This window comes from Carcharodon carcharias, chromosome 13 (genome assembly GCF_017639515.1).
Source record: "Carcharodon carcharias isolate sCarCar2 chromosome 13, sCarCar2.pri, whole genome shotgun sequence".
NCBI lineage: Eukaryota > Metazoa > Chordata > Chondrichthyes > Lamniformes > Lamnidae > Carcharodon > Carcharodon carcharias.
This window is the reverse complement of record NC_054479.1, coordinates 74,569,288-74,857,645: the sequence shown is the minus strand read 5'-3', so window position 1 is coordinate 74,857,645 and position 288,358 is coordinate 74,569,288. Positions and strand designations below refer to the sequence as shown.

General features: G+C 50.2%; 2 protein-coding genes across 5 annotated transcripts; one reads left to right on the top strand and one right to left on the bottom strand.

Annotated features, from left to right (window-relative positions):
* Positions 1-23,335: 23,335 nt before the first annotated feature.
* On the bottom strand, positions 23,336-105,779 carry chchd10 (coiled-coil-helix-coiled-coil-helix domain containing 10). The gene is made up of 4 exons (XM_041202032.1): positions 105,631-105,779; positions 104,757-104,982; positions 96,008-96,167; positions 23,336-23,501 (listed from the first exon to the last, which is right to left on the bottom strand). The coding sequence occupies exons 1-4, from the start codon at positions 105,657-105,659 to the stop codon at positions 23,491-23,493; spliced, it is 426 nt and encodes a 141-aa protein (XP_041057966.1). The 5' UTR covers positions 105,660-105,779; the 3' UTR covers positions 23,336-23,490.
* A 42,341-nt stretch (positions 105,780-148,120) lies between these two features.
* Positions 148,121-260,960, top strand: LOC121285458 (stromelysin-3-like). Of its 4 annotated transcripts, none has more exons than XM_041201897.1 (8): positions 148,121-148,216; positions 200,365-200,627; positions 218,081-218,224; positions 223,139-223,272; positions 224,826-225,067; positions 232,257-232,461; positions 252,636-252,899; positions 258,538-260,960. In XM_041201897.1, the coding sequence occupies exons 1-8, from the start codon at positions 148,202-148,204 to the stop codon at positions 258,669-258,671; spliced, it is 1,401 nt and encodes a 466-aa protein (XP_041057831.1). In that variant the 5' UTR covers positions 148,121-148,201; the 3' UTR covers positions 258,672-260,960. The 4 variants fall into 4 exon arrangements, with proteins under 4 accessions (XP_041057831.1, XP_041057830.1, XP_041057833.1 ...); XM_041201896.1 differs by having other exon boundaries at positions 148,164-148,288; XM_041201899.1 differs by lacking the exon at positions 148,121-148,216 and adding an exon at positions 149,636-149,724.
* The last annotated feature ends 27,398 nt before the right edge of the window (positions 260,961-288,358 follow it).

The window sequence follows — 288,358 nt, the reverse complement described above, 5'->3', positions numbered from 1 at the left end:
GAACTGCGGATGCTGGAAATCCAAAACAAAAACAGAAACAGAAATACCTGGAAAAACTTAGCAGTTCTGGCAGCATCAGCGGAGAAGAGCACAGTTGACGTTTCGAGTCCTCATGACCCTTCAACAGAACTAAGTAATAATAGGAAAGGGGTGAAATATAAGCTGGTTTAAGAGCGGAGGGGGTGGGGGTGGGGGGGGGGGGGTTGGGGGGGTGTTGTTGGGACAAGAAGCCAGTAATAGGTGGAGATAACTAAGAGATGTCACAGACAATAGGACAAAGAAGTGTTGAAGGTGGTGATGTTATCTACAGGAATGTGCTAAATAAGGGTACAAAGCAGGACAAACAAGGTACAGATAGCTCTAGTGGGGGTGGGGTGGGGTGAAGGAATACTAAAAAGGCTAAAAGGTAGAGATAAAACAATGGATGGAAATATATATAAACATAATGGAAATAGGTGGGAAAAGAAAAATCTATATAAATTATTGGAAAAAATAAAATAAAGTGGGGAAAGAAATGGAAAGGAGGTGGGGATGGAGGAGAGAGTTCATGACCTAAAATTGTTGAACTCAATATTCAGTCCGGAAGGCTGTAAAGTGCTGACTAGCAAAAACCAGACCAGCAAAAAGCAATGGTTTAAAGGATAAAACTCTCATTAATATTGGCAGAAATGGAACCAGACAGCCTGCAAATGAACGACAATTGCAAAGAACCGAGTGTTTCTACTGCCATCACAATTGGCACATCGTGCAGTATTGCAAAGACAGATTGAGACAAAATTTCAAACAAAAAGGCAGAAATTGTGAAATTCATATAATGAGGAACCAGAAGAAACAGAGTCAGATATTTACTAGGAAGTGTTCTGCTGAAGGGTCATGAGGACTCGAAATGTCAACTCTTTTCTTCTCCGCCGATGCTGCCAGACCTGCTGAGTTTTTCCAGGTAATTCTGTTTTTGTCTGCGGAGAGGAACACAGTTAACGTTTCGAGTCCGTATGACTCTTCCACAGAAAAGTCGAATGACTTTCTCTGCTGTAACTATTTTACAAAGCTACACAGCCAATGAATTCCTTTCGGAAAACTGTGACTTTTCATACAGGCAAACCTGCAACCAATTTTCACAGTAAGATCTCACAAGTACAATGAACAAGGATCTGGTTTTGGTGGTATTGCTATAACAGTCATGTCAATTTCTATCACCATTTTCTGTCACGTGGGAACTTTCCAAGTTATTTTGCTTATCTTTGCCTGTGACCTCAAACTTATATCTCCAAGTTAAGGGATGCCATATGTAAGTCTGAAAGTGTCTTCAGGGTAAAGATTTAGGGGGAAAAGATTAAAGATTTAGGGGTACAGATATATGGATCCACATTGAAACAAATGCGTTGTTATGTTCAGATGTGCTGTGAACTGTTCAATAATTCCTTCAACATTGTTTGAATTATTCATTCAATTTATTTCTCCCTTCTGCACTCCATTCATTGCTACTTTTGTTCCTCATTCATCCTTTCAATCATTTCCCTCTTTCCTTCATTCATTCCCTCCCTTCATCCACACTCTTTCATGTATTTATTTCTTCCCTCTTGCTGCCACTACCCACGTAGATTATATTTTCTTACATTACATGGGTGGCTACATTTCAAAAGTACCCCATTAGCTGTAAACCACTTTGAGCACTGTGAAAAGCGCTATATAAAGAAAGAATGTGCAAGATTACAGGGGTAAGTCAGGGGAGTGGGACCAAGTAGAATACTCTTTCAGAGAGCCAGTGCAGATTTGATGGGCCAAATGGCCTCCCTCTGCACTGTAAAGATTCTGTGATTCTGTAAATTATTTTTGCACCCGTATTTGAGGCTCATATTTTGAAACTCTGAAATATTGGATGTTTTGACAGTTTGAAGTCATTCAAGTAACACTCAATCCTTATTGAAAGAAGACACACTAGCTCTGACATTTTGCTCCAACAACAGGGGTGACCTTATTTGGTGCTTTTTTAAGATCACAGTGTTGTGCAGTATCACACACTGATGCATCAACAAACAAGCATTGCCCACTGATCTTGGGGAATATTGCTAGATTAGCCGACTGAGTTCTTTATGTTGGATTTCTGGCCTATTTAAGCCAAGTAAGAAACCTTCTTTCCCAGGAAGTGAGTGTTCATTCTACATGTGGAAGTCTGAGTGTAAATGGCCAATGCCTAAAGATGACAAAACTCTGCCAGAAAATATATCACTGATCAGCCTCTAACTCTTCAATGAATAAGCCCATTGTAAATAACCCTGCTCATGATAGACTCAATCCATTCAAACCTGCAAACTTAGACATTTTGAGCTGTCTTTGAGAAGCCGGGACTGTCTGTTCTTGATTGTTTGACTATATGGAGTTCTTTGCTGCATCTTAATCTCCATCTGTTGTTGGGAGGTGTTTGAAGGAGACGTACATCTGAGCAGTCACTGAAGAAGCAAACCACCAGTTGGGATTTCAGGGTTGAAATCAATGAGATGGACTTCAGAACCTTCTGAATGGTACTTTCAACACCAAGCAAATTGAGGCCATAAATAATCAAAGAATTGGACAGCACAGAAGCAGGCCACTTGGCCCATCATGCCTCTGCCAGCTCTTTGTTTCCAATTATTCCAATTATGTTTCCAACTCCCCTGCCAATGGAAACAGATTCTATTTATTCTTTCAAAACACCTCATCATTTTAAACACTTCTAATAAATCCCACTTAACAATCCCAGCTTCTCCAGTCTCTCCACATTCCTGATACCATTCTGCTGAATCTCCTCTGCACCCTCCCTAGGGCCTTGGCATCCTTTCTAAAGTGTGGTATCCACAACTGAGAGCAATACTCCAGTTGAGACCTAACTCACATTACGTTCGGTAAACATTCAGCATGACTTCCTTGCTATTGTACTCTACTCTCTATTAATAACGTCAAGAGAAATTCTCTAGGGTTGAGGTTCAAATCCCATCATGGCAGCTGGGGGATTTTCATTCAATTAATTCAAATAAATCTGGAATAAAATGTTAGTCTCATTTTAATAATAATCACAAAACTACCTGATTGTCATACAAACCCATCTGGTTCACTAATGTCCTTTAGGGAAGGAAATCTGCCATCCTTACCTTGTCTGGCCTACATGTGACTCAAGACCCACAGCAATGTGATTGACTCTTAACTGTTCTCTGAAATGGCTAATCAAGTCAGTCAGTTGTATCAAACCTCTGCAGGATAAAAAAGCACAGTGGGTGTACCTACAGCACGTGAATTGCAGCGGTTGAAGAAGGCGAATCGCCACAACCTTCTCAAAGGTAATTAGGGATGGGCAATAAATGCTGGCCTAGCCAGTGACACCCACATCCCGTGAACGACTAAAAAAAAGCTTGTGCAATTTTTTTTTGTGTGCGCACCTTACCGCCAACTTCACACATATCCCATTATATTCTGAAATGTACTCCTTTAGTATTCACCGGCACACTGCAGTATATTGTGAGAGAGACAAAAAGAAGAAAAAAATGGGAACTCTACTTAGCTTCTTGGAAAGCATGAATTATACATGATGAAGACAACAACTCCTGACCTCAGCACAAAACAGCTCTGGTGGACAGGGAGCTATAACAGAACAGTATTGACATTGCTGTTTTAAGCAAAACCCACTTCGCTATTAAGCATGACATCGATGAATGTTTGGAAGCTCTCCCTAGGGCATAAACAATTACCTCATGTTTCTACATCTACCTACTGAGAACAAGTATGCAACAATCAGCAGTGCATTCACTCCAACAATGACTAATCCTGAGGATATCAAAGACATCCTTGCTGTAAGATTGTACTTTGTCCCATGAGGATGTCGAGAGGCTTGTATGGTTGAATAATAACTGCTTATTAATAACAATAACAATGTAAATATGTACTAGATACACTCCTGACTAGGTGCTATCTTCATTCCAACTTCTACCAGACTCACCACTACACTCTATTACTCCCATTTGACAATGTACATCATAATGGGGGTATTACTGTTTCCTCAGTCCCATATTAACCTTTATAGTTCTGAACACCTATCCCCAAGTCTTTACCCAAATATGGCATGAAAGTATAATAATTTTCATATTTTTCTGGTTAATTGTGAAGTCAGTTTTTGAGGAGATGACCAGGTGTGTAGATGAGGGTAGTGCAGTTGATGTAGTTTATATGTATTTCAGCAAAGCCTTTGACAAGGTCCCACATGGGAGACTTAGAAAGAAGGCAAATGCAAATGGGATACAGGGTAATTTGATAAGGTAAATTCAAAATTGGCTTAGCTGTAGGAGGCAGAGGATGATGACTGAAGGATGCTTTAGTGACTGGAAGCCAGTGTCCAGTGGCGTACTACAGGGATTGTGCTGGGTCCCCTATTATTCGTCATTTATATAAATGACATAGATGACTATGTGGGGGGTAGGATTAGTAAGTTTACAGATGACACAAAGATTGGCTGGGTGGTTAACAGTGAGGTTGAGTGTCTTGGGCTACAGGAAGATATAGACGGGATGGTCAAATGGGCAGCTAAGTGGCAGATGGAATTTAACCCTGAAAAGTTGAGGTGATACAGTTTGGAAGGAGTCATTTGACAAGGAAGTATCCAATGAATGGCATGACACTAGGAAGTTCTGAGGAACAAAGAGACCTTGGCATGTGTGTCCATAGATCTCGGAAGACAGAGGGGCACGTTAGTGGGGTGGTGAAAAAAGCATATGGGACACTTGCCTTTATCAATCGAGGCATAGATTACAAAAGTAGGGAGGTCATGTTAGAGTTGTATAGAACCTTGGTGAGGCCACAGCTGGAGTACTGTGCACAGTTCTGGTCGCCACATTATAGGAAGGATGTGATTGCACTGAAGGGGTTGCAAAGGAGATTCACCAGGATGTTGCCTGGAATGAAACATTTAAGTTATGAAGAGAGGTTGGATAGACTTGGGTTGTTTTTGTTGGAGCAGAGAAGACTGAGTGGTGAGTTGATCGAGGTGTTCAAGATTATGAGGGGCATGGACGGGGTGGATAGGGAACAGCTGTTCCCTTATTTGAAGGATTAGTCACAAGGGGACATAAGTTCGAGGTGCGGGGAAGGAGTTTTAGGGGGGATGTGGGGAAAAACCTTTTTACCCAGAGGGTGGTGACGGTTTGGAATGCACTGCCTGGGAGGATGATGGAGGCAGGTTGCCTCACATCCTTTAAAAAGTACCTGGATGAGCACTTGGCATGTCATGACTATGGGCCAAGTGCTGGTAAATGGAAGTATGTGGGTAGGTCAGGTGTAACATATCAGAAATATTGGGGAACACAGTGTTTAGTTAGAGGGAGGAACTGAAAGAAATCAGTATAAGTAGGGAAATGGTGTTGGGGAAATTGATGGGTTTGAAGGCCGATAAATCCCTGGGGCCTGATCATCAACATCCCAGAGTACTTAAGGAAGTGGCTCTAGAAATAGTGGATACATTGGTAGTCATCTTTTGAGATTCTATAGACTCTAGAACAGTTCCTACAGATTGGAGGGTAGCTAATGTAATCCCACGATTTAAAAAGGGAGGCAGAGAGAAAACAGGGAATTATAGACCAGTCAGCCTGACGTCAGTAGTGGGGAAAATTCCAGAGTCCATTGTAAAAGATTTAATAACTGAGCATGTGGAAAACAGTGGCAAAATTGGACAGAGTCAGCATGGATTTATGAAAGGGAAATCATGCTTGACAAATCTACTGGAATTTTTCGAGGATGTAACTAGTAGAGTTGATGAGGGGGAGCCAGTGGATGTGGTTTATTTGGACTTTAAAGTGCATGTGATTGGGGGTTGTGTATTGAGATGGATAGAAAACTGGTTGGCAGACAGGAAACAAAGAGTAGGAATAAATAAGTCTTTTTCCGAATGGCAGGCAGTGACTAGTGGGGTACCACAGGGGTCGCTGCTGGGACCCCAGTTATTCACAATACATATTAATGATTTAGATGAGTGAATTAAACGTAATATCTCCAAATTTGCAGATGACACAAAGCTGGGTGGGTGGGTGAGCTGTGAGGAGGATGCAGAGATGCTTTAATGTGATTTGGACAAGCTGAGTGAGTGGGCAAATGCATGGCAGATGTAGTATAATGTGGATAAATGTGAGGTTATCCATTTTGGTAGCAAAAACAGGAAGGCAGATTATTATCTGGAAGGCTATAAATTGAGAGAGGGGAATGTGCAACGAGACCTGGGTGTCCTTGTACATCAGTCGCTGAAGGTAAGCATGCAGGTGCAGCAGACGGTAAAGAGGGGAAATGGTATATTTGCCTTCACAGCCAGAGGATTCAAGTACAGGAACAGGGATGTCTTGCTGCAATTGTGCAGGGCCTTGGTGAGACCACACCTGGAATATTGCGTGCAGTTTTGGTCTCCTTATCTGAGGAAGGATGTACTTGCTATAGGGGGAGTGCAGCGAAGGTTTACCCGACTGATTCCTGGGATGGCGGGACTGACATATGAGGAGAGATTATATTCACTGGAGTTCAGAAGAATGAGTTGGTGGGGGGGTGGGGATCTCATAGAAAACTATAAAATTCTAACAGGACTAGACAGGGTAGATGCAGGAAGGATGTTCCTGATGGTGAGGGAGTCCAGAACCAGGGGTTAGAGTCTGAGGATGCGGGGTAGAACATTTAGGACTGAGATGAGGAGAAATTTCTTCACCCAGAGTGGTGAGCCTGTGGAATTCGTTACCACAAAAAATAGTTGAGACCAAAACATTGTATGTTTTCAAGAATGTGCTAGATATCGCTCTTGGGGCAAAAGGGATCAAAGGGTATGGGGAGAAAGCGGGAGCAGGCTATTGAGTCGGATGATCAGCCTTGATCATAATGAATGTCGGAGCAGGCTCGAAGGGCCAAATGGCCTACTGCTGCTCTCAGTGTCTATGTTTCTCAAATGTCGGTGCAGACTTGATGGGCTGAAGGGCCTCTTCTGCACTTTGTGATTCTGTGATTCTGGTTTGTCTGTGGGATTTATTACATTTGGAGTGCGTGCTTGAAATCATCAAAAGAAGCTAGGTGCTTGACATGCTAATGAGTAAACATGGATGCTGCCTTAGAATATAAGGTGTGAAGGGAATTTGCATTGTTAAATAGTGAAGGGATTGTTGGATTTCAAAGGGATCTTAGTCTGTTTACAACTAGCCATATAAGCAAGGCTAAGGGGTGTGTTTATATTTTCCAAAGGTTACTGACAATATTGGCAACATGAAAGTTTTTACATTATGAGGAATATACAGTTTCAAAGACATATGGAGCAATAGAATATATATTTTAAAAAGAGAGAAACATATATGAAGAAGGTGTAGAGGAGATTTACCAGGATGCTGCCTGGTCTGGAGGTTATTAGCTATGAGGAGGAGTTGGAGAAACTCAGATTTTCTCACTAGAGTGATGGAGATTGAGAGACGACTTGACAGAAGTTTGCAAAATTATGAGTGGCATGGACAGAGTAGACAGTCAGAAGTTTTTTCCCAGGGTGGAAAAGTCAATTACTAGGCTACATAGATTTAAGGTGAGAGGAGAAAACTTTAGAGGAGATGTGCAGGGCAAGTTTTTTACGCAGAGACCAGTGAGTGTCTGGAATTCGCTGCCAGAGGAGGTGATGGAAGCAGGTACGATAGTGGTGTTTAAGAGGCAGCTTGACAAATACATGAATAGGATGGGATTAGAGGGATGTGGACCCTGGAAGTGCAAAATGTTTTAGTTTGACAGGCAATATGATCGGCACAGGATGGAGGGCTGAAGGGCTGTTCCTGTGCTGTACTTTTCTTTGTTCTTTTGTTCTTTGAGAATAAAAGGATGCGTGGAGAGGAGACAATGTAACATCTAACAGGAGTGTATGAAATAGCTTTAATGAAACCTCTAGCCAGTTGTGCACAAGTCTGCTATATAATGAAACTGAAGTTGGGGAAAAGCTATTTGGAATTACACTGTCAAGCCGGTATTGTGTTAACTTGCTGGTTCAGCTTTGAATCTAAAATCTATTTTTGACCATTGCCTTAAAAGAGGTATGTAACTGGGAGTCAGGTTATTAAGGAATTTTAGAGGCAGAAATTTGCAATGAGCGGGTATGCGCGTGCCTGACCTGCACAAGTGTAAAATGACACGTGATGACGTCGGGCGAGTGTCCTGATGTCATTGCAGATTCACATGATATTTCACTCGGTTAGTGTGTGCGGGAGTCGGCAGCGTGCCCGCCGACAATTAAAAGGCTTATTAAGGCCATTAAAGTTCTAATTGAATGAAATTTTTTGCTGCCCATCTGCTTATGGTTGTCGGGCAGGCAAAAAGGCCAAGTAGCCTTTGGATTTTTTAGGAAACCTCATCCACGGGTGGGATGAGGTTTCTAACAGCAAATAAAAATGAAATAAATATTTTTAAAATTCATTCATAACATGTCCCTGTTCATGTGACCGAGCCACATGAGGGGATATCTTTTTAACATTGCTAACTTTTTTATTTTTAATGTTATGGCCAACTTCCACACTCGCCCTCCTCCCGCTCCAACCCTGGCAGCGCTGCAGTGCATGTTTCACGCTAGCTGACCGTTTATTGGCCAGCCAGCGTGAAATCGATGTCGGGGCCCGATCATGGGCAGTGGTCAACTTCGTGACCGCTCCTGGGACCGCCATCCCAACAAGGTAAAAATCCTGGCCTAGGTGTTATTATAGTAGTAAGTAATTGTGGTCTTACATATATGCTTGAAATCTTTTATTTTGTTAATAAATATTTTAATATTATTTTTAAAATCTCTAAAAGTCTTGGTGGACTTATTGCTTCTGAATTCAGTGCACACACCTCGTAATAAATACAAATGGCAAAACCACTGTGATAGCGCTTTCCCTTGTGGATTTGGTCCACCTGACACACATCATCTGCCACATCATAACATTAAAATAATATTTACATGCTATCCCTTCTCCCCCCAAGTTTCTGACTTTAGAGAATCAGACAGTCTGGAGGCTTCACGGCTCTTCCAGATCTCGTCTCATTCTTTTCAAGTTTGGAGGAGCTGTCGTCTCAACTGCTTTGGGCTGACTTTGTTAGCCTGGAGTTGAAGTTGTAATACTTAATATTTCAAATACTTGGGTTCACTTCTTGCGCTCCTTAGGATTGCATTTTCTTTGTCGACAATCTGTCTACAGTGGTTGGACACTATGGGCTTATTCCTCTCCTTCCGGGAGGAATGTTTGCTCCGTTCATTCATAGAGTGGATTCAGGTTTTCTTTTTCAGTGGGATCTGTCATGTTTTTCCTGGAAATTGAGGGTTTACCTCCCTTGTGTTTGTGTGTCCCTCATTCTTGAGCTCAACCTGTAATTTTGATTCTAATGCTGTCCTCTGTTTCTTCATCTGCACTCGTGCCGCCCTGAGTTTTGTCTTGGTGAGTTGGTGGTCACTTCTCTCCTGCTCCAGGGTCAACTTCATGTTGTGCATGTGAGTTTGAAGCTCCAGCTTCATTGCTGTAGTTTTTCCTGGATCTGTGACAGCAACTGTTTGACTCTGAAGTTCTAGCTCAACCTTCTGCTGCTGCTCCTTCTCCCCTGTATCTGCTGTTTTCAGTATGTTGGTGCTCATCTAGAGGTTTGGCTGGTCTGGCCGAAGAAGAGTATTTTCCGCCGTCTGCAAAGGAGCTAGAATAACTGCCTCTGTAAAGAGTGAGAACAATTCCGAACTTAAGTCCCAGTCAATATCCTCAGCACTGGTGGATCTCTTGGGAATCTCCAATTCAGTGTAGTCGACTACAGTAGTTGTTTGACATCTGTCATTTTGAGGAGGTTGAGGGTAACACAAGTATCTCTGCTCAGGAGGGAAGATAGTTGATTGTGGATGACGTACTGAATTTTGATTATTTGCTTGTTGCCATACCAGAGCAGCTCTTGAATCATGCCCATGCCCGGTGGTTGGATTCCTCTGGGACCATTCAGAGGTGTGTCTGTCGCCCATAGCCGGACCCTTTTAAGCACAGTTCCTGATCTGACAGGACCATCATACAGACTCCTGTGTTGAACTTGAAATTCATGACGTGACCATTTATAGATATGTCAGCGTTCCAAAATTTGAATCTGGGATCCTTCGTTTCTCCCAAGAAGCATTGTTGGACTTCTTCTTTATGTGTCTCATCTATCTCATGGACTCTTTTGGGATCCTTCACATGTCTCGAGGTTTTGGACTTGCACATCTTTCCAAAGTGTCCCAGGTGGTTGCAGTGGAAGCTCTGCACAGTGATTGCTGGACACTGCTCCCACCTCTGAGGTCTTTTGGCACCACAGTGCTGACATGGTCTGCCACCGTCTTGTGTTTTGCTTGGGTATTGCTTTCCTTGCTCTGGAGTCTCCTTGCCCTTTTGTTGCTTTATGAGCTGGATTCTTGGGATTGCTCTGTGTCACAGTTTAACTTTGCCACGCAAAATGGATCAGTTTTGCTGGTGGACTTCCGACATTGTGTGACAACTTGGATGGCCTTTTCCAAAGTCAGATCTTTTGAATTGTGTACATCTGAAAGGGTATCATCAGCCACTCCCACTACTATTACTCTTATGAGATCCGATGTAAGGTCACAATAGTCACAGCCTTCAGCCAATCTGCATAGCTCATTTATGAAAGAGATTAGGAGCTCACCGGGCTTTTGGACTCTCTTGTTAAATTTTGCTAGCTCCAAAATTTTATTGCTTCTTAGGTTAAAGTCGGTATCAAAGGACTTCATGATCTTGTCAAAGTTACCCTTGTCTAGCAATTATATTGTTAGCTATTGGACCGACTGAATGTAATAGTGTATTCACTTGCTGAGCCCCTGTTTTCTTATTCAAGCCTAATGCTATCATATATCTTAAAAAGCTTCTCCACAACCCCAGTTTTACACCTGGTCTGGCTTTTCCATCTACTTTAATTGGTCTGGCAGTGTTGAATTTCCATCCATCATTGTTTTCAGCACGGGGGAATACAGCTTTATTTTAATAGCGCCGGAGTAATGGGTTTTTCTTCCCCTGTTGAGATTTGGCGGCCTCCTATCGCTGCTTTAAAGTTTGGTGATTCTGCAGAAAATCTTTTGAACAAATCAATTTGGTTAGTTGCTTTCCTAAGCTTGGAGAATTAAATTGAAGGAGATTTTTTGGTCTGACTTTTCTTTAAAAATGTTATTTCTTGTTCACATGTGGTGTTATGGCGCCGACTCTCGATCTGGGCTGCAGTGTTCGTCAAGCCGCACTCATTAAAACAATCGGTCTGCCAGTGCTACCTGATTATTGCACCAAATTTAAAAGCTTATTTCAGCCTTTTTTTGGAGTTTGCTCTCACCTTTTGCGATCTGGCTAGGTCCTTTGACTCTGCTTTTGACTGGGTCTCACAACAGACCTCCATGTGCTCTGCTGGAGTCCTCTTATGCTGTACAGTGAATCTTTCTTCTGCCCTTCAGCCTCCATGCCTGGAATGGGACTTCTTAGATCTACAGCTGTGTATTTGAAGTCTTCTCTTAGGCACACTTCTCTCAGGTCAAATTGCAGTTTCTTCATTCTTAGGAATTTTGGGTTCTTTCACCTGTTGCCACCATGTTGTAAGGTTGTATGTTGTCTCATGGAAAGTTCTAGAAGCTTGTATAGTTGAATAACTGTTGATTAATAACACATAACTAAATATATATATGCCGATTACAGTCCTGACCATGTGCTATCTTCTTGCCAACTTCGACCAGACTCACCACTACACTCCACCACTCTCATCTGTACCCTCCATCATTATGTGGAAGGTGGTGTTTACTCAGTCCCACTTTAACCCTTATGGCCCTGAATACCCTAATACTACAAGTCTTATGAGGACCTGGACAGAGTTATTGCAAATACTCCTAAGGAGGACAAACTCGTTATGATGTGGGACTTCAATGCAAGGGTATCAGGCATGGGATGGTATCCTAGAGAATCAGGAATACAGCAGTGATAAGCTTCTCCTGTGCCTTTGTTTAAATGTCAAACACCAACTCCATCTTTAGACAGAAGGCAAAATACAAAATCACTTGGATGCACCCAAGATCTAAACATTGGCATCAGACTGGCTTTATCATCAGGCTTTGTCATCACGGAGCCAACCCTATGGTGTGCGGAACTCGTAACAGCCCCCATACTGAATGTTCAGCTCAGACTTGCATTGATCTCATGCAATTAAACAAAGCAGTCCAGAGAGAAATCCATTATAACACATCAGTGGCAAAATTCACCAACAGCATCCTCTTCACTAAACTTGACGGTAATAGCATATTTTGACAAATATCCCCTGACCAGGAGTCCAGGCTGTTAACAACATTTATTACACCATTTGGATGGTTCTGTTTTAACTGCCTCCCCTTTGGGATTTTATCAGCTCTGGAGATATTCCAGCGAACGATGTCAAACATTCTGGAAGATAAACAAGGAGTCATTTGTCATATGGATGACCTCCTTATCCACAGAGCTACAAAACAGGAACATGACCATAGAATTCGGGAAGTTCTCAAAGCGCTACGAGAGGCAGGTCTTACCTTAAATGAGAAACATGAATTCACCAAAACTACTCTCAACTTCTTGGGGTACATCATTCATGGACGGGAAAATGGCAGACTCTCAAAAAACGAAAGCCACCAGCGACTTCCCACCGCCAAAGTGTGTTACGGATGTCTAGAGGCTCCTCAGAATGGTCAATCAGGTTGGCAAATTTATTCGAAATTTAGCTACAATCACCAAACCTTTAAGTGACCTATTCCAAAAGGGCCAACAGTGGTTTGGGAGCATTAAGCAAGTCAGCACATTTCAGCAAATAAAGGAAAGGCCGATCTCTTCAGATGTGCTGGCTCATTATGATCCAATATTGCCCATGGTGGTGGCTGCTGATACATCCTCAACAGGTTGTTGGAGCTGTACTCATTCAAGTCCAAATTATGGCAATGGAAAGCCTGTATACTTTGCCTCCAGGGGTCTGACAGAAACAAAGCAACCATAGAGAAGAAAGCATTGGCAGTGACGTGGGCAACAGAGAGATTCTCCGACTACTTGATAGGATTACCCTTCCGAATTGAAAGCGACCATTAATCACCCTCTTGAATTCCACAGAGATCATCAAAATCCAACAGTTCAGGTTTAGGTTGATGCATTACCAGAACATAGCTCTGTATGTGCGAAGGAAATCACATACCATGGCCGACACCCTATCCAGAGCTACAGTGGATCACATCGTTACCCAGAGCTTGTTTCTGAGGTGGAAGCATTCTCATCAATCTTAACGGATTCTCCAGTCTCCAAATGAAAGCTGCCAGAAGTCTGAAAAGCACTGAAGGAAGATGTGGAGCTGAATATTACTCCACCAGCGGATGTTTCCTGTGGGGAGCACGCAAAATAGGGCAGGTGGCCATCCCACCACCTTCCTGCCAAGCCCCAAACTCACCTCCATAATATGGGGCAGGGTGAGCAGACGCTGAAATCAGCAGTCTGTCTGCCATATTTAAATGAATATTAAGGGTCAATCAGGCTTGTTATCAAGCCCAATGAACCGGATAATACACTACCCACATCATAAAACATTTGGCTTGGGCAGCCGGGCAGGAGTGGGAAGCCCGGATTTTATTAACTCATCTGTTTAAAAGGAGAGAAGGAAGTGTGTTTGGGGGGGGGGGGGGGGGGGGGGGGTGTCGCCCTTTGCTGATTTCAGGGCTTAGGTTGAACCTCACCCTTCTTTCTTACCCAGTCCCTCCCTTGAACACACCCCCTTCCCCTCCCCCCCACCCCTCTCCCTAACCTTCCATCCCAAGATCCCAGACTTACCTGTTCTGGGGATCCATGGGCCTTGATCTTCTTTTCCTTCTGCAGTCCCAGTGCTGTTGGGTCTTGATGGAGCTGCCAGCCAATCGGATTGGCCAACAGCTCCAGAGGGAGGTTGTACAACCCCAAAGGCAGGTCCCACTCGACACTCACTAGTCCACCTGCAACGCTTTATGGCTGCCTGGTGGGTCGGCATAGAGTATGTTAGCTCCACACAAGTGTTGTTTCTGGCGGGGGCATGCCATCTGCACTGGCACTGATTATAATCTATATTAATATGTATATATTTATATATATATTAATATATAATTGCAGAGGTAAAGGCCTACTCCTGCTCTTAATTGTAATCTTTCAATCATCCTTAGATACATGGGCAGTGCCAGAGGACTGGAGAATTGCAAATGTTACAGCCTTGTTCAAGTATAAACCCAGAAACTACAGGCCAGTTTAACATTGGTGGAGATAAAGATTTTGGAAATGATAATTAGGGGCAAAAGTAAGAGTCACTTGGACAAGTGTTGTGCTTACGGAGTGACCTAGAGGGTTGATGAGGGTAATATAGTTGATGTGGTGGATATGAACTTTCAAAAGGCATTTGATGACTTGCCATGTAACAGGCTTGTAAGCAACAGAGTCCATGGAATAAAAGGGACAGAGCAGCATGGATGCAAAGTTGGCAGAGTGATGGAAACAGAGTCAGGATGGTGTGTGGTTTGGAGGGGTACTTCCAGGTAGTAGCATGTGTCTGCTGCAATCAGTATCACAAAACCTTTGACCAGACAGAGTCACCACATCTTTATCCAGCCAATGTCATCACACTTGAAGACAGACTGTGGCTCCACAAATCTAACCAGTGTCGCCACACCTAACTATTCACTATTACCACATCTGTAATAAAACCAGAAAGTGTTAGAAAAACTCATCTGGCAGCATACGCACTTCCAGCATCTGCAGTAATTGCTTTTATTTGATCACATCTTCAGCCATTTAGTGCTATTAAACCTATAAGTACCAGTACATCTGTACTAAGTCAGTGGCACCATACCTGTAGCCAGACAGTTTAACCACTCTAGTAACCAGTGTCACCACACCTCTGGCCAATGTCACCTCACCTGTAGCCAGACGGTGTTACCATATCTGTAGCTAGTTAATGTCACTGTGCAGTAACCAGTGTCACAACTGCAGACAGTCTCACCATACCTGTAGCAAGTAATTGTAATCAAAATGGTAACTAGTCAGCATCACACCTGTAACCATTCAATATCACCACATCCGCAGAGTGTCACAACATGTGTATCTAGATAGTGTCACCATAGCTATAGCTGGTCAAGGTCACCGCATCTACAGAGGGTGTCACATCATTGGTAGCATTTCAGTATCACCTTAGCCATAAAGAGATGGTGCCCAAACCTGTAGCTAGACAGTATTGTCATTAGTCGGTGACACTGTGTTGCCCTGTTGGGGTTTTGGGGTTGGGAACATGTGCTGGGGTTGAGATCTGCATCAAATATTTGCTTGAGTTTCTCACCCATTATCATGAGCTTGTGCAATGGTCATTAATTTGTGAGACTGAGTGAGCACATCTTCTATTGTTAATTAATGATGAAAATACACAGAGTCAGCATGGAGACAGTGGGTTTAATTGAACTGAAGTAACCTCCATCAAGCTTTGGCTTTGAAGAATTTAATGCTGTACCTCTCTTAAATCATAGCAGATCAGACTGCGATTTTCAATCACTTGTGTCGAATTGTGAACTTCATAGACTATGTCAAACAGACATGTGGGTGTGAGACTGAAGGTATGTAATGGTGGTGGTGGAAAACCTGTGCTGAAACTAACAGCCAGCATGTGATTCCAACCTGTGACCTTTCACAGTAAAGGGAAGAAGATGAAGTAGGGAGTGCAAGATTTGAAATATTACAGAACGATGGTAGACTTTCATTTTGATAGTGTTTTTCACAATTCAGGATGTCCCAAAGCCCTTTACAATTAACTAAGTATTTTTGGCATTTTGGCACTGTCAATGTAGTAATCAATTATAACACATCAAGATCCCTCAAACAATAAGATAATGGTATTTTTATTGAATTTGGCTGAGGGATTGATATTGGGCAGGACACCCTGCTCCTCTTTGAAATGGTGCCATGGGATATTTTGTGACTATCTGAGAGAACTGATAGGCACTCTGTTTAAAGTCTCATCCAAAAGATAGCACCTTCCACAATGCAGCACTCCTTCAGTACTGCACTGAGTGTCAGGCTAGATTATGTACTCAATTCGTGGAGTGGAGTTTGAACCCACAACCTTCTGACTTAGAGATGAGAGTACTACCCACTGAGCTACAGTTGACATTTGCATGCAAAAAGAATGGTCATTTTGGAGAGGTATGGGGAAGGGGGTAGGGAGAGAGGGCCAATACCAGGGATGCAGATGCAAGCACTTGTGAGTAGTAGCTATTCCCCGCAGAGGAAATTCAATGTGAATTCAGGTGGGAACTCAAGATTCCTCTATTTTATGGTTCCAGCTTGCATCGATCTGATGGATGAGTCTGGGAACTCGATGAATCTCAGCGTCCATCAAAACTCCCTTCAACTCACCAGCAACATCCTGAAGGAGCGTGGAAGATATATTCTCATCAAAGTAACAAGTGAGTAAATTCAGAGCCTGTTCAATGATCCAAATAATGGCCAATAGCCTTGGGCTTTTGCAGCAAGACTGGTTGGTGTAGAGTTCAACCATTGCAACTAGGTAGTGACACGAACTGCAACCAATGAGCAAACCACAAGACATGGCTCAATAATCAATAATAAGTTGTGCCTATACAGAGTGACATAAGAACTATCAGGGATCAATATTTCATAGTTGCAATGTGAAAGGACACTGTTGGACGCCATTTCCCCTGGCTGCTGAGTCTAGAACTCAAAGCCCGAGGGCTCAGTTTTAACTCACTTTCACAGTTAACATTGGGACCATAATCTCAGGACAATGGGCTGGCTTTTTCAGAATAAGATCATGAAAAATTGCTTCACTAAGGGGCTTGTGAATCTAGTTCTCTATCCCATGAGTTATGGATGCTCAGTCACTGATTATATTCAAGACTGAGATTGATAGATTTTGAACTCTAAGGGAATTAAGGGAAAAAGCATCCATGGATAAGCAAGGAAGTTAAAGATAACATAAAGGAAAAAACCAAGGCATACCAAATTGCAAAGATCAGTGGCAGGCTGGAAGATTGGGAAACTTTTAAAGATCAACAAAGGGTTACTAAAATAAATAAAAAGAGCAAACGTAAATTATGAAAGAAAACTAGTGCAAAATGTAAAAACTGATAGCAAAAGCTTCTACAAATATATAAAAGAGAGTAGCTAAAGTGAATGTTGGTTCCTTGGAGGACGAGACTGGGGAGTTAATAATGGGGAACGTAGAAATGGCAGTGATGCTTAATCAATATTTTGCCTGTTTTCACATTGGAGGACACTAGTACCACCCCAACAGTAACAGGTAGTGCAGAGGATATAGAGAAGGAGGAACTTAGAAGCAATCACCATCACTAGGGAAAAAGTACTGAGCAAACTATTGGGATTAAAGGGTGACAAGTCCCCACGACCTGATGGCCTACATCCCAGGGTCTTAAAGGAACTGGCAGCAGAGATAGTGGATGCATTGTCTATAATATTCCAAAATTCCCTGGATTCTGGAAAGATTCCAGTGGATTGGAAAAATGCTAACATAACGCCCTTATTCAAAAAGGGGAGAAGGCAGAAAGTAGGAAACTATAGACCAGTTAGTTTAACATCTGTCGTTGGTCAATTGTTGGAATCCATTATTAAGGAAGTAGTAATGGAGCATTTGGAAAGTCAAAATCCATCAGTCAGCGTAGTTTTATGAAGAGTAAATTGTGTTTGACCAATTTCCTTTTTGAAGGTGTGACAAAGTGGATAATGGGGATCCTGTAGATGTATTCCAGAAGGCCTTTGATAAGGTGCCACACAAAAGATTAATACACAAGATAAGATCACACAGAACCAGGGGTAATATATTAGCTTGGATAGAGGATTGGCTAACCAACAGAAAGCAGAGAGTCAGGATAAATGGGTCTTTTTCTGGATGGCAAGCTGTAACTAGTGGGATGCCACAGGGTTCGGTCCTTGGGCCCCAACTATTTATAATCTATATGAATGACTTGGATTCAGAGATAGAAGGTACTATAGCTAAATTTGCAGATGACACCAAAATAGGTGGAAAAGTAAGTTGCAATGAATAAGAAATTTACAAATGGATATGGACAGATTAGGTGTATGGGCCAAAATTTGGCAGTTGGAGTTTAATGTGGATAAGTGTGAGGTTATCCATTTTGGTCGGAAGAATAAAAAGGCAACTTATTATTTAAATGGAGAGAAACTTCAGAATGCTTCAGTGCAGAGGGATCTGGGTGTCCTCGTGCATGAATCGCTGAAATCTAGTATGCAGGTACAGTAGGTAATAAGAAAGGCAAATGGAATTTTGGCATCTATTGCTAAAGGAATAGAGTATAAAAATAGGGAAGTGTTGTTGCAACTGTACAAGGCATTGGCGAGACCGCACCTGGAGTACTGTGCACAGCTTTGATCCCCTTACTTAAGGAAGGATGTAGTTGCTCTGGAGGCGTTTCAGAGTAGGTACACTAGATTGATTCCAGAAATGCGGGGCTTGTCTTATGAGAGATTGAGCAGTTTAGACCTATACTCGCTAGAGTTTAGAAGGATGAGAGGAGATCTAATTGAAGTATATAAGCTGCTAAAGGGGATAGACAAAGTAGACATGGAGTGGATGGTTCCCCTTGTGGGGCATTCTAGAACGAGAGGCCATAGTATTAGGCTAAGGGGTGGTAGATTTAAATCAGAGATGAGGAGGAATTACTTTTCTCAAATCTGTGGAATTCAGTACCTCAGAGTGCAGTGGATGCCAGGATGCTGAATAAATTTGAGGAGATAGACAGATTTTTAATTAGTAACGGGTTGAAAAGTTATGGGGAGAGGGTGGGAAATTGGAGTTGAGGCCGAAATGAGATCAGCCATGATTGTATTGAATGGCGGGGCAGGCTCAAGGGCCTGAATGACCCACTCCTGCTTCTAGTTCTTATATGTGGATGGGACAGGAAAGTGGAGTTGATGTAGAAGTTCAGATCATATTGAATGGTGGAGAGGCTCAAGAGGTTTCATGTATTTCTGACGTCAGAGTGAGAGCGGTAGTGTTTAACCCATTTGAGGAATGTATATTTGACAGTGCATTTATCATTATTTGATGTATTTATTATATGTACATATTTCACATATATGCTTCTTGCATATATTTTAGAACAAGATGATTCAGAGACAATGAAATATGAATCCATGTTGAAAAATATCGAACGTTCTCATCCAGGACTAGCAGGTGAGGTTCATAGGAGTGTGTGATGGGAGGGTTCATGTACCAGAGAGGGTATAATGGGAGCATTCATGGACTGACAAGAGGCATGTAGCTTGTGCTGTTCTTCATGGTTCTGCTGAAACTGGTTTGTCTCATATTTGTGTTATCAGGCCAGCTGCAGAAGTTGTCCAATCCCAAGGCCAAGGACAAGGACAGGAAGGAGCCAATACTAAAGAAATGCCGATCCAAGGAGGGCATTCTCACCACGCCGTCCAAAAACAAATTAGCCTTTGGGATTAAAAAGAACTCCAGCTTCATACACAAAACTGCCTGAAAATAGTGGTAACTATTCAAGAATAAAAGCCACAATTCATGGATATGAACAGTAACTACTAATACCATACAGTCACAACCCACACTGGGGGAGAAGGGGGTGGGGGAGTGGGGTTGGGATAGAAACATAAAAAATAGGATCAGGAGTAGGTCATTCAGCCCTTCGAGCCTGCTCCGTCATTCAATATGACCATGGCTGATCCTACTTTCATAATCACCAGCCACCTAGTATTTAATCTCCTTTAAATAATACAGTTGCTGTGGATCACCACATTGAAACATAGAAACATCGAAAAGAGGAGGAACAGGTCACTTGGCCCTTCGAGCCTGCTCCACCATTGAATATGATCATGGTTGATCCTCTATCTCAACACCATATTCTGGCCTCTCCCCATGCCCTTGAGATCTATTTCCTTCTTAAATATATTCAGTGACTTGGCCTCCAGTCTTCTGTGGTAGAGAATTCCACAGATTCACCACCCTCTGCTCTGAGTGAAGAAGTTTCTCATCATCTCAGTACTAAATGGTCTAGTCCATATCCTGAGACTGTGACCCCCTTGTTCTAGACCCCAGCCAGAGGAAATATCATCCCTGCATCCAGTCTGTTCATCCTTGTCAGAATTTTATGTTTCAATGAGATCCCCTTTCATTCTTCTAAACTCCAGTGAATACAGGCCTCGTCAGCCCAATCTCTCCTCATTATGACAATCCTGCCATCTCAGGAATCAGTCTGGTGAACCCTCACTGTACTCCCTCGATGGCAAGTATATCCTTTCTTAGGTAAGGAGACCAAAACAGCGCAAAATACTCCAGCTGTGGTCTCACCAAGGTCCTGTACAGCTGCAGTAAGACATCCTTGCTCCTGTACTCAGGTCCTCCTGCAATGAAGGCCAACATAACAATTGCCTTCTCAAGTGCTTGCTGCACCTGCATGCTTGCTTTCATTGACCAAGGCCCCTTTGTACATCAACATTTCCCAATCTACCACCATTTAAATACTTTGCCATCCTGTTTTTCCCACCAAAGTGGATAACTTCACACTTATCCACGTTATTATGCATCTGCCATGCATTTTCCCCACTCACTCAACTTGTCTAAATTCCCTTCAAGCCTCTTAACACCCTCATTGCTCAGATTCCCAAGTTTTGTGTTGTCAACAAACTTGGAAATATTACATTTGACTCCCTCATTGAAATCATTGATATAAATTGTGAATAACTGGGACCCAAGCACTGATTCCTGCCACTCTGAAAAAGACCCATTTATTCCTACTCTGTTTTCTGTCCGGGATTTTCCATGCCTGCTGGCATTGGGCACGTTTGGTGGCGTGAGCTACTGGGCCAGAAGCACTGAGCACGGCTGTACTTTAAATATGGTGCTTGGTGTGATGAAGCAGTGAAGTGATGGCATGGCAGGCGAATGAGCACCCATCTGCCATGGAAAGTGTTTCTCGGGAATGGGACGATATGGCATGAAAACCCGCCAGTGTCTTTTTACCTGCCCGCTACCGCACTTAGTGCGAATCTGGGATGATTCCACCAATATATTACCCCCATCCCATGTGCTTTAATTTTACACACCAACCTTTTATGTGGGACTTTATCAAAAGCTTTCTGAAAAACTAAATACACCACATCCACTGGTTCTCCCTTATCTATTCTACTAGTTATGACCTCAAAAAAACTCTAGGTTTGTTAAACATTATTTCCCTTTCATAAATCCATGTTGATTTTTCTAATTCCTTTGAATTTTCCTGTTATCACATCCTTTATAACAATCTAGCAGTTTCCTAACTACTTGTAATCCGCCATTTTCTTTCTCCCTCATTTTTTACATATAGTTGTTTAATTGCTCTCGGTTATAAATTTCCCCATTCCACACTGTAAGGGACCAACATTTGTCTTCACTAATCTTTTTTCTTTTTTACATACTTTAGAAACTTTTACAATCCATTTTTTATGTTCCTTGCAAATTTACTCTCATACTCTATTTTTCCCCTCTTAATCAATTTCTTGGCCCTTCCTTGCTGAATTCTAAACTACTCCCAATTCTCAGGCTTGTTATTTTTTCTAACAACTTTATATGACTCCTCTTTGGATCTAATACTATCCTTAATTTCTTTTGTTAGTTGTGGTTGGGCCATTTTTCCTATTGTGCTTTTGCACAGGATGCGACAGAAAGGAATGTATAACTGTTGCAATGCGACATTTGTTCCTTAAATATCAGCCATTGTCTATCCACCGTCATGCCTTTTAATGAATATCCCCAATCTATCTTAGCCAGTTTCCTTTGTTTAGTTTAGTACCCTAGTTTCAGATCAGACTGCTTCACTTTCCATCCTAACGAAGAATTCTATAATGTTATGGTCACTGTTCCCTAAAGGACCCTGCACAAGATTGATTAGCCCCTTCTCATTGCACAATACCAAATCTAGGATAGCCTGCTCTCTAGTCAGTATCTCAACATACTAGTCTAAAAATCTCATATACACTTCAGGAATTCATCCGCCACAGTATTATTGCTAATTTGGTTTGCCTAATCAATCTGTAGATTGGTCACCCATGATTACGGTAGCACCCTTGTTACATGCATCTCTAATTTCCTATTTAATGCTGTCCCCTACCTTACCACTACTGTTGAGGCCCTTAGACAACTCCCAGTAATGCTTTCCTTCCCATGTTGCTTCTTAGCTCCACCCAGATTGATTTTACAACTAAATTTTCTGAGCCAATATTCTCTCTCACTATTGCATTGATTTTATTCTTAACTAACAATGCCATATCACGTCCTTTTCCTTTTTGCCTGTCCGTCCTAAATACAGTACCCTTGGATATTCAACTCCCAACCTTGGTCATCCTGCAGCTATGTCTCTGTAATTGCAATCATATCGTACCCGCTTACATCTATTTGCGCTGTTACACACTTGCACACCTCAGGAGAGGTACTGAGCACAGCTGAAGTGTTCATACAGCCAACCCAACTGAGTTCCTGGAATTAAAGTCAAGCTTGTGTTGTCTGCAGAGTATCCCCAAAACTTTCCCTTATAATCAATATGCACAAAATAGTCACTAATAAATCCAATTGAGAATTCAGGACAATTTATCCAGAATGTTGAGCTTTCGATCACTGGGAGCAGTTGAGGTGAATAATGAGGATATTCGGTAAAAACAGAAGAGAATAAAGATAAGATGAAAAGGTAGAGGGAGGCTCATGTGAACCATTAACATTGGCATTGACCTATTAGGCCATGTGTTCAGTTACTGTGATCTCAAGATGGAGGCCATTCAGCACAACATGCCTATGTCTTTTTGGTCAAGCTATCCAATTAATTAGACTCCCCTGTTCATTCCCTCTTAGCTATATGATTTCTCACTAACTATTTTTGTTCCTTTTTGAAAGTTTCGATTTCCAGTGCCCTTTCAGACAGCGATTCCCACGTCACAACTCTTGTGTAAAAACATTTCCTCAAGTCACCCCTCTGGTTCTTGTGCCAACCCACCTGTTAATGTTATTCTTAGTCACTATCAAAACCACGTATGATTTTCAACACCTCTATCAAATTTCCTTCTCTATGCTAAGGAGAACCGGAGCTTCCAGTCTCTCCATATAACTGAAGTAAATACTGTGTAATGATCTAGAGCAGGCACAGATAGCTGATACGGAAGCCAAACCAGAATATTAGTAAATGGTAAAATGTCACCATAACGACTTTAAGGCAACCAGAGGCCCTCCTGTGAATTACATCAACACCCGTTCACTGCCGACCTTACAAAGAAAGGCAGAATCCAATCAGAAAAAAATTTATTCACATCCTGTGACAGTGCACTACTGAAATTTTCTATCGTATCATTAAATCATCACAAGGGGCTTCATTCAGAGTCGGCACATTCCTGCCTTTCCTTCTCACAGACTCCAGACTTCCAACCAGCAGCTCTCGCCTCAGGATAGACCTAATAAAAAATATAACACAAATTACAAAGTAACATTCAAGAGAAGGCTCTTAGTTTGAGAATGTGTCACCATTACTGGCCTACCAGTAGTAGCAGAGAGTGGGAACAATGGGTCAGGAAGGGACATTGAAATTAGCCAGAAGGATTGCTGTAGACTGCAGGAAGATATCAACTGTCAGGTGAGCAGAAAAATGGCAAATGGAATTCAACCCAAAGAAGTGTGAGGTGGTGCATTTGGAGAGGTTTTCCCCACCATCCCCCTCGCATTCACACACGCACATGCAACCCCACTCTCACTCCCACACCATACATCGCACTTGCCCACAGCCTCCACCTCATGCCCCCTCCACCTTAGACCCCTTCCCTCTACTCTCACCCCTCACCACCATCTCCTCACCAACGGCAACTCACCTCCTCAATGCATGCTCCCCCTCTCTCCCACCCACACTGCTCCACTCACATGCTGCTTGCACCCCTCCATGCATGATTCACCGCTCCACACGCACCCGCACACTAATGAAGGGCTCTCACACACCCTCCTGGGCGCACCCGCGTGCTCCCACACTTCCTCCCAGGCGCACTCTCTCTCCCTCTCCCACTCCTGCCCACGACCGCCCTCTCCCTCATGCTCACGCTCCCACACACACCCTCCCTCGCGCTCGCTCTCTCTTCATGCTCCCACGTTCGCTCGCTCTCTCTCACGGTCCCGCGTTCGCTCGCTGTCTCTCACGCTCCCGCGCTCGCTCACTCTCTCACGCTCCCACGCTCGCTCGCTCTCTCTCACGCTCCCACGCTCGCTCGCTCTCTCTCACGCTACCGCGCTCGCTCGCTCTCTCACGCTACCGGTCTCGCTCTCTCACGCTACCGTGCTTGCTCTCTCTCTCACGCTCCCGCTCTCCCTCCCTCTCCCGCTCTCCCTCCCTCTCACGCTCCCAATCTCCTTCCCTCACGCTCCCGATCTCCCTCCCTCTCCCTCTCACGCTCCCGATCTCCCTCCCTCTCTCTCTCACGCTTCCGATCTCCCTCCCTCACTCTCTCACGCTCCCGATCTCCCTCCCTCTCTCTCTCTCACGGTCCCGCTCTCCCACCCTCTTGCTCACGGTCCCGCTCTCCCTCCCTCTCGCTCACGGTCCCGCTCCCCCTCCCTCACGGTCCCGCTCCCCCTCCCTCTCGTTCACGGTCCCGCTCCCCCTCCCTCTTGCTCCCGGTCCCGCTCTCGCTCACGGTCCCGCTCTCCCTCACAGTCCTGCTCTCCCTCCCTCTCGCTCACAGTCTCGCTCTCGCTCACGGTCCCGCTCTCCCTCCCTCTCGCTCACGGTCCCGCTCTCCCTCACGGTCCCACTCTCCCTCCCTCTCCCTCACGGTCCCCCTTCCTCTCGCTCACGGTCCCGCTCTCTCCCATGCTCGCTCGCTACCATGCTCCCGCTCTCTCTCACGCTCCTGCTCTCTCACGCTCGCGCGCTCTCTACCTCTCTCGCGCTCCCAGTCCTGCTCTCTCTCTCTCACGCTCGCCCTCTCAGGCTCTCTCCAGCTCTCTCACTCACACTCCCGCTCTCTCTCTCACACACGCACGATCCCGCTCTCTCTCTCACACTCATCCTCACGCGCTCCCGCACCCCCTCACGCGCTCCCCAACCCCCAATCCCACTCCCCATCACGCAATCCCGCTCCCCCGCATGCGCTCCTCTGCACCCGCCCCTCCACTCCCTCTCACCCGCTCCCTTTCACACGCTTCCGCTCCCCCTCCCACCCTCCCACTAACGCACGCTCCCGCTCCCGCCCTCTATCACACGTACGCTCCCGCCCTCTCTCACACGCACGCTCCCGCCTTCTCTCAAACGCGCGCTCCCACTCCCTCTCGCGCGCGCTCCCGCCCCCTCTCTCTCGCGTGCTCCCGCCCTCTCGTGCGCTCCCGCCCTCTCTCTCTCTCGTGCGCGCTCCCGCTCTCTCACATGCACTGCTGCTCTCTCACACGCGCTCCCGCTCTCTCTCACACACGCGCCCCCGTTCTCTCTCATAGCGCTCCCGCTCTCTCTATCACACGCGCTCCCGCTCTGTCTCTCACACGCGCCCCCGCTCTCTCTCTCACACGCGCTCCCGCTCAGACACGCGTTCACGCTCCCGCTCAGACACGCGCACCCGCTCTCACGCGCTCCCTTCTCCCTCACACGCGCTCCCGCTCTCTCTCACCCGCGCTCATGCTCCCGCTCTCACTCTCACACGTGCTCTCGCTCCCTCTCTCGCGTGTGCTCCCGCCCTCTCTCGCGTGTGCTCCCGCTCTCTCTCACACACGCTCCCGCTCTCTCACAAGCGCTGCCGCTCCCGCTCAGACACGCACTCACACTCCCGCTCAGACACGCGCTCACGCTCGCTCAGACACGCGCACCCGCTCTCTCACTCACGCGCTCCCTCACATGCGCTCATGCTCCCGCTCTCACTCTCACACATGCTCTTGCTCTCTCTCACGTGCTCCCGCTCCCGCGCGCGCTCCCGCTCTCTCACACACGCTCCCACTCTCTCTCACAAGCGCTGCCACTCCCGCTCACACGCGCTCACACTCCCGCTCAGATACGCGCTCCCGCTCGCTCAGACATGCGCAACCGCTCTCTCACTCACACGCTCCCACTCTCTCACATGCGCTCATGCTCCCGCTCTCACTCTCACACGCGCTCCCGCTCTCTCTCTCACATGCGCTCCCGCTCTCTCACACTCGCCCCCGCTCTCTCTCACATGTGCTCCTGCTCTTCCTCTCACACGCGCTCCCGCTCTCTCTCACAAGCGCTGCCGCTCCCGCTCAGACACACGCTAACGCTCGCTCAGACACACGCACCCGCTCTCTCACTCACGCGCTCCCGCTCCCTCCCACGCTCTCCCGTTCTCTCACACGTGCTCAAGCTCCCGCTCTCACTCTCTCAGACGCGCTCCCGCTCTCTCACATGCGCTCCCGCTCTCTCTCTCACACGCGCTCTCGCTCCCTCTCTCACACGTGCTCCCGCTCCCTCTCTCACACGTGCTCCCGCTCCCTCTCTCACACGCGCTCCAGTTCTCTCTCACACACGCTGCCACTCCCGCTCAGACACGCGCTCACACTCCTGCTCAGACACGCGCTCATGCTCCCACTCAGACACGTACACCCGCTCCCGCTCTCTCTCACACGCGCTCCCGCCCTCGCTCTCACACGCGCTCCCGCTCTCACACGCGCCCCCGCTCTCTCACACGCGGCCCTGCTCTCACACGCGCTCCCGCTCTCTCTCAGACGCGCTCCCGCTCTCTCACACGTACACCCGCTCTCTCTCTCACGTGCTCCAGCTCGCTCTCACATGCGCTCTCGCTCTCTCTCACACACGCGCTCCGGCTCTCTCACAAGCGCTGCCGGTTCCGCTCAGACACGTGCTCACGCTCGCTCAGACACGCGCACCCGCTCTCTCACTCACGTGCTCCCGCTCTCACACGTGCTCATGCTCCCGCTCTCACTCTCTCACATGCTCTCGCTCTCTCACATGCACTCCCGCTCTCTCTCTCATGTGCTGCCGCTCAGACACGCGCTCACGCTCAGACATGCGCACCCGCTCTCTCACTCAACGTGTTCCCGCTCCCCACGCACACCCGCTCTCACACGCACTCATGCTCCCGCTCCCTCTCTCACACGTGCTCTCGCTCTCTCAGATGCTCCCGCTCCCTCACACTCGCACGCTCCCGCTCTCTCACACGGGCTCCCGTTCCCTCTCACACGCGCTCCCACCCTCTCTCTCACACGCGCTCCCGCTCTCTCTCTCACGCGTGCTCCCGATCTCTCTCACAAGCGCTGCCGGTCCGGCTCAGATATGCACTCTCGCTCCCGCTCAGACACGCGCTCACGCTCGCTCAGACACGTGCACCCACTCTCACTCACGCGCTCCCGCTCTCTCACACGCGCTCATGCTCCCGCTCTCACTCTCTCACATGTGCTCTCGCTCTCTCACATGCGCTCCAGCTCTCTCTCACATGCGCTGCCACTCAGACACGTGCTCACGCTCCCGCTCAGACACGCGCACCCGCTCTCTCACTCACATGCTCCCGCTCTCTCTCTCTCTCACACGTGCTCTCGCTCTCTCATGTGCTCCCCCTCCTTCTCGCGCGCGCTCCCGCTCTCACATGCGCTCCCGCCCTCTCTCACACGCGCTCCCGCTCTCTCACACTCGCTCCCGCTCTCTCACACGGGGCCCCGCTCTCTCTCACACACGCTGCCACTCCCTCACATAAGCGCTGTCGCTCCCTCTCAGACACATGCTCACACTCCTGCTCAGACACGCGCTCACGCTCGCTCAGACACGCGCTCCCGCCTCTCTCACACGCACTCCCACTCTCTCACACTCGCTCCCGCTCTCACACGGGGCCCCGCTCTCTCTCACACACGCTCCCGCTCCCTCTCACAAGCGCTGCCGCTCCCTCTCACACGCTCACACTCCCGCTCAGACACGCACTCACGCTCGCTCAGACACGCGCTCCCGCTCTCACACGCGCTCCCGCTCCCACACGCGCTCGTGCTCCCGCTCACTTTCTCACACGTGCTCACGCTCCCTCACGCGCCCGCTCCCGCTCTCTCTCTCACACGTGCTCCCGCTCTCTCACACGCGCTCCCACTATCTCTCACACGCGCTCCCACTATCTCTCACACACGCTCCCGCTATTTCTCTCACACACGCTATCGCTCTCTCTCACACGCGCGCCTGCTCTCTCACACGCGCTCCCGCTCACTCTCTCACACGCGCTCCCGCTCACTCTCTCACACGCGCTCCCGCTCACTCTCTCACACGCGCTCCCACCCTCTCTCTCACACGCGCTCCCGCCCTCTCACACGCGCTCCCGCCCTCTCTCTCACACGCGCTCCCGCCCTCTCTCTCACACGCGCTCCCGCCCTCTCTCTCACACGCGCTCCCGCCCTCTCACACGTGCTGCCGCTCTCACACGCACTGCCGCTCTCTCATGCGCACCCGCTCTCTCACACGCGCCCCCGCCCTCTCACACGCGCACCCGCTCTCTCACACGCGCTCCACTCTCACACGCGCTCCCGCTCTCTCGCACGTGCTCCCGCTCTCTCACACGCGCTCCCACCCTCTCACATGCGCTATTGCCCTCTCACACGCGCTCACGCTCCCGCTCAGACACGCGCTCATGCTCCTGCTCTCTCTCACGCGCTCCCACCCTCTCACACGCGCTCCCGCTTTCTCACACGCGCTCCCGCTCTCTCACGTGCTCCCGCTCTCTCTCACACGTGCTCCCGCTATCTCTCACACGCGCTCCCGCTATCTCTCACACGCACGCGCTCTCTCACACGCGCGCCCGCTATCTCTCACACGCGCGCCCGCTCCCTCACACGCGCTCCCGCTCTCACACGCACTCACGCTCCCGCTCTCTCTCGCGTGCTCCCGCTCACTCGCGCGCTCCCACCCTCTTACACACACTCCCGCTCTCACGCACTCCCGCTCTCTCACACGTGCTCCCGCTCTCACACGTGCTCCCGCTCTCACACGTGCTCCCGCTCTCACACGTGCTCCCGCTCTCTCTCTCACACGCGCTCCCGCTCACTCTCACATGCGGTCCCGCTCTCTCACACGCGCTCCCGCTCTCTCACACGCGCTCCCGCTCTCTCACAAGCGCTGCCGGTCCCGCTCAGACACGCGCTCACACTACTGCTCAGACACGCGCTCACGCTCGCTCAGACACGCACACCCACTCTCACACGCGCTCATGCTCCCGCTCTGTCACACGTGCTCTCGCTCTTTCACGTGCTCCTGCTTCCTCTCACGCGCGTGCTCCCGCTCTCACACGCGCTCCCGCTCTCCCTCACACGTGCTCCCGCTCTCCCTCACACGTGCTCCCGCCATCTCTCACACGCGCTCTCGCTATCTCTCTCACAAGCACTGCCGCTCCCACTCAGACACGCGCTCACACTCGCTCAGACACGCACTCCCGCTCTCTCACACGCGCTCCCACTCCCTCACATGCGCTCCCGCACCCGCTCTCACTCTCTCACATGTGCTCTCACTCTCTCTCACATGCTCCCGCTCCCTCCCGCTCTCTCTCACGCGCGTCCTTCCGCTCTCTCACACGCGCTCCCGCTATCTCTTTCACACGCGCTCCCGCTCTCTCACACGCGCTCCCGCTCGCTCACACGTGCTCCCGCTCGCTCACACGTGCTCCCGCTCGCTCACACGCACTCCAGCTCGCTCTCACATGCGCTCCCGCTCGCTCTCACATGTGCTCCCGCTCTCTCTCTAACACGCGCTCCCGCTCTCTCACAAGCGCTGCTGGTCCCGCTCAGACACGCGCTCACTCCCGCTCAGACATGCGCTTACGCTCGCTCAGACACGCGCTCCTGCTCTCTCACATGCGCTCGCGCTCCCTCACACGCGCTCATGCTCCCGCTCTCTCACGTGCTCCCTCTCCCTCATGCGCGCGCACCCGGTCCTGCTCAGACACGCGCGCACACTCCTGCTCAGACACGCGCTCCCGCTCTCACACGCGCTCATGCTCCCGCTCTCTCTCTCACACATGCTCTCGCTCTCTCAGATGCTCCCGCTTCCTCTCACGCGCCCGCTCCTGCTCTCTCACACGCGCTCCCACTTTCTCACACGTGCTCCCGCTCTCTCACACGCGCTCCCGCCATCTCTCTCACGCGCTCCCGCCATCTCTCTCACACGTGCTCCCGCTCTCTCTCACACACGCGCTCACACTCGCTCAGACACGCACTCCCGCTCCCTCACACGCGCTCCCGCACCCGCTCTCACACGTGCTCTCGCTCTCTCTCACGTGCTCCCGCTCCCTCCCGCTATCTCACGCGCGTGCTCCCGCTCTCTCTGACACGCGCTCCCGCTATCTCTCTCAGGCGCGCCCGCTATTTCTCTCACGTGCGCCCGCTATCTCTCACACGCGCGCCTGCTCTCTCACACGCGCTGCCGCTCTCACACACGCGCTCCCGCTCTCACATGCGCTCCCGCTCTCTCTCACACGCGCTGCCGCTCTCTCACATGCACTGCCGCTCAGACACGTGCTCATGCTCGCTCAGACACGCGTTCCCGCTAACACACGCTCCCACTCCCTCACACGCGCTCATGCTCTCTCACACGCGCTCCCACCCTCTCACACGCGTTCCCGCTCGCTCTCACATGCGGTCCCGCTCTCTCACACGTGCTCCCTCTCTCTCACAAGCGCTGCCGGTCCCGCTCAGACACGCGCTCACACTACTGCTCAGACACACGCTCACGCTCGCTCAGACACGCGCACCCACTCTCACACGCGCTCATGCTCCCGCTCTCTCTGTCACACGTGCTCTCGCTCTCTCACATGCTCCTGCTTCCTCTCACGCGCGCGCTCCCGCTCTCTCACACGCGCTCCTGCTCTCTCACACGCGCTCCCGCTATCTCTCACACGCGCTCCCGCTATCTCTCTCACGCGCTCCCACCCTCTCACACGCGCTCCCGCCCTCTCACACGCCCTCCCGCCCTCTCTCACACGTGCTCCCGCTCTCTCTCACACGCGCTCCCGCCCTCTCGCACGCGCTCCCGCCCTCTCTCACATGCTCTCGCTCTCACACGCGCTCTCGCTCTCTCATGCACGCCCGATCTCTCACACGCGCACCCGCTCTCTCACACGCGCTCTCGCTCTCTCACACGCGCTCTCGCTCTCTCACGTGCACCCGCTCTCTTTCACGCGCTCCCACTCTCTCACACGCACTCCCGCTCTCTCACACGCACTCCCGCTCTCTCACACGCACTCCCGCTCTCTCTCTCACACGTGCTCCTGCTCGCTCTGCCACACGCGCTCCCGCTATCTCTCACACGCGCTCCCGCTCTCACACGCGCTCCTGCTCTCTCTCACACGTGCTCCCGCTATCTCTCTCACGCGCTCCCGCCCTCTCACACGCGTTCCCGCCCTCTCACACGCGCCTCCGCCCTCTCACACGCGCCTCCGCCCTCTCTGACACGCGCTCCTGCTCTCTCACACGCGCTCCCGCTCTCTCACAAGCGCTGCCGGTCCCGCTCAGACACGCGCTCACACTACTTCTCAGACACACGCTCACGCTCGCTCAGACACGCACACCCACTCTCACACGCGCTCATGCTCCCGCTGTCACACGTGCTCTCGCTCTCTCACGTGCTCCTGCTTCCTCTCACGCGCGTGCTCCCGCTCTCACACGCGCTCCCGCTCTCCCTCACACGTGCTCCCGCTCTCCCTCACACGTGTTCCCGCCATCTCTCACACGCGCTCTCGCTATCTCTCTCACAAGCACTGCCGCTCCCACTCAGACACGCGCTCACACTCGCTCAGACACGCACTCCCGCTCTCTCACACGCGCTCCCACTCCCTCACATGCGCTCCCGCACCCGCTCTCACTCTCTCACATGTGCTCTCACTCTCTCTCACATGCTCCCGCTCCCTCCCGCTCTCTCTCACGCGCGTCCTCCCGCTCTCTCACACGCGCTCCCGCTATCTCTCTCACACGCGCTCCCGCTATCTCTTTCACACGCGCTCCCGCTATCTCTTTCACACGCGCTCCCGCTCTCTCACACGCGCTCCCGCTCTCTCACACGCGCTCCCGCTCTCTCACACGCGCTCCCGCTCGCTCTCACATGCGCTCCCGCTCGCTCTCACATGCGCTCCCGCTCTCTCTCTAACACGCGCTCCCGCTCTCTCACAAGCGCTGCTGGTCCCGCTCAGACACGCGCTCACTCCCGCTCAGACATGCGCTCACGCTCGCTCAGACACGCGCTCCTGCTCTCTCACATGCGCTCGCGCTCCCTCACACGCGCTCATGCTCCCGCTCTCTCACGTGCTCCCTCTCCCTCATGCGCGCGCACCCGGTCCCGCTCAGACACGCGCTCCCGCTCTCACACGCGCTCATGCTCCCGCTCTCTCTCTCACACATGCTCTCGCTCTCTCAGATGCTCCCGCTTCCTCTCACGCGCCCGCTCCTGCTCTCTCACACGTGCTCCCGCTCTCTCACACGCGCTCCCGCCATCTCTCTCACACGCGCTCCCGCCATCTCTCTCACACGCGCTCCCGCCATCTCTCTCACACATGCTCCCGCTCTCTCTCACACACGCGCTCACACTCGCTCAGACACGCACTCCCGCTCCCTCACACGCGCTCCCGCACCCGCTCTCACACGTGCTCTCGCTCTCTCTCACGTGCTCCCGCTCCCTCCCGCTATCTCACGCGCGTGCTCCCGCTCTCTCTGACACGCGCTCCCGCTCTCTCTGACACGTGCTCCCGCTATCTCTCTCAGGCGCGCCCGCTATTTCTCTCACGTGCGCCCGCTATCTCTCACACGCGCGCCTGCTCTCTCACACGCGCTGCCGCTCTCACACACGCGCTCCCGCTCTCACATGCGCTCCCGCTCTCACATGCGCTCCCGCTCTCTCTCACACGCGCTGCCGCTCTCTCACATGCACTGCCGCTCAGACACGTGCTCATGCTCGCTCAGACACGCGTTCCCGCTAACACACGCTCCCACTCCCTCACACGCGCTCATGCTCTCTCACACGCGCTCCCACCCTCTCACACGCGTTCCCGCTCGCTCTCACATGCGGTCCCGCTCTCTCACACGTGCTCCCTCTCTCTCACAAGCGCTGCCGGTCCCGCTCAGACACGCGCTCACACTACTGCTCAGACACACGCTCACGCTCGCTCAGACACGCGCACCCACTCTCACACGCGCTCATGCTCCCGCTCTCTCTGTCACACGTGCTCTCGCTCTCTCACATGCTCCTGCTTCCTCTCACGCGCGCGCTCCCGCTCTCTCACACGCGCTCCTGCTCTCTCTCACACGCGCTCCCGCTATCTCTCACACGCGCTCCCGCTATCTCTCTCACGCGCTCCCACCCTCTCACACGCGCTCCCGCCCTCTCACACGCCCTCCCGCCCTCTCTCACACGCGCTCCCGCTCTCTCTCACACGTGCTCCCGCCCTCTCGCACGCGCTCCCGCCCTCTCTCACGTGCTCTCGCTCTCACACGCGCTCTCGCTCTCACACGCGCTCTCGCTCTCTCATGCACGCCCGATCTCTCACACGCGCACCCGCTCTCTCACACGCGCTCTCGCTCTCTCACACGCGCTCTCGCTCTCTCACGTGCACCCGCTCTCTTTCACGCGCTCCCACTCTCTCTCACACGCACTCCCGCTCTCTCTCTCACACGTGCTCCTGCTCGCTCTGCCACACGCGCTCCCGCTATCTCTCACACGCGCTCCCGCTCTCACACGCGCTCCTGCTCTCTCTCACACGTGCTCCCGCTATCTCTCTCACGCGCTCCCGCCCTCTCACACGCGTTCCCGCCCTCTCACACGCGCCTCCGCCCTCTCACACGCGCCTCCGCCCTCTCACACGCGCCTCCGCCCTCTCTGACACGCGCTCCTGCTCTCTCACACGCGCTCCCGCTCTCTCACAAGCGCTGCCGGTCCCGCTCAGACACGCGCTCACACTACTTCTCAGACACACGCTCACGCTCGCTCAGACACGCACACCCACTCTCACACGCGCTCATGCTCCCGCTGTCACACGTGCTCTCGCTCTCTCACGTGCTCCTGCTTCCTCTCACGCGCGTGCTCCCGCTCTCACACGCGCTCCCGCTCTCCCTCACACGTGCTCCCGCTCTCCCTCACACGTGCTCCCGCCATCTCTCACACGCGCTCTCGCTATCTCTCTCACAAGCACTGCCGCTCCCACTCAGACACGCGCTCACACTCGCTCAGACACGCACTCCCGCTCTCTCACACGCGCTCCCACTCCCTCACATGCGCTCCCGCACCCGCTCTCACTCTCTCACATGTGCTCTCACTCTCTCTCACATGCTCCCGCTCCCTCCCGCTCTCTCTCACGCGCGTCCTCCCGCTCTCTCACACGCGCTCCCGCTATCTCTCTCACACGCGCTCCCGCTATCTCTTTCACACGCGCTCCCGCTATCTCTTTCACACGCGCTCCCGCTATCTCTTTCACACGCGCTCCCGCTCTCTCACACGCGCTCCCGCTCTCACACGCGCTCCCGCTCGCTCTCACATGCGCTCCCGCTCGCTCTCACATGCGCTCCCGCTCTCTCTCTAACACGCGCTCCCGCTCTCTCACAAGCGCTGCTGGTCCCGCTCAGACACGCGCTCACTCCCGCTCAGACATGCGCTCACGCTCGCTCAGACACGCGCTCCTGCTCTCTCACATGCGCTCGCGCTCCCTCACACGCGCTCATGCTCCCGCTCTCTCACGTGCTCCCTCTCCCTCATGCACGCGCACCCGGTCCCGCTCAGACACGCGCTCACACTCCTGCTCAGACACGCGCTCCCGCTCTCACACGCGCTCATGCTCCCGCTCTCTCTCACACATGCTCTCGCTCTCTCAGATGCTCCCGCTTCCTCTCACGCGCCCGCTCCCGCTCTCTCACACGCGCTCCCACTCTCTCACACGTGCTCCCGCTCTCTCACACGCGCTCCCGCCATCTCTCTCACACGCGCTCCCGCCATCTCTCTCACACGTGCTCCCGCTCTCTCACACACGCGCTCACACTCGCTCAGACACGCACTCCCGCTCCCTCACACGCGCTCCCGCACCCGGTCTCGCTCTCTCACACGTGCTCTCGCTCTCTCACGTGCTCCCGCTCCCTCCCGCTATCTCACGCGCGTGCTCCCGCTCTCTCTGACACGCGCTCCCGCTCTCTCTGACACGCGCTCCCGCTATCTCTCTCAGGCGCGCCCGCTATTTCTCTCACGTGCGCCCGCTATCTCTCACACGCGCGCCTGCTCTCTCACACGCGCTCCCGCTCTCACACACGCGCTCCCGCTCTCACATGCGCTCCCGCTCTCTCTCACACGCACTGCCGCTCAGACACGTGCTCATGCTCGCTCAGACACGCGTTCCCGCTAACACACGCTCCCACTCCCTCACACGCGCTCATGCTCTCTCACACGCGCTCCCACCCTCTCACACGCGCTCCCACCCTCTCACACGCGCTCCCGCTCTCTCTCACACACGCGCTCCCGCTCGCTCTCACATGCGGTCCTGCTCTCTCACACGTGCTCCCGCTCTCTCACAAGCGCTGCCGGTCCCGCTCAGACACGCGCTCACACTACTGCTCAGACACACGCTCACGCTCGCTCAGACACGCGCACCCACTCTCACACGCGCTCATGCTCCCGCTCTCTCTGTCACACGTGCTCTCGCTCTCTCACATGCTCCTGCTTCCTCTCACGCGCGCGCTCCCGCTCTCTCACACGCGCTCCCGCTATCTCTCTCACGCGCTCCCGCCCTCTCACACGCCCTCCCGCCCTCTCTCACACGCGCTCCCGCCCTCTCTCACACGCGCTCCCGCTCTCTCTCACACGCGCTCCCGCTATCTCTCACGTGCTCCTGCCCTCTCACACGCGCTCCCGCCCTCTCGCACGCGCTCCCGCCCTCTCTCACGTGCTCTTGCTCTCACACGCGCTCTCGCTCTCTCATGCGCTCCCGCCCTCACACGCGCTCCCACCCTCTCACACGCCCTCCCGCTCTCTCACACGCGCTCCCACCCTCTCTCACACGCGCTCCCGCCCTCTCTCACACGCGCTCCCGCCCTCTCTCACACGCGCTCTCGCTCTCACACGCGCGCCCATTCTCTCTCACACGTGCTCTCACTCTCTCTCACGCGCGCCCGCTATCTTTCACACGTTCCTGCTCTCTCTCACATGCGCACCCGCTCTCTCTCACACATGCTCCTGGTCTCTATCTCACATAATGTCCATGCTCTCTCTCACACACACTCCCGCTCTCTCACACGCGCTCCCGCCCTCTCACACACGCTCCCGCTCTCATGTGCTCCCGCTCTCTCACACGCGCTCCCGCTCGCTCACACGCACTCCAGCTCGCTCTCACATGCGCTCCCGCTTGCTCTCACATGCGCTCCCGCTCGCTCTCACATGCGCTCCCGCTCTCTCTCTAACACGCGCTCCCGCTCTCTCACAAGCGCTGCTGGTCCCGCTCAGACACGCGCTCACTCCCGCTCAGACATGCGCTCACGCTCGCTCAGCCACGCGCTCCTGCTCTCTCACACGCGCTCCCGCTCCCTCACATGCGCTCATGCTCCCGCTCTCTCACGTGCTCCCGCACCCTCACGCGCGCGCACCCGGTCCCGCTCAGACACGCGCTCACACTCCTGCTCAGACACGCGCTCCCGCTCTCACACGCGCTCATGCTCCCGCTCTCTCTCTCACACATGCTCTCGCTCTCTCAGGTGCTCCCGCTTCCTCTCACGCGCCCGCTCCCGCTCTCTCACACGCGCTCCCGCTCTCTCACACGCGCTCCCGCCATCTCTCTCACACGCGCTCCCGCCATCTCTCTCACACGTGCTCCCGCCATCTCTCTCACACGTGCTGCCGCTCTCTCCCAGACACGCGCTCACACTCGCTCAGACACGCACTCCCGCTCTCTCACACGTGCTCCCGCTCCCTCACACGCGCTCCCGCACCCGCTCTCGCTCTCTCACACGTGCTCTCGCTCTCTCTCACGTGCTCCCGCTCCCTCCCGCTATCTCACGCGCGTGCTCCCGCTCTCTCTCACACGCGCTCCTGCTCTCTCTCACACGTGCTCCCGCTATCTCTCTCACGCGCTCCCGCCCTCTCACACGCGTTCCCGCCCTCTCACACGCGCTCCCGCCCACTCTCACACGCGCTCCTGCTCTCTCACACGCGCTCCCGCTATCTCTCACGTGCTCCCGCCCTCTCACACGCGCTCCCGCCCTCTCACACGCCCTCCCGCTCTCACACGTGCTCCCGCCCTCTCTCACACGCGCACCCGCCCTCTCTCACACGCGCTCCCGCCCTCTCTCACACGCGCTCTCGCTCTCACACGCGCTCTCGATCTCTCACGCGCGCCGGCTCTCTTTCACGCGCTCCCGCTCTCTCTCACATGCGCACCCGCTCTCTCTCACACGTGCTCCTGGTCTCTATCTCACATAATGTCCATGCTCTCTCTCACACACACTCCCGCTCTCTCACACGCGCTCCCGCCCTCTCACACGCGCTCCCGCTCTCTCACACGCGCTCCCGCTCGCTCACACGCACTCCAGCTCGCTCTCACAGGCGCTCCCGCTCGCTCTCACATGCGCTCCCGCTCGCTCTCACATGCGCTCCCGCTCGCTCTCACATGTGCTCCCGCTCTCTCTCTAACACGCGCTCCCGCTCTCTCACAAGCGCTGCTGGTCCCGCTCAGACACGCGCTCACTCCCGCTCAGACATGCGCTCACGCTCGCTCAGACACGCGCTCCTGCTCTCTCACATGCGCTCCCGCTCCCTCACACGCACTCATGCTCCCGCTCTCTCACGTGCTCCCGCTCCCTCACGCGCGCGCACCCGGTCCCGCTCAGACACGCGCTCACACTCCTGCTCAGACACGCGCTCCCGCACTCACACGCGCTCATGCTCCCGCTCTCTCTCTCACACATGCTCTCGCTCTCTCAGGTGCTCCCGCTTCCTCTCACGCGCCCGCTCCCACTCTCTCACACGCGCTCCCACTCTCTCACACGCGCTCCCGCTCTCTCACACGCGCTCCCGCTCTCGCACACGCGCTCCCGCCATCTCTCTCACACGCGCTCCCGCCATCTCTCTCACACGCGCTCCCGCCATCTCTCTCACACGTGCTCCCGCTCTCTCTCACAAGCGCTGCCGCTCCCACTCAGACACGCGCTCACACTCGCTCAGACACGCACTCCCGCTCTCTCACACGCGCTCCCGCTCCCTCACACGCGCTCCCGCACCCGCTCTCGCTCTCTCACACGTGCTCTCGCTCTCACGTGCTCCCGCTCCCTCCCGCTATCTCAAGCGCATGCTCCCGCTCTCTCTCACACGCGCTCCTGCTCTCTCTCACACGTGCTCCCGCTATCTCTCTCACGCGCTCCCGCCCTCTCACAAGCGCTGCTGGTCCCGCTCAGACACGCGCTCACTCCCGCTCAGACCTGCACTCACGCTCGCTCAGACACGCGCTCCTGCTCTCTCACATGCGCTCCCGCTCCCTCACATGCGCTCATGCTCCCGCTCTCACGTGCTCTCGCTCTCTCACACACGCTCCCGCTATATCTCTCACACGCGCTCCTGCCCTCTCACACGCGCTCCCGCCCTCTCTCTCACACGTGCTCCTGCTCTCTCTGCCACACGCGCTCCCGCTATCTCTCACACGCGCTCCCGCTCTCACACGCGCTCCTGCTCTCTCACACGCGCTCCCGCTATCTCTCTCACGCGCTCCCGCCCTCTCACACGCGCTCCCGCCCTCTCACACGCGCTCCCGCCCTCTCACACGCCCTCCTGCCCTCTCTCACACGCGCTCCCGCTATCTCTCACGTGCTCCTGCCCTCTCACACGCGCTCCTGCCCTCTCTCACACGCGCTCCCGCCCTCTCTCACACGCGCTCCCGCCCTCTCTCACACGCGCTCCCGCCCTCTCTCACACATGCTCTCGCTCTCACACGCGCTCTCGCTCTCTCATGCGCGCCCGTTCTCTCTCACACGCGCACCCGCTCTCTCTCACACGTGCTCTGGCTTTCTCACGTGCGCCCGCTCTCTCTCTCACACGTGCTCCTGCTCGCTCTGCCACACGCGCTCCCGCTCTCACACGCGCTCCTGCTCTCTCTCACACATGCTCCCGCTATCTCTCTCACGCGCTCCCGCCCTCTCACACGCGCTCCCGCCCTCTCACATGCGCTCCCGCCCTCTCACACGCGCTCCCGCCCTCTCTCAAACGCTCCCGCCCTCTCTCACACGCGCTCCTGCTCTCTCTCACACGCGCTCCCGCTATCTCTCACGTGCTCCCGCCCTCACACACGCGCTCCCGCCCTCTCACACGCGCTCCCGCCCTCTCACACGCGCTCCCGCCCTCTCACACGCGCTCCCGCCCTCTCTCACACGCGCTCTCGCTCTCACACGCGCGCCCATTCTCTCTCACACGCGCTCTCGCTCTCTCGCGCGCCGGCTCTCTTTCACGCGCTCCCGCTCTCTCTCACATGCGCACCCGCTCTCTCTCACACGTGCTCCTGGTCTCTATCTCACATAATGCCCATGCTCTCTCTCACACGCGCTCCCGCTCTCTCTCACACGCGCTCCCGCCCTCTCACACGCGCTCCCGCTCTCATGTGCTCCCGCTCGCTCACACGCACTCCAGCTCGCTCTCACATGCGCTCCCGCTCTCTCTCTAACACGCGCTCCCGCTCTCTCACAAGCGCTGCTGGTCCCGCTCAGACACGCGCTCACTCCCGCTCAGACATGCGCTCACGCTCGCTCAGCCACGCGCTCCTGCTCTCTCACATGCGCTCCCGCTCCCCCACACGCGCTCATGCTCCCGCTCTCTCACGTGCTCCCGCTCCCTCACGCGCACGCACCCGGTCCCGCTCAGACACGCGCTCACACTCCTGCTCAGACACGCGCTCCCGCTCTCACACGCGCTCATGCTCCCGCTCTCTCTCTCACACATGCTCTCGCTCTCAGGTGCTCCCGCTTCCTCTCACGCGCCCGCTCCCGCTCTCTCACACGCGCTCCCACTCTCTCACACGTGCTCCCGCTCTCTCACACGCGCTCCCGCCATCTCTCTCACACGCGCTCCCGCCATCTCTCTCACACGCGCTCCCGCCATCTCTCACACGCGCTCCCGCCATCTCTCTCACACGCGCTCCCGCTCTCTCTCACAAGCACTGCCGCTCCCACTCAGACACGCGCTCACACTCGCTCAGACACGCACTCCCGCTCTCTCACACGCGCTCCCGCTCCCTCACATGCGCTCCCGGACCCGCTCTCGCTCTCTCACACGTGCTCTCGCTCTCTCTCACGTGCTCCCGCTCCCTCCCGCTATCTCACGCGCGTGCTCCCGCTCTCTCTCACACGTGCTCCCGCTATCTCTCTCACGCGCTCCCGCCCTCTCACAAGCGCTGCTGGTCCCGCTCAGACACGCGCTCACTCCCGCTCAGACATGCACTCACGCTCGCTCAAACACGCGCTCCTGCTCTCTCACATGCGCTCCCGCTCCCTCACATGCGCTCATGCTCCCGCTCTCTCACGTGCTCCCGCTCCCTCACGCGCGCGCACCCGGTCCCGCTCAGACACGCGCTCACACTCCTGCTCAGACACGCGCTCCCGCTCTCACACGCGCTCATGCTCCCGCTCTCTCTCTCACACATGCTCTCTCTCTCTCAGGTGCTCCCGCTTCCTCTCACGCGCCCGCTCCCGCTCTCTCACACGCGCTCCCGCTCTCTCACACGCGCTCCCGCCATCTCTCACGCGCTCCCGCCATCTCTCTCACACGCGCTCCCGCCATCTCTCACACGTGCTGCCGCTCTCTCCCAGACACGCGCTCACACTCGCTCAGACACGCACTCCCGCTCTCTCACACGCGCTCCCGCTCCCTCACACGCGCTCCTGCACCCGCTCTCGCTCTCTCACACGTGCTCTCGCTCTCTCTCACGTGCTCCCGCTCCCTCCCGCTATCTCACGCGCGTGCTCCCGCTCTCTCTCACACGCGCTCCTGCTCTCTCTCACACGTGCTCCCGCTATCTCTCTCACGCGCTCCCGCCCTCTCACACGCGTTCCCGCCCTCTCACACGCGCTCCCGCCCTCTCTCACACGCGCTCCTGCTCTCTCTCACACGCGCTCCCGCTATCTCTCACGTGCTCCCGCCCTCACACACGCGCTCCCGCCCTCTCACACGCGCTCCCGCCCTCTCTCACACGCGCTCTCGCTCTCACACGCGCGCCGGCTCTCTTTCACGCGCTCCCGCTCTCTCTCACATGCGCACCCGCTCTCTCTCACACGTGCTCCTGGTCTCTATCTCACATAATGTCCATGCTCTCTCTCACACGCGCTCCCGCTCTCTCTCACACGCGCTCCCGCCCTCTCACACGCGCTCCCGCTCTCATGTGCTCCCGCTCGCTCACACGCACTCCAGCTCGCTCTCACATGCGCTCCCGCTCTCTCTCTAACACGCGCTCCCGCTCTCTCACAAGCGCTGCTGGTCCCGCTCAGACACGCGCTCACTCCCGCTCAGACATGCGCTCACGCTCGCTCAGCCACGCGCTCCTGCTCTCTCACATGCGCTCCCGCTCCCCCACACGCGCTCATGCTCCCGCTCTCTCACGTGCTCCCGCTCCCTCACGCGCACGCACCCGGTCCCGCTCAGACACGCGCTCACACTCCTGCTCAGACACGCGCTCCCGCTCTCACACGCGCTCATGCTCCCGCTCTCTCTCTCACACATGCTCTCGCTCTCAGGTGCTCCCGCTTCCTCTCACGCGCCCGCTCCCGCTCTCTCACACGCGCTCCCACTCTCTCACACGTGCTCCCGCTCTCTCACACGTGCTCTCGCTCTCTCACACGCGCTCCCGCTCTCTCACACGCGCTCCCGCCATCTCTCTCACACGCGCTCCCGCCATCTCTCTCACACGCGCTCCCGCCATCTCTCTCACACGCGCTCCCGCCATCTCTCTCACACGCGCTCCCGCCATCTCTCTCACACGTGCTCCCGCTCTCTCTCACAAGCGCTGCCGCTCCCACTCAGACACGCGCTCACACTCGCTCAGACACGCGCTCACACTCGCTCAGACACGCACTCCCGCTCTCTCACACGCGCTCCCGCTCCCTCACATGCGCTCCCGCACCTGCTCTCGCTCTCTCACACGTGCTCTCGCTCTCTCTCACGTGCTCCCGCTCCCTCCCGCTATCTCACGCGCGTGCTCCCGCTCTCTCTCACACGCGCTCCCGCTCGCTCTCACACGTGCTCCCGCTATCTCTCTCACGCGCTCCCGCCCTCTCACAAGCGCTGCTGGTCCCGCTCAGACACGCGCTCACTCCCGCTCAGACATGCACTCACGCTCGCTCAGACACGCGCTCCTGCTCTCTCACATGCGCTCCCGCTCCCTCACATGCGCTCATGCTCCCGCTCTCTCACGTGCTCCCGCTCCCTCACGCGCGCGCACCCGGTCCCGCTCAGACACGCGCTCACACTCCTGCTCAGACACGCGCTCCCGCTCTCACACGCGCTCATGCTCCCGCTCTCTCACACATGCTCTCGCTCTCTCAGATGCTCCCGCTTCCTCTCACGCGCCCGCTCCCGCTCTCTCACACGCGCTCCCGCCATCTCTCACGCGCTCCTGCCATCTCTCTCACACGCGCTCCCGCCATCTCTCTCACACGTGCTGCCGCTCTCTCCCAGACACGCGCTCACACTCGCTCAGACACGCACTCCCGCTCTCTCACACGCGCTCCCGCTCCCTCACACGCGCTCCCGCACCCGCTCTCGCTCTCTCACACGTGCTCTCGCTCTCTCTCACGTGCTCCCGCTCCCTCCCGCTATCTCACGCGCGTGCTCCTGCTCTCTCTCACACGTGCTCCTGCTATCTCTCTCACGCGCTCCCGCCCTCTCACACGCGCTCCCGCCCTCTCACACGCGCTCCCGCCCTCTCTCACACGTGCTCCCGCCCTCTCTCACACGTGCTCCTGCTCTCTCTCACACGCGCTCCCGCTATCTCTCACGTGCTCCCGCCCTCTCACACGTGCTCCCGCCCTCTCACACGCGCTCCCGCCCTCTCTCACACGCGCTCCCGCCCTCTCTCACACGCGCTCCCGCCCTCTCTCACACGCGCGCCCATTCTCTCTCACACGCGCTCTCGATCTCTCTCACGCGCACCCGCTCTCTTTCACGCGCTCCCGCTCTCTCTCACATGCGCACCCGCTCTCTCTCACACGTGCTCCTGGTCTCTATCTCACATAATGTCCATGCTCTCTCTCACACACACTCCCGCTCTCTCACACGCGCTCCCGCCCTCTCACACGCGCTCCCGCTCTCGTGCTCCCGCTCTCTCACACGCGCTCCCGCTCGCTCACACGCACTCCAGCTTGCTCTCACATGCGCTCCCGCTCGCTCTCACATGCGCTCCCGCTCGCTCTCACATGTGCTCCCGCTCTCTCTCTAACACGCGCTCCCGCTCTCTCACAAGCGCTGCTGGTCCCGCTCAGACACGCGCTCACTCCCGCTCAGACATGCGCTCACGCTCGCTCAGACACACGCTCCTGCTCTCTCACATGCGCTCCCGCTCCCTCACACGCGCTCATGCTCCCGCTCTCTCACGTGCTCCCGCTCCCTCACGCGCGCGCACCCGGTCCCGCTCAGACACGCGCTCACACTCCTGCTCAGACACGCGCTCCCGCACTCACACGCGCTCATGCTCCCGCTCTCTCTCTCACACATGCTCTCGCTCTCTCAGGTGTTCCCGCTTCCTCTCACGCGCCCGCTCCCGCTCTCTCACACGCGCTCCCACTCTCACACGTGCTCCCGCCATCTCTCTCACACGCGCTCCCGCCATCTCTCTCACACGCGCTCCCGCCATCTCTCTCACACGCGCTCCCGCCATCTCTCTCACACGCGCTCCCGCCATCTCTCTCACACGTGCTCCCGCTCTCTCTCACAAGCGCTGCCGCTCCCACTCAGACACGCGCTCACACTCGCTCAGACACGCACTCCCGCTCTCTCACACGCGCTCCCGCTCCCTCACACGCGCTCCCGCACCCGCTCTCGCTCTCTCACACGTGCTCTCGCTCTCTCTCACGTGCTCCCGCTCCCTCCCGCTATCTCACGCGCGTGCTCCCAGTCTCTCTCACACGCGCTCCTGCTCTCTCTCACACGTGCTCCCGCTATCTCTCACTCGCTCCCGCCCTCTCACAAGCGCTCCCGCCCTCTCTCTCACGCGCTCCTGCTCTCACATGCGCTCCCGCTCTCTCTCACACGCGCTGCCGCTCTCTCACATGCACTGCCGCTCAGACATGTGCTCATGCTCGCTCAGACATGCGTTCCCGCTAACACACGCTCCCACTCCCTCACACGCGCTCATGCTCTCTCACACGCGCTCCCACCCTCTCACACGCGCTCCCGCTCTCTCTCACACGCACTCCCGCTCTCACGTGCTCCCGCTCTCTCTCTCACACGCGCTCCCGCTCGCTCTCACATGCGGTCCCGCTCTCTCACACGCGCTGCCGGTCCCGCTCAGACACGCGCTCACACTACTGCTCAGACACACGCTCACGCTCGCTCAGACACGCGCACCCACTCTCACACGCGCTCATGCTCCCGCTCTCTCTGTCACACGTGCTCTCGCTCTCTCACATGCTCCTGCTTCCTCTCACGCGCGCGCTCCCGTTCTCTCACGCGCTCCCGCTCTCCCTCACACGTGCTCCCGCTCTCTCACACGCGCTCCCGCCATCTCTCACACGCGCTCCCGCTATCTCACAAGCACTGCCGCTCCCACTCAGACACGCGCTCACACTCGCTCAGACACGCACTCCCGCTCTCTCACACGCGCTCCCGCTCCCTCACACGCGCTCCCGCACCCGCTCTCGCTCTCTCACACGTGCTCTCGCTCTCTCTCACGTGCTCCCGCTCCCTCCCGCTATCTCACGCGCGTGCTCCCACTCTCTCTCACACGCGCTCCTGCTCTCTCTCACACGTGCTCCCGCTATCTCTCACTCGCTCCCGCCTTCTCACAAGCGCTCCCGCCCTCTCTCTCACGCGCTCCTGCTCTCACATGCGCTCCCGCTCTCTCTCACACGCGCTGCCGCTCTCTCACATGCACTGCCGCTCAGACATGTGCTCATGCTCGCTCAGACATGCGTTCCCGCTAACACACGCTCCCACTCCCTCACACGCGCTCATGCTCTCTCACACGCGCTCCCACCCTCTCACACGCGCTCCCGCTCTCTCTCACACGCACTCCCGCTCTCACGTGCTCCCGCTCTCTCTCTCACACGCGCTCCCGCTCGCTCTCACATGCGGTCCCGCTCTCTCACACGTGCTCCTGCTCTCTCACAAGCGCTGCCGGTCCCGCTCAGACACGCGCTCACACTACTGCTCAGACACACGCTCACGCTCGCTCAGACACGCGCACCCACTCTCACACGCGCTCATGCTCCCGCTCTCTCTGTCACACGTGCTCTCGCTCTCTCACATGCTCCTGCTTCCTCTCACGCGCGCGCTCCCGTTCTCTCACGCGCTCCCGCTCTCCCTCACACGTGCTCCCGCTCTCTCACACGCGCTCCCGCCATCTCTCACACGCGCTCCCGCTATCTCACAAGCACTGCCGCTCCCACTCAGACACGCGCTCACACTCGCTCAGACACGCACTCCCGCTCTCTCACACGCACTCCCACTCCCTCACATGCGCTCCCGCACCCGCTCTCACTCTCACACGTGCTCTCACTCTCTCTCACGTGCTCCCGCTCCCTCCCGCTCTCTCTCACGCGCGTCCTCCCGCTCTCTCTCACGCTCGTGCTCCCGCTCTCTCACACGCGCTACTGCTATCTCTCTCACACGCGCTCCCGCTATCTCTCACACGCACGCCCACTATCTCTCACACGCGCTGCCGCTCTCTCACACGCGCTGCCGCTCAGACACGTGCTCATGCTCGCTCAGACACGCGCTCCCGCTAACACGCGCTCCCGCTCCCTCACACGCGCTCATGCTCCTGTTCTCACTCTCTCATGTGCTCTCGCTCTCACACGCGCTCCCGCTATATCTCTCACACGCGCTCCCGCCCTCTCTCACACGCGCTCCCGCCCTCTCTCACACGCGCTCCCGCCCTCTCTCACACGCGCTCCCGCCTCTCACACACGCGCTCCCGCCCTCTCACACACATGCTGCCGCTCTCTCTCACGCGCGCCCGTTCTCTCACACGCGCTCCCGTTCTCTCTCACATGCGCCTCCGCTCTCTCTCACACGCGCTCCATGCTCTCTCACACGCGCTCCCGCGCTCTCACACGCGCCCGCGCTCTCACACGTGCTCACACCCTCTCACACGCGCTCCTGCTTTCTCACACGCGCTCCCGCTCTCTCATGTGCTCCCACTCTCTCTCACACGCGCTCCCGCTATCTCTCACACACGCGCTCCCGCTATCTCTCACACACGCGCTCCCGCTATCTCTCACACACGCGCACCCGCTATCTCTCACACGCGCACCCGCTCTCTCACACGCGCGCCCGCTCCCTCACACGCGATCCCGCTCTCACACGCGCTCACGCTCCCGCTCTCTCTCGCGTGCTCCCGCTCCCTCACGCGCGCTCCCACCCTCTTACACACACTCCCGCTCTCTCTCACGCACTCCCACTCTCTCTCACGCGCTCCCGCTCTCACACGTGCTCCCGCTCTCACACGTGCTCCTGCTCTCTCTCTCACACGCGCTCCCGCTCACTCTCACATGCGGTCCCGCTCTCTCACGCGCGCTCCCGCTCTCTCACAAGCGCTGCCGGTCCCGCTCAGACACGCGCTCACACTACTGCTCAGACACACGCTCACGCTCGCTCAGACACGCGCACCCACTCTCACACGCGCTCATGCTCCCGCTGTCACACGTGCTCTCACTCTCTCACGTGCTCCTGCTTCCTCTCACGCGCGTGCTCCCGCTCTCACATGCGCTCCCGCTCTCCCTCACACGTGCTCCCGCCATCTCTCACGCGCGCTCCCGCCATCTCTCTCACAAGCACTGCCGCTCCCACTCAGACACGCGCTCACACTCGCTCAGACACGCACTCCCGCTCTCTCACAAGCGCTGCCGGTCCCGCTCAGACACGCGCTCACACTACTGCTCAGACACACGCTCACGCTCGCTCAGACACGCGCACCCACTCTCACACGCGCTCATGCTCCCGCTGTCACACGTGCTCTCACTCTCTCACGTGCTCCTGCTTCCTCTCACGCGCGCGCTCCCGCTCTCTCGCGCGTGCTCCCGCTCTCACATGCGCTCCCGCTCTCCCTCACACGTGCTCCCGCCATCTCTCACGCGCGCTCCCGCCATCTCTCTCACAAGCACTGCCGCTCCCACTCAGACACGCGCTCACACTCGCTCAGACACGCACTCCCGCTCTCTCACACGCGCTCCCACTCCCTCACATGCGCTCCCGCACCCGCTCTCACTCTCTCACGTGCTCTCGCTCTCTCACACTCGCTCCTGCTATATCTCTCACACGCGCTCCTGCCCTCTCTCACACGCGCTCCCGCCCTCTCTCTCACACGTGCTCCTGCTCTCTCTGCCACACGCGCTCCCGCTATCTCTCTCACGCGCTCCCGCCCTCTCACACGCGCTCCCGCCCTCTCACACGCCCTCCTGCCCTCTCTCACACGCGCTCCTGCTCTCTCTCACACGCGCTCCCGCTATCTCTCACGTGCTCCTGCCCTCTCTCACACGCGCTCCTGCCCTCTCTCACACGCGCTCCCGCCCTCTCTCACACATGCTTTCGCTCTCACACGCGCTCTCGCTCTCTCATGCGCGCCCGTTCTCTCTCACACGCGCACCCGCTCTCTCTCACACGTGCTCTGGCTCTCTCACGTGCGCCCGCTCTCTTTCACGCGCTCCCGCTCTCTCTCACACGCACTCCCGCTCACTCTCTCACACGTGCTCCTGCTCGCTCTGCCACACGCGCTCCCGCTATCTCTCACACGCGCTCCCGCTCTCACACGCGCTCCTGCTCTCTCTCACACGTGCTCCCGCTATCTCTCTCACGCGCTCCCGCCCTCTCACACGCGTTCCCGCCCTCTCACACGCGCTCCCGCCCTCTCACACGCGCTCCCGCCCTCTCTCACACGCGCTCCTGCTCTCTCTCACACGCGCTCCCGCTATCTCTCACGTGCTCCCGCCCTCTCACACGCGCTCCCGCCCTCTCACACGCCCTCCCGCTCTCTCACACGCGCTCCCGCCCTCTCACACGCACTCCCGCCCTCTCTCACACGCGCTCTCGCTCTCACACGCGCGCCCATTCTCTCTCACACGCGCTCTCGCTCTCTCTCGCGCGCCCGCTCTCTTTCACGCGCTCCCGCTCTCTCTCACATGCGCACCCGCTCTCTCTCACACGTGCTCCTGGTCTCTATCTCACATAATGTCCATGCTCTCTCTCACACGCGCTCCCGCTCTCTCTCACACGCGCTCCCGCTCTCTCTCACACGCGCTCCCGCTCTCATGTGCTCCCGCTTGCTCACACGCGCTCCAGCTCGCTCTCACATGCGCTCCCGCTCGCTCTCACATGCGCTCCCGCTCTCTCTCTAACACGCGCTCCCGGTCCCGCTCAGACACGCGCTCACTCCCGCTCAGACATGCGCTCACGCTCGCTCAGACACGCCCTCCTGCTCTCTCACATGCGCTCCCGCTCCCCCACACGCGCTCATGCTCCCGCTCTCTCACGTGCTCCCGCTCCCTCACGCGCGCGCACCCGGTCCCGCTCAGACACGCGCTCACACTCCTGCTCAGACACGCGCTCCCGCTCTCACACGCGCTCATGCTCCCGCTCTCTTTCTCACACATGCTCTCGCTCTCAGGCGCTCCCGCTTCCTCTCACGCGCCCGCTCCCGCTCTCACACGCGCTCCCACTCTCTCACACGTGCTCCCGCTCTCTCACACGCGCTCCCGCCATCTCTCTCACACGCGCTCCCGCCATCTCTCTCACACGCGCTCCCGCCATCTCTCTCACACGCGCTCCCGCCATCTCTCTCACACGCGCTCCCGCCATCTCTCTCACACGCGCTCCCGCCATCTCTCTCACACGTGCTCCCGCTCTCTCTCACAAGCGCTGCCGCTCCCACTCAGACACGCGCTCACACTCGCTCAGACACGCACTCCCGCTCTCACACGCGCTCCCGCTCCCTCACACGCGCTCCCACTCCCTCACACGCGCTCCCGCACCCGCTCTCACTCTCTCACACGTGCTCTCGCTCTCTCTCACGTGTTCCCGCTCCCTCCCGCTATTTCACGCGCGTGCTCCCGCTCTCTCTCACACGTGCTCCTGCTCTCTCTCACACGTGCTCCCGCCCTCTCACACGCGTTCCCGCCCTCTCACACGCGCTCCCGCCCTCTCTCACACGCGCTCCTGCTATCTCTCACACGCGCTCCCGCTATCTCTCACGTGCTCCCGCCCTCTCACACGCGCTCCCGCCCTCTCTCACACGCGCTCCCGCCTTCTCTCACACGCGCTCCCGCCCTCTCTCACACGCGCTCTCGCTCTCATACGCGCGCCCATTCTCTCTCACACGCGCTCTCGATCTCTCTCACGCGCGCCCGCTCTCTTTCACGCGCTCCCGCTCTCTCTCACATGCGCACCCGCTCTCTCTCACACGTGCTCCTGGTCTCTATCTCACATAATGTCCTTGCTCTCTCTCACACACGCTCCCGCTTTCTCACACGCGCTCCCGCCCTCTCACACGCGCTCCCGCTCTCATGTGCTCCCGCTCTCTCACACGCGCTCCCGCTCGCTCACACGCACTCCAGCTCGCTCACATGCGCTCCCGCTCGCTCTCACATGTGCTCCCGCTCGCTCTCACATGTGCTCCCGCTCTCTCTCTAACACGCGCTCCCGCTCTCTCACAAGCGCTGCTGGTCCCGCTCAGACACGCGCTCACTCCCGCTCAGACATGCGCTCACGCTCGCTCAGACACGCGCTCCTGCTCTCTCACATGCGCTCCCGCTCCCTCACACGCGCTCATGCTCCCGCTCTCCCACGTGCTCCCGCTCCCTCATGCGCGCGCACCCGGTCCCGCTCAGACACGCGCTCACACTCCTGCTCAGACACGCGCTCCCGCTCTCACACGCGCTCATGCTCCCGCTCTCTCTCTCACACATGCTCTCCCTCTCTCAGGTGCTCCCGCTTCCTCTCACGCGCCCGCTCCCGCTCTCTCACACGCGCTCCCACTCTCTCACACGTGCTCCCGCTCTCTCACACGTGCTCGCGCCATGTCTCTCACACGCGCTCCCGCCATCTCTCTCACACGCGCTCCCGCCATCTCTCACAAGCGCTGCCGCTCCCACTCAGACACGCGCTCACACTCGCTCAGACACGCACTCCCGCTCTCTCACACGCGCTCTTGCTCTCTCACACGTGCTCTCGCTCTCTCTCACGTGCTCCCGCTCCCTCCCGCTATCTCACACGCGTGCTCCTGCTCTCTCTGACACGCGCTCCCGCTATCTCACTAACGCGCTCCCGCTATCTCTCTCGCAGGCGCGCCAGCTATTTCTCTCACGTGCGCCCGCTATCTCTCACACACGCGCCCGCTCTCACACGCGCTCCCGCTCTCTCACACACGCGCTCCTGCGCTCACATGCGCTCCCGCTCTCTCTCACACGCGCTGCCGCTCTCTCACATGCACTGCCGCTCAGACATGTGCTCATGCTCGCTCAGACACGCGTGCCCGCTAACACACGCTCCCACTCCCTCACACGCGCTCATGCTCTCTCACACGCGCTCCCACCCTCTCACACGCGTTCCCGCTCTCTCTCACACGCACTCCCGCTCTCACGTGCTCCCGCTCTCTCTCTCACATGCGCTCCCGCTCGCTCTCACATGTGGTCCCACTCTCTCACACGTGCTCCCGCTCTCTCACAGGCGCTGCCGGTCCCGCTCAGACACGCGCTCACACTACTGCTCAGACACACGCTCACGCTCGCTCAGACACGCGCACCCACTCTCACACGCGCTCATGCTCCCGCTCTCTCTGTCACACGTGCTCTCGCTCTCTCACATGCTCCTGCTTCCTCTCACGCGCGCGCTCCCGTTCTCTCACGCGCTCCCGCTCTCCCTCACGTGCTCCCGCCATCTCTCACACGCGCTCCCGCCATCTCTCACACGCGCTCCCGCTATCTCTCTCACAAGCACTGCCGCTCCCACTCAGACACGCGCTCACACTCGCTCAGACACGCACTCCCGCTCTCTCACACGCACTCCCACTCCCTCACATGCGCTCCCGCACCCGCTCTCACTCTCACACGTGCTCTCGCTCTCTCTCACGTGCTCCCGCTCCCTCCCGCTCTCTCTCATGCGCGTCCTCCCGCTCTCTCACGCTCGTGCTCCCGCTCTCTCACACGCGCTACTATCTCTCTCACACGCGCTCCCGCTATCTCTCTCACACGCACGCCCACTATCACACGCGCTGCCGCTCTCTCACACGCGCTGCCGCTCAGACACGTGCTCATGCTCGCTCAGACACGCGCTCCCGCTAACACGCGCTCCCGCTCCCTCACACGCGCTCATGCTCCTGTTCTCACTCTCTCGTGTGCTCTCGCTCTCACATGCGCTCCCGCTATATCTCTCACACGCGCTCCCGCCCTCTCTCACACGCGCTCCCGCCCTCTCTCACACGCGCTCCCGCCCTCTCTCTCACGCGCTACCGCCCTCTCTCACACGCGCTACCGCCCTCTCTCACACGCGCTCCCGCCCTCTCTCACACGCGCTCCCGCCCTCTCTCACACGCGCTCCCGCCCTTTTCTCACACATGCTGCCGCTCTCTCACGCGCGCCCGTTCTCTCACACGCGCTCCCGTTCTCTCTCACACGCACCTCCGCTCTCTCTCTCACACGCGCTCCATGCTCTCTCACACGCGCTCCCGCTCTCTCACACGCGCCCGCGCTCTCACACGCGCTCCCACCCTCACACGCGCTCCTGCTTTCTCACACGCGCTCCCGCTCTCTCATGTGCTCCCACACACTCTAACACGCGCTCCCGCTATCTCTCACACGCGCTCCCGCTATCTCTCACAAGCGCTCCCGCTATCTCTCACACGCACCTGCTCTCTCACACGCGCACCCGCTCTCTCACACGCGCGCCCGTCCTCTCTCACATGCGCGCCCGCTCCCTCACGCGCGCTCCCACCCTCTTACACACACTCCCGCTCTCTCTCACGCGCTCCCGCTCTCTCTCACGCGCTCCCGCTCTCACACGTGCTCCCGCTCTCTCACACGTGCTCCCGCTCACTCTCACATGCGGTCCCGCTCTCTCACGCGCGCTCCCGCTCTCTCACAAGCGCTGCCGGTCCCGCTCAGACACGCGCTCACACTACTGCTCAGACACACGCTCACGCTCGCTCAGACACGCGCACCCACTCTCACACGCGCTCATGCTCCCGCTCTGTCACACGTGCTCTCGCTCTCACGTGCTCCTGCTTCCTCACGCGCGCGCTCCTGCTCTCTCGCGCGTGCTCCCGCTCTCCCTCACACGTGCTCCCGCCACCTCTCACACGCGCTCCCGCCATCTCTCTCACAAACACTGCCGCTCCCACTCAGACACGCGCTCACACTCGCTCAGACACGCACTCCCGCTCTCTCACACGCGCTCCCACTCCCTCACATGCGCTCCCGCACCCGCTCTCACTCTCTCACGTGCTCTCGCTATATCTCTCACACGCGCTCCTGCCCTCTCTCACACGCGCTCCCGCCCTCTCTCTCACACGTGCTCCTGCTCTCTCTGCCACACGCGCTCCCGCTATCTCTCACACGCGCTCCCGCTCTCTCACACGCGCTCCTGCTCTCTCTCACACGCGCTCCCGCTATCTCTCTCACGCGCTCCCGCCCTCTCACACGCGCTCCCGCCCTCTCACACGCCCTCCTGCCCTCTCTCACACGCGCTCCTGCTCTCTCTCACACGCGCTCCCGCTATCTCTCACGTGCTCCTGCCCTCTCACACGCGCGCCCGCCCTCTCACACGCCCTCCTGCCCTCTCTCACACGCGCTCCTGCTCTCTCTCACACGCGCTCCCGCTATCTCTCACGTGCTCCTGCCCTCTCACACGCGCTCCTGCCCTCTCTCACACGCGCTCCCGCCCTCTCTCACACATGCTCTCGCTCTCACACGCGCTCTCGCTCTCTCATGCGCGCCCGTTCTCTCTCACACGCGCACCCGCTCTCTCTCACACGTGCTCTGGCTCTCTCACGTGCGCCCGCTCTCTTTCACGCGCTCCCGCTCTCTCTCACACGCACTCCCGCTCTCTCTCTCACACGTGCTCCTGCTCGCTCTGCCACACGCGCTCCCGCTATCTCTCACACGCGCTCCCGCTCTCACATGCGCTCCTGCTCTCTCTCACACGTGCTCCCGCTATCTCTCTCACGCGCTCCCGCCCTCTCACACGCGTTCCCGCCCTCTCACATGCGCTCCCGCCCTCTCACACGCGCTCCCGCCCTCTCTCACACGCGCTCCTGCTCTCTCTCACGCGCTCCCGCTATCTCTCACGTGCTCCCGCCCTCTCACACGCGCTCCCGCCCTCTCACACGCCCTCCCGCTCTCTCACACGCGCTCCCGCCCTCTCACACGCGCTCCCGCCCTCTCTCACACGCGCTCTCGCTCTCACACGCGCGCCCATTCTCTCACACGCGCTCTCGCGCGCCCGCTCTCTTTCACGCGCTCCCGCTCTCTCACATGCGCACCCGCCCTCTCACACGCGCTCCCGCTCTCATGTGCTCCCGCTCGCTCACACGCGCTCCCGCTCGCTCACACGCACTCCAGCTCGCTCTCACATGCGCTCCCGCTCGCTCTCACATGCGCTCCCGCTCTCTCTCTAACACGCGCTCCCGCTCTCTCACAAGCGCTGCTGGTCCCGCTCAGACACGCGCTCACTCCCGCTCAGACATGAGCTCACGCTCGCTCAGACACGCGCTCCTGCTCTCTCACATGCGCTCCCGCTCCCCCACACGCGCGCACCCGGTCCCGCTCAGACACGCGCTCACACTCCTGCTCAGACACGCGCTCCCGCTCTCACACGCGCTCATGCTCCCGCTCTCTCTCTCACACATGCTCTCGCTCTCTCAGGTGCTCCCGCTTCCTCTCACGCGCCCGCTCCCGCTCTCTCACACGCGCTCCCACTCTCTCACACGTGCTCCCGCTCTCTGACACGTGCTCCCGCCATCTCTCTCACACGCGCTCCCGCCATCTCTCTCACACGCGCTCCCGCCATCTCTCACACGCGCTCCCGCCATCTCTCTCACACGTGCTCCCGCTCTCTCTCACAAGCGCTGCCGCTCCCACTCAGACACGCGCTCACACTCGCTCAGACACGCACTCCCGCTCTCTCACACGCGCTCCCGCACCCGCTCTCGCTCTCTCACACGTGCTCTCGCTCTCTCCCGTGCTCCCGCTCCCTCCCGCTATCTCACGCGCGTGCTCCCGCTCTCTCTGACACGCGCTCCCGCTATCTCACTCACGCGCTCCCGCTATCTCTCTCTCAGGCGCGCCCGCTATTTCTCTCACGTGCGCCCGCTATCTCTCACACACGCGCCCGCTCTCTCACACGCGTTCCTGCTCTCTCACACACGCGCTCCCGCTCTCACATGCGCTCCCGCGCTCTCTCACACGCGCTGCCGCTCTCTCACATGCACTGCCGCTCAGACACGTGCTCATGCTCGCTCAGACACGCGTTCCCGCTAACACACGCTCCCACTCCCTCACACGCGCTCATGCTCTCTCACACGCGCTCCCGCTCACACACGCGCTCCCGCTCTCACACGCGCTCCCGCTCTCACACGCGCGCTCCCGCTATATCTCTCACACGCGCTCCCGCCCTCTCACTCAAACACACTCCTGCCCTCTCAAGCGCTCCTGCTCTCTCTCACGCGCTCCCGCTATCTCTCACACGCGCTCCCGCTCTCACATGCGCTCCCGCTCTCTCACACGCGCTCCCGCTCTCTCACACGCGCTCCCGCTCTCTCACACGCGCTCCCGCTCTCTCACACGCGCTCCCGCTCTCTCACACGCGCTCCCGCTCTCTCACACGCGCTCCCGCTCTCTCTCTCACGGGGTTCTGCTCTCTCTCACATGCACTCCCGCTCCCTCTCACAAGCACTGCCACTCCCGCTCAGACACACGCTCACACTCCCGCTCTCTCTCGCACGCGCTCCCGCTCTCGCACGCGCTCCCGCTCTCACGCGCTCCCGCCCTCTCCCACACGCGCTCCCGCTCTCTCACACTCGCTCCTGCTCTCTCACGCGCACCCGCTCCCGCTCTCACGCGTGCCCGCTCTCTCACGCGGGTGCCCGCTCTCTCTCCTCTCTCACGCGCTCACGCTCCCGCTCTCTCACGCACGCCCACTCTCATTCACGCACACCCGCTCCCTTTCTCACGCGCGCTCCCGCTCTCTCACACGCCCGCTCCCGCTCGCTCACGCACGCCCTCCCTCTCTCTCTCTCACACATGCTCCCGCTCCCTCTCGTGCGCGCTCCCGCTCTCACACGCCTGCACCCGCTCTCTCACGTGCTCCCGCTCCCTCACGCGCGATCATGCTCCCGCTCTCACTCTCTCACGCGCGCTCCCGCCCTCTCTCACACGCGCTCCCGCTCTCTCACACTCGTTCCCGCTCTCACACGCGCACCCGCTCTCTCTCACATGCGCTCCCGCTTTCTCTCTCACACGTGCCCCCGCTCCCTCACAAGCGCTGCCGCTCCCACTCAGACACACGCTTCCGCACTCTTTCATGCGCTTCCGCTCTCTCATACGCGCTCCCGCTCTCACACGCGCCTCCGCTCCCTCACAAGCACTGCCGCTCCCGCTCAGACACACGCTCACTCCCGCTCAGACACATGCTCACGCTCGCGCTCCCGCTCTCTCACACGCGCTCTCGCTCCCTCACACGCTCATGCTCCCGCTCACTCTCTCACACATGCTCACACTCTCTCACGTGCTCCCGCTCTCTCACGCGCTCCCGCTATTTCTCTCATATGCGCTCCCGCTATCTCTCACACGCGCTCCCGCTCTCACATGCGCTCCCGCTATCTCACGCGCGTGCTCCCGCTCTCTGACACGCGCTCCCGCTATCTCTCTCACACGCGTGCCCACTATTTCTCTCATGCGCGCCCGCTATCTCTCACACACGCCCGCTCTCACACGTGCTCCCGCTCTCACATGCGCTCCCGCCCTCTCACACGCGCGCTACCGCTCTCACATGCGCTCTCTCTCTCCCACACGCGCTCTCTCTCTCCCACACGCGCTCCTGCTATATCTCTCACACGCGCTCCCGCCCTCTCACTCACACGCACTCCCGCTCTCTCTCGCACGCACTCCCGCTCTCTCTCGCACGCACTCCCGCTCTCTCACATGCGCTCCCGCTCTCTCACACGCGCTCCCGCTCTCTCACACGCGCTCCCGCTCTCTCACACGCGCTCCCGCTCTCTCACACGCGCTCCCGCTCTCTCACACGCGCTCCCGCTCTCTCACACGCGCTCCCGCTCTCTCACACGCGCTCCCGCTCTCTCACACGCGCTCCCGCTCTCTCACACGCGCTCCCGCTCTCACACGCGCTCCCGCTCTCTCACATGCGCTCCCGCTCTCTCTCTCACGGGGTTCTGCTCTCTCTCACATGCACTCCCGCTCCCTCTCACAAGCACTGCCACTCCCGCTCAGACACACGCTCACACTCCCGCTCTCTCTCGCACGCGCTCCCGCTCTCTCTCGCACGCGCTCCCGCTCTCTCTCGCACGCGCTCCCGCCCTCTCCCACACGCGCTCCCGCTCTCTCACACTTGCTCCTGCTCTCTCACGCGCACCCGCTCCCTCTCTCTTGCGCGTACCCGCTCTCTCACGCGGGTGCCCACTCTCTCACGCGCGTGCCCGCTCTCTCTCTCTCACGCGCTCACGCTCCCGCTCTCTCACGCACGCCCACTCTCATTCACGCACACCCGCTCCCTTTCTCACGCGCGCTCCCGCTCTCACACGCCCGCTCCCGCTCGCTCACGCACGCCCTCCCTCTCTCACTCTCTCACACATGCTCCCGCTCCCTCTCGTGCGCGCTCCCGCTCTCACACGCCTGCACCCGCTCTCTCACATGCTCCCGCTCCCTCACGCGCGATCTTGCTCCCGCTCTCACTCTCTCACACGTGCTCTCGCTCTCACACACGTGCTCTCGCTCTCTCTCACGTGCTCCCGCTCCCTCTCTCACACGCGCTCCCGCTCTCTCACACTCGCTTCCGCTCTCACACGCGCACCCGCTCTCTCTCACATGCGCTCCCGCTTTCTCTCTCACACGCGCCCCCGCTCCCTCACAAGCACTGCCGCTCCCACTCAGACACGCGCTTCCGCACTCTTTCATGCGCTTCCGCTCTCTCTCATACGCGCTCCCGCTCTCACACGCGCACCCATTCTCACACGCCCTCCCGCTCTCTCTCTCACACGCGCACCCACTCTCTCTCACATGCGCTCCCGCTCTCTCACACGCGCCTCCGCTCCCTCACAAGCGCTGCCGCTCCCGCTCAGACACGCGCTCACGCTTGCACAGACACGCGCTCCCGCTCTCACACGCACTCCCGCTCTCACACGCGCTCATGCTCCCGCTCTCACTCTCACACGTGCTCTCGCACTCTCACGTGCTCCCGCTCACTCGTGCGCGCTCCCGCTCACTCGCGCGTGCACCCGCTCTCTCTCACACATGCTCCTGCTCTCTCACATGTGCTCCCGCTATCTCACACGAGCTCCCGCTATCTCTCACACGAGCTCCCGCCATCTCTCACACGCGCTCCCACCCTCTCTCACACGCACTCCCGCTCTCTCACACGCACTCCCGCTCTCTCACACGCGCTCCCGCTCTCACACGCGCTCCCGCTCTCTCACATGTGCTCCCGCTCTCTCTCTCACGGGGTTCTGCTCTCTCTCACATGCACTCCCGCTCCCTCTCACAAGCACTGCCACTCCCGCTCAGACACACGCTCACACTCCCGCTCTCTCTCGCACGCGCTCCCGCTCTCTCTCGCACGCGCTCCCGCTCTCACGCGCTCCCGCCCTCTCCCACACGCGCTCCCGCTCTCTCACACTTGCTCCTGCTCTCTCACGCGCACCCGCTCCCTCTCTCTTGCGCGTACCCGCTCTCTCACGCGGGTGCCCACTCTCTCACGCGCATGCCCGCTCTCTCTCTCTCACGCGCTCACGCTCCAGCTCTCTCACGCACGCCCACTCTCATTCACGCACACCCGCTCCCTTTCTCACGCGCGCTCCCGCTCTCACACGCCCGCTCCCGCTCGCTCACGCACGCCCTCCCTCTCTCACTCTCTCACACATGCTCCCGCTCCCTCTCGTGCGCGCTCCCGCTCTCACACGCCTGCACCCGCTCTCTCACGTGCTCCCGCTCCCTCACGCGCGATCATGCTCCCGCTCTCACTCTCTCACACGTGCTCTCACTCTCACACACGTGCTCTCGCTCTCTCTCACGTGCTCCCGCTCCCTCTCTCACGCGCGCTCCCGCCCTCTCTCACACGCGCTCCCGCTCTCTCACACTCGCTCCCGCTCTCACACGCGCACCCGCTCTCTCTCACATGCGCTCCCGCTTTCTCTCTCACACGCGCCCCCGCTCCCTCACAAGCGCTGCCGCTCCCACTCAGACACGCGCTTCCGCACTCTTTCATGCGCTTCCGCTCTCTCTCATACGCGCTCCCGCTCTCACACGCGCACCCATTCTCACACGCGCTCCCGCTCTCTCTCTCACACGCGCACCCACTCTCTCTCACATGCGCTCCCGCTCTCTCACACGCGCCTCCGCTCCCTCACAAGCGCTGCCGCTCCCGCTCAGACACGCGCTCACGCTTGCACAGACACGCGCTCCCGCTCTCACACGCACTCCCGCTCTCACACGCGCTCATGCTCCCGCTCTCACTCTCACATGTGCTCTCGCACTCTCACGTGCTCCCGCTCACTCGCGCGCGCTCCCGCTCACTCGCGCGTGCACCCGCTCTCTCTCACACGTGCTCCCGCTATCTCACACGAGCTCCCGCTATCTCTCACACGAGCTCCCGCCATCTCTCACACGCGCTCCCGCCCTCTCTCACACGCGCTCCCGCCCTCTCTCACACGCGCTCCCGCCCTCTCTCACACGCGCTCCCGCCCTCTCTCACACGCGCTCCCGCCCTCTCTCACACGCGCTCCTGCCCTCTCTCACACGCGCTGCCGCCCTCTCACACACGCGCTGCCGCTCTCTCACACGTGCTCCCGCTCCCTCTCTTACACGCGCTCACGCTCTCACATACGCTCCCGCTCTCACGCGCGCTCCCGCTCTCTCATGCGCTCCCGCTCTCACACGCACTCCCGCCCTCTCTCACACGCGATCCCGCTCTCTCACACGCGCTCCCGCTCTCGCACACGCGCTCCCGCTCTCTCACACGCGCTCCCGCTCTCACACGCGCTCCCGCTCTCTCACACGCGCTCCCGCTCTCTCACACGCGCTCCCGCTCTCTCACACGCGCTCCCGCTCTCTCACACGCGCTCCCGCTCTCTCACACGCGCTCCCGCTCTCTCACACGCGCTCCCGCTCTCTCACACGCGCTCCCGCTCTCTCACATGCGCTCCCGCTCTCTCACATGCGCTCCCGCTCTCTCTCTCACGGGGTTCTGCTCTCTCTCACATGCACTCCCGCTCCCTCACAAGCGCTGCCGCTCCCGCTCAGACACGCGCTCACGCTTGCACAGACACGCGCTCCCGCTCTCACACGCACTCCCGCTCTCACACGCGCTCATGCTCCCGCTCTCACACTTGCTCTCGCACTCTCACGTGCTCCCGCTCACTCGCGCGCGCTCCCGCTCACTCACGCGCGTGCACCCGCTCTCTCACACATGCTCCTGCTCTCTCACACGTGCTCCCGCTATCTCTCACACGAGCTCCCGCTATCTCTCACACGAGCTCCCGCCATCTCTCACACGCGCTCCCGCCCTCTCTCACACGCGCTCCCGCGCTCTCACACGCGCTCCCGCCCTCTCTCACACGCGCTCCCGCCCTCTCTCACACGCGCTCCCGCCCTCTCTCACACGCGCTCCCGCCCTCTCTCACACGCGCTCCCGCCCTCTCTCACACGCGCTCCCGCCCTCTCTCACACGCGCTCCCGCCCTCTCTCACACGCGCTGCCGCCCTCTCACACACGCGCTGCCGCTCTCTCACAAGTGATCCCGCTCCCTCTCTTACGCGCGCTCACGCTCTCACATACGCTCCCGCTCTCACGCGCGTGCCCGCTCTCTCACGCGCGTGCCCGCTCTCTCTCCTCTCTCACGCGCTCACGCTCCCGCTCTCTCACACACGCCCGCTCTCATTCATGCACACCCGCTCCCTTTCTCATGCGCGCTCCCGCTCTCTCACACGCCCGCTCCCGCACGACCTCCAACTCTCACTCTCTCACACATGCTCCCGCTCCCTCTCGTGCGCGCTCCCGCTCTCTCACACGCCTGCACCCGCTCTCTCACGTGCTCCCGCTCCCTCATGCGCGATCATGCTCCCGCTCTCACTCTCTCACACGTGCACTCGCTCTCGCACGTGCTCCCGCTCCCTCTCTCACGCGCGCTCCCGCTCTCTCACGCACGCTCCCGCCCTCTCTCACACGCGCTCCCGCTCTCTCTCACGCCTGCACCCGCTCTCTCACGTGCTCCCGCACCCTCACGCGTGATCATGCTCCCGCTCTCACTCTCTCACACGTGCTCTCGCTTTCTCTCACGTGCTCCCGCTCCCTCTCTCACGCGCGCTCCCGCTCTCTCACGCACACTCCCGCCCTCTCTCACACGCGCGCCCGCTCTCTCACACTCGCTCCCGCTCTCACACGCGCACCCGCTCTCTCTCACATGCGCTCCCGCTTTCTCTCACACGCGCCCCCGCTCCCTCACAAGCGCTGCCGCTCCCACTCAGACACGCGCTCCCGCACTCTTTCATGCGCTTCCGCTCTCTCTCATACGCGCTCCCGCTTTCACACGCGCACCCGCTCTCACACGCGCTCCCGCTCTCTCTCTCACACGCACTCCCGCTCTCACAAGCGCTGCTGTTCCGGCTCAGACACGCACTCACACTCCTGCTCAGACACGCGCTCACGCCCGCTCAGACACGCGCTCCCGCTCTCACACGCGCTCCCGCTCTCTCACGTGCTCTCGCTCTCTCACACGCGCACCCGCTCTCTCACACGTGCTCCCGCTCTCTCACACGTGCTCCCGCTCTCTCTCACACGCGCTCCCGCTATCTCTCACACGCACTGCCGCTCTCACACGCGCTGCCGCTCTCACACGTGCTCTCGCTCTCTCTCACGTGCTCCCGCTCCCTCTCACGCGCGCTCCCGTTCTCTCACGCGTGCTCCTGCCCTCTCACACTCGCTCCCGTTCTCACACGCGCACCCACTCTCTCTCACATGCGCTCCCGCTCTCTCACAAGCGCCTCCGCTCCCTCACAAGCGCTGCTGCTCCCGCTCAGACACGCGCTCACGCTTGCACAGACACGCGCTCCCGCTCTCACACGCACTCCCGCTCTCACATGCGCTCATGCTCCCGCTCTCACTCTCACACGTGCTCTCGCACTCTCATGTGCTCCCGCTCACTTGCGCGCGCTCCCGCTCTCACGCGCGTGCACCCGCTTTCTCTCATACATGCTCCTGCTCTCTCACACGCGCTCCCGCCCTCACACGCGCTCCCGCCCTCTCTCACACGCGCTCCCGCCCTCTCTCACACGCGCTCCCGCCCTCTCTCATACGCGCTCCCGCCCTCTCTCACACGCGCTCCCGCCCTCTCTCACACGTGCTCCCGCCCTCTCTCACACACGCTCCCGCCCTCTCTCACACACGCTCCCGCCCTCTCTCACACGCGCTGCCGCTCTCTCACACGTGCTCCCGCTCCCTCTCTCACGCGCGCTCATGCTCACATACGCTCCCGCTCTCACGCGCGCTCCCGCTCTCACACGCGCTCCCGCCCTCTCTCTCACGCGCTCCCGCTCTCACACGCGCTCCCGCCCTCTCTCACACTCGCTCCCGCTCTCACACACGCTCCCGCTCTCTCTCACACGTGCTCTCGCTCTCTCACACGCGCACCCGCTCTCTCACACGCGCTGCCGCTGCCGCTCAGACACGCGCACCCGCTCTCTCACTCACATGCTCCCGCTCCCTCACACGTGCTCTTGCTCTCTCACGTGCTCCCCTCCCTCTCTCGCGTGCGCTCCCGTTCTCACGCGGCCACTCAAGCATGCACCCGCTCTCTCACTCACGCGCTCCCGCTCCCTCACACGCACTCATGCTCCCACTCTCTCTCAAACGTGCTCCCGCTCCCTCTCTCACGCGCACTCACGCTCTCACGTATGCTCCCGCTCTCTCACGCGCGCTCCCGCTCTCTCATGCGCTCCCGCTCTCACACGCGCTCCCGCCCTCTCTCACACACGCTCCCGCCCTCTCTCACACGCGCTCCCGCTCTCTCTCACACGCGCTCCCGCTTTCTCTCACATGCGCTCCCGCTCTCTCTCACACGCGCCCCCGCTCTCTCACACGCGCCCCCGCTCTCTCTCACACGCGCCCCCGCTCCCTCTCACAATCGCTGCCGCTCCAGCTCAGACATACGCTCACACTCCCGCTCAGACACGCGCTCACGCTCGCTCAGACACGCGCTCCCGCTCTCACACTCACTCATTCTCCCGCTCTCACTCTCACACATGCTCTCGCTCCCTCTCACGCGCGTGCACCCGCTCTCTCTCACGCGCGTGCACCCGCTCTCTCTCACGCGCGTGCACCCGCTCTCTCTCACATGCGCTCCCGCACTCTCACATGCGCTCCCGCACTCTCACATGCGCTCCCGCACTCTCACATGCGCTCCCGCACTCTCACATGCGCTCCCGCACTCTCTCACACGCGCTCCTGCTCTCTCACACACGCTCTCGCTATCTCTCTCACACATGCTCCCGCTCTCTCACACACGCTCCCGCTATCTCTCTCACACGTGCTCCCGCTCTCTCAAACGCGCTCCCGCTATCTCTCACACGCGCTCCCGCTATCTCACACGCGCTCCTACTCTCTCACACGTGCTGCCGCTCTCTCACATGCGCTGCCGCTCTCTCACATGCGCTCACGCTCCCGCTCTCTCACGCACTCCCGCTCTCTCTCACGCACTCCCGCTCCCTTTCTCACGCGCGTTCCCACTCTCTCACGTGTGCCCCCGCTCTCTCACGCGCGCCCCCGCTCTCATGCGCTCCCGCCCTCTCTCACACACGCTCCCGCTCTTTCTCACACTCGCTCTCGCTCCCGCTCTCACACGCGCTCCCGCTCTCACACGCGCTCCCGCTCTCTCACTCATGCTCCCGCTCTCACTCTCACACGTGCTCTCGCTCCCTCTCACGCTCGTGCACCCGCTCTCTCTCACACGCGCTCCCGCACTCTCACATGCGCTCCCGCTCTCTCTCACACACGCTCCCGCTCCCTCTCACACGCGCGCTCCCGCTCTCTCACACACGCTCCCGCTATCTCTCACACGCGCTCCCGCTATCTCACACGCGCTCCTACTCTCTCACACGTGCTGCCGCTCTCTCACATGCGCTGCCGCTCTCTCACATGCGCTCACGCTCCCGCTCTCTCACGCACTCCCGCTCTCTCTCACGCACTCCCGCTCCCTTTCTCACGCGCGTTCCCACTCTCTCACGTGTGCCCCCGCTCTCTCACGCGCGCCCCCGCTCTCATGCGCTCCCGCCCTCTCTCACACACGCTCCCGCTCTTTCTCACACTCGCTCTCGCTCCCGCTCTCACACGCGCTCCCGCTCTCACACGCGCTCCCGCTCTCTCACTCATGCTCCCGCTCTCACTCTCACACGTGCTCTCGCTCCCTCTCACGCTCGTGCACCCGCTCTCTCTCACACGCGCTCCCGCACTCTCACATGCGCTCCCGCTCTCTCTCACACACGCTCCCGCTCCCTCTCACACGCGCGCTCCCGCTCTCTCACACACGCTCCCGCTATCTCTCACACGCGCTCCCGCTATCTCTCACACGCGCTCCCGCTATCTCTCTCACACGCGCTCCCGCTATCTCTCACACGCGCGCCCGCTCTCTCACACTCGCTCCCGCTCTCACACGCGCACCCGCTCTCTCTCACATGCGCTCCCGCTTTCTCTCACACGCGCCCCCGCTCCCTCACAAGCGCTGCCGCTCCCACTCAGACACGCGCTCCCGCACTCTTTCATGCGCTTCCGCTCTCTCTCATACGCGCTCCCGCTTTCACACGCGCACCCGCTCTCACACGCGCTCCCGCTCTCTCTCTCACACGCACTCCCGCTCTCACAAGCGCTGCTGTTCCGGCTCAGACACGCACTCACACTCCTGCTCAGACACGCGCTCACGCCCGCTCAGACACGCGCTCCCGCTCTCACACGCGCTCCCGCTCTCTCACGTGCTCTCGCTCTCTCACACGCGCACCCGCTCTCTCACACGTGCTCCCGCTCTCTCACACGTGCTCCCGCTCTCTCTCACACGCGCTCCCGCTATCTCTCACACGCACTGCCGCTCTCACACGCGCTGCCGCTCTCACACGTGCTCTCGCTCTCTCTCACGTGCTCCCGCTCCCTCTCACGCGCGCTCCCGTTCTCTCACGCGTGCTCCTGCCCTCTCACACTCGCTCCCGTTCTCACACGCGCACCCACTCTCTCTCACATGCGCTCCCGCTCTCTCACAAGCGCCTCCGCTCCCTCACAAGCGCTGCTGCTCCCGCTCAGACACGCGCTCACGCTTGCACAGACACGCGCTCCCGCTCTCACACGCACTCCCGCTCTCACATGCGCTCATGCTCCCGCTCTCACTCTCACACGTGCTCTCGCACTCTCATGTGCTCCCGCTCACTTGCGCGCGCTCCCGCTCTCACGCGCGTGCACCCGCTTTCTCTCATACATGCTCCTGCTCTCTCACACGCGCTCCCGCCCTCACACGCGCTCCCGCCCTCTCTCACACGCGCTCCCGCCCTCTCTCACACGCGCTCCCGCCCTCTCTCATACGCGCTCCCGCCCTCTCTCACACGCGCTCCCGCCCTCTCTCACACGTGCTCCCGCCCTCTCTCACACACGCTCCCGCCCTCTCTCACACACGCTCCCGCCCTCTCTCACACGCGCTGCCGCTCTCTCACACGTGCTCCCGCTCCCTCTCTCACGCGCGCTCATGCTCACATACGCTCCCGCTCTCACGCGCGCTCCCGCTCTCACACGCGCTCCCGCCCTCTCTCTCACGCGCTCCCGCTCTCACACGCGCTCCCGCCCTCTCTCACACTCGCTCCCGCTCTCACACACGCTCCCGCTCTCTCTCACACGTGCTCTCGCTCTCTCACACGCGCACCCGCTCTCTCACACGCGCTGCCGCTGCCGCTCAGACACGCGCACCCGCTCTCTCACTCACATGCTCCCGCTCCCTCACACGTGCTCTTGCTCTCTCACGTGCTCCCCTCCCTCTCTCGCGTGCGCTCCCGTTCTCACGCGGCCACTCAAGCATGCACCCGCTCTCTCACTCACGCGCTCCCGCTCCCTCACACGCACTCATGCTCCCACTCTCTCTCAAACGTGCTCCCGCTCCCTCTCTCACGCGCACTCACGCTCTCACGTATGCTCCCGCTCTCTCACGCGCGCTCCCGCTCTCTCATGCGCTCCCGCTCTCACACGCGCTCCCGCCCTCTCTCACACACGCTCCCGCCCTCTCTCACACGCGCTCCCGCTCTCTCTCACACGCGCTCCCGCTGTCTCTCACATGCGCTCCCGCTCTCTCTCACACGCGCCCCCGCTCTCTCACACGCGCCCCCGCTCTCTCTCACACGCGCCCCCGCTCCCTCTCACAATCGCTGCCGCTCCAGCTCAGACATACGCTCACACTCCCGCTCAGACACGCGCTCACGCTCGCTCAGACACGCGCTCCCGCTCTCACACTCACTCATTCTCCCGCTCTCACTCTCACACATGCTCTCGCTCCCTCTCACGCGCGTGCACCCGCTCTCTCACGCGCGTGCACCCGCTCTCTCTCACGCGCGTGCACCCGCTCTCTCTCACATGCGCTCCCGCACTCTCACATGCGCTCCCGCACTCTCACATGCGCTCCCGCACTCTCACATGCGCTCCCGCACTCTCACATGCGCTCCCGCACTCTCTCACACGCGCTCCTGCTCTCTCACACACGCTCTCGCTATCTCTCTCACACATGCTCCCGCTCTCTCACACACGCTCCCGCTATCTCTCTCACACGTGCTCCCGCTCTCTCAAACGCGCTCCCGCTATCTCTCACACGCGCTCCCGCTATCTCACACGCGCTCCTACTCTCTCACACGTGCTGCCGCTCTCTCACATGCGCTGCCGCTCTCTCACATGCGCTCACGCTCCCGCTCTCTCACGCACTCCCGCTCTCTCTCACGCACTCCCGCTCCCTTTCTCACGCGCGTTCCCACTCTCTCACGTGTGCCCCCGCTCTCTCACGCGCGCCCCCGCTCTCATGCGCTCCCGCCCTCTCTCACACACGCTCCCGCTCTTTCTCACACTCGCTCTCGCTCCCGCTCTCACACGCGCTCCCGCTCTCACACGCGCTCCCGCTCTCTCACTCATGCTCCCGCTCTCACTCTCACACGTGCTCTCGCTCCCTCTCACGCTCGTGCACCCGCTCTCTCTCACACGCGCTCCCGCACTCTCACATGCGCTCCCGCTCTCTCTCACACACGCTCCCGCTCCCTCTCACACGCGCGCTCCCGCTCTCTCACACACGCTCCCGCTATCTCTCACACGCGCTCCCGCTATCTCTCACACGCGCTCCCGCTATCTCTCTCACACGCGCTCCCGCTATCTCTCACACGCGCTCCCGCTCTCTCACACGCGCTGCCGCTCTCTCACATGCGCTCACGCTCCCGCTCTCTCACGCACTCCCGCTCTCTCACGCACTCCCGCTCTCTCACGCACTCCCGCTCTCTCACGCACTCCCGCTCTCTCACGCACTCCCGCTCTCTCTCATGACTCCCGCTCCCTTTCTCATGCGCGCTCCCACTCTCTCACGTGTGCCCCCGCTCTCATGCGCTCCCGCCCTCTCTCACACATGCTCCCGCTCTCTCTCACACATGCTCCCGCTCTCTCTCACACTCGCTCCCACTCTCTCTCACACTCGCTCCCACTCTCTCACACTCGCTCCTACTCTCTCACACGAGCTCCCGCTATCTCTCACACGAGCTCCCGCCATCTCTCACACGCGCTCCCGCCCTCACTCACACGCGCTCCCGCCCTCTCTCACACGCGCTCCCGCCCTCTCTCACACGCGCTCCCGCCCTCTCTCACACGCGCTCCCGCCCTCTCTCACACGCGCTCCCGCCCTCTCTCACACGCGCTCCTGCCCTCTCTCACACGCGCTGCCGCCCTCTCACACACGCGCTGCCGCTCTCTCACACGTGCTCCCGCTCCCTCTCTTACACGCGCTCACGCTCTCACATACGCTCCCGCTCTCACGCGCGCTCCCGCTCTCTCATGCGCTCCCGCTCTCACACGCACTCCCGCCCTCTCTCACACGCGATCCCGCTCTCTCACACGCGCTCCCGCTCTCGCACACGCGCTCCCGCTCTCTCACACGCGCTCCCGCTCTCACACGCGCTCCCGCTCTCTCACACGCGCTCCCGCTCTCACACGCGCTCCCGCTCTCTCACACGCGCTCCTGCTCTCTCACACGCGCTCCCGCTCTCTCACACGCGCTCCCGCTCTCTCACACGCGCTCCCGCTCTCTCACACGCGCTCCCGCTCTCTCACATGCGCTCCCGCTCTCTCACATGCGCTCCCGCTCTCTCTCTCACGGGGTTCTGCTCTCTCTCACATGCACTCCCGCTCCCTCACAAGCGCTGCCGCTCCCGCTCAGACACGCGCTCACGCTTGCACAGACACGCGCTCCCGCTCTCACACGCACTCCCGCTCTCACACGCGCTCATGCTCCCGCTCTCACACTTGCTCTCGCACTCTCACGTGCTCCCGCTCACTCGCGCGCGCTCCCGCTCACTCACGCGCGTGCACCCGCTCTCTCACACATGCTCCTGCTCTCTCACACGTGCTCCCGCTATCTCTCACACGAGCTCCCGCTATCTCTCACATGAGCTCCCGCCATCTCTCACACGCGCTCCCGCCCTCTCTCACACGCGCTCCCGCGCTCTCACACGCGCTCCCGCCCTCTCTCACACGCGCTCCCGCCCTCTCTCACACGCGCTCCCGCCCTCTCTCACACGCGCTCCCGCCCTCTCTCACACGCGCTCCCGCCCTCTCTCACACGCGCTCCCGCCCTCTCTCACACGCGCTCCCGCCCTCTCTCACACGCGCTCCCGCCCTCTCTCACACGCGCTCCCGCCCTCTCTCACACGCGCTGCCGCCCTCTCTCACACGCGCTGCCGCCCTCTCTCACACGCGCTGCCGCCCTCTCTCACACGCGCTGCCGCCCTCTCACACACGCGCTGCCGCTCTCTCACAAGTGATCCCGCTCCCTCTCTTACGCGCGCTCACGCTCTCACATACGCTCCCGCTCTCACGCGCGTGCCCGCTCTCTCTCCTCTCTCACGCGCTCACGCTCCCGCTCTCTCACACACGCCCGCTCTCATTCATGCACACCCGCTCCCTTTCTCATGCGCGCTCCCGCTCTCTCACACGCCCGCTCCCGCACGACCTCCAACTCTCACTCTCTCACACATGCTCCCGCTCCCTCTCGTGCGCGCTCCCGCTCTCTCACACGCCTGCACCCGCTCTCTCACGTGCTCCCGCTCCCTCATGCGCGATCATGCTCCCGCTCTCACTCTCTCACACGTGCTCTCGCTCTCGCACGTGCTCCCGCTCCCTCTCTCACGCGCGCTCCCGCTCTCTCACGCACGCTCCCGCCCTCTCTCACACGCGCTCCCGCTCTCTCTCACGCCTGCACCCGCTCTCTCACGTGCTCCCGCACCCTCACGCGTGATCATGCTCCCGCTCTCACTCTCTCACACGTGCTCTCGCTTTCTCTCACGTGCTCCCGCTCCCTCTCTCACGCGCGCTCCCGCTCTCTCACGCACACTCCCGCCCTCTCTCACACGCGCGCCCGCTCTCTCACACTCGCTCCCGCTCTCACACGCGCACCCGCTCTCTCTCACATGCGCTCCCGCTTTCTCTCACACGCGCCCCCGCTCCCTCACAAGCGCTGCCGCTCCCACTCAGACACGCGCTCCCGCACTCTTTCATGCGCTTCCGCTCTCTCTCATACGCGCTCCCGCTTTCACACGCGCACCCGCTCTCACACGCGCTCCCGCTCTCTCTCTCACACGCACTCCCGCTCTCACAAGCGCTGCTGTTCCGGCTCAGACACGCACTCACACTCCTGCTCAGACACGCGCTCACGCCCGCTCAGACACGCGCTCCCGCTCTCACACGCGCTCCCGCTCTCTCACGTGCTCTCGCTCTCTCACACGCGCACCCGCTCTCTCACACGTGCTCCCGCTCTCTCACACGTGCTCCCGCTCTCTCTCACACGCGCTCCCGCTATCTCTCACACGCACTGCCGCTCTCACACGCGCTGCCGCTCTCACACGTGCTCTCGCTCTCTCTCACGTGCTCCCGCTCCCTCTCACGCGCGCTCCCGTTCTCTCACGCGTGCTCCTGCCCTCTCACACTCGCTCCCGTTCTCACACGCGCACCCACTCTCTCTCACATGCGCTCCCGCTCTCTCACAAGCGCCTCCGCTCCCTCACAAGCGCTGCTGCTCCCGCTCAGACACGCGCTCACGCTTGCACAGACACGCGCTCCCGCTCTCACACGCACTCCCGCTCTCACATGCGCTCATGCTCCCGCTCTCACTCTCACACGTGCTCTCGCACTCTCATGTGCTCCCGCTCACTTGCGCGCGCTCCCGCTCTCACGCGCGTGCACCCGCTTTCTCTCATACATGCTCCTGCTCTCTCACACGCGCTCCCGCCCTCACACGCGCTCCCGCCCTCTCTCACACGCGCTCCCGCCCTCTCTCACACGCGCTCCCGCCCTCTCTCATACGCGCTCCCGCCCTCTCTCACACGCGCTCCCGCCCTCTCTCACACGTGCTCCCGCCCTCTCTCACACACGCTCCCGCCCTCTCTCACACACGCTCCCGCCCTCTCTCACACGCGCTGCCGCTCTCTCACACGTGCTCCCGCTCCCTCTCTCACGCGCGCTCATGCTCACATACGCTCCCGCTCTCACGCGCGCTCCCGCTCTCACACGCGCTCCCGCCCTCTCTCTCACGCGCTCCCGCTCTCACACGCGCTCCCGCCCTCTCACACTCGCTCCCGCTCTCACACACGCTCCCGCTCTCTCTCACACGTGCTCTCGCTCTCTCACACGCGCACCCGCTCTCTCACACGCGCTGCCGCTGCCGCTCAGACACGCGCACCCGCTCTCTCACTCACATGCTCCCGCTCCCTCACACGTGCTCTTGCTCTCTCACGTGCTCCCCTCCCTCTCTCGCGTGCGCTCCCGTTCTCACGCGGCCACTCAAGCATGCACCCGCTCTCTCACTCACGCGCTCCCGCTCCCTCACACGCACTCATGCTCCCACTCTCTCTCAAACGTGCTCCCGCTCCCTCTCTCACGCGCACTCACGCTCTCACGTATGCTCCCGCTCTCTCACGCGCGCTCCCGCTCTCTCATGCGCTCCCGCTCTCACACGCGCTCCCGCCCTCTCTCACACACGCTCCCGCCCTCTCTCACACGCGCTCCCGCTCTCTCTCACACGCGCTCCCGCTTTCTCTCACACGCGCTCCCGCTCTCTCTCACACGCGCCCCCGCTCTCTCACACGCGCCCCCGCTCTCTCTCACACGCGCCCCCGCTCCCTCTCACAATCGCTGCCGCTCCAGCTCAGACATACGCTCACACTCCCGCTCAGACACGCGTTCACGCTCGCTCAGACACGCGCTCCCGCTCTCACACTCACTCATTCTCCCGCTCTCACTCTCACACATGCTCTCGCTCCCTCTCACGCGCGTGCACCCGCTCTCTCTCACGCGCGTGCACCCGCTCTCTCTCACGCGCGTGCACCCGCTCTCTCTCACATGCGCTCCCGCACTCTCACATGCGCTCCCGCACTCTCACATGCGCTCCCGCACTCTCTCACACGCGCTCCTGCTCTCTCACACACGCTCTCGCTATCTCTCTCACACATGCTCCCGCTCTCTCACACACGCTCCCGCTATCTCTCTCACACGTGCTCCCGCTCTCTCAAACGCGCTCCCGCTATCTCTCACACGCGCTCCCGCTATCTCACACGCGCTCCTACTCTCTCACACGTGCTGCCGCTCTCTCACATGCGCTGCCGCTCTCTCACATGCGCTCACGCTCCCGCTCTCTCACGCACTCCCGCTCTCTCTCACGCACTCCCGCTCCCTTTCTCACGCGCGCTCCCACTCTCTCACGTGTGCCCCCGCTCTCTCACGCGCGCCCCCGCTCTCATGCGCTCCCGCCCTCTCTCACACACGCTCCCTCTCTTTCTCACACTCGCTCTCGCTCCCGCTCTCACACGCGCTCCCGCTCTCACACGCGCTCCCGCTCTCTCACTCATGCTCCCGCTCTCACTCTCACACGTGCTCTCGCTCCCTCTCACGCTCGTGCACCCGCTCTCTCTCACACGCGCTCCCGCACTCTCACATGCGCTCCCGCTCTCTCTCACACACGCTCCCGCTCCCTCTCACACGCGCGCTCCCGCTCTCTCACACACGCTCCCGCTATCTCTCACACGCGCTCCCGCTATCTCTCACACGCGCTCCCGCTATCTCTCTCACACGCGCTCCCGCTATCTCTCTCACACGCGCTCCCGCTATCTCTCACACGCGCTCCCGCTCTCTCACACGCGCTGCCGCTCTCTCACATGCGCTCACGCTCCCGCTCTCTCACGCACTCCCGCTCTCTCACGCACTCCCGCTCTCTCACGCACTCCCGCTCTCTCACGCACTCCCGCTCTCTCACGCACTCCCGCTCTCTCTCATGACTCCCGCTCCCTTTCTCATGCGCGCTCCCACTCTCTCACGTGTGCCCCCGCTCTCATGCGCTCCCGCCCTCTCTCACACATGCTCCCGCTCTCTCTCACACATGCTCCCGCTCTCTCTCACACATGCTCCCGCTCTCTCTCACACTCGCTCCCACTCTCTCTCACACTCGCTCCCACTCTCTCTCACACTCGCTCCCACTCTCTCTCACACTCGCTCCCGCTCTCTCTCACACTCGCTCCCGCTCTCTCTCACACTCGCTCCCGCTCTCTCTCACACTCGCTCCCGCTCTCTCTCACACTGCCGCTCTCTCTCTCACTCCCGCTCTCTCTCTCACACGCGCTCCCACTCTCACAAGTGCTGCCTCTCCCGCTCAGGCACGCGCACCCACTCTCTCTCACACACGCTCCCGCTCCCTCACACGTGCTCCCACTCCCTCACACGCGCTTATGCTCCTGCTCTCTCTCACGTGCTCTTGCTCTCTCACACGCGCTCCCGCTCTCCCACACGCGCTCCCGCCCTCTCACTCACACGCACTCCCGCCCTCTCACTCACACGCACTCCCGCCCTCTCACTCACACGCACTCCCGCCCTCTCACTCACACGCACTCCCGCCCTCTCACTCACACGCACTCCCGCCCTCTCACTCACACGCACTCCCGCCCTCTCACTCACACGCACTCCCGCCCTCTCACTCACACGCACTCCCGCCCTCTCACTCACACGCACTCCCGCCCTCTCACTCACACGCACTCCCGCCCTCTCACTCACACGCACTCCCGCCCTCTCACTCACACGCACTCCCGCCCTCTCACTCACACGCACTCCCGCCCTCTCACTCACACGCACTCCCGCCCTCTCACTCACACGCACTCCCGCCCTCTCACTCACACGCACTCCCGCCCTCTCACTCACACGCACTCCCGCCCTCTCACTCACACGCACTCCCGCCCTCTCACTCACACGCACTCCCGCCCTCTCACTCACACGCACTCCCGCCCTCTCACTCACACGCACTCCCGCCCTCTCACTCACACGCACTCCCGCCCTCTCACTCACACGCACTCCCGCCCTCTCACTCACACGCACTCCCGCCCTCTCACTCACACGCACTCCCGCCCTCTCACTCACACGCACTCCCGCCCTCTCACTCACACGCACTCCCGCCCTCTCACTCACACGCACTCCCGCCCTCTCACTCACACGCACTCCCGCCCTCTCACTCACACGCACTCCCGCCCTCTCACTCACACGCACTCCCGCCCTCTCACTCACACGCACTCCCGCCCTCTCACTCACACGCACTCCCGCCCTCTCACTCACACGCACTCCCGCCCTCTCACTCACACGCACTCCCGCCCTCTCACTCACACGCACTCCCTCCCTCTCACTCACACGCACTCCCGCCCTCTCACTCACACGCACTCCCGCCCTCTCACTCACACGCACTCCCGCCCTCTCACACTCGCTCCCGGTCTCACACGCGCTCCTGCTCTCTCACGGGGTACTGCTCTCTCTCACACGCGCTCCCGCTCCCTCTCACAAGCACTGCCGCTCCCGCTCAGACACACGCTCACTCCCGCTCAAACGCACTCACGCTCGCTCAGACACACGCTCCCGCTCTCTCACACACGCTCTCGCTCCCTCACGCTCTCACACATGCTCACGCTCTCACGTGCTCCCGCTCTCTCACGCGCTCCCGCTATCCCTCTCATGCGCTCCCGCTATCTCTCTCATACGCGCTCCCGCTATATCTCACACGCGCTCCCGCTCTCACACGCGCTCATGCTTCCGCTCTCACTCACACGTACTCTCGCTCTCTCACGTGCTCTCGCTCCCTCGCGCGCGCTCCCGCTCTCCCACGCACGTGCACCCGCTCTCTCTCACACGCGCTCCCGCTCTCTCACACGCGCTCTCGCTCTCGCTCACACGCGCTCCCGCTCTCTCACGCGCTCCCGCTCTCTCTCTCACACGTGCTCCCGCTCTCTCTCACACACGCTCCCGCTCTCTCTCACACACGCTCCCGCTCTCTCTCTCACACGCGCTCCCGCTCTCTCTCTCACACGCGCTCCCGCTATCTCTCACGCGCTCCCACTCTCACACGCGCTCCCGCTATCTCTCACACGCGCTCCCGCTATCGCTGTCACACATGCTCCCGCTCTCTCACGTGCTCCCGCACCCTCACGCGCGCGCTCCCGCTCTCTCACGCGCGTGCACCCGCTCTCTCACACACGCTCCTGCTCTCTCTCACACGCGCTCCCGCTCTCTCACGCGCGTGCACCCGCTCTCTCACGCGCGTGCACCCGCTCTCTCACACGCGCTCCTGCTCTCTCACGCGCATGCACCCGCTCTCTCTCACACACGCTCCTGCTCTCTCACACGCGCTCCCGCTATCTCTCACGCGCGCTCCCGCTATCTCTCACGCGCGCTCCCGCTCTCTCTCACGCGCGCTCCCGCTCTCTCTCACGCGCGCTCCCGCTCTCTCTCACACGCGCTCCCACTATCTCTCACACGCGCTCCCACTATCTCTCACACGCGCTCCCACTATCTCTCACACGCGCTCCTGCTATCACTGTCACACATGCTCCTGCTCTCTCACACGCGCTCCCGCTATCTCTCACACGCGCTCCCACTATCTCTCACACGCGCTCCTGCTAACTCTCACACGCGCTCCCGCTAACTCTCACACGCGCTCCCGCTATCTCTCTCACACACGCTGCCGCTCTCACACGCGCTCCCACTCTCACACGCGCTGCCGCTCTCTCACATGTGCTGCCGCTCTCTCACACGTGCTCATGCTCCCGCTCTCTCTCACGCACTCCCGCTCTCTCTTACGCACTCCCGCTACCTTTCTCACGCGCGCGCCCGCTCTCTCGCACCCTCCCGCTCTCTCACGCGCGCACCCGCTCTCACACACGCTCCCGCCCTCTCTCTCACACACGCTCCCACTCTCACGCACGCTCCCGCTCTCACGCACGCTCCCGCTCTGTCACACGCGCTCCCACTCTCACTCTCACACACGCTCCCGCTGTCTCACAAGCGCTACCACTCCCGCTGAGACGCGCCCACACTCCCGCTCAGACACGCGCTCCCGCTTTCTTACACGCGTTCTCGCTCCCTCACACGCGCTCATGCACCCGCTCAGACACGCGCACCCGCTCTCTCACTCACGTGCTCCCGCTCCCTCACACGCGCTCCCGCTCTCAAATGCGCTCATGCTCCCGCTCTCACTCTCACACGTGCTCTCGCTCTCTCTCACGTGCTCCTCCTCCCTCTCTCGCGCGCGCTCCCGTTCTCTCACACGCGCGCACCCACTTTCTCACTCGCGCTCTCGCTCCCTCACACGCGCTCCCGCTCTCACACGCGCTCATGCTTCCGCTCTCACACGTGCTCTCGCTCTCTCACGTGCTCCCGCTCCCGCACTCTCACGTGCGCTCCCGCTCTCTCACGCGCGCTCCCGCCCTCTCTCACACGCGCTCCCGCTCTCACACTCCCTCCCGCTCTCTCACACGCGCTCCCGCTCTCTCTCACACGCGCTGCCGGTCCGGCTCAGATGCGCACTCACACTCCCGCTCAGACACGCGCTCATGCTCGCTCAGACACGCGCTCATGCTCGCTCAGACACGCGCTCCCACTCTCACACGCGCTCCCGCTCTCTCTCACACGTGCTCCCGCTCTCTCACATGTGCTCCCGCTCTCACACACACGCGCTCCCGCTCTCACACACACGCGCTCCCGCTCTCACACACACGCTCCCGCTATCTCACACGTGCTCCCGCTCTCTCTCACACGTGCTCCCGCTCTCTCACACGCGCTCCCGCTATCTCTCACACTCGCTCCTGCTCTCTCACACGCGCTCCCGCTCTCTCACACGCGCTCCCGCTCTCTCACACGCGTGCACCCGCTCTCTCTCACACGCGCTCCTGCTCTCTCTCACGCGCGCTCCCGCTCTCTGTCACGCGCGCTCCCGCTCTCTCTCACACGCGCTCCCGCTCTCTCTCACACGCGCTCCCACTATCACACGCGCTCCCACTATCTCTCACACGCGCTCCCACTATCTCTCACACGCGCTCCCACTATCTCTCACACGCGCTCCCACTATCTCTCACACGCGCTCCTGCTATCACTGTCACACATGCTCCTGCTCTCTCACACGCGCTCCCGCTATCTCTCACACGCGCTCCCGCTATCTCTCACACGCGCTCCCGCTAACTCTCACACGCGCTCCCGCTAACTCTCACACGCGCTCCCGCTAACTCTCACACGCGCTCCCGCTATCTCTCTCACACACGCTGCCGCTCTCTCTCACACGTGCTCCCAATCTCACACGCGCTGCCGCTTTCTCACATGTGCTGCCGCTCTCTCACACGTGCTCATGGTCCCGCTCTCTCTCACGCACTCCCGCTCTCTCTTACGCACTCCCGCTACCTTTCTCACGCGCGCGCCCGCTCTCTCGCACCCTCCCGCTCTCTCACGCGCGCACCCGCTCTCACACACGCTCCCGCCCTCTCTCTCACACACGCTCCCGCTCTCACGCACGCTCCCGCTCTCACGCACGCTCCCGCTCTGTCACACGCGCTCCCGCTCTGTCACACGCGCTCCCGCTCTGTCACACGCGCTCCCACTCTCACTCTCACACACGCTCCCGCTGTCTCACAAGCGCTACCACTCCCGCTGAGACGCGCTCACACTCCCGCTCAGACACGCGCTCCCGCTTTCTTACACGCGTTCTCGCTCCCTCACACGCGCTCATGCACCCGCTCAGACACGCGCACCCGCTCTCTCACTCACGTGCTCCCGCTCCCTCACACGCGCTCCCGCTCTCAAATGCGCTCATGCTCCCGCTCTCACTCTCTCACACGTGCTCTCGCTCTCTCTCACGTGCTCCCCCTCCCTCTCTCGCGCGCGCTCCTGTTCCCTCACGCGCGTGCACCCACTCTCTCACTCGCGCTCTCGCTCCCTCACACGCGCACCCGCTCTCTCACACGCGCTGCCGCTCAGACACACGCTCACGCTCCCGCTCAGACACGTGCACCCGCTCTCTCACTCACGTGCTCCCGCTCCCTCACACGCGCTCCCGCTCTCAGACGCGCTCATGCTCCTGCTCTCTCACACGTGCTCTCGCTCTCTCACGTGCTCACCCTTCCTCTCTCGCGCGCGCTCCCGCTCTCACGCGCCCGCTCCCGCGCGCACCCGCTCACTCACACGCTCCCGCTCCCTCACATGCGCTCCCGCTCTCACACGCGCTCATGCTCACGCTCTCACACGTGCTCCCGCTCGCTCTAACATGTGCGCTCCCGCTTTCTCACGCGCGCTCCCGCTCTCTCAGCGCTCCCGCTCTCACACGCGCTCCCGCCCTCTCTCACATGCATTCCCGCTCTCTCTCACACTTGCTCCCGCTCTCCCTCACACTCGCTCCCGCTCTCACACTCGCTCCCGTTCTCTCTCTCTCTAACAAGCGCTGCCGCTCCCGCTCAGACACACGCTCACACTACCGCTCAGACACGCGCTCACGCTCGCTCAGACACGCGCTCACGCTCGCTGACACGCGCTCCCGCTCTCTCACACGCGCTCGCGCTCTCACACGTGCTCTCGCACTCTCACGTGCTCCTGCTCCCTCTCACACGCGCACTCCCGCTCTCTCACGCGCGTGCACCCGCTCTCACATGCGCTCCCGCTCTCTCTCACACGCGCCCCCGCTCTCTCACACGCGCCCCCGCTCTCTCTCACACGCGCCCCCGCTCCCTCTCACAATCGCTGCCGCTCCAGCTCAGACATACGCTCACACTCCCGCTCAGACACGCGCTCACGCTCGCTCAGACACGCGCTCCCGCTCTCACACTCACTCATTCTCCCGCTCTCACTCTCACACATGCTCTCGCTCCCTCTCACGCGCGTGCACCCGCTCTCTCTCACGCGCGTGCACCCGCTCTCTCTCACGCGCGTGCACCCGCTCTCTCTCACATGCGCTCCCGCACTCTCACATGCGCTCCCGCACTCTCACATGCGCTCCCGCTCTCTCACTTGCGCTCCCGCACTCTCACATGCGCTCCCGCACTCTCTCACACGCGCTCCTGCTCTCTCACACACGCTCTCGCTATCTCTCTCACACATGCTCCCGCTCTCTCACACACGCTCCCGCTATCTCTCTCACACGTGCTCCCGCTCTCTCAAACGCGCTCCCGCTATCTCTCACACGCGCTCCCGCTATCTCACACGCGCTCCTACTCTCTCACACGTGCTGCCGCTCTCTCACATGCGCTGCCGCTCTCTCACATGCGCTCACGCTCCCGCTCTCTCACGCACTCCCGCTCTCTCTCACGCACTCCCGCTCCCTTTCTCACGCGCGTTCCCACTCTCTCACGTGTGCCCCCGCTCTCTCACGCGCGCCCCCGCTCTCATGCGCTCCCGCCCTCTCTCACACACGCTCCCGCTCTTTCTCACACTCGCTCTCGCTCCCGCTCTCACACGCGCTCCCGCTCTCACACGCGCTCCCGCTCTCTCACTCATGCTCCCGCTCTCACTCTCACACGTGCTCTCGCTCCCTCTCACGCTCGTGCACCCGCTCTCTCTCACACGCGCTCCCGCACTCTCACATGCGCTCCCGCTCTCTCTCACACACGCACCCGCTCCCTCTCACACGCGCGCTCCCGCTCTCTCACACACGCTCCCGCTATCTCTCACACGCGCTCCCGCTATCTCACACGCGCTCCTACTCTCTCACACGTGCTGCCGCTCTCTCACATGCGCTGCCGCTCTCTCACATGCGCTCACGCTCCCGCTCTCTCACGCACTCCCGCTCTCTCTCACGCACTCCCGCTCCCTTTCTCACGCGCGTTCCCACTCTCACGTGTGCCCCCGCTCTCTCACGCGCGCCCCCGCTCTCATGCGCTCCCGCCCTCTCTCACACACGCTCCCGCTCTTTCTCACACTCGCTCTCGCTCCCGCTCTCACACGCGCTCCCGCTCTCACACGCGCTCCCGCTCTCTCACTCATGCTCCCGCTCTCACTCTCACACGTGCTCTCGCTCCCTCTCACGCTCGTGCACCCGCTCTCTCTCACACGCGCTCCCGCACTCTCACATGCGCTCCCGCTCTCTCTCACACACGCTCCCGCTCCCTCTCACACGCGCGCTCCCGCTCTCTCACACACGCTCCCGCTATCTCTCACACGCGCTCCCGCTATCTCTCACACGCGCTCCCGCTATCTCTCTCACACGCGCTCCCGCTATCTCTCACACGCGCGCCCGCTCTCTCACACTCGCTCCCGCTCTCACACGCGCACCCGCTCTCTCTCACATGCGCTCCCGCTTTCTCTCACACGCGCCCCCGCTCCCTCACAAGCGCTGCCGCTCCCACTCAGACACGCGCTCCCGCACTCTTTCATGCGCTTCCGCTCTCTCTCATACGCGCTCCCGCTTTCACACGCGCACCCGCTCTCACACGCGCTCCCGCTCTCTCTCTCACACGCACTCCCGCTCTCACAAGCGCTGCTGTTCCGGCTCAGACACGCACTCACACTCCTGCTCAGACACGCGCTCACGCCCGCTCAGACACGCGCTCCCGCTCTCACACGCGCTCCCGCTCTCTCACGTGCTCTCGCTCTCTCACACGCGCACCCGCTCTCTCACACGTGCTCCCGCTCTCTCACACGTGCTCCCGCTCTCTCTCACACGCGCTCCCGCTATCTCTCACACGCACTGCCGCTCTCACACGCGCTGCCGCTCTCACACGTGCTCTCGCTCTCTCTCACGTGCTCCCGCTCCCTCTCACGCGCGCTCCCGTTCTCTCACGCGTGCTCCTGCCCTCTCACACTCGCTCCCGTTCTCACACGCGCACCCACTCTCTCTCACATGCGCTCCCGCTCTCTCACAAGCGCCTCCGCTCCCTCACAAGCGCTGCTGCTCCCGCTCAGACACGCGCTCACGCTTGCACAGACACGCGCTCCCGCTCTCACACGCACTCCCGCTCTCACATGCGCTCATGCTCCCGCTCTCACTCTCACACGTGCTCTCGCACTCTCATGTGCTCCCGCTCACTTGCGCGCGCTCCCGCTCTCACGCGCGTGCACCCGCTTTCTCTCATACATGCTCCTGCTCTCTCACACGCGCTCCCGCCCTCACACGCGCTCCCGCCCTCTCTCACACGCGCTCCCGCCCTCTCTCACACGCGCTCCCGCCCTCTCTCATACGCGCTCCCGCCCTCTCTCACACGCGCTCCCGCCCTCTCTCACACGTGCTCCCGCCCTCTCTCACACACGCTCCCGCCCTCTCTCACACACGCTCCCGCCCTCTCTCACACGCGCTGCCGCTCTCTCACACGTGCTCCCGCTCCCTCTCTCACGCGCGCTCATGCTCACATACGCTCCCGCTCTCACGCGCGCTCCCGCTCTCACACGCGCTCCCGCCCTCTCTCTCACGCGCTCCCGCTCTCACACGCGCTCCCGCCCTCTCTCACACTCGCTCCCGCTCTCACACACGCTCCCGCTCTCTCTCACACGTGCTCTCGCTCTCTCACACGCGCACCCGCTCTCTCACACGCGCTGCCGCTGCCGCTCAGACACGCGCACCCGCTCTCTCACTCACATGCTCCCGCTCCCTCACACGTGCTCTTGCTCTCTCACGTGCTCCCCTCCCTCTCTCGCGTGCGCTCCCGTTCTCACGCGGCCACTCAAGCATGCACCCGCTCTCTCACTCACGCGCTCCCGCTCCCTCACACGCACTCATGCTCCCACTCTCTCTCAAACGTGCTCCCGCTCCCTCTCTCACGCGCACTCACGCTCTCACGTATGCTCCCGCTCTCTCACGCGCGCTCCCGCTCTCTCATGCGCTCCCGCTCTCACACGCGCTCCCGCCCTCTCTCACACACGCTCCCGCCCTCTCTCACACGCGCTCCCGCTCTCTCTCACACGCGCTCCCGCTTTCTCTCACATGCGCTCCCGCTCTCTCTCACACGCGCCCCCGCTCTCTCACACGCGCCCCCGCTCTCTCTCACACGCGCCCCCGCTCCCTCTCACAATCGCTGCCGCTCCAGCTCAGACATACGCTCACACTCCCGCTCAGACACGCGCTCACGCTCGCTCAGACACGCGCTCCCGCTCTCACACTCACTCATTCTCCCGCTCTCACTCTCACACATGCTCTCGCTCCCTCTCACGCGCGTGCACCCGCTCTCTCTCACGCGCGTGCACCCGCTCTCTCTCACGCGCGTGCACCCGCTCTCTCTCACCTGCGCTCCCGCACTCTCACATGCGCTCCCGCACTCTCACATGCGCTCCCGCACTCTCACATGCGCTCCCGCACTCTCACATGCGCTCCCGCACTCTCTCACACGCGCTCCTGCTCTCTCACACACGCTCTCGCTATCTCTCTCACACATGCTCCCGCTCTCTCACACACGCTCCCGCTATCTCTCTCACACGTGCTCCCGCTCTCTCAAACGCGCTCCCGCTATCTCTCACACGCGCTCCCGCTATCTCACACGCGCTCCTACTCTCTCACACGTGCTGCCGCTCTCTCACATGCGCTGCCGCTCTCTCACATGCGCTCACGCTCCCGCTCTCTCACGCACTCCCGCTCTCTCTCACGCACTCCCGCTCCCTTTCTCACGCGCGTTCCCACTCTCTCACGTGTGCCCCCGCTCTCTCACGCGCGCCCCCCGCTCTCATGCGCTCCCGCCCTCTCTCACACACGCTCCCGCTCTTTCTCACACTCGCTCTCGCTCCCGCTCTCACACGCGCTCCCGCTCTCACACGCGCTCCCGCTCTCTCACTCATGCTCCCGCTCTCACTCTCACACGTGCTCTCGCTCCCTCTCACGCTCGTGCACCCGCTCTCTCTCACACGCGCTCCCGCACTCTCACATGCGCTCCCGCTCTCTCTCACACACGCTCCCGCTCCCTCTCACACGCGCGCTCCCGCTCTCTCACACACGCTCCCGCTATCTCTCACACGCGCTCCCGCTATCTCACACGCGCTCCTACTCTCTCACACGTGCTGCCGCTCTCTCACATGCGCTGCCGCTCTCTCACATGCGCTCACGCTCCCGCTCTCTCACGCACTCCCGCTCTCTCTCACGCACTCCCGCTCCCTTTCTCACGCGCGTTCCCACTCTCTCACGTGTGCCCCCGCTCTCTCACGCGCGCCCCCGCTCTCATGCGCTCCCGCCCTCTCTCACACACGCTCCCGCTCTTTCTCACACTCGCTCTCGCTCCCGCTCTCACACGCGCTCCCGCTCTCACACGCGCTCCCGCTCTCTCACTCATGCTCCCGCTCTCACTCTCACACGTGCTCTCGCTCCCTCTCACGCTCGTGCACCCGCTCTCTCTCACACGCGCTCCCGCACTCTCACATGCGCTCCCGCTCTCTCTCACACACGCTCCCGCTCCCTCTCACACGCGCGCTCCCGCTCTCTCACACACGCTCCCGCTATCTCTCACACGCGCTCCCGCTATCTCTCACACGCGCTCCCGCTATCTCTCTCACACGCGCTCCCGCTATCTCTCACACGCGCGCCCGCTCTCTCACACTCGCTCCCGCTCTCACACGCGCACCCGCTCTCTCTCACATGCGCTCCCGCTTTCTCTCACACGCGCCCCCGCTCCCTCACAAGCGCTGCCGCTCCCACTCAGACACGCGCTCCCGCACTCTTTCATGCGCTTCCGCTCTCTCTCATACGCGCTCCCGCTTTCACACGCGCACCCGCTCTCACACGCGCTCCCGCTCTCTCTCTCACACGCACTCCCGCTCTCACACGCGCTGCTGTTCCGGCTCAGACACGCACTCACACTCCTGCTCAGACACGCGCTCACGCCCGCTCAGACACGCGCTCCCGCTCTCACACGCGCTCCCGCTCTCTCACGTGCTCTCGCTCTCTCACACGCGCACCCGCTCTCTCACACGTGCTCCCGCTCTCTCACACGTGCTCCCGCTCTCTCTCACACGCGCTCCCGCTATCTCTCACACGCACTGCCGCTCTCTCACACGTGCTCCCGCTCCCTCTCTCACGCGCGCTCATGCTCACATACGCTCCCGCTCTCACGCGCGCTCCCGCTCTCACACGCGCTCCCGCCCTCTCTCTCACGCGCTCCCGCTCTCACACGCGCTCCCGCCCTCTCACACTCGCTCCCGCTCTCACACACGCTCCCGCTCTCTCTCACACGTGCTCTCGCTCTCTCACACGCGCACCCGCTCTCTCACACGCGCTGCCGCTGCCGCTCAGACACGCGCACCCGCTCTCTCACTCACATGCTCCCGCTCCCTCACACGTGCTCTTGCTCTCTCACGTGCTCCCCTCCCTCTCTCGCGTGCGCTCCCGTTCTCACGCGGCCACTCAAGCATGCACCCGCTCTCTCACTCACGCGCTCCCGCTCCCTCACACGCACTCATGCTCCCACTCTCTCTCAAACGTGCTCCCGCTCCCTCTCTCACGCGCACTCACGCTCTCACGTATGCTCCCGCTCTCTCACGCGCGCTCCCGCTCTCTCATGCGCTCCCGCTCTCACACGCGCTCCCGCCCTCTCTCACACACGCTCCCGCCCTCTCTCACACGCGCTCCCGCTCTCTCTCACACGCGCTCCCGCTTTCTCTCACACGCGCTCCCGCTCTCTCTCACACGCGCCCCCGCTCTCTCACACGCGCCCCCGCTCTCTCTCACACGCGCCCCCGCTCCCTCTCACAATCGCTGCCGCTCCAGCTCAGACATACGCTCACACTCCCGCTCAGACACGCGCTCACGCTCGCTCAGACACGCGCTCCCGCTCTCACACTCACTCATTCTCCCGCTCTCATTCTCACACATGCTCTCGCTCCCTCTCACGCGCGTGCACCCGCTCTCTCTCACGCGCGTGCACCCGCTCTCTCTCACGCGCGTGCACCCGCTCTCTCTCACATGCGCTCCCGCACTCTCACATGCGCTCCCGCACTCTCACATGCGCTCCCGCACTCTCTCACACGCGCTCCTGCTCTCTCACACACGCTCTCGCTATCTCTCTCACACATGCTCCCGCTCTCTCACACACGCTCCCGCTATCTCTCTCACACGTGCTCCCGCTCTCTCAAACGCGCTCCCGCTATCTCTCACACGCGCTCCCGCTATCTCACACGCGCTCCTACTCTCTCACACGTGCTGCCGCTCTCTCACATGCGCTGCCGCTCTCTCACATGCGCTCACGCTCCCGCTCTCTCACGCACTCCCGCTCTCTCTCACGCACTCCCGCTCCCTTTCTCACGCGCGCTCCCACTCTCTCACGTGTGCCCCCGCTCTCTCACGCGCGCCCCCGCTCTCATGCGCTCCCGCCCTCTCTCACACACGCTCCCTCTCTTTCTCACACTCGCTCTCGCTCCCGCTCTCACACGCGCTCCCGCTCTCACACGCGCTCCCGCTCTCTCACTCATGCTCCCGCTCTCACTCTCACACGTGCTCTCGCTCCCTCTCACGCTCGTGCACCCGCTCTCTCTCACACGCGCTCCCGCACTCTCACATGCGCTCCCGCTCTCTCTCACACACGCTCCCGCTCCCTCTCACACGCGCGCTCCCGCTCTCTCACACACGCTCCCGCTATCTCTCACACGCGCTCCCGCTATCTCTCACACGCGCTCCCGCTATCTCTCTCACACGCGCTCCCGCTATCTCTCTCACACGCGCTCCCGCTATCTCTCACACGCGCTCCCGCTCTCTCACACGCGCTGCCGCTCTCTCACATGCGCTCACGCTCCCGCTCTCTCACGCACTCCCGCTCTCTCACGCACTCCCGCTCTCTCACGCACTCCCGCTCTCTCACGCACTCCCGCTCTCTCACGCACTCCCGCTCTCTCTCATGACTCCCGCTCCCTTTCTCATGCGCGCTCCCACTCTCTCACGTGTGCCCCCGCTCTCATGCGCTCCCGCCCTCTCTCACACATGCTCCCGCTCTCTCTCACACATGCTCCCGCTCTCTCTCACACATGCTCCCGCTCTCTCTCACACTCGCTCCCACTCTCTCTCACACTCGCTCCCACTCTCTCTCACACTCGCTCCCACTCTCTCTCACACTCGCTCCCGCTCTCTCTCACACTCGCTCCCGCTCTCTCTCACACTCGCTCCCGCTCTCTCTCACACTCGCTCCCGCTCTCTCTCACACTGCCGCTCTCTCTCTCACTCCCGCTCTCTCTCTCACACGCGCTCCCACTCTCACAAGTGCTGCCTCTCCCGCTCAGGCACGCGCACCCACTCTCTCTCACACACGCTCCCGCTCCCTCACACGTGCTCCCACTCCCTCACACGCGCTTATGCTCCTGCTCTCTCTCACGTGCTCTTGCTCTCTCACACGCGCTCCCGCTCTCCCACACGCGCTCCCGCCCTCTCACTCACACGCACTCCCGCCCTCTCACTCACACGCACTCCCGCCCTCTCACTCACACGCACTCCCGCCCTCTCACTCACACGCACTCCCGCCCTCTCACTCACACGCACTCCCGCCCTCTCACTCACACGCACTCCCGCCCTCTCACTCACACGCACTCCCGCCCTCTCACTCACACGCACTCCCGCCCTCTCACTCACACGCACTCCCGCCCTCTCACTCACACGCACTCCCGCCCTCTCACTCACACGCACTCCCGCCCTCTCACTCACACGCACTCCCGCCCTCTCACTCACACGCACTCCCGCCCTCTCACTCACACGCACTCCCGCCCTCTCACTCACACGCACTCCCGCCCTCTCACTCACACGCACTCCCGCCCTCTCACTCACACGCACTCCCGCCCTCTCACTCACACGCACTCCCGCCCTCTCACTCACACGCACTCCCGCCCTCTCACTCACACGCACTCCCGCCCTCTCACTCACACGCACTCCCGCCCTCTCACTCACACGCACTCCCGCCCTCTCACTCACACGCACTCCCGCCCTCTCACTCACACGCACTCCCGCCCTCTCACTCACACGCACTCCCGCCCTCTCACTCACACGCACTCCCGCCCTCTCACTCACACGCACTCCCGCCCTCTCACTCACACGCACTCCCGCCCTCTCACTCACACGCACTCCCGCCCTCTCACTCACACGCACTCCCGCCCTCTCACTCACACGCACTCCCGCCCTCTCACTCACACGCACTCCCGCCCTCTCACTCACACGCACTCCCGCCCTCTCACTCACACGCACTCCCTCCCTCTCACTCACACGCACTCCCGCCCTCTCACTCACACGCACTCCCGCCCTCTCACTCACACGCACTCCCGCCCTCTCACACTCGCTCCCGGTCTCACACGCGCTCCTGCTCTCTCACGGGGTACTGCTCTCTCTCACACGCGCTCCCGCTCCCTCTCACAAGCACTGCCGCTCCCGCTCAGACACACGCTCACTCCCGCTCAAACGCACTCACGCTCGCTCAGACACACGCTCCCGCTCTCTCACACACGCTCTCGCTCCCTCACGCTCTCACACATGCTCACGCTCTCACGTGCTCCCGCTCTCTCACGCGCTCCCGCTATCCCTCTCATGCGCTCCCGCTATCTCTCTCATACGCGCTCCCGCTATATCTCACACGCGCTCCCGCTCTCACACGCGCTCATGCTTCCGCTCTCACTCACACGTACTCTCGCTCTCTCACGTGCTCTCGCTCCCTCGCGCGCGCTCCCGCTCTCCCACGCACGTGCACCCGCTCTCTCTCACACGCGCTCCCGCTCTCTCACACGCGCTCTCGCTCTCGCTCACACGCGCTCCCGCTCTCTCACGCGCTCCCGCTCTCTCTCTCACACGTGCTCCCGCTCTCTCTCACACACGCTCCCGCTCTCTCTCACACACGCTCCCGCTCTCTCTCTCACACGCGCTCCCGCTCTCTCTCTCACACGCGCTCCCGCTATCTCTCACGCGCTCCCACTCTCACACGCGCTCCCGCTATCTCTCACACGCGCTCCCGCTATCGCTGTCACACATGCTCCCGCTCTCTCACGTGCTCCCGCACCCTCACGCGCGCGCTCCCGCTCTCTCACGCGCGTGCACCCGCTCTCTCACACACGCTCCTGCTCTCTCTCACACGCGCTCCCGCTCTCTCACGCGCGTGCACCCGCTCTCTCACGCGCGTGCACCCGCTCTCTCACACGCGCTCCTGCTCTCTCACGCGCATGCACCCGCTCTCTCTCACACACGCTCCTGCTCTCTCACACGCGCTCCCGCTATCTCTCACGCGCGCTCCCGCTATCTCTCACGCGCGCTCCCGCTCTCTCTCACGCGCGCTCCCGCTCTCTCTCACGCGCGCTCCCGCTCTCTCTCACACGCGCTCCCACTATCTCTCACACGCGCTCCCACTATCTCTCACACGCGCTCCCACTATCTCTCACACGCGCTCCTGCTATCACTGTCACACATGCTCCTGCTCTCTCACACGCGCTCCCGCTATCTCTCACACGCGCTCCCACTATCTCTCACACGCGCTCCTGCTAACTCTCACACGCGCTCCCGCTAACTCTCACACGCGCTCCCGCTATCTCTCTCACACACGCTGCCGCTCTCACACGCGCTCCCACTCTCACACGCGCTGCCGCTCTCTCACATGTGCTGCCGCTCTCTCACACGTGCTCATGCTCCCGCTCTCTCTCACGCACTCCCGCTCTCTCTTACGCACTCCCGCTACCTTTCTCACGCGCGCGCCCGCTCTCTCGCACCCTCCCGCTCTCTCACGCGCGCACCCGCTCTCACACACGCTCCCGCCCTCTCTCTCACACACGCTCCCACTCTCACGCACGCTCCCGCTCTCACGCACGCTCCCGCTCTGTCACACGCGCTCCCACTCTCACTCTCACACACGCTCCCGCTGTCTCACAAGCGCTACCACTCCCGCTGAGACGCGCCCACACTCCCGCTCAGACACGCGCTCCCGCTTTCTTACACGCGTTCTCGCTCCCTCACACGCGCTCATGCACCCGCTCAGACACGCGCACCCGCTCTCTCACTCACGTGCTCCCGCTCCCTCACACGCGCTCCCGCTCTCAAATGCGCTCATGCTCCCGCTCTCACTCTCACACGTGCTCTCGCTCTCTCTCACGTGCTCCTCCTCCCTCTCTCGCGCGCGCTCCCGTTCTCTCACACGCGCGCACCCACTTTCTCACTCGCGCTCTCGCTCCCTCACACGCGCTCCCGCTCTCACACGCGCTCATGCTTCCGCTCTCACACGTGCTCTCGCTCTCTCACGTGCTCCCGCTCCCGCACTCTCACGTGCGCTCCCGCTCTCTCACGCGCGCTCCCGCCCTCTCTCACACGCGCTCCCGCTCTCACACTCCCTCCCGCTCTCTCACACGCGCTCCCGCTCTCTCTCACACGCGCTGCCGGTCCGGCTCAGATGCGCACTCACACTCCCGCTCAGACACGCGCTCATGCTCGCTCAGACACGCGCTCATGCTCGCTCAGACACGCGCTCCCACTCTCACACGCGCTCCCGCTCTCTCTCACACGTGCTCCCGCTCTCTCACATGTGCTCCCGCTCTCACACACACGCGCTCCCGCTCTCACACACACGCGCTCCCGCTCTCACACACACGCTCCCGCTATCTCACACGTGCTCCCGCTCTCTCTCACACGTGCTCCCGCTCTCTCACACGCGCTCCCGCTATCTCTCACACTCGCTCCTGCTCTCTCACACGCGCTCCCGCTCTCTCACACGCGCTCCCGCTCTCTCACACGCGTGCACCCGCTCTCTCTCACACGCGCTCCTGCTCTCTCTCACGCGCGCTCCCGCTCTCTGTCACGCGCGCTCCCGCTCTCTCTCACACGCGCTCCCGCTCTCTCTCACACGCGCTCCCACTATCACACGCGCTCCCACTATCTCTCACACGCGCTCCCACTATCTCTCACACGCGCTCCCACTATCTCTCACACGCGCTCCCACTATCTCTCACACGCGCTCCTGCTATCACTGTCACACATGCTCCTGCTCTCTCACACGCGCTCCCGCTATCTCTCACACGCGCTCCCGCTATCTCTCACACGCGCTCCCGCTAACTCTCACACGCGCTCCCGCTAACTCTCACACGCGCTCCCGCTATCTCTCTCACACACGCTGCCGCTCTCTCTCACACGTGCTCCCAATCTCACACGCGCTGCCGCTTTCTCACATGTGCTGCCGCTCTCTCACACGTGCTCATGGTCCCGCTCTCTCTCACGCACTCCCGCTCTCTCTTACGCACTCCCGCTACCTTTCTCACGCGCGCGCCCGCTCTCTCGCACCCTCCCGCTCTCTCACGCGCGCACCCGCTCTCACACACGCTCCCGCCCTCTCTCTCACACACGCTCCCGCTCTCACGCACGCTCCCGCTCTCACGCACGCTCCCGCTCTGTCACACGCGCTCCCGCTCTGTCACACGCGCTCCCGCTCTGTCACACGCGCTCCCACTCTCACTCTCACACACGCTCCCGCTGTCTCACAAGCGCTACCACTCCCGCTGAGACGCGCTCACACTCCCGCTCAGACACGCGCTCCCGCTTTCTTACACGCGTTCTCGCTCCCTCACACGCGCTCATGCACCCGCTCAGACACGCGCACCCGCTCTCTCACTCACGTGCTCCCGCTCCCTCACACGCGCTCCCGCTCTCAAATGCGCTCATGCTCCCGCTCTCACTCTCTCACACGTGCTCTCGCTCTCTCTCACGTGCTCCCCCTCCCTCTCTCGCGCGCGCTCCTGTTCCCTCACGCGCGTGCACCCACTCTCTCACTCGCGCTCTCGCTCCCTCACACGCGCACCCGCTCTCTCACACGCGCTGCCGCTCAGACACACGCTCACGCTCCCGCTCAGACACGTGCACCCGCTCTCTCACTCACGTGCTCCCGCTCCCTCACACGCGCTCCCGCTCTCAGACGCGCTCATGCTCCTGCTCTCTCACACGTGCTCTCGCTCTCTCACGTGCTCACCCTTCCTCTCTCGCGCGCGCTCCCGCTCTCACGCGCCCGCTCCCGCGCGCACCCGCTCACTCACACGCTCCCGCTCCCTCACATGCGCTCCCGCTCTCACACGCGCTCATGCTCACGCTCTCACACGTGCTCCCGCTCGCTCTAACATGTGCGCTCCCGCTTTCTCACGCGCGCTCCCGCTCTCTCAGCGCTCCCGCTCTCACACGCGCTCCCGCCCTCTCTCACATGCATTCCCGCTCTCTCTCACACTTGCTCCCGCTCTCCCTCACACTCGCTCCCGCTCTCACACTCGCTCCCGTTCTCTCTCTCTCTAACAAGCGCTGCCGCTCCCGCTCAGACACACGCTCACACTACCGCTCAGACACGCGCTCACGCTCGCTCAGACACGCGCTCACGCTCGCTGACACGCGCTCCCGCTCTCTCACACGCGCTCGCGCTCTCACACGTGCTCTCGCACTCTCACGTGCTCCTGCTCCCTCTCACACGCGCACTCCCGCTCTCTCACGCGCGTGCACCCGCTCTCACACGCGCTCCCGCTCTCTCTCAAACGCGCTCCCGCTCTCTCTCACACGTGCTGACGCTCTCACACGCGCTCCCGCTATCTCTCACACACGCTCCCGCTCTCTCACACATGCTCCCGCTATCTCTCACACGCGCTCCCGCTCTCTCTCACACGCGCTCCCGCTCTCTCTCACACGCGCTCCCGCTCTCTCTCACACGCGCTCCCGCTCTCTCTCACACGCGCTCCCGCTCTCTCTCACACGCGCTCCCGCTCTCTCTCACACGCGCTCCCGCTCTCTCTCACACGCGCTCCCGCTCTCTCACACACGCGCTCCCGCTCTCTCACACGCACTCCCGCTCTCTCACACGCGCTCCCGCTATCTCTCACGCGCTCCCGCTATCTCTCACATGCGCTGCCGCTATCTCACGTGATCCCGCTATCTCTCACATGCGTTCCCGCTATCTCTCACACGTGCTCCTGCTCTCTCACACGTGCTCTCGCTATCTCTCACACGCGCTCCCGCCCTCGCTCACACGCGCTGCCGCTCTCTCACACGCGCTGCCGCTCTCACGCGCGCTCCCGCCCTCTCTCACGCGCGCTCCCGCCCTCTCTCGCGCGCTCCCGCCCTCTCAGGCGCGCTCCCGCCCTCTCTCACGCGCGCTCCCGCCCTCTCACGCGCGCTCAAGCCCTCTCACGCGCGCTCAAGCCCTCTCTCACGCGCGCTCCCCCTCTCTCACACGCGCTCCCGCTCTCTCACTCGCTCCCGCTCTCACACACTCGCTCCCGCTCTCACACACTCGCTCCCGCTCTCACACACTCGCTCCCGCTCTCACACACTCGCTCCCGCTCTCACACACGCACTCCCGCTCTCACACACGCACTCCCGCTCTCACACACGCACTCCCGCTCTCACACACGCACTCCCGCTCTCACACACGCACTCCCGCTCTCACACACGCACTCCCGCTCTCACACACGCACTCCCGCTCTCACACACGCACTCCCGCTCTCACACACGCACTCCCGCTCTCACACACGCACTCCCGCTCTCACACAAGCACTCCCGCTCTCACACAAGCACTCCCGCTCTCACACACGCACTCCCGCTCTCACACACGCACTCCCGCTCTCACACACGCACTCCCGCTCTCACACACGCACTCCCGCTCTCACACACGCACTCCCGCTCTCACACACGCACTCCCGCTCTCACACACGCACTCCCGCTCTCACACACGCACTCCCGCTCTCACACACGCACTCCCGCTCTCACACACGCACTCCCGCTCTCACACGCGCTCATGCTCCCGCTCTCACTCTTACACGTGCTCTCGCTCTCACACGTGCTCTCGCTCTCACACGTGCTCCCGCTCCCTCACGTGCTCCCGCTTCCTCACGTGCTCCCGCTCCCTCACACGCGCGCTCCCGCTCTCACGCGCGTGCACTCACTCTCTCACGCGCGTGCACTCGCTCTCTCTCACACGCGGTCCCGCTCTCTCTCACACGCGGTCCCGCTCTCTCACACGTGCTCCCGCTCTCTCACACACGCGCTCCCACTATCTCTCTCACATGTGCTCCTGCTCTCACACGTGCTCCCGCTATCTCACACGCGCTCCCGCCATCTCTCACACGCGCTCCCGCCATCTCTCACACGCGCTCCCGCCATCTCTCACACGCGCTCCCGCCATCTCTCACACGCGCTCCCGCCATCTCTCTCGCGCGCTCCCGCCATCTCTCTCGCGCGCTCCCGCCATCTCTCTCGCGCGCTCCCGCCATCTCTCTCGCGCGCTCCCGCCATCTCTCTCGCGCGCTCCCGCCATCTCTCACGCGAGCTCCCGCCCTCTCTCGCGAGCTCCCGCCCTCTCTCACGCGAGCTCCCGCCCTCTCTCACGCGAGCTCCCGCCCTCTTTCACGCGAGCTCCCGCCCTCTCTCACGCGAGCTCCCGCCCTCTCTCACGCGAGCTCCCGCCCTCTCTCACGCGAGCTCCCGCCCTCTCTCACGCGAGCTCCCGCCCTCTCTCACGCGAGCTCCCGCCCTCTCTCACACGAGCTCCCGCCCTCTCTCACACGAGCTCCCGCCCTCTCTCACACGAGCTCCCGCCCTCTCTCACACGAGCTCCCGCCCTCTCACACGAGCTCCCGCCCTCTCACACGAGCTCCCGCCCTCTTTCACACGAGCTCCCGCCCTCTTTCACACGAGCTCCCGCCCTCTCTCACACGCGCTGCCGCTCTCTCACGCGCTCCCGCTCCCTCTCTCACACGAGCTCCCGCCCTCTCTCACACGAGCTCCCGCCCTCTCTCACACGAGCTCCCGCCCTCTTTCACACGAGCTCCCGCCCTCTTTCACACGAGCTCCCGCCCTCTCTCACACGCGCTGCCGCGCTCTCACACGCGCTCCCGCTCCCTCTCTCACGCGCGCTCCCGCTCTCTCTCACACGTGCTCCCGCTCTCACACGAGCTCCCGCCCTCTCTCACACGAGCTCCCGCCCTCTCACACGAGCTCCCGCCCTCTCACACGAGCTCCCGCCCTCTTTCACACGAGCTCCCGCCCTCTTTCACACGAGCTCCCGCCCTCTCTCACACGCGCTGCCGCTCTCTCACGCGCTCCCGCTCCCTCTCTCACACGAGCTCCCGCCCTCTCTCACACGAGCTCCCGCCCTCTCTCACACGAGCTCCCGCCCTCTTTCACACGAGCTCCCGCCCTCTTTCACACGAGCTCCCGCCCTCTCTCACACGCGCTGCCGCGCTCTCACACGCGCTCCCGCTCCCTCTCTCACGCGCGCTCCCGCTCTCTCTCACACGTGCTCCCGCTCTCACACGCGCTCCCGCTCTCTCTCTCACACGTGCTCACGCTCCCGCTCAGACACACGCTCACGCACCCACTCAGACACACGCTCCCGCTCTCCCGCTCCCTCTCTCGCGCGCGCTCCCGCTCCCTCTCTTGCGCGCGCTCCCGCTCCCTCTCTCGCGCACGCTCCCACTCTCTCACGCGCACGCTCCCACTCTCTCACGCGCACTCCCTCCTGCTCGCCCGCCCTCTCTCTCACGCGCTCCCGCCCTCTCTCTCACGCGCTCCCGCCCTCTCTCGCACGCGCTTATGTCCTCTCGCGCGCACGCTCCCGCTCTCACGCGCGCACGCTCCCGCTCTCACGCGCGCACGCTTCCGCTCTCTCACACGCGCTCACACTCCCGCTCAGACACCCGCTCCCGCTCGCTCACTCACCCACTCCCGCTCCCTCTCACACGCGCTCATGCTCCCGCTCTCACACGTGCTCTCGCTCTCACGCGCTCCCGCTCAGACACGCACACCCGCTCTCACTCGCGCTCCCGCTCCCTCACACGTGCTCCCGCTCCCTCACACGCGCTCATGCTCCCGCTCTCACTCTCTCACACGTGCTCTCGCTCTCTCACGTGCTCCTGCTCCCTCTCATGCGCACGCTCCCACTCTCACGGGCGCGCTCCTGCTCTCTCTCACGCGCGCTCCCGCTCTCTCTCTCACGCGCGCTCCTGCGCGCTCCAGCTCTCTCACACGCGCTCCAGCTCTCTCTCACGCGCGCTCCCGCTCTCTCTCACACGCGATCCCGCTCTCTCTCACACGCGATCCCGCTCTCTCTCACACGCGCGATCCCGCTCTCTCTCACACGCGCGATCCCGCTCTCTCTCACACGCGCGATCCCGCTCTCTCTCTCACATGCGCTCCCGCTCCCGCTCAGACATGGCTCACACTCCCGCTCAGACACGATCACCCGCTCTCTCACTCGCGCTCCCGCTCCCTCACACGCGCTCATGCTCCCGCTGTCACTCTCAAACGTGCTCTCGCTCTCTCACGTGCGCGCGCTCCCTCCCTCCCTGTCGCGTGCACGCGCGCTCCCTCCCTCTCTCGCCCGCGCGCGCTCCTGCCCTCCCTCTCTCGCGCGCTCGAGCTCAAGCCCTCCCTCTCTCGCTCTCCCGCCCTACCTCGCTCGCACTCCCACCCTCCCTCTCGCTCCCGCCCTCCCTCTCTCGCACGCGCTCCCGCCCCCTCGCTCGCACGCGCTCCCGCCCCCTCGCTCGCACGCGCTCCCGCCCCATCGCTCGCACGCGCTCCCGCCCCCTCGCTCGCACGCGCTCCCGCCCCCTCGCTCGCACGCGCTCCCGCCCCCTCGCTCGCACGCGCTCCCGCCCCCTCGCTCGCACGCGCTCCCGCCCCCTCGCTCGCACGCGCTCCCGCCCCCTCGCTCGCACGCGCTCCCGCCCCCTCGCTCGCACGCGCTCCCGACCTCTCGCTCGCACGCGCTCCTGCTCTCACACGCGCTCATGCTCTCTCACACGCGCTCCCGACCTCTCTCACACGCGCTCCCGACCTCTCTCACATGCATTCCCGCTCTCTCTCACACTCGCTCCCGCTCTCCCTCACACTCGCTCCCGCTCTCACACTCGCTCCCGTTCTCTCTCTAACAAGCGCTGCCGCTCCCGCTCAGACACACGCTCACACTACCGCTCAGACACGCGCTCACGCTCGCTCAGACACGCGCTCCCGCTCTCTCACACGCGCTCGCGCTCTTACGTGCTCCTGCTCTCACACGCGCGTGCACCCGCTCTCACACGCGCTCCCGCTCTCTCTCAAACGCGCTCCCGCTCTCTCTCACACGTGCTGACGCTCTCACGCGCGCTCCCGCCCCCTCTCGCGCGCGCGCTCCCGCCCCCTCTCGCGCGCGCGCTCCCGCCCCCTCTCGCGCGCGCGCTCCCGCCCCCTCTCGCGCGCGCGCTCCCGCCCCCTGCCGCGCGCGCGCGCTCCCGCCCCCTGCCGCGCGCGCGCGCTCCCGCCCCCTGCCGCGCGCGCGCGCTCCCGCCCCCTGCCGCGCGCGCGCGCTCCCGCCCCCTGCCGCGCGCGCGCGCTCCCGCCCCCTGCCGCGCGCGCGCGCTCCCGCCCCCTGCCGCGCGCGCGCGCTCCCGCCCCCTGCCGCGCGCGCGCGCTCCCGCCCCCTGCCGCGCGCGCGCGCTCCCGCCCCCTGCCGCGCGCGCGCGCTCCCGCCCCCTGCCGCGCGCGCGCGCGCGCTCCCGCCCCCTGCCGCGCGCGCGCGCGCTCCCGCCCCCTGCCGCGCGCGCGCTCCCGCCCCCTGCCGCGCGCGCGCGCTCCCGCCCCCTGCCTCACGCGCGCGCTCCCGCCCCCTGCCGCACGCGCGCGCTCCCGCCCTCTGCCTCACGCGCGCGCTCCCGCCCTCTGCCTCACGCGCGCGCTCCCGCCCTCTGCCTCACGCGCGCGCTCCCGCCCTCTGCCTCACGCGCGCGCTCCCGCGCTCTGTCTCACACACGCGCTCCCGCGCTCTGTCTCACACACGCGCTCCCGCCCTCTCTCTCTCACACGCGCTCCAGCCCTCTCTCCCTCACACGCGCTCCAGCCCTCTCTCCCTCACACACACACTCTCCCACTAGCACCCTCCCACACACACTGGTGCACTGACTCGCTAGCCTGAGGCACAAAGACTCAACACTGCAGCAGTGAGTCAGACGGACGCACAACACAGCTAGGCTGGGTGCCTGGGTCACTTTGGGTTTCATACCACACTGGGTAGTGCATCACATACTGAGCTAGATGTGGAGTGGATAATTACTGCTGTATATAAACTAATTAAAACCAATGTAATTTTTAACCTGTCCCATTTACCATGTGACAGTTTGCATTGTTTCAGCACTTCGTTGAAACCATCGCAGAGGGTCAAGTCGTGCTGATTCTGGGCACACTCCAGGAACTGCCTCATTTCAAACTGGCACGGCATGTTCTGCTGCGTCTGTGGCCGGGCCGGAGCTGCTGCCAGTGGAGGCTCCTGCAAAGAAAACAGGAAATTTTACTGATTAAAGGCCTGTTCCCACAATGTACAACTACTGCACTGCATTAGACTACATCAAAATTCCTCCACAAACAGACACGAGTCCCTGACGGTGCTTCTCCCTCAACCCTACAATCCCCTTTCCTTCACGTAGCTGTTGGTAAAGGCTGAGTTGGTTAAATCCCAGAGGGAAACTTGAACTACGATCACAACTTATATTTTAAATTGGTATGTTTGTGATGCAGCTCTGAATTCAGACGTAAAACCACCAAGCCCCAAGAGGTTTTTTATTAAAACTAAATTATACATTTATTAATTTAACTAGAAATTATACACACGTCTACAAATTACTACCATAACTTTTAAATAAATCCCCAAATTAATCACTCCCAGGTAAATCTTCACCAAGGCAACAATAACCCATAGACTTTGAAGACACCAGGCAAAGCACATTCGACCTTATGAATTCAAAACGAGGTCCCTTGCAATTTGGTTCCTTTGCAGACAGTTGTACAGGGCTTACAGGCTGCTTAGATCTTACATGCCTCTAAACTCACACATACAAACTCCTCTCGGTTTATACCTAACTATCCCTTTGAATGTAACTTTTCCATTATATTACTAGGTTTTTAAAAATTTTACCTCTCCTAACAATAATCCTTTCATTCCACCAATTTTATTTGTAATATAAACACATTGCTTGGTGTCTCCTGGCTAGGTGTAAGATTTTATTCCCCTCTTTTGAATGGTTTATTCAACAAATGCAAATGTACTCTTTACTTTCTAATTTACATTTATCTAGCTGACATCTCAAACCACTTTCCATCAAAGCACCCAGACTAGCTGGTTTTAATCCAATTAAGCCACACACAGACCAATTACAATTTAAAAATAATTTCCAATAACACCATACACTAATGTCTCTTCATTACACTATCCAACATAATACAACAAAAACAACTTGTATTTACATAGCACCTTCCCAGGTCATGAAACAGACCAAGGTGCTTCACAGGAGCATTCTAAAACAAAGACATTGAGGGGAAATGAAGAGGAAAATGAGACAGGCAAAGAGAGAATAGGAGAATAGAATGGCAGCGAATATAATATTGACCCAAAAATCTTCTCCTGACATGTAAACAGTAAGCAGATATAAGAGGTAGAGTGAGTCCAATTTTGGAGACAAAGAGGAGTACTTTGTATTGGTCTGTGCTATGGAAGGGGATGCTAACAAAATACATGAAGTGAAGATGGTAGAGCTAATAGATGTGGTAAAAATTAAGGGGCAGGAGGTACTGGAAAGACTAGCTGTGCCTTGAGTGGATAAGTTACCTGGGCCAGATAGCTTGCATCCCAGGTTGAACCAGGAGCAGAGAAAGCACAAGAATTTGCCATAATCTTCCCTAGATACAGGGTTGGAGGGGGTAGTGCCAGAGTATTGGATAGTGACTGATGAGAGACTCTCAAGAAATCCTTATTCAAGGACTAAGTAACATGGAGGCCAGCTCAATGGACATCACTCCATTGAGATGGCCTCCATGTATTATAGCTTCAACAGAGTACTGAACATGAGAATTTGGTGAGGGGTGTTTTTTTAAAATTCATTCATGGGATGTGGGCTTCACTGGCTGGGCCAGCATTTATTGCCCATCCTTAGTTGCCCTTGAGAAGGTGGTGGTAAGCTGAACCAATTCTTTAACCACTGCAGTCCATGTGGTGTAGGTATACCCACAGTGCTGTTAGGAAGGGAGTTCCAAGATTTTGACCCAGCGACAGTGAAGGAATGGTGATATATTTCCAAGTCAAGATAGTGAGTGGCTTGGAGGGGAACTTCCAGGTGGTGGTGTGTTCCTATCTATTTGCTGCCCTCATCCTTCTAGGTGGTAGTGGTTATGGGTTTGGAAGATGCTGTCAAAGGAGTCTTCGTGAATTAGCCAGTACATGCTGCTGCGCGTCAGTGGTGGAGCAAGTGAATGTTTGTGGATGTGATGCCAATCAAGTGGGCTGCTTTGTCCTGGACAGTGTCCAGCTTCTGGAGTGTTGTGGGAGCTGCACTCATCCAGGCAGGTAGGGAGCATTCCATTACACTCCTGACATGTGTCTTGTAGATGGTGGACAGGCTTTGGAGAGTCAGGTGGTGAGTTACTCATCGCACGATTCCTGGCCTCTGACCTGCTCTTATAGCCACAGTATTTATATGGCTAGTCCAGTTCAGTTTCTGGTCAATGGTAACCCCTAGAATGTTGATAATGGGGGATTCAGTGATGGTAATGCCATTAAACATTAAGGAACGATGGTCAGATTCTCCCTCATTGGAGATGGTCATTGCCTGACCCTTGTGTGGCGCGAATGTTACTTGCCAAGCCTGGATATTGTCCAGGTCTTGCTGCATTTGGACATGGACCGCTTCAGTATCTGAGGAGTCGTGAATGGTGCTGAACATTGCGCAATCATCAGCGAACTTCTGACCTTATGATGGAAGGTCATTGATGAAGCAGCTGAGGATGATTGGGACTAGGACGCTACCCTAAGGAACTCCTGCAATGATGTCCTGTAACTGAGATGATTGAACTCCAACAACCACAGCTATCTTACTTGTGCTGGGTATGACTCCAACACAGCAGAGTTTTCCCCCTGATTCCCATTGACTCCAGTTTTGCTAGGGCTCCTTGATGCCACACTCAGTTAAATGGTGCCTTGATGTCAAGGGCAGTCACTCTCACCTCATGTCTGGAGTTCAGCTCTTTTGTCCATGATTGAACCAAGGCTGGAATTTTGTCAGGCGCTGAATGACATTGGTGGAACCCAAACTGAGCATCAGTGAGCAGGTCACTGTTAAGCACGTACTGCTCAATAGCACGGTTGATAACCCCTTCCATTACTTTACTGATGATCGAGAGTGCACTGATGGGGTGGTAATCGGTAGGGTTGGATTTGCTTTTTGTGTACAAAACATAACTGGGTAACTTTCCAGGACCCATGACCTTTGCACTATCCAGTGCCTTCAGCCATTTCTTGATATCACGTGAAGTCAATTGAATTGGCTGAAGTTTGGTTGGGGATCTCCATAGGAGGCAGAGATGTATCATCCCCTCTGCACTTCTGGCTGAAGATTGTTGCAAATGCTTCAGCCTTATCTTTTGCACACCTGTGCTGGGCTCCTCCATCATTGAGGATGGGGATATTTGTGGAGTCTCCTCCTCCACTGAGATGATTAATTACGCACCACAAATCCTGACGGGATATGGCAGAACTGCAGAGCTTAGATCTGATCTGTTGGTTGTGGGATTGCTTATCTCTGTCTATCACTTGCTGCTTATACTGTTTGGTACGTAAGTAGTCCTGTGTTATAGCGGCACCAGGGTGACAACTCATTTGTCTGCTCCTGGAATGCCCTCCTGCACTCTTCATTGAACCAGGGTTGATCCCCTAGTTTGATGGTACTGGTAGAGTGGGGGATATGCCAGGCTATGAGGTTACAGGTTGAGTACAATTCTGCTGTTGCTGATGGCCCACAGCACCTCATGGATGCCCAGTCTTGAGTTGCTAGATCTGTTCGAAATCTATGCCATTTAGCATGGTGGTGGTGCCACACAACACGATGGAGGGTATCCTCAATGTGAAGGTGGGATTTCGTGTCCACAATAACTGTGCGCTGGTCACTCCTACTGATACTGTCATGGACAGACGCATCTGCAGCAGGCAGGTTGGCAAGAACGAGGTCAAGTATGTTTTTCTCTCTTATTGTTTCCCTCACCACCTGTCACAGACCCAGTCTAGCAGTTATGTCACTTAGGACTCGGCCAGCTCGGTCAGTAGTGATGCTACCGAACCACTCTTGGTGATGGAGGAAGCACTGAGGGTGGCAAGGGTGCAGAATATTCTCTTCAATGTCCAAGTGGTGTTCCAACATGGAGGAGCACCAATTCATCAGATGAGGGAGGGCGGTACGTGGTAATCAGCAGGATGTTTCCTTGGCCTTGTTTGACCTGATGCCATGAGACTTCATGGAGTCCAGAGTCAAAGTTGAGGGCTCCCAGGGCAACTCCCTCCTGACTGTATACCACTGTGCCGCCACCTCTGCCGGATCTCTCCTGCCGATGAGACAGGACATTCCTAGGGATGATGATGGAGGAGCCTAGGACATTATCTGTAAGGTATGATTCTGTGAGGATGACTATGTCAGGCTGTTGCTGGATAGACTAGTCCAAAGACTAGTGAGGCAGCTCTCCCAATTTTGACACTAGTCCCCAGAATTTAGTAAGGAGGACTTTGCAAGGTCGACAGGGCTGAGATTGCCATTGTCGTTTCCAGTGCCTAGGTCGATGCCAGGTTTCATTCTTTTTTGTGACTTTGTAGCGGTTTGTTATAACTGAGTGGCTTGCTAGGCCATTTCAGAGGGCATTTAAGAGTCAGCCACATTGTGTGGTGCTGTTCTGGTCTTTTACAAAACAAGAAGTGATTCGAAAGAGGAAGCAATAGGCACCAAGACCTGATGGCTGAGGTCTAAAGGCATTAATCAGGTGAGTAGCTATGTCATTGTTTGGTAAATTCTATGTTTTTCTCTCTAAATTAGGACAGTAAGTACTGTATTACAAAGCTTAACTAGTGAATTCCTTAATACAAATAATTGTTGAATAATATTTTGAAATTTGGAATCTTAAATAACAAATAAAACAATAAAGATGGCAGGACAGGTGATGTGTTGCAGCTGTAGCATGTGAGGTTTGGTGGACACCTGTGACCCACAGCAAACACATTTGCAGGAACTTCAGCTCAGAGTTGATGTGCTGGAAGCTGAGCTTCAGATGCTGCTATGCATCAGGGAGGGAGAAATTTAACTGGGTACTTGGTTCCAGGAGGCAGTCATACCCCTTAAGTTAAGTACCTCTGAATTGGTCAGGGACAGGAGCATGTGATTATGAGTGAGACAGGCATGGGAATCCAGAAGGTTAAAGTGAAGGAGACTCAGCCCTTACACTTGTCCAACAGATGGCACAGGAAAGAAGTCACAAGTAGGGGTAGTTTATAGATGCCTTAACGGTAGCTATAGTGCAAGGCAAAGTATATATCAAGAAATAATAGGGGCTTGTAAGAAAAGTACTACAGTAATCTGCGCGGTACCACTGCAAGATAGCCTTAAGGATACATTCATAGTTTCTTAGAACATTATGTTCTGAAGCCAACCAGGAACAAGCTACTTTAGACCTTGTAATGTGTCACAAGACAGAATTAATTAATGGTCTCTCAGTAAAGGATCTCTTGGGAAAGAGTGAACATGAAAATCCCTCAATATGGAGCTGGAATGCCAACTCAAGCAGGGCATCAGATAGGTGAATGACTGTTATCCCAGAAGTGGTCACAATTCTGTCACTTCTGTGCCAGTTGTATTTAACCCATAATGAAAAGCTTAAAGGCTTGTTGCTGGTGACAAGAGTTAACCATTTCTGGCATGTCTCCTCATTTTTGTCTGGAGTCCATGCACACAGCACAGTATGCCCTCAATCCTACCATAAGGAACATTTTAGGACACACAAGTTGCACCCTCAAACAATGCTTTCACTGTCTACACTCACCTGGAGGAGCCCTGCAGCACTCAACTGAGTGGCTATCAGTATGCTGTACAATTCAACATCACAAGGGAACAGCACTTGCCTTCATTTATCAGGTAAGAATTTCAGGAGTAGGTGCACAACGATGAGGAGACTGAAGAAGTCCAGCCCCTTTCTGCCCAGACCCCATGGGATCAAATAATTAATGAGCAATAATAGTAATCTCAACCATTCCCCCCCATTCTAGAAACCTCTAGAAACAATTATTCGGGACAGAATTAATAGCCACATGGAAACACGTGGAGTGATTCAGAAGAGTCAGCGTGTCTAACTAACTTGGAGTTTTTTGAAGAGGTAACAGGATGGTTGATGAGGGAAAGGCCGTTGAATTGGTGCGTATGGACTTCCAACAGACTTGTGAGGAATGTTACAGGTCATGAATAAAAGGGACAGTGGCAACATGGATACAAAATTGGCCGAAGGGTAGGAAAGAGAGAGTAAGGGTTAATGGGTATTTTTCAGGCCGGAAGGTCTGTAGTGGAGTTTCCTAGGGGTCGGTATTGGGACCCTTGTTTTTCCTTATATAAACAATCCAGATCTTGGTGTGCATGGGACAATTTCAGAAGTTTGCAGACGACACAAAATTTGGGAGAATTGTAACTGTGAGGAGGGAGGTGTAGAACTTCAAAAAGACATTGACAATTGGTGGAATGGGGAGATGAAGTTCAATGCAGAGAAGTGTGAGGTGATACACTTTGGTACAAAGAACATGGAGAGTCAGTATAAAATAAAGGATACTAGTGTTTTGCAAAGTAAGCAAATGCGAGGTGAGGAAAACCTTTTTTCACACAGTGAGTAGTTAGGGTTGTGTGGTGGCAGGTTCAATTGAGGCATTCAAGGGGACAACTGGATGATTATTTAAGTGGAAACAATGTGCAGGGTAACGGGGAAAAGGCAGGAGGTTAAAATGCTCAGGGAGCTGGTGCAAAACACAATAGGCCAAATGGCCTTCTCCTACACCATAACAATTCTGTGATTCTCTGAATTCACATTCAGTTTAAATGCAAGAAACTTGGGTCTGAAAGTAGTGTCTTACCCTTGTAATTGCTTTTGTTTAAGTTTATGAAGAACAAGTTAGCTAATGTGGAATGGGAAAATAGATTAAAAGGTAAGACGTTAGAGAAGCAGTGGCAGACGTTTAAAGAGAAATTTCATAAGAATCAACAGAGATATATTCCACTGAGAAAGGTTCTAAGAGAAGGAGGAACTATCCATGGTTAACTAAGGGAGTTAAGGATGATATCAAACTGAAAGAAAAGGTGTAAAATGCTGCAAAGATTACTGTTAGCTCAGAGGATCGGGGAAGCTTTACAAACCACAAAGGATGACTAAAAGAATAAAGAGGGAAAAATTAGACAATGAAAATTATAATGGTAAACAATGAAATGCAGAAACTTTGAACAATTAATTTGTACCTGTCTTCATAGTAGAAGACACTATAAACATCCCAAGAATAGTAGAAAAGCTGGGGGCTAGAGGGAGGGAAGAACTTAAAACAATTAGAGGAAAAAGTACTAGGAAAACTAATGAAACTAAAGATGAGTCCCCTGGACCTGAATACCTGCACCCTAGGGGTCTTAAAAGTGGCTGCAGAGATAGTGAATGCATTGCTCGTGATCTTCCAAAATTCCCTAGATTCTGGCAAGGCCCCAGCAGATCGGAAAAATGTAACACCCCTTTAGGAGGTAGACAGAAAGCAGGAAACTGTAGGCCAGTTAGTTAACTTCTGCCATTGGAAAAATGCTGGAATCCAATATGAAGGAAGATGTAGTAAGAACATTTCGAAAATCAAAATACCATCAGGCAGAATCAACGTGGTCTTGGGAAAGGTGTTTGACTAAATTTCTTCAAGTTCTGTGAGTGTGTAACAAGTTGGGTGGAAAAAGGGGAACCAGTAGATGTGGTGTATTTCAATTGCTGAAAGGCAAGGTGCCACGCACAAGTGTTGGGGGTGATTTTTAGCGTGGATAGAGGAACAGGTAACAGAGGCAGGATAAATGGATCATTTTCAGAATGCCAAACTAACAAGTGGGGTGCCACAGAGATACCTGGGGTGAGGGGGGGTGTGGATTCAGGTCAGGCCTAGGGGGAGGGGCAGATGGGTGGGCCCAGCCCAACGTGCCTACACGAGGCCCAACTCAACCCACCCTAACAATACCCCTGCCACCCCAGGCCCAACCCAAACTGACTGTACTGATTGTATTGTAGCCAAATTTGCTGACACTACAAAAATAGGGTCGGAAAACACATTGTGAGGAGGATACAAAGGCTTGTAACTTCTGAGCTCAGGGCAGTGTATCTGGTGGGGGTGCCATCCCTCCCAAGAAGTTCCCAGGTAAGAACGGCAAAGCAATTGTCCAGCAGAAAGAGGGGATGGCCTAGGCATAGTTGGATGACAGACATTACTGAGCGGTTCCAGATGAGCTACAGTGGATGTGTGAGGATGGAGCAATACAAATGAGTGTGACATACCATGAGAGCAGATCTCCTGGTCGGAGTAGCTACAAACAGCAGCAGCAAGTATAATGTGGGAAAATGTGAGGTTGTCCACTTTGGTTGGAAATATAGAAAAGCTGAACATTATTTAAATGTTGGCGCAGACATGATGGACTGAATGGCCTCTTTCTGCACCATAGCCTTTGGTTCTAAATGGAGATAAGACTACAGAATGCTGCAGCACAGAGGGATCTGGGTGTCCTGGTCCATGAATCACAGTTAATATGCAGGTACAGAAAGTGATCAGGAAGACAAATGGAATGTTGGCCTTTATTGCAAGGGGGTTGGAATATAAAAGTAGGGAAGTCTTGCTGCAGCTGTACAGAGGATTTTTGAGACCACATCTGGAACACTGGGTACCAGTTTTGGTCACCTTACTTAAGGCTGGATTTATCTGTATTGGAAGCAGTTCAAAGAAGGTTTACTGGCTCGACTCCTGGGATGAAGGGGTTGTCGCCTCAGGAAAGGTCTCCCTTACCTGGTAGGTAACATCTGCCTTGGCTGGTTCTGAGCTGCTTCCTCCACTGAAGGCCCCAGTCAGCGCACTCCCCATCACATGGCCGACCGCTGAACCCACCGCCACACCAGCTGCTGTGCTTGCCATCTGTGCCATCAGTCCTGGCTGCTGGGGCTGCATTGGGGCAGGAGCAACTGCAGCTGGTGGAGGGCGAACAGGGACAGGAGCACGAGTGGGAGCTGGACGGCTACAAAATAAAGAAAACAAATCATTAGTAAGCAGTGTCTGGGTGCACTAACCCCAGAGTCAGTGTGGGAGGGGAGAGGAACCGAGGTGTAGGGGGGAATGAGATGGGAGTGAGTAGTGGTGGTGGTGTGGTGGAGTTGGCGGGGTGGGTGGGAGAGAGAGATGGGAGTGCGGGGGCGGGGGGGGCTGTGGGGGGAGATGGGAGTCGCGGGGAGATGGGGGGGTGAGATCGGGGGGCGGTGAGCTTGGAGGGAAAGGGGGTGAGATGGGAGTGAGTAGTGGTGGTGGGGTGGACGAGGGGGGAGGGAGAGAGAAATGGGAGAGAGTTGTGGCGGTGGGCGAAGACGGGAATCGGGGGAGATCGGGGGCGGCGGTGAGATCGGGAGGTGAGGGGGGGTGAGATGGGGAGAGGGGGGTTTCTTGCGGTCCTTCTGTCCTCCCTCCAGCTGCTGTCTGCGCCGCGGACCCAACTCTCTGAACTAGAGAAAGGCGGTTTGAATCATTAGGCCGAGGCCGAGGCCGAGGCCTGGATTTGAACCGGTGACCTCGGCTCGTCCTTCAGGGAAACGGCGACCGAAACGCGGACCTGGACTCAGTCCGACCCCCGGACCTGGGCCCACCCGGCCGGGCGGTTTAATGCAACCCTCACCTTGCTCGACTCCGGCTTCCACGGGGCATCCTGAGTTTATGTTTCCAACCTCTGCTCTCCGATTCGGGGATTGAGAGCTGACACCGTCAACAGAGACTGGGCGTCAGAGACACGTGCTCATAGCGTACTTCCGTCACCCGCTAAGTCATCTCCTACCCTGCCCCCTGTAGCTAGACCCCTGTCCCTAGCCCCACCCTTTCACTGTCCCTGTAGGTACACCCACAGTGCTGTTAGGAAGGGAGTTCCAGGATTTTGACCCAGCAACAATGAAGGAACGGTGATATATTTCCAAGTCAGGATGGTGAGTGGTTTGCAGGGGAATTTCCAGCTGGTGGTGTTCCCATCTATCTGCTGCCCTTGTCCTTCTCGATGGTAATGATTACGAGTTTGGAAGGTACTGTCAAAAGAAGCTTTTGTGATTACTGCAGTGCATCTTGTGGATGGTACACACTGCTGTTAGTGTGTCGGTGGGGGAGGTAGTGGATGTTTGTGGATGGGGTGCCAACCAAGTAGGCTACTTTGTCCTTTATGGTGTCAAGCTTCTTCAGTGTTGTGGGAGCTGCACTCATCCAGGCAATTGGGGTGTATTCCATCACACTACTGACATGTGCTTTATAGATGGTGAACAGACTTTAGGGAGTCAGGAGGTGAGTTACTCGTCGCAGGCTTCCTAGCCTCTGACCTGCTCTTGTAGCCACAGTATTTATATGGCCAGTCCAGTTCAGTTTCTGGTCAATGGTAACCCCCCCAGGATGTTGATAGTGGGGGATTATTTTCAATTAATGCTATTATGCCTGCTCTGTGCCAATACTCTTATTAATTTTCTTACTGTTATACTTACTTCACTCCTGATATTTTTCCTTACCCCTAGGATCTCAGAACAATTAACCACCTACCTGCCATCCTTTGATGTCACTCTTTGATTTTTTTTTGATTTGCGCTCCCAGTGTTCTCTCTGATTCCTGCTGACTCCCTGTAAAATACAGAGTAAAATTACAACATTTCCAGGATTTAATTTATTTACCCTTAAACAAACTGGGATACTAATAATGCAAAGGCAAGAGAAAGAGAAGAGCTTCTGAATTTTCTAGGCCAGGATGTTTCTGCCCAGTGAGGAAGGAGGCCTTGCTGGATCTGGTGCTGGAGAATGAGGTGGGCCAAGTGGATCAAATGTCAGAAGTGAATATTTAAGAACGGTTATCATTGTATCATAAGGTTGAGGTTCGCAGTGGAAAAGGACAAGGAGATTAAAAATACTTAATTAGAGCAGGACCACTTTTGGCTGAGAATGGAGCTTGCTCCCTACCAGAAAATTTTGACAACCTTTTGCATTCAAATGTGCTCAAATGCTCTCAAAAGCATTCATAGATCTTTTCCATCAAAAGGTGTAATTTGGAATGAGTATTTCATCAGTCATCAATGCTCATTGCCAACTTTTGACATCAGAAGCAATCAAGGCATCAAAGCCAATCATTAGCTCTCTCTCCCACACACTCCCTCATATCCTCTCTCCCATCTCCAAACAGCTCCCACTCACTCACCCCTCCTCCTCCACCCTTTCCTCAACTGGACTTCACCACTTTGCCGAGATATGGGAGAGTTCCCACCCCTACTCCACCCTCACTGCAAGTTCGGGCCAACCGCCTGCCATCAGACCCAGGACCCTAGCTGGACCTGCTACCTGCCTAGAGTCAGGAAATGATTAGAGGTGTCCAACCCACCATCAACTGAGGCCTACCACTGGATCCGGGACTCAAGCTGAACTTTCCCCGCACCACACTCCACCACCAACTGAGGCCTGCAACCCCACACAACTACCTTGGCCCCACACACCTCCTGGCTTTGTCCTCCTATCCTAGTAGCTCCTCATAGTGGGAACCATACCCCAGTATGTATATGGACCCGTTCCCCCTGTGAGAGTCAATGTGTGTGTGGAACCCTTCCCCCTGTGAGAGTCAGTGTGTGTGGAACCCTTCCCCCTGTGAGAGTCAGTGTGTGTGGAACCCTACCCCCTATGAGAGTCAATGTGTGTGGGACCTGTACCTCAGTGAGAGTCAGTGTGTGTGAAACCTGTACCCCAGTGAGAGTCAGTGTGTGTGGAACCCATACTCAGTAAGAGTCAGTGTGTGTGGAACCCATACCCAGTAAGAGTCAGTGTGTGTGGAACCCATACCCAGTGAGAGTCAGTGTGTGTGGAACCCGTACCCAGTGAGAGTCAGTGTGTGTGGAACTGCACCCCAGTGAGAGTCAGTGTGTGTGGAACTGCACCCCAGTGAGAGTCAGTGTGTGTGGAACTGCACCCCAGTGAGAGTCAGTGTGTGTGGAACTGCACCCCAGTGAGAGTCAGTGTGTGTGGAACTGTACCCCGGTGAGAGTCAGTGTGTGTGGAACCTGTACCCCGGTGAGAGTCAGTGTGTGTGGAACCCGTACCCAGTGAGAGTCAGTGTGTGTGGAACCCGTACCCAGTGAGAGTCAGTATGTGTGGAACCCGTACCCAGTGAGAGTCAGTGTGTGTGGAACCCGCACCACTGTGAGAGTCAGTGTGTGTGGAACTGTACCCCAGTAAGAGTCAGTGTGTGTGGAACCTGTACCCCAATGAGAGTCAGTGTGAGTGGAACTGCACCCCAGTGAGAGTCAGTGTGTGTGGAACTGCACCCCAGTGAGAGTCAGTGTGTGTGGAACTGCACCCCAGTGAGAGTCAGTGTGTGTGGAACTGCACCCCAGTGAGAGTCAGTGTGTGTGGAACTGCACCCCAGTGAGAGTCAGTGTGTGTGGAACTGCACCCCAGTGAGAGTCAGTGTGTGTGGAACTGCACCCCAGTGAGAGTCAGTGTGTGTGGAACTGCACCCCAGTGAGAGTCAGTGTGTGTGGAACTGCACCCCAGTGAGAGTCAGTGTGTGTGGAACTGCACCCCAGTGAGAGTCAGTGTGTGTGGAACTGCACCCCAGTGAGAGTCAGTGTGTGTGGAACTGCACCCCAGTGAGAGTCAGTGTGTGTGGAACTGTACCCCGGTGAGAGTCAGTGTGTGTGGAACCTGTACCCCGGTGAGAGTTAGTGTGTGTGGAACCCGTACCCAGTGAGAGTCAGTGTGTGTGGAACCCGTACCCAGTGAGAGTCAGTATGTGTGGAACCCGTACCCAGTGAGAGTCAGTGTGTGTGGAACCCGCACCACTGTGAGAGTCAGTGTGTGTGGAACTGTACCCCAGTAAGAGTCAGTGTGTGTGGAACCTGTACCCCAATGAGAGTCAGTGTGAGTGGAACTGCACCCCAGTGAGAGTCAGTGTGTGTGGAACTGCACCCCAGTGAGAGTCAGTGTGTGTGGAACTGCACCCCAGTGAGAGTCAGTGTGTGTGGAACTGCACCCCAGTGAGAGTCAGTGTGTGTGGAACTGCACCCCAGTGAGAGTCAGTGTGTGTGGAACTGCACCCCAGTGAGAGTCAGTGTGTGTGGAACTGCACCCCAGTGAGAGTCAGTGTGTGTGGAACTGCACCCCAGTGAGAGTCAGTGTGTGTGGAACTGCACCCCAGTGAGAGTCAGTGTGTGTGGAACTGCACCCCAGTGAGAGTCAGTGTGTGTGGAACTGCACCCCAGTGAGAGTCAGTGTGTGTGGAACTGCACCCCAGTGAGAGTCAGTGTGTGTGGAACTGCACCCCAGTGAGAGTCAGTGTGTGTGGAACTGCACCCCAGTGAGAGTCAGTGTGTGTGGAACTGCACCCCAGTGAGAGTCAGTGTGTGTGGAACTGCACCCCAGTGAGAGTCAGTGTGTGTGGAACTGCACCCCAGTGAGAGTCAGTGTGTGTGGAACTGCACCCCAGTGAGAGTCAGTGTGTGTGGAACTGCACCCCAGTGAGAGTCAGTGTGTGTGGAACTGCACCCCAGTGAGAGTCAGTGTGTGTGGAACTGCACCCCAGTGAGAGTCAGTGTGTGTGGAACTGCACCCCAGTGAGAGTCAGTGTGTGTGGAACTGCACCCCAGTGAGAGTCAGTGTGTGTGGAACTGCACCCCAGTGAGAGTCAGTGTGTGTGGAACTGCACCCCAGTGAGAGTCAGTGTGTGTGGAACTGCACCCCAGTGAGAGTCAGTGTGTGTGGAACTGCACCCCAGTGAGAGTCAGTGTGTGTGGAACTGCACCCCAGTGAGAGTCAGTGTGTGTGGAACTGCACCCCAGTGAGAGTCAGTGTGTGTGGAACTGCACCCCAGTGAGAGTCAGTGTGTGTGGAACTGCACCCCAGTGAGAGTCAGTGTGTGTGGAACTGCACCCCAGTGAGAGTCAGTGTGTGTGGAACTGCACCCCAGTGAGAGTCAGTGTGTGTGGAACTGCACCCCAGTGAGAGTCAGTGTGTGTGGAACTGCACCCCAGTGAGAGTCAGTGTGTGTGGAACTGCACCCCAGTGAGAGTCAGTGTGTGTGGAACTGCACCCCAGTGAGAGTCAGTGTGTGTGGAACTGCACCCCAGTGAGAGTCAGTGTGTGTGGAACTGCACCCCAGTGAGAGTCAGTGTGTGTGGAACTGCACCCCAGTGAAAGTCAGTGTGTGTGGAACTGCACCCCAGTGAGAGTCAGTGTGTGTGGAACTGCACCCCAGTGAGAGTCAGTGTGTGTGGAACTGCACCCCAGTGAGAGTCAGTGTGTGTGGAACTGCACCCCAGTGAGAGTCAGTGTGTGTGGAACTGCACCCCAGTGAGAGTCAGTGTGTGTGGAACTGCACCCCAGTGAGAGTCAGTGTGTGTGGAACTGCACCCCAGTGAGAGTCAGTGTGTGTGGAACTGCACCCCAGTGAGAGTCAGTGTGTGTGGAACTGCACCCCAGTGAGAGTCAGTGTGTGTGGAACTGCACCCCAGTGAGAGTCAGTGTGTGTGGAACTGCACCCCAGTGAGAGTCAGTGTGTGTGGAACTGCACCCCAGTGAGAGTCAGTGTGTGTGGAACTGCACCCCAGTGAGAGTCAGTGTGTGTGGAACTGCACCCCAGTGAGAGTCAGTGTGTGTGGAACTGCACCCCAGTGAGAGTCAGTGTGTGTGGAACTGCACCCCAGTGAGAGTCAGTGTGTGTGGAACTGCACCCCAGTGAGAGTCAGTGTGTGTGGAACTGCACCCCAGTGAGAGTCAGTGTGTGTGGAACTGCACCCCAGTGAGAGTCAATGTGTATGGAACCCATACCCCAGAGAGTGTCAGTGTTTGTGTGGAATCCGTACCCCAGTGAGAATTGGTATGTATGGAGGGTGTAGTCGGCAGGATCCAGTGGGGTGTCCGGAGGGGTCAGTACCAAAGTTATCCAGAAAGTAGAGCTGATTAATTAATGACCTCTGAGTGAAGGCATCCAAGGTAGCAGTGACCACAAAATGATTGAATTTTACATCCAGTTTGAAAGGGAGAAGAGTGGGTCTGAGACTAGTATCTTAAACTTAAATAAGGGCAACTATGTGGTATGAAAGTTGAGCTAGCTGAGTGAACTGGGAAACTAGGCTAGAGGATAAATGAATAGAGAAACAGCGGCAATCATTTCACAGAATCACAGAATCACACGGTGCCGAAGAGGTCCTTCGGCCCATCAAGTTTGCACCGACACGTGAGAAACACCTGACCTACCTATCTAATCCCATTTACCAGCACTTGAATGTTATGACATGCCAAGTGCTCATCCAGGTACTTTTTAAAGGATGTGAGGCAACCTGCCTCCGCCACCCACCCAGGCAGTGCATTCTAGACCGTCACCACCCTCTGGGTAAAAGAGTTTCTCCTCACATCCCCCCTAAACCTCCTGCCCCTCACTTTAAACTGACCCGTGACTGACCCTTCAACTAAGGGGAACAGCTGCTCCCTATCCACCCTGTCCATGCCCCTCATAATCTTGTACACCTCAACCAGGCTGCCCCTCAGTCTTCTCTGCTCCAACGAAAACAACCCAAGTCTATCCAACTTCTCTTCATAACTTAAATGTTTCATCTCAGGCAACATCCTGGTGAATCTCCTCTGCACCCCCTTCAGTGCAATCACATCCTTCCTATAATGTGGCGACCAGAACTGCACACAGGACTCCAGCTGTGGCCTTACCAAGGTTCAATACAACTCCAACATGACCTCCCGACTTTTGTAATCTATGCCTCGATTGATAAAGGCAAGTGTCCCATATGCCTTTTGCACCACCCCACTAACATGTCCCTCTGTCTTCAGAGATCTATGGACACACACGCCAAGGTCCCTTTGTTCATCAGAACTTCCTAGTGTCATGCTGTTCATTGGATACTTCCTTGTCAAATTACTCCTTCCAAACTGTATCACCTCAACTTTTCAGGGTTAAATTCCATCTGCCACTTAGCTGCCCATTTGACCATCCCATCTATATCTTCCTGTAGCCCAAGACACTCAACCTCACTGTTAACCACCCGGCCAATCTTTGTGTCATCCGCAAACTTACTAATCCTACCTCCCACATAGTCATCTATGTCATTTATATAAATGACGAATAATAGGGGATCCAGCACTGAACACTGGCTTCCTGTTACTAAAGCATCCTCCTGTCATCACCCTCTGTCTCCTACAACTAAGCCAATTGTGAATCCACCTTATCAAATTACCCTGTATCCCATGTGCATTTGCCTTCTTTCTAAGTCTCCCATGTGGGACCTTGTCAAAGGCTTTGCTGAAATCCATATAAACTACATCAACTGCACTACCCTCATCTACACACCTGGTCACCTCCTCAAAAAATTCAATCGAATTTGTTAGGCATGATTTCCCTCTGACAAAGCCATGCTGACTATCCCTCATCAAACCTTGCGTCCCCAAGTGGAGATAGATTCTCTCCTTCAGAATTTTCTCCAATAGTTTCCCTACCACTGACGTGAGACTCATTGGTCTGTAGTTCCCTGGCTTCTCTCTACAACCCTTCTTAAATAGTAGAACCGCATTAGCTGTTCTCCAGTCCTCTGACACCTCCCCCGTGGCCAGAGAGGAATTAAAAATTCGGGTTAGAGCCCCTGCGATCTCCTCCCTTGCTTCCCTCAGCAGTCTGGGACACAAATCATCCAGACCTGGAGATTTGTCCACTTTTAAGTCTGCCAACATCTCCAATACCTTACAAAAACAGAATTACCTGGAAAAACTCAGCAGGTCTGGCAGCATCGGCGGAGAAGAAAAGAGTCGAACTCTTCTTCTCTGCCGATGCTGCCAGACCTACTCAGTTTTTCCAGGTAATTCTGTTTTTGTTTTGGATTTCCAGCATCCGCAGTTTTTTGTTTTTAGCTCCAATACCTTGTCACTCCCTATATCAATTTGCTCAAGAACCTCGCAGTCTGTTTCCCAGAGTTCCATACCTTCATCCTCATTCTCTTGGGTGAAGGCGGATGTGAAGTATTCGTTTAACACTCTACTGATGTCCTCTGGTTCCACCCATAGATTGTCCCCTTGGTCCCTTATGGGCCCTCCTCTTTCCCTGGTTATCCTCTTCCCATTGATATACTTATAGAATATCTTGGGATTTTCCCTACTTTTACCAGCCAGAGCTTTCTCACATCCCCTCTTTGTTCTCCTAATTGCTTTCTTAAGCTCCACCCTGCACTTTCTGTACTCCACTAATGCCTCCGCTAATTTGCTCCCCTCGTACCTGCCTCTCTTTTCCTTCTCATCGTAACCTGAATATCTCTGGTCATCCATGGTTCCCTGGGCGTGTTATTCCTTCCTATCACCCGAGAGGGAACATGTTGAGCCTGTACCCCCCCCATTTCCTTTTTGAATGCCAGCCCCCCACCCCACTGCTCTTCTGTAGATTTCCCCACAAGTAGCTATTCCCAGGCTACCTTGGCCAGATCCTGCCTTATTTTACTAAAATCCACTCTCTCCCAACCCAAAACATTTTTTGCAACTTGTCTATTTCTTTGTCCATATCATGCTTAAATTGTACCACGTTGTGGTCGCTATCACTAAAATGCTCCCCCACCACCACCTCAGCCACCTGTCTGGCTTCATTCCCCAGAATTAGGTCCAGCACTGCGCCGTCCCTTGTTGTTCCCTCTACATATTGACCTAAAAAGATCTCCTGTACACATTTCAAGAAATCCACTCCATCCAAGCCCTTAACACTATGTGTATCCCAACTAATGTTGAGAAAGTTGAAATCACCTAATACAATTACCCTATTGTTATTGTTTTTACACATCTTCGCAAATTGTGCACCTATTTGCTCCTCAATTTCCCGCTGACTATCTGGGGGTCTATAATAAACACCTAACAATGTGGCTGCCCCTTTTTTATTCCTAAGCTCTACCCACAAAGCTTCATTCAATGCCCCTTCCAAGATACCATCTCTCCTTACTGTAGTAACTGACTCCTTAACTAATAATGCAATGCCTCCTTCTCTTTTATCCCCTCCCCTGTCTCGCCTGAAGATTCTATATCCCGGAATGTTGAGCTGCCAATCCTGCCCCTCCCTCAATCACGTCCCTGTGATGGCTACTATATCACAATTCCATGTGTCAATCCTCACCCTTAACTCATCCATTTTACCTGTAATACTTTTGGCATTAAAGTAGAGGCCATGCAGCCTTGCCTTACTCCCTTGAAACTTAATGCAGCTGTACTCCCTCTGACTTGATTGTTTTATTGTATTATGAAGTGTCCCTATTCTGCTAACATTCTGTGTCCCCTCCCCCTGCCGAATTAGCTTAAACTCCTCCCAACACCACTAGCAAACCCGCCCACAAGGCTGTTAGTCCCTCTGTGGTTCAGATTAGACCATCCCGCAAGTACTCCCACCTTCCCCAGAAACAATCCCAGTTATTCAAGAATCTAAAACCCTCCTTCCTACACCAACTGTTAAGCCACATGTTCATTTGCGCTATTCTCCTATTTCTGTGCTCGTGAGCACGTGGCACTGGGAGTAATCCAGAGATTACATCCCGAGAGATCCTGCTTTTCAGCCTACTGCCTAACTCCCTGAATTCTTGATGCGAGATCTCATCCCTCTTTCTACCTATGTCAATGGTACCAACATGTACCATGACCTCTGCCTTATCACCTCCCCCTCCAGGATGCCCTGCAGCCGTTTAGTGACATCCCAGACTCTGGCACCAGGGAGGCAACACACCATCCTGGAGTCACATTGATGGCCACAGTAGCGCCTATCTGTTCTCCTGACTATAGAATCTCTTATTACGATTGTTCTTCCTCCTCTCCTGTACAGACAGGCTGCTTGTGGTGCCAGAAGCTTGGCTCTGTCCGCACTCCCTGGAGGAACCAGCCTCCAAAATGGAATACCGATTTGCAAGCTCCTGAAGAGACTCCTGAACTACCTGCCTGTTTCTCTTGGACTGCCTGGTGGTCACCCATTCCGTTCCTTCCTCAAGTCCCTTCAGCTGTGGTGTGACCACGTCTCTAAACGTACTATCCACAATGCTCTCAGACTTGCGGATGCTCCACAGTGTCCCCAGCCACCATTCCAGCTCTGAAACCCAAGCTTCCAGGAGCTGCAGCTGGACACACTTCCTGCACACATGCTGGACCCGGGCACTGGAAATGTTCCCGGCTTCCCACATAGAGCGTGAGGAGCACAACACGGCTTTGAGCTCCCCTGCCATGACTTATGCCTTTAAATTAAACCTTTTAAATCAATTACTGTAGGGCCCTTCTTTCCTGATCCTCGTTACTACAGAATATGCAAACTACAAACCTCAAAAAGACCGTAAACTATAAGCAGTAAAAGTAGTAAATACTTACCCGACCTTACCCACTACTTACCAGACATTCCTCTCCCTCGTAGCCTCTACTGCTGCAGCAGGGCAAGACCGCTCTCTGAAGATTTAGGAAGTTGGATAGCAAAGACAAAATGCAAAGAGCACCTTTTTTCCTCTGCACCGAATTCCCACTGTGCACCAAATTGCCAATACCCACACTCACTCTGGCTGTGTCTCACTCACGATGAGGTCTCTCCCCTGTTTGTGTGCAAGCACACTGATTTAAGAGGATATTTGAGAATACTCATAATAAGTATATGCCTAGTATAAAGAAAAATTCTCAGGGGAGGGCCTACCATCTGTAGTTAACTAAAGAAATTAAGGAAAGCATCAACTTAAGGAAAAAGTATCTAACTATACAAAGATGAGTGGCAGGTCAGGTAATTGGCTAGAATATATAGAATAGCAGAAAATGACTAAAAGTTTAACCAGGAGAAAGAAATTAGAATATGAGAGGAAGCTAGCTAGAAATGTAAAAACATATAGCAAGGAGGCATTTGATAAGGTGCTGCATAAAAGGTTACTCTGAAAAATAAAAGCTCATGGTGTGGGGGGTAACATATTAGCCTGGATAGAGGATTGGATGGCTGGCAGAAAACAGAGAGTATGCATAAATAGGTCTTTTTCTGATTTGCATGATGTGATGGGTGGAGTCCCGCAGCGGTCTGTGCTACGGCCTCAACTTTTTACAATTTACATTAATGACTTAGATGAGGGAAGTGAAGGCATGGTAGCTAAATTTGCAGATGATACAAAGATAGGTAGGAAAGTTGTGAAGAGGACATGAGGAGGTTGCAGATGGATATAGATAGGTTGACTGAGTGGGCAAAAATCTGGCAGATGGAGCATAATGTAGGAAAATATTTAGTTGTGGACTTTGGAAGGAAGAATAAAAAAGCAGAGTATTACTTTAATGGAGAACGGCTGCCGAATTCTGAGGTACAGAGGGACCTATGTGTTCTAGTGCATTAGTCACAAAAAGTTAGTAAGCAGGCACAGCACGTAATTAAGAAGGCGAATAGAATGCTACCTTTATTACGAGAGGAATTGAACATAAAAGTAAGGATGTTATGCTTCAGTTATACAGGGCATTGGTGAGACCACATTTCCAATACTGTGTGCAGTTTTAGTCTCATAATTTAAGGAATGATATAAATAAGTTGGAGGTGGTTCAGAGGAGATTAACTAGATTGATACCTGAAATGAGAGGGTTGTCTTATGAGGGTTGTCTTATGGGCTTGTTTCCACTGGAGTTTAGAAGAGTGAGGGGTGATTTGATTGAAGTATATAAGAACCTGAATTGGATTGGCAAGGTGGACATCAAAAGGTTTCCTCTTGTGGGTGAGTCTGGAACTAGGGGACACTGTTTTAAAATTAGGGGTTGCCCTTTTAGGACAGAGATGAGGAGAAATTTTTCCTCTCAGAGGGTTGTGCAACTTTAGAATTCTCTGCCTGAGAAGGTGGTGGAGGTGGGGTCATTGAATATTTTTAAGGCAGAAGTAGATAGATTCTTGATAGGCAAGGGAATCAAAGGTTATCAGGTTTAGATGGGAATGTGGAATTCAAAACACAAACAGATCAGCCGTGATCTTATTGAATGGCGGAGCAGGCTCGAGGGGCTGAATGGCTTACTTCTGCTCCTAGTTCATATGTTATATATGTTTCGAATACACAAAATCTTTGTCCCACTCTCTCTCTCTCTCTCTCTATCTCTCTCACACACTTAAAATCTCTTTGTCTCTCTGTCTCTCACACACACACGCATACTTAAAATCTCTTTGTCCCTCTCTCTCTTGCGCACACACACACTCAAAATCTCTTTGTCCCTCTCTCTCTCTCTCTCACACACACACACATGTACACTCAAAATCTGTTTGTCCCTCTCTCTCTCTCTCTCTCACACACACATGTACACTCAAAATCTCTCTGTCACTCTCTCGCTCACATCTAAGAGGTGGAGTGAGAGAAGGCCTGAATAGAGGATTGGGGGAGAGATGGAGAAAGGGGAGAGAGAGGGAGATGGGAGAGGGGAGAGAGAGAGAGGGGGGGAGTAGGGGAGAAGGAGAGGGGGAGAGAAAGAGCAAGAGAGAAATACAGCGCTGTTTTAAAACTTACTACACGAGCAATGACCTTGTGTTTTAAAAAGTTGTCTCTACAAGCAGGGCATACAACTCTGTTGCTATTATCCATAAACTAGGATTATAGGTTTGTAACAGCACATCTCCTTCAGGCCAAAGTGCTTGCCCTCAGTCAAATGGTATAGACAGAAAGTATCAGTCCATTGTGGAGAATGGGGATAAGGTGAAGCATTTTCTGCAGAAGCTGCACAAACTCATGGGAACTTGTGTTCTCTGCCTGCAAACTTGTTGCTGCTATTTTTCTCTGATAGTTCATCATTGTAATTTAGTTTTCCAGTGCTTTTGGGGGTGTTTTTGAACACTGAACCAAACTGCTTATAACAAAAAAACTAAGAACATGGAACATGTACTTGTGCGCTGCAACTGCATAACTATTTTATTTCTAGTGCTTTTTTTCTCTGTGTGGAATGGAATGAGGTATTATAAGCTACATGTATACTTCACAGAATCACAGTGCAGAAGAGGCCCTTCGGCCCATCAAGTCTGCACCAACATGTGAGAAACACCTGACCTACCTACCTAATCCCATTTAACAGCACTTGGCCCATAGCCTTGAATGTTATGACGTGCCAAGTGCTCATCCAGATACTTTTTAAAGGATGTGAGGCAACCCACCTCCACCACCCTCCCAGGCAGTGCATTCCAGACTGTCACCACCCTCTGGGTAAAAAGGTTTTTCCTCATATCCCCCTAAACCACCTGCCCCTCACCTTGAACTTATGCCCCCTTGTGCCTGACCCTTCAACTAAGGGGAACAGCTGCTCCCTATCCACCCTGTCCATGCCCCTCATAATCTTATACACCTCAATCAGGTCGCCCCTCAGTCTTCTCTGCTCCAACGAAAACAACCCAAGTCTATCCAATCTCTCTTCATAACTTAAATGTTTCATCCCAGGCAACATCCTGGTGAATCTCCTCTGCACCCCCTCCAGTGCAATCACATCCTTCCTATAATGTGGCGACCAGAACTTGTGGTCACTATGTGCGGAAATTGGAAAAATGACTTCATATAACATACCATATTTTTACTTCTTAACAGTGGAGGTATTAACCAGCTCGATATCCACCCCATATACGATAATTTTTAAAAATCGGTGTTGAATATGTGCCCCCTCTATATACTTTAATTATGCTTGTAAGGCGTATGCTTACATGTATGTTAGTCTGAATGGAGCCAGTAGGATTCGGAAAAGGAGGGATGTGAAATGGTTTTGCCACGAATCCAGTGGGCTATAGTCTTGTGACACGATTGGTCAAGGCATCATAATGGCTGTGGAGGAGCTTGATTGCATGGACGAGATGAGAGACAAAACTTTCATCATTGGAAAGGGAAAGTGTTTCTTAAAATCCCAGTTGCAGGGGAAAAGGGAGGCACGTTTGCAACCCGCCCCCCCCCCCCCCAACCCCCAGTGATTTCTGCACTGTTAAATAATCTACACAATATTGTATCAGATGCTACTTAGAAAAGTCTGTGGCACAATATTGTTGATGTCACCTGATGGCTGAAACTTAGTCAAATTTTGTCATGATCAGTGGGACTTAGAATTTATCCTCATAAAGAAGCTCTGATCACTTTTGTTGTCAGTTGAATATCTCTGAACACTTTGAAGGGAATTAAATTATGCTAAATAATTGAAAATGATGTTGCTTGAGTGCTGTTGATGTCAATTGATGATGAATGATGTCAGTTGGTCACTACTTGGGATGTCAAATGATGGCTAAATGATCGTTTTTGGGTGCAGATGATCACAAATGAATACAAATGATGCCTGCTAAACACAAATGATATCAAAATATTCCAGTAGGGTTAGACTCAAAGATTGGCAGGCAAAACTGTGATTGAACAATTGGCTGCCTTTAAAGAGGAGATAGTTTGGGTACAGTTGAGATAAATTCCCGTGATGTGGAAAGGTAGGACAAACAAAACCAGATCTCCCTGGATGATGAGAGAGGTAGAGAGTAGGATGAAGCAGAAGAATGCATATTATAAATGTCAGTTTGAGAATACTACTGAGAATCAGCTGAATATAGAAAGTTCAGAAGGGAAGTGCAAAGGGAAATAAGAGAAGTAAAGAGAGGATATGAGTGGAGGCCGACACCTAACATAAAAGTGAATCCAAAAGTAGTTTATTGGTACGTACTTAGTAAAAGGACAAGTGGGGCCAATTAAGGAACACGAAGGAGAGACAGAGCTGTAAAGGGAATGGCTGAGATATTAAATGACTACTTTGTATCTATCTTTACCAAGGAAGAAGATGCTGCTGGAGTCAAATTGAAAGAGGAAGTTGTTGAAATACTGGATTGGCTAAAAATTGATAAAACCAGGTCTTAGATAGGTTGTCTATACTCGAAGTTGATAGGTCACCAGGACTGATGAGACATATCCTAGTTTGCTGAAGGAAGTAAAGATGAAAATCGCCATAATCGTCTGATCTTCCTTAGGTACAGCAATAACCAGAGAACTGGAAAATCGCAAATATTACGCCTTTGTTCAAAATAGAGTGTATGAATAAACTCAGCAACTATAGGCCAGTCAGTTAAAAGCAAAATATTGTTGGAAATTTGAAATATAAACAGAAAATGCTGGAAATAGTCAGAAGGTCAGGCAGCATCTGTGGAGAGAGAAACAGGGAGTTAATGTTTCAGGCCGATAACCTTTCTGGTTCTGTCTTCACTCGTAGGGTATTTCCAACATACAAACATACTAATTGGAGCAGGAGTAGGCCACTTGGCTCCTTGAGCCTGCCCCGCCATTCAATAAGGTCATGGCTGTTCTGAATGTAACCTCAACCTCACATTCCTGCCTATCCACGATAACCTTTCACCCCCTTGTTAATCAGGAATCTATCTAGCTCTGCCTTAAAAATATTCAAATACTCTGCTTCCACCCTCCTTTGAGGAAGAAAGTTCCAAAGACTCATTTCCCACTGAGAGAAGAAATTCTCCTCATCTGTCTTCAATGAGTGACCCCTTATTCTTAAACAGTGATCCCTAGTTCTAGATTCTCCCACAAGAGGAAACACCCTCTTGACATCCACCATGTCAAGACTGCTCAGGATCTTAAAGTTTTCAATTAAGTCACCTCTTACTCTTCTAAACTCCAGTGGATACAAGCCTAATGTGTTCAACCTTTCCTCATAAGACAACCTGGCCATTCCTGGTAATAGTCTAGTAAACCTTCTCTGAACTGCTTCTAACATATTTACATCTTTCCTTAAATAAGGCGACCAGTACTTTACACAATACTCCAAATGTATTGCCCTGTACCGCTGAAGCATAACCTCCCTACATTTGTAATCAATTCCCCTTACAATGAACAACGTTCTATTAGCTTAAAAACAAAAAAACTGCGGATGCTGGAAATCCAAAACAAAAACAGAATTACCTGGAAAAACTCAGCAGGTCTGGCAGCATCGGCGGAGAAGAAAAGAGTTGACGTTTCGAGTCCTCATGACCCTTCGACAGAACTTGAGTTCTGCTCTTTGAGTTTCAGCTCTTTCCTGGACTCGAACTCAAGTTCTGTCGAAGGGTCATGAGGACTCGAAACGTCAACTCTTTTCTTCTCCGCCGATGCTGCCAGACCTGCTGAGTTTTTCCAGGTAATTCTGTTTTTGTTTTGTTCTATTAGCTTTCCTACTTACTTGCTGTACCTGCATACTAACCTTTTGTGATTCATGCACTAGGGCACCCAGATCCCTCTGAATCTCAGAGCTCTGCAATCTCTCATCAATTAGATATCAAGCTTTTTTATTCTTCCTGCCAAAATAAATTATTTCACATTTGCCCACATTATACCCCATTTGCCAAATCTTTACCCACTCACTTAACCTATCTTTGTCACTCTGTAGCCTCCTTATATCCTCCTCACAATTTACTTTCCTACCTATCTTTGTGTCATCAGCAAATGTAGCAAGCATTCCTTTGGTCCCTTTATGCAAAAAGTTGAGGCCCCAGCACTGATCGCTGTGGCACACCACTCATCACATCTTGCCAACCAGAAAAAGTCCCATTTAAGTCCCATTCTCTCTCCCCTTGTCTGTTCTCTTCCTACCTACATCCACGATTCCTCTGAAGTTTCAGTTCCCTGGGTCCAACTGCCTCCTCTTCACCATGGATGTCCAATCCCTCTACACCTCCGTTCCTCCACTGGGATGGTCTGAGGGCTCTCGACTTCTTCCTCGAACAGAGGCCCAAACAATCCCCATCCACCACCACTCTCCTCCATCTGGCTGCACTTGTTCTCTCACTGAACAATTTCTCCTTAAACTTGTCTCACTTCCTCCAAATAAAAGGTGTGGCTATGGGCCCCAGTTATGCCTGTCTCTTTATGGGGTATGTGGAACATTCCTTGTTCCAGTCCTACTCAGGTCCCCTCCCACAACTCTTTCTCTAGGTACATCGATGACTGCTTCAGTGCCGCTTCATGCTCTCGTCTGGATCTGGAAAAATTTATTAATTTTGCTTTCAATTTCCACCCCTCCATCATTTTCACATGGTCCATCACTGACACTTCCCTTCCCTTCTTTGAACTCTCTGTCTCAATTTCTGGTGATAGACTGTCCACCAATATTCATTACAATCCTACCGACTCCCACAGCTACCTCGACTACAGCTCCTGAGACCCTGCTTCCTGTAAGGACTCCATCCCATTCTCTCAGTTCCTTCATCTCCACTGCATCTGTTCCGATGATGCCACTTTCCAAAACAGTTCCTTTGACATGTCTTCCTTCTTCCTTAACCGAGGTTTTCCACCCACGGCGGTTGACAGGGCCCTCAATCGTGTTCAGCCCATTTCCCGCGCATCCGCCCTCACACCTTCCTTTCCCTCCCAGAACCATGATAGGGACCTCTTGTCCTCAATTATCACCCCACCAGCCTCCGCGTTCAAAGGATCATCCTCCGCCATTTCCGCCAACTCCAGCATGGTGCCACCACCAAACACATCTTCCCTTAACCCCCCTGTCGGCATTCCATAGGGACCGTTCCCTCCGGAACACCCTGGTCCACTCCTTCATCACCCCCTACTCCTCAACCCCCTCCCATGGCACCTTCCCATGCAACTGCAGAAGGTGCAATACCTGCTCCTTTACTTACCCTCTCCTCACCGTCCAAGGACCCAAGCACTCCTTTCAAGTGAAGCAGCATTCAACTTGCACTTCCCTCAATTTAGTTTACTGCATTCGCTGCTTCCAATGCGGTTTCCTCTACATTGGAGAGACCAAACGCAGACTGGGAGACTGCTTTGCAGAACACCTGCGGTCTGTCCGCAAGCATGACCCAGACCTCCCTATCGCTTGTCATTTCAATGCTCCACCCTGCTCTCATGCCCACATGTCCGTCCTTGGCCTGCTGCATTGTTCCAGTGAAGCTCAACGCAAACTGGAGGAACAGCACCTCATCTTCCGACTAGGCACTTTACAGCCTTCCGGACTGAATATTGAGTTCAACAATTTTAGATCATGAACTCTCTCCTCAATCCCTACCCCCTTTCTGATCCCCCTTTTTTCCAATAATTTATATAGCTTTTTCTTTTCCCACCTATTTCCATTATTTTTAAGTGTATTTCCATCCATCGTTTTATCTCTGCCTTTTAATCTATTTTGATACCTTCCCCCCACCCCACCCCCACTAGGGCTATCTGTACCTTTATTATCACATTCCTTAGATAATATCACCAGCTTCAACACCTCTTTGTCCTTTTGTCTGTGACATCTTTTGGTTATCTCCACCTTTCATTGGCCCTTTATCCAGCTTTACCTGTCCCACTCCCTCTTAAACCAGCTTATATTTCACCTCTTTTCTATTTTTCCTTAGTTCTGTCGAAGAGTCATAAGGACTCGAAACGTTAACTGTGTTCCTCTCCGCAGATGCTGTCAGACCTGCTGAGTTTTTCCAGGTATTTTTGTTTTTGTTCTAGTGTAGTCAGATCTTTGTTGACCAGCGGAGACACGATGGGCCGAATGGCCTCCTTCTGTGCTGTAGACGTGTATGAGTCTATGAGGACAGGTAGTTTAACATCTGTCGTAGGGAAAATATTAGAAGCTATTATTAAATAAGTTAAGCAGGGCCCTTGGATAAGCTCAAGGTCATCAGGTAGAGTTAATAAGGGAAATAGCGTTTAACCAACTTGGAGTTCTTTGAGGAAGTAACATGTGCTGTGGATAAAGGGGAACCGGTGGGAACACTGTTCTTAGATTTCCAGAATGCATTTGATAAAGTGCCACATCAAAGATTATTGCAGAACATAAAAGCTCATGGTATAGGGGGTAACATTTTGGCATGGATAGAAGATTGGCTGGCTAACAGGAAGCAGAGAGTATGCATAAATGGGTCTTTTTCAGGTTGGCAAGATGTAATGAGTGGCGTGGCACAGGGATCAGAGCTCGGACCTCAACTGTTTACAATTGATATAAGTGACTTGGATGAAGTTATTGAAGGGATGGTTGCCAAATTTGTTGATGACACATAGATAGGTAGGAAAATAAATTGTGAAGAGGACATAAGGAGGCTACAAACAGATAGGTTAAATGAGTGGGAAAAGATCTGGCAGATGGAGTATAATGTGGGAGAATGTGAAATTGTCCATTTTGGAAGAAAGAATAAAAGAGAAGCTTATTATCTAAATGGTGAGAGATTGCAGAGCTCTGAGGTGCAGAGGAATCTGGGTGTCCTAGTGTATGAATCACAAAAGGCTAGTATGCAAGTACAGCAAGTAGTTAGGAAAGCTAATATAATATTATCATTTATTGCGATGGGAATAGAATACAAAAGTAGGGAGGTAAAGCTTCAGTTACACAGGGCATCGGTGAGACGTCATTTGGGCTATTATGTACAATATTGGTCAAATTATTTAAGGAACGATGTAATGCATTGGAAGGAGTTCAGAGAAGGTTTATCAGACTTATATCTGGAGTGAGTGGGTTGTCCTATGAGGAAAGGTTGGACAGACTAGGCTTGTATCTGCTGGAGTTTAGAAGACTAAGAGGCAACTTGATTAAAACATATATGATCGTGAGGGGTCTTGACAGGGTGGATGTGGAGAGCATGTTTCCTCTTGTGGGAGAATCTAAAAGTAGGGGTCACTGTCTAAAAATAGGGGGTCACTCATTTAAGACAGATGAGGAGAAATTTCTTCTCTCAGAGGTTTGAGTCTTTGGGACTCTCTTCCTCAAAAGGCAGTGGAAGTAGAGTCTTTGAATTTTTTTAAGGCAGAGCTAGATAGATTCTCAATTAACAAGGGGGTGAAAGGTTATCGGGGGTAGGCAGGAATGTGGGGTTGAGGTTACATTCAGATCAGCCTTGACCTTTTGAATGGCAGACCAGGCTCAAGGATTGAATGGCCTACTCCTGCTCCTAATTTGTATGTTTGTATGTTCAAAGGTCCTGGCACCATATTTAAAGGGCACCTGGACAGCCATTCACTCACTGTAAATCAGCAGCTCCCTATTCTCTAGATCACAGTCAGTGTGTCGCTGAGAAGACAATGTGTGGTCCCACAGTTCAGCGATTCATCTCTGCAGATTTCCCTCCAGGTTGTCCAGGAAAGGTAGGAGGTGCTGTTTCCCATGGATGGCAGCAGGAGGCCTTCCCGTCTGACCACTGTGGCCTGGGCAGAAGTGGCAGCAGAGAACTGCCCGGCAGTGCAGGAAAAGGATGAACAATCTGCAGCACCCCGCCAGGGTAAGTGGCACCATCTACTCATTGCAAAGTGACACTCATAAGGACATCAATCAGTGTAAGTGTGCAAATGCAGGAGATGTCAGACAGGAGTTTGGGTTGCAGGACTCAGCAGCAGATGGGACATGTGCAATGAGTGTGTGCCAGCCACTTCATGCTGTCAATGTCTCATCAGTCACAGGACAGGCTGCTTGTTAATCACTTACTGGGGAGGACACAGGAGCTGCCATTGGCATTGCATGCTTCTAAGCTGCTCATGCGCCTATTAGGATGGCACTCAACCTTAGGTCCAACCATCTTCAGCTGCTTCATCAATGACGTTCCTTCCATCATAAGGTCAGGAGTGGGGATGTTCGCTGATGATTGCGCAATGTTCAGCACTACACGTGACTCATCAAATACTGAAGCTGTCAGTGTGCAAATGCAGCTCGACCTGGACAATATCCAGGCTTGGGCTGAGAAGTGGCAAGAAACAATTCACGCCACACAAGTGTCAGGAATTGATTATTTCCAACAAGAGAGAATCCAAACATCACCCCTTGACATTACTGAATCCCCCACTATCAACATCCTGGGAGTTACCATTGACCAGAAACTGAACTGAACTAGCCATATAAATAATGTGGCTACAAGAATAGGTCAGAGGCTAGGAATCGTGTAGCAAGTAACTCATTTCCTGACTCCCCAAAACCTGTCCACTATCTACAAGAACACAAGTCAGGAGTGTGATGGTATACTCCTCACTTGTCAGGATGTGCATCTGCTAAATTTTTATTTTCTCTATTCCATGTACCAGCAAGAAAAGGGGGAGGCCCAGAAGGGAGACCACCCACTGAACCAACCCCAACCCCACGCCTGAGGAGGATGCCGCAGAATATGCACTGTCAAGGCGTTCACCTGCACCCACCACCAGAGCAGATACATTTACCTCAGTCTGTCACGTTCTCGAGTAGGCTCAGGGTCACAACCTGGTGAATACATCACAGACATGAGTACGTAGCTGGCAGAGGAAGTGACAGCCAAGGTTTCTGACACTGAGGACTGCTGGAGACCAGATCCCTGCTGAGCCCCGTGCAGATGTCAAGTCTCTGGACTTGGCCATGAGAGACCTGATGGAGATGGAGAGACAGGCGGGGGTACATCAGGCTGAGATGCCAGAGGCCACATGCGATTGGACTGAAGTCCAGCCAAGTTTTTTTTAATCTGTTGTTGTGGCTCTGGCATGCAGGCCTTTGGCTGCTTCCATGGAAAGGGTATTAGCCACCTTGGAGATCCCGGTCCAGCAGAACACACAGTGGCTGCCAGATATGCGCTTGGACCTCCTCTCCATCACTCTAGCCAAGGGTGCAGTGCAACAAGGTTAGGCGAGAGGCAGATGGAGCACCTTCACTTCCCTCCAGGTGATCCTTCTCCTCAAGGAGCCAGGGAAGTACCATTAGCACCCACAGGGAGGAGGAGTGCCAGCCAGGTTCCTCTGGAGCACCCACTCATAACACTTCAAAGGTGCCCTGCTGGTCCACCTCCCCTATGGCAGGGACCTCTGTCTCCAGCAAGTCAGGCTGAGTGGGTGCACCTGCACCTGTGCAGGAGACACTCAGCAGGCCAGTGGCCTGAAGGTCTCGGACCATCAGAGGACGCCTGCCAAAGTCATTACAGTCAACAGGGCATAGCAGTCAGCAGGCTGCCTCTACCTCAGCTGCAGATATCAGGGTTGCACCTGGACATAGTAATGGAAAAAGGTAAAGAAGTTGTCCTGTACATAAGACATAAAATATATCATATACTGTTTAAATCAAACCTTACTTTCTGCTTATTTAAACATGGACTTTGCTGGACAAAAATTATGGCTGCTACAGGCCACATGATTTACAAGTTGGCTACTGTTCTGGAAACAGCCAGCAGTAATTATAGGACAAAGCTCAACCCTCATCCTTGTGGAACTCACACCTATCGTTGTGTGGACCCAATATAATCAATGAAACAAGGGAGCAGCAGATGATCAGTCTGTCTCTCCAGCCTGGATTTCTAACAAATAGAGAGAGCGAGCCAACAAAACTCATTATACCTGTGGAGGCACTAATAGCCACCATCTATGTCCGAAGATGGATTTTGACCAGAGACATAGGCCAGGATTTATCAGATTGCAGGGTTTCATATCCTGCCATCCAAAGGGTCGGTACGGAACACAACCCCGCGAACACTGCCTGCCCCACAGCCATTTCACACTCCAAGTCTTTTTCTTATTCATTCATGGGATGTGAGTATCGCTGACTAGGCCAGCATTTATTGCCCACCCCTAATTGCCCTTGAAAAGGTGGTGGTGAGCTGTCTTTTTGAAATGCTGTGGTGTAGGTACCTGGTGCTGTTAGGTAGGGAGTTCCAGGATATTGACTCGGCGACATTGAAGGAATGGCGATATATTTCCAAGTCAGGATGGTGAGTGGCTTGGAGAGGGACTTCTAGGTGGTAGTATTCCCATGTGTCTGCTGCCCTTGTCCTTCTAGATGGTAATGGTCGTGGGTTTAGAAAGTGCTGTCTAAGGAGACTTGGTGGATTGTTGCAATGTATCTTGTAGATGGTACACACTGCTGCCACTGTTCGTCAGTAGTGGAGGGAGTGAATGTTTGTGGAAGGGGTGCCAATCTGGTGGACTGCTTTGTCCTAGATGGTGTCAAGCTTCTTGAGCGTTGCTGGAGCTGTACTCATCCAGGCAAGTGGAGAGTATTCCATCACATTCCTGACTTATGCCTTGTAGTTGGTGGACAGACTTTGGGAATCAGGAGGTGAGTTACTCATTGCAGGATTCCTAGCCTCTAACCTGGTCTTGTAGCCACAGTATTTATATGGCTAATCCAGTTCAGTTTCTGGTCAATGGTAAGATGTTGATAGTGGGGGATTCAGTGAATGTTAATGGGCAATAGTTTGGTTGTCTCTTGTTGGATATGATTATTGCCTGACGCTTGTGTGGCGCAAATATTACTTGCCACTTGTCAGCCCAAGCCTGGATATTGTCCAGGTATGGCTGCATTTGGACATGGACTGCTTCAGTATCTGAGGAGTTTCAAGTGGTGCTGAACATTGTGCAATCATCAACGAACATCCCCACTTCTAACCTTATGATGGAAGGAAGGTCACTGATGAAGCAGCTGAGGATGATTGGGACTAGGACGCTACCCTGAGGAACTCCTGCAGGGATGTCCTGTAACTGAGATGATCGAACTCCAACAACCACAGCCATCTTACTTTGTGCTGGGTATGACTCCAACACAGCAGAATTTTCCCCCTGATTCCCATTGACTCTAGTTTTGCTACGGCCACACTCGGTCAAACGCTGCCTTGATGTCAAGGGGAATCACTCTCAACTCACCTCTTGAGTTCAGCTCTTTTGTCTATGTTTGAACAAAGACTGTAATAAGATCAGGAGCTGAGTGACCCTGGCGTCACCCCAACTGAGTGCTAGTGAGCAAGTTACTGTTAAGCAAGGGCTGCTTGATAGCACTTTTGATGACCCCTTCCATTACTTTACTGACAATCGAGAGTAGACTGATGGGGCAGTAATTAGCCGGGTTGGATTTGTCCTGCTTTCTGTGTACAGGACATGCCTGGACAATTTCTCACACAGCCCGGTAGATGCCAGTGTTATAGCTGGACTGGAACAGCTTGGCTCAGGGAATGGCAAATTCTGGAGCACAAGTACTATTGTCAGAATATTGTCAGGGCCCGTAGCCTTTGCAATATCCAGTGTCTTCAGCTATTTCTTGACATCACGTGGAGTGAATTGAATTGGCTGAAGACTGGCATCTGTGATGCTGGGGACCTCCGGAGAAAACCGAGATGGATCATTCACTCGGCACTTCTGGCTGAAGATTGTTGCGAATGCTTCAGCCTTATCTTTTGCACTGATGTGCTGGGCTCCCCCATCATTGAAGATGGGGATATTTGTGGAGCCTCCTCCTCCAGTGCGTTGTTTAATTGTCCACCACCATTCACAAGAAGCAAAGAAGGATTATTAAAAAGACTGGCAGGTGACATAAAAGGAAATCACAAAGTATTCTATAAGTACATCAGTAGTAAAATGGTGGTTAAAGGAGGAGTAGGGCCGATTAGGGCCAAAAAGGGGATTTACACATAGAGGCCAGAGGCATGGCTAAGGTGGTAAATAAATATTTTGCATCTGTCTTTCCCTGCAAGGTAGATGCTGCCCAGGCCATGGTGACAGAGGAGGAAACTCAGTCACTAGAAGGGTTTAAAATTGGATAAGCAGTCAGTACTTAAAGTTGATAAGGCGCCAGGACCAGATGAGATACATCTAAGAATATTGAAGGAAGCGAGAGTGGAAATTGCAGAGGCACTGGCAATAATCTTTCAATGTTCCCTGAATTTGGGGGAGATGTTGAAGGACTGGAGAATTGCAAACATTATGGCCTTGTTCAAAAAAGTTTGTAAAGATCTGCCCTGTAATTACAGAACAGCCAGTTTAACTTCAGTGGTGGGGAAACTTCTTGAAACAATTATTCAGGATAGAATTAGTAGTCACATGGAAAAATGTGAATTGATTCAGAAGAGTCAGCATGGATTTATTAAAGGAAAATCGCGTCAAACTAACTTGCTGGAGTTTTTTGAACAGGTAACAGAGATGGTTGATGAGGGCAAGGCCATCGATGTGGTATATATGGACTTCCAAAAGATGTTCAATACAGTGCCACATAACAAACTTGTGAGGAAAATTATAGGTCATGGAATAAAAGACTCAGTAGCAACATGGATACAAAATTAACGGATAGGAAACAGAGAGTAATGGTTAATGGGTACTTTTCAGGCTGGAAGAAGGTTTGTTCCCCAGGAGTTGATGTTGGGACCCTTGCTTTTCCTGATATATATAAGTGATCTAGATCTTGGTGTACAGGGGACAATTTCAAAGTTTGCGGATTACACAAAACTTTGGAGAATTGTAATCTGTGAGGAGGACAGCGTAGAATTTCAAAAGACATTGACACATTGGTGGAGTGGGCAGATAGGTGGCAGATGAAGTTCAATGTGGAGAAGTGTGAGGTGATGCACTTTGGTACAAAGAACATGGAGAGACAATATAAAATAAAGGATACTATTCTAAAGGGTGTACAGGAGCAGATAGACCTTGGTGTATATATACATAAGTCATTAAAGGTGGCAGCATAGATAGAGAGAGCTGTTTCTAAAGCATACAGCATTTTAGGCTTCTTTAATAGAGGCATAGAATATAAGAGCAGGGACGTTTTGGTGAACTGATATAAGACCCAGGATACCACATGGTTTTGCGTTTGTTGGGGTGTGTATATATTGTCTACACAGAATTGTGTGATAGGCTGAATGGACTAGAAAGTCTTTACTATCCCGTCATTGTGTGTTGATATGTTTGCTTGTAAGTCTGTTCCCAGCAGCCTCTTGTTGTTTTGAATGACTGATCCCATTTGAAGATTAGAGGAAAAACATTCCACCTCAATCTAACCCACAAAAAACAGGAAATTCTGTGGGCAGCACTGATGATTCCAGTATAGAATCTACAAAATGACTCAACCAACTGTAACAGATAAAGCCATATGACAACACACTGCAGGTGCAAAACATACAGTTTCCTTCAGAATCTGTCGAGAAGAATTTGTGGCAAGAGAATGATAAGGAGAAATATGCAGAACCTAGGAATTGAAAGGGATTATGCTGGAATTGTATATCTAGATGTTTAATATTGACAAGAATGGCACTGTGTATGGGTGTGTTCAATATTTAAAGGGATTTCTGTGGGGCTGGGTTCTGCTGTGGCACTGAGTTTCAGTGAGACAGGGATTGTGTGCAAGGCACTTGGGGAGAAACAGGGCTTTGTAGCACATGTCTTTTTAAGTGCTATGTGACCACTTAATGGTGGAAATGGGTGTCCAAGGTGTGTGTGCACACTTGTGATAAAAATTGCACAAAATGCTAGTGTTTGTATGGGTGCATCTAACAACCATCATCATTCGGAGGCAGCAGATTATGACAACAATCCGTGTGCAATACAGATCTGATGGCTTTTGCAATTTCTGAATGCCACACTCCAGCCTCTGCCTTGTCTTAACCTTGCACAGCTAAACACAACCTTAAATGGCATGAAGGACCTCCCATCACTCGCATTTAAAGGAGTTATGAAGTACTTACAGGTTGTTGGATTATTTCTTCTGACTGATATAATTGTAAATGTTTTTGGATCTTTCCTATACTTCGTTAAAGTTTGATTGATCTACAGGGAGTGGGCTTCTGGTTCTGGTGTACTTTTTTGTTTACTTTAAAAGCTTGTTCTGAAAGAAATTGTTTCCAGACATGGGAGGCCTGGTAGGCCTTCCAGTTGAAATTGAGGATTACTGGGAGAATGAAGAGAGGTCATGGAGGAGCAACACGAGTTGCTAGGAGAGGGAGGAGGAGAAGGGTGCAAAGGGTCTCAGTTTAGGAACATAGGAACAGAAATAGGCTATTTAACCTCTCCAGGTTGTTCTACCATTTAATGAGATCACGGCTGATCTGTGATCTAACTCCACATACCCACCTTTGTCCCATAATCCCTTAATCCCTTTAGTTAACAAAAAATTATTAGTGTTAGATTTGAAATTAACAATTGATCTAACATTAATTGTCATTTAAGGAAGAGAGTTTAAAATGTTTACCATTCTTTGTGCGCAAAAATGTTTCCTAATTTCACTCCTGAAAGGTCTGGCCCTGTGTTTTAAACCCTGCCTCCTAGTCTTAGATTCCCCAATCAGTGGAAATTCCCTCTATCTACCCAATCCATTCCCCTTAATATCTTGAAAACTTCAATCAAATCACCCCTTAACTTTCTAAATTCCAGGGAATACAAACCTATTCTGTGTAATCTCTCCTTGTAATTTAACCCTTAGAGTGTAGGTATCATTCTAGTCAGTCTACTCTGCACTCCCTCCAAAAGGTGTAGAGCCAAAACTGCTCACAGTACTCCAGGTGTCATCTAACTGTGCAGCATGACTTCTGTCCCCTTGTATTTTAGTCTTTGCATTATAAAACCCAGCATTCTATCAGTCTTTTTGATTATTTTCGGTCCCGGTTAATGACATTTTGATGATCTGTGTATCTGGACTTCCCAAGTCTCATTTTATCTCCCCAGTTCCTAGCTTTTCACCATTTAGACAGCATCTGTTCTATCCTTTTTGGGACCAAAGTGGATGACCTCACATTTGCCTCCACTGATATCCATTTGCCACAATTTTTCTAATTCACTGAATCTATCAATATCTCTCTGTAATTTTTTGATTCCATCTACGCTGCTCACAATGACACCTTTCTTTGTGTCACCAGCAAATTTAGCAACCATACATTTGGTTCAAAATCATTGATATAAGTTGTAAAACAGTTGAGGCCCCAGCCCTCATCCCTGTGGCACTCTACTGGTGACATCATGCCAACCCAAAAATGACCCATTTATGCCTACTCTCTGTTTCCCATTAGCTAACTAATACTTAATCCATGCTAATACGTTAGCCCCTACATCATGAACTCTTATTTTGTGTCATAATTTTTGATGTAGCACGTTGGCAAATACCTTCTGGAAATCTAAGTATGGCACATCCGCAGGTTCACCTTTAGTTGAGCTGTTCCACTATAGCTACAACACTGGCATCTACCCTGCAGTGTGGAAAATTACCCAGTTATGTTTTGTACATGAAAAGCAAATCCAACCTGACCAATTACCACCCCATCAGTCCACTCTCGATCATCAGTAAAGTAATGGAAAGGGTCTTCAACAATGCTTTTAAGCAGTACGTGCTTATCAATAACCTGCTCACTGATGCTCAGTTTGGGTTCCGCAAGAGTCACTCAGCTCCTAACCACATTATAGCCTTGGTTCAAACATGGACATAAGAGCTGAACTCCAGATGTGAGGTGAGAGTGACTGCCCTTGACATCAAGGCAGCATTTGACCGAGTGTGGCATCAAGGAGCCCTAGCAAAACTGGAGTCAATGGGAATCAGGGGGAGAACCTCTCCACTGGTTGGAGTCATACCTAGCACAAAGGAAGATAGTTGTGGTTGTTAGAGGTCAATCACCTCAGTTCCAGAACATCACTGCAGGAGTTCCTCAGGGTAGTGTCCTCAGCCCAACCATCTTCAGCTCCTTCATCAATGACCTTCCTTCCATCATAAGGTCAGAAGTGGGGATGTTCGCTGATGATTGTACAATATTCAGCACCATTCACATACTGCATTCAGATACTGAAGCAGTCCATGTCCAAAGGCAGCAAGACCAGGATAGTATCCAGGCTTGGGCTGATAAATGGCAAGTAACATTCATGCCACACATGTGCCAAGCAGTAACCATCTCTAACAAGAGAGAATCTAACCATCGCTGCTTGATATTCAATGGCATTGCCATCGCTGAATCCCTAACTATCAACATCCTGGGGTTTACAATTGACCAGAAACTAAATTGGAGTAGCAAAAAAATACTGTGGCTGCAAGAGCAGGTCAGAGGCTAGGAATCCTGCAATGAGTAACTCACCTCCTGACTCCCCAAAGCCTCTCCACCATCTACAAAGCACAGGTCAGGAACTGTCCCGAAAACACTCTATGAACTCATCATCCAGGCTACCTTTGCCAATCTGATTTGTCCAATCTATATGTAAATCAAAAATAACCCATGATTATTGCCGTACCTTTCTCACAAGCCTCCATTATTTCTTCCACAGTTATTATTAGTTGGCCTATGAATCACTCTCACAGATTACCTCTTACCTTTACTATTTCTCATCTCAACCCAAACTTATTCTATACCTTGATCCTCAGAACTGAGGTCATGTCTCTATTATACTAATGTCATCCTTAATTAACAGAGCTACCCCTCCACCTTTTCCCAGCTTCCTGTCCTTCCTAAATGTCATGTACCCTTGAATATTCAGGTTCTAGTCTTTGTCATCCTGCAGCCATGCCTCTGTAATGGCCATCTGATCATACATATTTATTTCTATTTGTGCTGTCGATTCATCTGTTCTGTTATGAAATTTACATGCATTCAGATACAGAGCCTTTAGTTTTGTCTTTTTACTATTTTTGTAACCTTTAGCCTTATCAGCTGGTGCACTCTGTCCCTTCCTGCCACACTCTGATCATCATTTCTCTTATTCCTACCATGCTCTCTTGCCTTGTCTTCTCTATTTAATTGATCCTCCCAAACTTGATCCCTCACCCCCACTAATTAGTTTAAAACCCTCTCTACCTCCCTAGTTATACAACTCATCAGAACACTTGTTACAGCATGGTTTAGGTGTAGACTATCCCAACAGTACAGTTCCTACTTTCCCCAATACTGGTGCCCCATGAATTGAAACCTATTTCTGCCACAGCCAACCGTGAGCCATGTATTTAACTCTGTAATCTTATTTACCCAATGTCAATTTGCTTGTGGTTCAGGTAGTAATCCAGAGATTATTACCTTTGACATTTTGCTTTTTAATTTAGCCCCTAGCTGCTTATACTCCCTATGCAGAATCCCTTTCCTAGTTCTATCTATGTCGCTGGTACCTACATGGACCACAACCACTGGATCCTTCCCCTCCCATTGCAAATTCTTCTCCAGCCCCAATCAGATGTCCTGAACCTTGGCACCGGGCAGGCAACACAGCTGTCTGGACTCATGCTGTTTGCTGTAGAGAATGGTGTCAATCCCTCTGACTATACTGTCCCCTACAACCAGTACATTCCTTGCAACTCCCCCCGCTTGAATGTCTTCCTGTACCATGATGCCATGGCCAGATGGCTCATCCACCCTGCAGCCCCGACTCTCATCCAAAAAAGCTGAAAAACCCTCAAACCTGTTGGACAATTGCAAGGGCCGAGGCTCCTGCACTCCTGCCCTCTGGGTCCCCTAGCCTGCCTCACTTGCAGTCACACCTCCTGTCCCTGACCACTGACCAAATCAGAAGACCCTATCTTAAGGGGTGTAGCCGCCTCCTGGAATAAAGTATCCAGGTAACTTTTCCCATCCCTGATATGCTGTAGCGTCTGCAGCTCGGCCTCCAGCTCAATAACTCGGAGCCAAAGTTCCTGCAACCACAAACACTTACTGTAGATGTGTTTGCCCTGGATCACAGCAGTATCCAGAAGCTCCCACATCCTGCAATCGCAACACATAACCTGCCTTGCCATCTCCAATATGTATTAATTAATTAATTGCTAATTAATTACTTGTAATTAATAAAGCTTACATTTCCCAATAGGTTTTGGCACTCCCAGTAAACTTTACAATACAGTACTTACAATACTGATGAAATTAATACTACCAATTAAAGGTTTATGGCAGATGGAATACCATATGGTGAAGAATGAAATTAGCTAATTTGGTGAGAAAAATAAAAGGGCAGTGCATTTTTAAATAGTGAGAGACTGGGAAATGTCTGCATCCAGTGGGAGGAATCTTCCCGATCCTGCGGGGATGGACTTTAAGGCGGGACCTGGAGCAATCTTACAGAAGTTGGCATCGGGTCCGTACCCGCCTCCAGATAGTCTTCCCAGAGGTAGGGCATCACCTGCAGAGGCGACCCACATTTGTGGGCTGATTGGACACACTGCCAGGATCTTCACTGTGGTGTCCATGCCCTCTGCAGTGTCTGAGACGGCTGGAGGCTGCCAATTGCTGGCCCATGAGCCCTCTTACACTCACTATCCCCCCAACAGGAGCCACAGCCATCAGTGGGCCACAACTGTGACTGCTAGCCATCCTGAGGAAATGATTCCCCTCCACAGAGGAGAGCCTGGCAGCTGTGGTCACCATTTACTTTATGCAATTGCATCCTTTTCAAAGGACACCTCAAGACAGAGGTGTTCTCGTATTCCTCCTCCCACAGTGGCCAACTAGTGCCAGTGGGGCTGCAGTCCTTCCAAGGCTGCTGGCCCTCTGATTGGACAGTTGATCCAGAGGCAGCATCTTAATTGGCCACCTCCAGGAAGATCTTCCAGGTGGGTGTCCTGACAATTGGGGTGGGGTCATCACCCAGAAATGGTCCCAACTCACACTCATAGTAGAAGTTTTCACCCTAAGGGGGCTGGGTGTCGTTTTCCATGAATCACAGAAAGTTAACATGCAGTTATAATAAGAAGATAGGAAGGCAAATGCTTTGTTAGTTTTTGCTCCAAAGGACTTGGAGTAAAAGAGTAAAGAAATATTACTACAATTATGCAGGGTATTGGTGAGGCCACACATGGAGTACTGTGCACAGTTACCTAAAAAAGGACATATTGGCCCTGGAAAGAATGCAATAAATGTTCACTTGACTGGCTCTTGGATGAGCAGATTGTGCTCTGAGTAGACTAGGTCTATATTCCTTGCAGTTTAGAAGAATTGGATGTGATCTAATTGAAACATATAAAATTCTTAAGGGTTTGACAGAGTAGTTACTGAAGAAATGTTTCCCCTGACTGAGGAATCTAGAACATGAGGTCACAGTCTCAGAATAAGGGGTCAGCCATAGAAAGGTTATGGCACAGAAAGAGGCTATTCAGCCCATCGTGTCTGCACCAGATGATAAAGAAAAAAATAGCTGCCCATTCTAATCCCACCTTCCAGCACTTGCCCAGAGCCTTGCAGGTTGCAGCACTTCAGATGCAGATCTAGGTACCTTTCAAATGATTTGAGAGTTTCAGCCTCCACCACCAACCCAGACAGTGAACTCCAGACACCCACCACCCTTTGGGAAAAGAAGTTTTTCCTCATGTCCCATCTAATCCTTCTACCAATCACCTTTAATCTGTGCCCCCTGGTAATTGACCTCTCTGCTAGGGGAAACAAGTATTTCCTGTCTACTCTATCTAGGCTCCTCATAATTTTGCACACCTCAATCAGGCCACCCCTCAGCTTCCTTGGTTCTAAGGAAAACAACCCCAGCCTATCCAATCTTTCCTCATAACTGCAGTTTTAGCAAATATAACTCCTTTATTCAAGAAGGGAGGGAGACAGAAAGCAGGAACCTATAGGCCAGTGCGCCTAACATCTGTCATAGGGAAAATGTTAGAAGCTATTATTAAAGATGTTATGGGAGGGCACTTAGAAAAATTCAAGGCAATCAGGCAGAGTCAACATGGTTTTGTAAAAGGGAAATCAGGCTTAACCAATTTATTGGAGTTCTTTGAAGGAGTCACATATGCTGTGCATAAAGGGGAACTGGCGGATGTACTGTACCTAGATTTCCAGAAGGCATTTGATAAAGTGTCACATCAAAGGCCATTGCAGAAAATAAAAGCTCAGTTCAGAGAAGGTTCACTAGATTAATACCAGGAATAGGCAGCTTGTCTTATGAGAAAAGGCTGGACAGGTTAGGTTTGTATCCACTGGAATTTAGAAGAGTAAGAGGTGACTTAATTGAAACCTCTAAGATCCTGAGGGGTCTTCACAGGGTGGATCTGGAGAGGATGTTTCCTCTTGTCGGAGAATCTAGAACTAGGGGTCACTGCTAAAAAATAAGGGGTCGCTCATTCAAGACGGAGATGAGGAGAATTTTTTCTCTGAGGGTTGTGAGTCTTTGGAACTCTCTTCCTCAAAAGGCAGTGGAAGCAGTGTCTTTGAATATTTTTAAGGTAGAGCTAGATAGATTCTTGATTAACAAGGGGGTGAAAGGTTATCAGGGGTAGGCAGGAATGTGGGGTTGAGTTTACATTCAGATCAGCCACAATCTTATTGAATGGTGGAGCAGGCTTGAGGGGCCGAGTGGCCCACTTCTGCCCCTAACTCGTATGTTTGTATGCCGTCACTGTGGAATGGCAATATATTTCCAAGTCAGGATGGTGAGTGGCTTGGAGTGGAACTTCCATGTGGTGGTGTTCCCATGTGTCTGCTGCCCTTGTCCTTCTAGATGGTAGTGGTCATGGGTTTGGAAGGTGCTGCCTAAGAAAACGTGGTGAGTTTCTGCAGAGTTTCTGAAGGTGGTATACACTGCTGCCACTGTGTGTCAGTGGTGAAGAGAGTGAATGTTTTTGGAAGGGGTGCCAATCAAGCAGATTGCATTGTCCTGGATGGTGTCAAGCTTCGAGTGTTGCTGGAGATGCATCCAGGCAATTGGAGAGTATTCCACTACACTCCTGACTTGTGCCTTATCGATGGTGAACAGGCTTTGGGAAGTCAGGAAATGAGTTACTCGCTGCAGAATTCCTAGCCTCTGACCTATTCTTGTAGCCACAGTATTTATATGACTAGTTCAGTTCAGTTTCTGGCCAATAGTAACTCCCAGGATGTTGATAGTGGGGGATTCAGCGATGATAATGCCACTGAATGTCAAGGGGCAATGATTAGATGCACTCTTATTGGAGATGATCATTGCCTGACACTTGCGTGGCGCAAATGTTACTTGCCACTTGTCAGCCCAAGCCTGGCTATTGTCCAGTTCTTGCTGCATTTGGACATGGACTGCTTCAGCATCTGAGGAGGTGTGACTGGTGTTGAACATCAGCGCACATCCTCACTTCTGACCTTATGTTTTAAGGCCATTGATGAAGCAGCGGAAGATGGACCCTGAGGAACTCTGCAATGATGTCCTGGAACTGAGATGATTGACCTCCAAAAACACAACCATCTTCCTTTGTGCTAGGAATGATTCCAACCAACAGAGAGCTTTCCCCCTGATTCCCATTGACTCCAGTTTTGCTACGGCTCCTTGATGCCACGCTCAGTCAAATGCTGTCTTGCTGTCTTGATGTCAAGTGCAGTCACTCTCACCTCATTTCTAGAGTTCAGGTTTTTTTTCCATGTTTGGACCACGGTTGTGATGAGGTCAGGTGCTGAGTGACCCTGGTGGAACCAAAACTAAGCGTCAGTGAGCAAGTTATTGCTAAGCAAGCGCTGCTTGATAGCACTGTTGATGACCCCTTCCATTACTTCACTGATGATCGAGAGTACACTGATAGGGCAGTAATTGGCTGGGTTGGATTTAACCTGCTGTTTGAGTACAGGACATTCCTGGACAAGTTTCCACATAGCCAGTGTTGTAGCTGTACTGGAACAGCTTGGCTGGCGGCATTGTAAGTTCAGGAGCACAAGTCTGCAGTACTATTGGCAGAATATTTTCAGGGCCCATAGCCTTCGTAGTATCTAGTGCCCTCAGGCATTTCTTGATACCACATGGAGTGAATTTAATTGGCTGAAAACTGGCATCTGTGATGCTGGGGACCTCCGGAGGAGGCCGAGATGGATCATCCACTCGGCACTTCTTGCTGAAGATTGTTGTGAATGCCTCAGCCTTATCTTTTGCAATGATGTACTGGGCATTGACGATGGGGATACTTGTGGAGCCTCCTCCTCCAGTGAGTTGTTTAATTGTCCACCACCATTCACGATAGGATGTGGCTCAACTGCAGAGCTTAGGTCTGATCCGTTGGTTGTGGAATTGCTTAGCTCTATCTGTCACTTGCTGCTTATGCTGTTTGGCATGCAAGTGCTGTAGGTTCACCAGGTTGACACCTCATTTTTAGGCATGCCAAGTGCTGCTCCTGGCATGTCCCCTAGCACTCTTCATTGAACCAGAGTTTATCCCCTGGCTTGGTGGTAATGGTAGAGTGGGTTATATGCTGGGCTATGAGGTTACAGGTTGAGTACAATTCTGCTGTTGCTGATGGCCCACAGCGCCTCATGGTTGCCTGGTCTTGAGTTGCTAGATCTGTTTGAAATCTATCCCATTTAGCACGGTGATAGTGCTACACAACACGATGATGGATATCCTGAATGAGAAGATGGGTCTTCGTCTCCACAACGACTGTGCAGTGGTCACTCCTACCGATACTGTCATGGACAGATGCATCTGATGCAGGCAGGTTGATGAAGATGAGGCCAATTATGTTTTTCCCTCCTGTTAGTTCTCTCACCAATTGCCGTAGACCCAGTCTAGCAGCTATGTCCTTGAGGACTCAGCCAGCTCAGTCAGTAGTGGTGCTACTGAACCACTGTTGGTGATGGACATTGAAGTCCCCCAACCAGAGTACATTCTGCACCCTTGCCACCCTCAGTGCTTCCTCCATGTGGTGTTCAACATGGAGGAGCACTGATTCATCAGCTGAGGGAGGGTGGTACGTGGTAATCAGCAGGAGGTTTCCTTGCCCATGTTTGACCTGATGCCATGAGACCTCTTGGGGTCTGGAGTCGATGTTGAGGACTCCCAGACGGTATACTACTGTGCCCCCACCTCTGCTCAGTCTGTCCTGCTGGTGGGACAGGACAAACCCAGGGATGGTGATAGTGGTGTTTGTAACATTGCCTGTAGGATATGATTCCGTGAGGAAGACTATGTCAGGCTATGTTGCTGCATGTGAGACAGCTCTCCCAATTTTGGCACCATCCCACAGATGTTAGCAAGAAGGCCTTTGCAGGGTCAACAGGACTGAGTTTGCCGTTGTTGTTTTCCGTGCTGGGTGCTTTCTTTCCATATTCAATTGTCTTTAGTGGTTTGATATAACTGTGTGGCTTGTTCAGCCATTTCAGAGGGCACTTCTGAGTCAGCCACATTTTTGTGGACTGGAGTCACATATAGGTCAGACCAGATAAGGACAGCAGATTTCCTTCCCTAAAGGGGATTAGTGCACCAGATGGGTTTTTATGACAATCGACATGGTCATCATTAGACTGTTAATTCCAGATATTTTTATTGATTTCAGATTTCACCATCTGCCATGGTAGGATGCAAACCCGGATTCCCAGATTCTGTGTCTCTGGATTGCTAGTCCAGTGACAGTAGCACTATGTCACCGCCATTGCCTCCCCCAATCTGCCTTTGCCAAAAGGTTATCAAATCTCTGCATTTATACATTCTACTACTTTACAGCTGCTACCAGGGCATCTACAGGCAACTCCTTCTACAATCACTTTCTATTTCTTAATTCTACGCATAAATCTCTGTTTACCTTACATAATATCCTCTCTTATCATTAAAGTGATTTTATCTTTAATCATTAAGGCTACTCATCTCCCTATATCATTTTCTCTCTCTTTCACGTTGACCTTATAACCTGGTATATTTAGTTTCCAGTCCTGACTGTCTTTCAATCATGTCTCAGTAATGGCTGCCATGTCATACCCTCCAAGTTAAATTTCAATTTGTTCCTGATGCTCTCTGAGTCTTTGTAAAAGTGCATTTATTTGAGTCACACATTCTAACCTATGCTACTGTTCTAATGTTTTAAGAAAACAATTTTCTTACCTCAGCTTCAATGAGGGCAAATGCTTGAGATGACTTCTCTTCACTAAAGAGGTCATGACTGAAATTTGCCAACTGCAGCAGCTACAACTGCAACCTAAAAATAGAGCAAGGACCACATTGCCTCTGACTATCAAGGTGACCGTGGCTCTTTATTTTTAAGGAGCATCTGGCTCCTTCCAGATTGCTGCTGGAGATATAAGCACCATCTCACAGTTTTGCTTAAGGGATGTCACTAAGCCTCTCTATACTCAGACATTGCTTTATCTCATTCCCTCTCGCCATAGGCAAGCAGGCATAGTGAGCACAGATTACAAGCCTCCCCATTGTGCAGAGTGCCATTGCCTTTCACGGACCTCTCATGAACACTGTCATTTCCATGAACTGAAACACCCTCAGTATGCAGCTGGAATGCCAACTCACGGCATCAGATAGGTGAACGACTGTTATCCCCGAAGTGGTTACAATTCTGTCATTTCTGTGCCAGTTATATTTAACCCACGATGAAAAGCTTAAAGGCTTGCTGCTGGTGACAAGAGTTAACCATTTCTGGCATTTCTCATTTTTGGTCTGGAGCCCATGCACACAGCACAGTATGCCCTCAATCCTACCATAAGGAACATTTTAGACACACAAGCTGTGCCCTCAAGCAATGCTTTCACTGTCTAGACTCACCTGGAGGAACCCTGCAGTACTCAACTGAGTGACTGTCAGGATATGTGGTAGTGTGCTGTACAATTCAACATTACGAGGGAACAGCACTTGCTGGTGAGAAGTTCAGGAGTAGGTGCACAAGGAAGAGGAGGCTGAAGAACTCCAGCCCCTTTCTGCACAGACCCCACGTGATCAAATAATTAATGAGCAATAATAGTAATGTCAACCACACCTCCTCATTCTAGAAACTTCTAGAAACAATTATTTGGGATAGAATTAATAGTCGCATGGAAAAACGTGGATTGATTCAGAAAAATCAGCACAGATTTGTTAAAGGAAAATCGTGTCTAGCTAACTTGCTGGAGTTTTTTGAAGCGGTAACAGAGATGGTTGATGAGGGTAAAGCCAATGATGTGGTGCATATGGACTTCCAAAAGGAGTTTGATACGGCGCCTCACAACAGACTTATGAGGAAAGTTATAGGTCATGGAATAAAAGGGACAGTAGCAATATGGATACAAAATTGGCTAGGAGATAGGAAACAGAATAATGGTTAATGGGTATTTTTCAGGCTGGAGGAAGGTTTGTATTGGCGTTCGCCAGAGTTCAGGATTGGGACCTTGCTTTCCCTGATGTATGTATATATATATATATATATATATATATATTTATTTGGTGTGCAGGGGACAATTTCAAAGTTTGCGGATGACAAAAACCTTTGGAGGATTGTAAACTGTGAGGAGGACAGTGTAGAACTTCAAAAAGACATTGACACGTTGATGGAATGGGCAGTTAGGTTGCAGGGTTGTCGAGATAAGCCCGGGAACTACAGGCCAGTGAGTCTCACGTCAATGGTAGGGAAATTATTGGAGAAATTTCTGAAGGAGACTATCTATCTCCACTTGGAGAGGCAAGGTTTGATCAGGGTTAGTCAGCATGGCTTTGTCAGAGGGAGGTCATACCTAACAAATTTGATTGAATTTTTTAAGGAGGTGACCAGGTGTGTAGATGAGGGTAGTGTAGTTGATGTAGTTTATATATATTTCAGCAAAGCCTTTGACAAGGTCCCATATGGGAGACTTTTAAAGAAGGCAAATGCACATAGGATACAGGGTAATTTTATAAGGTGGATTCAAAATTGGCTTAGTTGTAGAAGGCAGAGGGTGATGACAGAAGGATGCTTTAGTGACTGGAAGCCAGTGTCCAGTGGCATACCACAGGGATCTGTGCTGGGTCCCCTATTATTTTTCATTTATATAAATGACATAGATGACTATGTGGAAGGTAGAATTAGTAAGTTTGCAGATGACACAAAGATTGGCCGGGTGGTTAACAGTGAGATTGAGTGTCTTGGGCTACAGGAAGATATAGACAGGATGGTCAAATGGACAGATAAGTGGCAGATGGAATTTAACCCTGAAAAGTGTGAGATCATACACTTTGGAATGAGTAATTTGACAAGGAAGTATTCAATGAATGGCATGGCACTAGGAAGTTCTGAGGAACAAAGGGACCTTGGCGTGTGTGTCCATAGATCTCTGAAGGCAGAGGGGCATGTTAGTGAGGTGGTGAAAAAGGCATATGGGACACTTGCCTTTATCAATCGAGGCATAGATTACAAAAGTAGGGAGGTCATGTTGGAGTTGTATAGAACCTTGGTGAGGCCACAGCTGGAGTCCTGTGTGCAGTTCTGGTCGCCATATTATAGGAAGGATGTGATTGCACTGGAGGGGATGCAGAAGAGATTCACCAGGATGTTGCCTGGGATGAAACATTTAAGTTATGAAGAGAGGTTGGATAGACTTGGGTTGTTTTCGTTGGAGCAGAGAAGACTGAGGGGTGACCCGATCGAGGTGTACAAGAATATGAGGGGCATGGACAGGGTGGATAGGGAGCAGCTGTTCCCCTTAGTTGAAGGGTCAGTCACAAGGGGCATAAGTTGAAGGTAAGGGGCAGGAAGTTTGGGGGGATGTGAGGAAAAACCTTTTTCCCCAGAGGGTGGTGACAGTCTGGAATGCACTGCCTGGGAGGGTAGTGGAGGCGGGTTGCCTCACACCCTTTAAAAAGTACCTGGATGAGCACTTGGCACATCATAACATTCAAGGCTATGGGCCAAGTGCTGGTAATGGTATTAGGTAGGTAGGTAGGTCAGGTGTTTCTCACGTGTCGATGCAGACTAAATGGGCCGAAGGGCCTCTTCTGCACTGTCTGTGATTCTGTGATTCAAGATGAAGTTCAATGCGAAGAAGTGTGAGGTGATGCACCTTGGTACAAAGAACATGGAGAGACAGTATAAAATAAAGGATACTATTCTAAAGGGTGTACAGGAGAGAGAGACCTGGGTGTATATGTACATAAGTCATTAAAGGTGGCAGTACAGGTAGAGAGAGCTGTTTCTAAAGCATGCAGTATCCTAGGCTTCCTTAATAGGGGCATAGAGCAGGGAGGTTAAGATGAACTTATATAGGACACAGCTTAGATCTCAGCTGGAGTACTGTGTACAGTTCTGGGTGCCACACTGAAGGATGTGAACAGATTGGAGAGAGTGCAGAAAAGATTTACAAGCATGGTTCCAGGGATGAAACACTTCAGTTATGAGGAGAGATTGGAGACGTTGGGACTGTTTTCCTTGGAGAAGAGAAGGCCAAGAGGAGACCTGATAGAAGTTTTCAAAAACATGAGGGGCCTGGACAAAGTAGATAGGGAGAAACTGTTCCCACTCGTAAATGGATCGAGAACAAGATGGCACCGTTTTAAAGGGTTTGAGAAAACAAGCAAATGTGAGGTGAGAAAATACTTTTTTATACAGCGAGTAGTTAGGAATTGGAATGCACTGCCTTGGAGTGTGGTGGAGGCAGGTTCGATTGAGGCATTTGAGGGCATTGGATGATTATTTAAATAGAAATAATGTGCAGGGTTATGGGGAAAAGGCAGGAGATTGGCACTAAGTTAAAATGCTCAGAGGACCGGTGCAGACACGTTGGGCTGAATGGCCACCTTCTGCACCGTAACAATTCTGTGATTCCATTCACCAAGTCCCATCTTCCTTATCCTTACTCTATCAATAGCCATTATATCATCCCCTTTCTGACAATGTAAAAATAGAATCCATCAGGAAAGGCACATGCCAATCCAAATTTATGAATTCAATCATGCACAAAGCATACAACCATAAACTAATCACCAAAGCAAAATACTGAGGATGCTGGAAATCTGAACTAAAAGCAGAAAATGCTGAAAAATACTCAGGAGGTGAGAGAAGGAATGAAAGGGAAATCCTGTGTCAGGGTGGAGATTAAATGACAAATGTTGATGGAGACTGGAAGAAACAGAGAGCTGACAGACTGTCCTGCTGGTGATGGAGGTGCAAAGAGATTGGACAGCTGTGGTGATGCGAGCCTGGTGAGGGCCAGAAAATAGGCAACTTTTAAATGATAGAGAGCATCGGAAGAGTTATGGATGTAGGTGGAAAAAGACTAGAGAAAGGGGAGACTCAGAAGAAGTCATATTGGACCCAAAATGTTAACTCTGTTTGTCTCTCCACAAAAAGATGAAGAAAGAGTAAGAGCTCAGGGAGAGGGGTCCAGATGGAGGGAGAATAACTGCAGATGTGTGAAAAGCTCCCCTAATCATTCCTGGCCAAAGACGTGACCATGGAGATGGGGGTGATGTAAGAAGAACCCAACATCATGCAGAAGCTGAAATGCATCGAGGTGAGAGGATAGAGCTGAGACCTTCACTAAGGACTGAGCATTCAGAGTCAGAGAGGGAAAGTTGGAGGGTATCATGAATACATGACATGGGGTGAGATTAGAAGAAGAGATGGGGTCAGAAGGAAGTGACGGGGAAGAAGGTTCCGGAGTGACATTGGTAGCCAAAAGTTAATGGAACTTGTGATCCTTCACAACTGAAAGGAAGATGAAAAGCTTTTTCTTAAAAGTGTGGAATGAGATGAAGAATGAAATGAAATTATGGAGCAGGACAGCTTTGAGGCAAAGTGAGTCAATGCTGCTGAAGAGCGAGAGCGAGAGTGTGCACGTGATGGCGCTTTCCTTTAGTGTCTGTCTTCGGTGTGTTTTTGGTTCTTCGGGTGCTCCTTCAAGATTCTTCCTCAGTGGCTGCAGCATGATTGGTGAAGTGCTACTGACCTCCAAGTGAGGAGACTGTAGAAGATCTTGGAGGACCAGCTTGAGCAGCTTTGGGCCTGGACCCCTAGATTCAGGCTGAACCGCCTTGGCCTGGGTTGCAATAATCTGGTCTGACTGGCTGATTGACAACAGCGAGGGCACTGGCACTGACAGAGGTGGGAGCAGGAAAGCTATCTTCCCAAGAGAGAACAGTACATTCCTATTCCATGGAGCCACTGCCAGTCTCCTGGTGTAGTGCCTCAGCCAGCAATCCCACTGACCTGTTGGAGAATAGATTGATGGATTGCTGTGATGTTCTGGACGTCCTTTTTAACAGTGATATCTAGAGCCATTGTCTGAGCAGCAGTCTGAGCTTGCAAGGAGCAATCTGAGCTCCTGAACCTCTGATGGAAGTTGTTTGTACAGGGATGGAAACTGGAACCTTCAGATGCTGTGTCATGGCGTGTTGAAAAGGATGGGCTTCAGGGTCTGCACAAAGCCTTGCCCAAAGTTGGTGTTGGACGCCTCCATGCTCCTTGACATTGAACACAAGTTTCCTAGTACACCAAGTATATGGTGTACACCACTTAACCTTCTTCTATCATCTGGCCCATTGAAATCCACAGAACTAGTCAACAGCAAAACTAGTGTGCAACCTGGGCCTCTGGCAAGCTGGCATATGCGTTATCCTTCCCCAGCCCCTGCGCTGTCTCCTGACATATCCTCATTATCAATCACTTCATATCCACCAGAATCCGCACCTCAGTGATGCCTCTTTTGCAGGATAGCTAGTATTGTCTCCTCTATGGGGTTAAAAGGTGTAGGCACACTTGCCCTCCTCCAGTTTCTTCCTGATGTCTGCTACTTTCTCCCGTAAGAAAGAGGGAAGTGCACCAATGAGTGATGTACAATGTGTTTAGGTGGTGTGGCTGTCATTGAATAACTACCAATGTGTACAAATGGTGTCTTGTAGGTGGCTTGCATTAGTGCTAAGTATGGGAGAGTGAGATAAAATATTTGAATTATAAAGTTGAGCACTGATTGATGGAGATTGTTGGTAGGTGGTTGTTGGGGGGTGTAATTGTGCAGCTGGTAGGATATACCTTATCAAAATGAACTTGTTCACCTTGACAACTCATGTCAGATTGTTAAACTTTTTCCTTGGAGCAACTCATGCCATTGACCTCCGTTGATACTTGTTCCCACTGTGCTTGAGCATCTGTCAGGACTTCCTGCTCCCCTGTGGATAGAAGGTACCTCTCCTTCTTTCCACCTTTTTTACCAAGCACTCTGAAAACATTGGCATGTGTTCAATCACATGTTCAGACATTGCTCAACGTATTACAGCCCAGGTTGCCTATCATAAAATCTCCCACCACTTCTTGCACCTCCCTTTTAATAGGTTCAAGATGCCTTTAGGTTCACTAATTACTCACAATCTAAGGCAATGAGCAGTCATAGGTAGCACTGCCTACCCACTACCCCCAGAAATCCTGAAAAACAGCTGCAATTAGTTCAAAAGACTGTTACAACAGTGGTTGATATAGAATACAAAAACAAAAATACCTGGAAAAACTCAGCAGGTCTGGCAGCATCTGCGGGGAGGAGCACGGTTAACGTTTCGAATCGGAATGACCCTTCGACAGAACAACATCTGTTGAAAGGTCATTCCGACTCCAAACGTTAACCGTGCTCCTCTCCGCAGATGCTGCCAGACCTGCTGAGTTTTTCCAGGTATTTTTGTTTTTGTTTTGGATTTCCAGCATCCGCAGTTTTTTGCTTTTATCTTAGTGTTGATATAGAATAACCTCCCAACAAGGATTAATAGAGAAAACTCACTCAACAGGGGTTAATATAGAATAACAACCCAACAGGGGTTAATAGAGAAAATTCACTCAACTGGGGTAACCACCCAACAGGGGTTAATAGAAACGTACACACGCCCACGTGATGTTTCTAGCTGTGAATCGAGAGCAGGATCGGGGAACAAAGCGGTGCGGTGTATAAAAGGCGGATTAGACTGAGAGTCTCACTCAGTCAGGATGTTGGTCAGTGCGGTCAGTCTCATTTTGCTTGTCTGTAGCAGCAGTGCTCTGCCGACTCCTCGGGGGCAGAAGCGGCATCGCCGGGTAAGAGAGCCTCTTGCAGCTCCCTGCTCAGAATGTCAGGCGAAGGGAGGAGAGCTTTTCTGTTGTAAAACAATTTCGCAGCTGCATCCTGCGGCTCTAGCACAGGTCTGAAACTATGGCAATTGGCTCAAGGTTTATTAAACTGCAAAATGTTAAATTGCAACATTTAAATTGCGCCGGCAATAAAGTGCCAGTTACAGCGGGAATTTGAAATTAGGAAAAAGTTGCAATGGCTGAAATATGTTAATGTGTTTAATTGATGAAGTAATCAAACAATGTACATAGAGTAAACTGTATATAATACAAACTTTTATATTGATGCATCCAAATTCATATAACTGCATCTATTATGCACTATTTATATGGTTATTGAATGTGTATAAGATCTGAGTGAGTGTATTGGATTCCCGTGAGGAGCTGTGGATGAGTGTGTGTGTGTGCTCCTCACTCAGCTTCCTGCTGATCTCGCTGACTGTGCTGTGCCTGGTGCCCCTGGAATACCCCCCTGGTCCATGTCCTTCTCCCTCTCCATCAACCCATGGAGAGAGTGTTTTGAGTGAGGGCTTGGGAGATGCAAGTGCTGACATGCTCCCAGGTATTCACCATAATATGCAATAAAGGAGGCAAGGCAACAACTTTTAGCAGACCTTGAAAGGAACTAGTTCCCTGTCTCTAACTGAATAGCAATCCTCATCTGTGTCAAAACCACCTCAGACTGAGGGGTGCACTCCACTCCCAGGACTGGGAGTGGGACAGGCCATCCCCACCCTGGTAGATCAGCCCCGTCACAACTCTCAGCACAAATCCCTTGTATCTGAGGGCTGGAGATTTGAATAAGTCTCTGGGAGTTAAAGAAGGAATTCCCTGGGGATTATTGCTGAGCTTTCTGGAACTTGCTGACGCTTGATATTTCCAAACATTAAACAAACTTGTCTGACTAGTTTACAAAGGTGAGAATTCGCCCCTGAAATGAAGCCTGGGGATGAAGTCAGTGAGTGTCATTTTGCCGTTCTGAGTCGCAACTTCAGCGGGTTGGTTCACAATCCAGGCAACTGATTTCTGTTGTTCCTGTTAACATTAGCCTCTCCTTATCAGATCCTTCAGTCGCACGGAGTGGTGATATTGACAGAGTAAGGGTGAGTGTTGGGGGAGGGGAGGGGGAAGACTGCGTGTGTGTTTATGTGTGTTTGGAGTCGGGGGCATTGGGGGTGCTGGAGGTAACTGGACAAGGCGTAAGGGATCATTCAGTGTTCAGTAAGTAGTAAACATGTGGGATGTTGATATCTTTGGTATTACTTTCTGTTCAATTTTGTCCACAAATATTTTCATTTTCTTGTTTATATGCAGGAAGTACTTAAAGTGGAACATTTTTGTTTAAAGCATAGAGCTGTTGTGCCAAACTCTCCCAAGGCAAAGCTTATGATAACTTTTAGAAGGTAATAAATGGTAGTTATATAACATTGATCAGTGAGTCCACAAATGATAACAGGAGAAAAGGAAATTGATTTTTAACCTCACAGGGAGCTATCTCTGAGGGTGATCTAACAGAGGCACAGTAATCAGTTAATGTAGATAGAGTTAACCCAGTGCCCATCATGATTAACTCAGCAGTAGCGCTCTCTCCTGAGCCAGCTGGGTTCTTGAGCAGAGACTTGAGTGCCTAATCCAGGCTGACCCTCCAGTACTGTGGTATAGCACTCCCACAATATCAGAGATGTTAAACTTGCCAGCCTCCTTGGGTGGATGTAAAAGATCCCTTGGCACAATTTTGATGAGGAATAGGGGAGTCCTTGCAGCAACTTGGCCAATATTTATCATTCAATACCAATAAAACAGATCACCTTGTCATGTATCTTGGTGCTGTTTGTGGGAGCTTGCTGTGCCATGGGTAGGTATATTCTGATGTGCCGTGGGTATATTCTAGAGTAGTGTGTCATGGTGTGGGTATATTCCAGCATGGCGTGTCATGGGTATAATATTCCGGTGTGGCATAGCGTGGTCATATTCCAGCATGCCGTGGGTATATTCCAGAGCAGCGTGTCATGGTATGGGGTATATTCCAGTGGCATGGTGTGGGTATAACATTTCTGCATGGCATGGTCATATTCCAGAGTGGCATGCCGTGGGTATATTCCAATGTGCTGTGGGTCTATTCCGGCGTACCCTGGACGTGTTCCAGAGAAGCCATGGGTATATTTTAGCACGACATGGGCATATTCCAGAGTGACATGGCATGGTGTGGGTATATTCCAGTGTGGTGTGGGTATATTCCAGCATGGCATGGTGTGGTCATGTTCCAGAGTGCCTTGCCATGGGTATATTCTGGTGTGCTGTGCATATATTCTGGTTTGTCGTGCCGCGGGCATATTCCAGAGCGGTGTGCCGCGGGCATATTCCAGAGCGGTGTGCCACGGGCATATTCCAGAGCGGTGTGCCGCGGGCATATTCCAGAGCGGTGTGCCGTGGGCATATTCCAGAATGACATGGTATGGTGTGGGAATAATGTTCTGGCGTGGTGTGCCGTGGGTGTATTTGGGCATGCCATGGGTATATTTGGACATGCCTTGGCTATATGCTGGCCTGGTGTGGTGTGGGTATATTCCAGCTAAGTATTTTGGGTTAGTAGCAGAAGGCAAGGTTTTTAGTGCTTAGTCTAATACTTAATTTAATGGTGTATGATTTTATAGAGTAGATTTTTTTTAAGCGGTTAAAGTTTGTGTTTTTGTGTTTGCTTTAAGGCTATATAACTGTTATCTAACGTGCTGGACAGTTTGTTACATGCACAATTCTGTGCCACATGGTAACTCTAGGACACTTCATATGTCCTGGAAAACCATGTGCATGAAGTGCTGCCAGATGCTCCAGCTCAATCTCTGGCAGTGCGTACAGGAAGCTGAAAGTTTCGTGGGCTGGACGTGTTAGAAGGTGGTGAGCCTGCAAGCTGCAGAGAGTTCAGGAGGAAAGCAAGTGGGTGACCACCAGGTGGACTAAGAGGGCTTCATATTTTTGGGGTTAGTATTGAGATAGGAGAGTTCTGTACAAGCCAGACAGGTTGCACTTGAACAGGTCTAAGAGCACTGTCCTCATGGGGGATGGTGGGGGTTAACTTGTGCTGTTTGGGGAGGTTCAAACTAATTTGACATGGGGGGAGAATATGAGGATGCAACAGCAGAGAGGTGAAACAAGATGCACAAAAAGCTACAAGGGACAGACGGCAAGAAAATTTAAAAAAATGCGGAAAGAGCAACAATAAGATGGAGGGAAAAAAACAGTTGACTAGCATGGTGTTGGAATGTAAGGAGTATTATGACTAAGGTTGATAAGGTAGAGAGACATGTTTCCACATGGATTTATGACACTGTGACTATAATATAGGCAGAATAAGAACTAAACATTTTTGTCTGCAATATTATTCAGGAGGGATGGGGCAGGAAAATAGACTGGAAGGGGTGGCAGTATTGATCAGGGATAACATTACAGTTCCACATTTATTGGAAGGTTCAACGACTGAATCTTTTCAGTTTGAGTTAAGGAACAGAATGGAGCTGTTACATTGAGATTTTACTATTGACTCGCAAATAGTGATGAAGAAATAAAGAAGCAAATCAGTAGGCAAATTCCAGAGAAAAGTAAATAATAGAAGACTAATAGCAGGAGATTTCAATAACCCTAATGTGTACTGGGGAAAAAAACATGAGTGAAAGGTAAGGAGGGTGAAGAATTCCTAAAATATGTACGGGAGGACTCCTTAAATCAGTACTTTTCTCACCCAGTGAGGAAGGAAACTATGCTGGATCTGGTTCTGGGAATGAAGTAGGCTAAGTGGAGTGTGTGTTTCAGCGGGAAAAGATCTGGGTAAGATTGACTTTAAAGTAGTTACGGGGAGGGACAAAAAAAGGTAGGAAGAAATACTAACCTAGAAAGGAGCTAATTTCAGTGATTTGAAAAGTGATCTAACACAGATGCACTGGAAACACAGATTGACTGAGAAAATAGTATCTGAGCAATGGCAGGCCTACAAGATGGATACACCTCAAACCAATCATATTCCCATAAGGAGGAAAGATAGGGCAGACAACGCTAGAGCTCCCTGGATGACAAAGGAAATACAGGTCAAAATAAAACAGAAAACATGCTTTATGACAAATATCGGGTACAGAATAGAGTGGAAACCCAGGCAGAATCAGAGTGCAGATGAACATTGAAAAAGGACATAAGAAGGGCAAAGAAAAAATACGAGAGATTAACAGGTAAAATTAGAGTACCCAACAATATTTTAGACATGTAAAAAGTTAGCTAAAAGAAATGGTGAAGCTTATTAGAAACAGGAAAAAAAAGGAAATCTTGTGGAGGTACAGGATGTGACTAAGGTACTGATACTGAATGAATACTTTGCATCTGTCACCACAAATATAGCCAGTGCCTCCGCAATTTCCACATTGTATATTTTTGCATATTTCATTTGGATACATCTCATCTGCTCTTGGTGCCTTATCAACTTTAAGTACAAACAGCCTATCCAATACCACCTCCTTATCAATTTTAAATCCTTCCAGTGATTGAGCTTCCTCCTCTTTTACCGTGACCTGGGTGGCATTTTCTTCCTTGGTAAAGACAGATGCAAAGTATTCATTTAATACCTCAGCCATGCCCCCTGCCTCCATGTGTAATTCTCCTTTTTGGTCCCTAATCAGCCCCACTCTTGCTTATACCACCCTTTTACTATTTATATGCCTATAGAAGATTTTGGGATTCCCTTTAAAGTCAGCTGCCAGTCTCTTTTCATATTCTGTCTTTGCTTCTCTTGTTTGCTTTTTCACTTCCCTCTCTGGATCTTCTGTATTCAGCCTGGTTCTCAAATGTATTATCCACCTGACATCTGTCATGAGCCCACTTTTTTTTCTTCTTCATCTTAATCTCTATCTCTTTTGCCATTCAGGGATCTCTGGATTTGTTTGTTCTACCTTTTCTGTTCGTGGGAATATACTTTGACTGTGCCCGAACCATCTCTTCTTTAAAGGCAGCCTATTTTTCCTGCCAACCTTTGAATTAATCCAAACCAATTTATCTGGTCTAGATCCATTCTTACCACATTGAAGTTGGCTTTCCCCAGTTAATTATTCTCACTCTGGATTGTTCCTTGCCCTTTTCCATTAGCCAACCTAAATCTTATGATACAATGATTACTGTCCCCTAAATGTTCCTCCACTGGCACTTGATCTACTTGGCCCACCTCATTCCCCAGAACTAGGTCTTTCTCATTGGACTGGACACATACTGCTGTAGAAAATTTCTGACCACAGTCTAGGAATTCTTGTTCCTCTCTGCTCTTTACATTAAACTACCCCAGTCTATATTCGGATAATTATAGTCCCCCATTATAGCTACACTATAATTCTGCACCTCTCTGAAATAACATTGCAAATTTGTTCCTCTGCATCTTTCCCACCAGTTGGTGGCCTACAGTCTACACCAAGCAATGTAATTGCACCACATGCCTGTTTCTTCCCCCATTCCCCCTCTCCTTGCACTTTCATAAGCTACAGGGTGACCATATCTATAAATGTGCTATTCACATAGCAGTTAACCTTGGTGACAGCAGCTGCTGCTCAAGTTCTGTCAATCCAAGCTCCAGCTGCTGTAACTGATGATACTTCCTGCACGAGGACACAGGAAGCCAGTGCAGGTGAAGCAGCCAGACTCCGGTGCCCTGCACCTGTAACTATATTTCACCCTCTTTGTCCTTAATGGATCCACTCCACCTCTTATTACCCATTTCCTGTTTGCATGTTGGTAGATTTTATGTTAACTATCATTCTATTCTCATTCTCTCTTTGCCAGTCTTATTTTTTCCTTCACTTCCTCTCAACTTACTGCATTTGTTCCTTGCTTGAAGACTTCATCTGACTAGCATCATATACCCTCTTTTATTTTGTTTCATCATATTTTTGACCTTCCTCACCATCCAAGGAGTGCTGGTTCTGGTTTCCCTATCCTTTCCCCTTGTTAGAATGTATCTAGCCTGAATGACCCATTGTTTCATTATAGTTTTTCCTGTCAGTCTTTGGTTCTGTTTTAGCCTGGCTAGATCCTGTCTCATCCCTCTTCCATTTAGATGTTCTACTTTTTCTTGCTCTGCTCCATTGCTAATCTAAATCTTATGCAATGATTACTGTTATCCTAGTGTTCCACACAGATACTCAGTCCACTTGGCCCACCTCATTCCCCAGCACCAGATCCAAATTTCTATTTCCTATTTGTACTGAGAATATACTATCAAGAGGCTCTCCTGAACACATTTCAGAAATTCCTCCCCTCCTTACTATTTGCTCTAACATTATTATAATCAATAATTGAATAATTAAGTTCTCAAAATCATCACTCTATAGTTCTTTCACATCTCTGTGATTTCTCTGCATTGTTGCTCCTCTATCTCTCTCTCTCACTATTTGGAGGCCCATAGAATACTCCCAGTAGCCTGATCATACCTTTCTTCCATCCCAACTCTGACCAATTAATTCTGTCCTTGCCATTTCAAGAACATCCTCTCTTTCCACCATTACAATGCCTTCCCTAATCAGAACTGATCTATGATCCAGTTAGGGACCATTAACATTTAAAAAGAAATCCAAATGCCTTGTTTTAACCTATAGAACTTAATCACAAGATTTCACATTTTTAAACAAAACATGAATTTTATTGTTTATAAGACTTAAACAAAACAAGCACAATTAACTTAACATGATGGTTCCTAGCTACATATGTTCTGCACTCAGGTTTACTCCCTACTTTCCCCAAGTATTCTCTTGAGACAGGTCAACCTTAAAATGATTTATTTCTGTAGGGACCACTCATAATGCCACAGTGCTCTGAAGAAATTTTTCAACTTCAGCTATTCTCAGCTGAATACTTTCATTACCCTCTCTTGACTGTGGAGATCTCAGTCCCTTGTTCTGGCTACTTTTCCAATACTTCCAAGCAAATTGATTGCAATAAGATATTGTGAGACCCAGTGTAAATTCTCCCACTAGCTTCAAACTAGGCAACCTTCCAGCTTCTGTTCCTCACAAAATTCAAACTGATATTAAGCCTCACCTGCCTGCCACGTGGTCAATGATGAAGTTAGGGTTTTACTCTGCTTCCGGTGCAGGTCTGTCTGTCATTTGATTTGACTAACTGCTGTGAGCTGCAAATCACATGAGGTCCAAACTGCATTGAAAATCCTCTGCCAGCATTCGCCCGGATAAATTGAAACCAGAGCGCCTTCCTAAACTCCACTCTGGACTCTCCTCAGACTAACCTTTAAATTAATTCTCCTTCACTTAGCTTCTTCTCTGATCTGATGAAATAAATGGGCTTTAAAACCTTTTGGGACTTACTGAATGCTTTTAAACTAATTTAGCTCTAATTCCCAAAACAAAACCATCTCTGGACTGCACTTCTTCACAAACAGTATAGACACAAGGTCTCCAGTTCCCCAGCCAACCAACCCAGCTATTGTTTTATGGTCTTTACCTTTTCTAAGCTATTAACCTCTTAAATGTAACAGACTGTAACGCACTTTAATAGCATTTATCCCTTTTTTTACAGTTAAACGTTAATTTCTAAAACTAAAAATTATATACTAAAACAAATGAGCCATGAACTAGATATTTGCAACATACCATCTCCCTTTTATCCCCTTCCCTACCTTTCTGAACACTTTGTATTTTTTAATATTGAGCGCTAGGGTTGCCAATTGTGCTTAAATTTATTCCTGGAGATTTCATCACATGACCCCATGCTCTAGCCATTCATCAGCCAACATATCAATCCTTGTGACATACTGCTTTCCCACGCAAAATAGAAAACAAAAGACTCATTACCCAATTGGATGATGCTTGACTGTCAGCCAAACAGCCTTTTTTTTCCCTTTTTCAATATTTTTGTATATGGTAAAAAGAAATGTTCAAGAAAAAGTTTTTAAAAACTATCTTTTGTCCCTATGATTTTTCTTCAGGGTTGCACACAACAGTGTCCTGGAAATTGATCTTCAATTCCTGGAGAATCCAGGCCAATTCTGGAGGGTTGGCAACCCTATTAAATGCCAGCCCTCACTGCTTTTTAAACCATTTTTTCAGTGATTTCCACTACATCATATTCCCACATGGCTATTTTGCTTGAAGCTCACCAAGCTTATTCACCACACCTCGTGGAGGCTGAGCGTCAACTCGCAGACACTTCCTCCTACCTCTCCTTGGACCATGATCCCACCACTGAACATCAAGCCATTGTTTCCAGGACTGTCACTGACCTCATCTCCTCTGAAGATCTTCCTCCCACAGCTTCCAACCTGATAGTCGCCCAACCTCAGATGGCCCGCTTCTACCTCCTACCCAAAATCTACAAACAGAACTATCCCGGTAGACCGATTGTGTCAGCTTGCTCCTGCCCCAGATAACTCATTTCTCGTGATCTTGACTCCCTTCTCTCTCCCCTTGTCCAGTCCCTGCCCACCTACATCCATGATTCCTCTGACACCTTACGTCACATCAACAATTTCCAGTTCGCTGGCCCCAACGACTTCCTCTTCTCCATGGACGTCCAATCCCTCTACACCTCCATCCCCCACCAGGATGGTCTGAGGGCCCTTAGCTTCTTCCTCGAACAGAGGCCCGAACAATCCGCATCCACCACTACTCTCCTCTGTCTGGCTGAACTTGTTCTCACACTGAACAATTTCTCCTTCAACTCCTCTCACTTCCTCCAAATAAAAGGCGTGGCTATGGGTACCCGCATGGGCCCCAGCTATGCCTGTCTCTTTATGGGATATGTGTAACATTCCTTGTTCCAGTCCTGCTCCGGCCCCCTTCCACAACTCTTTCTCTGGTACATTGATGATTACTTCGGTGCTGCTTCGTGCTCTCGTCGGGACTTGGAAAAATTTATTAATTTTGCTTCCAATCTCCACCCCTCCATCATTTTCACGTGGTCCATCTCTGACACTTCCCTTCCCTTCCTTGACCTCTCTGTTTCAATCTCTGGTGATAGACTGTCCACCAATATCCATTACAAGCCTACCGACTCCCACAGCTACCTCGACTACAGCTCCTCACACCCCGCTTCCTGTAAGGACTTCATCCCATTCTCTCAGTTCCTTCGACTCCGCTGCATCTGTTCCAATGATGCTGCCTTCAAAAACAGTTCCTCTGACATGTCCTCCTTCTTCCTTAACCGAGGGTTTCCACCCACAGTCGTTAACAGGGCCCTCAACCGTGTCTGGCCCATCTCCCGTGCATCTGCCCTCACGCCTTCTCCTCCCTCCCAGAAACATGATAGGGTCCCTCTTGTCCTCACTTATCACCCCATCAGCCTCCGCATTCAAAGGATCATCCTCCACCATTTTCGCCAACTCCAGCATGATGCCACCACCAAACACATCTTCCCTTCACCCTCCCTGGTGGCATTCCGTTGGGATCGTTCCCTCCGGGACACCCTGGTCCACTCCTCCATCACTCCCTACTCCTCAACCCCCACCTATGGCACATCCACATGCCCACGCAAAAGATGCAACACCTGCCCCTTCACTTCCTCTCTCCTCACCGTCCAAGGGCCCAAACACTCCTTTCAGTTGAAGCAGCATTTCACTTGTATTTCCCCCAACTTAGTGTACTGCATTCGTTGCTCCCAATGCGGTCTCCTCTACATTGGAGAGACCAAATGTAAACTGGGTGACCGCTTTGCAGAACACCTGCGGTCTGTCCGCAAGAATGACCCAAACCTCCCTGTCGCTTGCCATTTTAACACTCCACCCTGCTCTCTTGCCCACATGTCTGTCCTTGGCTTGCTGCATTGTTCCAGTGAAGCCCAACGCAAATTGGAGGAACAGCACCTCATCTTCCGACTAGGCACTTTACAGCCTTCCGGACTGAATATTGAATTCAACAACTTTAGATCGTGAACTCCCTCCTCCATCCCCACCCCCTTTCTGTTTCTTCCCCCTTCCTTTTGTTTTTTCCAATTATTTATATAGATTTTTCTTTTTCCCACCTAATTCCATTATTTTTAAATCTTTTATGCCCCCCCCACCCCCACTAGAGCTATACCTTGAGTGCCCTACCATCCATTCTTAATTAGCACATTCGTTTAGATAATATCACCAACTTCAACTCTTCTGTGTTCTTTTGTCTGTGACATCTTTTGATTATCTGCTCCTATCACTGCTTGCTTGTCCCTACAACCACACCACCCCCCTCCACTTCTCTCCCCCCACCCAACCAACCAACAACTCACCCCCCCCCCCCCCGCCGGACCTTAAACCAGCTTATATTTCACCCCTCTCCTTGCATTCACCCAGTTCTGCTGAAGGGTCATGAGGACTTGAAACGTCAACGCTTCTTCTCTGCCGATGCTGCCAGACCTGCTGAGTTTTTCCAGGTAATTCTGTTTTTGTTTTGGATTTCCAGCATCCACAGTTTTTTGTTTTTATCTCTTTATTCACCACACTCTGTGTGTTTACGTACATACGTTGTAAACCTGGCTTTGTAGTCCTCCTTGGTCTGCTTCTAAATAAATATGAAACTACTCCCTTCTCTCGTACTGTCCAACACTCACTCCTTTTATGTACCTTATTCGTCTTTTTTTTCTACTTCTATATGTTGGGTGCCCATCCTCCTTCCAATTTAGCTTAAACCCTTCCCAGTGGTGAACCTCCACACCAGGACTGGGACCAATGTCCTCTTATGGTGCAACCTGTCCCTTTTGAATAGGTGCCTCTTGTCTCAAAACTTGTCCTAATGCCCCAAGAACCTGAAGCCCTCCCTCCTGCACCTGCTCTTGCTAGCACACAGCACAGAATAATCTCAGGATTACCACCTTTGATGTCCTACTTTTAAACTTCTCCCTAACTCCCGAAAATCTGATTTGGCTTTCAATACCTGCCCTCTCTGTCATTGGTACCAATGTGTACCACAATATGCTTTGGTTCAGCAACCCCCGCACCTCACCACAAAATATACTACACCTTTTCCATGATGTCCTTTACTCTGCCACTGGCGAAGCAACGCACTATGTGGGACTCACAATGACGTGACAGAAATGCCTGTCCGTCCCCCTAGCAACGGAATATCCTATAACACCTGCAGTACTTGCTGTTCCCTCCTGTGCAGTCCCTTCCACATTGGTGCCATGGTCGACAGTGTACTCCTTCAGAGGTCCAGCGGCCCCTAATGCTGACTGCCAGTTTGAGAGTGGTACACACCCTGAAGATTCTTGTACTACTTGCTTCTTCCTACTCTTCTAAATGAACTCTCTCACAGCCTGTGGGATGACCGCCTCCTGGAATGTATGATCCAGGAAATTCTTATCCTCCATGAAGCTTCACAGTGACTCCAGCTACCCATCAAACTTGGAAATCTTGAGCTTAAGCTCAAAGCTAGAGACAGTTCTAATATTTGGTCCAAGACACATGAAGTGTCCTGGAAGATCCCACATGGCACAGGAATCAGAAGCAACAGGTCTCAGCTACCCATCCATGATCTAAAAAATGTCAATTCCCTCTTTCAGAATCCCAATAATAATAGTTTAAGCAATCCATTTCAATTCCTGCCTCAAAGCCTGCTCTCTGCCAGTACTTTAGTGGTGATTGTGGTAATGTCACTAGACTAATAATCCAGAGACCCACAGCAGGAAGCTGGTGGAATTTAAATTCAATAAAATCTGGAATTAAAAGCTAGTCTCAATAATGAAACTATCATCAATCATCATAAAATCTGGTTCACTAATGCCCTTTTCAGGGGAGGAATTCTGCCGTACTTACTTGGGCTGGTCTGCATGTGACTCCAGACCCACAGCAATGTGGTTGACTCTTAACTGTGCTTTGAAATGGCCCAGCAAGCCACTCACTTCAAGGGCAGTTGGGGATGGGCAACAAATGCTGGCCTTGCCAGTGATTCCCACATCCCATGAAAGAATAAAAAGAACTTACTTTATCCTTATACTTAGGGCCTTCTGGACTGAATATTGAATTCAACAACTTTAGATCTTGACCTCCCTCCTCCATCCCCACCCCCTTTCTGTTTCTTCCCCCTTCCTTTTGTTTTTTTCCCAATAAATTATATAGATTTTTCTTTTTCCCACCTATTTCCATTATTTTTAAATATTTTTAAATATTTTATGCTCCCCCCACCCCCTCTAGAGCTATACCTTGAGTGTCCTACCATCCATTCTTAATTAGCACTTTCGTTTAGATAATATCACTAACTTCAACACCTTTGTGTTCTTTTGTTCTTTTGTCTGTGACATCTTTTGATTATCTGCTTCTATCACTGCTTGCTTGTCCCTACAACCACACCACCCCCCTCCACTTCTCTCCCCCCACCCAACCACCGCCCCCCCATCTTAAACCAGCTTATATTTCACCCCTCTCCTTGGATTCACTTAGTTTTATAGAAGTGTCATGAGGACTCGAAATGTCAACTCTTTTCTTCTCCACCGATGCTGCCAGACTTGCTGAGTTTTTCCAGGTAATTCTGGGTTTGTTTTGGATTTCTAGCATCCGCAGTTTTTTGTTTTTATCTCTGTGTTTAATTGACTGCCACTGCTCTTCAAGAAATGCCTACCTCCTTGAAGCAGTTCTGTTCGTCTCTGCGACATGATTTCCGTATCTCTCTTTTGCCTTGTTCACCTTCATTGCTTTCCATTTCTCTCCTGGTGTTTGACAAGGTGTTTACTAAAACCCGCGTTCACAGCCATATCTCCTTTCTCAGTGACTGTCTCTGTCTCCGAATTACCCCACGTGGATTTCAAATGAAATTCCACCCCTCATGTTTTGAACCCACCCAGGATTACAGGTATTTCTGGGACATAAAACGTTTCTCGGACTGCTGTTCCCGTCGCATCCTGAGATCCACACTCAGTGCCATGCGCCACCATATGAACACACTCGACCTCTCCCTCCAGCAGCACCGCCATACCCTTTTTCAAAGCTGCGCGTGCCCCCAGTTTCATTTTATCCTTCAGCTCATCCGACGCCTCAACAAGAAACTTTTTCTCTTTCTCTCAAGTGCTAAGGAACGCAAGCTCCAACAACTCATCGACACCAACACACATCTAGGACCCTCCACCCCTGCCTGTCCCTCCGTCCCCACCCTTTCTTCCAATCCCAACCCCAGCCGTGTATTCACTATATCCCCTGACCTTCCCCTCTCCGATGCTGAACGTTCAGTGCTCAGCAAAGGACTTAGTTTCATACCTCTACGCCCTCACCTTAATGAATTTCGGGCTCGGCACAATGCTGAACTCTTCTTCCGCCGTCTTCGTCTCCGGGCTCACTTCTTTGGGCAGGAGTCCTCTCCCCGTTCAATGGATCCTTTCACCCACATCCAATATTCTCCTTCCACCTGGACCCCTCCCTCTGGATTCTTACCTTCTCTTGATCTTTCCATTGAGAACTGTCGGCGCGACATTAGTCGTCTCAATTTCTCTGCTCCTCTCACCCATTCTAACCTCTCTGTCTCTGAACTTACTGCACTCCATTCTCTCAGGCCCAACCCTGACATCATCATCAAACCCGCTGACAAGGGTGGTGCTGTTGTTGCCTGGCGCACTGACCTCTACCTCGCGGAGGCTGAGCGTCAACTCGCAGACACTTCCTCCTACCTCTCCCTGGACCATGACCCCACCACTGAACATCAAGCCATTGTTTCCAGGACTGTCACTGACCTCATCTCCTCTGGGGATCTTCCTCCCACAGCTTCCAACCTGATAGTCGCCCAACCTTGGACGGCCTGCTTCTACCTTCTACCCAAAATCCACAAACAGAACTGTCCCGGTAGACCAGCCATGTCAGCTTGCTCCTGCCCCACAGAACTCATTTCTCGTTATCTTGACTCCCTTCTCTCTCCCCTTGTCCAGTCCCTTCCCACCTACATCCATGATTCCTCTGACACCTTACGTCACATCAACAATTTCCATTTCCCTGGCCCCAACCACTTCCTCTTCACCATGGACGTCCAATCCCTCTACACCTCCATCCCCCACCAGGATGGTCTGAGGGCCCTTAGCTTCTTCCTCGAACAGAGGCCCGAACAATCCCCATCCACCACTACTCTCCTCCGTCTGGCTGAACCTGTTCTCACACTGAACAATTTCTCCAAATAAAACGTGTGGCTACGGGTATCCGCCTGGGCCCCAGCTATGCCTGTCTCTTTATGAGGTATGTGTAACATTCCTTGTTCCAGTCCTACTCCGGCCTCCTTCCACAACTCTTTCTCTAGTCCATCAATGATTACTTCGGTGCTGCTTCATGCTGTCGTCGGGACTTGGAAAAATTTATTAATTTTGCTTCCAATCTCCACCCCTCCATCATTTTCACGTGGTCCATCTCTGACACTTCCCTTCCCTTCCTTGACCTCGCTGTCTCAATCTCTGGTGATAGACTGTCCACCAATATCCATTACAAGCCTACCGACTCCCACAGCAACCTTGACTACAGCTCCTCACACCCCGCTTCCTGTAAGGACTCCATCCCATTCTCTCAGTTCCTTCACCTTCTTCGCATCTGTTCCGATGATGCTGCCTTCAAAAACAGTTCCTCTGACATGTCCTCCTTCTTCCTTAACCGAGGTTTTCCACCCACGGTCGTTAACAGGGCCCTCAACCTTGTCCGGCCCATCTCCCGTGCATCTGCCCTCACGCCTTCTCCTCCCTCCCAGAAACATGATAGGGTCCCCCTTGTCCTCACTTATCACCCCATCAGCCTCCGCATTCAAAGGATCATCCTCCACCATTTCCGTCAACTCCAGCATGATGCCACCACCAAACACATCTTCCCTTCACCCTCCCTGGTGGCATTCCGTAGGGATCGTTCCCTCCGGGACACCCTGGTCCACTCCTCCATCACCCCCTACTCCTCAACCCCCACCTATGGCACCACCCCATGCCCACGCAAAAGATGCAACACCTGCCCCTTCACTTCCTCTCTCCTCACCGTCCAAGGGCCCAAACACTCCTTTCAAGTGAAGCAACATTTCACTTGCATTTCCCCCAACTTAGTGTACTGCATTCGTTGCTCCCAATGCGGTCTCCTCTACATTGGAGAGACCAAATGTAAACTGGGCAACCGCTTAGCAGAACACCTGCGGTCTGTCCGCAAGAATGACCCAAACCTCCCTGTTGCTTGCCACTTCAACACTCCACCCTGCTCTCTTGCCCACATGTCTGTCCTTGGCTTGCTACCCAACGCAAACTGGAGGAACAACACCTCATCTTCCGACTAGGCACTTTACAGCCTTCCGGACTGAATATTGAATTCAACAACTTTAGGTCTTGACCTCCCGCTTCCATCCCCACCCCCTTTCTGTTTCTTCCCCCTTCCTTTTGTTTTTTTCCAATAAATTATATAGATTTTTCTTTTTCCCACCTATTTCCATTATTTTTAAATATTTTTAAGTCTTTTATGCTCCCCCCACCCCCACTAGAGCTATACCTTGAGTGCCCTACCATCCATTCTTAATTAGCACATTTGTTTAGATATATATCACCAACTTCAACACCTCTGTGTTCTTTTGTTCTGTTGTCTGTGACATCTTCTGATAATCTGCTTCTATCACTGCTTGCTTGTCCCTACAACCACAACCCCCCCTCCACTTCTCTCCCCCCACCCAACCACCCCCCCCCACCAAAACACACACACCTTAAACCAGCTTATATTTCACCCTTTCCTTGGATTCACCTAGTTCTGTCGAAGGGTCATGAGGACTCGAAACGTCAACTCTTTTCTTCTCCACCAATGCTGCCAGACCTGCTGAGTTTTTCCAGGTAATTCTGTTTTTGTTTTGGATTTCCAGCATCCGCAGTTTTTTGTTTTTATTACTTTATACTTACCCTGATTTGAAATTTTAAATTTCCCAGTTCCTGGTTTGAATGAGTGCCTTAGAGAGAGAAAGATAGAGAAATACCAGCCAGTCACTTACCTGCTTTCTTGTGACATCATGTAGATTTTTTTTCTTTTAACCCACTTTGTCCACTCACAACCCCCAGCTCGATATATCCCATTAGTCTCACTCGGCTCTCGCTCCCAGCCCCCTGTGCCGCCGCTCTCGCCCCCGGCTCCTTGTACCGCCGCCGCTTTATTTATCTCCATCAATCTCACTCCTAGTGTCAGGTTCCTCTGCCACCGCTCTATCCCCAGCTGTCTCTCTCCACTGACAGTCCAGTGCAGCACATCCTTGGTAGTGCACTGGTCAGAGGAGCCATCTTTTGAAACTTCAAATTGAAGCCTTGTCTGTTTTCTTGGGTAGATGTAAAAAAATCCCACAGCCCTATTCCTCTGCTTTTCTGTGACCTGGCCAAAATCTACCCATCAATCAATATCACTATTTTAAAAAATAAATTATCTGGTCATTTTTGTCATGCTGTTTGGGGGAGCTTGCGGTGCACAACTTGGCAGTTGTTTCCTACACTACAAATAGTGACTACACTTCAAAAGTACTTTAATGGCTGTGAAACGCTTTGGTGTACCCTGAAATTGTGGAAATATTCTTTCTCTCCTCTTCCCCTCATGATAACTTTAGAAGTCTGTTCAAGTTTAATTCCTTAAAACACAAGCTTGCGCTTGGAAAAATATTTGATGTGCAGTGCATCAGTTAACTAACAACTTCCCACTGAGTTTCAGCCCCTTGATCAGGTTGAATGAGGAAACAAATTAGCACATTCCAAACCCCTTCTAATTTTCAAGATGAGGTGATTTTCAACTCATGTGAGCCACAGGAAGTCTGCTGTAAATATGAGGCAAACAATTTTTGTAAACTATTTAAATTTTGATTTGGAGAGTAATGATAGTAGTAATTTAGTACAATTTGGAAAACAAATCACTGTTATCACTTTTTTCTGCCAGTTTCTCCATTCTGATGCCCATTCCCATTTTGGATACAGTTCTAAAAAATGTCCAACTGCATGTTTTCCCGTGATGGTTCTGTGTCTGGTTTGAATGGAATTTTCCGTTCTGCTGGCCAGACTCCAGCTCTCCTTGGTGTGTTTATGTGGTTTGCTGTGTTCAGCTGAAAAACAGAAATTTATTTTTACCACAAGAATGTTGAGGTTACCATTTTGCCTAATTGTCCATTTTGACCACTGCAGCTGTTTGTGGTGATGTTTATGCTGATTGTACAGCTCAGTTTAACCCTGCTATATTAACTGATCAGTTCCAAACCCCAGGAGATACCAAGGACGGCATTGTACCTTTTCTGGTGTGTGCTCCATCCAGATTCATGATGGCAGGACCCAATGGCTGTTTCATAGCACAGCACAGGAGGAGGCCATTCAGCCCATCCTGTCTATGCTGGCTCTCTGCAAGAGCAATTCACTAGTTCCTCCCCCCTTTCCCCTAGCCCTCCAATATTTACCTCTTCGGATAATAATCCAATTCTCTTCTGAAAGCCACAGGTTAGTCTGTCCCCACCACAGGTCAATCTGCCTCTACCACACTCTCGGGCATTGCACTCCAGACCCTAACTACTCACTGCATTTTTAAAAATAATCCTCATGTCGCCATTGTCCCTTCTGTCAATCAGCTTAAATTAGTGTCTTCTGGTTCTCAATCCTTCTGCCAATGGGAGCAGTTTCTCCCTATCTGTTCTGTCTGGACCTTTCATGATTTTTGAATACAAATCTCCTCTCAACCTTTTCTTCTCCAAGTAAAACAACCCCAACTTCTTCAATTTGTGCATGTAACTGAAGTAAGTTTCAAAAAGCAAATTGTCCACACCATCTTAGTTGAAAAGTATTGGGCAAAGAAATGGAGACACAGTGAATTGAGCCAGAAAAGGGGCTGATGAGTGGTTACACTTGAATTCCCGACACTAGCTTAAGGCCAGAGTGACTGAAAAGTTGCAATGAAAAATCAGGAGATGTGTATATCAGGCATTAAATCTGATTATAGTGTTATAATCCCCATAGGAACCACCAGTTTCTTAAAAGATATTTGAATTTCCAGCGACTGAAAAACAAATCACACATGATTTCAAGGTTTAAAACTTGTACTGTAGCAAACAAACTTAAAGTAACATTGATTAATCCCAATTCAGAAGCAATTTGTAGATTGGGCAACAAAAAATATCCCACCCCACCTGACTTTTAACATAATCAACAATCCATGGTTATACTTCACTCTGCCTTAAGTGGACACCATTCTCCCGGAGCCAGTCCAAAGCTTTTCTCCACTCCTGATAGCCTGCTTCCTTTTTCCTTTCCCAACTGGGTAACTTCTAATCCTAGAACTGACTTTCACTGAAGGTTACACTAGAGATTCCTACTCTCTAGTCCAAGCTAGACTAGTCTTCCAGCCTCCTTTAGTTCCTCACGAACTCAGTCTCTTCAATCTGAGCATGACCTCCCACCCTCATTCTGCATGGTGAACATTAGGGTCAGCTTTTTCTCTGCTTCAGGTGCTCTCTGTCTCTCAGATTCTTTCAGACTGACTTGGGTCTGTGATGTTCAGTGATATCTTAGGAAACCCGGTAACCCAATACTACAATGGCTTGCTATGTATGGACTCTTCCCAACTTCATGCCAACATGAATCACATAGGACTTGTATCCAGATAGAAATACTAATTAGCTATCTTCTAGACTCCACTCCCCTCCAGCCCTCTATGCCCCCCCCCACCCACCGCTTCCATGGCCATAAGCATCATTCTAGTTCGGAATTCAATAAACAGTTTAAAGCATGGACTAGTTCAACAGGCTAATGGATTCCTGGGCTCAGACGTGCCTGTATTCTTTCATCAGTTTGAGGATTGTATTCTCCTCCCTAATACCCTACCCAGGTTGGCTGGCCTGACTTCAGCCCACCCACCTCCACTGCCACCCTAATGAAAATAGTCTCTAGAATACTAGTCAGTGATAATACCACTATGCCACCACTTCCCCATAACCTGCCTTTAGTCTGTTTCCAATCTGCCTTTCCCATCTGCCTTTGTGAAAACACTAATTGTTCTTTCATCATGCAGCAGTTCAAGAAGGCAGCTCACCATTACTTTCTCAAGGGCAACTAGGAGTGGGCAAAAATGCTGGCCCAGCCAGCGAAGCCCACATACCATGAATGAATAAAAAAAAACCTTGAGGATCGTGTTCTTTTCCCTAACGCCCTACCTCAACCCATCACAATCTTCAGCAACTCCAGAACTCTTGTGGCCCTTTCTCTCCTCTCATTGTAATCTCCCAACCACTTTCTCAGCACCACTGGCTACTCCACCCCTTTGACAACTTTTTGTTTGTTGACCTCACTCCCCTTTGTTTGGATGGTATAATCCAGCTGTCTCCATGGTTATAGCCTTTTTCTCCAACTCCAGAGACTTACAATTCTACTGCCCAATCACATACCAATCATCAATCACGTGGCATGGCAATTCTTTCTGACAGATACATGGACTGGATAGATCGAATGGTCTCCTTCAGTGCCGTAATGACGTTGACATATCACTGCCTACTCATTCTCTTCCCCATTATAGTTCTTTTTTGAAGCAATTATTGATGCTGTCCTGTTGCACCAGCATAGATCCATAAACAGCACAGACTCTGGGTGTGCCTCACTGCAAACTAACATTTCAGTAGCTTTTCAAATAAAGGGCATGAGGTGAACACAGACAAGCTAATGAGCTGAACATATGTTGTGTGTGAAGGATAGAAAGGGGACACTAAAATTCCTCAGGAAGCGATTGAGGGTCGAGGGAGGCAGCATCAATGAATGGGTGGAGGGCTTGTCTGATTGAACTTTGGGGAATGAAGGACTTCTGTTCCAACAAATTCTGTAAATGCAAAATCTTCCAATTTAAACAAGGTATTTGATCCTGTGTCACAGAAGCAATTCCCCTGTACAGGTCAAGGTTAGGGAGAAAGAGACATACTTCCGAGGGAGATTGGAGCTAACTAAAGCACAGGTATGGTAAATGGAGCATGAGTCAGTGCTGAATATATAAATGATTTGTAATTGGGGCCACTAACAAAGTTGTCTGAGATTGCAGATGACAATCAAAAGGAAGGGTTGAAACACCAGGGAACAGGCAAAATACAAAGGGCTGTAGAAATGAAGGTGGCTGAAGAACAGCCAATAGTATTTAAAGTGGACAAACACAACGTACTGAGAAGGAAAATTTAACAGTGGGAATGTGAACTAAATGGCTCTAGGCTCCTGGATACAACACAAGTGAATATTTAGTGATATTAGTGCACAGCTCACTGAAACCAACAATTCAGTGTGTGTCAGCAATGATAACTGTAACTCAGGATGGAGAGGCAGGGGGAGAAACAATCCACCTTCACAAGCACAGCTGCACCTGGGGTCCTTGGTACAGTTCTGGTCACCACATCAGATCTTCCTGATGTGATTGGAAGGGTAAATGGAGTTAGTTATCCAAGCCTCATGCCCACCTATTTTGTGCTCAGAGTTGAAGTCAGGGTGACTTTTTGTAAATCCTTTCCTTGTCTTGTTACAGGCAAAAGTATTTAACCATCATTCAAAGCAGTTAACAACATTTCAACATGTTTTCCTTAACATTGAAAACAAACCATTTTCATGAAAAAACAATCAGTGAGGAGAAATGGACTATGAGGGGAATGAGTCTGCAAGTTCCTTATGGGCTTGTGTTTCTGCACACTCCCTCAATTTTGTGATGTATTCTAAATGATTAGATCAGCTGCATTTCATTTACTTGTATACATTTAATTCCTAAAGTCAACAAAGACACATAAATAGCAACAAGTGCAAGTATTTTATTTATTTTTATATATATATATATATATATATATATATATATTCAACCCCCGGATGAGCTTGTGAACACATAATCTGTGCCATCATTGAGACCGCTTATTTCCACCTCTGTAACTTCACTCCTGCCTCAGCTCATTTGCTGCTGTGACTCTCATTCACGCCTTTGTTACCTCCTGGACTCAACTATTTCAACATGCTGCTGGCTGCTCTCCCACATTCCATACCCCCCCCACCTCAAATAAAGTTGAGGACATCCAAAATTCTGCTGTCTGTGTCCATACTTGCATCAAGTCCTGTTCCTGTATCACTTTTGTGTTCACTGATCTACATTGGTTCCCAGTCAAGCAAAACCTTGATTTTAAAATTCTCATCCTTGTTTTCAAATCCCTTCATAGCCTCATCCCTTCCTATCTCTGGAATCTCCTCCAGCCGCACAACCTTCAGATTTGTGCATGTGATATCCTCACAGGACAAAAGAGACAAATTTGCCACATGTTAGGGCAAGTACCAAGTGAAACTAGTTTATTCTGGTTTGACAATGTATATATACATGCATAAATGGCTGCAAGAGGGTGCTATTACACGGTTAAACTATTGCACTCCTAATGAGAAAGTTACATAATGTTCAAATTCTATGCAACTTGTGTTCTTGTTTTTAATTTATTTACAAATCCAATTGAGCCACTGGTTTCCTATTCCTAAGAGGGATACCTCCTTTCTTGAACCAAACTTTCAGAACTTGGGGAAGGACCATGACCCATTTTGGCCTGAGTCTGAGAAGATGTTTTCTCTAACAAAGACTGATTTTTTTGTCCTTGACCTTCCACTTTGAATTGAATTTTTCACTTCATTAGATATGTCTACCTGACTCTGAATCTGAATTGATTTCAGGCACAACTTGTATTGCAGTAACTATCAGTACTCTAATGATTAGAGCTATTCAATTCATGAGACTCATTTGATTATTCCTTCTTCTTTGTGAACCTCTGAAGGTAGAACATGATCTGTATGTACAAACTTAACCTTTTCACTTCCAAACGTTTTGTCCAAATATTTGCGAGGACCATGTTTTCACAACTCTTCCTGGTAACCACTTCAACCACTTATAATGATGATCTTTCACTTTAACCTTCTGGTGCAACTTCAGACTTCTTTCTCTCCACCCATATCGTGACTCTCTTTCTGCCTGGATTGTTTTTCTTCTACAGAAAGTGCTAAGTGTGGCTTCAGCATTGAAAATGCCAGGCAGTGACCAGAATTATTACAGAACAGAAAGAGGCCATTTGGCACATGTCTGCACCGGCTCTCTGAATGAGCAACTGGCCTAGTTCTATTCTCTCGCATACTCCCCGTAACCCTGCACATTCTCCCTTTTCAGATAACAATCTAATTCCCTTTTGAAAGTCTCGATTGAACCTGCCTGCACCACGCTCAGGTAATGCATTCTAGACCCCGAACACTTGCTGCATGAAAAGATTTTTCTTCATATTACAATTGCTTCTTTTGCCAATGGCTTTAAATCTGTGCCTCTCGTTCTCAATCCTTTCACAAGTGGGAACAGTTTCTCCCCATCAACTCTGTCCAATTGCTTCCTATTTTGAATACCTCTATCAAATCTCCTTTTAGCCTTCTTTTCTCTGAGGAAAATAATCCTAACTTCTCCAATCTATCTTCGTGATTATTTCCACGGATGAGAAACTTCATTCTCGTGAATCTTTTCTGCACTTTCTCCAATGCCTTCACATTCTTTCAGGTGCGGCATCCAGAACTGGATGCAATACTCCAGCTGTGGCCGGACTAGTGACTTATACAAATTCAACATAACCTCCTTGTTCTTGTACTCTATGCCCCTATTAATAAAGCCAAAGATACTGTATTCTTTAATAACTGCTCCATTAACCTATCCTACCAGCTTCAATTACACTTTTTTATTCACTCATGGGATGTGGGCATTGCTGGCTAGGCCAGCATTTATTGCCCATCCCTAATTGCACTTGAGAAGACATTGGTGGCTACCTTCTTGAACTGCTGCAGATCCTGTAGTGTAGGTACACCCACAGTGCTGTTAGGGAGGGAGTTCCAGGAGTCAGGAGGCTCCACAGCCTCTGACCTGCTCTTGTAACCATTGTATTTATAAGGCTAGTCCAGTTCAGTTTTTGGTAACCCCCAGGATGTTGATAGTGGGGGATTCAGTGATGGAAATTCCACTGAATGTCGAGGGGCAATAGTTAGATTCTGTTCCAAACCCACAACTTATGCGCATATACACCCAGGTCCCTCTGGTCCTGCACACCCTTTAGAGTTGCACCCCCTATTCTATACTGGCTCTCCATGTTCTTTCTACCAAAATGTATCCCCTCATTTCTTTGCATTGAGGCTTATCTGTCACCTGTCCACCCATTCCACCAACTTGTCTATGTCCTTTTGAAGTCTATACTGACCTCCTCACAGTTTACAATGCTTCTGAGTTTTGTGTTATCTGCAAACTTTGAAATTGTGCCCTCCACACCAAGGTCTAGGTCATTGATATTTATTAGGAAAAACAAGGGTCCCAGCATTGAACACTGGGGAATTCCACTACAAACGTTCCTCCAGCCTGAAAAACAACCATTAACCACTACTCTCTGTTTCCTGCCACTCAGCCAATTCCATATTGCTACTGTCCCTTTTATTCTATGAGCTCTAACTTTCCTTACAAGTCTGTTGTGTGGCACTGTATCAAATGCCTTTTGAAAGTCCATGTATACCACATCAACAGTATTACACTCATCAACCCGCTTTCTTTTACCTCTTCAAAAAACTCCAAATTAGTTAAACATGTTTTTCCCTTAAGAAATCCATGCTGGCTTTCCTTAATTAACACACATTTGTCCATGTGACTATTAACTTTGTCCTGAATTATTGTTTCTAGAAGTGTCCCCACCACCAAAGTTAAACTTACTGGCCTGTGGTTGCTGGACATATATTTTGGACCTTTTTTTTGTTCAAGGGTGTAACATTTGTAATTCTTCAATTCACTGGCACTTCTTGCAGTATCCATGGGTGTATCTTATGTAGGGGAGGTGATGGCGTAGTGGTATTGTTGCTGGACTAATGAGACCCAGGATAAAGCTCCAGGGACCTGAGTTCAAATCCCACCATGGCAGCTGGTGGAATTTGAATTCAATGAAAATCTGAAAATTGTCAGTTTTTGTAAAAACCCATCTGGTTCACGACTGCCCTTTAGGGAAGGAAATCTGCTGTCTTTACATGGTCTGGCCTATATCTGGCTCCAGACCCACAGCAATGTGGTTGGCTCTGAAATGGCCTAGCGAGCCTCTCAGTTGTAACAAACCGCTACAAAGTCTCAAAAAAGGAACGAAACTGGATGGACCAACCAGCATCGACCTAGGCACTGGAAACGGCAATCACAAACTCAACCCTGTTGACCCTGCAAAGTCCTCCTTGCCGGCATCTGGGGGCTTGTGCCATAATTGGGAGAGCTGTTTCACAGACTAGTCAAGTGACAGCCTGACATAGTCATCCTCATGGAATCTTACCTTACAGATAATGTCCCAGACTCCACCATCACCATCCCTGGGTATGTCCAGCAGAGGTGGCAGCACAGTGGTATACAGCCAGGAGGGAGTTGCCCTGGGAGTCCTCAACATTGACTCTGGACCCCATGGCATCAGGCCAAACATGGTAAAGGAAACCTCCTGCTGATTACCACGTACTGCCCTCCTTCAGCTGAAGAATCAGTGGTCCTCCATGTCAAACACCACTTGGAGGAAGCATTGAGGGTGGCAAGGGTGCAGAATGTACTCTGGGTGGGGTACTTCAATGTCCATCACCGAGAGTGTCTCGGTAGTACCACTACTGATCGAGCTGGTCAAATCCTAAAGGACATAGCTGCTAGACTGGGTCTGCGGAAGGTGGTGAGGGAACCAAGAGGGAAAAACATACTTGACCTCACCCTCACCTGGGAGTTCTCACCAACCTGCCTGCCGCAGATGCATCTGTCCATGACAATATCTGTAGGAATAACCATTGTGGAAACGAAGTCCCACCTTCACATTGAGGATACCCTCCATCGTGTTGTGTGGCACCACCATGCTAAGTGAGAGAGGTTTCGAACAGATGTAGCAACTCAAGACCGGGCATCCATGAGGTGCCGTGAGCCATCAGCAGCAGAATTGTGCTCGGACACAATCTGTAACCTGATGGCGCAGCACCAGGCGTATGTAACAATGAGGTGTCAACCTGGTGAAGCTATAACACAGGACTAGTTACGTGCTAAACAGCATAAGCAGCAAGCGATAAACAGAGCTAAGCTCTGCAGTCCTGCCACATCCAATCATGAATGGTAGTGGACAACTAAACAACTCACTGGAGAAGGAGGCTCCACAAATAGCCCCATACTCAATGATGGGGATACCTAGCACATCATCATAAAAGATAAAGCTGAAGCATTTGCTACAATCTTTAGTCAGAAGTGCCGAATGGACGATCCATCTCAGCCTCCTCAAGGGGTCCCCAGCATCACAGATGCCAGTCTTCAGCCAATTCGATTCACTCCACATGATATCAAGAAATGGCTGAAGGCACTGGATACTGCAAAGACTATGGGCCCTGACAATATTCTGGCATTAAAACTGAAGGCTTGTGCTCCAGAACTTGCCCTGTCCCTAGCCAAGCCATTCTAGTACAGCTACAACACTGGCATCTACTCAGCTATGTGGAAAATTGCCCTGGTATGTCCTGTACACAAAGCAGGATAAATCCAACCTGACCATTTACTGCCCCATCAGTGTAGTCTCGATCATCAGTAAAGTAATTGTAGGGGTCATCAACAGTCCTATCAAATGGCACTTGCTTCGCAATAGCCTGCTCGCAGTTTGGGTTCTGTCAGGACAATTCAGTTCCTGACCTCATTACAGCCTTGGTTCAAACATGAACAAAAGAGCTGAACTCCCAAGGTGAGATCAGAGTGACTGCCCTTGACATCAAGGCCACAGTGTGGCATCAAGGAGCGCTAGCAAAACTGGAGTCAGTGAGAATCAGGAAGTATACTCTCCACTAGTGGAGTCATACCTAGCACAAAGTAACATTCATGCCACACAAGTGCCAGGCAATGACCATCTCCAACAAGAAAGAATCTAATCATTGCCCCTTGACATTCAATGGCATTACCATCACTGAATCCCCCACTATCAACATCCTGGGGGTTACCATTGACCAGAAACTGAACTGGACTAACCATATAAATACTGTGGCTACAAGAACAGGTCAGAAGCTAGGAATCCTGCAGCAAGCAACTCACCTCCTGACTCCCCAAAGCCTGTTCACCATCCATAAGGCACAAGTCAGGAGTGTGATGGAATACACCCCACTTGTCAGTGCAGGTCCTGCAACACTCAAGAAGTTTGATACTGTCCAGGACAAAGTAGCCCTCTTGATTGGCACCCCATCCAGAAACATTCACTCCCTCTACCACTGACGCACAGTAGGAGCAGAAGTGTGTACCATCTATAAGATGCAATGTAGCAATTCCCCAAAGCTCCTTAGAAAGCACCTTCCAAGCCCACAACCACTGCCATCTAGAAGAACAAGGGCAGGAGATAGATAGGAACACCACCACCTAGAAGTTCCCCTCCAAGTCAGTCGCCATCCTGACTTGGAAATATATCGCTGCTCCTTCACTGTTGCTGGGTCAAAATCCTGGAATTCCCTTCCTAACAGCACTGTGGGTGTGCCTACACCACATGGACTGCAGTGGTTCAAGAAGGCAGCTCACCACCACCTTCTCAAAGGCAACTAGGCAATCAATGCTGGCCCAGCCAGTGAAGCTCGCATCCCGAGAATGAATTTTTAAAAATCAGGTCCTAGTGGGTAGAATCTTCTTCTCCAGACAGATGCAAAGTATTCATTTAATACCTCAGCTATGCCCTCTGCCTCTCATCCATCATCATCCCTATTCTTCCTTTTACTATTTATCTGCCTATAGAAGACTTTGGGATTCCCTTTTATGTTAGCTGCCAGTACATTTTCATAGTTTTCTTTGCTTCTCTTATTTCCTTCCTCACTTACCCTCTGAGCCTTCTCTATTCTGCCTAGGTCTCAATTGTAGTTTCTACCTGACATTTGTCAGAAGCACACTTTTTCTTCTTTGTCTTAATTTCTACCTCCTTTGTCATCGAGGAACCTCTGGATTTGTTTGCTGTGCCCTTCCCTTTTCAAGAGAATTTATCTTGACCATCTCCAACAAGAGAGAACCTAACCATCACCTCTTGACATTCAATGGCATTACAATGGCTGAATCCATCACTATCAATATCCTGGGGTTACCATTGATCAGAAACTGAATTGGACCAGCCATATAAATACTGTGGCTACAAGAACTGGTCAGATGCTGGGAATTCTATGGAGAGTAACTTGCCTCCTGACTCCCCAAAGCCTGGCCACCATCTACAATGCACAAGCCCAGAGTGTGATGGAGTGTGATCTCTACTTGCCTGGATGAGTGCAGCTCCCACAACACTCTCAAGAAGCTCAACACCATCCAGGACAAAACAGCCTACTTGATTGGCACACCTCCCCGGCATTCAATCCCTCCACCACCGACGCACAGTGGCAGCAGTGTGTACCATCTACAAGGTGCACTGCAGAAACTCACCAAGGCTCCTTTGACAGCACCTTCCAAACCCACGACCTCTATCACTTAGAAGGACAAGAGCAGCAGATAGATGGGACCACCACCACCTGGAAGTTCTCCTCCAAGTCACTCACCATCCTGACTTGGAACTATATCGGCCGTTCCTTCACTGTAGCTGGGTCAAAATCCAGGAACTCACTCCATAACAGCACTGTGGATGTGCCTACACCACATGGACTGCAGCAGTTCGAGAAGGTGGCTCCTCAGCACCTTAACAGCAAATCGGGATGGGCAATAAATCCCAGTCTAGCCAGCGACACCCATATCCCTTGAAGGAATTAAAAAAAACACACGTGTGGCGACAAAAGCAGGGGCCGCAGGCTGGATGAGCAAACTGACCATGGCACCATGATTCAGGAAGCCATTCAGATGCGGGGAGTTAATAGGAATGTAGTTAGGGACAGTATAGTCAGAGGGATAGACACAGTTCACGGCAGCCAAGAGCAAGAGTCCAGACGCCTGTGTTACCTGCCTGATGCTAGGTTTAAGGACACCTGTTCAGGGCTGAGAGGCACTTGGAGTTGGAGGGGGTCGATCCAGTTGTCGTGGTTCCTGTTGGGACCAATGACATGGATAGGACTAGCAAAGAGGTTCTACTGAGGGATTATGAGCAGCTAGGAGCTAAATTAACGAGCAGAATCTTAAGAGTAATAATCTCTGGTTTGTTACCTGAGCCATGAGCAAATTGGCATTGGGTAAATAAGATTAGAGAGATGACTGCATGGCTCAAAGATTGGTTTGGAAAAAATGGGTTTCAATTCATGGGGAACTGGCACCAGTACTGGAAAAAGTGGGAACTGTACCATTGAACTGTGCTGGGACCAGTGTTCTGCGAATCATATAACTAGGGAGGTAGAGAAGGCTTTGAACTAAATTGCTGGGGGAAGGGAGCGTGTGAGGAGAGGTAACGATGAGGTAGTAGATTTGGGTAAAGGTAACTAGAATGTGGCAGGAAGGGAGAGTACAAACTTAAGGGTGCACCAGCAGATAAGGCTAGAGTGCAAAAATGGTAAAAAGGCAGAGTTAAAGGCTCTGCATCTGTACCTGTACAGCATTTGTAACAAAATGGATGAATTGTTAGCGCAGATGGAAATAAATATGTATGACCTGATTGCCATCACAGAGACATGGTTGCAGAGTGACCAAGGTTGGAACCTGAATATTGAAGGGTTTTGACACTTTAAAAAGATAGGAAGCTGGGAAAGGGTGATGAGATAGCTCTGTTAATTAAGGATCTCATTACTACAATAGTGAGAGAACACCTTAGCTCGAAAGATAAAATGTGGAATCAGTTTGAGTAGAGATAAGAAATAGCAAGTCTTTTTGGGACAGTTTCTTAGAGCAGTACGTTCTAGAGCCAACCAGGGAGCAGGGTAATCTGCAAATGATAATCGGCAATGAGACAAGATTAATCAATAACCTCATAGTAAAGGAGTCTCTAGGTGACAGTGTTCATTACTTGATAGAATTTCACCTTCAATTTGATAGGGCGAAGTGTGGGTCTAAGAATAGTGTTTCAAACCTGAATGAAGAAATTGTCCTGAATACACTCTATGAAATCACTTTCCAGGTTACCTTTGCCAATCTAATTCCCCCTATCTACAATTTTAAAAAAAATTAAAGTCACCCTATTGTGGTACCTTTCTGACATGCCCCATTTATTTCCCAAAGGCATTTGAGAGGGAGCCACGTCAAAGGTTACTACACAAGATAAGGGAACATTTTGTAGGGGGTAACATGGATAGCTGGATAGTTAGGTAACAGAAAACAAAGAGTAGAGGTAAATGAGTCTTTCTTGGATTGGCAAGCTGTAACAAGTGGAGTGCCACAAGGAGCAGTACTGGGGCCTCAATTTTTACAATCTATATTAATGACTTGGATGAAGGGATTGAATGTATAGTGGCTAAATTTACTGATAACACCAAGATAGGTAGGAAAGTAAGTTGTCAAGAAGAGGTAGAGAGTCTGCAAAGGGATATAGACAGATGAGTGGACAAGAATCTGGCAGATGGAGTATAACAAGGATAAATGTGAACTTGTTCCCTTTGGCAGGAAGAATAGAAAAGCAGTATACTATTTAAATGAATTGAGATTGCAGAACTTGGTGGTACAGAGGACCCTGGATGCCCTGGTACATGAGTTACAAAACGTCAATATGCAGGTGCAGCAGGTCATTAGGAAGGCAAATGGAATGATGGTGTTTATTGCAACATTGGAACATAAAAGTAGAGAAGTATACAGGGCCTTGGTGAGAACACATCTAGAATACTGTGTACAGTTTTGGTCTCCCTATTTGAAAAAAATATATAATTGCATTAGAATCAGTTCAGAGAAGATTCACTTGACTCATTCCTGGGATGAGAGGGTTATCTTCTGAGAAAAGGTTGAACACGTTAGGCCTATACCCATTGGAGTTTAGAAGAATTAGAAGTGATCTTATTCTGGGGGGATTTGATAGGGTGGATACCTGGAGGGTGTTTCTTATTGTGGTGAGATTGAAACTAGGGACACAATTTAATAATAGGAGGCCTCCCTTTTAAGACTGAGATGAGGAGAATTTTTTTCTCTCAAAGGGTTGTTAATCTGTAGCATTCTCTTCCCCAGAAAGCAGTATAAGCTATGTCATTGAATTTATTCAAGGCAGAGTTAGACAGATTTTTGATAGCAAGGGAGTCAGAAGCTACATAAGCAGACAGGAAAATGGAATTGAGACCACAACCAGATCTTATTAAACAATGAAGCAAGCTCAAAGGGCCAAACAGTCTAGTCCTGCTCCTATTTCCTATGTTCCGATTACATCTGAAGTTTCTTCCAATTTTTATCTAGCATTTGCTTAACAAGAGAATGTTTAACAATTTGTACTGTGTGTTCTACTATTCCATTTGAAGCAGGGTGATACGGTGGAACTCGTGTGTTTACCCCGTTCATTTTCATGAAATTTGAAAACGCTCTTCTGAACAAAACTGAGATCCGTTGTTGGACACAGTTTCCTCTGGGAACGCATAAGCAGCAAACAAACTGTACTAAATATCGAGAGTTTTGCTAGTTGTTTGGTTCGTTGGAAACCCCTCAACCCACTTCGAATAACTTTCTATCACAATGAACAGCTATTGCCCTTCAAATTCTACAAAATCTACGTGCAGCCTCTGCCACACTCTAGCTGGCCATTTCCATGGTTGTAAAGGTACCGATGGCAGCTTCTTTTCTACAGCTTGACATACTCTACACTATTTCACTGTGTCTTCTTCTCTGTCCTTATCTAACTTTGGCCACCAAACATAGCTTCTCGGTCAACTCTTTGACAGGCTCATTCCTAAATGTTTATCATGAAGATCACATAGCAACTGTGATCTGTACCTTTTCAGGAATTACAACTCTGGCTCTGCACATAAAACAACCTTTATCAACAGACAACTCGTTCAAACAGACAACTCGTTCTTACATGTATAAAATGGCCTGATTTCTTAATCCAGTATCCTTTTGCCTATCTATTTATGATATAGTCATAAACCCTTGCCAATACAGAGTCCCTACAAGTTGTTCTACCAATGCCATCTTTTTTTTATTTCACAGGATGTGGGTGTTGTTGGCTAGGCCAACATTTATTGCCCATCCCTAATTGCCCTTGAGAAGGTGGTGGTGAGGCACCTCCTTGAACTGTTGCAGTTCATGTGGTATAGGTACACCCACAGTGCTGTTAGGGAGGGAGTTCCACGATTTTGACCCAATGGCAATATATTTCCAAGTCAGGATGGTGAGCGCCTTGGAGAAGAACTTCCAGGTGGTGATGTTCCGATGCATCTGCTACCCTTGTGCTCTAGATGGTAGTGGTCATGTGTTTGGAAGGTGCTGTCAAAGGAGCCTTGGTGAGTTCCTGCCATGTATCTTGTACACACTGCTGCTACTGTGCATCGGTGGTGGAGGAAGTGAATGTTTTGGGATGAGGGTGCAGGTGGGCTGCTTTGTCCTGGATGATGTCACGTTTCTTGAATGTTGTTGGAGCTGCACTCATCCAGGCAAGTGGAGAGTATTCCATTGCACCCCGGACATGTGCCTTGCAGATGGTGGACAGGCTTTGGGGAATCAGGTGGTGATTCCTAGCCTCATGGCAAGCCTGCAGGATTCCTAGCCTCTGACCTGCTCTTGTAGCCACAATATTTATATGGCTAGTCCAGTTCAGTTTCTGGTCTATGGTGGCCCCAGGATGTTGATAGTGGGGGATTCAGCACTGGCAAAGCCATTGAATGTCAAGGGGTGATGGTTAGATTCAATCCTGTTGGAGATGGTTGTTGCCTGGCACTTTTGTGGTGTGAATGCTACTTGCCACTTGTCAGCCCAAACCTGGATATTACCCTGGTCTTACTACATTTGGACATGGTCTGCTTCAGTATATGAGGAGTTGTGAATGGTGCTGAACATTGTGCAATTGTCAGCGAACATCCCTACTTCTGACCTTATGATGGAAAGAAAGTCATTGAAGCAGCAGAAGATGGCTGGGCCTAGGATACTATCCTGAGGAATTTTTGCAGTGATGTCCTGGAGCTGAGATGACTGACCTCCAATAGCCACAACCATCTTCCTTTGTGCTAGGTATGTCTCCAACCAGTGTAGAGCTTTCCCCCATTGACTCCAGTTTTGCTAGGGCTCCTTGATGCAACACAAAAGCAGCTTTGATGTTGATTGCTGTCACTCTCACCTCACCTTGGGTGTCCCTTTTGTCCATGTTAGAACCAAGGCTGTAATGAGGTCAGGAGCTAACTGGCCCTGGCAGAACCTTAACTGAGCGTCAGTGAGCAGGTTATTGGTAAGCAAGTGCTACTTGATAGCACTGTTGATGTCCTCTTCCATCACTTTACTGATGATCAAGAGTAGACTGATGGGGGGGTGGGGTAACTGGCCGGGTTGGATTGTCCTGCTTTTTATAAACAGGGCATACCGAGGTAATTTTCCACATTGCCAGTTAGATGCTAGTGTGTAGCTGCACTGGCTAGGGGCATGGCAAGTTCTGGAGCACAAGTCTTCGGTACTATTGCCGGAATACTGTCAAGGCCCATAGCCAATGTAGTATCCAGTGCCTTCAGCCGTTTCTTGATATCTCGTGGAGTGAATCGAATTGGCTAAAGACTGGCACCTGTGATGCTAGGGTCCTCTGGAGGAGGCTGAGATGTATCATCCACTTGACATTTATAACTGAAGATTGTAGCAAATGTTTCATCCTTATCTTTTAAAGCAGTTTGCTCTGTCTCAGTCCAAATTGCAACATTTAAATTGTAATTCCACATCAGAACTTGCCTGAAGTTGGCCAACTAGCAATACTAGATGTCAGGGGACTTGTGCCATCTCTTAGTCTGTGTCTTTTTCTTGTCTTTTAAAAAGTCCTTTTTTTAACGGTTCAGTATATATTTGGTCAGCCAGTGAAATTACAGATTTATCACTCATGCGCAAGTCACAACATCATGACAGTGTTCACTTTTTAAACTGCACAGAAATCTGTCCTGCTATGCTCTCTCTTGAAATTCTCCAAAATTGCAATGAATGGACAGCTTTTTCAAAGCCAGGATAAACTCTTCATTGTCCTCACTGGGCAACTGATTCCTTGTTCCAAACTGATAGCTTTCAGCAATCTCCAATGGATTGGGAATCTAGTGTTGCTCAAGCTTACAGAAAACGTCTGACAGTGGTGTGTCTTTTGGCTTAGCAGTGACGAGCAAATTCTTAAGCATTTCATACACTTGGTTCTGTCTGAAATATCGCCCGTTTCCTTTCCCACACTGCCTAATTAGCAGCCAAATTATCACTAACATTAAAGATATTATTAGCAATGGAAAAACATCTCCAGCTACTCAACGTACGTACTGAAGGATTCTCGGTCACAGCTATATTCTCCCAGTGGCCCAATAATATCTATTGATGCAGCCATCTTCGAAGTTAGTCCATCCATCTGTATAAACAGTCTTTTCACTAAGACTGGATTTTTAAAATTAGTTCTTAAGCAAAAAAACCTCAGTTTCTGTACTGATTTGCTGTACGTTTCTCCAACCGAAATTTGTTCAGCTAGTGACATCCACAATCCCACCTCAACACTCATGCCAGCCTATAATATCTTTGCAGGACTGAAAAGAGACAGTCTGCCACATGTAAAGTCAAGTACCAACTGAAACTAGTTTATTCTGGTTTCACAATATATATATATAGTGCTATTACACTGCACTGATCTAATTCTGACCTCTTGAGCATCCCTGATTTTTAATTACTCCATTATTAGTGGAGCAGTTGCCAAGAACCCAAGCTCTAGAATACCCTCTCTACCCATCTGCCCCTCTATCTCGCTTTCAAAGCACTCCTTAAAACCTTACCCCTTTGATCAAGCTTTTTGTCATCTGCCCTAATATATCTTGGTGGCTCAGTGTTATGCTTTGGCTAATTTTCTTGGGCAGTCCCTCAGGATTGAGGATGATTTGCTTCTTTGAAAGCAAAATACTGCAGATGCTAGAAATCTGAAATAAAAACAAAAAATGTTGGAAAAACTCAGCAGGTCTGATAGCAGCTGTGGAGAGAGAAGCAGAATTAATGTTTTGAGTCCGTATGACTCTCCACAATTGCTTCCACTCCGGTTTGATGGGTTTGGAGATGCTGATAAGTCCAATGCGCGATCTGTATTCTCTGCCACGTGCAGGGTCATTTAGTTAAGCTGTTGGGAGATTTGTGCACTTTCTCTGACACCTCGACTTCGCCTCTATGCTCCCAACAAAGCCTCTCTGTGTTTGGTGCCTCCTTGAGTTGTTAAATAAAATTATTGTTGTAGCTTGTTAAAGGAAAATGAGTTCCTTAGTGTATAAGGAGGGAGAAAGGGTAGGTGAGCTTTAATGGGTAATCAAGAATGTGGAAAGACAAATAAACTACAATTGCCAAACCCAAGGGAATCTTAACTAATGCATGGAATGGGTGAATACTGCAGCTCCTGATTGAAACAGAATTATTGTTGTATTACCTCACAATTAAAATCCTTACACTTGAATGATAAACTCTGCATATTTACTCCTACTACCCCTGTCTCTCCAGGAGGTTTTTACCTAGATGCTGGAAATCTGAAATAAAAACAAAAACTGCTGGAAAAATTCAGTAGGTCTGGCAGCAATTGTGGAGTAAGAAACAGAATGATCATTACTAATTCTGACACCTAGATGCATGTATCAGTTACTGCTTCAATGACTTGGTTTTCTGTTTCAATCATTAGCTCCAGTTCCCCAGTATTCACTCATTGGATGCATTAGTTAAGATTCCCTTGGGTTTGACAATTGTAGTTTATTTGTCTTGACATGTTCTTGATTTCTATTTTATGATCTTGCCCATTAAAGCTCACCTACCTCCTTATATACTAGGGAACTTCCTTATATACTAGGGAACTCATTTTCCTTTAACAGGCTGCACCTTTACTCTCGTGTTGGCTGTCTTAGTTGATCAGAGCTGTGACATTGGTCAAACAATCCTGCATCAGCGTGGGTGGAAATTATATTCCCGATATCACAGAATCACAGTGCAGAAGAGGCCCTTCAGCCCATCAAGCCTGCACTGACACGTGAGAAACACCTGACCTACCTACCTAATCCCATTTACCAGCACTTGGCCCATAACCTTGAATGTTATGACATGTCAAGTGCTCATCCAGGTATTTTTTAAAGGATGTGAGGCAACCCACCTCCACCACCCTCCCAGGCAGTGCATTCCAGACCGTCAGCACCCTCTGGTAAAAAAGTTTTTCCTCACATCCCCCCCCACTAAACCTCCTGCCCCTCGCCTTGAACTTATGTCTCCTCATGACTGACCCTTCAACTATGGGGAACAGCTGCTCCCTGTCCATGCCTCTCATAATCTTGTACACCTCGATCAGGTCACCCCTCAGTCTTCTCTGCTCCAACGAAAACCTAAGTCTATGCAACCTCTCTTCATAACTTAAATGTTTCATCCCAGGCAACATCCTGGTGAATCTCCTCTGCACCCGGTCCACCGCAATCACATCCTTCCTATAATGTGGCAACCAGAACTGCACACACTACTCCAGCTGTGGCCTCACCAACGTTCTAAACAACTCCAACAAGATCTCTCTACCTTTGCAATCTATCTCCCGATTGAGGAAGGCATGTGTCCCATATGCCTTTTTCATCACCCCACTAACATTCCCCTCCCCCTTCAGAGATCTATGGACACACACTCCAAGGCCCCTTTGTTCCTTGCAACTTCCTAGTGTCATGCCGTTCATTGAATACTTCCTTGTTAAATTACTCCTTCCAATGTGTATGACCTCACACTTTTCAGGGTTAAATTCCATCTGCCACTTATCTGCCCATTTGACCATCCCATCTATATCTTCCTATAGCGCAAGACACTCAACCTCACTGTTAACCACCTGGCCAATCTTTGTGTCATCCGCAAACTTACTAATCCTACCCCCCACATAGCCATCTATGTCATTTATATAAATAACAAACCAGTAGGGGAACCAGCACAAGTACGCCACTGGACACTGGCTTCCAGTCACTAAATCATCATCTGTCATCACCCTCTGTCTCCTATAATTAAGCCAATTTTGAATCCACCTTTTCAAATTACCCTGTATCCCATGTGGGACCTTGTCAAAGGCTTTGCTGAAATCCATATAAACTACATCAACTGCACTACACTCATCTACACACCTGGTCACCTCAATAAATTCAATCAAATTTGTTAGGCATGACCTCCCTCTAACAAAGCCATGCTAACTATTCCTGATCAAACCTTGCCTCTCCAAGTGGAGATAGATTCTCTCCTTCAGAATTTTCTCCAATAGTTTCCCTCCCACTGACGTGAGAGTCACTGGTCTGTAGTTCCCTGGCTTATCTCTACAACTCTTCTTAAATAGCGGAACCACATTAGCTGTTCTTCAGTTCTCTGGCACTTCCTCTGTGGCCAGAGAGGAATTAAAAATTTGGGTCAGAGCCCCTGCGACCTCCTCCCTTGCCTCCCTCAGCAGTCTGGGACACAAATCATCCAGACCTGGAGATTTGTCCACTTTTAAGCCTGCCAACACCTCCAGTACCTTGTCACTCCCTATATCAATTTGCTCAAGATCCTCTCAGTCTCTCTCTCCGAGTTCATACCTTCATTCTCATTCTCTCGGGTGAAGACTGATGTGCAGTATTTGTTCGACACTCTACCCATGTTCTCTGGCTCCACCCATAGATTGCCCCGTTGGTCCTTAATGGGCCTTACACTTTCCCTGGTTATCCTCTTCCCATTGATATACTTATAGAATAGCTTGGGATTTTCCCTACTTTTACCAGGGAGAGGTTTCTCATATCCCCTCTTTGCTCTCCTAATTGCTTTCTTAAGCTCCACCCTGCACTGTCTGTACTCCACTAATGCCTCTGCTGATTTGCTTCCTTTGTAGCTGCTAAAAGCCTCTTTTCCTTCTCATCGTATCCTGAATACCTCTGGTCATCCATGGTTCTCTGGGCTTGTTACTCCTTCCTATCACCCTAGAGGGAATATGTTGAGCCTGCACCCTCCCCATTTCCTTTTTGAACCACCCCCCCCCCCCTCCCCCCCGCTGCTCCTCTGAAGATTTCTCCACAAGTAGCTGTTCCCAGTCTACCTTGGCCAGATCCTGCCAAATCTGCTCTCCCCCAATCCGAAGCATTTTTTTGCAACTTGTCTATTTCTTTGTCCATACCAAGCTTAAATTGTACCATGTTATGGTCACTATCACTAAAATGCTCCCCCACCACCACCTCAGCCACCTATCCAGCATCATTCCCCAGAATTAAGTCCAGCACTGCGCCGTCCCTTGTTGGACCCTTTACATATTGACCTAAAAAGATCTCCTGTACACATTTCAAGAAATCCACTCCATCCAAGCCCTTAACACTATGTCTATCCCAATTAATGTTGAGAAAGTTGAAATCAACTAATATATTTACTCTATTATTGTTTTTACACACCTCCACAAATTGTGCACATATTTGCTCCTCAATTTCCCGCTGACTATCTGGGGGTCTATAATAAACACCTAACAATGTGGCTGCCCCTTTTTTATTCCTAAGTTCTACCCACAAAGCTTCATTCAATGCCCTCTCCAAGATATCATCTCTCCTTACTGCAGTAACTGACTCCTTAACTAATAATGAAATGCCTCCTCTTCTTTTACCCCCTCCCCTGTCTCGCCTGAAGATTCTATATCCCGGAATGTTGACCCCTCAACCACGTCTCAGTGATAGCTAATATATCACAATTCCATGTGTCAATCCTCACCCTTAACTCCTCCGTTTTACCTGTAATACCCCTGGCATTAAAATAGAGGCCATCCAACATTGCCTTACTCCCTTGAAACTTAATGCAGCTGTACTCCCTCTGACTTGATTGTTTTACTGTATTATGATGTGTCCCTATTCTGCTAACATTCTATGTCCCCTCCCCCTGCTGAATTAGTTTAAACTCCTCCCAACAGCACTAGCAAACCCACCCACAAGGATGTTAGTCCCGCTCTGGTTCATATATAGACCGCCCTGCTTGTACAAGTCCCACCTTCCCCAGAAACGGTCCCAGTTATCCAGGAATCTAAAACCCTCCTTCCTGCACCAACTCTTATTCATCTGCACTATTCTCCTATTTCTGTGCTCGTGAGCACGTGGCACTGGGAGTAATCCAGAGATTACAACCCGAGAGGTTCTGCTTTTCAGTCTACTGCCTAACTCCCTGAATTCTTGATGCACGACTTCATCTCTCTTTCTACCTATGTCATTGGTACCAACATATACCATGACCTCTGCCTTATCACCCTCCCTCTTCAGGATGCCCTGCCGCCATTCAGTGACATCCCGGACCTGGCACCAGGGAGGCAACACACCATCCTGGAGTCACATTGATTGCACAGTAGCACCTATCTGTTCCCCTGACTATAGAATCTCCTATTACTATTGCTCTTCCTCCCTCCTCTCCTGTACAGACAGGCTGCTAGTGGTACCAGAAGCTTGGCTCTGTCTGCATACCCTGGAGGAACCAGCCTCCAAAACGGAATACTGATTTACGAGCAGGACCCCAGGGAGCGCCTGAACTACCTGCCTGTTTCTCTTGGACTGCCTGGTAGTCACCCATACCCTTCTGTCCTCAAGTCCCTTCAGCTACAGTGTGACCACCTCTCTAAACATGCTATCCATAATGCTCTCAGACTCGCGGATGCTTCACAGTGTCCCCAGCCGCCGTTCCAGCTCTGAAACCCGAGCTTCCAGGAGTTGCGGTTGGACACACTTCCTGCACACATGCTGATCCCGGGCACTGGACATGTTCCCGGCTTCCCACATGGAGCACGAAGAGCACACCACGGCTTTGAGCTCTCCTGCCATAACTTAACCCTTTAAATTAAACCTTTTAAATCAATTACTCTAGGGCCCTTCTTTCCTGAGCCTTGTTACTACAGAATATACAAACTATAAACCACAAAAAGACCTTAAGCTATAAGCAATAAAAGTAGTAAATACTTACCCGACCATACCCACTACTTATCAGTCATTCCTTTTCCTTGTAGCTACTACTGCTGCAGCAGGGCAAGGCTACTTTCTGAAGATTTAAGAAGCTGGATAGCAAAGAAAAAATGCAAAGAGCACCTCTTCCCCTATGCACCGACTTCCCACTGTGCACCAAATTGCCAATACCCACACTCACTCTGGCTGTGTCTCACTCACGATGAGGTCTCTCATCTGTTCGTGTGCAAGGGCAGAATCAGATAAGAGGTAAGGACGAGATTGGGCAGGGGCTGAGGGCAGATAAGACCATAAGACATAGGAGCAGAAATTAGGCCATTCGGCCCTTTGAGTCTGCTCCGCCATTCAATCATGGCTGATAAGTTTTTCAACCCTATTCTCCCGCCTTCTCCCTGTAAACTTTGATCCCCTTACCAATCAAGAACCTGTCTATCTCGGTCTTAAATGTATTCAATAACCTGGCCTCCACAGCCTTCTGTGGCAATGAATTCCATAGATTGACCACTCTCTGGTTAAAGAAGTTTCTCCTCATCTCTGTTCTAAAAGGTCTTCCCTTTACTTTGAGGCTGTGCCCTCAGGTCCTAGTCTCTCCTACTAATGGAAACATCTTCCCCACATCCACTCCATCCAGACCTTTCAGTATTCTGTAAGTTTCAATCAGATCCCCCCCTCATCCTTCTAAACTCCATTGAGTATAGACCCAGAGTCCTCAAACGTTCCTCATATGTTAAGCCTTTCATTCCTGGGATCGTTCTTGTGAACCTCCTGTGGACCCTCTCCAGGGCCAGCACATCCTTCCTAAGATATGGGGCCCAAAATTGCTCACAATATTCTAAATGTGGTCTGACCAGAGCCTTATAAAGCCTCGGCAGCACATCGCTGCTTGTATATTTCTCTGCCAACATTCATTGGCCAATATTGGCCACTGACTGGTTTATAGTCACTCATGTTACTGGAGCACAGGAAGGAGTCACTGTGAGGAAAGTGGAAGAAGGCAAGTAAAAAGATGTCTCTGATGTCTGGTTCAACAGATAATGCATCTAATATGTATTTTTAATTATCCAACATCCTGGGGGTGCTATTGACCAGAAATTTAACTGGAACATAGGAAATTGGAGCAGGAGTAGGCTATTCGAGTCCAAGCTTTTCAGTGAGATCGTGGCTGATCTTATACCTAGAGGCTATTTTCCCACACTATCCCTATATACATTGATGTCATTCATATCTAGAAATCTATTGATCTCAGTCTTGAACATCCTTGATGATTGTTTGAACCTCCACAGCACTCTGGGGAAGAGAATTCCAAAGATTCACCACCCACTTGGTGAAGAAATTCCTCCTTATCTTAGCCCTAAATGACCTGCCCCTTATTCTGAGACTGTGTCCCCTGGTTCTAGACCCCCAGCCAGGGGAAACATCCTTCCAGCATCTACCCTGTCGAGCCCTGTAAGAATTTTGTATGTTTCAATGAGATCACCTAAACTCTATAGAATATAGGTCCAGCCTCCTCAATCTCTCCTCATAGGACAATCCCACCATCCCAGGAATCAGTATGGTGAACCTTCGTTGCACTCCCACTATGGCCAGTATATCAGTTCTTGGGTGAGGAGGCCAAAACTGTACACAATACTCCAGGTGTGGTCTCACCAAGTCGCTATAGAATTGAGACATCTTCACTCCTGTGTTCAAACCCTCTTGCAATAAAGGCCCATATACCATTTACCTTTCTAATTGCTTGTTGCACCTGAATGTTAGCTTTCAGTAACTCATGAACAAGGATACCCTTTGGCCATCAACACTTCTCAATCTCTCACCACTTAAGAAATATACTTCTGTTTTTTCCCACCAAGTAGATAACTTCACATTTTTGCACATTATATTCCATCTGCATGTTCTTGCCCACTTATTTAGCCTGTCTAAATCCCTTTGAAGCCTTTTTGCATCCTCCTCACAACTCCCACTCCCACTAAATTTTGTGTCAAGTGCAAACTTAGAAATATTACATTTGGTCCCCACATCCAAGTCATTGATATAGATTGTGAATAGCTGGGGCTATTCTGATACTGGGGTACTGATCCTTGCAATATCCCACTAGACACAGCCTGCCAACCTGAGAATGACCCGTTTATTCCTCTGGTTTTCTCTCCATTAACCCAATCCCATGTGCTCTAATTTTGTTTACTAACCTGTGTGGGATCTTATAAAAAGCCTTCTGAAAATCCAAATACACCACATCCACATCCCTTATCTATTCTGCTTGCAACATCCTCAAAAAACCTTCAGTAGGTTTGTCAACATGATTTTCCTTTCATAAATCCATGTCGACCCTGCCCAATCCACCATTATTTTCCAAGTGTTCAGTTAACACATCCTGTATAATAAATTTCCCCTATTACTGCTGTCAGGTTAAAAGGTTTGTAGTTCCCCAGTTTCACGCTCCCTCCTTAAATTTGCTTGCATTTGCTCCCTCCCAATCTGCAGAATCTATAGAATTTTGGAAGATGATCATCAATGCATCCACTATCTCTATAGCCACCTATTTTCAACACTCTAATGTAGATAATCAGGTGCAGATGATTTATCAACTTTCTTTGGGAATCCTGTAAGGTTTTTTGTATTTTCCTCCATGATGACAGGCACAAAGGGTGGGATTTTCCATTCCCATCAGTAGCGGGCATTATAGTGGGCGGAAGGGGAAAATATCATGGAAGTGCAAAAGTCAGGTTTATGTCAGCGTGAGATCAGGTCCATCGCGGTCCACTTCAGACTTCAGTGGTGACGCACATTTCCCGCTGTGCCATGTTGGGAACGGCATTTGGATACATTTGACAATCATGAACGCTCATTATGAAGGCAGCTCGCCAGAATCAGGCCACCACGCTATATCAAAAGAACATGCCAGTGTCTAATTAGACTGGTTCTACAGCTTTTCCTTCCAATGCCACCTTCTTTTCCATTCAACTGCTTCTTCAGCCTGTTTCTTATAGCTTTCAGCCTCCTCCTGAAATATTAAACATTGCTGAGTTTTCTCTGCCAACTGGTTCTTCAGTTTGTTCAGAGAGATGTTACATTCATTTTATTTCTCTTCATAATTTTCCAGAAGAATAGATGTTATCCTGAGGGATTCTTGTAACATGTGAACATCTTTCAACAGGTTTTCCTTTTCTTTGCAAAGCTCACTTTTCATCTTGAGTTTTCCTGTAATTTAAGAGTCTTTGAGTTTCTTCTGCCATGCTGTTTAAGACAGTCTTCATTTCTTCATGTGGCTGCATGGTTATGCAACCCTTTTTACATTTGATCTTGAAGGACAATCAACTATTCTTTCAACTATTTATTTTCTTGTTGACCTCTTGCAGACTCACTCTGGGCTTCAGTGCATTGTTTCATTGCTACTGTTATTTCCAAAGCACCTTTTTCTGAAGTAATATCCAACATTCTTTTTAGCTTTTCATGCTTTTTTGTGCCTACACATTGATCCTTCAAGGAGTCTTTTTTGGTCACAACTTCTGTGCATGCCTTGTCTGCCTACTATTTTGTTTGGCTGTACATCAGGTTGAGTTTCTCTAACTCCTGCTTTGATTTGCCAACTGTGTACTTGACGATTGTTATCTCCTCCCAATATCTATGTATCGAGTCTGAAATGTGTTTGTTCAGATCTCGAACAGCTTGATTCATTGAAGATTTCAATTTATTATGCATTTGCAAAGGTATATACTCAGCTTGAATCTTGTGCTTCAATTCTTCCAGTTCAACTTTGATGTGAACATTTTCCTGTGGAACAGCTTCATTTACTTTTTGCATATCTTGCTTCTTTGAGTTACCCCAGATAGCTTTCCTTCATGCATAGCCATCTGCTCACTCTGCACTGCCATCTGTCTCCCTCACTCTGTGATCTTTTATTGCCTCCTCAGGGCTTTTCTGTCGCCCTCTTTCCCTCCCTCTCAGGCCTTTCATTGCCCTTCCTCTGGGGTCTGTTGTTAACCTTGGTACTTTATTGGGAGTTGCCCTCCCTCTGGGATCTCTTGTTGCCCTTGGAACTTTATTGGGGGTTACCCTCTCTATGGGGTCTCTTGTTGCCCTCTGTGCTTTATTGGGGGTGTGCTAATCCTCCTTCTAGGTTCTGGACTCTCCACATCTTGGAGTTTAAAATACCTGTCAAAGCCTTTTAATATCTCACCAAGTGTTGTCAAGTATTGATCTTCATGTTGGCTGTGGCATGCTTCACCAGCAAATGAACCAAAGATGAATGAAAACTTATCAACCTGTACTTCTGATTCCTTATTTAATCTTGTAGTTCAGCGGTAAATTAAGAGTTGTCTTTTCCAAGACACCCACTCTTGAGTCTGGTTTAGCCCATTCCATAGCACAAATGCACTTGGCTCTGCTAACTTTCCGTCCATGGCTGCCTGGATTTTCCTTTTATAGCTACTGCTTTAAATGTCATTACTGTTTTAAGAGTTGTCAGTGCAGTAACCATTTTTTTCCTCTCAGGTTGTTTCTGCTACTGTCAGTTTCTCTGTTTCCTACGCTTTTCTGGATTTTGGTGGGCACCCTGGCAATTGTGGGCCTTCCTCTTTTTTAACTATTTTAAGCTTTTAAGGTTTAAGATTTCTGGGCAATAATTTATTTTTTTAACTCCTGAATGCCTTTTTTTTTTAAGGTCCCATGCTGTGGGAGTTTTTATCCAATCGGGGTCCATTTTCTTAAACTTAAAGTGACAGCACTTAGTTCTTAAAATCTGCAGGTCTATTTTTTAAACTCTATAGGCTCTGCTTAAACTTTTGACCGTGCCAACTGACTTTCACAGGTTTTTTTTTAAAAACCTTTGTTTTTTACTTGCAGCTCTCTTTCAGCTGCCTTCTGGATGCTTGGCCCTTGGGACAACTACCTATTCTAAAATGTAAGTATAGCAACTTTTTTGTATTTTTGTTCATCATCTTGTGAACTGTGTCATGCAAGTTCTTGCAATTTTCTGTAATGGACTTCCACTCACTGGCAGATTCCTCACTTCCAACTCTGTAGTGAAGCTTCTTCAACTCTTTCTTCAAGTTTTCTTCTTAGGTGCACATCTCTTTCTAGTTAGGCTTCAGTTGCTTTCTATTTTCCATACCTTGGGGATGCTGTTCTGGGTTCATACATTTAGCTTTCATATCACCCCAGATCACCATGTCAGATTATGGTACTTCTCTGATATGCTATCTTGTAGACGTGACAATCACTGCCAACCATGTTGTAATATGGGCTCTTTAGATGTCTCGATGAGATCTTGAGACTTGTATATTTAAACATGAACTCTTTATTGTTAACTTTTAACTATTTACAGATCCCAGGTTACTGTCATGCATGGTGCTGTTACCTAAATGCAGGCTGGTTCCAGAGTGTTCTCTCAGTCTATTACCATGTGACTCTATACATTATACTATGGGTGGTTCTGTTCTCCAGTCCCTCATCAGCTCTTGTTCTGCCGAGCACCTTTACATTACAGTCACATGAAGGCACGTACAACATCATACAACATTAACCTGAACATGAGTAGCTCCTTCCAGGGCTCGACTGGGGACCTCTGTGGCATCTCAAGCCGTAAGTTCATCTCAAGTTCATAAGTGGTTACAGGAGGTGATTGACGCCCTCTTTGCCAAGGCCCATAATTACGTGCACTTCACTAGAGAGCACTGGGATTTGCTGCTATTTCCAGATTCTAACATCCCCTATGCAGGGTGCCATCGACTGCACTCATATAGCTATAATAGGTCCCTGGCAAGAGCAAATGCAATACGTTAACAAGAGTGGGTTCCATTCACTCAGTATACAGCTGGTCTGCAACCACCAGAACACATCGTGCAGGTATGCGCAAAATACCCAGGAGCTGCCACGACTCCTAAACCTTGAGTAAATTGCAGATTCTGGACATCATCGAAGGCCCACATCACATCCAGTGTTGACTCCTTGGTGACAAAGGCTACCCACAGAGGACATGGGGCTGATGATGCCCGTCAGAAGCCACAAACTCCATTTGAGGGAAGGTAAAATGATGTTCATGCTGCCACACAAACATTGATAGAGCAAACCCATTGGCATCTTGAAGAGGCGATTCTGATGTCTCGATAGATCTGGTGGAGCACTGCAGTACACTCCCCAGAGGGTCTCTCATGTCATCATGGTTTGCTGTGTAACCTGGTGCTGCAAAGCGAGGTGCATGTTCCAGATGATGAGATGGAGGAGCTGCACCTCTCCTCTGAAGATGAAGACATTGAAAGGACGGAGGGTGAGGAATCTGAAGCTGTAAGGGAAGAGACCATAGCATGGGCCAGATGAAGCAGGCATGTATGTGAGGCACTAATAGTCACCAGATCCCAGGAAGATGATGACGAGACACAGTGATTATGCTGTCAGATCACTGGCCTCCATGCTGGGCCCACATTACCACCTGTGTTGCTATCCTTTTCATTTTAATCATCTACTTCAATCTAAGAATGAGTAGTTACACATTAGGGTCATGACATCCTCATCCTTTGAAGGAGGATGAACCTTTGGGAGAATGTTGCCTTGCTGAAATGTGGGCCTAACTGCAAGAGAGAATCTCAATTTCACACGTCAGATGGTGCAGCCTCTTCAAACATCTCTCCAGCATCCTTCAAGAGGCAGGAGCTGGAATACAATTCTCAGTGTGCTCATGGCTCTATACCTCCAATCTGACAAGATGTCTCAAGGACAGCAATCTCCAGCTGCAGTAAAACACCTCCTATGTGACTTTGGTGAAAAATGTGAGGTAAGATTTGGGCCAACTCAACCAAGAACATTATCCAAGTGCTTATGCCTGTTTATAACATTGAGCCCTCAGCATTACTTCAATCACTATAACATTGACATGCAGCACTCTCAGTGAGGGATGCAGGACTGCGGTCAGCCTGACCTTTCACAGATCAAGGATCATTTTCAGACACTATTCCTTCACTGTCACTCGATCAAATACTGGAACTCCCTCCCCAACAGCACCGTGGGTATACCTATACCACAGGGAATGCAGCTGTTCAAGAAGGCAGCTCAACACTGCCTTCTCAATGGCATTTAGGGATGGGCAATAAATCCTGGCCTTGCCAGCAATGCTCACCTCCCATGAAAGAATAAAATACAAAAATATCAGCCAGTACTAAATATTGAGTCTTATGTAAATATACATCATGTCCAGAGTATGTCAACCAACCTTTTAGTGAGTGCACCTTTTGGATGAAATGCAAAAGCCTTTGTAGTTGAGGAGTGACACTGATGACAACTGCCTAAGTTTCAACCAGCTAATTAGGCGAAGAACAGGATCGAACCAGTAACTTTCCTGGCTGAATGGCAATGAACCTCAGTGAGCAGTGCACCAGCCACCATGGGAGACTTTGGCAATGATCAGAAAGAGCAGCATTGCCTCACACTCCCTCCCAACTGTATTGGCAATGTGGAACAAAGCTTTTGGTTGTATTAAGAACATCTAGGGGTTTGCATGCATTAGCTATGAAGAAGTTAAGTATATCTTTTGAATCACTTGGGAAAAACCCTCGATTTACACTTTGAAGCCGGAGTGTGTAATGGAATCGGGCCCAGTCTCTCATCCTGACTAGGTTTCCTCCTGGCTTTGAATATTTTGCCATCAGCACTTTACAATCCATCGCTGCGAAGATGATAAAAGACAAACCACAAGGTCTGTAGGAGATGATTAAACCGCTTCAATAACTTGCCCAAACCTAATAAAACCTGTTTTTCCTATATAAAAAAACTCTTGTGTTGAGCCTGGGAGTCATAATCCCTCATAGTGCTCTCCCACATGGTCACTTAACGAGCTGTGACTCATCTCTCTGTTTATCTCTGCAATGAGTCACTGCAGTCAGAGGTTTGGTGTTTGAGCCAAAACACTTCACAACGAGGCACCCAAACAACAGAGGAATAGGAGAGACTACCTGGCTTAGTACAGGGGTTATGTGAAAATATCTCACCCACAGAAGCACCTTATCCGAAGGAACCACAGAATCAACTTCAGCCTGTACTGTTCATTGTTAATTTTATGCATTTGAAAGGGAATGGGATCTGTAATACTCTCTACTCCACACCATACTCTCAGCATCAAACATTTCCAGAGCAGTGCCAGTCTCTGCCATTCAATTCCTTCAGCCTGTTCCCTCGTTTAGTTAGATCATAGGCTGATCTACATCTTAACTCCATCTATCTACGTTGGTTAATAATCCTTGATATCCTTGCTTAAACTTTGTTTTTTTTAAATGTATTTTCAGTTTACCCATAGCCTCAATAGAGGGTTGCCAACTCTGGCTGGTCATATTCTGGGAGATTTTCTGAGCTGGATACAGTGGGTTCCCGACAGACTCCTGCCTGCCCTTCTCGCTGGGATCATCAGCTGTAGCTTGGCAGCAGTGGGGCAGCGGCTCGCAGCCATGAAACAGGAGTGGAGCTCACTCTTGGGCCATTGCCCAGGAAGGGATGAGACGCCACTGCTGATACACTTATCATGGATCCAGCTTTCTTCCTACTCCTTGGCAACCTGTCAGGCGGCGCTGCTGGGACAGGGCAGAGGCGCTGCTGCGACAGGGTAGTGGTAGTGCTGGTTCCCTCCCAATATTTCCATTCCCGTGTCAGGGAGCAAACCGCCTGCACATACTCCATTTCTGGGACCATGACCTCACACCCCTGTGCTGACTTCCCCAGAAGTACTCAAGCTCACCCACCCCAGGGGCAGCTGCTGAGCAGCCTCCCGAGCCTCCTACCAAGCAGACCAAAACCGGAGACACAACAGTTGCCATTTCCTTAGTCACTTCTGCAGCTACTCCTGCTGCAATTCATTCACCGTGCCTGCCCAGCAATTCAGAGATGGGGAGGGGTGGGTTCACAGTTTGCACCAGGACATTTACTGGGTTTAAGGAAGCTAGGAGGAGCTCCCTCTTGACTGAGGGGAAAATTAATGTAAACTCTTCTCTACAACTACATGTCTGAGCTACAACCTACTCTGCACTGGAGTGCTGCTTTGGGCTGCTGTAGAGTGCTTAAGTTGGAGTTTGGTGACTGAGGGAGTTTCGTGAGGAGGGAACGAGGTGATCCTTTGAATACCGGGATTACAGTTGGGTAAGTACTTACTACTTTTATTGCTTATAGTTTTTAAGGTCTTATTTTGTGGTTCATCATTTGTAAGGGCTATATTCTGTAACAACGAGGAGCAGGGAAGAAGGGTCCTACAGTAATTGATATTATTTGATATTAAGTATCTTCCAAAAGGTTTAATTTAATTTAAAGGGATAAGGCACGGCAGGAGAGCTCAAAGCCTTGGTGTGCTCCTCCTGCTCTATGTGGGAAGCCGGGAACATTTCCAGTGCCCGGGGCCAGCATGTGTGCAGGAAGTGTCTCCAGCTGTAGCTCCTGGAAGCCCGGGTTTCGGATTGATTAAGAAGGAAAATAGAGTACGAGAGTAAGCTTGCGGGGAACATAAAAACTGACTGTAAAAGCTTCTATAGGTATGTGAAGAGAAGAAGACTGGTGAAGACAAATGTAGGTCCCTTACAGTCAGAAACAGGGGAATTTATAGTGGGGAACAAAGAAATGGCTGGCCAACTAAATACATACTTTTGTTCTGTCTTCACAAAAGAGGACACAAATAACATACCAGAAATGTTGGGGAACACAGGGTGAGAGGGACAAACTGAAAGAAATCAGCATTAGTAGGGAAATGGTGTTGGGTAAATTGGTGGGATTGAAAGCCAATAAATCCCCAGGGCCTGAGAATCTACATCCCAGAGTACTTAAGGAAGTGGTCCTAGAAATAGTGGATGCATTGGTGGTCATCTTCCGAGATTCTATAGACTCTGGAACAGTTCCTTCAGATTGGAGGGTAGCTAATGTAACCCCACAATTTAAAAAGGGAGGCAGAGAGAAAACAGGGAATTATAGACCAGCCAGCCTGACGTCGATAGCGGGAAAAATTCTAGAGTATGTTATAAAAGATTTAATAGCTGAGCACTTGGAAAACAATGGCAGAATCGGACAGAGTCAGAATGGATTTACAAAAGGGAAATCATGTTTGACAAATCTACTGGAATTTTTCGAGGATGTAACTAGTAGAGTTGATGAGGGGTAGCCAGTGGATGTGGTTTATTTGGACTTTCAGAAGGCTTTCGACAAAGTCTCACAGAAGAGATTAGTGTGTAAAGTTGGGGGTAGTGTATTGAGATGGATAGAAAACTGGTTGGCAGACAGGAAACAAAGAGGAGGAATAAATGGTCTTTTTCCGAATGGCAGGCAGTGACTAGTGTGGTACCGCAGGGATCGGTGCTGGGACCCCAGCTATTCACAAAATCTGTTAATGATTTTGGTGAGGGAACTAAATATAATATCTCTAAATTTGCAGATGACACAAAGCTGGGTGGGAGGGTGAGCTATGAGGAGGATGTAGAGATGCTTCAGGGTGATTTGGATAAGCTGAGTGAGTGGGCAAATGCATGGCAGATGCATTATAATGTGGATAAATGTGAGGTTATCCACTTTGATAGCAAAAACAGGAAGGCAGATTATTATCTGAATGAATGGCTATAAATTGAGAGAGGGAAATGTGCAATGAGACCTAGGTGTCCTCGTACACTAGTCGCTGAAGGTAAGCATGCAGGCGCAGCAGGTGGTAAAGAAGGCAAATAGTATGTTGGCCTTCATAGCCAGAGGGTTTGAGTACAGGAACAGGGATGTCTTGCTGCAATTATACAGGGCCTTGGTGAAACCACACCTGGAATATTGTGTGCAGTTTTGGTCTCCTTATCTGAGGAAGGATGTTCTTGCTATAGAGGGAGTACAGCAAAGGTTTACCAGACTGATTCCTGGGATGGTGGGACTGCCATATGAGTCAGTTAGGATTATATTCGCTGGAGTTCAGAAGAATGAGGAGGGATCTCATAGAAACCTATAAAATTCTAACAGGACTAGACAGGGTAGATGCAGGAAGGATGTTTCCGATGGTGGAGGAGTCAGAGTCTGAGGATACAGGGTGGACCATTTAGGACTGAGATGAGGAGAAATCTCTTCACCCAAAGTGGTGAGCCTGTGGAATTCACTACCTCAAAGTAGATGTGACCAAAACATTGTATGTTTTCAAGAAGGTGTTAGATATTGCTCTTGGGGCAAAAGGGATGAAAGGATATGGGGAGAAAATGGGAGAAGGCTATTGAGATGGATGACCAGCCTTGATCATAATGAATGGCGGAGCAGGCTTGAAGGGCCAAATGGCCTATTCGTGCTCCTAGTATCTGTTATTTGCCAGGAAGAAACAGGCAACGCGTTTGTGAAAGTAGTATGTGTACACGACCTACATCAGTACCGGTTTACATGTTATGTCTTCACCCTGCCAAGTACACCTTCAGATCAGCATTCTACATTGAACAATGAGCTTCTGTGTACATATTATTGTACAGAATAATTTATTTGTTTAAAATAACGTTTTCAAATCTCCTGGGTTGCTTTCAATAGCCACCGAGAGATTGATACCAATTCCGGGAAATTCCCAGCCATTCTGGGAGGATTAGCAAGCCTGCCTCAACAGCCTTTTGGGGAAGAGAGTTTCAGATTGTCACTACTCTTTGTGTGAAGTAGCACTGACATCACTCTGAATAGTCTAGCTCTAATTGTAAGGTAAGATCATCTTGTTCCGGACTCTTCTACCAGACAAAATAGTTTCTTCCTGTTTATCCTATCAACCTTTTTAACCATCTCAATCAGATCATCCTTTAACTTCTCTTTTCTTCTCATGGAATACAGGAAAGATAAAGAAAAACTTGCCTTTATACAGCACTTTTCACAGCCACAGACTTCTCAAAGTGCTGTACAGCCAATTAAGTATTTTTGAAGTGTAGTCACTATTGTAATGTCGGAAACACAGCAGCCAATGTGTGCACATAGCAAACTCCCACAAACAGCAATGTGATAATGATCAAATAATCTGTTTTTGTGATGTTGATTGAGGGATAAATATTGACCAGGACACCTGGGAGAACTCCACTGTTCTTGTTCAAATAGTGCTATGGGATCTTTTACATCCATCTGACAGGTAAATGGGGCATTGGTTTAATGTCTCATCTGAAAGATAGCACTTCCGACAGTGCAGTACTTTGTCAATACAGCGCTGGAGTGTCAGTCTGGATTTTTGTCTAGTCATAGCCTAGTCTACAGAATCTGTCTCCACAATTTAACCCTTTACAAAGAATAGTGGAATGGTAGAGTACAAAATGAGATCATACAATCTGTTGCACCTATACTGGCTGTTTGAAAGAGCTATTCAATGAATCCCATTTCCTGCTGCTCTGTAAGCTTTTCCCTTCAAGTATTTATCCAGTTCCTTTTGAAGTTACTACTGAATCATCTTCCATCACCCTTTCAGGCAGCACATTCCAAATCACAGCTCGCTGCATATAACTATTTCTTTTCATCTAGTCGTTTAGTAGTACAGAACTTGAGTATTGCTGAAAAAAGAGACATGTCGAAGCTTTTTGTCTTGCACTCATCAGGACACTTTTTAAGAATAATGCTTTGGTGGAACTGCCTGCACACAGCTCTTAGATGATTTTTAAAAGCAGACAAGAACATGGCTGCCTCACCATGTGACTTTCCATGAGTTCAGGTCCTTCTCCAATTAAGGGGTGGTGTTTATGTTGATTATATCCGGTGTTTTGGGTTAACACCTCCTGAGGGTTTGAAACAAGCAGTGTCTTTGTTTTAGAATAACCCATTCAAATCTGATATTACCTTTTTGATTGGTTTCAGGAGAAGGCATCAACTCACTTCAGTCTGGGATGTTATTTTTGTTCCCTCATGAGACGGGAGTGGTTCTAATCTACAAAAATGAGAAGTGTACTTGGGCGGCCATCTTTTCCAGCCTTTCTTGTGTCCAGCTTTAAATATAAAATTAGTTTGAAATTCAGAATATGACATGCCGGTACTAGAGCTTAACATCCCCTTAATTTTCTCCTCCCTAAGCAGAGCATTTCCAGCTTGTCCTGTCTCTCCATGTAACTGAAGTCCTCTGCTTTCCACAAAAATAGTTCTTTTCACAAGAAGTCCAACTAATGCTCGGTTCGTTAATATTCCAGGGCTGGCGCCAGGAATTGAATTTCCACATGCCGAAGCAGAGGGTTGATAGATGGCAGTTACTACCCCTCCACAAGGATCCGTTCCAGCCAACAAAATATGCAATCCACAACAGTGCTGGGGATACCTCGACACTCCTTAACCCTCGCCGCTGTGGTGTTCCTGATCTACCGTCTGGGAAATATATCCAGCACGGCAACACCAAAAGGAAGAGACGCTTTGTGATTGCAGGAGAACGGTGGAACAAAACTGACCTGACGTACAAGTAGGACATTACTCTCAGGGTAGCAAGGGGAATTTCACAGGATTATGCTGTACCCTGTCCTAAGGGGAATTGCATGGGATTACACCATACCATGTCTCGAGGGGAATTACACGGGATTGTACCATACTCTGCCCCAAGGGGAATTACACCTGATCATACCGTATCCTGCCTCGAGGGGAATTACACGGGATTGTACCATACCATGTCCACCCTGCCCTGAGGGGAATTACACGGGACCACACCGTACCCTGCCCCAAGGGGAATTACACGGGAACACACCGTACCCTGTGCCGAGGGGGATTACATGGGATCACGCTGTACCCTGTCTATCCTGTTACGATCCCTGATAACTTTCAAAAAATGAAATTCGAACTTCCAGTTAATGGTTGAAAGAATGATGACAAGATTTAAGATTTTTACTGTAATAAACAGATTAATAGCTCTATTAAGTAAACACTAGCTTTGTAAGCAACGTTAAACTACAGGACGTTCCCTTTTTACTTTTAACACAAATGAAAAACCCACTTCAGAGGTAATCTTTAAACTCTCCTTTAAGAAGTCAGTTGATTTTCCCAGAACCAGCCCAAAGTGCTTCTTAGCTCCTGAGAGTTTCCTTTCCAAGTCTGGTAACTTTTAGCTCCAGAACTGCCTTTTATAGTGAGGATGTTTCCTGGTGATTCTCATCCAGTGCAAGCTAGGTGAACCTTTCAGCCTTGTTTAAAATCCTCACAAGTTTGATCTTTTCATTCCAAGTGCAAACTCCTACCACATTCCTATGTGGTGATCTTTAGACGCTTGCAGCCTCCAGCTGCTCTCTTTCTCCCAGATCCTGTCAGATTACCTCTGTCCATGAGTTTTCAGAGATATCAGAAACCCTTCCCCTCTTAAAGCCCATTTCCATGGCAATGTGAATCACATGGGCATTATATCCAGATAGAAATGCTGATTAGCTATCTCTGAGACCCCAATTCTCTTTTATCTTGGAAGTAAATGGACAGTTTAAAGTATAACCATTTACAACCCATCATTCTCAACACCTTCCTGCGACTTTGGAGCTTAGCAGTCTAATCACTGTGTACATAATTGCTGCTGCTATTGCCTCCAAGTGTGAATACCTTACTTCCAGCAAAGCAAAAAAGGCCTCTCTTTGATCTTTAACAGTCAGCAGGCCTGTCGTTAGGCAGACTTCAGAACAGCTCCCTTCATTTTATCGTAAATGAAGGACATAATCCTATAATTTAACAATCTTATAAAACCTTGTATTTGTAACAATCCTGAAGGAAATTTCATGTCTTGACATCTCTGGTATTGGAGATGGTGATCCTGCAGCTATCTTATGACAGAATTAAATATCATCAACCTACATGTGATAGATCACCCAGTCACAGTCAGATTTCAGCAGCAAGTGAAATATGATCAGCTTGATGAGTTGCACCATTCTTACCTTACCAGTCTGAACCAGATATTTTCTCAGTGTCAAGGCCTTAACATATACAACATGTCACAATAAATCCTCAGGGGAGCATATTCCTTCTGAGGGTCAGTGACTGTGCACTTCAGCTTGGAATTCACCAGCACAGATACTCACACTTTTTAGTAGATCCAATTTGAGAGACACCTAAGTTCTCACCTGGTGACTCACAGTTCAAAAGCAAACAAGAGCAGATAGTGAAGGCTTAGAAAGGAGTGGGAGAGTCTGCACTGAACGGCATAGACCTCTAAAAGGACTACTGTAACTGGAGTTCATCCATGAAAAGGGTAACCACTGAGGGACAGTAGAAAATCTGTGGCATACTGACAGGCCTTCCACATCTACAGTCCAGGATTGCAGGGTAAAATGGAAGAGTCCACTTCAAGCATGGGGTGTTAATGTTACAGAGCATTGTGATGTCTTTTTGCAGAATGACAACTCTATGGAACATCCAATCTCTGCAATGAAAGGAGTCCAATAAAGCCTTGACCACGCTCATGCAGGTTCTGGATGCCAACAAGCCTGGCACCTTAAATAGGAGAGCTGAAGGGTAGTAAGCAGAACTGTACGCAGTGTTCCAGCTGCAGTCTAACTAGTGTTTCAGACAATTCTAACCTGACCTTCCTGCTCTTACCTTTATTGGCCGAGCCATGGAATATAAGTATCCCATATGCCTTCTTAATCACCTTATCATCCTGCTCCCTTTAGGGATCTGTGGACATGCACTGCAAGGTCCCTCTGTTCCTCTACACTTCTCAGTTTCTTACTATTTATTGTTTGCTCTAGTTAAATGTATTACCTCAAAATTTATTTCTGTTTGCCTCTTTTCCCTCCCACCTGATCCATCATTAATATCTTCCTGCAGCCTATAGCTTTCTTCGTCATTTTCAACCACAGGGCCAATTTTAGTATCATCTGCAAATGTCTTAATTACGTCCCCTACGTTTAACTCTAAAACAATGTCCAAAATTTTCTGGCCCCGTTGGTGTCAGGCATCATGGCGGGCAGGGGTACAATATGGCGAGAAAGCCAAAAATCGGTTTCATGCCAGTGTGAAAGTACAGCAGGAACGTCCAATAGTGTCCACCCTGGCAGAACACCAATCCCACTGGAGGCCAGTGGGAAGACGATTTGCATCCCGTTAATGGTATGCAAAGTAAGGCCTGACTGGAATCATCCCCCCTATGCCAGATTTACTGTTACACCGGCAGGTAAACATGCCAGCCTAGAACATGTCTGGACAAGTGTGACGTGCAGGGACTTAACGTTAGGGCCTTGCTCAGATCGCAGACACCCGAGGAGCAGAAGATGCTGGAGCCCCACAACTCATGGATTCTCATGGTCATGGCTCTGCCGCAAAGTGGCTTACGGAAGGTGGGAGGTCTCCATTGATGCTTCTGGGCCATGGGCTGCTACCAGATATTCAGCGAGGTGGGGAGGGAGAGGAAGAGCCAGCTACAAGTGGGAGAGGAAGGTATATCAGAGGTGTGAGGTGTTGTGGGTGGGGAGCAAAGGCGCCAGAGGGGTTGAGGTTTGGAGTGGGAGGGCCAAGCTGTCAGTGAGGTGGGAGGAGGGTGTAATGGAGGAGAATGCGACAAGTGTACAGGTAGAGGTAGGTATAAGGGAAGGAACCCGGAGCGGGGGGCGGGGGGGGTGGGGGGCAGCGGGGGATGGATTCCGGAGCAGGGAAAGAGTCTGGTGGAGGAGGGGATAAGTGGTGGGGGGTGGGGGGGGGTAGTGAATGTTGAGGTGAACATGCATGGGAGGGGGCTGTCTCCTGGAGAGCAAACTGAAAGTGAGCATGGTAGGAGGGAATGGTGAGTATAAGAAGGGGCAAAGAGAGCCTGAAGGGTGAGATGGTGAGGGTGTGATGGTAGTGGTAGAAGGGAAAACGAGGGTGTATGGTGGGGATTTGGAGGCAGACACAGACAAGGTCAGTGAGGTCACTATGGATGGAGGTGGGATTATCAGGAAGGTAGGGAATGTGCATGTTCACCTGGACACCCTGGAAAGAAAAGGGTTCTGGTTGATCGGTGACATTGGGGAGGTAGAAAATTATGCCGGAGAGTCAACAGTGATGGAGGAAAGGACATGGGGGAACTAGGAGAGGGTAAAGGACAGGGCAGTTGAGCAAAAATCTGACGATGGCCATCGTTGAAATCTAAAGTGAGTGGAGCCTCATTGGATGGACCGAGGTGCTTAATGGGAGTGTGATCAATGGGTGGGTTGAGATGCAGGTCAGTTCAGATGGACAACTGAAAGAGAACCCCAGCAGGCAGCATTGGAAATGCTCAGGACAGTGAGATGAATGTGATGGATGAAGGCTCTGCTTGTGTGGGACAATGTTTGCATGAGGCTCGGAAAGGCCCTGACATACATACATACATACATAGATACATAAACACACATACACACACATACACACACACATATACATATACACACATACATACATACAAAAACTTCTTTCTAAAGAATCACTTGTGGTCTGGCTATTTGCAGCTGAACTGCTATTGGAGGGGTGCGGTGGGGTGGAAAATGCTGTGGGAGGACTCGTGAAGCCTGTCAATGAAGCTGAAAGACAACATTACACATTATTCAGTGAAAGTGAATATATTTTCATCTTATAAAGTGACAAAATGTATTCACCTATGCAACCACTTTTCTACTCCTCACACTTCTTCTAGATGCTGCCCTGACATTCGCAGGAGGGGTGGAGACAGCCTGTGCAATGGTTGGCTCTGTTGCCTTTGATGGCTTTGGTGTGCACCTTCTGGAGAGCTAAGGCTTTGAGAGCCCCTGCTTGCTTTGGCTGTCCTCCTGTTGGCCAGCTGCTCCCTCTGTGGTGAGAGTACGAGGTTGAGATCACAGGCAAAGGGGAGTCGGAGGGAACGGACAGCTTCTGAGATTCCTGAGCGGATGACCCAGAGTGTCCGGCTGCCACTCCTCCTTTCTTCGGGTGCCCGAGGGCCATGGCCTGACTCCTTGAAGGGAAGGAGCACCTGAAGGGACATCAACGTGCCCTTTTTCTCACTCGCGTTGCCACTGCAGGAACTCGCCCATGGCTTTGGCGATGGAGAGCAAGTCTGCGCGCATCTCCATGTTCTCCGCACCAGGATCTCCATGGTGTCCACAATCCTTCCCATGGAGACCTCCATATGCACACGTGGGCACCACTTCATCAGAGACCAGGTGGACGCACTCCGCTGACTCACGTACCACTCTGTTGAGGGCTTCCAACAACTCTGCATGATGTTTTCCCACCTTTTGCTGGCTCTCCCTGATGAGTTGGAAGGCCGGATCCAGAAGCTCACCATCTGACTCGGACCTTATAGATGCCTCTTCCCTAGCAGTCCTCCGAGTACCGGGCAGCCTTTTCCTTTTGCGGACATGTGTCTGTGCGGTGACTACCAGATTGTGAACCCAAGCCTGCTCTAGATTTAGGTGCCACCGAGGTGCGTATCTCTGCGTTGGTGGATGCTGTAGGTAAGTGCTGTGACAGGTCTTCCAGGCTGCTTAGTTCTTGCTCTTCAATGGAGGAGGTGTCACTTGGCTAGAGGTGAGGACTTGGATGGAGCTGAGGGACTGACTGGCTGAGGGTCTTGGTTGCTTGGCAGAGCTCCCTGTGAACCAAAGTAGAGATAATTAGTGTATGGCAGCAAATTCAAAAGCAGGAGAGAGAACACTCACATTTCCATTGAGAGAGGGATGATATGGAGCAGGATCCTCATGTGGGCGTTCACGACCGACCTCACCGTCGCCACAGGCATGGATCACGTCCTCACCAGTCAGCATGATGGCATGCTCCTCAAAGTGAGCAAGGAGCCTAATGTGGGCCACTCACCTCCAGCCTGGGACCTCTCCCTGCTGTTGTGAGCCAGCTTCTTCTGCATGAAAACTGATGGCGAGAGTGTGAGCAGCAGGACACCTGGCACTGTGTGGAATGCTTGTGTGGCGAGTGGAGCCAGGGAGCAGATGAGGATGCGAGCTTGAGAGGATATGAGCCTGATGGAGATGTCAGGGTGTGAGAGAGTTACATACATACGAACATATATACATACGAACAAGGAGCAGAAGTAGATATTTGGCCCCTTGAGCCTACTCCGCCATTTAATAAGATCATGGCTAATCTGATAGTAACCTCAAATCTGCATCCCGCCTACACCCAATAATCTATCACTCCCTTGCTTACTCTCTCAGAGAATCATAAGTCTATTCACCTCTGCCTTAAAAATATTCAAAGACGCTGCTTCCACCGCCTTTTCAGGAAGAGTTCCAAAGACTCATGACTCTCTGAGAGAAAAAAATTCACCAAGTCTCCGTCTTAAATGGGTGAACCCTTAATTTTAAACAGTGTCTCTTAGTTGTAGATTTTCCCACAAGAGGAAACAACCCCTCCACATCCACCCTGTCAAGTCCCCTCAGGATCTTTTATGTTTCAATCAAGTCGCCACTTACTCTTCTAAACTCCAGCGGATACAAACCTAACCTGTCTAACCTTTCCTCATAAGACAGCCCACCCATTCCCGGTATTAGTCTGGTAAACTTTCTCTGAACTGCTTCCAACACATTTACATCCTTCCTTAAATAAGGTGACCAATACTGTACACAGTACTCCAGATGTGGTCTCACTAATGCTCTGTATAACTGAAGCATAACCTCCCTACTTTTGTATTCAGTTCCCCTCACAATAAACTATAACACTCTATTAGCTTTCCTAATTACTTGCTGTACCTGCATACAAGCCTTTTGCGATTCATGCACTAAGACACACAGATTCCTCTGAATCTGAGGTCTGCAATCTCACCATTTCAATAGTATGCCTCTCTTTATTCTTCCTGCCAAAATGGAAAATTTCAGATTTTCCCATATTATACTCCATTTGCCAGATCTTTGCCCATTCATTTTAACCTATCTATATCTTTTTGCAGCCTCCTTAAGTTCTCTTCACAAATTACTTTCCTACCCATCTTTGTGTCATCAGCAAATTTGACAACCATCCCATCCATCCCTTCACCCAAGTCATTTATATGAATTCGAAACAGTTGAGGTCCCAGCACTGATCCCTGTGGCACAGCAAGCATTACATCTTGCCTACTCTCTGCTTCATGCTCACCAGCCAATCTTCTATCCATGCCATTATGTTATCCTTTTTACCATGAGCTTTTATTTTCCACAATAACCTTTGATGTAGCACTTCATCAAATGCCTTCTAGAAATCTTAGTACAGTACATCCCCCAGTTCCCCTTTATCCACAGCACATTGCTTCCTCAAAGAACTCCAGTAAGTTGGCTAAGCATGATTCCCCTTTCACAAAGCCATGTTGACTCTGCCTGATTACCTTGAAATTATCCAAGTGCCCTGCTAAAACTTCGTTAATAATAGCTTCTACCATTTTCCCTATGACAGATGTTAGTCTAACTGGCCTATAGTTTCCCACTTTCTGTCTCCCCTGCCGCACCCCCCCCCCACCCCCCCTCCATTTTGAATAATGGAGTTACATTTGCTATCTTCCAATCTAACGGAACCTTTCCAAAATCTAGGGAGTTTCAGAAAATTAAAACCAATGCATCAACTATCACACGAGACACTTCTTTTAAGACCCTAGGATGAAGTCCATCAGGACCCAGGCACTTGTCAGCCCTCAGCTCCAACAATTTACTCAGTGCCACTTCACTGCTGATTGTAATTTTCCTGCGTTCCTCCCTCCCCTCCATTTCCTGAATTATAGCTGCTTCTGTGATATTACTTGTATCCCCTGTAGAGAAGACTGATGCAATTCAGCTGCTATTTCCTTGCTTTTCATTATCAATTCTCCAGACTCACTTTCTAAAGGACCATTGCTCACTTTGTTAACTCGTTTCTTTTTAAAATATTTATAGAATCTCTTACTATCTGTTTTTATATTCCTGGCTAGCTTTCTCTCGTACTCTAATTTTTCCCTCCTTATTAATCTTTTTGTCATCCTTTGCTGTTTTTTATATTCTGTCCAATCTTCTGGCCTTCTACCTATTTTTGCACAATTATATATTTTTTCTTTAAATTTGATACTATCTTTAACCTTTGTAGTTAACCGTGGATGATGTGTCTGTCCCTTGGATTTTTCCTTACTCGTTGGAATGTATTTATTTTGTGTATCTGAAATATCCCCATCAATATTTGCCACTGCATTTCCATTCACCTATTCCTTAACCTAATTTGCCAATTCACTTTAGCTAGCTCTGCTTTCATGCCTTTATAATTGCTCTTATTTAAGTTTAAAACATAGGGCTGAATTTTGCGTTTGTTGAGCAGGCGGGCCCGACCCAATTGGCGGTGGGCGCGGAGCTGATCGCCGCCAGCGAAACAGGCCGCCCCGCCATTTTGCGCGGGCGGGCCAATTAAGGCCTGCTCAGTGCATTTCAGACTCCCATGTTCAGCGGGAAATTCAAATCGGCGACGGGTGTGTTCAGAACACCGGTTCCAATGGGGAACTGGCGGTCTGTATAAAGAACGGCCAGGCAGCCTCCTTTAAGCTGTTTACCATGGCCTTAGTGGTTGAGGAGAAGATGGGTTCTCCCTGCAGCATATGTTGGTATTTGTCGCATTTGAGTAGTCTGGGGGCAACCTGCAGGGGAGGCAACTAGACACAGACAGGGAACTCCAACATATGACTTATTGCTGATGATAAGATGGTGGAGGAGGAGCCTCAAGGTGTCATGGCCAAGAGCCATGTGCTGGCCTCAGCGCCACACCTAGTTGTGCCTCCTTGCCATGGGCACTAAGACCCGTGTGTTATTCAAAGTGATGGACGCCAAATGTGTCCAAGGTGGGAAGGGGGTTGGGAGCAGCTGGACTATCTTCTGGTGACTGATCACCAGTAGTGTAGACAGGAGCCGCTGGAGGCCTCAGATGGGGCACTGTGGTTGGGGTGCGGCGTGCACGTGCAGAGTACATGAGCGATCAGCCCCAATAAATGCTCTTCTCTGTTCTGCAGGCAAAAACAGAGAACAATAGTCGAGAGCATCAGCGGACTGGTGGTGGGCACGCCGTGCTGCAGCACCTCACCACTTATGAGGAGCAGGCCATGGAGCTGGGGAGGAGGCAGGCGGCCAGGTCAGCAGGTGTCGGCGAGGCTGGGGTGCAGCGCCCAGGTATTTGAGGGCCACAGTCCCATCCACTCTGTCTCCCTACCCTCCAAAGCACTACTAATTGCTGCAATCGTTAATGCAGCAACACTGCTCATTCACAGACTGATACAGTCAGATGTGTGGGACATACACAAAGGTCCCTCGGCCCCTTGAGGATGCTTGTCTCTAGCACCTTCCAAAGTCACCTTATCCCATTTGTGACCACTATCCCCATGGCCTAACATGCCATGGCATCGCTGCTGCACATCCAAAGACTTATATCATCTTAGGAGCTGTTATACGTCCACCACCCTTTCAGCCAGTGCGTCCCACATTACTCTGTCCAAAAGGTCCTCAGCACCTTACCTGTCAACCTCATGGCACTCAAATAAACGCCACCACGTTAGTCATCCCTGTGCCAAGGGGAAATGTTGCCTTGCGTCCACCCGTTCTATGCCCCTCATAACGGTATGAAGGTCAATAATGTGACCTGTCAATCTCCTGTGCTCCATGGCAAATGTCGCAAGTGTGTGCAATGTTTCCTCATCACTCCAACTCTCCAGACCAGCATACATCCAGGTCAGGAATCTCTGCACTCTCCCCACTCCAAAACCATCCCTCCCATGAAGCATAGGTCACAAGTGAAGGCAGAAGTGTAGATGTGGCCTCGATAGCGTTTTCTGCGCTTGCAACGTGACCTCCCTTTTCCTACATTCTATTCCTCAGCTAATAAAGGCAAGTTTGGCTTTGACCTTGTTAAACGCCTTATGTTCCTGTTCTGCTACCTTAACGGGTCTGCCCAGCAAGGTCCCTGTAATTGTCGTGACTTCCCATGGTCCTACCATTACTATGTATTCCCGCACCTTGTTTGTATTGCCCAAGTGCTTAACCACACACTTATCCACATAACATTCCATGTGGCATTCCTTAGGCCATCTGACCAGCCTGTCTGTATGCGCGTGTAATTTTTGGGCCTCCTCTTGACTATTTACCACCCCACCAATGTTCATCTCCTTAGGTTCTTGAAGGGTGAGCGCATTGTGAGGCTGGGGGGGAAAGGGATGAAAGGTGTTACTGACTGAACACTAACCGATGCACTGTCCTTGTTGTTAATTTCAGCATCACCACCGCATGGCTCCCACCAACAAGCCCAGAGCTCCCCACCCCTCACACCTGAGGGCCAACACTTGCAACTTGCGTCACATCATTTCAGCGAGCCAGGCACCAGCGCAACAACCACCACATTGTTGGGGATCATGACGTTGGCTAGTATCCCGGGGCACAGTGGAGAGGGCACTTCACAAGCACTGGAGGAGATGGCACGGACAGAGAGTGCCAATGGCGCCAGCAGCCGGAGGACTGCAGGGGACCAGGCACATGCTGAGTCAGGCAGTGATGATGTGCCTCTGGAGATGTCAGCCATGCAGCAGCTGCAGGACAAGTGGCAGGATGCGCGGGAACATCTGGCAGTGTTGCATGGGAGTGGTTCACTTGGTCGCTGTGGTGGAGGAATCCAGGCAGTGTGTCAGTGATGGCATGAACCTCAGGACAGAGCTTCAGGCTTCCTCCATTGAGAGATTGGCAACTCTCATGGAGTGGGGCTTCCAGCAGATTGAGAATCTTCTGACTGGGTTACGCTCTGACCTGCAAGCCCTCACAGCGCTAATGGCCACAGGTGGTCATTGGCAATGTAGGAGATGTTCTGGGCACCAAGTGTCGCAGCTCGGTGCCCATCCATCTGCAGTGAGCAGGGAGGTCCAATGTGACCTCAAGTTGACGCAGCAGCTGCCTGTCGTCGCTGCGAGCTCCTCTCAGGGTGCTCCGGATGAGGGCAGCAGCTCCTCCGTCCCTCTGCCAGTGACCGTTGAGGCTGCAACAACTGGGGAGGTGCCAGTTCTGGAACTGGCCAGTCCCTCTCAGGCGGGGTCAGCACAGGCTCCATGGGCCAGAGGACGGCAGTCAAGGTCATCGAGGCCAACAGGAGAGCCGAGTCAGCAGGCTGTCTCATAAGTCACTCCGAGCGATGGGGTGGCACCCAGATGTAGCACCTGCAAATGTAAGCATAAGGCACGTTAGGCACTCCACGGGTTTGTCTCTGGTGATTTTGTGTTGGCCATAGATTAGGGAATATTTCATTATGTGCATCAGAGTGACGTTTGTTGTTTATTTTGGTGGCAATAAAGTCCACTTTTCTGACCATGGCTGAGGGTGTTTCCTTTGTGCTGCATTTGTATGTTTCACAGACATATCATGAGTATTGACTGGACATTGATGTTTCTGTACTAAGCCTTTTGTTGCAGCTGATGAGGTGGAAGATGTAGCACCTAAGTACCATGTGTGGAAGCGCCAGGCAATGCTTGTCCTGCAGATCCATGTGTGTGGAGCTAGCTGAAGGTTCATTGGATTAAAGTGTCCCAGCTGTCCCTCCCTTCTTGGTGTAGTAGCGGGATTCATCATGTGCAGCCTCATCCAGGGCGTCAAAGTCTTCATCGTCAACTGCATCCCCCCCGCCTTTCCAGTGCAAGATTGTGCAGAGCGCAGTATGCTACCACTATCACAGAGACATGATCTTGGGGGTACTGGAGTGCACCCCCTGAGCGGTCCAGGCAACGGAAGCGCATCTTGAGAAGACCGATGGCTCTCTCCACCACAGCCCTTGTGGTGCCGTGGCTCCTATTGCAGCACTCTTCAGCTTCTGTTCTTGGATGGTGGAGAGGCGACATGAGCCACCTTCTGAGGGTATAGCCCTTGTCACCCACCAGCCGAGCCGGAGCACTGAAGACCCTGGCACCTGGGAATGTCTGAGGATGTAGGCGTTGTGGGAGCTGCCTGGGTACCTTGCACAAACTTGCAGAGTCTGTACGTTCATGGAGTGGAAGCTCATCCTGTTGACGAAGGCACCGGGCTCACCTGCTGGCGCCTTGATGGCCACATGTGTGCGTCTATAGCACCCTGGACACGGGGGAAGCTAGCATTGGCCGCGAAGCCTCTGGCTCGCTGTACCTGACTTGCCTGGTCGTAGTGGAAGTGGATGAAGGCCCGTCTGAACAGAGCATCTGTAACCTGCTTGACACAAGTGTGGATTGGGAGATACTGGAAAGATCACCCACTGAGCCCTGGAAGGAGCCAGATGCATAAAAGTGGAGGGAAACTGTGACCTTCAGAGCCGCTGGCATGGGGTGTCCACCCACACAGGGGAGATCTCAGGGCCAATCATCTGACAGATATAGTTCACTGTCCCCCTTGACAGTCGGAGCCTCCTTCGGCACTGCACCTCAGTCATATTGAGGTAGCTTCTTTGCCGCCTGTATACCCTGGCAGCAGGATATTGGCGTCTTCTGCGGCCTTTCCACCTTGGACAACCTCTTGGCCCTGTGCCCCTTGTGCCTGCGCCTGGCCTCCCAAAGGTGGCTCCCCTGGAGGCTGATTGTCCACTCCTGGCCCCCTCCTTATTCTATCCCTCCCTCCTCAGAGGAGCTGCCTCCAGTGGAGATGTCAGAACCCATACCCAGGCTAAATGGAGGCCTCTGGAAAGCTGCAGGCCCAATAAAGATTACTGTCTGCAGACTGCTGAGCTGAAGCTTCAAAGTACAGAGAAAGCTATTGGAAATCGATCTGAAATGCTAACAATCACACAGGCAAGTTTAAAACACTTTCTGCAATAAATACTTCAGATAAAACATTAACAAACCCTCTGAGCTCTCATATCCCGCCCGTGGATGAGGTTTGTTAAAAAATCAGTTACCCGCCTGCCCGTTAGGCCCATGCGCCGAGGCGAAGATCACACGGGCTCCTCAAAATCGGCGTCAATTGCCGAGTTAAAGGCCTTTAATGGCGGGCGCGTGTCGTGCTTCATAGCACACCTGCCCAGCTAAGTATCGCGATGCCGCGCACTGATGTCGGGGCGCTCCCCGATGTCAGCGCGCACCATTTTAAGCACTGATGTGCGGGCTCCGCTACCCGCATGTCAGCCATAAAATTCTGCCCATAATCTCTCTCTCTTTCCTTCAAACTGAATGTAAAATTCAAGCATATTATGGTCACTGCTTCCTAGAGGTGCCTTCACTATGAGATCATTAATTAACCCTATCTTGTTGCCCAATACCAGGTGTGGTATGGCCTGCTCTCTGGTTGGCTCCAGGACGTACTGTTCTAAGAAACTATCCCAAAAACATTCCGTGAGCTCCTCCATCTTAGCTACCTTTGCCCATCTGCCTTTTCCAGTCTATATGTAGATTAAAATCTCATTATTATCACCGTGTCTTTCCGACAAGCTCCCATTATGCTCCATTATAGCATGAGGTTACTGTTAGGGGGCCTGTACATGACTCCCACAAGTGACTTCTTGTCTTTATCATTTCTCATCTCTACCCAAACCGTTTCCACATCCTGGTTTCCTGAACTTGGGTCATCCCTCTCTATTGTGCTAATATGAAGGTATCAAAAAGACAAAACTGAAGGCTCTCTATCTGAATGCACGTAGCATTCATAACAAAGTAAATGAACTGATGGCTCACATTGAAGTAAATAGATATGATCTGATAGCAATTAAGGAGACATAGCTGCAGGATGACGATGATTGGATCCTTAATATTGAAGGGTACATGACATTCAAGAAGAATAGGAAGTTAGGTAAAGGTGGAGAGACAGCACTGATAATCAAAGAGGACACTGGTGCAATCGTTAGAGATTACCTTGGTTCAGGAGATCAGGATGTAGGATTGGTTTGGTTGGAGATGAGGATTAGAAGGGGAAAAAAGTCATTAATGGGAGTGGTCTACAGGTCCCATAACAGTAGCCACAGTGTAGGACAAAGTATTCAAGAGAAAATGTTGTGTCCTTGTGATAAAGGGACGGCAATAATCATGGGTGATTTTAACGTACACACAAACTGAAAAATCAGATTGGCAGTAGTAGCCTGTGTGAGGAGTTCTTAGAATGCTTTCAAGATAGTTTCTCAGAGCAGCATGTTCTGGAACCAACCAGAGAGCAGGTTATAATAGATTTGGTATTGTGTAATATGACAGGATTAATTAATGACCTCGAGTAAAGGCACCCCTCGGTAGCAGTGACCTCAATAAGATTGAATTTTACATCCAGTTTGAAAGGGAGAGGACTGGGCCTAAGGCTAGTAACTTAAATGAGGACAATTTTGTGGGGATGAAAACTGAGCTAACTGAAGTGATCTGGGAAACTAGACTAGAGGATAGCTCGATAGCAGTGGCAGACATTTAATGGGATATTTCAGCGTATTCAGAATAAGTACATTCCCACTATAAAGAAAAAATCTAAGAGAAGAACCCACCATCCGTGGTTAGTTAGAGATGTTATGGAAAGGATTAAGACATACATCTCCACAAAGATGAGTGGCAGGACAGATAACTGAACAGAATATAGAGAATGGCAGAGAATGACTGAAAGGTTCATCAGGAGAAAGAAATTAAAGTATGAGAGGAAGCTAGCCGGAAATGTAAAATTTTCGACAGGTACTTAAAAAGGAAAAGAGTAAGTACAGTGAGTATTGGTCCTCTAGAGAATGACAGTGGGGAGTTAATAGTAGATAATAAGGAAATGGCAGAAGAAATGAACAAATATTTTGCTTTTGTGTTCACTATAGCGGATACAAAAAACATTCCAGTAATAGATACAAATCAGGAGGTGAATGGGAGAAAGGAACTTGGTGGAATTGAAATCATTAGGGCAATGGTACTGAGCAAATTGATGGAGCTGCGGGCTGGCAAGTCTCCGGGTCCCGATGGACTACACCCTAGGGTCTTTAAAGAGGTGGCTAATGAGGTAGTCGATGCGCTGGTGTTAATTTTCCAAAATTCGCTAGATTTTGGGAAGGTTCCATCAGATTGGAAAGTAGCAAATATAACCCTTCTATTCAAGAAGGGAAGGAGGCAGAAAACAGGAAACTATAGGCCAGTTAGCTTGACGCCTGTCATGGGGAAGTTATTAGAATCAATCATATAGGAGGTTATAGCTGGGCACATAGAAGAGCTCAAGGCATTTAGGAAGAGTAGGCATAGTTTTGTGAAAGGAAAATCATGTTTAACCAATTTATTGGAGTCTTTTGAAGGAGTAACATGCGCAGTGGATAAAGGGGAGCCTGTAGACATACTGTATTTGGATTTCCAGAAGACATTCGATAAGGTGCCACTTCAAAGATTATTATGGAAAATTAAAGCACATGGTGTAGTGGGTAACATATTAGCATGGATAGAAGGTTGACAGCCTGGAAGCAGAGAGTGTGCATAAATGGGTCTTTTTCTGATTGGCAGGATGTGATGAGTTGCGTTCCACAGGTGTCTATACTGGGGCCTCAACTTTTTACGATTTACATCAATGACTTAGATGAGGGGAGTGAAGACGTGGTAGCTAAAGTTGCAGGTGACACAAAGATAGATAGGGAAGTGTTGTGAAGAGGACATGAGGAGGTTGCAGATGGATATAGATAGGTTGAGTGAGCGGATCTGGCAGATGGAGTTTAATGTGGGAAAATGTGGAGTTGTTCACTTTGGCAGGAAGAACAAAAAAGCAAAGTATTACTTAAATGGATAACGGCTGCATAATTCTGATGTGCAGAGAGATCTAGGTGTTCTAGTACATGAGTCACAAAAAGTTAGTATGCAGGTATAGCAAGCAATTAAGGCTAATGGAATGCTATCCTTTATTACGAGAGGGATTGAACATAAAACTAAGGATATTATGCTTCAGTTATACAGGGCATTGGTGAGACTGCACCTCGAATACTCTGTGCAGTTTTGGTCTCCTTATTTAAGGAAGGATGTAAATGCATTGGGGGTGGTTCAAAGGAGGTTTATTAGATTGATACTTGGAATGAGTGGGTTGTCTTATGAGGAAAGGTTGGACAGTTTGGGCTTGTTTCCACTAGAGTTTAGAAGAGCGCAGGGTAATTTGATTGAAGTATACAAGACCTTGAATGGCCTTGACAAGGTGAAAGTCTAAAGGGTGTTTCCTCTTGTAGGTGAGTCCAGAACTAGGGGGCACTGTTTTAAAATTAGGGGCCGCCCTTTTAGGACAGAGATGAGGAGAAATTTTTTCTCTGAGGGTTGTGCGACTTTGGAATTCTCTACCTCAGAAGGCGGTGGAGGCGGGGTCATTGAATATTTTTAAGGCAGAGGTAGATAGATTCTTGTTAGGCAAGGGAATCAAAGGTTATTGGGGTTAGATGGGAATGTGGAAACCGAAACACAAGCAGATCAACCATGATCTTATTGAATGGTGGAGCAGGCTCGAGGGGCTGAATGGTCTACTCCTGTTCCTATTTCGTATGTTCGCTTCATCTCTGGAGCTCAGCTCTTTTGTCCAAGTTTGGACCAAGGTGTAGTTGGGTCAGGAGCTGAACAGCAGAACCCAAACTGAGCATCAGTGAGCAGGTTACTGCTGTGTCAGTGCTGCTTGATAGCACTGTCAATGACCCCTTCCATCACTTTGCTGAAGACTGAGAGTAGATTGATGGGGCAGTAATTGGCTGGGTTAGATTTGTCTTGCTTTTTGTGACAACCTGGGCAATTTTCCACATTACTGGATAGATGCCAGTGTTGTAGCAGTAGTGTACCTTTTGAGGAGCATTGATCTGCAACAGGCCATGACTAATATCGAGTTGCAGTAGGTAAAAGGCATTGGGCCAGGGCTGTCTGAGGGAGGGAGGGAGGAAAGCTGTCCGTCTGTTAGTGTGGGTTTATCTCAGGATTCGTTGGCTTCTAGAAGAGATTTTGCTGGAGGCAATGGTTTTTGTTCAAAACAGTACTAACTATTTACAAAGGTTAAGTAAATTCAAGACCTAGCTGGAGCTACTCTGTAAAATGCTTCTCAGTCACCATCTCTCAGTGAGTGACATCACTGTGACATAGCTCCTTACGCGCATGCTCAGTAGCTATCATTAGAGTTAACCTTTTATTCTCCATCTCCCTCAAGTTCACTCTTCTCACAATCTCTGGAGGATGTATGTGTTCCCTTAGCATCTACTTGGAAGGCAAAAACTCCTTGGTGGAGTCGGATACAACTTTTCACAACAGCTGGCTCCTGGCCTGTGACTCTTATGACGATCTGAATGTAAAGTTACTGAAGACCAATCAAGGAATAACTGATTGAAGAGAGAACCCTCTAGGATTCGAACAAGCACAGCCCCTTGAAAAGAAAACGGATTGAAATTCTCCCCCTCAGCTTCTTCTGCATTGCACACTGGCTTGACAAGGTGAAGCACTTTGGGCTCCTATGAAGAATTTTGCAGCTGTATCATTCACTGCTGCTGTGATGATAGGAGAAGCATTCAATACCTGAGTGAGGAATGAATCTGGTAGACAAAAGAACAAAGAACATTCTGGAGATGAGGAAAGGAAAACTTTTCGAGCTTGCTACAGCGTGAGGCTGCTTCATTGCAGACATTGAGTTCTCAACTGTGAACACTGAGTACTTATTGCTGTATTTGCCTGACAATTGCCATTCTGTTCATGCCTTAGATTCAATGGCAAGTTTCGGGAAATTCAGGAAATCTGTGGATCAGTGTTCTCTGTAGTCTCTGTTTGCTGTTTTGAGCGGCATGTTAATGATTATATAGTATATAAATTACTAACCGTCCTCTCCTGTAAGGGTTATGCATAATCAGCTGAATGGGTCTGAGTTAAAGTGGGCTGCCAGAGATACTATTTTGGTGAACTTAATTCCCCCCCAACCCTTAACTGACGTAAATGCACAATTGTTCTGGGTTAAAATTCCATCAAATGGACCTGGGAGGCTTGTGAATGTTCACCGGTCATGTGGAGATAAATAAAGCAGCAAGATTACCACATGTCTGACTGAACCTCTCGTGCGAAAAATAATCTCTTTTTTCTTCTTCTTCTAGAATTGTGCGATTTCCTTGGCAAATGAGCCAAGAGAAAGTAAGACACACTATTGCTGAAGCAGTGAGAGTGTGGAGTGACGTGACTTCCTTAACATTTACAGAGGTGCAGGACACCAGAGCAGATATTATCATTGAGTTTACACGGTAAGTGTTACTGGGGTGGGGAGAGATAGCCCTCTGATCAACAGCCCTCATCATAATCTGGATGCATTAGCACAGAGCCAACATTCCTCCTCAATCAATGATCGCTCTTAACCTGGACTCAGAACCAATGTAAGATGAGAGGCTGTCGTCCCAAACTTTCATTCAGCAACTGAGCAATGCTAGGAGGCAGCAATCCAACTGGGATAAAGCAGAGGGGAAATCCAGGCATTGGTGTGTGGATTCACACTTGCAATGTGCATTTAAAGGAGGAAGCACACTCCACCCAATGTTACCTGGAAATTATATTGGGATCTTATAACTCCTGTCGAACCCTCACTCACACATTTTAATAACATTCCCTCTTGTTTCCTCACGATTGCTGACTGCCATTAAGGTCCACCATGACCCTATGATTTCACATCCCTTCACTATACATTGGAATTTTCAGTGCTTTCAATAGTATAAAATATTCCCCAGAGGAAACGTCCCACTGAGTGAACAATTCCTCACCAAGCTATGCTTGCAGCAAACATGGGATTAAGACTTCCCCAAAGATAACACTAGCACAGGTTAATTCAGCTAAATGGCCTATGTTGTATTTTCTGTATAAATTGATGTTAGCAGCACAATCAAAAAGTATGTGCTAATTGCCAAAGGTTCCATACAGAGCTTAGAATGGGACCTTGCAGAGAGATTGCATCTCCCAATTTAGGATTATGCCAGGTGGGTCCCACAAGAAAGTGCAATAGAGTGAGGAGCAGACTCCCCTTCCCCTGATACCAGTACGTTTTGTCCTCATTAGCTCATCTAATGGCATCCTGTCATGCAGCAGGCTCCTGTGATCTACTGGAGGTTGAGCTACGTAGTATCACCATCTGTGGGGACATCTGCTTCAGCACAATGCCTAACCCTTCCCCCTCAAAGAGACTCCCCACATCTCCACTCAGCTGTTAGGACCCAGAGGAGGACATTCAGCCTTGCTTTACTGTTCGGTTACATGGCTGATATGTACCTCTGCTCCATTTACCCACCCACTTTAGGTCCATCTCCCTTACTCTTAGTGAAATCTACCAGTGTCAATCCTGAGAATTCCAAATTACTCCCAGCATCCACAGCCTTTCGGAGAGAGAATTCCAAAATTCCACTACCCTTTGTGTGAAACATGTACCCTAACATCAGCAATGAAAACTCTTGTACTCATTTTAAGGTTATGTCCTCATGTTTTGGACTCTCTGACCAGAGGAAATAGGGTCGCTACAGAGAAACCACAACTTTTTTTTTAACGCACATGAAGCACCTTTGAAATAGTAAAAGATAACCAGCTGTTTCACAGGAGTGTTATCGAACAATATTTGATACCAAGTCACATTAGGCAGGGTAGGTCATGCTGAAGAATCTGATTCAATTTTTTGAAGAGGTGACAGGGATGTTATGTATACGGATGTTAGTTATGTGGACTTCCAGAAGGCATTTGATAAATTTCTTCATTAAAGTTGAAAGCTCCTGAATTGAAGGCAAATTATTAACCTGGTCAGGAAATTGGCTGAGCTGCAGGAAACCAAGAGTAGGGATAATGGCCAAGTACTCTAACTGGAGAGAGAGTTTAAAAAAGCAAGATTTTGGGATAGAGAGATTATGTTGAATCCTCATCGCCAGTTTTTTGGATCCTATGAATCCTTATAACACGCTTGTTGTGAGTGGTGGCCGAGTAGGTACTATTGATCAGCAGAGAATCCTTAGGTGGAAGCTCTTGGTTTATTTACAAGGGTACTCAGCAGCAACCAAACATGTGCTTGCACTTCAAACTCTATCTCCATACGACTGACTACTAACTTCTGAGGTAGCCCACGCTACTCTACTATTGGATACTAAGATCTTGTGATCTTCCTTTATAACATTCTTCTTAAAAGTATATTACACATCAGATGAGACCATAATTACTACATCCCTCCCCCTTTATTCAGAAATACATTTATATTTACAATTATAATTTTCTCAAAATAGCGAAATATTTACACTGATAAGTAATTTACAAATTCAGTCTTTCTGGGGCTTTCTTTGTGTGCAGAACGTCTCAGCTCTACAACTTCAGGTGTCTTGTCAGGAACCTCCTTTTCCAGAGTTGCCTGAGCATCAGGTGCTTTGGTGGGCTCCTGCAGATCTGTATCCTCCACTCTTACCGGAACAGATATGTCTGTACTGGGTTGAGTTCTCTCAATAGGAAACGCTGACCAAGTCGTGAACACTGGTGGAATCATTTCTTGGTGCATTGTTTCTCTCTCCCTTAGATGATCCACATGTCTCCGTATAACTCGGCCTTCCACCTCCATGTGGTAAGATAGAAATCCAGTCATTGCACTTATTTCACCCGGTAACCACTTTGGTCCTTCTCCAAAGTTCGTCATGGAGGTGGTAAAGTTCCTCTCACTACTATGTCAGTCATGTCTAGTTTTCTGACTTCCTGACTCCTTTCCATCCCCCCCCCAACTAAATTTGGCATAATTAAGATCAGTCTCATCCTGAGACAGCGTTTCATCAATAATCCCTCAGGTGTGACACCTGTTGTTGTCTGAGGGGTGGTCCTATAATGAAAAAGAAAGCATACTAGCTTGGCTGCTAAGGAATCTCCAGTTAACTTCTTCATGCCTGCCTTGAATGTTTGAACTGCCCTTTCAGCCAGTCCATTTGAGGAAGGGTGGGCAAAAATTTGGCAGATGGTGTATAATGTGGGAAATGTGCATTTGTCTACTTTGGCAGGAAGAATAGAAAAACAGTATATTATTTAAATAGAGAGAGATTACAGAACTCTGAGGTATAGAGAGATTTGACTATCCTGGTATATGAATCACAAAAAGTTAGTATCCAAGAACGTGAAGTAATTAGGAAGGCAAATGGAATGTTGTTGTTTATTGCAAAAGGAATTGAATATAAATACGTTCTTAAATACACTCAATGACCTGGCCTCCTCAGCCTTCTGTGGCAATGAATTCCATAGATTGATCACTCTCTGGTAAAAGAAGCTTCTCCTCATCTCTGTTCTAAAAGGTCTTCCCTTTACTTTGAGGCTGTGCCCTCGGGTCCTAGTCTCTCCTACTAATGGAAACATCTTCCCCATGTCCACTCTATCCAGGCCTTTCAGTATTCTGTAAGTTTAATTCAGATTCCCCCCCCGCACCCCCCCATCCTTCTAAACTCCATCGGGTATAGACCCAGAGTCCTCAAACGTTCCTCATATGTTAAGCCTTTCATTCCTGGGATCGTTCTTGTGAACCTCCTCTGGACCCTCTCCAGGGCCAGCACATCCTTCCTGAGATACGGGGCCCAAAATTGCTCACAGTATTCTAAATGTGGTCTGACCAGAGCCTTATAAAGCCTCAGCAGCACATCTCTGCTTTTATTTTCTAGTCCTCTCGAAATAAATGCCAACATTGCATTTGCCTTCCTAACTACCGACTCAACCTGCAAGTTAACCTTAAGAGAATCCTGGACCAGGACTCCCAAGTCCTTTTGCACTCCAGATTTCTGAATTCTCTTCCCATTTAGAAAATAGTCTATGCCTCTATTCTTTCTACCAAAGTGCGTGACCTCACATTTCCCCAGGTTGTATTCCATCTGCCACTTCTTTGCCCATTCTCCTAACCTGTCTAAATCCTTCTGCAGCCTCCCTGCCTCCTCAATATTACCTGTCCCTCCACCTATCTTTGTATCATCTGCAAACTTAACCAGAATGCCCTTCATCTAGATCATTAATGTATAAAGTGAAAAGTTGTGGTCCCTACAATGACCCTTGCGGAACTCCACTAGTCACCGTACTGTGTCCAGTTTTAGTCTCCTACCTGAAGAGAGGACATAATTACATTGGAAGCAATTCAGAGAAGGTTCACTTGACTGATATCAGGGATGAAGAGCTTATTTAATGAGGACAGGTTAAACAGGTTTGGTATCCATTGGAGTTTAGAAAAATGAGAGGTGATCTTATTTGAAACATATAAGATCCTGAGGGGACTTGACCAGGTGAATGCTGAGAGGATGTTTCCGCTTGTGGGAGAGACTAGAACTAGGAGCAACAGTTTAGAAATAAGGAATCTGTCATTTTGGACTGAGATGAGAAGAATTTTTTCTCTCAATGGGTTGTTAATCTGTGGAATTCTCTTCCCCAGAGAGCAGTGGAGGCTGGGTCATTGAATATTTTTAAGGCTGAGCTAGATAAATTCTCAAATAACAGAAAATGCTAGAAAAACTTAGCAAGTCTAGCTGCAACTGTAAAAAGAGAAACACAGTTAACGTTTCAAGTCCAATATGACTCTTCGGAACTGAAGAGAGGCAGAAATGTGATGGGTTTTACGTTGTTGAAAAAGGGGGCATTCAGGAGGAGCAAAAGGGAAGGTCAGGGATTGAATAGAGGACGGGGTGATTAAATGACAAAGATAACATGGAACAAAAACAAAAAGAAGTGGTAATGGTAGTTGTAAAAGTGGGCATAGTATCATTAGCAGCCACTATCACCCTGATGGCACTGTTGAGCATAAGAGCTGCCAGCCTCTGATTGGCCAGCAGCTCAGAGTGGGCAGGACTTCTGCACAGGGTCCTTGAACCCAGGGGAAGGCCCACCGCTGATCTGCCAAGTGCCTGAGTGGCACAAGATGCTTCAGGCCTTCCCTGAAAGAGGCAACATGGTGGTTTCACCAGCTCTGTAGCTGGTGGTCAAGATCTCCGTCACCTCCACAAGATTCGGCAGAGCTGTCCTTGGTGGGGTGTCCCAGTGTTAAAACTGAACTGTAAAGAGATTGTTGTGTTTTCATGGTTACAATTGAACTGGGACGGCTTTCCTTGGTGTACTTTGTTTCCTGTTGAAAAGCAATTTGCCAGCATCTGAATCGAATAATGCCAGGTTGTTCCCTTTTCACCTTGCAGGTATTGGCATGGAGATAATTTACCATTTGATGGCCCTGGAGGGGTGTTGGCACATGCTTTTTACCCTCAAACCCCTCAGGCTGGAAATATTCACTTTGACTATGACGAACTGTGGACCACTGACAGCAATAAGGGTAAGTCAGCTCACAACTGGAATCAGGCATCATGATAGTCATCCTGACCTCCTCTGAGAGTGGGGGAGGGCAATAAATCTATCCTGGCCTGGCAATAAATGTTAGCATTGCCAGCAATGTTCACATTCCATTAATAATTTTAAATAAAAGTCCAACTGCCAAGAGAGTTGGAAGCACCAACAAGCCATCTTCTCCCATTGTTTGTCATGTGGCTCCCTACCCATCTTGACCAAGTACTGCCAGGGAATTGAAACCAATATGAGGAGTGAAATTTTGAAGCTAGGGTTCCAGATTGGGATATTACTGGCAGCAGGGACAAGTCAGAGAACCAGGACCCTGCTTGGATATCCCACCAGGCAAGAGTCTGCACTGAAGTGCAGCTTCACCACGCGTGCCCTAATAGAAACAAGCCCATGAGTTATCACTTGCTGCAACTGTTGGTCACTGACAGAGCCTGCAGGGAAATCTTTACCAGAATCTGTAAAATGGAGCTGGGTTTTTGTCTGCCTTACTGGGTGGGCTTGAAGGCTGGGGAGCATGTAAAAATCCAGCGGGTGGTCTACCTGCTGCCTACCCATCCAGGCAAGTGGGCCACTTGAGTCCTTAAGTGGACAATTAATTCCCACCCAAGGGCCTCATTATGGCTCTGTTAGGATTAAACTGGCAGCAGAAGAGGTCCATGCCAAACACCCGGGGGGAGGTCCCTCCTTAATAGGCTGAGTCCCCAAGGTGTAAATGCCCCTACCCTCAGGTTCCCCTCCCACTCTGCCTTTCCCCTCTACCCTGTCACTGTGGCACGCCAGCTTGGCACCCAGGAAGACTCTTTATTCACCTGCTGAGATGGATACAGCAGAGCTCACCACACCTTGGCCTGGCTGCTGTGCCAGCAGTGGCCTCCGCTCCCTGTGGGACTGGCAGCCCTGGAGGCCTGCCAAGCTCTAATTGGCCAGTAGTTCTATGAGGCTGGACTTCCTATTCCTGAGGGACAGAAGTCTCATTTCATCTTTCTTAATTGGCAACCAGGCAAATAATGAGAGCAGGGCAGCTGTCATTCTGTTGGGCTGTGGCCTGATTTTTTTTACCTGCAGGAGGGAGCAGGGACTGTAGAGTGAGTGTGGTTGTTCGTATGAAATAGGGTGTGGGCGTGTGGATGTGTGCGCATGTGCGTGAGTATATGCGCAAAGGTGAGTGTGTGCTTGGGTGTGTATGCGTGTGTGTGTTTCTGCGCACATGTGGGTATGTGCGTGGGTATGTGTGCGCGCGCGTGGGTGTGTGTGCATGCATGGGTGTGTCAGAAAGTGTGCATGTGTGATGTGTGAAGGTGTGGCTTTTTTGGTTGAATAACCCACTGACATTCACTTGCAGCCTCAAGCATGAAAAGTGATATTTGGATATCGGGTATCGGAGAGGGAAAGTTGAGTATTGTGGTATATTGAGTATCAGAAGGTTCCTTGGACCTTCAGGAAAGTCAGCGATAAAGATTGCTGTAAAAGTTCCTGTGTTGTGTTGGACATCTGTCCATGGTGACTTTCTGGCCTCTATTCTGTGGACAGGTACTGACCTTCTTCAAGTAGCAGCTCATGAGTTTGGCCACGCCCTTGGACTGCAGCACTCGAGAGTCCCAAAATCTTTGATGTCACCTTATTACACTTCCCACTACCCACTGGGCCTGGCTGAGGATGACAAGCAAGGAATACAGTATTTATATGGCACCTCTCGTGACAGTGGAGTTGAACACTTTGACCGGGACATGGAAACCAATGAACTGCCCAGGGTTGATCGTCATGGAAACAAGGTACAGTGATGGAAACTTTACAGACAGAGAACCATAGGAACAGAAGGAAATCATTCAACCCTTTTTCAGCATGGTCCACCATTCAGTTAGGTCATGGCTGATCTATACCTCAGCTCCATTTGCCCTCCTTTTCTCTGTAACCTTTGAAATCCTTAACCAACAAAAATTTATTGATAAAAGCAAAATACTGAGGATGCTGGAAATCTGAAACAAAAATAGCTGGAAAAACTCAGCAGGTCTGACCGCATCTGCGGAGAGGAATACAGTTAGCGTTTCGAGTCCATATGACTCTTCATCAGAACTAAGGAAATATAGAAATGAGGTGAAATATAAGCTGGTTGAGGGGGCTGGGACAGGTAGAGTTGGATTGAGGGCCAGTGATAGTTGGAGGCAAAGAAGAGATTGCCAAAGATGTCAAAGACAAAAGGACAAGGGTGTTGACGGTGGTGATATTAGCTAACGAATGTGCTAATGGTGACATTAAGGGTAGAAAGCAGGACAAGCAAGTGACAGAAAGCCCTAGTGGGGGTGGGCTTGGGGGAAGGGATCAAAATAGGCTAAAAGGTGGAGATAAAACAATGGATGGAAATAAACTTAAAAATAATGGAAATAAGTGGGAAAAGAAAATATATTTTAAAAATTTTTAATTATTGGAAAAAGGGGGATCGGAAACGGGGTGGGGATGTAGGAGAGAATTAATGATCTGAAGTTGTTGAACTCATTGTTAAGTCCGGAAGGCTGTAAAGTGCCTAGTCGGAAGATAAGGTGTTATTCCTCCAGCTTGCGTTGAGCTTCACTGGAACATTGCAGCAGGCCAAGGATGGACATGTGGGCATGAGGGCAGGGTGGTGTGTTGAAATGGCAAGCGACAGGGAGGCTTGGGTTATGCTTGCGGACAGTCTGAAGGTGTTCCGCAAAGTGGTCACCGAGTCTCCGTTTGGTCTCTCCAATGTAGAGGAGACCACATTGGGAGCGGTCTATCGATCTCAGTCCTGAAAGCTCCAGTTGTCCCCCAAGATCCACAAACCTTTGAGGGAGCGAGTTCCAGATTTCACTAACTTTTGTATTTGGATTTCACTCCAGAACAGTTTCATTATAATTTTAAGGTTTGTTCCCTTTGTTCTGGACTCTCTCATCAAAGGAATTACTTTCTAGTTACCCCATTAAACCCTTTAATTATCATAACTATCTGGGAGACCACTAAATAAATGGAGTTCAAACTTTAACTTTGCCTCCATGAACAGGACAGTTTCAGTACTTGTTTCACTGGGAATTTTGCCAGATCTGTTCCTGCTGTCCTGCGAGAATTTCACTGGAAGCCCTGTTTGAGCACCAGGGAGAGATTTCTGCTGTAGTTCCAGCCATCTCCCCACTATAGAGGGGCGAGTGGATCAGGCAAAACCGTTACATTTTCAGCTCATTGTCCTCCAGCCAATCAAACCTAAAATAACTAATCACATTGGAGATGCTGTCAGGCAATGTCATTGATCAGTCTTTGCCTAAAGCTAATGGCTGTGCCAACAATGATGCCACATTAACCAACTGGTCAGTCACATCACAGATACTCCCCTTCATTGAGCATCTACTGCCAGTCCATCTTGTTGTACAATTCATTGCAACCAGCATTTCATTGACACCTCAAAACCAGAATCAATTCCCATGTAATAATGCTTGATTGGGTTAAACAAGTGACATCCAGATAAGAAAATATCAGTATTTTGCCATTTGATCAGAGCTGAAAAGCAACAGTGATCTCTTCTAGAGGGCAAAGTGGAGGGCAACAGAAAGAGGGGATGGCCTAGGTGTAGCTGGATGACAGGCATTACAGAGCAGTTGCAGATAAGCTACTGTGGATGGGTGAGGATGGAGCAATACAGATGAACGATGACAGCAGATCTCCTGGTAGGAATAGCTACAAACAGGACAGTACAGGAGTGTTATAGAGGAAAGGCCCTGGGGACTGAAGGACCAGCTTGCAACTGATCTGTTGATCTAGAAGTTACTGAGGTCAGTTTCCAGTTGAGCTTGTGGGCTTTGAGTCACTTGCGCTCCTTCCAAAGGCACAGGTATATCAGGGCACTCCTTGCAACTGACACTAACTAGCCACTGTTAGAAGAAAGAGGCAAATTCTAACATTGGTCCATATCAGTATAAAGGTTACAATGTGGGGCAAATCCCAGTTACTCAGCCTTAACCAGAGAAGACCCAGTTCTGATCCTTGATCAGTTCTAAGATAACTGGTCTCACATGGGGCATTGTGTTTGATTCACTGCCCTTGGATTGGAAGCTAGGAAGAGAAAATCATCCAGAGTTCTGGCTCCTGTTCGTTATCCATTTGATTTTCATGTAAGTATTGGCTGAGGGCTCAATTTTAGTTTTGCTGTAGGAGCTCATTCCTTGGAACAGCCTAAGAGTCTTTACTACTCAGTTTCACTCATTAAACTGACATCCCAGTTTAAGTTCCTCTTTGGAAGAGGATTAGAGAAAACTTTTCTTTTTGTTCTCATAAAGAGGGCCTCGCTGGCTGGGCCAGCATTTATCGCCCATAACAAAAATACCTGGAAAAACTCAGCAGGTCTAGCAGCATCTGCGGAGGGGAGCACAGTTAACATTTCGAGTCCGAATGACCCTTCAACAGAACTAAGTAAAAATAGAAGAGAGGTGAAATATATGCTGGTTTAAGGGTGAGGGGGGGTGGGTGGGACAAATAAAGCTGGATAGAGGGCCAGTGATAGGTAGAGATAACCAAAAGATGTCACAGACAAAAGGACAAAGAGGTATTGAAGGTGATGATATTATCTAAGGAATGTGCTAATTAAAGGTAGAAAGCAGGACAAGCAAGGTACAGAATAGCCCTAGTGGGGGTGGGGTGGGGTGAAGGAATCAAAAAAGGCTAAAAGGTAGAGATAAAACAATGGATGGAAATACATTTAAAAATAATGGAAGGAAGTGGGAAAAGAAAAATCTATATAAATTATTGGGAAAAAAAAGTGAGGGGAAACGGAAAGGGGGTAGGGATGGAGGAGAGAGTTCATGATCTAAAATTGTTGAACTCAATATTCAGTCCGGAAGGCTGTAAAGTGCCTAATTGGAAGATGAGGTGCTGTTCCTCCAGTTTGCATTGAGCTTCACTGGAACATTGCAGCAAGCCAAGGATGGACATGTGGGCATGAGAGCAGGGTGGGGTGTTGAAATGGCAAGCGACAGGAAGGTCTGGGTAATGCTTGCGGACAGACCAAAGGTGTTCTGCAAAGCAGTCACCCAGTCTGCATTTGATCTCTGCAATGTAGAGGAAACCGCATTGGGAGCAACGAATGCAGTAGACTAAATTGAGGGAAGTGCAAATGAAATGCTGCTTCGCTTGAAAGGAGTGTTTGGGCCCTTGGACGGTGAGGAGAGGGGGAGTAAAGGGGCAGGTGTTGCACCTTCTGCGATTGCATGGGGAGGTGCCGTGGGAGGGGGTTAAGGTGTAGGGGGTGATGGAGGAGTAGACCAGGGTGTCACGGAGGGAATGATCCCTGTGGAATGCCGCCGGGGGGGGTGAAGGGGAAGATGTGTTTGGTGGTGGCATCATGCTGGAGTTGGCGGAAATGGTGGAGGATGATCCTTTGAATGCGGAGGCTGGTGGCGTGATAAGTGAGGACAAGGGGGACCCTATCATGTTTCTGGGAGGGAGAAGAAGGTGTGAGGGCGGATGCGCGAGAGATGGGCTGGACATGGTTGAGGGCCTTGTCAACCACCGTGGGTGGAAAACCTCGGTTAAAGAAGAAGGAGGACATGTCAGAGGAACTGTTTTGGAAAGTGGCATCATCAGGACAGATGCAACTGAGAGAATGGGATGGAGTCCTCACAGGAAGCGGGGTGTGAGGAGCTGTAGTCGAGGTAGCTGTGGGAGTCGGTAGACGTGTAATAGATATTGGTGGACAGTCTATCACCAGAAATTGAGACAGAGGTCAAGGAGGGGAAGGGAAGTGTCAGACCATGTGAAAATGATGGAGGGGTGGAAATTGGAAGCAAAATTAATTAATTTTTTCAGGTCCAGATGAGAGCATGAAGCAGCACCGAAGTAATCATTGATGTACCGGAGAAAGAGTTGTGGGAGGGGACCTGCGTAGGATTGGAACAAGGAATGTTCCACATACCCCCATAAAGAGACAGGCATAGCTGGGGCCCATGCAGGTACCCATAGCCACACCTTTTATTTGGAGGAAGTGAGAGGAGTTTAAGGAGAAATTGTTCAGTGTGAGAACAAGTTCAGCCAGACGGAGAGTAGTGGTGGATGGGGATTGTTTGGGCCTCTGTTCGAGGAAGAAGCGGAGAGCCATCAGACCACCCCAGTGGGGGATGGAGTTGTAGAGGGATTGGACGTCCATGGTGAAGTGGAGGCGGTTGGGGCCAGGGAACTGGAAATTGTTGATATGATGTAGGGTGTTAGAGGAATCAGGGATGTAGGTGGGAACGGACTGGATAAGGAGAGAGAGAATTGAGTCAAGATAGCAAGAAATGAGTTCCATGGGGCAGGAACAGGTTGACACGATCAGTCTGCCGGGACAGTCCTGTTTGTGGATTTTGGGTAGGAGGTAGAAGCGGGCCGTCCGAGGTTGGGAGACTATCAGGTTGGAAGCTGTGGAAGGAAGATCTCCAGAGGAGATGAGGTCAGTAACAGTCCTGGAAATAATGGCGTGATGTTCAGTGGTGGGGTCATGGTCCAGGGGGAGGTAGGAGGAAGTGTCTGCGAGTTGACGCTCAGGCTCTGCGACGTAGAGGTCAGTGCGCCAGACAACAACAGCACCACCCTTGTCAGCGGGTTTGATGACAATGTCAGGGTTGGACCTGAGAGAACGAAGTGCATCAAGCTCAGAGAGAGACAGGTTAGAGTGGGTGAGAGGAGCAGAGAAATTTAGACAACTAATGTCACGCCAACAGTTCTCAATGAAAAGATCAAGAGCAGGTAAGAATCCAGAGGGAGGGGTCCAGGTGGGGGGAGAATATTGGAGGTGGGTAAAAGGATCCATTGAACGGGGAGAGGACTTCTGCCTAGGAAGTGAGCATGGAGACGAAGGCGGCGGAAGAAGAGTTCAGCATCGTGCCAAGCCTGAAATTCATTGAGATGAGGGCGTAAGGGTATGAAACTAAGTTAATTTATTGCCCATCCCTAATTGCCCTTGAGAAGGCGATGGTGAGTCTCATTCTTGAACCGCTGCAGTCCATGTGGTGTGGGTACACCTACACCTACAGTGCTGTTAGGGAGTGGGATTCCTGGATTTTGACCCAGTGATGGTGAAGGAATAATAAATTTACAGGTCAGAATAATGAGTGGCTTGGAGGGGAACTTGCAGGGGTTGGTGTTCCCATCTATCTGCTGTCCTTGTCCTTCTAGAGGGTAGTGGTTATGTGTTTGGAAGGTGCTGTAAAAGGAGCTTTGGTGAGTTCCTGCAGTGCATCTTATAGATGGTACATACTGCTGCTTCTGTGTGTTGGTGGTGAAGGGAGTAGATATTGAAGATGGTGGATGGGGTGCCAATCGTGGGCTGCTTTGTCCTGGATGCTGTCAAGTTTCTTGAGTGCCATTAGAGCTGCACTCATCCAGGCAAGTGGAGAATATTCCATCACACTTGTTATAATCCTAGATCAGAATCCCAAGTTTTTGGTAAGATCCGGCTAGGGACCAATGAAGTTTTGTTTCAAGTAGACAAAGTTTGAGATTCAAGACACTTGCTCAGTGAATAAAGCCACAAGATACCATGGGTTTTGAATAAACAAAAATAAACTTTACATGGTCAGAAAGATAAAATGATTTACAATACTCTAAGACTCAGGGTTAGTATTAGGTACATGTGAATTAACAGGCAAACTCTGGTCAAACACACCACACTGCACAATAAGTGGCAAATGTGACCAGGACAGATCCGACGGATTTCTCAGCAACCCACCCAAGTGTCAATAAACACTGAGTCAACCAATCTCATTGAAACTCTGCCTCTCTCACAAGGGACTCCAAACTTTTCACTTTTGAAGATCTAGGTCCTGAATTTCCTCAAAAACTGCTCCAATTCAGATGGCCTCAATGATTGCACACATCCCAGGGTTTTAATCTCATCTTCAGAGATTCCGTTCCCCTGGGTTTCTGAGTCTGCACTTCAGCCTCTATTTACTGGCACAATTTCAGCTTTTTAATAGTCGGCTAGCTTTACTGGGCTGGCACTCCCCTGGGTTTCACCAAGCTCAAATCTTCCCAGCTACACCAAGCTATAAATGGTTCCCAGGGCTTCCTCTGAGTCCTAAACCTTTCCAAAATGGAGCCAGTGACCTTCTGCCACCTTCTCAGCTCTTCCGGACTTCTCCTGAGCCCCAACCACACAGGGCCATCTAACAACAACACTTTTGCTGCCTGGAGCCTGCTAACAGCAGCACCTTTTCAGTCTGGACTTCAGCCTTGCTGCAGAACACTCACTTCCCCAGCAAACACACAGATAAATTGAAACCCTAGAACCTTCTTAATATCCACCTACCTCCGTGGTGTTGTGGCCTTCTGGGGCTCACTGAATGCTTTTAAACTAATTGTAGCTTTAACTCTCCAAACAAAACAACTCTCTAGGCTGCAAGCAGTGTAGACACCTCACCTCCAATTCTCCAGTGAAGTAAGCCTGCTGTTTTATGACCTTGTCTTTCTAGCTCACCTTCGCTCAGCATAGCCCTGACCTTTTAAGTGTAATAGACTCCAAGTTGCTTTAGTTGCATTTATACCAGTTTCTACAGTTAAACCTTAATCTTCCCAGAACTAAAAACTACCTCAAATTATTAACATGAGCCATGACCAAAGTATTTATAACACTCTCCTGACTTGTGCCTTGTAGATGGTGGACAGGCTTTGGGGAGTTAGGAGGCAAGTTACTCTCCACAGGATTCTCAGCCTCTGACCTGCTTTTGTAGCCAAAATATTTATATGGCTGGATGATGATGGTGGGGGTCGAGCAATAACAACGCTATTGAAGTTCAGGAGCTGGGCTTTTCTCTCTGGTCATTATTGAGGAATAACCCCTGCTATTTTGATGCAGTGTGTGTTGTGTGGGTTTCCTGCAGTGACTGACTCAGGCAGGAGACAGGTGGCAGCCCTTTGGAATTCCTGGGCCTTTGTGACAACTGTTTACCTGGATTTGTGTAACCATTACCAATTCATCATTTGCAGCCAGATGTCTGTGAGACTGACTTTGATGCTGTGTCAATGATCCGTGGTGAGCTCTTCTTTTTTAAATCCAAATATGTGTGGAGATTGAGAGACCAACACCTGCAGCCTGGTTACCCAGCGCAGGCCTCTCGGCACTGGTGGGGAATCCCTGACCGCATCGACGCAGGATTTGAGGACTCAGCCGGGAACTTTTGGTTCTTCCAAGGTTAGATTTCCTTTCTGATTATTTTTATATTTAACACTTCCCCTTCCCTTTTCTAACCTTTGAACCCATTACCTTCTCCAAATCAGCTCAGGATGGGCTATTTATTTTAAAATGGCTACATGTGTGAAATGGTGTACTTGGCCAGAGATACTCCAGTCCTGGGACTGGAGGGGTCTATGGGTCAGTACCAGTCAGTGCTGGGACCCAAACATAAGAGATCATCAACCAAGAGCATCACAGCAGTCACAGTAGGGATCTGAGCAGCCTGTCTCTACCTCTGCTGAAGCTACAGGTACCACGTAGGAGCTGTAGGCAGATTGAAAGGAGGGAGATGGCAGCCTATTGGTAATGTCACTGGACCAGTAACCCATACTTAATCCTCTGGGCACATGGGTTTAAATCCTAAATTTAATGAATGAATAATTTTAGAATGGAAAGTTAGTCTCAGTCTTAGTCACCACGAAACTGTCGATTGTTGTAAAAACTCATCTGGTTCACTAATGTCCTTTAGAGAAGGAAATCTGCTATCCTTACCTGGTCTGGCCTACATGTGACTCCTGGTCCACAGTGATGTGGTTGACTCTTAACTGCTCTCAAGGGCAATTAAGGATGAGTAACAAATGATGACCTTGCCAGTGATGCCCACATCCCATGAAAGAATAAAAACAAATTGTGATTCACCAAGGATATGCCCATGGATGTTTGAAAAGATGTTCTGTTGCATTTCTTCTTGTTATCATGGAGCATAAAACATATTCAGTTGCACCATTCTTTGTGGCCCATTCTTAGTTGCTGAGCGGTAACTCACCCTCTTCAGTTGTTTGTTGCTGAACAGGAATATCTGAATTGACAGGATCAATAGGGAGGGATGAACATTGAGTGACTGGTCGGGCTGCATTGTGTGAGGTAGGAGGGGGATGTGTTGGTAGTGGTTACCCGGGGGATGTGATGATTACTTTCTTCCAGTGTGAATCACTAGCTGAACCATCGAGCTTGTTAAGACTTCCCTGCCACCCTGGGCAGCAATGTCAGCATTTGGCCTGGTGTTCTCCTCCTCCTCTCTCTTTCTCTCTCTTTCTGTCTTTCTTGCGCATGCGCTCGCTCTCTCTTTGCCTTTTTCTTTCTCCTTCTCCGCCTCCTTCCTTTCATCTGTAGCCCTCACTGCTGCACAACCGTGTGCAGTGCACAACCATTCTGGAGATCTTCATTGGCTGCTGAATGTTCCAGCCAGCTGAAGAACATGTTCAATATGCCAATGACATGCCTGCTGCTCATGCAACTGACGTATTGTTACTGGGCTTTATTGGTGGGATTCCTTTCAGATATCATGGGGCAAGTTTGAAGAGTGTCTCATGTTTGTTTCCTTCAGATTGTTCCAAGTGCAAAGAGGTCAGAAAGCTTGGATTCCCCCAGGATAGAGAGAACCTGTTCCATACCTGCCTGAACCTTTCCTTATGATTATACACACAGATGCATGTTGATGGATTGATCCCCTTGCCATTTACAAATACTCCTAGTTAATCTGGTGGTGTCTGAATTGGCTTGTCTATGCAGTTAACAACATCTTGAATGTATGGGAAACCAACACACATACCAATCCAGGTGCTCCCTCATTTTGACTTTTGCAATTAGAGGAAAAGTTGACATAATTTGACTACCCTAGCAAACAACCCATTCATCATCTGCCTTATGTGTGCAGCCATCCGGGAGGTTCTCAATTTGGTGCCGTGGAAAGAGCTGGATCCAAAGATTTGAGAGCAGTGGTAACAATGTCTGGTAATGTGTGGCCACTGTTGTAAGGCTGTTTGGTGTTTCACAGAGAGGTCTGGAGGTTTGTATGGTTAAACATAAACTGTTTATTGGTAACCGGTAACTATGTAAATTTCCGAGGCACTGCCATGCATGGGAACTGTCCCAGTGCAGCTCCTTCCACTACACAGGTAGTCTACTATCATGTGACTCTCAACATCATACCATGGACAGTATTGTTTTGCAGTCCCACATTAACCCTTGCTCTGTCAAACACCTTGATCCTACAGCCACCAGGTCCTGCAGGTAACCGATCTTCCTGTAGGAGACAGCAAGTGTTTGTTAGCACCTAGTGTGGCAACCTTGGCCTCCAGAAGCACTGCTCTTCTCAGCAATCAAGGAAGGAGAGCCTCTGTCTGTCACCCCGTTGTGTGGACATTGCAACCAAGAACTAATCTGCAACTGACTTAGAAATTGCATCCCATAATATATTGATCAGAGATAGGACAAGAAAGATTCTAAGGGTCAGTGATGCAACAGAACAGACATTATGGGTCCGTGCTTGCAATGATGGAATAGTTGGGCCTCTGTGGGTCACTACCGGTTAATGACAGACAGGAAGGGACTATAGCATCTGCTGATGCACAGTGGTGATAAAAGAAGTGCTTAGTAAACAGAGTGCAAAGTCGAGCATTCGGTGCAGAGGGGGAAGGAGATGCTGCTTTTCAGCTCCAATACTTACTGTAGTTTGTGTAAGCTTGAGGCAATAGAATTAAACATTTTTGAGTGTTTTAGTCCAAGTTAGTGTGTAAAAAAAATAAAATAAACTTAGGAACTAAAAAATTAATATAAAGAAGACATGGCAAAGCAGGTTCTATATCTGTACTGCTGTATATGAGAGCTTGTGGACAGTAAGACTGTCCCAAGTGAACACATCTGCTGTCGCTGTCTTCATCTTCAATGTCTCCAGTCATTCTGTTGAAGTGCGAGTTGGAGAGGCTGTCACGCATAAGGGAAGGAGAGTTTATCTGGGCCGTTTGCGCCATATTTTGGTTACACCTCTTGAGAGAGGTAAAGGGTTTTTTTTATTCTTTCATAGGGTGTGGGCAACTCTGACAAGGCCAGTTCACTATCCTGATTGTTCTTGAGAAGGTAGTGGTGAGCTGCCTTCTCGAACCGTTGCAGACTGCGTGGACTATGTGATGTAGGTACACCCACAGTGCTGTTAGGGAAGGAGATCCAGGATTTTGACCCAACGACAGTGAAGAAACAGCGATATATTTCCAAGTGGATGGTGTGTGGCTTGAAGGGGAACTTGCAGGTAGTGGTGTTCCCATGTACTTGATGCCTTTCCCTTCTAGGTGGTAGAGATCACAAGTTTGGAAGGTGCTGTTGAAGGAGCCTTGGAGAACTGCTGCATCTTGTAGTACACACTGCTGCCACTGTGCATCAGTGGTGGCAAGAGTGAATTTGTGGATGTGGTGCCAATCAAACGGGCTGCTTTGTCCTGGGTGGTGTCAAGCTTCTTGAGTGTTGTTGGAGCTGCACTCATCCAGGCAAGTGGCGAGTATTCCATCACACTCCTGACTTGTCTTTTAAATGGTGGACAGGCTTTGAGGAGTCAGGAGTTACTCACCGCAGGATTCCCAGCCTCTGACCTGCCCTTGTAGCCATTGTATTTATATTGCTAGTCTAGTTCAATTCTGGTCTATGGTTACCACCAGGATGTTGATAGTGGGGGATTCAGTGATGGGAATGCCTTTGACCGTCAAGAGGAAATGGTTGGATTCCATCTTGTTGTAGATGACTATCGCCTGGCACTTTTGTAGCACAAATATTACTTGCCACTTTTCACCCCTATGACCTGAATCCAGGTCATAGGAACATAGGATCAGGAGTAAGCTCTTCAGCCCATTGAGCCTACTCCACCATTCAATAAGATTATGGCTGATCATCCACTTCCATGCCTTTTTCCCACACTATCCCCATATCCTTGATGTCTTTGGTATTTAGAAATGTGTCAATTTCTACTTGAAACATACTCAATGATTGAGCTTCCACAGCCCTCTGGGGTAGAGAATTCCAAAGATTCACCACCCTCTAAGAAAAGAAATTTCTCCTCTTCTCGGTCCTAAGTGGCTTCCCCCTTATTTTGCAATTTTGTTCCCTGGTATTAGACTACCCAACAAGGGGAAACATCTTAACTGCATCTACCCTGTCTATCCCTTTTTAAGTATTTTGTAGGTGTCAATGAGCACCTCTCATTCTTAGAAACGCTAAAGAATACAGGCCCAGTTTCCCCCACCTCTCTTCATAGGACAGTCCCACCATCCCGGGAACAAGTCTGGTGAATCTTCGTTGCAATCCCTCTATTGCAATAATATCTTTGCTGAAGTAAGAGGACCAAAACTGCATACACTACTCTAAGTGCAGTGTAACCAAGCTCCTGTACTATTAAAGCAAGATTTTCTATAGACTCTGGAACAGTTCCTACAGATTGGAGGGTAGCTAATGTAACCCCACTATTTAAAAAGGGAGGTAGAGAGAAAACAGGGAATTATAGACCAGTCAGCCTGACGTCGGTAGTGGGGAAAATTCTAGAGTCCGTTATAAAAGATTTAATAGCTGAGCACTTGGAAAACAGTGGCAGAATCAGACAGAGTCAGCATGGATTTACGAAAGGGAAATCATGCTTGACAAATCTACTGGAATTTTTCAAGGATGTAGCTAGTAGAGTTGATGTTTGGGAGCCAGTGGATGTGGTTTATTTGGACTTTCAGAAGGCTTTCAACAAAGTCCCACAGAAGAGATTGGCGTGTAAAATTAAAGTACATGGCTTTGAGGGTAGTGTATTGAGATGGATAGAAAACTGGTTGGCAGACAGGAAACAAATAGAAACAAACAAGAATAAACGGGTCTTTTTCTGAATGGCAGGCATAGTGGGGTGCCACAGGGATTGGTGCTGGGAACCCAGCTATTCACAGTATATATTCATGATTTAGATGAGGGAACTAAATGTAATATCTTCAAATTTGCAGATGACACAAAGCTGGGTGAGAGGGTGAGCTGTGAGGAGGATGCAGAGATGCTTCAATGTGATTTGGACAAGTTGAGTGAGTGGGCAAATGCATGGCGGATGCAGTATAATGTGGATAAATGTGAAGTTACCACTTTGGTAGACAAAACAGGAAGGCAGATTGTTAGTTGAATGGCTATAAATTGAGAGAGGGGAATGTGCAACGAGACCTGGGTGTCTTTGTACATCAGTCGCTGAAGGTAAGCATACAGGCGCAGCAGGCAGTAAAGAAGACAAATGGTATGTTGGCCTTCATAGCCAGAGGATTCAAGTACAGGCAATTCTTGCTGCAATTATACAGGGCCTTGGTGAGGCCATACCTGGAATATTGTGTGCAGTTTTGGTCTCCTTATCTGAGGAAGGATGTTCCTGTTATAGAGGGAGTGCAGCGAAGGTTTACCAGACTGATTCACAGAATCACACAGTGCAGAAGAGGCCCTTTGGCCCATTGAGTCTGCACTGACATGTGAGAAACACCTGACCTACCTGCCTAATCCCATTTACCAGCACTTGGCTCAATGCCTTGAATGAAGGTACTTTTTTAAAGCTTGTGAGGCAACCCACCTCTACCAGCCTCCCAGACAGTGCATTCCAGACTGTCACCACCCTATGGGTAAAAAAGTTTTTCCTCACATCCCCCCTAAACCCCATGCCCCTCACCTTGAACTTATGTCCCTTCAACTTAGGGGAACAGCTGCTCCCTATCCACCCTGTCCATGCCCCTCATAATCTTGTACACCTCGATCAGGTCGCCCCTCAGTCTTCTCTGCTCCAGCGAAAACAACCCAAGTCTTTCCAACCTCTCTACATAACTTAAATATTTCATTCCAGGCAACATCCTGATGAATTTCCTCTGCACTGCTTCCAGTGCAATCACAACCTTCCTATAATGTGGCAACCAGAACTGCACTCCGTACTCCAGCTGTGGTCTCACCAAGGTTTTATACAACTCTAACATGACCTCCCTACTTTCGTAATCTATGCCTCGATTGGTAAAGGCAAGTGTCCCATATGCCTTTTTCACCACCCCACTAACATGCCCCTCCACCTTCAGAGCTCTTTGGACACACACGCCAAGGTCATGCCATTAGTGTCATGCCGTTCATTGAATACTTCCTTGTCAAATTACTCATTCCAAAGTGTATCACCTCACACTTTTCAGGGTTAAAATCCATCTGCCACTTATCTGCCCATTTGACCATCCCATCTATATCTTCCTGCAGTCCAAGACACTTAACCTCACTGTTAACCACCCAGCTAATCTTTGTGTCACCTGCAAACTTACTAATCCTACCCCCCATTATATGAATGATGAATAATAGGGGACCCAGCACAGATCCCTATGGTACGCCACTGGACACTGGCTTCCAGTCATTAAATCAGCATTCGGTCATCACCCTCTGTCTCCTACAACTATGCCAATTTTGAATCCACCTTATCAAATTGCCCTGTATCCCACGTGCATTTGCCTTCTTTATAAGTCTCCCATGTGGGACCTTGTCAAAGGCTTTGCTGAAATCCATATAAACTACACACCTGGTCATCTCCTCAAAAAATGTAATCAAATTTGTTAGGCATGACCTCCCTCTGACAAAGCCATGCTGACTATCCCTGATCAAACCTTGCCCCTCCAAGTGGAGATAGAATCTCTCTTTCAGAATTTTCTCCAATAGTTTCCCTACCACTGACGTGAGCCTCACTGGTCTGTAGTTCCCTGGCTTATCTCTATAACCCTTCTTAAATAGCGGAACCACATTAGCTGTTCTCCAGTCCTCTGGTACCTCTCCCGTGGCCAGAGAGTAATTAAAAATCTGGGTCAGAGCCCCTGCAATCTCCTCCCTTGTCTCCCTCAGCAGTCCGGGACACAAATCATCCGGACCTGGAGATTTGTCCACTTTTAAGCCTGCCAGTGCCTCCAAAACCTTGTCACTCCCTATATCAATTTGTTCAAGAACATTGCAATCTCTCTCCCCAAGTTCCATACCTTCATCCTCATTCTCTTGGATGAAGATGGATGTGAAGTATTCGTTCAACACTCTACCAATGTCCTCTGGCCTCTCTTCCTTCTCATCGTATGCTGAATATCATTGGCCGTCCATGGTTCTCTGGGCTTGTTACTCCTTCCTATCACCCTAGAGGGAACATGTTGAGCCTGTACCCTCCCTATTTCTTTTTTGAACACCCTCCCCAACTGCTCTTCTGCAGATTTCCCCACAAGTAGCTGTTCCCAGTCTACTTTAGCCAGACCCTGCCTTATTTTACTAAAATCCACTCTCCCCTAATTCAAGACATTTTTTTTTGCAACCTGTCTATTTCTTTGTCCATAACAAGCTTAAATTGTACCATGCTGATTCCTGGGATGGCGGGACTGACATGTGAGAAGAGATTGAGTCGGTTAGGATTATATTCACTGGAGTTCAGAAGAATGAGGGGGATCTCATAGAAAACTATATAATTCTAACAGGACTAGACAGGGTAGATGCAGGAAGGATGTTCCCGATGGTGGAGGGAGTCCAGAACCTGGGGTCACAGTCTGAGGTTATGGAGTAGACCATTTAGGACTGAGATGAGGAGAAATTTCTTCACCCAGAGAGTGGTAAGCCTGTGGAATTCGCTACCACAGAAAGTAGTTGAGGCCAAAACAATTTATGTTTTCAAGAAGGAGTTAGATATAGCTCTTGGGATGAAAGGGATCAAAGAGTTTGGGGAGAAAGCGGGAGCAAGCTATTGAGTTATATGATCAGCCATGATCATAATGAATGGCGGAGCAGGCTCAAAGGGCCAAATGGCCTACTCCTATTTTCTATGTTTCACTACTCCTGTCCTCAATGCTCTTTGCGATAAAGGCTAATATTTCTTCTTTATTCATTCTTGGGATGTAGGTGTCATTACCTAGGCAAGCATTTATTGCCTATACCTAATTGCCCTTGAGAGGTGGTGGTGGGCTGCCCTCTTGAACCGCTGCAGTTCATGTGGCGTGGGTATACCCACAGTGCTGTTGGGGAGGGAGTTCCTTGGTTTTGACCCAGCGACAGTGAAGGAACGGGAATGTATGATTCCAACCAGTAGAGAGTTTCCCCCCAATTCCCATTGACCCCAGTTTTGCCAGGGCTCATTGATGCCATAGTCCCGTCTTCACATTGAGGATACCCTCCATCGTGTTGTGTAGCACTACCACTGTGCTAAATGAGATAGATTTAGATCAGATCTAGCAACTCAAGATTGGGCAACCATGAGGTGCTGTGGGCCATCAGTAGCAGAATTGTATTCAACCACAATCTGTAACCTCATAGCCCAGCATATCCCCCACTCCAACATTACTATCAAGCCAGGGGATTAACCCTGATTTCAATGAAGAGTGCAGGAGGACATGCCAGGAGCAGCACCAGGCATACCTAAAAATGGTGTCAACCTAGTAAAGCTACGACACAGGACTACTTACGTGCCAAACAGCGTAAGGAGCCAGTGATAGACAGAGCTAAGCAATCCCACAACCAACAAATCAGATCTAAGCTCTGCAGGCCTCCACAAAGACTGTGCAGTGGTCCCTGTCATGGACAGATGCGCCTGCAGCAGGCAGGTTGATGAGGATGAAGTCAAGTATGTTTTTTCCCTTTTGTTGGTTCCTTCACAGCCTTCCGCGGACCCAGTCTAGCAGCTGTGTCCTTTAGGACTTGGCCAGCTCAGTCTGTGGTGGTGCTACCGAGCCGCTCTTGGTGATGGACATTGATGTCCCCACCCAAAGTACATTCTGAGCCCTTGCCACCCTCACAGTGCTTCCCCCAAGTGGTGTTCAACATGGAGGAGCACTGATTCTCCAGGTGAGGGAGGGCGGTAAACAGCAGGGGGCTTTCCTTGCCCATTTGACCTGATGCCATGAGACTTAATGGGGGCCGGAGTCAATGTCCCAGGGCAATTCCTTCCCGACTGTATACCACTGTGCTGGATCTGTGATGGTGGTGTCTGGGAAATTATCTGTAAGATATGATTCCGTGAGTATGACTATGTCGAGCTGTTGCTTGACTAGTCTGTGAGACAGCTCTCCCAGTTTTGGCATAAGCCCCAGATGTTAGCCAGGGAGACTTTGCAGGGTTGATAGGGCTGGGTTTGCCATTGTTGTTTTTGTTGGTCCATTCGGTTCCATTCCTTATGGACGTCGTAGTGATTTGATACAACTGAGTGGCTTGCTAGAACATTTCAGAGGGCATTTAAGAGTCAACCACATTGCTGTGGATCTGGACTCACAAGTGGGCCAGACCAGATAAGGGCAGCAGATTTCCTTCCCTAAAGAGGATTAGTGAACCATTACAACAATGGTTTCAGGGTCACCATTAGAGTTTTAATTCCACCACCTGCTTTGATGGGATTCGAACCCAACATTACCTTGGGTCTCTGGATTACTAGTCCAGCAACAAGACCACTAGTCTACTACCTCCCCTAACATGCTATTAGCTTTCCTAATTGCCTGCTGTACCTGCACTTAGCCTTCAGTGACATTGAAGAGGGCACCCAGGTTCCTTTGTACATCTACACTTTCTAATCTCTTACCATTTAGGAAATACTCTGCACATCTGTTCCTCCTACCAAAGTGGATAATCTCACATTTTTCCACATTTTATATTCCATTTGCCATGTTCTTGCCCACTGACTAAGTCTGTCCAAATCCTCTTGAAACCACTTTGCATCTTCTTCACAATATATATTCCCACCTAGCTTTGTGTCATCTGTGAACTTGGAAATATTATGTTTGGTCCCCACATTCAAATCATTGACATATATTGTGAACAGCTGGAGCCCAAGTACTGATCCTTGCGGTACCCCACTTGTCACAGTCTGCCAACATGAGAATAACCTATTTATTCCTACTCTGTTTTCTGCCTGTTAACCAATCCTTATTCCATGCCAGTATATTGCCTCCGCTTTAACTTTGCTAACCAACTGTGGGAAACTTTATCAAAAGCTTTCTGAAAATCCAAATATGCTATGTCCACTGACTCCCCCTTATCAATTCTGTTAGTAACATCCTCAAAAAACTCCAACAGATTTGTGAAACATGATTTCCCATTCATAAATCCATGTTTACTATGCCCAATCAGATCATTATTATCCGAGAGTCCATTTGTCACGTCCTTTATAATAAATTCTAGCCTTTTCCCTGCTTCTGATATAAGGCTAACAGGTCTCTAGTTCCCTGTTTTCCTTCTCCCTCCCTTCTTAAATAGTGGGGTGACATTTGCTACCTTCCAATCTGCAGGAACCATTCTAGAATCTATAGAATTTGGGAAGATGATCACCAATGTATCCACTATCTCCATTGCAACCTCTTTCAACGCTCTGGGATGTAGGTCATCAGAACCCGGGGACTTAACAACCTTCAACCCCATTCATTTCTCCAATACAACCTTCTCATTAATACTAATTTCCTTCAATTCCTCATTCTCCCTAGTCCCTTGGATCTCTAATTCTGGGAGATTTCTTGTACTTTCCTCAGTGAAGACAGACACAAAGTAATCATTTAGCTTCTCTGCCATTTCTCTATTCCCAATTATAAATTCTCCTGACTCTGCCTGTAATGGACCTACATTTGTCTTCGCCAAATGTTTCCTTTTTACATACCTATAGAAGCTTTAACAATCCGTTTTTAAGTTTTTTGCTAGTTTATATTCATATTCTATTCTCCCTTTCTTTATCAGTTTCTTGGTCCTCCTTTGCTGTATTCTAAAATCCTTCCAATCCTCAAGTTTGCTACTTTTTCTGGCAACTTTATAGGCCTTTTCTTTTAATCTTATACAATCCTTAACTTCCTTTGTTAGTCACAGTTGACTGACTTTTCTTTTTGGGTTTTTGTGCCTTGAAGGAAAATATAGTTGCAGTAAACTATGTAATAATTTGTTGTTTGGTAGTAGAGAACTTGAGTATTGCTGAAAAAAAAGAGACATGTTTAAGCTTTTCATCTTGCACTCAGAACACTCGCAAGAATATCAATATACGGGAGAAAACAATTTGTACTGTATGCGAGGAGAGTGCTAGTGAGCATAAGAATAGGAAGATTGAGCAGTTCAACACATGGCTGGAGAAATGGAGTAGGAAGGAGGGCTTTAGATTTCTGAGGTATTGCGATCGGTTATGGGGCAGGAGGGACTTATACAAAAAGGATGGGTTACAACTTAACAGGACTTGGACAAATGTCCTCATGGGGAGGTTCCCTAGTGCTGCTGGGGAGGGTTTAAACTAGAAAGGTTCCCATTCCCCTGCCAAAGGGGGAATTCAGAATGCAGAGGTGAAAAGCTGGCAGTAGGAAGCAGAGAAGTATTAATGGATAAGGAGGATTTTTTGTATACAACACTAGTTAGGCCTCATCCAGAGTACTACATCCAGTTCTGACCACCATACTTGAGGAAGGACGTGAAGGCATTGGAGAAGGTACAGAGGAGATTCACAAGAATGATTCCAGGGATAAAGAACTGTAGCTATGAGGATAGATTGGAGAGGTTGGACTGTTTTCCTTGGAGAAATGAAGGCTGAGAAGAGACTTGATAGGGGTATTCATGATCCTGAGAGGTATGGACAGGGTAAATAGTGAGAAATTGTTCCCACACAAGAGAACATCAAAGACTGGAGGGCACAGATTCAAAATAATTGGCAAAAGGAGTAAAAGTGATGTGAGGAAATTTTTTTCACCCAGAGGGTTGGAGTCTGGAACAAACTTCCTGAAAGGGTAGTGGAGGCAAGTTCAACTGAGCATTCAAAAGGGAATTGGATTGCTATCTGAAAAGAAATAATTTGCAAGATTACAGGGATAGGGCAGGGGAGTGGGACTAGGCAGAAGGCTCTTTCAGAGAGCCAGTGAGACTCGATGGGCCGAATGGCCTCCTCCTACAAGGTAAAGATACTGTGGTTGGCAACTGGTATCACCATGGAGAATGCACCAGTGATGGTGACTGACAGCTGCCAAGCATTGTTTGAAATTTAAACTAAGCAGCTTGACCCTGATTGGTCAAGGCATGACCCTGAGGATTGAGTCAGCGAATGGCTGTCACTTATTTTGTTCAGCTGCAACAGGCGCAATGTATGTACATGTTCTTTCTATCTGCAAAGAACAGGGTCCTGTGTATTAATATATGTAGCTTCCAGTACATGCAAATGCACCACACTGCGAGCCTGACTGATGATCTTAAATTGGTTGTCAGCATAATTCTTACCACACTGAGGATTATTTAGTAGTGTGATGCTAGGTATGTAGGCTGTATGTTTAAAAGACTGGAAATCGCATCAAACAGCATGTCCCAACCGCTGTTCACAACGGATACAGACCATACCCAATCAGCCCGTTCTTGTAAAACTCAAAACACAGTGTCCAACATTAGATGTGATTCCGCGACCGGCGCAACGTTTGCTATATAATCCTCAGTGTGCTAAGAATTATGCTAACAATCGATTTAAGATTGTCAGCCGAGCTCAGTGTGGAGCGTTTGCGTGTACTGGAAGCTATATGTATTGATTCACAGGGCCCTGTTCTTTGGAGAAGAGGAGACTGAGAAGAGACTTGATAGAGGTATTCAAGATACTGAGGGTAAGTAGTGAGAAATTGTTCCCACACAAGAGAACATCAAGAACTAGAGGGCACAGAACATGTACATACATTGACATGTACACACTGTTTCAGCTAAACAAAATAATTGACAGCTATTCGCTGACTCAATCCTCAAGGCAATGCATTGACCAATCAAAGTCAAGCTGCCTGGTTTAAATTTCAAACAATGCTTAGTAGTTAACTATCAGTCACCATCAATGGTGCATTCTCCATGGCAATGCCACTTGCCAACCAACCAACTCTCCTCACGTACAGTATAAATTGTTGTTTTTTTCCCCCTTATATTGGTATTCTTGCAAGTGTCCTGACGAGTGCAACATGAAAAGCTTAGACATGTCTCTTTTTTAACAATATGTAATAATTTTTTAAAGACTATCCATTGTCTATGTACAGTCATATCTTTTAATGTATTTTCCCAATTCACCTCAGCCAATTTGCCCCTCATACCTTCATAACTTCTTTTGTTCAAAATAAGCACCCTGGCTTCAGATTGAATTACCTCCCTTTCGAACATAATGGGCAGAATTTTCCCCCCACCGGAAGGGAAGTTGAAGAGTGGGCACGCAGAAGTGCGCCTCCAATCAGGCCAATTAAGGCCTGCCCAGCATGATGTCCACATGGAAACACTATGCGCTCCCTGTGCAGGTGGGGGGAGTCCCTAAACCCAAGAGTGAGCTCTTTCATGCATGCGCACAAAAGAGCGCACTCATCACCCTGAGGCTAAGTGCTGCCTCAGGGAGATTGTCTCTACTGTAAAAATTAAAAATAAAAAAAAATCCCTGACATGTCCTCTCATGTGACACTGTCACATGAGTTGAGACATGTCCATAACTTTTAAAAACACTTTAATTAAATTTTTTAAAACCTATATGAAACCTCAACGCACCCATGGATGAGGTTTCATGCTTTTTCTAAGTCTGCCAGGGCTCCTGGCCTGCCCGCCAACCTTAAGGCCATTGACAGGTCGGCGGGCGCACAGCTGATTTTGCTGAGCCTACCTGAAAATTTAAATGGGGCGCGGTGACATCAGGAGTTCCGCCCGACATCACCATGCGTCATTTTATGTGTCGACGAGCGGGTCCCGCCCCCCCAGTTGCTGACGGTAAAATCCTGGCCAACGTAAAATTCTATTATGTTTCTTTTACAACAAGACTATGAATTAGCCCTTTCTCATTACATAATGCTGAATCTAAAATAGCCTGTTTTCCAGTCAGTTCCTCAAAATACTGCTCCAGAAAAACATCCCTAACCCACTCCTGAAACTCGCCCTCCACAGCGTTAGTGCTCAGTTGATTTATCCAGTCTATATGCAGATTGAAGTCACCCATGATTACTGTATTACCCATGCTGCAGGCTTCTCTCATCTCCTCATTAATGCCATGTCCCACTACTGTTTGGTGGCCTATAAACATTTGCTACCAATTTAAGCAGTCCCTTGCTGTTTCTTAGCTTCACCCAGACAAATTCCACATTTTGTTCTTCCGATCTGAGATCCTCCCCGACTACTGATCCCATCCCTTATTATCAGTGTAACACCAGCTCCTTTGCCTACTTGCCTGTCTTTCCTAAATGTTGCTTATTTGTGATTATTCAGATCCCAGTCTCGGTCACTCTGTAGCCACTTTTCCGTAATAGCAATTAGATCATACCCATTTACCTCTATTTATGCTTTTAAATCATCTACCTTGTTGTGAATGCTGTGTGCATTCAGGTAGAGTGCCCTCAACTTTGTCTTTTTGACATTATTCCACATCCTAAGCCTAGTTGATGCTTGCCTTTATTTCTCCTGCCTTCTAATTTCACTTGCTACTTTTCTACTACCTGTTACCAGCTTTACTTCCTTCCAACTTGAGCTACCCTTCCCATCCCCCTGCCAATCTAGGTTAAACTCTCCCCAACAGCACTAGCAAATCTCCCTGTGAGGACAGTCCTTTTAAGGTGTAACCCATCGATCCTGTACAGGTCCCACCTGACCCAGAACTAGTCCCAATGTCTCAGATGCCCTCCCTCATACATCAATTCTCCAGGCATATGTTCAATCGATCAATCTTCCTATTCCCAAGCTCATTAGCATGTGGCATTGGGAGTAATCCTGAGATTAATGCTCTTGAGGTCCTGCATTTTAATTTATTTCCTAACTCTCTCAAATCTGCTTTCAGGACCTCATCCTTCTTCATATCTATGTCACTGGTCGCAATGTGGACCACGACCTGTGGCTGTTCACCCTCCCCCTTTAGAATGTCCTGCAGCCGTTCTGTGATATCCTTGACCCTGGCGCCAGGGAGGCAACATACTATACTGGAATCATGGTTACTGCCCTAACTAATGAATCCCTATCACTATTGCTCTTCCACTCTTCTTCCTCCCCTTCCATGCAACTGAGCCACGCATGGTGCCACGGATTTGAATTTGTTTTTGGGTTGGTGTTTAATTCGCTGTCACTTCTCTTCCAGTAAATCCTATCCTTGAAGGAGTTCCATCCTTTCTGACAGGATTTCCGTTTGTTTCTTCCATCATGTTCACCCACCTTCTATTTCCCTTCTTGCATTTGATCAAAGATCAACCAAAACTTGCTTTCTCAGCCACATCTCCTTCCTCAGCAACTGTCTCCAGTTCCGACTTATTCCATGTGGTTTTCCAATTGAAATTCCACCTCTCATGTTTGGGGTCCGTCCAGGATTACGGGTGTCTCCTAGATATTCAGCATTCCTCGGACTGCTGTTGTCTCCACATCCTGAGCTCCACAGTTAGTGCCATGCACTGCCACATGTACACTCTTGACCGCTCTCTCCAGCAGCACCCACTCACAAAGCTGTCCAGCTCCATAGTTTCATTTCATCCGCCATCTCGTCCGATGCTTGAACAAAATGTCTTTTATCTTCCTTTCAGGTGGAAGTGTTGTAAGGTCCACAAGCTCATGGGCACCACCACCCCTCAGAACCTTCTTTCCCTTCGCTTCCCTCTGACTGCATTCCTTCTAATTTCGCCTTACTATATATTCAACATAACCTTCAAACTTCCACTCTCTGTGGCCCTGAATGCGGCAAAGGCCTCACCTTCACCCCCTTATTCCCCTATTCTTCTTCCATTGCCTCCACATCCATGTTTACTTCTTTGGCCAGGGGTCCTCTCCCCAATCAACAGACTGTTTCACCCAGGTATCCCCACCCCAATCAGCAGACCCTTTCACCCAGGGGTCCTTGCCCCGATCAGTGGACCTTTTCACCCATCTCCAGTATTCTCTTCTCCAGTGTTCTCCCTCAAGCTGGACCCCTCTGGCCTCTTACCCGCTTTTGATCTTTTCATTGAGAACTGCTGGCTTAACATCAATCGCTCCAATTTCTTTGCTCCCCTCACTCACTCACTCTAACCTGTCTCCCTCTGAACTTGCTGCAGTCCATTCTCTCAGGCCCAACCCTGACATCGTTATCAAGACCACTGACAAGATCGGTGCTGCTGTTGTCTGGCATCTATCTAGTAAAGGCCAACCCCAACTCTCTTACATTTCCTCCTCTTGCTGGACCATGACCCCTTCAATAAGCCATTGTTTCCAGGGTTGGCACTAACCTCATAGTCTCTGGAAAGCTTCCCTCCACAGCCTGCAACCTCTGAGTCCCCCACCTCGAATGGTCCACTCCTACCACCTCCCCAAAATTCACTGATAGGATTGTCCTGGTAGACCCATCATGTTCCTTCCCTGTTCCTGCTCCACTGAACTGGTTTCTTCCTGTTACAACTCTGTTTTTTCCTCCCCTTGTGCAGTCTTTTGCCACCCACTCTTCCAATGCCCTCTGTCACTATAACAGTTTCCAATTTCCTGGCCTAATCATCTCCTCTTCACCAATCCCTCTACACCTCCATACCCTGCCAGGACAGCCTGAGTACTCTCTGCTTCTTCCTTGAACAAAGGCCCAACTAGTCCCCATCCACCATCGCCCTTATCCACCTGGCTGATCATTTCCTCACTTTGAACTACTTCTCTTTTAACTCCACTCAGTTCCTCTAAATAAAAGATGTGGCTATAGGTATCCCTATGGGTTCTAGCTATACCTGTCCTTTTGTGAGAAATCTAGAACATTCCTTGTTCCAGTCCTACTCTGGCCTCCTCCCTCATCTCTTCTTTTCCGGTTTGTTATTTTTGTATTGGTGTCGCTTTCTGCTCTGAGCATGAACTGGAAAATTTCATTGACTTTGCTTCCAATTTCAACCCTTCTCACACCTTCACTTGGGCCATCTCTGATTCTTCCCTTCCTTTCTCAACTCCTCTGTCTCCATTTGTGGGGATAAGCTATCAACTGATATTCACTACAAACCCATGGAGTCCCACAGCTACCTAGACTACACTTCCTCAGACCCTGCTTCCTGTCAGGACTCTATTCCATTCTCCCAGTTTTTTTACTTTTTACATTCATTTACAGGGTGTGGGTGTCGTTGACTAGGCCAGCATTTATTAGCCATCCTTAATTGCCCTTGAGAAGGTGGTGAGCTGCCTTCTTGAACCGCTGCAGTCCATGTGGTGTAGCTATGCCCACAGTGCTGTTAGGGGCGGGGGTTGGGAAAGTGTCAGGATTTTGACCCAGTGACAGGGAAGGAATGGTGATATATCTCCAAGTCAGGATGGTGAGTGGCTTGGAAGGGAACTTCCAGGTGGTGGTGTTCCCATCTATCTGTTGCCCTTGTGCTTCTGGATGGTAGTGGCCTTGGGGAAGGTGCTGCCTAAGGAGGCTCGGTGAGTTTCTGCAGTGCATCTTGTAGATGGTACACACTACTAATATGGTGCGTCGGTGGTAGAGGGAGTGAATGTTTGCGGAAGGAGTGCCAATCAAGCAGATTGTTTTGTGCTGGATGGTGTCAAGCCTCTTGCATGTTGTTGGAGCTGCACTCATCCAGGCAAGTGGAGAGTATTCCATCACAATCCTGACTTGTACCTTGTAGATAGTGGATAGGCTTTGGGGAGTCAGCAGGTGAGTTACTTATCGTACGATTCCTAGCCTCTGACCTGCTCTTGTAGCCACAGTATTTATATGGCTAGTCCAGTTCAGTTTCTGGTCAATAGTAACCCCAAGATATTGATAGTAGGCGATTCAGTGATGGTAATGCCATTGAACGTCAAGGATTGATTGTTAGATTCTTTCTTGTTGGAGGTAGTCATTGCCTGGCACTTGTGTGGCACGAATGTTACTTGCCATTTGTCAGCCCAAGCCTGGATATTGTCCAGTTCTTGCTGTTCTGATGATACAATCATTCATACCAGTGCTTCTGATGTCTTTTTTTCCTCCCCCACCAAACCCACCGAGGTCACTGTGTCCAATCCATTTCACACTCTTCTGCCAGGACCAGAGCCCAAGTGGGAAAGATAAATAGAGTTAGTCACAAGGGAGTGGATTTTACGCGGGGGCTGATTATGCACCACCCCCCCCGACTGAAAAATCTGTTGGCACTGCACCAACTAGAAATCCAGCTGCCCTGCAGCTGGGGCAGCCTTAATTGATTCAAAGTGGGACTTCCACCCCCATTTTGGGAGCAAGTCCCACCCTGGAGAGCTGCTGGCCAATAAGGGGGCTTCACAGCAGTCTGGGAAGAAGATCAATGGATTCTCAACTTCAGGTAAGTCAAGGAGTTTGGGCTGGGCCTGCTTGGCAGACCTCAGCGATGGGATGACTGGGTGATGGGGGGGTCATGTTTTAGAGACTGTGGGGGATGGGATAAAGGGAGACTATGATCTTGGGGGGTTGTGCTCCCAATGGGTACAGGGGGGTCCCCAAAAGGATCTATCTCCCCACTCTACTTCCTGTCCACCATTGAAAGCTGCCAGGATGCTGGCTTTGCCCCTGCCTTCCCCAGCCTGGTGAAAAGTTACAGGAAAGGCAAAATGAGACTCTTATGTGGCCATTTCCCTGATGGGGAAGATCTCTACTTGCTTAAAAACAAAACATGGATAATTAAATAGGTAAAGTAAAGTAAAAAGCATACCAAGATGCAAAATGTAGCGCAGAATGAGAAAGTTACAAAGAGCAGCAAATGTTGACAAAACAGAAGAGCTTCAGAAAGGGATTATGGAAAGAAACTTGCAAGAATATCAAAATCAACACAAAAATATTTCAGAATTTAATTTGGAAAAAGAGGGTGGTCTCTTTAAAACTGATAACTACAATATTGTCAATGAAAGTAAGGAAATGGGAAACATGCTAAATAATTACTTTGAGTCAGTATTTAAAATAGAGGAAAAGTGCTGGAAATCTTCAGGAAACTGAATCAGAGTCAGCAACTCAACAACATTAACATTCGCTAAATAACAATAGCGAAGAAAATAATGGCATGAAGTGTGACAAATCCCCAGCACCTGACAACTTTCATTTTAGGGTTTAAAGAAAACATTGCAAAAACCTTAATTTAAAATATTATAAATTTCTCTTGATTCAAGAATTATTTTCATTGGGTTGATTTAAATTAGAAAATTGTGCATGTTCCTCCAGTATTAAAGAAAAGTAACAAGAGGGAACCAGAGAACTATAGACCAGGATTTTTATTATTTACTCTTGGGATGTGGGCGTCATTGGCTAGGCCAGCATTTATTGCCCAGCCCTAATTGCCCTGGTGGTGGTGAGTTCTTGAACCACTGCAGTCCCATGTGATGTAGATGCACCCACAGTGCTGTTAGGGAGGGAGTTCCCAGATTTTGACCCAGCGACAGTGAAGGAATGGCCAATATATTTCCAAGTCAGGATGGTGAGTGACTTGGAGGGGAACTTCCAGGTGGTGGTGTTCCCATCTATCTGCTGCCCTTGTCCTTCTAGATGGTAGAGATTGCCAGTTTGGCAAGTGCAGTCGAAGCAACCTTGGTGAATTCTTGCAGTGCATCTTGTAGATGGTACACACTGCTGCCACTGTGCGTCAGTGGTGGAGGGAGTGAATGTTGAAGGTGGTGGATGGGGTGCCAATCAAGTGGGCTGCCTAGTTAACCTAATATCTGTTGTCAGGGAATTAATAGAGTCTAGGAAAAGAGGAGAAGAACAGCTTGAAAATTTACAGCTTACCAGAGAGAACCAGCATGAATTTGTAAAGAGATCATTCACCATCTACAAGGCATAAGTCAGGAGTGTGCTGGAATACTCTCCACTTGCCTGGATGAGTGCAGCTCCCACAACACTCTAGAAGCTTGATACCATCCAGGAAAAAGCAGCTTGTTGGTTGGAGAAGCTGGCATTGTTCTCCTCAGAGCAAAGGAGATTGGGGGGAGGTTTGATTGAGGTGTGCAAGATTATGACAGGGTTAGATAAGGTAGACAAAGAAAAGCTGTTCCCAGTAGCTGATGGTACAAGGACTGGGGAACACATATTTAAGGTTTTGAGCAAGAGATGCAGGTGGAGTGTGAGGAAGAACTTTTTTACACACAGAGTGATAATGACCTGGAACTCATTGCCCATGAGAGGGGTGGAAGCAGAGACAATCAATAGTCTCAAAAGGGAATTGGATAGGCACTAAACCTGTAGGACCACAGGGCATGAGGGGGGAATAGGACTGATTGATTTGCTCTGCAGAGAGCCAGCATGGACTCGATGAGTGGGGGCCTCATTCTGTGCCGTTCTGGCTCTTTGACTCTGTCACTCTGTCAATCTTAGATGTGCTTTATCCAGGTCCCTACAATGAAAAGGCCATCTTCATCCCAATGCCCTGACTTCCTGTTAACCCTTGTCAAAGCGACCTTCTTCCTTTCAGCACCATGATCATCAGACTGTCTCCATTTTCTTCCAGGCTCCAGTTTCTGGATCTATGATGGAGAAAATCAAGTCTCGGGGCCCAAGCTAATCTCTGAGCTGGGATTGTCGACTCAAGAGGTCCAGGCTGCTCTGATGTGGGGCTTGGAGGAGGAGAAGAAGAAGATCTATTTCTTTAAAGGAAGCAATTATTGGCGATTTGATGTGAACCAAAATGTTGTGGACGGTATCTACCCACGGAGTATTAATGACTGGCGAGGTATCCCTGCCAACATTGACGGGGCATTCCAAGATGAGCATGGTGAGCAGCCTTTGCCATGATGTAACCTAGACTGTAGTTGATGCCAACTGCAAAGATTCATCTTGGGTAAAAGGGTGGAATGAGATAGGAATCTTGTTAACAAACAGATTTTTTTTACATATTGTCTTCTCCCTTCTTGTCCTGAGGGTCTACACTGATGTGGGGGTTTATGAACTGCTGCTCACTGCTGCTTAGGGGAAGTGATGGCATAGTCGTAATGTCGCGAGACTAGTAATCCAAAAATAATCCATGGTAATGCTCTGGGGGACCTGGGTTCAAATCCCAGCACAGCAGATGGTGGAATTTAAATTTATGGTGGAATTTAAATTCAATAATTTTTTAAAAATTGGGAATTAAAAGGCTGATGATGACCATGAAAGCATTGTCATTTGTTGTAAAAAACCCATCTGGCCCTTTTAGGGGAAAGAAATCTGTCATGCAATACATGTGACCCCAGACCCACAGCAATGTGGTTGATCCTTAAATGCCCTCTGAAATAGCCTAGAAGCTACTCAGTTGTAACAAACCGTGACAAAGTCACAAAAAAGGACCACCAGGCATTGGTCTAATTACCAGAAACGACAATGGCAATCACAGCCCTGTCAACCCAGCAAAGTCATCCTAACATCTGGGGGCTAGTGTCACACAGACTAGTCAAGCCTGACATAGTCATCCTCACGGAATCATACCTTACAAATAGTGTCCCAGACACCACCATCACCATCCCTGGGTATGTCCTGTCCCACCGGCAGAGGTGGCAGCAGAGTGGTATACAGTCGGGAGGGAGTTGCCCTGGGAGTCCTCAACATTGACTCCGGACCTCATGAAGTCTCATGGCATCAGGTCAAACATAGGCAAAGAAACCTCCTGCTGATTACCACGTACTGCCCTCCTTCAGCTGATGAATCAGTGCTGCTCCATGTTGCACATCACTTGGAGGAAGGACTAAGAGTGGCATGGGCACAGAATGTACTCTGGGTGGGGGACTTCAATGTCCATCACCAAGAGTGGCTCGGTAGCACCATTACTGACCGATCTGGCTGAGTCCAGCTGCTAGACTGGGTCTGTGGCCGGTGATGAGGGAACCAACAAGAGGAAAAAACATATTTGACCTCATCCTCACCAGCCTGCCTGCCACAGATGCATCTGTCCATAACAGTATCGGTAGGAGTGACCACCGCACAATTGAGGATTACCGTTGACCAGAAACTGAACTGGACTAGCCATATAAATACTGTAGCTACAAGAACAAGTCAGAGGCTAGGAATTGTGTGACGAGTAAGTCACCACCTGACTTCCCAAAGCCTGTCCACCATCTACAAGGCACAAGTCAGGAGTGTGATGGAATACTCTCCACTTGCCTGGATGAGTGCAGCTCCCACAACACTCAAGAAGCTTGACACCGTCCAGGACAAAGCAGCCCGCTTGACTGGCACCACATCCACAAACATTCACTCCCCACACCACTGACGCACAGTAACAGCAGTGTGTACCATCTACAGGATGCACCACAGCAATTCACCAAGGCTCCTTCAACAGCACCTTCCACACCCATGACCATTACCATCTAGAAGGATAAGGGCAGCAGATAGAAGGGAACACCACCACCTGGAAGTTCCCCTCCAAGTCACCCATCATTCTGACTTGGAAATATATCACTGTTCCTTCATTGTCGCTGGGTCAAAATCCTGGATCTCCTTTCCTAACAGCACTGTGGGTGTACCTACACCACAGGGACTGCAGAGGTTCAAGAAGGCAGCTCATCATCACTTTCTCAAGGCAACTAGGGATGGGCAATAAATGCTGACACAGCCACCAGAGCCCACGTCCTGAGAATGAGTGAAAAAAACACTCCCGGGGTCGGCGGGGGAGGATAGTTTAGCTCAGAGCTGAGTTATACCATGCCCCCACCAAGTACCCACACCTCTCAGCAATACCAGTCCCAGTGCCGCGCTCTGTGGTCTCAATCCACAGACCAGGAACAGCACCTCCTGCATCATTCGTTCCCATATCTGGGGGTTTTTTATGTACTTACTGAGCAAGGGAATGCTTCCTTCGCAGGGAGTGCGCTGCGGGAAAGCACCCTCCACAGGGAGAGCACTGCGGGAACGACCCCCCCCCCCCCCCCCACAGGGAGCACGCTGAGGGAACACCACCTCCACAGGGAGCGTCCTACGGGCACCCCTCCTCCCCTGGGACCGTGCTGCAGGAACGCCTCCTCCCCAGGGAGTGCGCTGTGGGAATGCCTCCTCCCCAGGGAGTGCGCTGCGGGAACGCCTCCTCACCACGGAGTGCACTGCTGGAACACCTCCTCCACAGGGAGCACGCTGCGGGAACACCACCTCCACAGGGAGCGTCCAGCGGGCACTCCTCCTCCCCAGGGAGCAAGCGGCGGGAACGCCCCCTCCCCAGGGAGCGTGCTGCGGGAAAGTCTCCTCCCCAGGGAGCGTGCTGCGGGAATGTCTCCTCACCATAGAGTGCACTGCTGGAATGCCGCCTCCACAGGGAACACGCTGCAGGAACACTTCCTCACCATGGAGTGCACTACTGGAACGCCCCCTCCACAGGGAGCATGCTGTGGGAACGCCTCCTCCCCAGGGACTGTTCCAGAAGGTGGCCCAAATATATGTTTTCAAGGGGTATTAGAGATGAGTAATAATGGTTGACCTCGCAAACGATGCTGTCTTCCCAAGTATGAATATAACCAAAACCCATCTTGGAACCAGCTGGTCCAGCCTGCTAATTGCCCTGAAAGTCTGTGAAGAGGAGAGATCCAGAGAAACTCCATTGAAGAATAACTGGAAGCAGCAGCTTCAGTTGGGCTGACATTGTGTAACCTGTGACCTGTGGTTGGGTTGCAGTGTATCCTCAGCCCCATCCTCTGTGAGCCCAGGTAACATGCAGGCCAGTTTAAAGTTTGTGGAGTGACTCGGGGATCTATAAATTGTTGATGTCATTAGTTAGACTTGACACAAAAATTGCCATGTGATTCTTTGCCATATTATGAACATGGTGTACCTGCCCACCATCCCCCCCAAAACCCACAACCAAGTTCTTCTTGAGAGGCAGCTACTTAAACATTTGAACTTGAAATAATCTCTGGGACAGATTGTCCCTGCCTCTCAGTGACCAGACTGAACACCATCCCCAATTTAATCAAATCAAACTCTCCAGTCCTGTGTCCATTCCTGGTTACTCAGATCCATGGAGGAAATTCAAATGACTGAGATAGAGGCTGAAGACTGGTTCCTGGTTTGTGGACTCAGTGATGAGGAAAGGCTGGAGAGATTGACGCTTTTCAGCTTTGAAATGACTTGTCTGAAAAAACACATTGTCGAGGTCCAAAAGATATTGAATGAATAGAAAGGCTGCACCTGAAACATGACTTTAAACTGCGGCAGTGAGGCAAGAAACCAGGAAAAAGGCAAAATTGAGGACGACAGTCAGGAAGGGTTTCACACAAGGAGTGATCAGTGTGGAGTGTAGTCCTAGAAACTCTGGAATTATTTTATAAACATCAATGCTTTGAGAAAGGGACTGCAAGGTTTCCCAGATGCATGAGCTAGATGGCCACATGGCCTTCCTCAGCCAATGGTATCTATCCTATGATCTTGTAAAGAGTAGCACTTCACAGGAGCTATTTAAACACGGGGCCACTTTAGTTGAAAGATTCCCTTCCGGTCCATCCAATCCAAATTGTTCATTAAATAGGAATCTGGCTGATGGCTTTGTTGGAAAGTTTACTGATGCAAATTATTGTCTGAATAAGCCATCAACACAATTAAAGAATAATGTATATCAGAAACTATTATTCAGATGCACTGTTCGCTCTACCATGTACACCAGAGGGACTCTGATCAGATCACAGAACTCTGAAATTAGTTGCTACAAGTGACCATGACGCTGTTTTTTTGTAAAAACCCAATTCATTCACTAAAGCCTTTTCTCGGCAAAAATTCTGCCCACATGTAACTCCAGTCCCATACTAACATGATGGAGCCTTAACTGCACCCTGAAATAGCCCAGTTGTATCACACAGCTTTGATTTTTTTTTTAGTTCTTCCACAGGATGTGGGCATCACTGGTAAGGCCAGCATTTGTTGCTTGTCTCCAATTGCCCTCGAACTGACCTTGCTAGGTCATTTCAGAGTCAACCATATTGCTGTGAGTCTGGAGCCACATGTAGGCCAGACCAGTAAGGATGGCAGATTTCCTTTCCTAAAGGACATTAGTTAACCAGGTTGCTTCTTACAACAATGGATAATAGTTTTATGGTCACCATTACTGAGACTAGCTTTACATTCCAGATCTATTAACTGAATTCAAATTCCATCAGCTGCTCTGATAGGATTTGAACTCATGGCCCCCAAGCATCAGTCCGGGTCTCTGGATTACTAGTTTCCTACATTACCACTCTGCCACCATCTCCCCGCAATGATTCAAGAAGAATGCCCACTCTCACTTTCTTGGGACAAGATGATAATTGGCATTGTCAATATTATCCACATCCCTAGAATTGATTTTCTAAAATGTGTGGACACTGATTAACTGGCCTGACTAACACAAGATGACAACTGACGACTTGAACAAGTTACAAAGAAGCAGCTAACATCCATGGAACTGTGCTCTGGAGCAGAGTCAAGGCTAATAGAGGGAAGAAAATTGAAATAAAGATTTGCTGTTAAGGTGTTCTCTACATATTGCTACATATGCCATCCAGCAGCATGGTATAGATTCTGCTTTGTCCACCCCCTCCTACTGAAGAGATCTTAGCTGTCAGGCTCAGAGAGATCAAGGTTGTATGAATTGTGGAGAAGGGTAACCAGTACAGAAATCGCACCTTCAACCCTGGTTCCAGGGCTTATGCCCCTTAGAGTGAACAACATACAAGGACATGTTGCTGACCGGCTGTCCCTTTCACACTGTTAACATGATAAAATTTTTATGGTAAATCTGGGAAGAGCATCCTCTGCAGTCACCACCATCATGAAGCAGTTTGGGAAGAGTGTCCTCTGCAGTTGCCATTGCCGTGAAGCAGTCTGGGAAGAGTGTCCTCTGCAGGCACTGTTGCCGTGAAGCAATCTGGGAAGAGGCGGTTCAGAGGATGTTCACTAGATTGATTCCAGAGATGCGGGGCTTGTCTTTGAGGAGAGATTGAGGAGAGATAGGCCTATACTCGCTGGAGTTTAGAAGGATGAGAGGAGATCTAATTGAGATATGTAAGATGCTGAAGGGGATAGACAAAGTAGATGTGGAGCAGATATTTCTCCTTGTGGGGCATTCTAGAAGGTGAAGCTATGGTTTTAGGTTAAGGGGTGGTAGATTTAAATCAGAGATGAGGAGGATTAATTTTCTCAAAGGGTCGTGAATCTGTGGAATTCAGTACCTCAGATTGCAGTGGATGCTGGGACGCTGAATAAATTTAAGGAGGAGATAGACAGATTTTTAATTAGTAATGGGTTGAAAGGTTATGGGGAGAGGGCGGGAAATTGGAGTTGAGGCCAAAATGAAATCAGCCGTGATTGTATTGAATGGCGGGGCAGGCTCGAGGGGCTGAATTACCTACTCCTGCTTCTAGTTCTTATACCCTGGGGCTTTCTTCTTCTGCGTATTCTAACTCTGAACTCTCTGTTGACAGGTTATGCCTACTTTCTCCAAGGAAGATATTACTGGAAGTTTGATCCTGTGCAGGTGAAGGTACAGGAAGGATACCCACGGCTGATAGGCCATGACTTCTTTGGATGTGCCTCTACCCCTCAGCCATATAGATGACTCCAAAAGATGTTCAAAGCTCCTGGAGCTACTCATGGATATTCTTCTGAACCCAATTCTGCAATACCATTACTGAGACTAGCTTTATATTCCGGATCTATTAACTGAATTCAAATTCCACCAACTGTTGTGATGGGTCTTTCCCATTTCCCCACTCACTTTTCTAGGATTTTCTTCTGGACAATGATTCAGAGTTAGGTTGTACCTCAGTTTATGGCAAGATGGAGAAAGATTTGGCATGTGTGCTTTTGTTTTCTCCTGTAGTCTTGAAATGACTGAGGGCCCCATCTCTTAGGATAGCTGCTCTTATTACACATAACTGTACAATATTATTGTTCTGGAAAACTTCAAGAGTACCCTTCAGAAGAAAGCTATTATTGAACAGACATCTGGTCACTCTTTTTCAGCTTAATGGAGCCAATTACATTATCTGTATTAGTTAATACTTTCTAGGCCTGAGCATTATTTTGAGGAGGGAAACACTTTGCCTTTCATGTAAAGGTCTGTAATCAGATTTGCAGGCTTAGCATTTACACACAATTCAACAATTATTCCCAAAGAAACGTACAAACTAGGGTGCGATGGGGGTTGGTCACCTGCCTGCCTGGGCAGTCACATTGGGAATCGTGGTTGCGTTCACAGAATTGTCATGTACACATTCGCCATGGACAGGGTCCATCAGAGTATTCAGCAAGTTGCCTTGTAAGCTAACAGCCAGGCTGTCAGAAGAATAGAGAAGTGATGAAATGTCTGCTTGTCAAACTCCCCAGTATTGACTGATTCCTAAAACCACATTACGTTAAGAATTTGAATCAGAAACCTTGTGGCTCACTTGGTATTTACTGTCCCTTTACGCTGCTGACCTCAGAGATCCCTGGGTTGTGGGTTCAATCACTGGTATGTGCTGAGAGTGGCAGCTACAAGTGGCTTCAACTCCACTCATAGGTACTCCCACTTCACAATGAGGGCAGGGGTTGAGGGGGTGATTCTCACCCACTGCCTGATCCTGCTTGCCCTCGCTCTCATCCCCACCCACTGCCTGATCATGCTCCCCACTGCCTTTACTCTCTTCCCCACCCCCACTGCCTGATCCTGCTCCCCCTGCCCTCACTCTCATCCCCACCCACTGCCTGATCATGCTCCCCACTGCCTTTACTCTCATCCCCACCTACTGCCTGATACTGCTCTCCATTACCTTTACTCTCTTCCCCACCCACTGCCCGATCCTGCTACCCCCTGCCCTCACTCTCTTCCCCCCCCCCCCCTCCTCCCTCACTGCCTGATCCTGCTTTCACACATGCACCATATTGTAAAGATTTTCCTGAACATTGAATAGATTTTAACCCCCTGGTTAATTATCTCCTCCTCACCCTGAGGGGAATGAGCCATTACACCCTACATTTCACCGTATAAATCACAGATCCTCAAGGAGTTTAAGAAAAACATGTCTGGAGAAAGAGTTTAGGTTCAATCCTGATTCACTCCAGCTGATTTCTAATTTACACAAAAAAGAGCTTCATATAAATACCTGCTGACATTCTAAGGTCTGACATCAATTAAATGAAGAGGACCCAAGCAGTGTATTGGGATTGTAAGTGACCAGATGGGCTGGATTTTCCCATTGAGTTTCAGGACTCCATCGCTGGAACAAATGGAGATCCCGAATCCCGCACTTGCAGGTAACGAGAGCAGTTCTGCAATCTCTGGAAGGCAGTCACCTTATTGACCGTCTCTAGGCTTGCCCCACAGACAATACGAACAGCTGTGGACCCTCGACGGCCTTACTGGCAGAGGTGGGCACTGCCAACGCAGTTCACTGGGCATCAGGGAGCCACCCTGACATGATAGCCCCTACTTTCCCAGCTCTGCCACCCCCAAACCTGCCATCACAGGGCTGGGAACATTTAGCCCAATGTGTCTCAATTAGAGCGGTGAGGATGTAGAGAGGGAGGAGGGTGTGGGCGTGGAATTTGCTCTGTTCAGAAGCTATCCTTTGGTAAAAACTTAAAAGCAACTTGTCTCATATCAGGGGAGGTATCAAGATGGTTTAACCACTCGTATTCGAAACAAAGGGAAGTGTTTTTCTTTGGGAGGGCATTGGGAGTGTGGAGTGTACAAAATGTCAAACATATTTTGATTGGCCCTCTGATGGACATGTGAACAGCAACTCTGACATGCTTGGATTGTGCTGAGTCTCAGACCTGGAAATAACAATGTTCTCACCCTCCCAGCATGTCTCTGGACCAACACTTGTTTTTGTATTTTTGACAATAAATCATGTTTTCTACACAGTTCTGTTTTATTTTAGATGTGAATCTGTCCCTTACTCATTGTGCTCCCAGGTTTCAATATCTCAGAGGTGATACTGTGCTCTGGGCTCTGTCACCAGACAATATAAGTGAGCTGATATCACCCAGTGTAGGGAATGAGGTAGTAATCTCAGTCTCAGGATCAATTGTGGAGCATTATCAGCCAGGCTTCCTGCTTCTCATTACCTAGTGCCTTTGCTCAAAGAGCATATGGACTAGTTCAGTGAAGGACAGTGCTACCTCTTCTATTCAGTAGCCAGATGACACTGATTGTCTTGGCTTGCATGAAGTAGCTGCTTGAATGAGATATCTTGGGCTGGCTTGAGATCACTAAAAGAAACTGAAAAGAACATCAGTCAATGTGAATGAGGGATCTCTGTGTTCACAATCAAAGGATTCTGCTATCATTAGATGGGTTTAGGCGGGAGCTCGAACAGGATTCCTGATATGACAATTATTTGACTTCCTGAGAGAATTAAGGCATGGGGTGGAATTTTAACTATGGCACGCCATTATCAAAGGCAAAACAGGAAGTGACCACCACTTCTTTCTTGCTCTTTCTGTTTGCTGCTGTGGGGAAGCTTTTCATGGTGAAATCTGCCACCAGCTGAGAATGCAGCATGTACCAGTGAGCTATAAAGGAGCCTCCTGGACAAACAAGGAGATTCAGCATCATGACCACAGCTTCCCTGCCCAACTCCATTGCCATTAACAAAAGACTTATTGAGAGCACAATGGTGGCACAGATGTTTTTCAAATTTAAACTGCACTTCTAAATATTTCACATTACATTGCTTTCACTTTATTTATGTGTGCACCATTGTTATCAGTTGAGACTAAGTTAGTCAGAGAGCTGAATGTACTGTCATGCCTCATAGTTGTCACGCACTGATGGTTACAGGGGAGTTAGGCACAATGAGTCTCATGCCAGTGGTAGGGAAACTATTGGAGAAAATTCTGAAGGAGAGAATCGGTCTCTACTTGGAGAGACATGGCTTTGTCAGCGGGAGGTCATGCCTAACAAATTCGATTGAATTTTTTGAGGAGGTGACCAGGTGTGTAGATGAGGGCAGTGTAGTTGATGTAGTTTGTATGGATTTCAGCAAAGCCTTTGACAAGGTCCCACATGGGACACTTATAAAGAAGGCAAATGCACATGGGATACAGGGTAATTTGATAAGGTGGATTCAAAATTGGCTTAGTTGTAGGAGACAGAGGGTGATGACAGAAGGATGCTTTAGTGACTGGAAGCCAGTGTCAATTGGCGTACCACAGGATCTGTGCTGGGTCCGCTATTATTCATAATTTATATAAATGACATGGATGACTATGTGGGGGATAGGATTAGTAAGTTTGCAGATGGCACAAAGATTGGCAGGGTGGTTAACAGTGAGATTGAGTGTCTTGGGCTACAGGAAGATATAGACGGGATGGTCAAATGGGCAGATAAGTGGCAGATGGAATTTAACCCTGAAAAGTTTGAGGTGATACACATTGGAATGAGTAATTTGACAAGGAAATATTCAATGAACAGCATGACACTAGGAAGTTCTGAGGAACAAAGGGACCTTGGCTTGTGTGTCCATAGATCTCTGAAGGTGAAGGGGCATGTTAGTGGGGTGGTGCAAAAGGCATATGGGACAATTGCCTTTATCAATCGAGGCATAGATTACAAAAGTAGGGAGGTCATGTTGGAGCTGCATAGTACCTTGGTGAGGCCACAACTGGAGTACTGTGTGCAGTTCTGGTCGCCACATTATAGGAAGGATGTGATTTCACTGGAGGGGGTGCAGAGGAGATTCACCAGGATGTTGCCTGGGATGAAACATTTAAGTTATGAAGAGAGGTTGGATAGACTTGGGTTGTTTTCGTTGGAGCAGAGAAGACTGAGGGGTGACCTGATCGAGGTGTACAAGATTATGAGGGGCATGAACAGGGTGGATAGGGAGCAGCTGTTCCCCTTTGTTGAAGGGTCAATCATGAGGGGACATAAGTTCAAGGTGAGGGGCAGGAGGTTTAGAGGGGATGTAAGGAAAAACATTTTTACCCAGAGGGTGTTGACGGTCTGGAATGCATTGCCTGGGAGGGTGGTGGAGGCGGTTTGCCTCACATCCTTTAAAAGGTACCTGGATGAGCACTTGGCATGACATAACATTCAAGGCTATGGGCCAAGTGCTGGTAAATGGTATTAGGTAGATAGGTCAGGTGTTTCTCACATGTCAGTGCAGACTTGATGGGCCGAAGGGCCTCTTCTGCACTCTGTGATTTCCATTATTGTGCAAGAAACAATGTTGTGTTCTTGCATTCACTCTTTATTGAATGATCATGTTAGTGTCCAGTATTGTACTCACCACTCTGTGCGTTCTGGCTGATCTTGCAGCCTCAGCTGACCCTTCCTTCTATGCATTGTGAAAGATATTGTCCAAGATCACTCTCAGCAGGGATACTGAAATGTTGTAGGTGAATTCAAAGTCCAAAAGGACTCTGCCAGTCAACACGTTGTGATGGACACACATATGGACAGTACTAACCCCACCCTTTAGGCCCCTCATTTTGTTACCATGGCTGGCTGTCCACTCACCCCAGAACACTAGACTCTTCCCTCTTTCACTCCTCTTTGCCACCAACTCCACCCCACACCCACCACGCCAGTCCCGAGTATCCATGTAAGCTGCTATTCTTCTGCTCCCCTCCCTATTGTTAACAGAGCTCAACATAAATCCACTGACCTCAGACACAATTGCACAAAGCTGGCTATTACACGCCACCTTTAAACAATCGTGAACCAGGTGCCACAAGACTCTGTGAGCCGCTGACTTTATCTTGGAGGTAGGGCATAATAAAAAAAGTTTTACACTAATGAGCATTCATGGCTGCAAATGTATTATAAATGGGAACCTGACACAGGACGGTCACAACACGCCACAACCATGCCACTGACTTAATCCCTGTATCTTAACCCACCATCAGGAAATCAACATTTTGGCTCCCAGCTCATTCCATGCCCCTCACTCCACATTCCTCACTCTTGCAAGCTCCACAAAACTCCTCCTGTAGAGCCAGTACAGAAAGAAGCAGACCATTCATCCCATCGAATCTATGCCAATTCTCTATAGAGCACCCAGTCAGAGCCATTCCCCCATTCTTATCATTGTAGCCCTGAAAGTTTATCTCCCTCAAGTATCCGTCCTGTGGAAATGGAAGCACTTTTGGCCCAGACAGGGTACTGGCAGATTCCCCTCCCTGAAGGTCTTCAGTGAACTGGTTGGGTTTATACAAACTGCCCAGCAACTTCAATGATCGTTTTCTTGCTGCGAACCAGAAATGACCATATTGATTAAATTGCGTTATTTGATAAAGTACCAGAAAGGATTGGTGTGGGTAGTTGGGCTGATGATGTATAGGTGGACTTTCTAAAGACAAACTACCACATAATAGACTTGTTAACAAAACTAAAGCCTGTGGGATTAAAGGGACAGTGATTGTATGGGCAGAATAATGACTAAGGGACATACAGCAGAGAGCTGTGGTGAATGATTGTTTTTTATACTGGAGGGATGTGTACATTGATGTTCCCCAGGGATCAGTATTAGGACCACTCCTCTTTTTGATTCATATTAATGACCTGGACTTGGGTATACAAAGCATAATTTCACAATCTGTAAATGAAACAAAACTCAGAATTGTGATATACTATGAGCAGATAGTATCAGATCCCAGGAGTTCAGAAACAGAGTGGTAAGATTGGCAGACACGTGACAGATCAAATCTAACACAGAAATGTGAAATGATACATTTTGGTAGGAAGAATGAGAAGAGGCAATATGATCAAAATGAACAATTTTAAAGGGGATGCTGACAGATTCGGGCTATATATGCACATTATTGAAGTTGGCAGGACCAGTTGAGAAGGTCATTAAAATGCATACGGCTCCTTGGTTTTGTAACCAGAGGAATAGACACAAAAAGAAGAAAATAATGTCACTTCTGAGTCAGAAGGTTACGGGTTGAGCAGGACTTGAGCACAAAAATCTATGTTGACACTCTAATGCAGCACAGAGGGTGTGTTGCACTGCCAGAGATGTTGTCTTTAGGATGAAACATTAAACTAAGGGGACATAAAAAGATTCCATGGCACTATTTTGAAGCAGAAGCAGGGGAGTTATCTAACTCTCCTGGCTAACATTTATTCCTTAACATCACAAAAACAAATGATCTAATCATTATCACTATGTTTTTTAGGAGTTCGATGATGTTTTCGACATTACACCAGTTACTACACTTCAAAAATAGCTAATTGGCTGTAAAGTACTTAGGGATGTCCTGATGGCCTGGAAGGTGCTATAGAAATTATGTATTTCTGTTTTATGCTAAACCTTTATAAAATAGTGATTAAGCCTCAGCTGAAGTATCGGGTGGAATTTTCCATGCCTGCTGGTGTCGGGTGTGTTTGGTGGCGTGAGCGGACAATATGGCAAGAAGATCAAAAACAGGTTTCACGACGGTGTGAAACCAGTTTGCAATTGTCCGCTCTGCCCATCAATGGCGAGCCATGTTTCCCGCCGTCAGATGTCAGGAACCTCATTGTAATACATCAGCATATCATTATAAATATAAAGATATAAAGCCAGCCCGCTGGAATCACGCTGGATCGTCTGCCCATGGCAGTGGATAAACACACCGGTGCAGAACACATCTTGACAAGTGTGATGTGCAGAAGTCGGGACTTACTGCCAGGATCTTGCTCACATCATGAACATTCGAGGAGCAGAAGGTGCTGGAGCCCAACAGCAACAAGACCCTGGAGGAATGCCCATGGCATGCTGGGTGGATTCTCATGGACATGGCTCTGCCACAAAGCAGCTCATGGAAGGTGTAAAGTCACCATTGAGGGTCTGCTCACAACGGATGATGGCCGAGGAGGTGGAGAGGAAGATTTGGGAGAAGAAGATGTATTGGATGGTGGGAGAGGAAGGTCTAGGATTGACTGGGAGAGCAAGAGGTGTTGGGGGGTTGAGGTGAGGGTGAAATGAAGGTGTCGGGTAGGGGGTGAAGTTGGGAGAAGGAATGAAGGTTTGTGGTGGGGGGGAGGTTGGGAGGGGGGAGGGTTCAACGGTATTGCTAGAAGGGACAGCGAGAGTGGTTGGTGGGGACTTGGAGACAGACACGGATCCTGGTGATGGAAGGAGGAGGTCAGGGAAGTTCATGTGGATGAGGGTAGGATTTTTGGGAAGGAAGGGAATATGCACGTTCATCTGGACATCCCAGAAAGAAAAGGGTTGTGGCTGGTAGGTCACGGATGGGAGGTTTAAGGTGATTCCAGGGGGGTCAACAGTGATGGGGGAAAGTAAAAGGGTGACTAAGGAAGGGGAAGGACTGCAGACCTGGAAAAAAATGTTGGACACACCATACTTGCCAAATTGAAAGTGAAACAAGAGTCGTGGTAAGTGAGATCAGGTGCTACATGGGAGTGTAATCAGTGGGTGGGCAGAGATGCAGGTCAGCACAAACTGTGAACTGAAAGCAAACCCCAGCAGGTAGCATTGAAAATGCTCAGGACATTGAGATGAGTGTTCTGCAGGAAGGATTGGTGTTCGTAGGACAGTGCTCACACTAGGCTCTGATAGGCCCTGCCACACACACTTCTTCCTGCAGAGTTATTCGTGGGCGGCTGCGTGCAGCTGAACTGCTAATGTGAGGGGAGGTGCAGTTGGAGGTCTCACGAAGCCTGTCAATGAAGCTGAGACACCATTACACATAATTCAGTGAAAGTGAATATATATCCAGATTGTAAAGTGACAAAATGTGTTCACCCATGCAACCAACTGTGATCAGAATTTCTTAACCTTTGCATGCCTTAGACTTCTAGGTGCTGCCCTGACATCCGCAGCAGGGGTGGAGATAGCCTGTGCAATAGTTGGCCCTGTTGCCTCAGATGCCTTTGGCATGGGTCCTCTGGAGAATGGAGGCCTAGGGGGCCCCAGCTTGCTTTGGCTGTCCTCCTGTGGGCCAGCTGATCTCTTTGCAGTGACAGAAGATGAGGTTGAGCAGGTCACAAGCAAAGGGGACTCGGAGGGAGTGGACAGCCTCTGAGATTCCTGAGTGGATGACCCAGGGTGCCCAGCTGCCACTCCTCCCTTTGGGTGCCTGAGGACCCTGGCCTGATGCTTTGAGGGGAAGTAGCACCTGGGACGTATGTTAAGGTGCTCCATTTCCATCTTACATCACTACTGCAGGAACTCAAACTTGACTAAAGTGATGGAGTGCAGGTCTGCACACATCTCTGCGTTCTGCTGGACCAGGGTCTCCATGGTGTTTGCCATCCTCCCCATGGACATGTGTACATATGAACATACAAATTAGGAGTAGGAGTAGGCCACTCAGCCCCTCGAGCCTGCTCTGCCATTCAATAAGATCATGGCTGATCTGAATGTAACCTCAACCCCACATTCCAGCCTGTCCCCGATAACTTTTCACATCCTTGTTAATCAAGAATCTATCTAGCTCTGCCTTAAAAATATTAAAAGACTCTGCTACCACCACCTTTTGAGGAAGAGAGTTCCAAAGACCCTCTAAGAGAAAAAATTCTCCTCATCTCTGTCTTGAATGAGCTTCCCCTTATTTTTCAACTGTGAGCCCTAGTTCTATATTCTCCCACAAGAGGAGACATCCTCTCTACATCCAACTTGTCAAGAGCCCTCAGGATCTTAAAGGTTTCAATTAAGTCACCTCTTACTCTTTTAAATTCCAGTGGATACAAGCCTAACCTGTCCAGCTTTTCCTCATAAGACAAGCCGCCCATTCCTGGTATTAGTCTAGTAAACCTTCTCTGAACTGCTTCCAATGCCCTTACATCCTTCTTTAAATAAGGAGACCAGTACTGTACACAATACTTTGGATGGACCCCACATGCGCACACATGGGCACCACTTCATCAGAAACCGGGTGGACTTACTCCTCCGACTCACATGCCATTCTGTTGAGGGCTTTCAACAGCTCTGTTTGATGTTCACCCACCTTCTGCTCTCTCTCCATGATGAGTTGGAAGGCCGAATCCAGAAGCTCGTCACCTGACTCGGACCTCACAGATGCCTCTTCCCCAGCAGTCCGCCAAATGCCGGGGAGCTCGGCTGAACCTGCCTCATTCTGCTGTGGACATATGGCCATGCGGTTATCACCAGATTGTGAACCCAAGCCTGCTCTAGATCTAGGTTCCGCCAAGATGTGTTCTCTGCACTGATGGATGGTGTGAGTAAGGGCTATGATGGGTCTTTTAGGCTGCTTATTTCCAGCTCTTCAATGGGGAAGGTGTCCTCTTGGCTCAATGTGAGGATGTGGATGGAGCTGAGGGACTGGCTGGCTGAGGGTGTCGGTCACTTGGCAGAGCTCCCTGTGAACCAAAGTAGAGGTGATTAGTGTATAGCAGCAGATTTAAAAGCAAGAGAGAGAGCACTCACATTTCCATTGAGAGAGAGATGATGTGTAGGATCCTCACATGGGTGTTCACCTCACCATCGCCGCAGGCACAGTGCACATCCTCACCAGTCAGTACGATGGCCACTCCTCAAAGTGAGTGAAGGGCCGAATGTGGGCCACTCCACTCCTGGTCTGGGACCTCTCCCTGTTGTGAGCCAGCTTCTCCTGCATGAAAACAGATGGAGAGAATGTGGCACTGCATGGAATGTTTGTGTGGTGAGTAGAGCCATGGACGGGATGAGGACGTGAGCTCCTGAGGATATGAGCCTGATGGAGATGTGATGGTGTGTGTGAGATGTTAGTGATGTTGTCCCTTGAGGTGTGAGATCCCTGTGGATGTGTGATAGGTTTGTGAATGTGTGAGTTGAGAGTGATGAGGAAGGTGATTCACCCTGGTGGAACGGATAAGACCATTCATCCTTTTCCCGCACCGGGTGCTATCCTCTCTTGCGTTGGCGCTGACCACTGCTGCCACCTTCTCCCATGCTGGATTAGTGAGGTAGCTGCCCCTCCTGCAGCCAGAGTTGGGGTAGACGACATCAAGACGGGCCCCCACTGTGTCCAAAGGGTGCTCGAAGGACACATCATTAAACAAGGGGACTGCAGTCTTCTTGTCTTTCTGGGCTATGCTGCCTTCTGCACTGCAGTCCTGAGTTGGAAGCAGTGAGAGGTTTGAGCTGCACTTTAAACATGATGCCCAGTGTGATGAAGCAGTGAGGTGGTAGTGTGGCGGGCGAATGAGAGCCTGTCCACCATCAAAAAGGCATGTTCCTGGGAATGCATGATTAATGCAGCGGGATTGAGATGATACAGTGTGGAAAGCTGCCATTGCAGCCGGTGGGAGAAACATTCTTTTACCTGGACGCTGCTGCACTTAGTGCAAATCTGGGACAATTCCACCCGTTGTGTTCAACTCTTGCATCAGACTTTAGGAAGGAAATCAAGGTCTTGGATAGTTTGCAGTAGAGATTTACAAAATGGAACAAAATATTGTGGCTATTGGAAATCAGAAATAAAAACAGAAAATTCTGGAAACATCCTGTTGACCTGCAATGCGTATGGAGAGAGCAAGAGAGAGAGAGAGAAGGACCATTCATGGAGGTAAGCAAGTGGTGAGATTTCTTTCAGCTTTCAAAAACAAGGTTTTTTCTTTAACAGCCAGAGCCATCAGTCAATTTAAATCACTGCACAAACATGACAGCAGAGATGACAGGATTTTTTTTTTTTTACATTTCTAACACTTCATGGCACCTTGACAATTGGATGTGTGCTATAATGTATGACAGTGCTGGTCAGTGTAAGGGTCAGGGAAGATGTTAATCTTTGCATTAAAAACACATCTACCTTATAATGCAGCATCTCATAGTGACATTTGAAGGTGTCACAACATTTTAGCTTACCCTTCAGAAAGCCTCAGCAGGCTTCCACCAGTGGTTACGAATTTTCCAAGGAGGTTTTTTTTAAGGCTTTCAAAATCCACGGCAGCGCACAAGACCAGTGTGGGGAAGTGTTCCGGCCAAGCGAAGAGGGGTAAAAATTGCCTTCCCTATTCTCTCACTCCAGGTCTGAATGTGCTTTGCCAATGCTGCAGGAGTCCCATTATGTATGCTTTCAGATGATAAAGAATTAGCCAGACAGTTTTTTTGAGTTTAAATAAAATACAAGATAAGTTTATTGAAAGTACTTCTCCAGTTTAAAAAAATTAAGCTAAATCGCAACCACCATTCATATGTCACACACATTCCCTGCCCCCCCGCACCCACGCATGCATGCACGCACACAAACACATACATGTACAGATGATAGAATAAGAGGATAGGCTTAAAGATTTTTTACAGTTCGTGAATAAGATAAAACAAAGGAGTATATGGTTAGCTGTTCTTTGGCTGGTCTTGATGTAGTGTTTCCACATTGTGGCTTTTTTATTCATTGTCTTCCTGGGTGTAGTTGTAGGGAACAGATTTCCACCTTTTATTCCCAATAAATCACGGGATGCAGTAGATTTCTCAGGATAGTTACTTTGCAAATCCGGCCACAATGCTTCTGAAAGAGAGAGAGATCAAACAGCTTAAGTCACCTGTTTCTCCTTGGAATATTCTGTTGATCTCTCTCCTGCTTGGAAAACAGTCCTTAAAGTAGGCTGCTGGCTCTATACTCCAGAGAAATCCTATTAGACCATGTATGCTACAATCATTGTTTTAGAATAAGTAATTGCGTTTTGATGCCTTATCTCAGAAACATTTACCAAGTTTCAGAATAAAGTCAACAGGAGTCGTTCATGCTTTTTTCTTCCCCATCCCACTTGGTGGAGTGCAAGCTGTATATTGTAGCCGTCTGGACAGTCTCCATCGCCTTCAGAGGGTTTCATTTTTTAAAAATCCAGCCAGAAAAAGAAAAATGAGAAATTATGGCCTGAATATTTCCCTTGCCAGGTGCCCGCAAACAGTGGGCCCAGGAGCTATCGGGAAACAGGACACTGACCGCAATTGTTCCCCAGCCACAATTTCATACTGGCTGGCCAATTAACAGACAGCCAGTGTAAAATACGTGCTGGAAAGCTCAGCACTGCCAGGATGGGGCGGGAAGAGGGTGGGCGCCGATGTCGCCACGGGTGCTGGGAGTACTTCCGCTGAGCTCCCTGAAGGCAGACAGCTGCCTCAGGGAGCTGCAGACCTCTAAATAATAAAAGAAAGTACAAAAAAACTGCAACAAATGTCAAGGCAGCACAATCAAGCAGACCTCTTAAAATGCTCTCCCTAGATATTTCTTTTTATTTTACTTTCTAACAGAGATTTCATCCCGCCCTTGGATGAGGTTTCATCAAAAATGTAAACAGCCGCCTGGCCGATTGGTCTGTCCGCCAATCATAAGGCTGGATGGGCCACGAAAAGTCACTGACAATTGCGCCGTTTGGGCTTAATTTCGCGCTTTGTTGGCAGGTGTGCCTCCCACTGCAACGCACACCCACCAACCAAAATATCACGCGAGTGCACGATGACATCAAAATGCTCGCCCGACATCATCTCGCTTGATTTTACCCCCATTTGGGTCAGGCCCACACCCACCTGCGGAACTTAAAATTCTGCCCTCCTTTTAAAAGGAAGTATCATTTTCCTGTGATCCCTCACAAAGGGGACCCAATCTCCAGAGAGGTGTGAGTGTGTTTTGCATCCAAGGTCAAAAGAAGGCCACGTGAAAATGTATTTTTATTCATTCATGGGATGTGGGCTTTGCTGACTAGGCCAGCATTTATTGGAGGGTGTTCCAGGATTTTGACCCAGCAACAGTGAAGGAACGATGGTATATTTTCAAGTCAGGATGGTAAGTGATTTGGAGGGGAACTTCCAGGTGATGGTGTTCCTATCTATCTGCTGCCCTTGTCCTTCTAGATGGCAGTGGGCTTGGGTTTGGAAGGTGCTGTCGAAGGAAGCTTGTTGAATTCCTGTAGTGCATCTTGTAGACAGTACACACTGCTGCTACTGTGCGTCGGTGGTGGAGGGAGCAAATTTTTGTAGATGTGGTACCAATCAAGTGGGCTGCTTTGTCCTGGGTGGTGTCAAGCTTCCTAGATGTTGTGGGAGCTGCACTCATCCATCACACTCCTGACTTGTGCCTTGTAGATGGTGGACAGGCTTTGGGGAGTCAGGAGGTGAGTTACTCGCTGCAGGATTCCGAGCCTCTGACCTGCTCTTGTAGCCATAGTATTTATATGGCTAGTCCAGTTCAGTTTCTGGTCAATGGTAACCCGTAGGATGTTGATAGTTGGGAATTCAGTGATAGTAATGCTATTGAATATCAAGGGCAATGGTTGGATTCTCTCTTGTTGGAGATGGTCATTGCCTGGCACTTGTGTGGCGCGAATGTTACTTGCCATTTGTCAGCCCAAGCTTGGATATTGTCCAGGTCTTGCTGCATTTGGATATGGACTGCATGGACTGCTTCAGTATCTGAGGAGTTGTGAATGGTGCTGAACATTGTGTAATCATCAGCGAACATCCTCACTTCTGACCTTATGATGGAAGGAAGGTCATTGATGAGGCAGTTGAAGATGGTTGGGCCTAGGACGCTACCCTGAGGAACTCCTGCAGCCAACCCTCCCCCCAAACTGCCCCCAACAACCCCCTGAATCTCCCCCCAACAACCCCCCCAAACCTCCTGCCAATCCGCCTCTGACCTCCCCCAACTCCCCTCCAACCTCCTCCAACACCACCTTCAACATGCCCCAAACCCCCTCCCACCTCCCCCAACACCCCCTCCAACCTCCCCAAACCCCCCTCCAATCTCCCCCAACACTAACTTCAACATCCCCCAAACCCCCTCCCACCTCCCACAACACCCCCTCCAACCTCCCTCCAACTCCCCTCCAACCTCCCCCAACACCATCTTCAACAGCCCCCAACCCCCCTCCCACCTCCCCCAACAAACTCCCTCCAGACTCCCACCAATACCACCTCCAACCTCTCCCAACACTCCTCAAACATCCCCCCAAAACCCACTCCTACCTCCCCCAAACATACCCTCCAACCTCCCCCAACAACCCCTTCAACCTCCCCCAAGCTCACCCTCCAACCCCCCAAACAACCCATCCAACTTCCCTCCAACACCCCCTCCAACTTCCCCCAACAACTCCTCCAGCCATCCTATGACCCCCCTCCAACCTCTCCCCTCCAACCACCCCCTTCATCCTCCCCCAACACACCTTCAAACTCATCCAACAACCCCTCCAAAATCCCACAACACCCCCTTCGAAACTTCCTCCCAACAACCCCTTCGAAACTTCCTCCCAACACCCCCTTCGAAACTTCCTCCCAACAACCCCTCCAATCTCCCCAAAACCCCCCTCTCACCTCCCCCTAAATTTCCAAAATCCCACAACATCCCCTTCAACATCCCCCCAACAAACCCTCCAACCTTCAACAACCCCCTTCCAGCTACCAATGTCCTCCCAAAAACCCATTCAACCACCCCCAACTCACCCAGTGACCCACCCAAAAACTCCTCTGACCTCCCCCCAACAACCCCTCCAAACTCCCCCAACAGCCCCTTCAACCTTCCCCTAACAACCTATTTGACCCCCTCCCCGCTCCAATCACCACCAACATGCCCTACAAACTCCCTCCAAACCCCTACTGCCTCCCCCAACACAATCTTCAACCTCCCACAACTCCCCTTCCAACTTCCCCCAACACACCATCAACCATCCCCAGCACTTCTCCAGCCTCCTCCAGCACTGACTCCAACAGACCCCTACACCCCATCCAGCCTTCCCCAACACCCACTTCAAACTCCCCCAAACCACCTCTAACCTCCTACAATAACTCCTTCAACCTCGGCCAACACCACCTACAACCTCCCCTCTACAACCCTTCCAACTTCCCCCTGACAACCCCTCCAACCTCACCCGAACAGCCCATTCAACCTCCCCTGAACCCCTAAACCCTTCCCTGAACATCCCTTCCAATTTCCCCTCAACAACCCCCACAACCTCCCCCCAAAAACCCCCTCCAACCACCCGCAAACACCCCCTCCGATCTCCCCCAACACCACTTCAACCTCCTCTCTTCCACAACCAACCTCCCCCAGCATGCCCTACAACAATGTTGGGAATGTTTTGGGGCTTTATTGGGGGCGTTTTGGGGGTTTATTGGGGTGTTTTGGGGGTTTATTGGGGAGGTTTTGGTGGTTTATTGGGGATGTTTCGGGGGTTTATTGAGGGTGTTTTGGGAGTTTGTTGAGGTTTATTGGGGATGTTTTGGGGGTCTCTTGGGGATGTTTTGGGAGTTTATTGGGGATGCTCCGGGAGTTTACTGAGGGTGTTTTGGGGGTTTATTGGGGATGTTTTGAGGGCTTAATAGGAATGTTTTGGGAGTTTATTGGGGATGTTCCGGGGGTTTATTGGAGGTGTTTTGGGAGTTTATTGGGCTGTTTTGGGGGTTTATTGGGGAGGTTTTGAGGCTTTATTGGGTGTATTTTGAGGCTAGATTGTGGTGTTTTGAGGGTTTATTGGGGATGTTTTGGGAGGTATATAGGGGATGTTTTAGTGTTTATTGGGGATCCTTTGGGGGTTTATTGGGGATGTTTTGGGGGTTTATTGGGATATTTTGGGCATTTATTGTTGGTATTTTCAGGGTTAATTAGGGGTGTTTTGGGGGTTTATTGGGAATATTTTGGGGGGTTTACTGGGGATGTTTTGGGGTCTATTGGGGATGTTTTGAGGGGTTTATTGGTGGAGTTTTAGGGTTTTGTTGGGGGTGTTTTGGGGATGTATTGGGGATGTTCTTGGAGTTCATTGGTAGTGTTTTGGGGGTTCATTGGGAATGTTTTGGGGTTTATTTTGGATGATTTGGGGGGTTAATTGAAAATATTTTGATGCTTTATTGGGGGTGTTTGTTTTGGGGTTTATTTGGGATGGTTTGGTGGTTTATTGGGGATATTTTGGGAGTTTATTTGGGATGTTTGGGTGGTTCATTTGCGGGTTTATTGGGGCTTTATTGGGGGCGTTTTGGGGATCTATTGGGGGTATGTTGAGGGTTTATTTGATGTGTTTTCAGAGTTAATTGGGGATGTTTTGAGGCTTTATTGGATGTATTTTGAGGCTATATTGTGGGCGTTTTGAGGGTTTATTGGGGATGTTTTCGGTGTTTAATGGGGATGTTTTGGGTGTTTATTGGGGATGTTTTACACGTTTATTGGGGATATTTTGGAAGTTCATTGGTAGTATTTTGGGGGTTTATTAGGAATGTTTTGGGGTGTATTTGGAGGTTTACTGGGGATATTTTGGTGGTTTATTGGGAGGGGGTTTGGAGTTTATTGGGGAGGGTTTGGTGTTTTATTGGGGATATTTTGGGAGTTTATTTGGGATGTTTGGGTGGTTGATTGGGGATGTATTGGGGCTTTATTGGGCATGTTTTGGGGGTTTATTGGGGTATTTTGTGGCTTGAGAGCTAAATGAAGATGTTTTGGGAGGCTTATTAGGGATGTTCTGGGGTCATATTGGGATGATTTGGTGTTTTATTTGTGATGTTTTGTGCGGTTTAATGGTGAGATTTTGGGAATTTTTTGGGGGTGTATTGAGGATGTTTTGCAGGATTATTTATTGTTTTGAGGGTTCTTTGTGGGTGCTTTGGGGGTTTATTGAGGGTGTTTTGTTCTTTTATTGGGAGGGATTTGGGGATTTATTGGGGTGTTTTGCGGGTTAAGTAGGCATGTTTTGGGATTAATTTTGGGTGTTTTGTGGGTTTATTGGGGGTGTTTTGTTGTTTTATTGGGAGGGATTTGTGGATAAATTGGGAATGTTTTGGAGCTTTATTGGGGTTATTTTGTGGGTTTGTTGGGGACGTTTTGGGCCTTTGTTGGGGATATTTTAGGCGTTCATTGGTAGTGTTTTGCGGGTTTATTGGGAATGTTTCTGGGGTTATTTGTGGGTTTATTGGGGATATTTTGGTGGTTTATTGGGGGGTTTTGGGGTTTATTGGAGATGGGTTGTTGGTTTATTGAGGATATATTGGGAGTTTATTTGGGATGTTTGGGTGGTTGATTGGGGATGTGTTGTGGCTTTATTGGGAGTGTTTTGGTCATTTATTGTGTGTATTTTGAGGGTATATTGGGTGTGTTTGAGGGTTAATTGGTGATGTTTTAATGCTTTATTGGGATGTTTTGAGGGTTCTTTGTGGCTGTTTTGTGGGTTTATTGGAGATGTTTTGGGGGTGCATTGTGGATATTTTGGGGGTTTATTGGGGATGTTTTGTGGGGTTATGGGGGATCCTTTGGGGATTCATTAAGGGTTTGTTCGGGTTTATTCGGGGTGTTTTGAGGGTTTATTGGGGGTGTTTTGAGGGTTCTTTATTGGTGTTTTGGGGTTTATTGGGGATGTTTTGGTGTTTATTCGGAATGTTTCGGGGTTTATTGGAGTTGTTTTGGGGGTTTATTGGGGGTGTATCAGGGATCAATTAGGGCTGTTTTGGGATTAGTTTTCAGTGTTTTGTGTGTTTATTTGGGGAGTTTTGTTGTTTAATTGGGAGGGGATTTGGGGATTTATTGGGAACATTTTGGGGGTTTAGTGGGGAAGTTTTGGACGTTTATTGGGAATGTTTTGGGAGTTCATTGGTAGTGTTTTGGGTGTTTATTGGAAATGATTCGCAGTGTATTTGGGGGTTTACTGCAGATATTTTGGTGGTTTATTGGGGGTGTTTTGACAATTTTTTTGGGGTGTTTTGAGGGTTCTTTGTGGTTGTTTTGGGGGTTTATTGGGGATGTTTTGGGCATTTATTGGGGATGTTTTGGGAGTTCATTGGTAGTGTTTTGGGGGTTTAGTGGGAATGATTCGGAGTGTATTTGGGGGTTTACTCGGGATATTTTGGTGGTTTATTGGGGGTGTTTTGGTGTTTTTTGGGGAGGGTTTGATGGTTTGTTGGCGATTTTTTTTGGAGTTTATTTGGGATGTTTGGGTGGTTGATTGGGGATGTATTGGGTCTTTATTGGGCATGTTTTGGGGATTTATTGGAGTATTTTGTGGGTTTATTGGGGGTGTTTTGAGGGTTCTTTGTGGCTGCTTTGGGGGTTCATTAGGGATGTATGGGCGTTTACTGGGGGTGTTTTGGGGTTCATTGTGGATATTTTGAAGGTTTATTGGGTATGTTTTTAGGATTAATTGGAGATGTTTTGAGGTTTTATTGGGGGTATTTCGAGTCCATATTGTGTGTGTTTTGAGAGTTTGTTGGGATGTTTTCTGTGTCTAATGGGGATGTTTTGGGGGTTTACAGTGGATGTTTTGAGGTTTTATTGGGAGCGTTTTGAGGGCATAATGAGGATGTTTTGGTAGGCTTTTGGGATGTTTTGGGGGCATATTGGGGATGATTTGGGGGTATATTTGTGATGTTTTGTGTGGTTAAATGGTGAGATTTTTGGGAATTTTGGGGGGATATTTTGTGGATTTATTTGGGATGATTTGTGAGATTATGTGTGGTACTTTGGGGGTTCATTAAGGGTGTTTTGGTGGTTTTTTGGGTGTGTTTTGATGGTTTATTGGGAGTGTTTTGAAGGTTCTTTGTGGGTGCTTTGGGGATGTATTGGGGATATTTTGTGGGTTTATTGGGGGTGTTTTGTTGTTTTATTGGGAGGGTTTTTTGGTAATATATTGGGAATGTTTTGGAGGTTTATTGGGGATATTTTGGGGGTTTATTGGGGATGTTTTGGTCATTTATTGGGGATATTTTGGGAGTTCATTTGTAGTGTTTTGGGGATTTATTGGGAATGTTTCTGGGGTTATTTGGGGGTTTATTGGGTATATTTTGGTGGTTTATTGGGGGTTTTTGGGGTTTATTGGGGATGGGTTGTTGGTTTATTGGGGATATATTGGGAGTTTATTTGGGATGTTTGGGTGGTTGATTGGGGATGTATTGGTGCTTTATTGGAGGTGTTTTGGTCAGTTATTGTGTGTATTTTGAGGGTTTATTGGGTGTGTTTGAGGGTTAATTGGTGATGTTTTAATGCTTTATTGAGGTGTTTTGAGGGTTCTTTGTGACTGTTTTGGGGTTTATTGGAGATGTTTTGGGGGTTTATTGCGGATGTTTTGGGGGTTTATTGGGGATGTTTGTGGGGTTATGGGGGGATTATTTGGGGATTCATTAAGAGTTTGTTCGGGGTTTATTCGGGGTGTTTTGAGGGTTTATTGAGGGTGTTTTGAGGTTTCCTTGTTGCTGTTTTGGGGGTTTATTGGGGATGTTTTGATGTTTATTGGGAATGTTTCGGGTTTTATTGGGGTTGCTTTGGGGGTTTATTGGGGGTGTATCAGAGATTAATGAGGGGTGTTTTGGGATTGGTTTTGAGTGTTTTGTGTGTTTATTGGGGGTGTTTTGTTGTTTTATTGGGAGGGATTTGGGGATCTACTGGGATAGTTTTGGGGGTTTAGTGGGGATGTTTTGGGCGTTTATTGGGGATGTTTTGGGAGTTCATTGTTAGTGTTTTAGGTGTTTATTGGAAATGTTTTGGTGGTTTATTTGGGCAATTATTTGGGATATTTTGGTGGTTCATTGGAGGGGTTTTGGGGTTTATTGGGGATTGTTTGTTGGTTTATTGGGGATATATTGGGAGTTTATTTGGGATGTTTGGGTGGTTGATTGGGGATGTATTGGGGTTTTATTATGAGTGTTTTGGTCATTTATTGGGTTATTTTGAGGGTTTATTGGGAGTGTTTGAGGGTAATTAGTGATGTTTTAAGGCTTTATGGGGTTGTAGTGAAATTTTTTTGGGGGTATTTCGAGGTTATATTTTGAGGGTTTATTGGGGATGTTTTGGGTGTTTATTGGGGATGTTTTACAAGTTTATTGGGGATGTTTTGGTAGTATTTTGGGGGTTTATTAGGAATGTTTCGGGGTGTATTTGTAGGTTTACTGGGGATATTTTGGTGGTTTACTGGGGAGGGGTTTTGGGGTTTATTGGGGAGGGTTTGGTGTTTTATTGGGGATATTTTGGGAGTTTATTTGGGATGTTTGGGTGGTTGATTGGGCATGTTTTGGGGGTTTATTGGGGTACTTTGTGGCTTTATTGGGGGTGTTTTGAGGGTTCTTTATGGCTGCTTTGGGGGCTCATTAGGGATGTATGGGGGCTCATGGGGGGTGTTTTGGGGTTTATTGTGCATATGTTGAGGGTTTATTGGGTGTGTTTTGAGGGTTATTGTAGATGTTTTGAGGCTTTATTGGGTGTATTTCGAGGCTATATTGTGGGTGTTTTGAGGGTTTATTGGGGATGTTTTCGGTGTCTAATGGGGATGTTTTGGTGTTTACAGTGGATGTTTTGAGGTTTTATTGGGGGCTTTTTGAGGGTATAATGGGGATGTTTTGGGAGGCTTATTGGGGCTGTTTTGGGGGCGTATTGGGCATGATTTGGGGTTATATTTGTGACATTTTATGGGGTTTAATGGTGATGTTTTGGGAATTTATTGGGCTGGTTTTTGGGGTTTATTGGGATGTTTTGGGGTTTATCGGGATATTTTGGGGGTTTATTGGGGTTGTTTTGGGGGTTAATTAGGGATGTTTTGGGATTAGTTTTGGGTGTTTTGTTGTTTTATTTGGAGGGGTTTGGGGATAAATTGTGAATGTTTTGGAGGTTTACTGGGGATATTTTGGGGGTTTATTGGGAATGTTTCTGGGGTGATTGGGGATACTTTGGTGGTTCATTGTGGGGGGGTTGGGGTTTATTGGGGATGGGTTGATGGTTTATTGGGGATATATTGGGAGATTATTTGGGATGTTTGGGTGGTTGATTGGGTCTGTATTGGGGCTTTATTGGGGGTGTTTTGGTCATTTATTGGATGCATTTTGAGGGTTTATTGGGAGTGTTTGAGGGTTAATTGGTGATGTTTTAATTCTTTATTGGGTTGTTTTGATGGATTTTTGTGGGTATTTCGAGGTTATATTGTGAGTGTTTTGATGGTTTATTGGGGATGTTTTCGTTGTTTAATGGGTATGTTTTGGGGGCTTACAGTGGATTGCTTGAAGTTTTATTGGGGGCGTTTTGAGAGCTTAATGAAGATGTTTTGGGAGGCTTATTAGGGATGTTCTGGGGTCATATTGGGATGATTTGATGTTTTATTTGTGATGTTTTGTGCGGTTTAATGGTGAGATTTTGGGAATTTTTTGGGGATGTTTTGGGGGTGTATTGAGGATGTTTTGCGGGATTATTTATTGGGGGATACTTTGGGGGTCATTAGGAGTGTTTTGGGGGTTTATTGGGGATATTTTGGTGGTTTATTGGGGGGTTTTGGGGGTTTATTGGGGATGTTTTGTGGGGTTATGGGGGATCCTTTGGGGATTCATTAAGGGTTTGTTCGGGTTTATTCGGGGTGTTTTGAGGGTTTATTGGGGGTGTTTTGAGGGTTCTTTATTGGTGTTTTGGGAGTTTATTGGGGATGTTTTGGTGTTTATTCGGAATGTTTCGGGGTTTATTGGAGTTGTTTTGGGGATTTATTGGGGGTGTATCAGGGATCAATTAGGGGTGTTTTAGGATTAGTTTTGAGTGTTTTGTGTGTTTATTGGGGGAGTTTTGTTGTTTTATTGGGAGGCGATTTGGGGATTTATTGGGAACATTTTGGGAGTTTAGTGGGGATGTTTTGGGCGTTTATTGGGAATGTTTTGGGAGTTCATTGGTAGTGTTTTGGGTGTTTATTGGAAATGATTCGGAGTGTATTTGGGGGTTTACTCGGGATATTTTGGTGGTTTATTGGGGGTGTTTTGGTGTTTTTTGGGGAGGGTATGATGGTTTGTTGGCGATATTTTGGGAGTTTATTTGGGATGTTTGTGTGGTTGATTGGGGATGTATTAGGTCTTTATTCGGCATGTTTTGGGGATTTATTGGGGTAGTTTGAGGGTTTATTGGGTATGTTTTGAGGGTTCTTTGTGGCTGCTTTGGGGGTTCATTAGGGATGTATGGGCGTTTATTGGGGGTGTTTTGGGGTTTATTGTGGATATTTTGTGTTTATTGGGTGTGATTTTAGGATTAATTGGAGATGTTTTGAGGCTTTATTGGGGGTATTTCGAGTCCATATTGTGGGTGTTTTGAGAGTTTATTGGAGATGTTTTCTGTGTCTAATAGGGATGTTCTGGGGTTTTATAGTGGATGTTTTGAGGTTTTATTGGGGGCGTTTTGAGGGCATAATGGGGATGGTTTGGTAGGCTTTTGGGAATGTTTTGGGGGCATATTGGGAATGATTTGGGGGTATATTTGTGATGTTTTGTGTGGTTAAATGGTGAGATTTTTGGGAATTTTTGGGGATGTTTTGGGGGTTTATTTGGGATGATTTGTGAGATTATGTGTGGTACTTTGGGGGTTCATTAAGGGTGTTTTGGTGGTTTTTTGGGTGTGTTTTGATGGTTTATTGGGAGTGTTTTGAGGGTTCTTTGTGGGTGCTTTGGGGATGTATTGGGGATATTTTGTGGGTTTATTGGGGGTGTTTTGGGGGTTTATTGGCGGTGTTTTGTGGGTTTATGGGGGACACTTTGGGGATTCATTCAGGGTGTTTTGGCGGTTTATTGGGGGTGTTTTGCAGGATCAGTGGGGGTGTTTTGAGGGTTCTTTTGAGGATATTTTAGTGGTTTATTCGGGGGGTTTTGGGGTTTATTGTGGATGGTTTGGTGGTTTATTGGAGATATTTTGGGAATTTATTTGCGATGTTTGGGTGGTTCGTTAGGGATGTATTGGGGCTTTATTGGGCATGTTTTGGGGGTTTATTGGGTGTATTTTGATGGTTCTTGTGGGGTGTTTTGAGCGTTCTTTGTGGCTGCTTTGGGGGTTCATTAGGGATGTATGGGCGTTTATTGGGGGTGTTTTGGGGTTTTATTGTGGGTATTCTGAGGGCTTATTGGGTGTGCTTTGAGGGTTAATTGGAGATGTTTTGAGGCTTTATTGGGTGTATTTTGAGGCTATAGTATGGGTGTTTTGAGGGTTTATTGGGGATGTTTTCGGTGTCTAATGTGGATGTTTTGGGCATCTACAGTGGATGTTTTGAGGGTTTATTGGGGGCGTTTTGAGGGCATAATGAGGATGTTTTGGGAGGCTTATTGGGAATGTTTTTGGAGCGTATTGGGGATGATTTGGGGGTATATTTGTGACATTTTGTGGGGTTTAATGGTGATGTTTTGCGAATTTATTGGGGATGGTTTAGGGGGTTTATTGGGGATGTTTTGTGGGATTATGGGGGATTCTGTGGGAATTCATTAAGGGTGTTTTGGGGTTTAGTGGGGGTGTTTTGAGAGTTTATTGGGGGTGTTTTGAAGGATTTTTGTGGCTCTTTTGGGGGTTTATTGGGGATGAATTTGGGGGTTTATTGGGGATGTTTCGGGGTTTATCGGGGATATTTTGGGGGTTTATTGGGGATATTTTGTGCGGTTATGGGGACACTTTGGGGATTCATTAAGGGTTTGTTCGGGGTTTATTCGGGATGTTTTGTTGTTTTATTGGTGGTGTTTTGAGAGTTCTTTGTTGCTGTTTTGGGGCTTATTGGGGATGTTTTGGAGTTTATTGGGAATGTTTTGAGGTTTATTGGGGTTGTTTTGGGGGTTTATTGGGGGTGTACCAGGGATTAATTAGGGGTGTCTTGGGATTAGTTTTGAGTGTTTTGTGTTTTTGTTGGGGGTGTTTTGTTGTTTAATTGGGAGAGGATTTGGGGATTTATTGGGAATGTTTTGGGGGTTTAGTGGTGATGTTTTGGGTGTTTATTGGGGATGTTTTGTGCGTTTATTGAGGAAGTTTTGGGAGTTCATTGGTAGCATTTTGGGGATTTATTGGGAATGTTTTGGGATTTATTTGGGGGATTATTTGGGATATTTTGGTGGTTTATTGGGGAGGGTTTTGGTTTTATTGGGGACGGGTTGATGGTTTATTGGGGATATTTTGGGAGTTTATTTGGGATGTTTGGGTGGTTGATTGGGGATGTATTGGGGCTTTATTTGGGGTGTTGTGGTCATTTATTGGGTGTACTTTGAGGGTTTATTGGGAGTGTTTGAGGGTTAATTGGTGACGTTTTAAGACTTTATTGGGTTGTTTTGAAGGTTTTTTGGGGGTATTTCGGGTTATATTGTGAGTGTTTTGAAGTTTATTGGGGATGTTTTCGCTGTTTAATGGGGATGTTTTGGGGACTTACAGTGGCTGGTTTGAAGTTTTATTGGGTCGTTTTGAGAGCTTAATGATGTTTTGGGAAGCTTATTAGGGATGTTTTCGGGTCATATTGGGATGACTTGAGGGTTTATTTGTGATGTTTTATGCGGTTTAATGGTGTGATTTTGGGATTTTTTGGGGGGTTCATTGGGGATGTTTTGCCGGATTATGGGGGATACTTTGGGGGGTCATTAAGAGTATTTTGGGGGTTTATTGGGGGTGTTTTGATGGTTTTTGGGGGTGTTTTGAGGGTTCTTTGTGGGTGCTTTGGGGGTTTATTGGGTGTGTTTCGGTCGTTAATTATGGGTATTTTGGGATTAGTTTTGGATGTTTTGTGGGTTTATTGTGGGTGTTTTGTTCCTTTATTGGGAGGTATTTGGGGATATATTGGGAATATTTTGGGGGTTTATTGGCGATGTTTTGTGGGTTTATGGGGGACACTTTGGGGATTCATTCAGGGTGTTTTGGTGGTTTATTGGGGTTGTTTTGCGGGATCAGTGGGGGTGTTTTGAGGGTTCTTTTGAGGATATTTTAGTGGTTTATTCGGGGGGTTTTGGGGTTTATTGTGGATGGTTTGGTGGTTTATTGGAGATATTTTGGGAATTTATTTGCAATGTTTGGGTGGTTCGTTAGGGATGTATTGGGGCTTTATTGGGCATGTTTTGGGGGTTTATTGGGTGTATTTTGATGGTTATTGTGGGGTGTTTTGAGCGTTCTTTGTGGCTGCTTTGGGGGTTCATTAGGGATGTATGGGCGTTTATTGGGGGTGTTTTGGGGTTTTATTGTGGGTATTCTGAGGGCTTATTGGGTGTGCTTTGAGGGTTAATTGGAGATGTTTTCGGTGTCTAATGTGGATGTTTTGGGTGTCTACAGTGGATGTTTTGAGGGTTTATTGAGGGCATTTTGAGGGCATAATGGGGATGTTTTGGGAGGCTTATTGGGGATGTTTTGGGGGCGTATTGGGGATGATTTGTGGGTATATTTGTGACATTTTGTAGGATTTAATGGTGATGTTTTGCGAATTTATTGGGGATGGTTTAGGGGGTTTATTGGGGATGTTTTGTGGGATTATGGGGGATTCTGTGGGAATTCATTATGGGTGTTTATTGGGGGTGTTTTGAGAGTTTATTGGGGGTGTTTTGAAGGATTTTTGTGGCTCTTTTGGGGGTTTATTGGGGATGAATTGGGGATTTATTGGGATGTTTCGGGGTTTATCGGGGATATTTTGGGGGTTTATTGGGGATATTTTGTGCAGTTCTGGGGGATACTTTGGGGATTCATTAAGGGTTTGTTCGGGGCTTATTTGGGGTGTTTTCTGGGTTTATTGGCGGTGTTTTGAGAGTTCTTTGTTGCTGTTTTGGGGCTTATTGGGGATGTTTTGGAGTTTATTGGGAATGTTTTGGGGTTTATTGGGGTTGTTTTGGAGGATTTATTGGGGGTGTACCAGGGATTAATTAAGGGTGTCTTGGGATTAGTTTTGAGTGTTTTGTGTTTTTGTTGGGGGTGTTTTGTTGTTTAATTGGGAGGGGATTTGGGGATTTATTGGGAATGTTTTGGCGGTTTATTGGGGGTGTTTTGAGGGTTCATTGGAGGTGTTTTGAGGGTTCTTTTGAGGATATTTTGGTGGTTTATTCGGGGGGTTTTGGGGTTTATTGTGGATGGTTTGGTGGTTTATTTGCAATGTTTGGGTGGTTCATTAGGGATGTATTGGGGCTTTATTGGGCATGTTTTGGGGGTTTTGTTGTCGGTAATTTGAGGGTTTATTGGGTGTGTTTTGAGGGTTAATTGGAGATGTTTTGAGGCTTTATTGGGTGTATTTTGAGGGTTTATTGGGGATGTTTTGTGGGATTATGTGGGATACATTGCGTGTTCATTAAACATGTTTTGGGGGTTTATTGGGATTGTTTTGATGGTATATTTGGGGTGCTTTGTGGATTATTTGTGGCTGTTTTGGGTGTTCATTGGGGATGTTTTGCGGGGGTTTATTTTGGTGTTTCTTTGTGGACCTTTTGGGGGTTTATTGGGGATAGTTGGGTGGTTTATTGGGAATGTTTTGGGAGTTTATTTGGGAGGTTTGTGTGGTTGATTTGGGATGTATTGGGGCTTTATTGGCCATGTTTTGGGAGTTTTGTTGTCGTTAATTTGAGGGTTTATTGGGTGTGTTTTGAGGGTTAATTGGAGATGTTTTGAAGCTTCATTGGGATGTTTTGCGGGATTATGTGGGATACTTTGTGTGTTCGTTAAGCTTGTTTTGGGGGTTTATTGGAATTGTTTTGATGGTATATTTGGGGTGCTTTGTGGATTATTTGTGGCTGTTTTGGGTGTTCATTGGGGATGTTTTGCGGGTTTATTGGGGATGTTTTGGGACTTTATTGGGGATGTTTCGGTGCTTCATTGGTCGGGTTTCAGGGGATCATGTGGGTTTTTTTATGGTTTTATCGGGAGTATTTTGGGGGTTTATTGGAGATGTTTTGGGGTTTATTTGTGGGATTATTGGGGATATTTTGGTGGTTTATTGGGGAGGATTTTTGGGGTTTATTGGGGATGGTTTGGTAGTTTATTGGGGATATTTTGGGAGTTTATTTGGGATGTTTGGCTTGATGATTGGGGCTGTATTGGGGCTTTATTGGGGGTGTTTCGGTGGTTTATTGGGGGTATTTTTATGGTTTATTGGGGGGGTTTTGAGGGTTCTTTGTGGCTGTTTTGGGGTTTATTGGGGATATTTTGGGAGTTTATTTGGGATGTTTGTGTGTTTGATTGGGTTTGTATTGGGCTTTATTGGGCATGTTTTGGGGCTTTATGGGAGATTTTTTGTGGGATTATGAGGGCTACTTTGGGGATTCATTAGTGGTTTTTTGGGGTTTATTGGGTGTGTTTTGAGGGTTCTTTGTGGCTGTTTTGTGGGTTTATTGGGGATGTTTTGGTGGTTTATTGGGAATGTTTCGGGAGTTTATTGGGGGTATATTGAGGGATTATTGGGGGTGTTTTGAGGGTTCTTTTTGGCTTTTTTGGGGTTTATTGGGTATGTTTTGGGGGTTAATGGCGATGTTTAGGTGGTTCATTGGTGGGGTTTCAGGGGATTATTTGGCATGTTTTTTGGTTTTATTGGGAGTGTTTTGCGGGTTGAATGGGGACGTTTTAGTGTTTTATTGGGGATGTTTTGGGCTTTATTTGAGGGATTATTGGGGATATTTTGGTGGTTTATTGGGGGTTTTGATGTTTATTGTTGATAGTTCGGTGGTTTATTGGGGATATTTTGGGAGATTATTTGGGATGTTTGGGTGGTTGATTGGTGATGTAATGGGGCTTTATTGGGTATGTTTTGGGGGTTTATTGGGGGCATTTTGAGGGTTTGTTGGCGATGTTTTCGGGGTTTATCGGCAATGTTTTGTGGGATTATGGGGGATTCTTTACAGATTCATTAAGGGTATTTTCGGTGTTTATTGAGGCTGTTTTGAGGGTTTATTGGGGGGTGTTTTAAGGGTTTTTTTTGGCTGTTTTGGGGATTTATTTGGTATATATTGCGGCTTTATTGGGCGTTGTTTTCGGGGTTTATTGTGGGTATTTTGAGAGTTTATTGGGTGTGTTTTGAGGTTTAATTGGAAGTGTTTTGAGGCTTTATTAGGTGTATTTTGAAGATTCATTGGGGATGTTTTGCGGTATTATGTGGGATACTTTGGGCGTTCATTTAGGATGTTTTCTGCTTTATTGGGGATGTTTTAATGGTATATTTGGGGTATTTTGTGGGTTCTTTGTGGCTGTTTTGGGTGTTTATTGGGGATGTTTTGTGGTATTATTGGGGATGTTTTGGTGGATATGTGGGATATTTTGGGGATTCATTAAGGGTGTTTTCTGGGTTTATTGGGGTGTTTTGGAGGTTTATTGGGGTTTTTTTGAGGTTTCTTTGTGGCTGTTTTGGTGGTTTATTGGGGATGTTTTCGGGGTTTATTGGCGATGTTTAGGTGGTTCATTGGTGGGTTTTTAGGCGCTTATGTTTTTTGGTATTATTGGGAAAGTTTTGGGGGTTTAATGGGGATGTTTTGGGGGGTTTTTGGGGGTGTTTTGGGCTTTATTTGGGTGTTTATTGGTGATGTTTTGCGGGGTTATAGGGGATACTTTACAGATTAATTAAAGGTGTTTTCAGGGTTTATTGGTGTGTTTTGAGGGTTTATTGGGGGAATTTTGGGGGGTTTATTGGGTTTGTTTTGTGGTTCATTGGTGAGGTTTTACGGGATTATTTGGGATGTTTTATCATTTTAATGGGAGTGTTTTGGGGGGATTAATGTGGATGTTTTAGTGGTCTTTTGGGGATTTTTGGGGTTTATTTGGGGGATTATTGGGGATATTTTGGTGGTTTATTGTTAGGTTTTGGGATTTATTGTGGATGGTTTGGTGGTTTATTGGGTTTATTTTGTGAGTTTATTTGGAATGTTTGGCTGGTTGATTGTGGGTGTAATGGGGCTTTAATGTGCATGTTTTGGGGGTTTATTGGGGACATTTTGAGGGTTCTTTGTGGCTGTTTTGGGGGTTTATTGGGGATGTTTTGGGTGTTTGTTGGCGATGTATTGGGGGTTTATTAAAAATGTTTTGCGGGATTATGGGGGATACTTTACGGATTCATTAAGGGTATTTCCGTGGTTTATTGGGGCTGTTTTGAGGGTTTATTGGGGGTGTTTTAAGGGTTCTTATTGACTGTTTTGGTGATTTATTGGGGATGTATTGTGGCTTTATTGGGCGTGTGTTCGGGGTTTATTGTGGGTATTTTGAGGGTTTATTGGGTGTGTTTTGAGGGTTAATTGGAATTGTTTTGAGGATTTATTACATGTATTTTGAGGGTTTATTGGGGATGTTTTGCGGGATTATGTGGGATACTTTGGGCGTTCACTAAGGGTGTTTTGTGGTTTATTGGGGGTGTTTTGACGGTATATTTGGGGTGTTTAGTGGGTTCTTTGTGGCTGTTTTGGGTGTTTCTGGGGAATGTTTTGGGGGGCTATTGGGGATGTTTTGGGGGGATATTTTGGGACATTTTGGCGATTCATTAAGGGTGCTTTTTGGGTGTATTGGGGTGTTTTGAGGGTTTATTGGGGGTGTTTTGAGGTTTCTTTGTGGGTGTTTTGGGGGTTTATTGGGGATGTTTTTTGGTATTATTGGGAAAGTTTTGGGGGTTTAATGGGATTGTTTTGGGGGTTTATTGGGGTTGTTTTGGGCTTTATTTGGGTGTTTATTGGTGATGTTTTGTGGGGTTATGGG

Coding starts and splice junctions, on each gene's coding strand:
- chchd10 (XM_041202032.1), bottom strand. CDS start 105,659: ATGCCCCGTGGAAGCCGGAGTCGAGCAAG. Junction 104,983..105,630: donor GGAAGCCGGAGTCGAGCAAG/GTGAGGGTTGCA, acceptor TTTATTTTGTAG/CCGTCCAGCTCCCACTCGTG. Junction 96,168..104,756: donor AGGCAGATGTTACCTACCAG/GTAAGGGAGACC, acceptor TTTTCTTTGCAG/GAGCCTCCACTGGCAGCAGC.
- LOC121285458 (XM_041201896.1), top strand. CDS start 148,202: ATGTTGGTCAGTGCGGTCAGTCTCATTTTGCTTGTCTGTAGCAGCAGT. Junction 218,225..223,138: donor ATTATCATTGAGTTTACACG/GTAAGTGTTACT, acceptor TTCACCTTGCAG/GTATTGGCATGGAGATAATT. Junction 223,273..224,825: donor GACCACTGACAGCAATAAGG/GTAAGTCAGCTC, acceptor TTCTGTGGACAG/GTACTGACCTTCTTCAAGTA.